Raw genomic sequence first — 288,358 nt, forward strand, 5'->3', positions numbered from 1 at the left:
TTTTAAAGCCTCAATTGCTTATGTTTCAAATTAAACTTGATTGAACTGTCCACATTCGCGAACTTAATTTTGTGTTCTGGTTAAAAGAACTTCAAGTAAGTGTATGTCGACTCGTAAGCAATCTTCATGCTCAAGTTGCCGTGTAATGTGTAGCTATTTCATCGACGTTTAATGCTACCTAATAGATGGCGCTGTCATAAGCATAATACCTTTATAAACTATTCTTGAGAACTAAGTACGATTGCTGTTAAGTACATTGTAAAGTTATTTGAATAGATATAAAATGTGTAAGTGCGTGTTTCTTGGTAAAAGAAAGGAGGAGACAAGGGAAATTAGGTTCAGTTCCGGTAGAGAGGTCGTGTATATCGAGTTGGAATTGAGAAAGGTAGACAGTTGAGGTTGGCGAAGCGCGTCGGTGTTTTGTGTTTCTTCAAATGAGCAGGTGATCATGGGAAATACGGTGGTCGTGGCGGGAGGCGAGCAGAGAAGCAGGTAAGGGTTGCTTTTAGCTAATTAACATGTTAATTATTGCGTTTCTTGGTGTCTTGCTTCCGAAGTGGTGTCTTTGACACGCGTCGTTGAATGAAATCCAGTCCCGTTCTTGGCAGATACGGTATCCGCCTGTGTGGTGCTCGGGGGTTTTGGTGTCTGTGTTGTGCATGTGCTGGCCTTTTAACTGCTATTTGGGTGGCTGGTCCTTTGGTCTGTCAAAACAAAATCATTTTCGAGAATTTAGTTACCAAAATTTGCTACGATACCCAAAATTCTGAACTATAATTCCTTCTAGAACATGCAAGTGAATCTTCGTGTTGTTTTCCTTCGCTGTTGTCTAGATATCTCTAATAGTTTTGCATCGTCATAATTCTGTTTTCTGCCATAGATATCTAGACAAAAGCGCAAGCAAACCACATGACAAATCCCTTCTAACCAGATGTAGATATTGTTTTCAGAATTTAAATATGGTACGTACTATCTCAAAACAAGAGACATTTTGAAAAGTTCAGCGGAACATCAAGGAATTGACTTTTCAAAGATTCTGCATTGTTTTTCACTGTGTCAAGTTGGATGTAGTCATGTGACCATTCTTCGTAATCGGGAGTAACTTCTGGCCATACTTCATGTCTAGCTGGTATACCTCCAGACACAGCGATATCTTAAGTGAAATCAATTGTTTACTCGGATGACATAGATAAAACATAATGTGCTAATGTAGTATTTGATACGTCTTTGTGCTGGTTGAATTTAGTATTTTCTAGTCGGAATATTTTCACGTGGGCTTTTTGATAATCTCTCTCTCTCTCTCTCTCTCTCTCTCTCTCTCTCTCTCTCTCTCTCTCTCTTTCTCTCTCTCTCTTTTTTCTGCCAGCCTTTTCTTTTCCTCTCCTTCTTTTTCTTGTTCTGTTTCTCTTTCTCCATTTCTCTAATTTAAATCTTCTTTTCTCCTTTTTTTTTCTCTCTCTCTTTCTGATCCTGATCTATCTACTTTTAACTTTCTGTCTCTTCTTTCTTGTGCCTCCCCGATGGCGTAGTAATGATAACGCCGTCGCCTTGTAATCAAGGAGTCCTGGGATCGTTACCCGGTTGAGGCTCATAATGGTTCGTATCCCACTTTAAACTGTAGGTTTGGTCCCGATTAGCCCATGCGTGCATAAAGGGGACTTGAAACAATTAAACTCAAACTCTATCTGTCTTCTTTCTTCGCCTGCTTATCTTTATTTCTACATTTATTTCTTTACATATCTCTCTATACCTTTGACTCTCCCTTTTACAGCCTAATTTTCAGTTATTGCTATATCATGAATTTGTATAATTTGCTTTTACTATAAACTTCCTATTATTGAACAATAAACCATTCCGGATAACGTAGTGGTAACGTCATTGCCTTGTAATCAAGGGGTCCAGTACTCCTCCCACAACAGAAAATTTGGCGTCTTCACTGCTCTCTCTCTCTCTCTCTCTCTCTCTCTCTCTCTCTCTCTCTCTCTCTCTCTCTCTCTCTCTCTCTCTCTCTCTCTCTCTCTCTCTCTCTCCTACCGTATGCATCATTCTGATTTTTTTATACATGTAGATAAACTTCAATTCGAATACTGGATACTACCTACATGTTAAGGCAGTATGCGAATTAACGGCCGGGTATATCCCTCATAAAATAATATCCCGGGCAAAATAAAATTATTTTTATCCCTGTCAGGGATTTTCTTATCCCCCTCAGAGAAAATGGATTTGAAAGCATAATTATGAAATAAGCACAATCGAAAAATCATTCGTGTCCATAAGTGGTTCAGTCATCAAAGATTTCCCTGGCGAAAAATATGCAGCCTTGTGGAATAACGAAGGACGCCATTCTGTAACGGACCAACCTCACCGAGCCGAGACAACAGAAGGCTGTTCTCCACTTAAGTTTCCATGGCATAGTGCTGGTAGTTTACATGTGAATGGCTTATTGCAGAAAGGGACCTGAGTCACATTTTTGAGGTATCGGAGTTAATGGTATTTTTGATTTTCCTAGTTACAGACACATCTTTTAGTGCAGAAAGGACGTCAGTCACACGAGGCTATAGTCAAGAAAATGCACAGTGAAAAGTGTACTTTAATGCAGAAAGGTACCTGAGTCACTGACTCGGGTCCTTTTCTGCAATAAACTTAGCCGTATTTATATGTTGTACGAACTGTGTATGCTAATCTATAATGCAGCTCGGGGCGGTAAAAAAACTGTCAAACATATTGACAACAGTAACATTATTGGTTTCGCAACGTGGTGACCTCGTGTCTACAAAAAAAAATGTGGCACTACCATGTGTTCCTACAAGAATAGGCAGTATTTTCAGATTTCCAAGTATCATTACTTTGAATACTGTGTTGAACATAAGGGTACTGTCAAGGTTTCCAAATTCATAAAAGCTTTGACGTCTTACACCTTCTATCTGTCCAAAGGTGCAAGAATTGTAATTCCTACGCCACGTACGTTCCCAGTTGCACATATGACGATCAACCTTACTAAATTGAAGGACATACGAACTGCCTTGTCGTATGTACAGACGACGTCAAAGGATTTTATGAAGATATTCATCAGTGGCCTACTACACGCGCCAATGAAACAGACTCAGATGTAGAATAACACATGCATGTATGAGCTCGTACCGACAATAAAGTCCAGAAAGTGCAGTACACTGTCATTTATTGCTGAATCTATAATTTTCTGTGGCATATATAACATAACCTAACCTAACCTAGCTTATGTGGCAACGACAAACGGGCGTTTGTAGGATATTTTTCGTCTTATTTCTCACAGTTTTCACTTTTATTGCAGAAAGGTACCGGAGTCACAACCTTTTCATCTCCACTGTCTCTAGCAGCATACTGCAGAAGGGCGCATTGAGGGTTGCAAAATTAACTATTCATTATGCTGAATATTTGAGCCAACAACGGCACATTTCTTTCTTACACCATCAATATTATACAATTTTTCATGTTTTTCTCAGAATTGTGCAAACGTGACTCAGGTCCCTTTCTGCAAATAAGCCATTCATGTATTAAAGCGTTCACAAGAAACTTGTAGGTACTTTAGGTGGGCGTTACGTTTGATCTTGCCAATAGGAATTTGGTTAAGTTTTTAGTGTTACTAGTTGGATAGCTCTTTTTGTGTACGAGGGTTTTCTTAGAATGAAAATATTCTAAATGTTTCTAAATTACGTTTAAATGTTATAAGATTTAATGACCGATGTTGGAACCAATGTTTCAGGTGCTTAGAAATGCAGTAGTTTACTTTGGTAACATACGTATATACAAATGTGCATATCCAAAAAACCTTTTTCCAAAATAAATCTTAAATAAATGAATGTGCATCCCCCCTGAAGCAGAAAGCTTAATTCGCACAGGGTGTTAAGGACATATTGAAATGCATTCAATTCAGTCGTGTTGTTTGAAGCCTGAAAATAAACATTAATTCGCACCTCTAACAAAACTTATCCCCGAAATGAAATTGGCTCGAAGAGTATCGAAATGACGAAGCAGAGGGGAAGACAAAAGTACTTTTCCGCTGTTTTGAGGTCACGTGGGCTTTCAGGTGAGCGATTCAGGCCGTGAAGAACACCGCCTGCTTTTACGTAGGTGTTATTTTGACGGAGGAAAGCGATAGCCTAATATTATAGCACAGGGGCAGGGAAAGTGCGCTTGGCATTGAACGGTGGAATGTGAAGAATGGGTTTCTCTTTCGATCAATGTTGCTGATCGCTATAAATCATAATAAATAAAGAGAATTGTGTTTGTTTAAATTTAATTTAAATGTGAAACCATGAGCTTCAGCAGAAAATTTCCACTGCCTGGTGTAAAGAACATGTCTTACCATAGAATCAGCGTATGCTCGCTAAAGGGGTCCCAGACTGTCCACTTTGTGGACACGATGTGAAGAGGGGGACTAGTGAACTTTCGTACCGAAGCGACCTGTGTCCCTTCGAAATCGTTTGTCGCTCGAACTGCGCCGTTTTCTTAGGGAGATTTCACACCGAAGCCATATGACAGAAGTGTCAAGCCACTGAGGTATGAAATTGGCCTCCCCATTGGCATAGTGGTAACATCGTAGTCTTCTAATCAAGGGGTTCCGAGTTCGATACCCACTGTACGTCCAGTTCAGATTTACCTTAACAACTAGACGGTGTGAAATGTTGGTTTTGAATGGTTCGTTCTTAAGCGACATTTGTCGCGTGTCACTTCGATCAGAAAGCTGCTTCATTGACGCCCACGTGCGGGGAATGCTTTTGATCTGTCGTGTGTGGTTTGCCGCGTTTCAGTGCTCCGTAAGTTGTATATTTGCGTCATCAGAACAAAACTGTTTAACGAAGAGAAATGAAAATAAAAGAGGAAAGAGATGTAAAGAAAAGGAAATGGAGAGGGAGAATAAAAGAGACGCGAGAGTGGGTGAGAGAGAGTGAAAGAGAGAATAGGGAATAAAGGAGAGAAAAGTGGAAACTAGAAACTAAGATAAATTAAAGAAGTTAGAGAGTGAAAGGAGAATGACAGGAAAGAGTAGAGACAACATTGAAGAAGAATTAATCAACGAGAGAGGGAGTAAAGATGAAGAAAGATTTATAACGAGTGTCCGAAAAGTCACGCAACCCGGTGTTTACGACCGTATAACGGAATAGCGTAACGGAATGAGAAGAAACGCTTTCTGCCAAGAGAATGCCCTGTATATTGGGAAAATTTAGAGAGACAAACATATGTAAGAACATGCAAACAAGCGAACATAACAAACATAACAAATAAGCGAAGTGTTACCAAAGGCACATTTTTTTTTTTTTTTTTTTTTTTTTTTTTTTTTTTTTTTCAAATCGTGTGTATTGATGCACTGAACTCACTGAGGTAAATTATTGCAACATTTCACAATACCAACGAACAATTTGGATGGCCATCTATTGAATTTGACAGAAAAAGAACTTTGACGAAGTTTCAAAAACATTGCACAAGGGAATACATGGGCTGTTCAATATATCGATGTTTTCACAATATTACGAGGGACACTGGCAACACTGTTGCTGTCACGTGTCACTAACAGACTTGTTTCACCTCAGGCTATCACACTAAGGCACTTTTAACGACAAGGGATAAAGTTGGTTATTCTCGAACATATGCAATAAATTACATACACCTTGAAACCCTGAAATGTGGGTACAGAAGAACTTGTATCAATTGTTATGTTTTCTGTGCCTTAGGTGGTTGCTGTTTGCCGCGAACGGCATTCCAGATTGTGTCTACTTATGCTGACGTCGTGTGTGTGTTTTCAAAATGCCATATTCTAAACAGGAAAGAGTGTTTATTGTTGAAGAATATATCCGAACATCGTCATATTCTGGCGTAAGAGAAGCATTTAGTGCCAAGTTTCCGACTACTCCCTCTCCAGATAAGTCGTCAATTTTTCGTCTTGTGCAAATGTTTCGCCAAACTGGGTCAGTACATGACAGGCAACGTTCAGGGCGCCCTTCTGTGTTAGGAGCTGATGTTCTGCAGCGTGTTGAACAAAGAATGGTGACGTCGCCACAAAAGTCTGCTCGGAAGCTCGCCTCAGAATTGGACTTACGCAAGTCAACTGCTGACAAGGCTATACGGAAATTGAAATCTTACCCGTATAGAGTTCGTGTTGTTCATGAATTGAAAGCGGTGGATTTCCCGGCACGGTTGCGTTACTGTCATTGGTTTCAATCATTCGTTCGACAAAATGGTGTCAATGTACTGAAAAAAGTTTTTTTTTAGCGACGAAGCCTGGTTTCAATTGGATGGGTATGTCGACAGCCAAAATTCCAGGCCTTGGGCGACAGAAAACCCACATCAGTTGCATGAACTACCCTTCCACTCTCCGAAAATCGGTGTATGGTGTGGAATATCGCGACGTCGTATTGTGGGACCGTTATTCTTTGAGACAACAGTGGATAGAGCCCAGCACATATATTTTTGCCGTGCGATGCGCGACACAACTCAAGAAGCAGTGTTGCTAATGGAGCAGATAGAAAAATCGCTGGAGTGCGCCGATGCACAGCTGTTACGTACAACAGGAAAATTAGAGAATTTAGGTCTATCTAACATTGAGTTTTAAACGTCATGCATTATACCAGGACTAGGATTATTAATATGTACTAACAAGTGGCTTTTTATGTAGCTACATACATCTGGACTAAAATTTCGCAAAATATGGACTAACACATACGTAAAATTACCAAAAATGCTGCAAAGAAGACTTCTTCGTAGTGATTCCCTATTTGAGTGATTTCAAACAAAATAAACACTTTATTATTTTCCATTGCATTAATGCACTGGTGGCGTCCTAACTGTTCACTCCCAAAACCAGTCTACACATGTACGGAACTGCAACGACAGATAATACACGACCGACACTACCACTACTTTGAGAACTAATCATAGGCGCCGACCCCATGGGGCTTGGGGGGGGGGGCTCGAGCCCCCCTAATGTTAATGATTTGGGGACAGAGTCCCTCAAATAATTTTGCTTAAGAGGATCTATCTAATGTATTATTTTGCTTCTCTTGTAAAGTTTACTCTGAATTGTGCAACATGAACTTAACTTTAAATACACATTTGAAATGTTCTAGACCATCAAATTTCGGGGGCTGAGACCGCTAAACCATCAACTTTGGGGGGGGGGGACTATGAACGGAGACAGCAAAACACATGACTTATTACTATATACTAAGTATGTAATTATGAGTATTGTTAACATTTTTACTAAAATGAGTTTCAAAATAACGAGGTGATATGACAATTATACCAGTATGTTGTTTAGTGAATTCTGAACAATTTGAGGTCGTAAACACGACTTTTAGGCAATATTGATATGTACGATATTTAGTTATCCTCGAAATCTCTTCCTGTAGTCCAAAGAATAAGGGGAAAATAAATTTAAAGTCTTTGAGTTTATTCAATACTCGCTTGCAGTAAAGTACGCAAGGAAAGCTTATGAAAAGTCTGTATTGCGAAAGCGGGAACGGCTATGATAAAAGGCATTATTTCTAAAGCACGGCGTGCTATGTGTTTATTATTGCAAAACTAAATTTCAAAAGTAAAATATTGTAGCAAAAACAAAAAGTAAAACTATTTGCCTGCGATTTGTGTTAGCATTTATGTAAATAATTAAATAAAACTGTTATTGTAAATATTCTTTATTTTTATGGGTACGTCAACATTAAGGTTCTTTGCACCCGTCACATGTCCTTTCTTTACAAGTCTGTTGTGGACATTAAAACACACCCATGCCCTCGCCGGGACTCGAACCCGAGACCTCCGGATCAAAGCGAGTTGAGACGACCACCCAACACGCTCGGCTACCGAGGCCGTCATAAAACTGTTATGTTGTAATTTTAATGTAAATACATAGCCTACTTTTAAGTAAAAATGTTAATTGTTATCTAAAAAACAAACGAGCAGACACACGTTTTTCATGTTACATTTCATTTGCATGAGGAATATAATAGCTGCTTAAAAACGGCTATACGAAGACGTAATTTTTATTTTTAAAAAAGTGAGGGAGTGAGTCATTAATTAATTTATTTCAGTGATCAGAGACTCCCACCCTCAATAATTTTGACAAGTCGACGCTAGGGATGGCCAGATCCGGATCCTAGCGGATCCGAAATCCGGATCCGGTTGGTTCCGGATCCTAAGGATCCGGATCCTAAAATTTTTCGGATCCGGATCCGCGGATCCGGAATTTTCAGATCCGGATCCGGATCCGGAACTTTCGGATCCGGATCCAGAATTTTCGGATCCGGATCCGGATCCGGTACTTTTGGATCCGGATCCGGATCCGTTTTGCCATCCCACATGCGCTTCTTTGGAAAGTAACAATGTGCTTATAACATATTGTTACCTGCTAATATACATATAACAGTTGGGCTGAAAAGTTCGTAGGCTAACAAAGTAAAAAATATTTTTTTGACAAAATTCGATTTTATTATTCAATATAGTTGCCTTCGAGGGCGATACAACGATTATAGCGGTCATACAATTTTTCGATGCCATTTTTTATAGTACGATTTCTCTTTAGCCTCAAAATAGGCCTCAGTTTCGGCGATTACCTCTTCATCAGTGCTAAATTTCTTTCCAGCGAGCATTCTTTTAAGGTCTGCAAACAGGAAAAAGTCACTGGGGGCCAGATCTGGAGAATATGGTGGATGGGGAAGCAATTCGTAGTCTAATTCATATAATTTTGCCATCGTTTTCATTGATTTGTGACACGGTGCATTGTCTTGATGAAACCACTTTTTTCTTCTTCAAATGGGGCCGTTTTTTTCGTGATTTTATCCTTTAAACGCTCCAACAACGCTATGTAATAATCGCTGTTGATGGTCTGGCCCTTTTTGAGGTAATCGATGAATATAATACCACGCGCATCCCAGAATACTGATGCCATAACCTTGCCAGCCGACTGTTGCGTCTTTCCACGCTTTGGATTCGGTTCATCACGTGCAGTCCACTCGGCTGACTGTCGATTGGACTCTGGAGTGTAGTTATGGAGCCATGTTTCATCCATTGTAATATATCGACGGAAAAATTCGTGTTTATTACGGTTGAATATCGGTAAACATTGCTCCGAATCATCAAAACGTTGTTGCTTTTGATCGATTGTGAGCACGCGAGGCACCCATTTTGCACACAGCTTTCGCATGTTCAAATATTCATGCACAATATGTCAACACGTTCCTTTGATATTTTTAAAGTCTCAGCTATCTCGATCAACTTCACTTTACGATAATTTAAAATTATTTTGCGGACTTTTTTGATGTTTTCCTCGGTAACAGCCTCCTTGGGGCGTCCACTGCGTGCATCGTCTTCGATGCTCATTTCGCCTCGTTTAAATTTAGCAAACCACTTCTCAACGGTTGATTTTCCTGGTGCAGAGTCCGAATAATGTTTATCAAGCCAAGCCTTGGCTTCAACAGTATTTTTTTTCGCCAAAAAGCAATGCTTTATTAACACACGAAATTCTTTTTTATCCATTTTTTCACAATAACAAAAGCTGCTTCACTCACAATGCTATATCTCACGAACTAATTATCCGGCAGCTGTGAAATTTATACACGTATATTTTGAAGGTTAGTACTAAGTAAAAATCACATGGATTTAATTCTAGTAACGCCATCTATGAGTCAGCCTACGAACTTTTCAGCCCACCCGATATATATAATATACATACACACATATATATATAGTGTGTGCGCGCGTGCGCGATTTGTAATTAATTAATACACTTACAAGGGAGGTCTAAGTCTCCCCCTCCGATTTCCATGAAACCTGCAGGGCCCAAATGAAGAAATACGTGTTTTTTTGTTTCGGCAAAAAAATTGTTCTCAAATGTCAAGATGAGGACAAATTGAAGTGGAGATCTGACCCCTGTGTTCCCCTCCGATTTCCATGAAACGTGGCAGGTGTATAGTAGGGATGGTCAGATCCGGATCCTGGCGGATCCGAAATCCAGATCTTTATTTTAATTTGTAGAACTGTAACTGTAGAACAATTGTATAATTTTTGTATAACATTTCTATCTTGTTATATGTGTTAAAGGTTTCATCCTGGAATGGAATGTCTCACATTTATGTGTGTTTTCATTCTCCCCCCCCCCCCTCAAATGTCAAGATGAGGAGAAATTGAAGTGGGGATCTGACCCCGAAACCACGTAAATATGACATAGGAAGAAACAGGAGACATACGGCCTCTCTATACACCTGTCAAATTTCATGAGAATCGGAGGGGGACACAGGGGTCAGATCATCCTCACGTCAATTTGTCCTCATCGTGACATTTGAGCCGGGTTTTGCCCCCTAAAACAGTTTTCTTTAGCCGAAACAAAAAAAACACGTATTTCTTCCTTTGGGCCCCTCTATATACCTGCCAAGTTTCATGAAAATCGGAGGGGGACACAGGGGTCAGATCCTTACTTCAATTTGTCCTCATCCTGACATTTGAGGGGATTTTGCCCCCTAAAACAGTTTTTAGCTGAAACAAAAAAACACGTATTTCTTCCTTTGGGCCCCACTATACACCTGCCAAGTTTCATGGAAATCGGAGGGGGATACTTAGATAACCTCCCTTGTAATTATTTAACACTGCATATATTATAATGTTTTATTTTAATTTGTAGAACTGTAACTGTAGAACAATTGTATAATTTTTGTATAACATTTCTATCTTGTTATATGTGTTAAAGGTTTCATCCTGGAATGGAATGTCTCACATTTATGTGTGTTTTCATTTCCAATACATTCGAATGAATACATATTCGTTTCAATGGCATTTACAAAATCACCTCTGACATGTGTGCACGAGTGTGTTAGCCGATGCGTAGCAAAGTATTTTAGGAACAACACTTGAAAAAAATTCTTGTTGGACTAACGAAAAATTTCTTTGTAATAGAAGATCATAATACCTTTTAAGTTGTGGTAATATTATAATGGGATTGAGATACGAAACTCTCGGATCCGGATCCGGATTTTCGGATCCGGAACTTTCGGATCCGGATCCAGATCCGTAACTTTTGGATCCGGAACTCTCGGATCCGGATCCAGATCCGAAACTTTCGGATCCGGATCCAGATCCGTAACTTTTGGATCCGGATCCGGATCCGAACGGATCCGGATTTTTCGGATCCGGATCCGTTTGGCCATCCCTAGGACGCCTCTGGAACTAATAACATGCGAACGTGTTAAACCTCGACAATTGGACCACAACACTCCTCCTCACGCAGTATTATTGCCTCTCTGTGATCGGCGACAGTCGGTTGCCTTTGTTGTACATTTACAAACAACAATAACAAGTACATATACTGCCACTAGACGATAAGCTGTCCGTCTTTTTTTTTTTTCCTATGAAAGCATGGCAATTTTAACACAGAAAACAATATGCATCGTATTAAGCAGCAAAAATGACAGCCTGCTCTTTACAATTTCTACAAGAACACGAGTTGAAATGCTCATGGAGCCATATAATTTATTTCTTTTGAACAATTCCAAAATTATGAATTATTAACAATTTGTGAATTTTCCGAGCTTGGCTATGAAAGGTTTTTGATTTCAACTTTGACAGAACTGGAGGCATTATGGAATTTAACGTTCATTAACAAACACACACTTTCACACACACACACGCAATACACGCACACAACGTCAAACGGTCAAATACTTAGTATGAAATAAAAATATGGTGCTTCGAATCCAACAAAAATCACCGTCACTTTAACTGCCTTTCTCCTTCAGTGACAGAAATAGTGCTTCTTTATTACAGTTTGCAACACTAGTTACTAGCTAGCCAATGAACATGCACTGCATAAAAGAAGCAACCACTACGCCGTGCTATATTGCCACATTACCGTCCCTGCCGAACGGTGTGAACCGCGAGCTGGAGCGCTATTCAATTGTTTTCAATGATGTTTGCGCGAGTGTGTCCAGGAATGGAATGACAATATGGCAACAATGGCGAAGGAGACGAACGTGATACTTGGCTACAAAAAGATGGAGAAACTTTCCATACATCTAATGAATATCTTCATATGCTGAGCCATTTTTTTTGTGATCGTCTAATATTCAAGGATTTATGGCCCAGTCGCTCGCCCGATTTAACATCTGCAGATTTTTTTCTGTGGGTTACTTAAAGGGGAAAGTATACCAAACGAGACCCAGAACATTGGAGGAGCTGAAACGAAACATTACACAGGAAATTGATAATATCGGTGCTGCAACCCTCCGGAAGGTATCTGAGAACATGATCAAGCGAACCAACATATGTATCCAGAGGCGTGGCGTGTATGTAGCCGGTGTTACCGCAGGTAACAGCAAAATGTAAAGAATTAAAACGTTGTGTCAATAAAATGACAACTTTGTTAAATACGTTGCCGTCGAGTAGATATTTCCTAGGACATTTTTTCTGCAGCCGACAGAAGCGAAGAGGCAACAAGGGAGAAGATGACGCCAATGCAAGGAAAGAGCGGGGAAGGACTTTGGGGTTATTCATATGCCTGCTAAGAGGCCCTGTTGCCGTTCAGACCTACCGGATTAGCCAGCAGGGGCCCCGACTTGTCAAAATTATTGGGGGGCTCTGATCACTGAAATACATTAATGAATGACTCACTCCCTCACTTTTTTAAAAATAAAAATTACGTCTTCGTATAGCCGTTTTTAAGCAGCTATTATATTCCTCATGCAAATGAAATGTAACATGAAAAACGTGTGTCTGCTCATTTGTTTTTTAGATAACAATTAAAATTTTTACTTAAAAGTAGGCTATGTATTTACATTAAAAGGCCAACATAACAGTTTTATGCCGGCCTCGGTAGCCGAGCGTGTTGGGTGGTCGGCTCAACTCGCTTTGATCCGGAGGTCTCGGGTTCGAGTCCCGGCGAGGGCAACAGACTTGTAAAGAAAGGGCACGTGACGGGTGCAAAGAACCTTAGTGTTGACGTACCCATAAAAATAGCGAATATTTACAATATTTAACAGTTTTATTTAATTATTTACATAAATGCTAACACAAATCGCAGGCAAATAGTTTTACTTTTTTTGTTTTTGCTACAATATTTTACTTTTGAAATTTAATTTTGCAATAATAAACACATAGCACGCCGTGCTTTAGCAATAATGCCTTTTATCATAGCCGTTCCCGCTTTCGCAATACAGACTTTTCATAAACTTTCCTTGCGTACTTTACTGCAAGCGAGTGTTACATAAACTAAAAGACATTTGAATTATTTTCCCCTTATTCTTTGGACTAGAGGAAGAGATTTCGAGGATAACTAAATATCGTACATATCAATATTGCCTGAAAGTCGTGTTTACGACCTCAAATTGTTCAGAATTCACTAAACAACATACTGGTATAATTGTCATATCACCTCGTTATTTTGAAACTCTTTTTAGTAAAAATGTTAACAATACTCATAATTGCATACTTAGTATATAGTAATAAGTCATGTGTTTTGCTGTCTCCGTTCATAGCCCCCCCCCCCAAAAAAAGTTGATGGTTTAGCGGTCTCAGGCCCCCAAATTTGATGGTCTAGAACATTTCAAATGTGTATTTAAAGTTAAGTTCATGTTGCACAATTCAGAGTAAACTTTACAAGAGAAGCAAAATAATACATTAGATCCTCTTAAGCAAAATTATTTGAGGGGCTCTGCCCCCACATCATTAACATTGGGGGGTTTCGAGCCCCCGAAGCCCCATGGAGTCGGCGTATATGTCAGCCAGTGTTGTCACATCGGATTGGCATAAAAGAGCTAAATACCGCCTAAAATAGGAATACAATTTCTGTGAAGCAACTAGAGGTGGACTGCGGAGCCAAGGCTGGATTGAACTACAACTGAGACCAGTTAGGTAATAGACGAAAATATGGTTCCTTGGTGTGATTCGTGATTTGGACAAACCTTGCTCCAAAATACTAAGTTGGCAACAGTAGAATAGTACGTACAGCTTGGCTTCCCTTCCACAAAGGAGCGTAGTTCTGACGACAGTGCTCACAACACAAACGTCAAACTGACCCGAGAAAAGTGTGGTTCTTCTTCCCCTTCGCACCTCATTGCAAAGAAACAGAGACAGATGAAGAATTGACAAGGGTCTACCACTATTCATTGGAATTTCGTGGTAACTGTCTCATGAGTGGTAGTTCTTGCTAGGAGTGTTTGTGGCTAAATCACTGTGCTGATTGCAAAACAAGAACGAAATGAACAAATATCTAGCTCGAAGACATGTTTTCTTTACCGATGGGGGGGGGGGGGAATTATAACGTCTAGCAGGCATAATAGTAGTACTGATAGCCGGTAACACTTTTGAAAAAGTCACGCCACGCCACTGTATGTATCCAAGAAAATGGTGGACACTTCGAACATTTGCTTTAATTTGTAGGGATACCCACATTTCAGGGTTGCAAGGTGTATGTAATTTATTGCATATGTTTGAGAATAACTAACTTTCTCCTTTGTCGTTAGAAGTGCCTTAGTGTGATAGCCTGAGGTGAAACAAGTCTGTTAGTGACACGTGATATTGTGAAAACATCGATTTTTGGAACAGCCCATGTATTCCCTTGTGCAATATTTTTGAAACTTCGTCAAAGTTCTTTTTCTGTCAAATTCAATAGATGGCCATCCAAATTGTTCGTTGGTATTGTGAAATGTTGCAATAATTTACCTCAGTGAGTTCAGTGCATCAATACACACGATTGGCAACACTTTGCTTATTTGTTATTAAAACATGCATGTTCTTACATATGTTTGTCTCTCTAAATTTTCGCAATATACAGGGCATTCTCTTGGCAGAAAGAGTTTCTTCTCATTCCGTTTCGCTATTCCGTTATACGGTCGTAAACACCGGGTTGCGTGACTTTTCGGACACTCTGTATTTATATTTATAAAGAAGATACAAGTAAAAAGAGATTTGCGATTTCCAAGAGCGTTGTCATTATGTATGTAAATAATTTATTGAATACTCAACTGCAATGGCACAATTAAAGTCGCTGTAAAATAAGAATGCCCAATCAGTGTACATTTTAATCGAAAGACTAAATGGTTATCATCCAAATTTAATTTTTTATGTCAGGTCAAACAACATAAACTTCATTACTAAAATTCCATGCTGGCCTCCCCGATGGCGCAGTGGTAGCGTCGTCGCCTTGTAATCAAGGGGTCCCTTGTTCGATACCCAGTGAAGGCACATAGTGGTTCGTATCCCACTGTAGGTCCAGTCCTGATTAACCTTACTGTGCATAAAGTTGACTTAAAACACCAAAACAATCAATCAATAAAATTCCATCTAACTTTGAAAGCTTTTTATTGAACAAGGAATCTAAAAGTTAATAACTATGCATGTCAGTACACTAACTGCATGAAATGTAAAAAAAAGACAATGAAAAATACTTTTTAAAAAGAGGACATTTTTACATTTCATAATGTAAAAAAAGGACATTTCAAGATGCAGTTCTTCGAACACAAGTCTAGGTTTTTGGTGAGTGTGTTGATCACACATCCTTTTAAAATAATTTTACACAGATTCAGTATAACTAACAATAGGCCTCATTATGGGCAAATGTCCGAATATTCTTATATTTTTTTCCTATGCCGGTAGTATTGTAACGCTGTGAAACTTGGTCTCTAACTTTAAAAAAACATAATTTGAGAGGTTTTTTTTCTTAAATAAAGCACTCGGGAGAATATTTGGACGTAAATGAGATAAAGAATCACGAGAATGGAGACTATCACATAATAATGAACGCATGAACTACAGTAAAACCTCGTAAATACGGACCACAATAAGCCGAACTTCGCTTAATCCGGACAGGCAAAAAAAAGAAGAAGAAGAATGCAAGGTTTTAAATGTGGCTAGAAGTCAATGATCGGATTGTATGTACAGTATTCCTTTACATTTTACTAACACCATTAAGCCTTGTTTCCATGATATGAAATACTCAATATGCTGACCAAGGCTGAAATTTATTTTATTATAAAACATAAACTACACGTAACGTTTCAACCTTCTAGCAAGGTCTTCTTCAGACATTTTTGTGTATATATATCGTCCTGTTTTGTACAGTGTCTCTCAAAAGTTTTAGGACAACGACATTTTAAACTAGGCAACCCAATTTACACAAGCCGTTGGTGGGTTGCGTGCAGAGTTAGGCTCAATTTCAGGGTTGCCACATGGACAATAGATATTTATAAAATACGCGAAAGAAATATAAACAAGTATTATTGTATAAAATTATTAAAAATATCACTATTATATCATATCGCAAATGACAAAATTCTTTCTGAAAGAAAAAAAAATGGTTTTCTAGTGTTTCATAGCTGATGAGTCTACAGTAAGGAAAAGAGGTGAGAGGAAACGAAAGGTTACAAAAGAGAGGAGAAAGGGAAAGCGAAAGGAGAAGAGGAAAAGTAAAGGAGAGAAGAAAGATAGGATAGACGAGGAGAGGAGATGTAGTGAGGAGAATGGAAAAAGATTCGAGGAGAGATGAGGAAAAAAGAACAAAGAAGAGAAAAGAGGAGGAAAACGAGAGGAGAGGAGAAGAGAGGAGAGGAGGAGACGAGACGAGAAGATGGAAGTGGAGAGTAGAGTAAAGGAGAGAAAAGAGAAGAACGAAAAAAGAGAGAATAGTGCACTGGAGTCGGAAATCTAAGACAGGTAAGGAGATAAGAGAAGTGGAGAAGAGTGAGATGGAGATAAGATGCGAGAAAAGTAGGGAAGGCGATATGAGATAAAAGCAGAACGGAAAGAGGGGAGAGAAGAAGGAGAAGGAACTGGAGAGAAGAGGTAGTTGCAGAAAATATCGTCTGAGCGTCAAGAATGGATGCATTGGTCAAATTATCGACATGAAACATTCAAAGACATTTTGAAATGTACTGGAGAATATATTAGATCGGTGCGAAATGCCTTTTGGCTGAGTTCAGAGCAAATTAAAATCTTCCATGTAAGATCTTTGATTTTACCTGCGATTACACCACTAAAAAAATGAATGTAATTTTTAATATTTATAAGAATTATTCAATTTTTCTCCACTTCTCGGTTCGTTGGAATGGAGATTTTGTAATTCAATATTTCCCCTCCCCCCATCGTTAATTCCAAACTAAATCATTCCGTTTCACACGGCGTGGACAATGAACACAATGGCATATGTCTAAAACTTACGAAAATTTTCTGCCACCGGAAGGGTTTGAACCTACGACCATCAGATTGACAATCCTGAACGGTAGCCACTACCCTACAAGCTTTAGCTCCTTAAATCAGGTAGAAGAACCACTACACCACGCCTTTACCTTCGAATGAAACAATTTTTTTTTTAAGTATTCTGTCCCTCCAATATTAAAAATGTCGTTTGGTATATGTGTAGTTGAACTTTTACTTTAATTTTGATTTGCTTTCTTGTAGTATAACCGATATCTTCGAGAAATAATTTTCGAAGTGATTAAAAACAAGAATATTGGTAGTTGTGAAAATACGAGTTATTTCTTCTAACTTATTATTGTGATTAGACATTATTAATGGGAAATATCTAGAGGCTTGAACACTACAGGACGATGTTCTTTTCTGTGATACTGTAACAGACAAAATGCTTGTTTACTGATGCAAGTCTTGTGTCCAGAACAGTCTTATGAAATGTATTTGATGTTGCGTAAGATAACACGAAAAAATTAAACCGTGTGCGAACTACCAAATCTGTGCAACGTTATAAGTAAACAGGCGGAAAATGTTATTCTTAAAATCACTTCACATTTGACAGTGTTAGTCAAGAGAGACTCGTGGGACACTGTGTTAATGTGCTTTCTTATTTCTTTTAAATGCTTACACTTTCCTTTAATTGGGTTAAAAATAAATAAGAATATTGCTTGCATTTCTGTCATTGACGTAGACCAGAGAGAGAGACAGACAGACAGACAGATATTACAAAATAGTTCAAATAGTGTGAGCGCCATTAAAAAGTCATGATAATTCTATGTTGCGTACTTAGAATTATTCATACAATAAAGAACATGTCTAATTGTGAGTTAACATTTATACAAGAGCAAAATTGAAATTTTTACACATCCTTGCATTGAACTCAAGTGGGAAAAGGGGTAAAATTAGCATGTCCTGAATTGCCACACATATAAATAGTTATTTATTTCATTAATATTTGTCAATGTCTTTGAAGCAGTACACAATTATCGTTAGAGTATCATAATCCATGATCTTATATATAAAAATATCCCGTTGAACGTGTGTCAATTCATTTATTTGTTTATTTTTTTTTATAAATTCCATATGCAGAACAATGTAGACACTATATACTGCTATTACAAATAATGTTACCATGCTCTTGTTTAATAGAAGGCATTCTTTTTTAAGGAACATCTAGTATGGAGGATCGAACGTGGGACCGCAATGCTTTCAAGAACTCTAACCAATACATTACGCCCTTTGATTTCTTGGAGCTACTATTCCTAATTATTCTTTCGCCTCAATATTGTAAACGTTATCTGCAAAAAAGAAGTTAAATACTCAGATATAGCTCTGTACTTCTAGAATTACTTTATACACATGCATTTGAAATTTAACTCTGAATTTCTTTCTTCGTATTATTATATCTAAGCTTGTGAATATATTTTATTTGTAATTTTATAACGGTTTCATGAACATCTACGAAATAGTTCCTTATAACTTGGAATATGGTGAATAGATACGAAATGTCTTGAAATTAATTTCCGACCACTAGATTTTGGCAAGGGAATTATGTGTGATCCGTTTCCAGTTATTCATTGCTTAAAGAAACGTTTTAAAACTATGTGGAATTTTCATTCTGGGATAAGTTTCTTTACTTGCTACATGTATGCGAACTATCCCACTTATCTCTGGAGCAGGTGAACGAAAACAAGTATCTGAGCATCGATGAACACGTGAGAGGAATGGGATTGCGTGGAGGGAGGAAAGCCACTGCAGTTACCAGCCTTCCCAGCAGCGTGCACTGATTCGCTCTGTCCACTCGATCCCCTCTCCCCTGTCTCCACTTCTCTTCCGCTATGCGCGGCTTTGCTCCAGAGATGCTGCGACAGGGTACAGTTAATTGTTTCTCAAAAGGTATCATCTATCTCTGTATACCACACATTTAATTCTTACTCACATGGAAAGAAAATGTCAATTTGTATTCAGGGGTAGTTTCACAGTTACAAACTATTTTGGCCTTGATGAGAAGTTTAGTGTAAGTAGGCATTTTGTTTATAATTTTGAAATTGAGGTTGTCTAAGGTTGAAATCCTCATATTTAGGGCTTCAACTCGTCACTTAAGAGGTTGAAGATCGTCCTCTACTTTGTGCGTGACCTTTATTATTCTATTCATTATTCATCCTCATTGTCGCGATTTGCCAAAGGTAAAATAAGAAAAGTCCTCCTCCGTGGCCTCCGACTGCAGGACGGCATGGATTCGAGTCCGCCTATGCTCACTCTCTAGGTTCTCGGCCTGTGTATACGACCGGTGGCAACCCACCATCGTGAAAAAATTGGGGAGCTACGAGTGAGTAGCGTAACCCGATCTCGGAAATCTCCTATGAGTCATGTTCCTGGGTAAACAAAAAATAATCGATCAGACAATTCGATTATCGAAGGCGATAAAATAACCTCCGGTTGACCAAGTTGCCAATATAAATAAATGGAATACAGATTGTCTTCGAGGTTACATTGTATTACTATCCCAATAATTATTCAATACGGTTTTTTTGTTTATCAGGAATTATCACTTAAACTACTGCATGTTGAGCTGGTGCCTACCTAGCCGCCTCTGATGAAATCTACTATTCTTCAGATTCTCTTTAAAATTCGACTCTGGTCACTTGTAACGTGCTGGGTGCAGACACTGTGCATCGAAGCACAGTGTTTTGCGATAAGAAGCGGCCTTGAATAGCGTGAGTGAGTCACTTTGATCGCGAGCAAGTTAGACTACCAAGCTTGTCTGCCTTAGAAAACCAGGTCATTTTTTTCACGGTTTCCGAACGCGATTGCTATTGTAGAAGTATATATTCTCTCAAAAGATCAAGAAAGGAAATTCGACCAATGTTCTCCCGTCGTTTAAAACCTAATATTATCCATTAACCGAAAAGTTCACGATTGTGAATAAACGGTTTAACCTATCTGAGCATAAGGTGAATGTAAATACTAAATTTAATAGAAAGGTTCTCCAAAATTTCTCTTCCACTGTCTACCTAAGGTCAGTACCCAGGGGAGGGGCCATGTGGGCCATGCTTCCCCCTCGAACCCTAAAATATTTAAATGTGAACCTATAAATAAATAAATACGAAAATAACATCGTCGATTTTTGAAATGAGTAAAAATTTCAATTTGGCTTTTGTATAAATGAATCTGTTTCGTTCGCAAAAGTCTTCAAGCTGCAATATTGGGTGGTTTTAGTTTTATAATCATTGATGCAAGGCTACCAGACGTCCGATTCACCGATTTAATCAGGACAGTACGTTATTTTCAATTCCTGTCCCGACTTTTCGAACTGCAATCGTGATGCGAAAATGTCTCTTTATTATTGTTTTTTTTTTGTTGTTAACTCACAATTAGACATGTTCTTTATTGTATGAATAATTCTAAGTACGCAACATAGAATTATCATGACTTTTTAATGGCGCTCACACTATTTGAACTATTTTGTAATATCTGTCTGTCTGTCTGTCTGTCTCTCTGGTCTACGTCAATGACAGAAATGCAAGCAATATTCTTATTTATTTTTAACCCAATTAAAGGAAAGTGTAAGCATTTAAAAGAAATAAGAAACATCATCACTGTTGCTCTTCCTTAGAAATTGTTATTCTTCGAGGAAGAAAAATTAGAAGGATTTAGTCCAGCACCTTAACACAGTGTCCCACGAGTCCCTCTTGACTAACACTGTCAAATGTGAAGTGATTTTAAGAATAAAATTTTCCGCCTGTTTACGTATAACGTTGCACAGATTTGGTAGTTAGCACACGGTGAAATTATTTCGTGTTATCTTACGCAACAGCAAATACATTTCATAAGACTGTTCTGGACACAAGACTTGCATCAGTAAACAAGCATTTTGTCTGTTACAGTATCACAGGAAAAGAACATCGTCCTGTAATGTTCAAGCCTCTAGATATTTTCCATTAATAATGTCTAATCACAATAATAAATTAGAAGAAATAACTCGCATTTTCACAACTACCAATATTCTTGTTTTTAATCACTTCGAAAATTATTTCTCGAAGATATCGGTTATACTACAAGAAAGCAAATCAAAATTAAAGTAAAAGTTCAACTACACATATACCAAACGACATTTACAATATTGGAGGGACAGAATACTTGAGTGGCCGCGGTGGCTCAGTCGGTAACGCGTCTGACTACCATGCTAAAGGTCCCGGGTTCGATCCCCGGCCGGTTCAAATCCGGGAACTTTTCTAACGTTGGAAGCGGCCCCGGCGCCCACCCAGCGTCGAATGACATGGGTACCTGGGGGAAACCCTGGGGGGTAAAGGCGGTCAGGGGCGTGATGCTGATCACATCACCCCCAGTCACGACCGGATCAAGAAAGTGTAAGGCGTTACCCTCACACCCCCTATACGCCTTCATGGCGTGGTGCTATGCACAGGGGAGCACATTACCTTTTTTTTTTTTTAATACTTAAAAAAAATTGTTGTTTCATTCGAAGGTAAAGGCGTTGTGTAGTGGTTCTTCTACCTGGTTTAAGGAGCTAAAGCTTGTAGGGTAGTGGCTACCGTTCAGGATTGTCAATCTGATGGTCGTAGGTTCAAACCCTTCCGGTGGCAGAAAATTTTCGTAAGTTTTAGACATATGCCATTGTGTTCATTGTCCACGCCGTGTGAAACGGAATGATTTAGTTTGGAATTAACGATGGGGGGAGGGGAAATATTGAATTACAAAATCTCCATTCCAACGAACCGAGAAGTGGAGAAAAATTGAATAATTCTTATAAATATTAAAAATTACATTCATTTTTTTAGTGGTGTAATCGCAGGTAAAATCAAAGATCTTACATGGAAGATTTTAATTTGCTCTGAACTCAGCCAAAAGGCATTTCGCACCGATCTAATATATTCTCCAGTACATTTCAAAATGTCTTTGAATGTTTCATGTCGATAATTTGACCAATGCATCCATTCTTGACGCTCAGACGATATTTTCTGCAACTACCTCTTCTCTCCAGTTCCTTCTCCTTCTTCTCTCCCCTCTTTCCGTTCTGCTTTTATCTCATATCGCCTTCCCTACTTTTCTCGCATCTTATCTCCATCTCACTCTTCTCCACTTCTCTTATCTCCTTACCTGTCTTAGATTTCCGACTCCACTGCACTATTCTCTCTTTTTTCGTTCTTCTCTTTTCTCTCCTTTACTCTACTCTCCACTTCCATCTTCTCGTCTCGTCTCCTCCTCTCCTCTCTTCTCCTCTCCTCTCGTTTTCCTCCTCTTTTCTCTTCTTTGTTCTTTTTTCCTCATCTCTCCTCGAATCTTTTTCCATTCTCCTCACTACATCTCCTCTCCTCGTCTATCCTATCTTTCTTCTCTCCTTTACTTTTCCTCTTCTCCTTTCGCTTTCCCTTTCTCCTCTCTTTTGTAACCTTTCGTTTCCTCTCACCTCTTTTCCTTACTGTAGACTCATCAGCTATGAAACACTAGAAAACCATTTTTTTTTCTTTCAGAAAGAATTTTGTCATTTGCGATATGATATAATAGTGATATTTTTAATAATTTTATACAATAATACTTGTTTATATTTCTTTCGCGTATTTTATAAATATCTATTGTGCATGTGGCAACCCTGAAATTGAGCCTAACTCTGCACGCAACCCACCAACGGCTTGTGTAAATTGGGTTGCCTAGGTTAAAATGTCGTTGTCCTAAAACTTTTGAGAGACACTGTACCTTGTTGTATTTGTACTTGGTGCAGAGTCTGAAGAAGACCTTGCTAGAAGGTTGAAACGTTATTTTTAGTTTATGTTTTATAATAAAATAAATTTCTGCCTTGGTCAGCATATTGAGTTTTTTTTTTTCATTTTTACTGTACTGTATAGTGTATTTAGGTCTATGCCCTCTAAATACACCATGACGTGTTTTGTTGCTATAAACGGAGTGTTAATGCACTTTTACTGTTCTTTTATGTTATTTCAGTTAATTCGGACTTTCGTTAAACCGGCCAACTTATCCCCCCCCCCATTAGTCCGGATTAACGAGGTTTTACTGTATATTCATTCTTTGTTGGAAGAAAAGTTTCTTGTCTTTGCACTTGCAACTGAGAGTGTTGTATTTCCTTACTTTGAAATTGAACACGGAAACAACATTAACAGTTATTTACATACATAAAATTTTGTTGCGAATCTTTAAAGTTGAAGCAGTTGTCTATAACTCAAAAAAGAGGACATTTCCCCGTTTTCCTAAAAACCCGCCCGGACCATTTTTAGGGCCCGAAAAGGGGACGTCTGGTACCCTAGTTTTAGAATATTAATTCATCTGGTGGATCGAGTGGAATATAATAAGGTTATAGCAGCAATAATAATAATAATAATAATAATAATACAATTTGTTTGAGATTTAATTACTATATTCATTTTTATTATTCAAACTTTATCAATGGCCTGATCGCTCCTAAACATTTCTAGCGACCCCCCCCCCCCCCCAAATCTTTCGTGCCATCCCACACGTCCAATCCCGATTGTAGCCTATCTGTGCACAAAGGAGACTAAAGCAAAAACGCAAGCTAACCACTTCGCCACGGAGGCGGGGCCGTTGCTCTTCTGCGCTGCTCGCGTCAGTGGCTCCGTTGGTTCCGGTGCACGGTTCGTGGTCTGCAGAGGGCGACTTGGTGTCGCACAGTGCACCGAGACATTTCGCCAGTGCGCGTACACCTTTTTGTGTGTGCCTCGAACATCTTCAAGTGCTTGCAGCATCCTGTCGTGTAGTGCGATAAAGTGACCGACGCTCTCTTGAAAGTGCTTCCATCTATCGGGCGACGGTCGAACTACTTCATCGATTCGTGCACGAGTGAAATGCTCTTGGCAACATGAGAACGTAGCAGTGGCCTGCGGGCGCTGCGAAATGATGTACCGCACGAAAGAACTCTTGCAACTTGTTGCAGTGGCCACCCTCTTTCACGTGTTCATATGGACTTATTACTGCAGCCTGTTTGTAATGTCGAACTGCGGGTGAGTATGTATCGGTGTGCCTTCGTTTGTTTTCAACGCTAGTTACGCCCATTGAATGGTGCTGTAGGCAGTGGCGTGCTCAAGGAAGGGTTGGTGGGTGTTAAAACCCTCTCCTTTGGCTCTGCATCTCTAAAATAAATAACTTTAAATCCGGGGAAATATGATAAAATATAAGGCAGACCACTAAAAAATAAGAAATACCCCCACACCCTTTCCAGAAATCCTGGGCACGCCACTGGCTGTGCGGTTATCTCAGAAAGTAATTGATTCTTTGTTACTTCGCTTTTCTGTCACTTTTGGATAATCCCGAGGATTCTAACTGGCTTTGAATCCAGTCGCCAGAGCCTCGTTAGTCTACAAAATGCAGTCCAGAGTCGCAGTGGCATGTCCAGGATTATTGCAAGGAAGGGGTTACATATACTTTTTTTAGAAGTCTCCACTGATTTCGTCACATTTTCCTGCCTTTGCCGTTCTTTTATTATGAATACTGGGCCAAAGGGGGGATATGACCCTCCCGTTTGGGCACGCCACTGCCAGGGTGTTATTATGTAGAAGAGAGGCAGTGATCTGAGAAATCTCCTGACCCAGACAGGTGTGCACTTCCCCAATAGCCGACCTCCGTAGCGGAGTGGTTAGCACAGCGTGCTATGACGCCAGGGGTCCCGGGTTCGAATCATGGCCGTATTTAGAGGGGGGTTTCTAGGGTTCAACCCCCCCCCCCGAAACTTCCGACATGTTGGATTAATGGAAGTTCAGAAACCAAAATCTGTAACAAATTTTCAATTTTTTTTTCGAAGCATCACAAAAATACAAGGAGACAATGTTGAAACGATCGAGCCACAATTGTCATACATTTGGAATTTTGAAAGTTGAGTGAAACAGGATTTATTCTCAGAATCGTAGCCAACCCGCGACCCCTCCATTTTCACTTCTGCTGTCCTCTTTCCAGTGTTGTTCCTGCGTCACAAGGAATATAGACTGAAGGTTCCCTTATGATTGTCCCAAAATTCCCGTTCCAGTTTTTAAATTCCCTGTCCGATAAAGTCGAAAATCCCCCTTGATAGGACTTCAAACCTAGGATCTCCAGTTTTGTAGCGCATTACGTTCGCGATTGAGGTTACAATCCATGCACCAGGCTAAGTTTTTAAAAATAATAACTGCTTCCGCACTTTTCAAAATTCCAAAAATGTAATTTTAAAGTTAAACAACAAAAACTTTATGACTAAAATTTCCATCTAACTTTTAAAGCTTTTTCTTGAAGGCATCTAAAGTTTAATGACGAAGTATAATAATTGTGCATTTCAGTACACACTGTGTGAAACGTGAAACAACAAAAAGAAACTTGTGCTGGATATTCACTCATCTGCTGGATTGAGTAAGCCCCCTCAAGGATATAACAATAATATAATAATTATTATTATTAGTATTATTATGGAATAAAATTGTTTTATTATTATGAAATTTTAATTATTATTGTGCAATTATTGTTATTATTTCTATTATTCAAATTTCTGGCGAAGCCCATGGGAACAATTATGAATGAACAAATGCCCCCCCCCCCGAAAATTTTTCCTGCCTACGGCCATGGTTCGAATCCCTGCCTGGGAATGGGTGTTCCTTGAGAGTGTCCCTTCATCAATTTCATCATCACTCACCCTCATCTTCATGATTAACCAAAAGTGGCAGAAAAGCAAATTAAAATAAATAAATCAACTCCGCCGAAAAGGGTAGCACATCCCTCTTGAACTAAATTATTTACTAGATTATTATGAGCAGGTAAAAACCTCACGAACAAAAATGAATAACAATAATTTCATAGTCGCACTACGCTACTTGGGACTGGACCTACATTTGCCTTCCCCCCTCACCCCCTCTGCTCATAAAACTACTTGTATGATGCTTTAGTAATTAATACGAAGGTCCTAAAATAAATGACTAGTTTCGTGGTGGTATGTTTATTTACAAGCGAACCGAGTAAGAAGTTTTATATATATTTATTTGCAAAAAAAGCAATAGTACTGATGCAGTTGGCCGCCAGTACTTTCTCGGGGAGCATTGATGTCTATGTCCATGGACGTCCGCAAGATTTTTTTTTCCAGAGGGGGGCAAAGGAGGCATATTTTCCCCATAATAGTGCTGCCCCTTTAAAGAAACAACATTGCTTCAGTCTGAAATTGTCATGTTCCTTCAACGCACTTACAATAATTAACATAAATTACTGTGAAATTATATAATTTTTAGGTAGACATTCATTCTCCAGGGGAGGCATGGTTCCCCCTTGCCTTCCCTTCCGGACGGCCATGTCTACGTCTTTCCGTTTTTATGGCGTTGTCGTTTCTGCTCTTCCTTTGCCTGGTTGCTCCGGGCGACCACCCCTTCCCCCACCTACCGCTCTTCATAAGCTCTCTGAAGCCAGACGTTCTTGGTTTGATGGAAAAAACCTTCGCAGTGGCTCTGACTGCACGTGCATCCAAAAGATTCCTTCTTGAGGTATCCTGGCACTTACTCAAACTTCAAATTATGTGTATCTGATAGACAGTGGCGTGCCCAGGATTTTCGAAAGGGAGGGGTTATGTATACCTTTTCTTGGTAGTCAGCCCTCATTTTGTCATATTTTCCTACCTTTGACGTTATTTTTTTATGAATACTGGGCGAAAGAGGGGGGGGGGTCATAACCCCCATCAACCCCCCCCCCCTTGGGCACGCCACTGCTGATGGATCAGGTATGGGATCTATGCAGTGGCGTGCCCAACCTTTGACCCAGTACTCCTAAAAAAAGTCAAAGGCAGGAAAGGATGGTGAAATGAGGACTGACAATTAAAAAGAGTATACGTAACCTTCCCCCTTTTAAAATCCTGAGCACGCCACTGGATCTATGCTAAAATGAAGCGAAACTCTGCAACCCTACAGAGATCTGTACATGTTACCAATTTCGTACTTTTCAAGGGTGCAAGGGGTGACCTTCACTGTAGTTTATCCTGGAATGAATTTTGCAGACTAACGAGTCTCTGGCGTCTGAACTCTTCGCTGTTGCCCGTGTTCCTGTCCATTTATATTTGTGATTGTCCTTTCACCAATTTCATCTTATCATCACTCATCTTTATCTTCGTGATTAGCCAAAGGTGGCAGAAAAGCGAAGTACAATCACTCAATCAATCAATCCAACTTTCGTAAAATTGGTCAAAATTGAAAAGTTGTGTCCGCAAGCGTGATATATTGGCGTAATGTTCTGACGTCATTAGGAAAAAAGAAGCGTTTTAAAGAAGAGGTAGGAAGGACGCAAAGAAAAATTACTGTGAAATTATTGTGAAATTGTAGAATTGTAGAATTAGACAAGGTAAATCGGAGAGAAGGAAAAAGTTAAAAAAAGGTAAATAAAAACACGGAAGAGGAGAGAAATAGAAGCGAGAGAAGTAGAGAGAGAGATAGTGAAAGAAACAAAGGAGAAAGAAGAGAGAAAACAAAGCGAGAAAGAAGGGAAAAAAGAAGAAAGCTAAAGAGGTGAGTGACACAGAGAGAAAACATGAAGTATAGAGACGGGAGAGTAGAAAATGACAAAAGCAACCGACAGTGAAAGGAAAAAGAATGATCAAGTGGAAAGGAAACGAGGAGGAGCAAAGAAATAAAAGGGGAAGGGAAAAATAATAAGTTTATTTTCCTTCTTGACCCTCGGTGCGGGCGCCCACAACAAATGATATTCCTTGAAACGAACTGAAAATAATTTGCAAAAGACATTCTGCCCATATTATAACACTGTTATCTCCAGGTCCGTAGCCAGGAATTCTTAGTTGGCGGGGGGGCAAAGTCAATCCCAGAGGAGGCAAATTTTTAATATATTGTGTCGCATTGGCAGATATAGCAAAAGCTATATAAGTAACAGAAAAGGGATGATATATTGAAACTCCAACGAACAAAAAAAGTTCGAGCAACATCAAATAACAGTATTTCGATAATAACGTTTACGGGCTGCCAAAGAATACAAGATAAAGTCTAGTCGGGACGGTATCTACTTGATATTTACAGGTCGACAATGTTAATAGACGATTAATATGTACCAACAGCTTTGAGCCTCTCTGCAGAGCTGATTAAGGGAGTCCTTTATAAATCGTGCTTCATACTGTTTCCCTCTAGCTTCCAGTATGCAAGATTTTTACGCACATTAACAAAAAATAATAAATGTGAAACACTATCAGATTTTCATCATATCTGATAATAATTTGACCCACTAAGCTGTCCTACATCTTTCACCAGCCGACCTCTATGGTGGGGTGGTTGGTTACACAACACACTACGAAGCCAAGGGTCGCAGTTTCGAGCCTGGGCATGAGTGTTCTTTGTGAGCAGAGGCGCAACCACTGGCGTACGCTACAGTCCCCTCCGAAATTTTGAAAAATCGACATTTTCAAGTAAAATCACCATAAACTCTGGAAAAACCAGAGTGGGAAATTCAAGCCCTATAAAATTATCCCCAGTTGACATTTTTGAGAGTGGAAAGTTGTAAATATACGATATATCTTATTGCGTATGCTGCCCACTAGAAAACAGTCAGGGATGCCAAATTTTGAAAAACATTGGGTTCTTATAAGTTTAAATAATCTCAAATTCTCCCTTCCATGTATTATGATATTAATATGGAACATACTCGCTATTTTATTCTATTTATTGATTTAATAAGAAAATATATAACAATAACAAATAAAATAATAATAACACGACAAATTCTTAGGTGCGCTATGTTCCCACGGATCCCTATAAGTTTGCGCCACTGAAAGCATCCACCTATACAATTTCAGCCCCTCCAGAAAAAAAAATTCCTGCGTACGCCAGTGGGCGCAACCACGAATTTTTGTCTGGAGGGGGGCCAGTACAAGGACAAACGTGCAAATAATAATGATTGTAATATAGTGGTGGTAGTGGTAGTAATAATAGTAGCATAAAAGACGTTATTAAGAATCACGCAAGAGGGGGTTAGAAGTCTGTGCTAAAGCATTTGTCATGGAACAAATGATTTGAAAATATTTTTCCAACACGTTCAGTTTCACATTAACTAATACTGGAAAACAAGCACACAACTGTATTTATGAAAGATACAAAATGCATGATTCTATTTGTACATATGACATGTATTACTTTCATCTACAACATATATTTTATTTATGCAACATGGAACGACGTAAAATAAGAAAATGCATAAGTATGCAACATGTTAACGCTAAATTGTGTATGCATTCAGTTTCTTTAATATATATATTAATGAGAATACATTAAATACATTACATAATCAATTCATCCGCCTCATAACAAATCAACAGTAAAAATAATACAAATTTTGTCTCCTTTTCCTCAAAAGAACTATTCGTGCATTTGAGACAAAACTTTTTAGCAGCAACAGTCTGAAGTAGCTACATATTTGGTCTTACTTCTCTCTCGGGGAATTTAGAATGCATTACAGAAAACAATCATATTGGGATCGATGCGAGTAAGAACATTTTTAGATCCAAATTTTTCAAACTGAAAACTTAATAGGGTGTAAAAAATTTCACAGGACGCCATGGAATTTTCTTTAACACATTTTTTATTTCATTTAGACCGCTTTGCCCATAGGTATATGGCTCTGAACTTGGACTATAATAATAGCAGACATTGCGAGCAAGAAAATTTTACGAAAATTTGAAATCAATTGGGGCAATTCACCCTCTGTGCCCCCCCTGCAAGTTCTCTTGGCCGTCTGGAAGATAAAACTAATTTCATCTTGAGTATCCATTTGTCCTACTATTCTTAGATTCTGCTAGTCTTGTTTTTTACTTAAATGTTTGCCCCCCCCTAGAATGGACTTCCGTTCAAGGTTGGGGGGATAATGACCCCTGCCCCCCTGTGGTTGTGGTACTGTTTGTGAGTTCCGCTTCATCAGTTTCAAGTCATCACTCATTGTCGTGATTAGCTAGAAGTGGCAGAAAAGCAAAGCTAAGTAACAAATATTAATTATCCATTCCCCCCTCTCTACTGCATGAATCACTATTACCAAATTGAAGACTTGGGAAACAAAAAATTAAGTAGTTCAAACTTGATAGCAACACATCCAAGAAAAACATCCAAACACATTAGGCACCTTTAATATAAGACTTCTAAAAATGTCATAACTGTTCTAGATACTGAAAATTACGAAATAATTTCCCGAAGTCTGAATCAGGAAGGGATCCCCCCACCCAATGCTAGTACGACATTATTCGGAATCCCACACACCTCATTAAATCACAAAATCAATAAGTGTCTTTGTTATGTTGCTAGAGTAATACAGGATATAATTGTAAAGATTAGTGAGAATATCAGGTGTTCTGTATATTTCACAGGGGGGACAAAGCAGGCTCTCAGGAGGGGGCAGTTGCCCCCTGCCCCCCTCTAGCTACAGGCCTGGTTATCTCCGAATGTCAGAAATCGCTGTTGTTGTTTGTCACGGTTGTTCCGAAGTTTTAGATCGGCTCCCAGAGATAGTTCTTAGCGTCTGTGTCCGTTATTGAGAATACCCATTAAACCCATGTACAGTGCCCGGCAATAAAAACGCGACATCTACATCCTGAAATACCCGCTTTCCCTCATGGCGACATGTGTGTTGCCTAACTCTACGGCGAGAAGTGGATTTTAATGGCAACTTGTATTACCGCCGTAGAGTTAGGCAACATACATAATGACATGCAAGGAAGCATGTCCCATTTTTTTGCCGGTTAGCCCTTAATTGGCCGTTGTATCTTGTGGGATACACTGCTTTCGATGCGTTCTTAAACGATCTCTGCGCTTGAGTTGAGCAAACGGGCAGTGTGGATCGTGAGATACGTGCGTTTTGACGATTCTACTCGTGTGCCATCTGTTGGATGTTTGTAGAACTGCATGCACAGTTGCATGGAGAGGACCATGGCATCTTGCAGTAGGAGCTCTAACAATGGGGTGGTAAGTTTATTTCTTGTTGACCTATTTTTATTTAATTTTGTAAGACGTGAGCATGAAATAAATGTGTATCGAAGTTATTAGAAAACTTCTAATATTTATAATACTTGAAATTGTTACCAAGTACGTTGTGAGCCAGTTCTTTATTTGTGTGTATCTACAGGGATACATTGCCCAAAAAAGGACAATTTCACCTTATCACATTCTAAGCAAATACAGAAGGAAATACATGTAGAATGCATGTTCTCTTGAACATTCTGTGTATTCTACCATTGCTTTTGCTCAGTATAAATGTCGTATTTTATGTTGTTGTAATTTGTAGGGTTATTTTCTAATATACAAATGTTTTTTTTACATATGAAGATATGTAGAAATATAGTATCATTGTAAAAGAAATTGCATCGTGTCTCGTTCTTTTTTCTCGCTTTAGTTTCTCAATATTTTCTCTTCCTTTTTTACCAGAATATTATGACAGCACTTACGTTGACTCCACTTTGAACAACATGAATAGTTACATCATTTCTAAAATAATAATTTCCAATAGATTATGTGCATTTGAATGAAATGGAAAATGTTTTGTCTGCATTTTACATTTGTTTTCATACAACTGCCTCTTCTTTCACAGGATATCACAATACCACCATGGAAGTTTTATGGTTCCTCCTGGAAAACTGACCAAATCGGAAGAGGGAAGAAGAAAGTAAAAGCACGGATTTGTGATAATTTCAGATAATGCCACATTTTATTTTCAAATTTGAAAATTGAAAACCAGTAAATGTATCATGTGAAGAGATACATCAATTTTGACACAGATGACTTTAGTGCATCTTGTATTTCTTTCAAGGATTAGAAATTACAATTATCCAACATAAATGCAAACAATAACATAATTTCTTATTTCAATTTCATTTCTTAGAAAAGAAGAAAATCATTATCTACGATGACTCAATAATTTGTTTCCAGATTCAAGCCATGTTTTCAGAGGTGTTCTGTACAATGCTATGAGCATATCTGTCAGATCCACGCCACCCATGTGGACAGAACAAACTGTGACTCTGGCTAGCTCTTGTATATCCAAGGATCATCGTAATGTAGAAGCAAAAGGAAGAAAAAAGTTTGAAAACATTGAAAACTTTCAGGATGGACATAGCTAATGGTCTCATTCACTCACACACACCAAAACGGGGAAGACGTACCACAGAAATAAGTAAAGCATTGAATAGCACCACGTCCACTTCAAGATATAAGATATGACAGTGTTGGGCATTGGTCAAAAATTACAGAGAAAGGTATTTGGATATTATGTGTGAATGGTTGACAGGTTCAAAAACAAGGAACTGCTTTTCAGCATTTCACCAAAAGTAGGTAGAAGATAAATATGTCTGTAAAATGTTATGTAATTGGTGATTGTAGCACATTATTATAACACAAAAATACTTAATTTTACGTTTCTCTTCATTTTCTTAGTAAATATATTTTTGAATATTCATTATACTAACAAGGAAATGTGGAACGATTATATTTTATATGGTACGATTCTAATCATTGTAGGAGCACTGTTTACCTATGTATAATTACATGTATGTCTCCAATGGGCAATGTATCTCACAGGACACATTATGTATCTCATTATGTAATACATAAATATGTAAAAATAAAATATTTTGGTCATAATTATACTGAAAACATAGCATGTATCCTATTAATTAATTTTTTTCAGCATGTCATATATGTTTGCCCGTTTAAGGGTATTTAGTGTACAGTCACGGGCATTTCTGTGTTGATACCCAGAAGTATCCGTGACTGTACTTTTCTGCCGGGACAGTGACAGCGATTAGGAGGGGGGCCAGTTGTCCCACTTTTTGCCACTTTTGCTCCCGAACTATGCTGAACCTTATTTACTAACGGAAAGTAAACTGCCCTTGCCCCCCCCCCCAGTTTTGACATCTCCCCCCTCCCCCACAGTTTCAGAACCCAATCGCCGCCATTGTTCAGTGGAATAAAGAAATGTCCGTTAGGATAAATCTCACAATATCATTGCAAGTTAATGTGATTATTACAACCCAGAATTGTTCGTGACTGTACGAACAAATCCGAGAGTAAGGTAGATACGTGGCATTAACTAACCAACAAAAAAGTTAAGCAATACATCAATATAAGAAGTAAAAACTTCTAAAACTTTCTTCATAGTTTGACTTTCACTTTTTCAGAGCACGAAAATAGCAGTGTACAAAAAAAAACTTTGCGGTGTTAGGTTCGGTACAAAATAGGTTATCATGTTTCGCTCATGCATCCTTGAGTGCAGCATGCGTCATCTGTGTGTAATTGAATAAGAGAAAAAGTAGTGACGTCATAGGTTATTCGCCGTGTTTTATACTTTTGCTGCTATTTCGACATCAGAGCGTATCCTAACTAATGCTACCCTTGAAAGCTCGTGACAGCGTTCTTGTAGAATCGTGCTTGAAGCGTGTACTTGCAGGCGATCTCGGAATGTGCAAGGACAGTTTCTTCTTGCTTGGTGATTGGAAAGGCTGACGTTTGGCAGTCAACCACTACACGTGATTAATTTTCAGGTTCCGTGCACATCGGCTTCTCTGCGGTAAAATTTAATATCGAAGTACGTTAGAGCTTTGAGACCAAAGAGAGATTGTTTCTGAATGAAGATCAATCCAATCTTTTCCATCCTTACCGATTTCCTTTAAATCCATCTCAACGTTGTCCCTCCATCTTCGTCTTGGCCTTCCTACAGGTCTCTTACCATCAGGTTTCCCAACAAGAATCCTGTAAACTCCTCTTTCCTCTCCCATTCGTGCCACATGGCCTGCCCACCTAAGTCTTCTTGATTTAATTATTCTAATAATATCTGGACATGAATACAAATTATGTAGTTCTAAATTATGTAACCTTCTCCACTCACCTGTCTCCTCATCCCTTTTAGGTCCAAAGATTTTCCTAAGGATCTTATTTTCAAATACTATCAATTTATGTTCCTCTTTCAATGTAAGGGGCCAAGTTTCACACCCATATAATACTACAGACAAAATTACTGTCTTGTATATTTTAACTTTTAGTTTCTTAGATATTAAGCGAGAAGACAAAAGTTTATGAAGAGAGAAGTAACATGCATTTCCTGAATTAAGCCTACTTTTTATTTCCTCTTTAATATAATTTTCACTTGTTAATATTACTCCTAAGTATTTGAATTTGGAAACTGGTTCAAACGAGTTGTTATCAATAATTAGATTTTGATTATTACCTAACACTTGGTTTCGGCCTGTAAGCATATATTTAGTTTTCTTTTTGTTAACTTCCAAACCTATCTCTTTAGCAGTTTTGAAAAATATTTTAGCATTATTCTTAATTGCATTCACATCATCCCCCAGTAAGTCTACATCATCTGCATATGCTAACCACTGAGTCATACCATTTAATTTTAGTCCTTCGTTAGTTTCTTTTACCTTCCTAACAGCATATTCTAAGACAAAATTAAAGAGCAATGGAGATAATGCATCTCCTTGTTTTAACCCATCATGAATTGTAAATTTGTCAGACACATTAATACCCACACGAATTTTACTTTCTGTTTCACTGGTGCATACTTTTATCATATTAACAAGCTTCTTAGTTATTCCAAACTCGTCTAATATATTATATATATTAGTTACATACATTATATGTTATGGTAAAAAAAATATCCATAACCTCCTCCACTCACCTGTCTCCTCATCCCTTTGAGGTCCAAATATTTTTGTAAGGATTATATTTTTAAATACTCTTAATATATGTTCCTCGTTCAAAACCCCTGAAACGCATATTTTCAGTTAGGCTCTGATTCGGTGGTGATGGCTGCTAAAACTCTCTCCAGGGTGCGAGCTTCCCCCCACCATCCCCATCAACAATATTGACCTCAAAAATTCCCTAACAAAAGGTTACTTTTACAAAGGTTACATCCCAAATTATAGTTTGCAGAATTTCAACACAAAATGTTAATAAGAAATGAAATTATGCATACCATATTTAATGAAAATATTGAATTTTTCTCGAGTTTTGTATCTCTTAAATCAATTGAATCTCAAACTCAAAATTTTTACTGAAGTTACTTATCATGGAGTATTGTATTGTGTACAAATTTCAGATTTTTAAACAACTGCCCACCAGAGATATTTAACCCTGAACTTGGAATTTTTTTAAACAAAAAGTACATGTTTATGACCCTGTAGAAAAAAAAATATTAAAATCTCAAGCTTCAAATAATTTTCACATACTCTATTGGTACACAGGTACTTGCACAAAAAAATTCAAGTGTCTAACAAACTGCCTTCCCCCCCCAAAAAAAAATGTCCGAAAATGTCATTTTGAGCGTTTAAATTCACAATTTTGACCTTAAAATTTATTATGAAGGAATAATATTTAGAAAATTACACAGAAATATAATTGTAGCCTATAATGGGCTTAACATCACACATTTTGTCTCATTGTCGTAGGACTTACCAGAGCTGAGATAAAAAAGTTGCCGCTGATGCTTACGAATGGAGAAAATGACGCGTGCCATGATAAAGGAATGCCCGCCATCTTCAAATCGGTGATAGTAAATATAAAATAGCAGTGGTTCTGAACTGTCAACATATGAGGCTAACACCACACAAAAAATAAACTTTTTTAAAAATGGTCAAGCAACCGTGTTGTATGACTTCATATGGATTGACCCTTTTATATTTAATTACAATAAGTATATCATATAATAGCAATAATAATATTTGTGTATACGTATGTATTTGAGTGTGTGTGTGTGTGTCTTTCTCCCCCCCCCCCCAGTCTTCAATGATTTCGCATCCTGCTCCTACGCGCTTTCTTAATTCCTATCTTTATTTCTCCCTTCCTCTGTTTCTCTCTCTCCCTCTCCTTCTTTTTCTCTCCCCTCTCGTTCTTTCCTTCCTTCTTACTCTGTTTCTATCTCTCTCTTTCTTCTCTGTCTCTCTCTGTTTCTCTTTTCCTTTTTTGATCTTTCTCTGTTCTTACCTCTTTCTTCTCCTACTCCTCTTTTTTATTCTTTCTATCGTTCTTCCCTTTTTCTCTACCTCTTTCTTTATTCTATAGCTCTCTATCTTTTATGGACGTCCGACAGTGGACGTTATTTCACACATGCATTTCATTTCTGTCAGCAATTAGTGTTCATTATCATAATGGCGTTGCAGAGACATGATAACTTCTTTTCTTACTGAAGGAGTGTTGTTTGAGGGAAGACCGCTACTATGGGGAAAATATGCTTCGTTTCTCCCCGCTCCCCTCTGGAAAAAAAACCTGCGGACGATAAAGAAATATAGTATTGTGTGTTTAGCTATTAGAAATAAGATTCTTTGAACAGCAGCATCTTTCGTCTGAAAAATTATTTGAGGGATACAATTTGGATCTTTTCTATCTCTTTCAAAAATTCGGATGTTGCAATGTAACTCTGTACCCCTTTTCCTGCGCCGCTGGTGATGGGCACGCACCCAACAATTTTAATTCAATCAATTCATCCCACTCTACGCCAGCTTCCGTGGCGGACTGGTTACCACAGTGGTTGGGTTCGAATCCCGACCTGGGCATGTTATTTGCGAGTGTCCATCAATTTCATCATATCATCACTCATCCTCATCTTCGCGATTAGCCAAGAAAAGCGGTAAAATAAACCAACTCAATCAATCATCCCACTCTTCGTCAGTTAGATACGTCACATGGCCGTTTCGGTATTGAATTTTTCATGAAATCGGTGAAAACATGCAAGATGGCGGACGAAATATTGATTTTTGCTGATGGTTTCAAATCTCAATCTAGATGGCATTTAAACTTACATCGAAGCGAAGTGTTTTTGAGGAAGAAGGACGTTTTTCCCACGCTTCAACATCCGATGGAAGCATCCAGTGGCCACTCTCTCGTCAGGAGCCTCAGCACGGCAGCCCGTGCATCTGTTACGCAAACCTCTTATGTCACACCAACACGAGATTCCGTGGCCTGTGCGACCTGCATCAAAATGATGCTAAAGATAAATAAACTGGTTTCTACCGGTTCACAGAATCCGACAGATCTACTCTTGCCCCAGGTCAAGTGCAATAAACAAAATAAAAAAATGCAACGTTCTACGGGTTACATATTTTGACTTATGAGTAAAATAGATTTGGTCTCTAAGGTGAGATGTTTCAAATGCTAATTGTATTCCGTACGTGATTATTTAAGGGAGCTTCCAGACTGAAGCGACACGAGACTATTCAGTCTGAAGCAAAACATTCACCGCGCATGCGCGAACAACAGACCGATGCTATACGATGTACAGTATTAAAAAAAACGGGCCAGTCCGAGAAGCACTTTAATAATAATACATTATTATTATTATTATTATTATTATTATTATTAATAATAATAATAATAATAAAATATATAATAATAATAGGGCCTTCCCGATGGCGTAGTGGTAATATCGTCGCCTTATAATCAAGGTGTCCCGGGTTCGATACTCGGTGGAGGCACATTGCACAGCTTAGTAGGTCCAGTGCATAAAGTGTAAATAAAACATCAATTCAATAATAATACCTGGACAATAATAGTAACAAAATTGGAATAAAAATCGTTAATTTTATTAGTTTTGTTACCTTAACAGTATGATAATAATTATAATCTTGAAAATAATAATAATAATTTCTTCTACTATTGAAGTTTTATTGAAGGTCTGAGTCCCCCCTACAAAAATTTCTGCCAACGCCCATGTCTACCAGATACATCCCGGCCATCTTAAATAGTGACGATATCATTGCGAAAGGTCACTCGTACAAGCTGCGACTTGTGTAGTACTGCACAATAAGAATTGATAGCAATGACTTCAAAATTAAACCAGTTCTCAAGCTGATTATTGGCAATATATCTGCTCATATGTGATAAATTTATCTGCAGAGGATCGGTCCTTCTGGCATTGGCCAGATTCCAATCTTTGGTAATCGCGACGATGACGATGGAAAGATAATGAAATGATTTTAGTGAAAGAACAATCACATACACACAAGGACAACACATAAGCCCCACAAAGGATTATACTGGCTGTGAATCCAGACGCCAGAGCATCGCTAGTCTACAAAATGCAGTCCAAGGTGTAATACATTCTTCGAAGAAAGGTTGACATTTGAGTGTCTTCAGAAAAAATCACCTCTTACATCCCTGAAAGAAGAGTGTAAGAGTTGATACCAAATTAAAATAATCATTTATTTCAAAATATTAACAGTGTAAGGTGTACAAAACGAAGGAAAACAGTAGTCCCCTGGATATTCACGGGATATTCTGGTGTATGCAGTAGAAAAATATCTGGACCTAAAAATGATGAGGAGACAGGTGAGTGGAGAAGATTACATAATTTAGAACTGCATAATTTGTATTCATGTCCAGATATTGTTAGAATAATTAAAAATCAAGAAGATTTAAGTGGGCAGGTCATGCGGCACGAATGAGAGAAGATAAGAGTTTACAGGATTTCTGTTGGGAAACCTGATGGTAAAAGACCTGGACCTGAAGGAAATCGGTAAGGATGGAAATGATTGGATTGGTCTTACCCAGGATAGGGACAGACGGAAGGTTTGTGATGCTGCAGCCATAAACCTTCGGGTTTAAGAATATTACAGAGTTAGTTAGTTGTTAATAACAATAATATTCAAATTTTTATCAAACTTGTGTTGTTCCGACATCCATGACGCCAACCCGTAACCTTCGATGGTGATAAAGTTGAGTAGGTCTACTCTATGCACTCGGCCACCGAGGATAGCTTCCATTCTTGACAAAAGCCGTGCCGTGTGCACCCCCCCCCCCTTTCCCCTTGCCCTCTTCATCAGATGCGAGCGAATGTTTTTGTTTGCCATCACACTTCGACCAAATGAAGAGTGCATGATGCACTCGGACTGATGTGTGTGTGATTGGAAAGCGCGTTATGCATCGATCCACATGATTCATTCAAACGTCCTCAAGGTCACAGAGCTAATCAGGGTAGCCAACTCAGTGAGATTTTGCTGTTACGCTCTTGTTGGATGGATTTGGTTCATTTTACTTCGCTTTTCTTCCACGTTTGGTTAATCGCAAAGGTGAGGATGAGTGATGACATGAAAAAAATGGATTAAAGAACAACCACAAACATACCAACAATGCATCCTTATTTTTTAGAAAAAAAATTTTGTTTACTGATTTCGGAAAACCATTCACCACGAATCATGATAGAATAATAATAATAATAATAATAATAGTAGTAGTAATGACAGCAAATTTTGTGGTTGTCTTGATCCATACGGGCCCATATAAGTTGGTACCACTGTCCGATGTCATATTCATGAGCCATTTGGTAACTAATACATAACATTTAGGCGCCAAAACTGAGTACTTAATCGCGAAATGCAATTGATTCAAGGGAAAAAAAGCGAGATGACAATACGCGTACGAGAAACAGTTTTACGCGGTATGGGCTATGCTTCGGTGTTCATATCTTTCTCTCTTTCTTCGTATCTTTTTAATTTCCTTTCTCTGTTTTTCGTTTCCTCTCTCTCTTTCTTTCATTCTCACTTTCTTTCTCTCTCTTTCTTTCTCTCTCTCTCTCTCTATACCATTTTCCTATCTCTTTTTCTTCTTGTTCCTCCTTCTATTTCTTTCCCTTCCTTTCCTCTTATCTATCTCCCTTGTCACGCGCTAAACTGAACTGAGCAACGCAACAACGCAGAATCGCTCCCCGTGACACCTGTCACGCGGATTAAACATCACATGAATTATAATACGGTCAGGATAAGTGCCTACAGTCGGAGTTACCAAGAATAAACCTAGGAGGATTTGATTCATGCACCTGAAATGACGTGACATCATACTACGGTGGTTCTGAATATACACATATATTAAAGTACAGATAAATAGACAGTACATCTTGCCCTCTTTCACTCGATCTCTCATTCATACACACATTCCATGGCATATTGAGACAATATGGCAATTACAAAGGTTAGATTAATTAATACTTTGACTATACTCATGCTATTTCTTGGCTGCATTGCCGTTTACAATTTACCGTTTAGGATTTTAAGTATATAGTGAATAATTGTTCCTCGTGCGAACCCCTTTTATCTTTTCTGAAGGTATAAATATATTCAACGAACTATTGTTTGCTGTTAAGATAAACTCTGATCTGTAACATTGATTACTCCGCCGGAATAACGATGTCTAGGGATGCCATAGCACGGATTAGTTTATGCAATGATTTGATTTACGCAGATTCGCGGTAGATTGGCGTCATCTCTCTCACACACGCACATGGTTGGATCTTACCTTCGCTGCATTCCCTCTGACCTGGGTAGGGTGAAAGTGGTCCTACAGTTCTGGAAGACTCCAGTGTTGCACTTCGCGGTTATCCTGGTTGGCGAAAGTGGATCAGTCGGCAGCTCCATCTGGCATCATCGGATCCTGGCTTCACTCGTTCACTTCGCAGGGACGTCCAGGACGGTACACGTACACTGTCGACTCCATACGACAACTTGCGCAATAATAGGTCAGTTCTTCGCGGTCACTCGTAAGTACAGATACGTGGCTTGGGCGATGAGACGAACATACGCGATGAGCCATTAGCGGTTTCACATGGATATCAAATGTTATTAACTTTTACTACTTAGGACGTTGTTTCGGACGATTGACACAGGTGGACGTGTCTGGCGTTATTCTCACATAACCACACGTATGTTCACGGATGCGTTGACGGCGAGGGGAAACGACCCCCTGGTTCTACTCTGCTCTACTCCATGGCTCTAAAACACTCACTCGAGGAAAAACAAATCCAGACCACGGGTCTGATTGTGACTCGCAGCTAGGTCGCGCGTAGCTCACACTCCGGTGGCGATTCTAGGCAAAACTGTGTCTCGCTATTCCCAATCATCCCTTTTATTCCAGATTTGAACGAGGTGACGCTCTAGTCTCTGTGATCAGATGCTTGTTTATTGTTTCTGGTGCTTTGACCGTTGTCCTCCTATCCTGGTCAATGCTCACTCCGGTCCTTAACCTCTGGTAGCAGCCTCTCGTGCAGAGATTAGGTTAAATCCTCGGCTATTGTATTCGACACGTTCAGTAAGAGCCAACTCAGTAGGATGCCGTCTCCCATTGAATCCAGCGATAGATCTTTAATAATTCATAACTCCCGTAGTTCTGTTCTGATTAGGCTCAAATCTTAGAATCAGTACTTTCCATTGGTTTAGAAGTTGTTCTTTTCCTGCTATTCCCCATAAGAATGCATGTAAATCCGAATTCGGGCGAAAAACGGTGGTTGATCAAGTTGGTGTTGGCTAAGACAGTCGCTAGACACCTGTATTCGCGACGGATTTTAATATTACCAATTGTAATTAATTCCTAATAACGGGCAATTAGATTAATTACCTGTTACTCAATATTTGACCGTTATAACATTCCCCTCCTTTTAATTATGAATTTTTTTCAGAATGAACTTGTGAGTGACAGGAAAAAATTCATACCACATATCAATGATATTTCTTAGTGATCGCATACTTAGGCGTCCGAGTAGGGACTCGAACCCTGGATCGTATAACTTTCAACCCAACATTAGAATCAAGTTATACTTTCTGCAATTGTACTATAATTATGAGAATATAAACGAATATGATAAAGTATACAAGAATACAATATAAAGTACATTTTAACATGGAAATCTCAACGTATATTACCACATACATACTAATTTTGGATTCACCCTGTAGTTTTATACATAATAAAGTGAATACTGAATAATAAGGTAAATAAGATATAAGTAAATATTTGGTTTGCAATTTGTTCTCTCTCTCAGATATGTCTGCATACTTCTTTCATTAATGATACTAAATGTCTACATTTTTTGCCTTCTAATATAAAAATATAATCTCTAATCTCCCTATTGTTTACTTCCTAATCGGGGTGGCTCTAGTGCGGTATTTTCTTCAGTGTCTCCTTTGACATGAGCCGGACTGTCGCAGGAATCTGCTAGTCTCCCGTCGGGCCTTGAATATCGGTTGTCTGCTCCAGAGATCGCTGTTCTTGCCTCAGTCTACTTCGTCCGGGTTGGTAATCCGGGGAGAGTGGGTCCAAGTTACGACTAGTAGACGGTCTATTCCAGTCGGGTAAATTAGCAGTAGTCTGTTCTAACTGCATTCACAGCAAGATTCCTCTCATCTCGTCTCGGGTTGTTTTGACCCCGGCAGTGTTGCCATCTCGCGTTTTCTCCATCCCTATCATCTCTGAAGTGTTGTTGTTGTGGGCGGTGATTGCTGTACTGGCCTCGCTGGGGATAAGGGGCGGTTAGCATAACTTTCACTCCGTAGTCCTGCAATGTGCTTTTCCACTCGTTGCTCAAAAACTGTGGTCCCCGGTCATAGAGCTTCCGTTTCTCTGGGTTGGAGAGAACTTCATATGCCTGTTCGAACTCTTCAAAGATATCGAATTGTGGATTTCGCTGCTCGAGCCAGATCCTTGCATTCCCTTTGAGTAATTTTCGCATTAGCCTCAAGTAGTCTGGGCTATCGATACCGTACAACAAACAATCTTTCTTGAAGTCCCCTATGAATATTGACAGTAAAGTCTCGTCGTGATCGGGGTTGTACGTTTGAAAATGATCTATGCTGACCTTTGCGAATATTCCGCGAGTATTCGACTCCGGGTTGGAAACACTGCGTGTCTCCTGCTGGGCGAAAGCGTTCAAGCTCGGCGAACTCCCGCTCCGGACGATGACGTAACGCGCCGCTTGGCGATCCAAGGAAGTTGGTGATGATTGACAGGTCGGCTGGTTGGTCACGTCTGCTGCGACGAGCAAAGGAGTTGGGTTCGAATCACTGGACGTTGTCTCCAATCGGCGAATCTCTTCGTCCTCGTTTCTTCTCCGTTGCGTGATTTGGAAATTCTTCTTCAATTCGCGTGCCTCCGCTTCCAGTTTCCTTAATCGTTGTCCTTCCGAAATCTCCCTTTCTTCCATTCGTTCTAATCGGCTGGTTATGCTCGTCTGATTCTCGGTCATTCTTGCGTCCAACGTTCCAATAGCTTCTTGAACCTGGCGTAACTCCACACGCAGCTCTTTCTCCATTGTGACTACATTGTTGTTCGTCTCTTGATGTCTCTTTTGGCATTCATTCTCCGACTGAAGTACTTTCTCCTTCATTTGGTCATTTTCGGATAGCAGTAATTGGAAACGGCGGTCCCATCTTTCTTCTCTCTCTTCCCACTCTTTTCTTCTTCTTTCTTCTCCTTCTCTCCTTTCAGCAGCCTTTATCTTATCTTTCTCTTCCTCCTCCTTTCTTCTCTGCTCTTCCTTCTGTTTTCGGCGTTCTTCCTTTTCTCTCCTTTCGGCAGCCTCTCTCTTCCGCCTTTCTTCTTCTTCTCTCTTCCTGTTCTCTTCTCTTTCTTCATCTTTGGCGTGGATATAACTAATTTGCTGAGAGAACATGGCCTGTACGTCCATCTTTTCTGGAACTGGCAACCCTGTTACCGACTAATCTTTCCTTAGATCTTTATCAACGTTGCCGGCTGACGAAGCGCCTGCATCTGTGGAATGCTCAACCCCTGGGCGGTCCATCGTATTGTTGGCTAATCTCTTGCGGAGCCGAGTAGTCCTTTGCATGCCAATCTCCCTTCTTCTTCTTCTTCTTCTTCTTCTTCTCGTGGCTGGCTATCGCCGAAGGAAAAAATCAAAATTATTTTCCTGGTTTCTGGTTTTAGATCCCTGGGATCGCTCCCCTCACCTGCTTCCGTGTGTCATACCGCGTGTCCTTTATCGTCCGAAGTTAATAACGCCCATTGTTAATAAAATAATAAGATCCTCTAATAATTCTGCTATTGGATAAATGCTATAGTCGCAACAAATTATTTTCACAATTACACTCATAAAAAACACACAAAATGGTTCTAGCTACACATCGATTGCATATTCAGTTAATTAAAATCACCGTACAAATTACACATTAATACTTTAAATGAGCACGCCTTTATAGATTCTTATCAGGATTTCCAGTTACATTAATTTGCAACTATTTAACTTACAACAAAAAAAATCGTAGTTTCCCCTTAGCGTTCAATTCTGGTACCCTGTAGTAGACATGCGTAGGCTGAAGACTTCTCTTTAAAAAGCAAGTATTAGATTCCCTTGGGTAATAGACCGAACTGATTGTTAACCATTACAATCAACCTTAATAAAATTCACATTTAGTAGATAAGCAACTAATTAGAATACTCGTGACCTCCAGGTTCCTTACTAGCCTGCCTGTAACATCGTTCTACGAGCCTAGTTCCTATTTGCTTCCTATTTTCCTACTCTTCTATTTGCCTATTCGTCGATTATTCGGGCCTACTTTTTATACTCCTACTTATCTATTCGCCTACTCGTCGAATGTTCGGCGTACTTTTTTACATACCTACTTTCTTAATCGCCTACCCGTCTAATGTTCGGGCCTACTTTTTTATACTCCTACTTATCTATTCGCCTACTCGTCGAATGTTCGGGCGCCAATTTTTTGTCACGCGCTAAACTGAACTGAGCAACGCAACAACGCAGAATCGCTCCCCGTGACACCTGTCACGCGGATTAAACATCACATGAATTATAATACGGTCAGGATAAGTGCCTACAGTCGGAGTTACCAAGAATAAACCTAGGAGGATTTGATTCATGCACCTGAAATGACGTGACATCATACTACGGTGGTTCTGAATATACACATATATTAAAGTACAGATAAATAGACAGTACATCTTGCCCTCTTTCACTCGATCTCTCATTCATACACACATTCCATGGCATATTGAGACAATATGGCAATTACAAAGGTTAGATTAATTAATACTTTGACTATACTCATGCTATTTCTTGGCTGCATTGCCGTTTACAATTTACCGTTTAGGATTTTAAGTATATAGTGAATAATTGTTCCTCGTGCGAACCCCTTTTATCTTTTCTGAAGGTATAAATATATTCAACGAACTATTGTTTGCTGTTAAGATAAACTCTGATCTGTAACATTGATTACTCCGCCGGAATAACGATGTCTAGGGATGCCATAGCACGGATTAGTTTATGCAATGATTTGATTTACGCAGATTCGCGGTAGATTGGCGTCATCTCTCTCACACACGCACATGGTTGGATCTTACCTTCGCTGCATTCCCTCTGACCTGGGTAGGGTGAAAGTGGTCCTACAGTTCTGGAAGACTCCAGTGTTGCACTTCGCGGTTATCCTGGTTGGCGAAAGTGGATCAGTCGGCAGCTCCATCTGGCATCATCGGATCCTGGCTTCACTCGTTCACTTCGCAGGGACGTCCAGGACGGTACACGTACACTGTCGACTCCATACGACAACTTGCGCAATAATAGGTCAGTTCTTCGCGGTCACTCGTAAGTACAGATACGTGGCTTGGGCGATGAGACGAACATACGCGATGAGCCATTAGCGGTTTCACATGGATATCAAATGTTATTAACTTTTACTACTTAGGACGTTGTTTCGGACGATTGACACAGGTGGACGTGTCTGGCGTTATTCTCACATAACCACACGTATGTTCACGGATGCGTTGACGGCGAGGGGGAAACGACCCCCTGGTTCTACTCTGCTCTACTCCATGGCTCTAAAACACTCACTCGAGGAAAAACAAATCCAGACCACGGGTCTGATTGTGACTCGCAGCTAGGTCGCGCGTAGCTCACACTCTGGTGGCGATTCTAGGCAAAACTGTGTCTCGCTATTCCCAATCATCCCTTTTATTCCAGATTTGAACGAGGTGACGCTCTAGTCTCTGTGATCAGATGCTTGTTTATTGTTTCTGGTGCTTTGACCGTTGTCCTCCTATCCTGGTCAATGCTCACTCCGGTCCTTAACCTCTGGTAGCAGCCCCTCGTGCAGAGATTAGGTTAAATCCTCGGCTATTGTATTCGACACGTTCAGTAAGAGCCAACTCAGTAGGATGCCGTCTCCCATTGAATCCAGCGATAGATCTTTAATAATTCATAACTCCCGTAGTTCTGTTCTGATTAGGCTCAAATCTTGGAATCTGTACTTTCAAGATGTGGTCTTCCGCTGGTTAAAATCTCATCCAATTCGGTCCATTGGTTTAGAAGTTGCTCTTTTCCTGCTATTCCCCATAAGAATGCATGCAAATCCGAATTCGGGCGAAAAACGGTGGTTGAGCAAATTAGTGTTGACTAAGACAGTCGCTAGACACCTGTATTCGCGACGGATTTTAATATTACCAATTGCAATTAATTCCTAATAACGGGCAATTAGATTAATTACCTGTTACTCAATATTTGACCGTTATACGCTCTCCCTCTATTGTCCTCAATGCCTGTATTCCGTTGTAGCTTATGTGAAGAAGAAGCACACGCGCAAGGGAAAGAGTGGCTCAAGATAGAATTTTCACCCGAGCTATGTGGATTTTTGCCCCCACCCTTTCTACTTGGGTTCTCCTGCTTTCCACCTTCCTCCAATGAAAAGCATGACCGTGACGGATTTAATGACAAAAAGTAATAGCTTTATTTTTAAAATACTTTAAGTTCTACAGTCAAGGAGCACTCTTATTGTAGGCACGTGTTAATTTAATAACTACATAATGACATCAAAATGACAGTAATCTCGTAGCTTCAATTGTTACATGATTTTGCAATATACTTATTATGTCATGCAGCAAGAAGGTAAAGGTAAGACCCCCCCCCCAATATTGCCCTGTGCCGATTGGCACATTTAGGGGATTTGGGTGTAGCGCCCCACACATTCTTCAGCCGCCTTTAACCCCTAGGGGTTGCCCTCAAGTACCCATTTATTTGGGGCTGGGTGAGCCGCAGAACCGCTTTATGCAGGGACAAGGCCGGAAAAATTCAGACCTTAGTTCACCCCTCCAGGAATCGGACCCGGGTCTCTTGTGTGGCAGTCACTTATACAGCATTAAATAATTCTCGTGTCGGTGAAAGCACATAGCGGTTCGGGTCCCACTTTAAACTAAATTCAGTCCCGATTAGCCTTTCTGTGCATAAAGTGAGCTTAAAAATAAACAAAAAGACAGCCACGCTTATGTAATGAGAATTAAGATTCCCCCCCCCCCCAGAGGACGGGAATTTCCTCGTCTTGGCGATTAGCCAAAAAGTGGCAGCAAAGCGAAGTAAAATAAACCAAGTCAATCAATCAATAAATCAAGAAGTGTAATTTTACGTGTGGAATATATAATTTTCATGTAGCATTTATTTTCCAGGGGACGTGGCCCTCCTTGCCCCCTTCCGTGTGTCCATGAAAGAGAGAGAACTATAGAATAAAGATAGAGGTAGAGAAAAAGGGAAGTCGATAGAAGAAAAAGGGAAGTCGATAGAAGAAAAAGAGGATTACGGGAAGAAACAGATAAACAACAAAGGAAGAGATACAAAAAATGTAAAAGAGAGATAGAGTTATTTAGATAAAATGGGGCAGAAAAGAAGGAGACAGAAAGAAACAGAGTAAGACGGATAGGAGATGGTAGAAAGAGAGAGAAACAGAAGAAGGGAAAAATAAAGATAGGAAGGCATGAAGGAAGATAGAAGATGAAAGGGAAGTAGAGAGAAAATTTCAGAGCAGAGGAAACAGAGATAAAGAGAGATGTGGTAAGATAGTAAGAAGGTAGAAACAGAGTGTGTATCTGTATGTGGAAGCAAGAAATTAAGAAAAAAGAAACGTGGAGACCGTAAAAGAAAGAGAAGTAAGAGAGACAGAAAGGTGAAAAGAAAGAGAGAGAAAGAGGGGATAGAAAAAGAAGGATCTGGTAATCAGGACTACCGAAGCACCTGATCATATTGCGTCCACCCTGGACGCTATCAGAACAAAATTCTTGGACACTCTGCTGGGGTGTACTTTCCCAGACATGTTAACATCTTTAACTGCACATAGATCGGTCACCATGAGCGTATCCAGCGTACCCACCTCCGGAAAACGACTGTTGAAAATGTAATTTGGTTCATTGCGCTTTTATGTTGGAAAGTAAAATTAATAATAATATAATAATAATAATAATAATAATATCGTCTTTATTGAGAGGGCGTGTTTCGGCCTCGCGGGCCGTTCTTACAACAAACCCTTTAAAAAAACTTATTACAATTGACACTTTCCACTTCTTGAAAATCATTGTTGCAGTAGAAAAAATAAAAATACAAAAAATAAAAAAAACATTCCTACTTATAATGTAAACAATTAATGTACTGAAAGTACAGAGTTAAATCTAAAACCACAATTAGAATACAATTATTACAGCTAAAACTAAAACCAATGCCTCATTCCCATTCATTACAGAAAAGACAAAGCCAGGCACTATTGTTTGGACAGTAGATGCTTCTTTAGATATATTTTGTATGTTGCAGGGTGGAGGTCCCCTGAGGTCAGTGGTTCCATTCTTTTATTGCTGTGACTATGAAAGAATTCCCATAGAATGTTGTTCTGTGTACAGGAATCGTGAAGTGTGTTTTTTGACGAAGGTTAATTTGTTTTCCTTTCTTCCTGTACAGAGCAATTTGATAATATAAATATCTTGGTTCCTTATTGTTCAGGATCCTGTACAATAAAGACAATGCCAAAAATGTTCTCCTATTCTTAACGTTTAACCAATTAAGTTCCTGTAAGTACGGGGATATATGTTCTCTTCTTTTGACATTCAGTATAAATCTTATGCAACTGTTTTGAAGTTTTTGTATCTTGTAATTTAGAGCACTGTGGATGTTTATAAATACGGGGGAAGCATAATCAATTTTTGGCATTACAAGTGTGTTGACTAGGTGAGTTTTCGTTTCCTTGCTTAGCATATGTTTGAATAGAAAAAGTTATTTCAGTTTCAGTGAGTTCAGTTCCATATCAGATGATTCAAAAGCATTGTCACAATTTTGAAGTACATATTTCTTGCCTCCTGGAAAGTGTTGTTTGCCCCTATGTAAAAAAAAAGAAAAAAACTCTCCCCCTACCCTCTGAGAAAAGTATCTGTACGTCCAAAGACAGTGGCGGCGATTAGGAGAGGGGCATTTGCTCCCCACTTTTTACCCCATGCCTCTGAATGGACAAACGCATTGGATGATCGATCGTCCCACGAGTTCGCTAAGTTCTCCGTTCGTCAGTTTCATTTGATTTCAATTCATCCCCAACCTTGTAATGACAGGTGTCACTGTCGTACGCAGAGGGTGGCTGATGGGGTTACAGCCCCCTCCGTAAATACGAAAAACCTTATTTTATGCAAGCCCCCTAGAAAAGAGCTATGGACAGTGGGCTCCATGAGTATTGCCGTGCAAATTGTCCATCACCATGTTCGTGCACTTTATTTGATCAAATAAGATCTTCAAGAATTATAAGAAAACTCAAAACATGCTGTTGACAACTTCTGCACCAGCATACATAAAAATCCATCGCTTAAAAACATATGGGTTGTAAGAGAAAAATTAATGAAAATAGTCAAGGACATTTTGCACGGTAATACTCGTGGATCCCATGTACTATGCACCTTTACAATTCCAGCCCCTCCCGAAAAAAATCCTGCGCAATAAATACCTGTCAATATCTCAGAATATAAATTTCTATTTAATTCCCTTGTCTTGTGCGTGGAAATTTTTGAAGCACATTCCTTCACGAAAAGTATTTCGTTTCTCATTTGTCTTCTTCCATTTAGACCCTTAGAAACAGTTGCATTGTATAGAGGCTGTCTACAAAGGATCAGTCTAGCAACGGAGTACCATAGCAATTTCCAGTCTTTACGGAATCACCGGTGAAAGGTTACGCCTTAGTGTTATGTACTCGTATGGCCTCAAAGAATGTTTGCCCCAAATCATTGTTGGTCTAGCCTTCGATACACAGTGGCGCAACCACAGGGGGGAAGGGGGGCATTGCCCCCCCCCCCAACCTCCGATGGAAGTCAATTCTAGGGGGGCAAACATTGACGGCTAAGGGCACCTGCAGGGGGCAGAGAGCAGTAACTGCCCCCCCTCTTTCGATTTCAAATTGTATGTAAATAAAAATTTCATAAAATTTTATTTCTCGGTTCGCTCGCATTGCCTCCTTTTCTCAGCCTCGTCAAGTTCCGAGACGTAGATAGGGGCGGCAGGAGTCAGCCATATTGTTTTCATTTGCAAAAATTGAATCTAAAAATTTTCTTGCTCGCAATATATTTGTTTTCTGTAATGTAATGTATTTAAATAATATGTGTTGTATATATGTATTGAATAAACTTTGAATACGTGCACAATTTAGTGTTAGCATTTTGCATATGAATTTTCATATTTTATGTCGCTTCATGTTGCATATGTATAAAACATATGTTGTACAGTCACGGACACTGCCGGCTTGTAATGAATACATTGACTTTCAATCGAAGCGTTACAAGCCGGCAGTGTCCGTGACTGTACATGAAAATTATACATGTTATATATACAAAAAGCATTATCTTCGGAATGCATTTATCATTCACTTTCTGGCGTTCGAAAAAAAACAGTCTGTGCTTGTTTTCCATTATTAGCTAATGTGAAATTGACGGTGTTGAAAAATTATTATCGTTTGTTCCAAATAAATTCTTTAGCACCGACTTCTACCCCCTTTTTGTGTAATTTATGAAAATAATAACGTCTTTGATACTACTACTACCACTAGTAATAATAATAATAATAATAATAATGCCATTCTTATTGTTGTTGTTTTTGTTATTATTATTATTATTATTATTATTATTATTATTATTATTATTATTATTATTGATAAGCTTATCCTGGTACTTGCTCCCAGGGAGGTGCAGTCTGGCGTTCGGAAAAGTTCGGAACCATTCGTAAACCTCCACGGATGACGTCAGACACAGGACATGTCAAAGACGAGCCCAAGCAACGGCATAGGAATTCATATATACTTCTTCCGTGTTTTTGGAAATAAATTTGTCTTAAAAATCGATTGAATGTTCTAGCGTGTGTGTGTAAGTAAATGTATATGTTTAGAGCAGACTATATCTAGTAAAATGTGTCGCCGAAGGTTAACTATCAATATAATTAACATGTAATGAAAAGCGGGAAAGCCGGCTCGGGGGTGGAGCAGAGGTCTATTCAGAATTTTCTCTTTTAGGGGTGTAAGTTCGTGTTTATGGGGGTGAAAAGGTATACTTAGAGCCAAAATAACCACAAAGTTGTCCTTTTTTAAAAACTGTGTGGTGTGTTAGGGCGAAGTTAGTGAATAAATCACTGGGGCCGAGACATTACAATATCAAAATACGAAAATGTAAATACAAATGAAAGAAAATATACTACCATTGCAACAGACTGCCCCCCCCCCCCCTCCGCGCAGAAACTACACACAGGGGCTACGCAGAGCCCTTACACAAGGAGCTACACAGAACCTTACAAGATGGGGGGAGCGAGGCCAAAGTCTACCCACAAATGCTAACTACATTCCAGTCGGAGAACACAGATTCTGGATATCTCAGGGCTTGCTGGGTGTAACGTGAATAACAGTGAAGCTCGAAATGAAAAACATGAATATCCTTTTTGAGTGTGAGCAATGGTCATTTATATTTTACCGCAAAAAGTGAATACAAGGTATTTACAGAAATGTTGTGTTAAATGATAATCGGTTCGACCCCCGGGTAAAGCATTGACCCGTTAACAAACTTATTACATGACAAAATAATTTACCTTACATTTACTCTGGTGGTTGCATACAATTTTATCCCTGATAGATTTAGAGTTAATTACCGTACCAGTTGGATCCAAATAGCCAGAGTTTATTTCAGTTAGGGACCTCCTGTTTTCATGCCACGTGACAGTTTTATTCAACTTAGGCACCAATAATAATAATAATAATAATAATAATACAAACCTTAGCCCACATGGGAACAACACACTACTCTACTTTATCCCACTTGATACAAATACGCGAGTTCCGTAATGTACTAATAATTATCCGGGGCCACGTGACTAATTAACAAAAACCAATTAACAGTAAAAAGGGTCCCACGTGATTACATAAAAGAAAACCACACGTGACCAAAAGAAAAGGCCCTCTATCAAAATTGCCAACTGGGGGGGGGGGATAGAAATAGAAGTTAGAGAAACAGGATGCACAGGGTCCGCGGGTACCTCCTTTTGGGCGTGAGCCAGGTGACAAGCGTCGGTACCTCCCAACGAATCAGGACGGACGGTGTGCGAGAACCTGGTCGGGGACTCGTCCGAGGTTTGAACCTGGAACCAGGATCTACGGGGAGAACCGGTCGGGGGCTGTCCAGGGTTTGCACCTAGGAACCGGTTCGTGAGGGACTCATCCATTTCAGTTCCTTGGTCGGGGACTTTCCCGGGGTTTGCACCTGGGAACCAAGGTACTGTTGAAGAAGGGACCCGGTCGGGGACTTATCCGAGGTTTGAACCTGGAACCGGATCAGTAGGGGGGGAAACATCAGTTAGGGAAGATCTGGCCGGGGACTTATCCTAGACCGAAGTCTTGGGGACCAGATCTTACGATCCTTCCGCAGTTGGCATCTGGCAGTCAACTCAGTGTTACCAATCTCCGAATGCAGGATTTCCCTTTTACCAGTGTAAAATTTCCCTTTTTCGACCTAAATTTCCCTCGATTTTCAAAACACATCTGAAGCTGTATTTTTGTATTACTATAATTCTTAATCAGGGCCGTATATAAGGGGGTTTAGTGGGTTCAAACCCCCCCATTAAATAAAATACTAGAAACATAGTTTCATAATACAATTATCCTAAAATAAACATTTGAATTTTAAAATAAAACACTAATGTATTGAAAAATTCCCAAACAAAAAAAAATTCGTCTGCGGCGCAATGATTGTCGGACTTTGAAACCCACCCATTGTCAAAGCTTAGCTAGGGGCCTGCTGTTAATATTTTTCTTTTGACGCCTGTTTTGCCTGAGGAACAAACTTTATTATTATTATTATTATTATTATTAAATATTTATGAAGACCATAAAAGTGTGAAGTAATGGGCAGATAGTCTCGAACAAGAGAAGATAACAGGGCGCACCGAAGTGGGGTCGGGTACTCTAAGTTTTTCAAATTTTCCTGGGGAAAAGAAAGAGAAAATTTTCCAACTCGCCTCACTTGGGATACAAATATTTCTATGATATTCAAGACACTTACACTCGTTACCTTTAACAGCCTTTGAATTGCGGGTCTTCCTGACACTCAATACGAAATTTTTTCACATGTTTCTTTTCATCCGCAGATTAATCCCCACGACGTTTTCTAACCTTTTTGGAGTTGTAGGTAGCTTCCTATCAGCATCAGTCACCTCTTCCATTCTCCTTGCAACGACACAGGACACACAAAGGCACACACACAGCCACTAAGACACGTTCTGATGGATGGAACAAGGAAAGAAGTTGAAAATCGAGTCCCAAATTCTTTCCAGGTGCAGCGCTGCTCGTGCCTTGTGGCCTTTCTAGGAAACGCTACAAATATAAGACTGGCCGGTCAAGGTCATCTATAACAGGGAGAAAGAAAGCTTAGAATACTGAAAAGTGTGACTGTTGCTAACTATTAATTTGGAAAAAGTACACGCTGAAAAAAAATATTTTTGAAATTTTTAAAAGAATGAAACGAAAATGTGAGTTTAAATTTCCCTGTTTTTTAGCTATTTTTCATTAAATTTCCCTTTTCCCTTTTCACCCTCAAATTTCCCTGTGCCGCGGGAAATTTCCCTGCTTTTGGCATCACTGAGTCAACTGAGCTCTCGGCCCGTCTGCACTGCTTTTATAACGTTTGGGGGTGGCGCATGGGCGGCGAAAATCCTAACTATGAGTACGCGTTGCCAACTCACTTTAATCAGAGATACAAACCGTACGTTCAAAATTCTCTCAATCCTACTTGGTAAAAATCCCCAAACATAAAAATAACTAAAAACACATTGCATTGTACCGATTCTATACAGAAGGAAATAGACAATTCTTTATCAGTTCCAAACCAACAACAATGGGAAGAGCACATTCTTTGACCGAAAGAGAGATAACATAAATCAATAGCATCCTTCTTACGAAACTAACATGTGAGTCATCGACAGTGTGCCGGCAGAATGTTTTTAAATATATATACATCATTATACCAAACCATGCCACACTTTACCATACCACCATGTAACGGTGGGCACGTTACACCATGCACAAGTTAAAATTAATTGATAAATGTGACTTACCATGTCCAGGAAAGAAGCATTAACAAAACGCCAGGAAATACACAAAAAGCACACACACTGCACTGCGCACATGTAGCAAACATAAATAATCCAAACACTATTGTTATTTCACTTCACACTCTGTTCACGCTTCATTTCAGAGTCTGGATAGATGGCTTTTTATATCCCGTGAAGCGTCAACACACACAAAATATTGAGTACTTGTTTCTCATTTGTTCTCAAAGTCAAATATACATTAATGTAAATCAGATCACAAGTTCCCGCTCCAAAGTTAGTCATGCCTGACTACAGGTTGGCATTAATTAGATAACAACCATTTTTTACCTTTCTTGAGCAGACTTCGATTGTGTTTAATTTTCGAATTTAAATGCCTGATACGAATGTATGTCCGAGTTTTGACAAATAAATCTATAATTTCCTTCTTTATCATAGCAAACCTGAAAAGTAATAATTTCCTCATTGCTTTCATTACTCCACATTCCCTGCTTAAATCACCAGGAGGATTGTATAAACAAAATGCATTTTCCATTTGTTCAATGATTTGGAAAAATTCTTCAGTAGGTTTATACAGTCCACCACGCGACACTATGTCAACCCATTTTTTCTCTTTCTGACGAACGGGAGGAAGACTGTCCGTACGAGAACCCAAATCTTTATCTAAATGCCGACACTTTTGCGCAATGAAACCTGCGATATAATATAAACCTTCCTTGGAACAGTCGTGGGCTTCGTTGTCACTGCACTCTGTTGGAAACTGGAGTTCGCTGCCATCGGTGTTATCCTTCGTCTTTGATTCGCCTTCCTCTTTGTCAAGTAAAAGGTCAGACACCATCGTACTAAAAACACTATTGTATGTCCTACTGTGTAATTCATCATTCTCGCACTGATCCCTGGTTGGCATTTTTAGGGGAAGTTGTCCTATATTCACTCCTAACAACAGCAGCCTAAGTCGGTTTTTAAATTCTGTAGGGAGAGGGTGATCATAGAAACCTCCCATGCCACGAAGACGCGAGAAAAGATTTTCAATTACATCCTGATTCAACCTTGCAGTCAGTAAAAAATTCATATTGTGTTTCTGTTTCATATCCTGATAGAGCCCAAATAATGCGTTGATAGATTGTATCATTCCTTGCTGAAAAGGCAACAATTTTCCATGTCCTTTCACGCGAACACTTTCGATGACCTGCTTCATTTCATTTAACACCTTGGTTTGATGTCCAAGATGCACTCCAAAAGCACTTTTTAATTTAACATCAAAATTCTCTTTAACATACGAATTCATTATGTCAAACCAGTTGTTAATTAATGCGAAAAATTCTGCACTTTCAACTTCATTTCGGAATAAATAACATATAGCGCTGCTTGTCCTTCTAGAAAATAACTGAGCGGCATAGAATACTCTTTGTCTCTCGCGACCTGATACGCAAATGTGTGCATCCGTTATCGGTAAAGGCAAATGAAGTTCACTTTCATTTTTATCTAACACTGACTGTATGACTTTTTTTGTTACGACATTCTGCGATGGCAAAACTAAACCTTTATCAATAAAATGGTTTCTTAGCAATTTAAGCATGTGTGGAGTATCTGCAAATACCCAAATGTTCCGTCCCTTATCATTCGGATTCACAAACGAAGGATGACTCGAAGCGACACCTAATTCTCGCCAAACCCTTATATTTCCACCTCCCAAGTCGGAAACACATGCAACAACTTCATAGCCCGCACTTTGCACTGCTGATATTACTAAATATAAGATCTCCTTAGTCATTTGTGTGTCGAAGTTGTAGTATACAGTTTGTTTCCATGGGGCGTACAACCCGCGAACCAGAATGACCTGTAAAAAAAAAAAAAAAAAAAAAAAAACTTTCTAAAATCTTGTCATTAAAATGTTGAGTTTCGAGCAATAATTACGGTATTAATACTTGATAATAATCTCATTATGAACTACTAATAAATTTAGTACTTCATCCTGATAACACAGTCTATCGAGATGTGTCTTTCCAAATTTTAATATGTATTTTTCATTCTTAATTATGCTATGTAACACTTTTTTAAGGACTTTAAAGTAGTTTACTTCTATTAGAAAAACTTCAGTCAAAAAATTAACGCTGAGTTTTGGTGAACACACCCTAGCAATTTTATTCATATTTTACCTTATATCTTTTCACATTTCCAACACAGTAAGAATACACACGCGCACACACGCGCGCACACGCTAACGCAAGATAGAAAAAGATGAAGGTTGCAGCGGAAAAACTCCGCAGTCAATGATGAATGATTTGGTGTTTTAAGTCCACTTTATGAACAGTAAGGCTAATCGGGACTGGACCTACAGTTTAAAGTGGGATCCTAACCACTATGTGCCTCCACCGGGAATCAAACCAGGGACCACTTGATTGAAAGGTGACGACTCCAGAACTGCGCCATCGGAAAGGCTCTCAATGATGAATGAATGAAAATGATTACTTGCTCATTCGTTATGCTAGAATTTGACTTCTGTTACGTTCTAACATTATATAAATAACTTGTTAATTCTACTTGTAAGTAAAGTAATAAATTATTTACCTGTGCATTCTTGAACGGTCCCATGAGAGTGTCACTCTCAGCATCGTACGCAACTTTGGAGTATATATTCATTTCGTCGAAGCATAATACGCAGCACTTTTGGTGTGGTTGAAGTGATTCTCCATAACTCTTCATAACATCAATAACACTTTTCAGAAGGCCTGGTCTACACTTGAAACTTTTTGTCCAGTGACGCAAAGTGGAAATGCTTGGAAGAGGGATTTTCATATTTTTCCTCATGTAGGTGTAAGCTTTTCTTGACACATGCCTAAGTGCTAATGCACTTACAATATCACTTCTCGACCACAGTTTCGGTCTGCTTTTGTGGCTAAGAAGACATTCGATTTGGTTGGAGGAAAACACTGGTCGAAGAATTTCCCTTACTTTCTTAGACACATTGAAAGCAGATTGCTTTGATTTGTGAAGTTTTACTAACTGTTGCCTCAAACTTTTATTGCTAATTTGTAAATTCATCACTTTATGTAATAAACGATTGCATTGTTTCTTTACTTTGTTTACTTTCTTAGCACTTTCATCATGTAGTGTCTGCAGTTTCTTTATTTGTTCTTCAGCACATTTTAATTTCTTTGTCAGCGTTTCGAACTCACTATCTTGTTGTAGATTGGATATATTTCCAGTACTCAAAGTCTCTGAATTATGTGCCATGCAAATTCTTTTGCGAGGAGACAACTCTTCAAGTTTTTTCAATGCTCGCTTTCTAATCTGACGTTTATTGGCACGTCCACTTCGATCAATTATGTCATTTGGCTGTTGCACACTACTACAATTCACCACACAACCAGGCAAATTTAAACTTGGTACAGCGTTTTTATTAAGTTGCGATCTACAGGCAATGCTCAGCAGTTCTGCTTTTAAGTTCCGTTCGTAATCAGCATCCAGAAAATGCGATGAGCACACTGTCGCTGTTTTGGCGTTAACAGGATCTAACCTCTTACACTTTGAAACCCATATCTTGCACGTAATCGGATCCTTTGGGAACGAAAAGTAGCTTACACCTACAGTATTTCTTGCGTTGTTCGGGCACAAAGCAACAGCACAATTGCACGGCATCTTCCTTAAATGTTATTGTTGTTGCAAAAAAAAATTCTCCACTATCACACAAGCTACAGAAAAAGGAAAAACAAGGCACTTTCACACTCTCTCGCACAAATGCAGATCCTATAACAAGTGGAAAGGTCAGTGACAGAGTCACCCCTGTCCTGTGAGTGACGTCAGGGTTGGGACCGCCCACGACCCTCTTTTTTCAGCTTCGGGAGGGAAGACTGCGCTACTTTCTCAACTATATATATACTTACTTTGCTTGCTCCCCCCCAAACAAAAATTCATGGTTGCGCCTCTGGCGATATATCTTTACCAGGTGAAAAATGGTGTAGTAGAGTATGTTACATTGTTGTTTGATACATAAATATTATTGGTAAACCGACAATAAAACGGGCTAATACAATCATAGATATGCGCACACCCTCAGATTAAAGGGGGTGGGGCGATACTCTTTATGAAATTTCCGTCGAGAAAAGAACAAGTGAAATGTTTTAAGTCCTTTATATGAACAGATATGTTAATCGTGACTGCAACTACCGTTTAAAGTGGGATCCGAACCACTATGAAAAATGTACCTCCACCGGGTAACAGGGCATGGACGTCCGGAAAGGGGGGGGGCAACGGGGGACCATGTCCCCCTGGAAAGTGGATGTCCACCTAAAATTATATATTTCACACATAATTTCATTTCAGTCACAGTAATTTATGTTAATTATTATAAATGCGTTGAAGGAACATGATAATTTCAGAGTGAAATAGTGTTTCTTGAGGGACATCAATAAATAATAAATTTTTGCAAGCAATTTTCTGTTTGCCACTTCAGCCATTATTGCCATCCTTATTAGTTTTTCGGGTATTGCTGCTACCTAAGGTACAATTACGCGTCTAAATAAATTTAGGAAACTAAAGATTCAAATATAAAAGTTTCATTAAAATATATAGACTGATACATGTGCAAAATGATTTTCTCAGTCTATGTTGCATTCTGTGACATTCTTTCCTTGTAGTTTACTTCTAACAGGATAATTGAACGTTTCATTGTTCAGTTCCGGAAAGGTTACTGTATCGACCTCGATCCAGTGATAAATTACTCCACGAAAATAAAACAGAAGGTTACATGTGCGAACGATTTTATGACGCGTGCCATTGCCTATTATCATGGGAAAATGTGTGTGTACTCTTCAGACAAGAAGAATGTAATAACAATAGAATAATTTGTTGCCCTGATAAGCTTGAACGCGACTCGCCCTTCCGAGCGATCTCCAGCTGTTTGTTATTGACGAACTGTGCCAAGTCGTAACATTGCGCAGTCGTGCCAGGTAAGAACGGTTGTGTGATCGCCTAGTCGAGCCCGGATCGAAGCGCTCTGTGCATGTTTCTGCAACGCGAAACGGGAGGAACATCGGTTTGCAGAGGATGTTCAGTATATATAGTCGTACCTTTATGTGAGTTTTAGCACATTGTTTTCCCCTACATTGCCTTGTAGTTTGTAGCAACGATAGTTCTGTGGATTTTCTATGTTAGTTCACCCTATCTTGTCGCGTTAGCCTGGCCTGTGAGAAACCAGGGTGCACTTCGCATGGAAGCAAGGAGCCAGTAGGGAGATCTCGAAATAGCATGCTTTCGGTTCAAACTCTCTCGGAATGTGTATTGAAATTCCAAGTAAACAACAGTAGTTGGTTTTGAATTGTAGTTGATAATTTAAAATAGTGAATTTTCAAGACTAAATTGTGTTCGTGCGCTATTTTTAACTCCTGACAGAACGAGACCACGAACGATTGATTTCGTAACACTACTTTGCACGAAACAATGTGTTAATGGCTACATGGTTGTTTAATCTGAGCAATGCTGCAAGTGATACGTTACGGGTGTAATCCATTGTGCTAAACTGCAGTAAAATCCTAATTGACTTGTGTAATTAGCAAAACTTAAATGTAACAGCACACATCCTCCGTACAAACGCAATAAATACATGTTAAAGCAGTCATAGATGATAAATAAGGCTCCTGCCTTGGTAGCCTAACGTGTCGAATTCACCAACACAGGTTCCGAGTTCGATTCCTGGCTTGGGAGGGTTCCACCCAAAGAAAGTGACGCAAATAAAAATATGCCCGTTAATCGTGTCTCTATTGATGGCATTTGTGAGTGTGGGACAATAACATAGACGTCCGCAGGATTTTCTCCCGGGAGGGGCAATCAAGGTATTTTTCTGGGGGGGGGGGCAAATAAGGCATATTTCCCCCATAATAATTATATGTGTGAAATATATAATTGTTGTTGACTCATTTTAAAGGGGGGCCGTGCCAATAATATAGACGTCCGCAGGATTTTCTCCCGGGAGGGGCAATCAAGGTATTTTTTCTGGGGGGGGGCAAATAAGGCATAGTTCCCCCATAATAATTATGTGTGTGAAATATATAATTGTTGTTGACTCATTTTAAAGGGGGGCCGTGCCCCCTTTCCCCTTCCGGACGTCCATGGACAATAAGTGATACATTTGTAGTACGTGTTGTAAACACAGAGCATTACAAATATCAAAATGTACTTGCATAACAATTTTATTACAAAACAAATATAACACGAAGTACCCAAGTGTGTAAATCAAACAACTACTTTTTCTTTTACAGTGGAATTCTCCTTTCTTCCGATACTTGCCAAACGAAACAATAGACAGTATTGTTCGATAGCTATTGTATATTTATATTTTGACCTTGTACAGTTAGTTTTCTCTCTTTCCTGCTCGGGTGTTTTGTCACGCGCGAGATCATTGAGAATTGTGCACTTGAGATCTCTTGGCCTGTAGAGCAGTGCTCCAAGTGGGGGATTACGTAACTTCCACCAGCTGTTAGCAGCCGGAGGGGAGAGTGCGGCTAAGGGGGACAAACCGGAACCAGTTATAACAAGTTCCTCCGTTTATATTATGGTGTGTGGGTCAAGTAGATGAAAAGAAAGGGAATTTAATTGCGCGATTGAAAAGAAAGTCACACGTCCCAGATAGAATGCATAAAAAAAGTGCAAGACTTCTTTAGGCTAAAGGCCAGGCCGCCAGCAGGTGAAACATCAAAGGCAGTTCCCCTGCATATAATGCGACAGGGTTTTTGCCCCAAGGTATAGCCGATTACTTTCATCAGAGGAAATTTCCCCCAATCTCAAAAGAAACTAGCCAAAAAAATAATAATATATAAAAATGAACATAATTATTAACAAGCTTCCTGTGAAGTTTCGATTTCGACTAGTGAAAGTTATTGGAAAAGTACAACTAGGTGTGTGACTTTCATCACAGATAAAGGATGTGCTTTCAACGTACAGGAAAGTGAAATTATACAAAAATGACTTACCTACAGGCCTCTCTCTTATCAGTGCTTATCACAAGCGCTGGATTTTTTGGAGGGGATTGGGGGCAACACGCTTTCTATCCCCACATCCAGAGTAACTCGGAGAACAGAATCAATTTCTATCTCAAAACCACCCATTAATTTAGTAGATTATTTTCTGAGATCGCTTACAGCAAAGGTTGAACAGTGTAGAATAGAACAGGAAGCCAGTTTCCCATGCTTTATTATTATTATTACTTTTATTTTTAAATATTTAAAAAAAAACGTAAAAAACTTTCAATTTGTATTATTTGTTAGACCACTGTAATGCATTTCGACAGCACAATGTTTATTATTTTTACTTGTGGTTTGTGTAAAGAAAAATCAGGCCGCTAAGAAAACCTAAGCTTTTTCTAAAATGCTAGAAAATAAATGCAGTATAGTAATTGTAAATCAACGCAGGGTAAAAATCGCCAATCAGAGCCGGGAACAAGACTATTAAGCGACCAGCTTATCTAAACATGTTAGGTGCTTCCATACTTGCACATTGTCAACAATGAAGACTTTTCTGTTTTCTTTGTTGCCTCACAAACTATTCCCATTGTTATTGTTTTTTAACCTGTGTTATCTAACTCGTTGTTTCTTTGTTGAAGTAACTGGTGCTTCTTTCTTTAACGATTCCTTGCTAGAAGAACTTCGGTTTAATTACAATACAATTGCATTGCGCATGTTTTGTAACAGTGAGTGAGGAAAACGTTTCTACCACATATACATTTCTTAATACATATTTGTAATTCATTCAAAATGCCTGTTGCTGCATAGGCAATTTTGAAAGATTTAGTTTCAAATGAAAATACTATAAAATACTATAAATACTATAAAATTATTTATCCAGAACACCTTTCGCCTCAAGATTTACGCAACGAATCAGAAAAAAATGTGTAATTAATATGATTATGATTACAAGAAAACTGCTATTATCCATTCGTGAGAGACTGAGCAAATCCCAGAGCAACTTATGAGTAGATATCGACCGACAACTTCCCTGGGATTACCCTCACTATGAATTCAACCTGATAAAATCCGACTTTACCACCGCTGCCCCGTTCCCGGTCTTGTCTCTAAGTTACTATTTCCTATGTCTGTCGGGTCTAGATTTCTAAACGCCCGTTTCGTTCGTGTCTAAAAGGTATTAAAAAGAAAGTAAGTTTTTACCACATGAAAAACAACTGCTGGAACATAATTACACAACCAGCGCTTGGTGTATCTGAAAAGCAATTTTGTGTTGGGCGAAATTTTACTTTCAAGTTCAAGGGCGTTCGCTAAGTGGCACTTGCCCCTATGAGATATCTGGACAACTCCGTATAATTCGAATGGTGAAAAATAGCGTAAAAACAAGGATGAGGGATGCTTTGAAAAACAGCAGAATAATTGGTCTCTGTGCATCATTAAGAAGACAAAGAACTGTTCATCAACGAGTGATAGATGTTTACAGAGAGGAAGCAAGTCAAATCAGTTTCTATTTAAATAATGTACTAAAGTCTGAACTTGAGATCAACGCCAAGACGCCAAGGTATTTTTAATTCGATTTCAATTTAATTCTTTGTAATAATTATAATAGTAATAATAATAAAAGGTAGTATATGAGTTTCTATGACTGAAGAGCAACATATGAAATCTTACTCTGACCTCCAGTGCTCGAAGTGGAAATTCCTAGCTTGGGGGGGGTGGGGGTGCTTTGCCCACTTTGCGTGCTTGTATGGATCAACATGGAGAAGATGCAGTGGCTTTGGGAGATGCTACATGATAATTTTCTTGATGGGGGATAGCATCCCCCATGTACCCTTCCCCCCGAGAGAAAATTCTGCGGTCGGCCTTGTTTCTACTTTGTCCTCCGCGACAGAAGCGCAACCACGAATTTTTGTCAGGTGCAAGTACCAGAATAAACGTACCAATAATATTAATAATAATAATAATTTTAATAATTATGATGATAATAATAATAATGTTATTATAACATTATTGTTATTATTGATTTGCTTTGTTTTACTTCGCTTCTTGTGCCACTTTTGGCTAATTTGCGAAGATGGGGATAATGAAATTGATGAATGGACACTCACAAACGTCCATCCCCAAGCCGGGATTCGAACCCGAGACCAACATTATTATTATTATTAGTATTAGTATTAGTAGTGGAAGTGGTAGTATCAAATATGTTATTACCCTTGTAAATTATGCAAAAAGGAGGGTAGAAGTTTGTGATAAGCATTTGTGTTCAAACAGAAGGTTTGAATGACTTTTTTTTTCAATTTGACGTTAATAATGGAAAACAAGCACACAAACTATATTTTGAAAGACAGGAAATGCTTGATAAATGCATTCTAAATATAATTATTTTTTACATAACATGTATAAGGCCTCCCCGATAGCGCAGTTGTAGCGTCGTCGCCTTGTAATCAAGGGGTCCCGGGCTCGATTCCCGGTGGAGACACATAGTGGTTCGGATCCCACTTTAAACTGTAGGTCCAGTCCTAATTGGCATTACTGTGCATAAAGTGGACTTAAAACAACAAATCAATCCAATTAACATGTATAACTTTCATGCATGATATATGTTTCACATATATGAGCGTATTCGAAGTTTCTTTAATGCATATTATATACAACATATTTTATTTAAATACATTACACAACCAATTCATCCATCTCACAATCAATCAACAGCAAAAATTACACAAATTGTCTCTTAAATGTGCACGCTCCCTTTCCTCAAAACAATTGATTGATTGATTGATTGATTTAGTTTATTTTACTTCGCGTTTTGTGCCTCTTGGCTAATTTGCGAAGATGGGGATGAGTGATGAAATGATGAAATTGATGAATGGACATTCACAAACAACCAAGCCCGACCGGGATTCGAACCCGGGACCCTTGGCGTCGCAGTCCTCAAAACAATTGTTCATGCATTTAAAACATAACCAATTAAGACAAGTCTTATTTCTCTGTCTGGTAATTTACAATGCATTACAGAGAAAAATTATAAAATGCGAGCGAAGCGAGCAAGAACAATTTTGGATCCAATTTTTTTGCAGGCTGAAATCAATATTGATTTAATAGGGTGCAAATAATTTCATGAGATGCCAACGTATTCTCTCTTTTACAACTTTTGTGCCTCCCCGATGGTGTAATGGTAACATTGTCGCCTTGTGATCCAGGAGTTCCGGGTTCCGGTGGAGGCACATGGCACAGTGGTTCGGATTCAACTTTAAATTGTAGGACCAGTCCCTATTGGCCTTTCTGTGCGTAAAGTGGACTTAACCACAAATCAATCATTCCATTTTAAAACTTATTTTCATTTAGATTGTTCGGCACTCAGGACCGACTCCCGCCTCCTAGCTACGGTTCTGAACTTCATAAGATGTAAGGAAAGCAAGGATTGCGAGCGAAGCGAGCAAGAAAATTTCACGAAAAGTATTTTTCTTTGCATAAAATTTGAAGTTGTGAGCTGTAATTGCCCCCTGCAAGTACACTTGGCCGTCAATGTTTGCCCCCCCTTGCCCCCTAAAACTCATTTCGGTCCAAGATTTGGGGGGGGGGGCAATACACCCTGCCCCAGTGTGGTTGCACCACTGTAGACGAGACTCGGTCAATAATTTGAGGTCTCTATAGATTTTTAAATCGTGGTCTCGATAAATCATAAACATGGTCTTTTTTTAACCCTTCGTTAATATTAACGAGAGCTTCGAAATGACGTTACAAAATTTGCCTGGGTTTGTGTCAGACTCGACATTTCACGATTTCGCACATGGTAATCCTGCAACCCACACTGAGGTGGAGATAAAATGCCATTAGGGTTGTCCTTGAGAGGCTGAGCCAGGAACACGTAAAGGCCATCTTGAGGGAAGTGCCGAGCGGAATGCCTTGGCGAGTAGCGTCGCGTGATCGATAAATGGCGGTGTCTCCTTAGAGCGCACCGGTCACTAAGATGGGCGGTATGCGAAGAGATACTCTTCTCAATGCCTTGTTTAAGGTTCGCTTCATGAACAGCGGCTAACCGCGACGCTTCTAAAACACAAGAAAACATGACTCCACAACGAACACTTGGACTATGGAAAATGCCACTACTGATTTAATTCACTATATGTCACTTTTTCCCACGTGCTATATTTGTCTCTATAATATAACATTCTTGCACTAAACATCACTTTTCACAATACCTGACATGTTCTTACCATAGGGCCTCCCCGATGGCGCAGTGGTAGCGTCGTTGCCTTGTAATCAAGTGATCCTGGGTTCGATATCCGGTGGAGGCACATAGTTGTTCGGATCCCACTTTAAACTGTAGGTCCACTCCCGATTAGCCTTAGTGTGCATAGTGGACTTCAAACATCAAATCACTCAATCAATCAATGTTTTTACAATATTAATTCATATTTTCTAACAAAAATCCGTCATGAATAAATTTTATTGTACTTGCAGCTTTACAGTTGGCTACCCACCATACATTTTGAATAAATAAACACTTTTGGTATAAATTTCTCTTAAATAACTTGTTTGCATCTAACTACATTAACTCATTAATTATTTTAAAAATATTTCATATTAGCTTTTCTCAAAAACACACAAAAACCCACCATAATTACTATGTAGAAATTAAGGTATGTCAATAAAATTTGACGTCATCACAATTAGATCGTGGGTTTGTCCAAAAAATAACAAAAAAGCAGTACCGACCACATACTTTGTCCAAAAAGGAAGAAGACATGTCAGCTGAAACATTTGTTTCTGTTGCGACTGTAGGAAATTCTCCTATTGTTTACGTATTCCTGTCATTGCTTCATTTCGCAACATATTTGTATTGTTTAAACCACAGAACGAAGAGATGTGAAATATGTCTGAGGTAGTTTCCCGCCAGAAGCATATTGAATGGGAGGTTTTGTTTTTGGTTTCACCAACCTACGTCACAAACTGTTGCATTGTGTCTTCGGGCAGCCATGATTGAGGCCAGTTCTTGGAAGCATATGAAACTGAAGCGGGCGGAAGATAATACGAGGGATGATCGAAAAAAAATGTTACAAAGCCTATTATGTCGTATGTGTTAGACATAGCTGGAAGATCAACACACCTGATGATGGAGGGCACTCAACACTAGTCCTCGATGTAATCATCTTTTTTTGTTCAAGCACTTGTCACAACGGTAGATGAGGTTTTCCATACCGGTTGCACAGAAATCCGCGTCAAGTTTTCGTAGCCACCTTGAGGCAGCTCTTTTGACATCATCACATGTCAGATAATGGTGGCCAGCCAACCAAATGGTAGTCCCAGCTCAGCTGATATTGAGCGTAATGTTCTTCTTCTGTCCTCGAATACACTCATCCACAAGAGCACAGTTCACGTCAGTGGTTGAGGTACTGGGCCTACCGCTGTGTCCAGGGTTGTCATTAACAATACTGGTCCGTCCTTCTTTGAAGGCACGACACCACTTCGCTACATGTTGCCTTTAAATTGTCCCCTCCCCATACACCTCCACAATCTGCCTATGAATGTCAGCAGGTGTAGTGTTTGTTTTTGGCCCACAGGAACCGCACCACTGCCCTCACTTCTACTCTTGACCAATTTTCTAAACGAGTCACCATTTTAAATGTCCGCTTCTCGGGTATACATGGTCAGAATCCGAAGTCCTCAAACTCGAAACAAGACAAACATGTTATTAATTTACACATAAATTTTCGTTACGTTACAGTGAATATGTTTATATGCATATGTTATATGCTTTGTAACCTTTTTTTCCGATCATCCCTCGTAACACAGACATTCGTGATCTAAAGCAAACGTGCAGTTGGTGGAGATGTAACGAACGATACGTGGTGGATATTTCCTTGCAAACGACAAATTATATTGACCTCAAACATGGCGGTTGTGCGCATCTTGACGTCACATGAAACCCACCTGTAGGCGGGGAAACAATCGCTTGATCTGCTTGCTTAGTTTTAAATAGGAAGTACCGTTCTCAACCGTAGTGATAACGTCGTCACCTTGTAATTAAGGGGTTCCGGGTTCGATTCCCGGTTCCTGTAGACGCCTCTTTATTTGTATTGCAGACTATAATGTATCACATACATTTCTTTATAATTGCTCTCTTGTACAAATCTAGGGAGGGCCTCCCCGATGGCGCAGTAATAGCGTCGTCGCCTTGTAATCAAGGGGTCCCGGGTTCGATACCCTGTAGTGGCATATGCCACAGTGGTTCGGATCCCACTTTAAACCGTAGGTTCAGTCCCGATTAGCCTTACTATGCATAAAGTGGACTTAAAACACCAACTCAAAAAAATCTATGGAGAACAACACCCCCCCCCCCCCTTGACTCATTTTCTCTACGCACAAATAAGCCGAAGAGTGAAGTGAATTTTGATTGAAGAAAAGTTGCGAAGCCTCGACATATTCCTCGCCTCGCCGGTCTGTTAGCGGTGTCGCATCGAGACGAATTCTGCTCGCATTTTTTGGTGGATGAATGTTGGCTGCACTCGCTTCGTCAGAGGCGATGCAACAGACAGAAATAGCTTTCATACGCTGTGACAAACGCGTTTAAGAGTTAAACGCAGTGGCGGCGAGAGGCGGCCAGTTGCCCCCGCCCGCCACTTTTGGCACCTTGCCCCCCTTCGGTTTTGGAACCCAATCGCCGCCACTGGTTACAGGCGCTCTATTTTCTCCACACCGTAGGTAGCGTCTCGTGAAAGAGGGAACCTTCTCGCAATGCGTGTCGGCTCCTCCACTTGAACTTCCAAGACTGAGATCAAACAATAAAGGAATGATTGAAGAACAGTGGAATGGTGGATCTGGAGTGCTGCCCGGTGTTATACAAGGCGTCCCACAAGTCAGTTGAAAATTGTGCTTTATTGTTCGTTTCAGTTTGTTTTGAAGTTCACTTTATGCACAGGAATAATAATCGGGGCTGGGCCTACAGTTTAAAGTGGAATCCTTACCACTGCGTGCCTCTGTCGGGATCGAAACCGGTATCCCTTGATTACAAGGCGACAATGTTATTGCTGAGCCATCGGCGAGATCATCTCTCTCTCTCTGCCGGCCCCTGTGGCGGAGTGGTTAGCACATGGCGCTGCGACGCCAGGGGTACCGGGTTCTAATCTTGGGCATGGATGTTTATGGGTGTCCATTCATCATATCATCACTCATCCCCATCTTCGCAAATTAGCCAAAAGTGGCACAAAGAGCGAAGTAATATAAAACAAAGCAATCAATCAAACAACGATCTGTTTCTATCTCGTTCGGAAGTTTGGCAAATGAAAAATTATAATTACTTGATTGTACAGTCACGGACAATTTTGGGTTGTAACACTACTATTATATTTCAATCGAATCGTTACAACCCAAAAGTGTCCGTGACTGTACGTCTTATCCACGTAAGGACTTAGTTTGTTGTTGTTTTTTTTTAATTAAATTTTGATTTACCTTTTTGTATGGGTGTTATTTCGAAACGAACATTAGCCACCCTCCAAGGTGGAGTGGTGTACGAAACGCGCTAGGAAAGCACAGCTCCAAGGTTCGAATAGGGTATGGGTGTTCGTCCCATCCATTTGATCATTTCATCATGCACCCTCATCGTCGCGATTAATCAAGAAATATAAGAGCCACGTAAAATAACTGATTTTGATAGAAACGAGAATGAGACTTGAGTTTTCATATCGAGACGAGATTTAGATTAAGGAAGGACTACTCCAATCCTGACAGCAGCGACGCCAGAGTGGAGTGGTACACAAATTATTATACCTAAAAATTGAGGGACCGTTGACCCTCTACCCCCGTCTAGCATCGCCGCTGGTTCATTAGATGAGGCTGTGCCAAATGTGGTATGACCCATCGCACGTAAGTCAGACACCTTCCCGGTAGAGCGCCGTATTTCATCTTCTGATGCAAGCACGGAATGCTTTCGTGGTTAGATTACGCTTGTCAGGTTTGAATCTCTTAGCATAAATACACTACATTTAGTCTAACAACGAAACCATTTAACCTGATACGGTGTTTGTTTGACTTACTTGCGATAAGTGAGACCAGTGCCAATCGTCCATTGAAAATTTAAATGTTCTATCTCCAAATTGTAAACAAATCGAAATATTTGGATTGTGGTAATCTTATATCGCCTGATGCTTTCATGCAACCAATATTGATATATTGAGAGTCTTTTTGGTTGATAGAACATTGGAACTCTCAAATCAAAGCTAGTGTTGCGTGCAGTTGTTCTATCTGAAATTTCAATTTTTAAATACAGCATAAATTCCTAACCAAACAACTACTATTTTAGCTAGGCTTCAATATATCAGCCTTTGCAATGATCCAAACTTTCAGCGCAATGGTGGCAAAGATCCGAGAAATATATCATGTCAAACTTTAAAGGTCTCTCCTGAAAAAATGATTGATTGATTTGTTGTTTTGAGTCCACTTTATGCACAGGAAGGCTAATCGGAACTGGACCTACAGTTTAAAGTAGGATCGGAACCACTGTGCCATGTGCCTCCACCGGCTATCGAACCCTTGATTACGAGGCGACGACGTTACCACTACGCTATCGGGGAGACCTCCCTGAAAAAATGAAAAATTGGGCATAGAACATTTACATTCTCAGTGGACGAAATGTCTAGTTCCGGTAGAACGCGGGCACGATTCGTGGAAACTTTCGTGCCTTCAAAGAGTTCGGAACCTCTGTATCTGCAGCAGGTTATGTTTTGACGTTTTCGCATCTTACGTCAGGTCATGGAGTTCACGATGAGCTTTGATCTGGTGCGGTGGAAGCATGCGGAACCAGCATGAGTCGCTGCTTCATTGTAGACAGATAACAGCGCGGGGACCTTGGCGTAAGCCTCCGTCCTTGGATGAGCTGAGCGAGTGTGAATATCGGGTGATGCATGGGAGAAGTCCAGCCTCGGATGAGGACATCGTTGGCAACACTGTCGCGTGAGTTCTTATGAGAACAGGCCATTGTTTTTTTGTCGTGGATCCATAGGACATTATCGACACCGATAACTGATAGTCGGGGCCATTTTTGACGAAGGGTGGAGAAGTAAGCCTAAAGTTCTTCCTCTAAGGCTTCCAGAGATGACCCCTTTGTGAAGACACCAAAATGTGAACCTCTGTAGTACACCCTGGGCTGTATTTTGCAGACTAGCGAGGCTCTGGCGCCTAGACTCGCAGCCAGTATAATCCTGTGGGGCTAGTGTTGCGTCGCCCCTATATAATTGCGATTGTCCCTTCGTCAACACTCATCCTCGTCTTCACGATTAGCCAAAAGTGCAAGAATAGCGAAGTAAAAACAATCAGCCTAAGGTTTCCGGTTTTATGATTAATTTCAATTTGGTTGTTATGATAATTTTCTACCTAATACGACGTTAAATAACAAAAATGTACAATCTGATGCGATTACCGAGCACTTTCTTCCAATCTAGGCTTCGAACTCTGAACTTTCGGTGGAAGTAAAATAAGAAAAAAATTAGTGATGAAGGTGATAGGACTCGCAATGGGGAGTAGCGAGCTCAAACCCATAAGGTTGGCTACTTGAACTTAGATTTTCCGTCGTTTTCCTGTCATTCCATGGGAACTCAGATATGATATATTTAACAAAGGCCACGAACGCATTGTCACCACACTTTACCTCCACTCTTGAGGCTCGGTGCACTCCTTACTCGGCTCTGATTTGTCTATAGGTATCTTTATACAGAAATATACTTGGGTTGCAATTGCAACCAAGTCAACATAATTACATGTGGCTATAAGCAGGTGTAGAAAAACCTAAAATAATTCAGACGCCAGCCCTATCAACATCGCAGAAATTCATCATGGCTACAAACATTGCAGACATTTTTAATAGTATGTTTATTATTCTGATTTAAGATACACGTGATACAGAAAAGAGAAAGACATTAAAAAACACATACTGTCCACGTTATTTAAAGGAAGGTAATGGAAATTTCCATAAGCGAACTCGAGATATTAAAATAATATTATACATTTTTTAGAACTGAATTTGAAAATTCAGTCACCAGGTGAGTTTTCAGGCACCATGGCGACCGAGCACCCTGTATTTTGCTACTCCTGGCTATAAGAATGCCACCAGATTGTTTTTGCGAAATTTTATAGGGGAAAATTTACCTTTTTTCAGCTACTGTTAAATCGAAACCCATAATTATGGAATTTTTTAGTTTTAATTAGCATAATTTGATGTGTACACAATGTTGTATCTGAACGTTACGTTTCTCTAATGATTAGGCCAAAAACTCTACATTTTTGGTGGTTTGAATTATTTATTTGTGCCTGGATGCTTTACACAGTAATGGCATATACCACGGTACGCTTGTCACAAGGTAGACTCACGTAATCCCTATGCGTCTTAACAGACGTGAGGTGTACATTTGACAATATTCCACGGTAACAGGATATTAGGCTGCCCAGCGCAAAAGCTCACTTCAAAAGAGCATTCAGAACAAATCCCTTTACCTGTTGTTCGGACACCAAGGCTCTAGCTAGTCCAGCCATCCAATTTCCTTGCGCCATTCATTTCAGAAGATCTGTCCTCCAATGCAAGCCCACTGGAGCAAAACAGCCTCTCCCTTCCAAGTCACACCTCCAACAGCCGACCCCCCCCCTCCCCCCGCTCCATACTCGCGAAACTTTTTTTCATACAGCCAAAACTGCTTCTTTTTCTACGATACGATAAAAACGTATATACAGAGAATTCATTCATTCATTATTTTCTGCCCAGGGGCAGGTCTTTCCTTGCAACCTCCATGCTGTTCGATCTGTTTCATTTCTCAGTTTTTCTGTTTCAACTCACCCGTTCCATTCGTCTCCATAACCACATTTCCAGAACTTCCAGTCACTTTTTCTCACTTGTTCTTACTGTCCATGTTTCCGTACCATATAAAGCTACACTCCATACAAAGCATTTCATTTGTCGTTTCCTTAGTTATAAGACCTTAAAAATACGTAAATTGATTTACACTGATAGAGGAAATTTGGTACGGCCACACCCTCCCGCACATGCATATTTGTATAAAACTACCTGATTAATTATCATACCAGTAAAACATAATTTTAAAAAACTGAACTCTGATCATCTGGTTTAGAAAGAAATGTTCCCAAACTCCTGTACCGTAGTTGTAAGCGTGGTTTTTCACCATAGGAAAATAAACTTTCTTCCCGGGCCTGAAAGCTTTGCAGTAATGAAACAAGAATATAACCTACCTGTCAACGGTGAACTCGGTGGTAAGGATCCCCTTAGGCAAAAGTGATTTCAGGAATAGTACGACGAATTTTTGTTGCTACAGAAGAGGACAGACAGAAGGCTAGCCCGTCTCTGTAGCGTTCTTTCATTTATTACCTTAGAGTATAAGACTCTAGGTGAGTATTCACCTTGTTAGAAAGTATGACGTAACGTGAAATTAAAAATAAGTTAGATTTGTTAGAGGTGTAACTGTCATACTTTATATCAGTCAATTTTAGTGTAATGTACTTTCTACGTTTGCTTGAATTTTAAGAAGGATGGTATACCATTAGCACGATTACCGTCATTGAATCCATTATTATGGAATAGAGTGAAATATATTATTATCGTAAAACTCATTAGCTGATGGGTATGTACTAATTTATACGGAGCGTTTATAGATTTTTACATGTTTGTTGTTAGAAAAACAGGAGCTACACAAATGTGTTCAAATCCAGGGTGCAATATGTGAGTAGCATTTAATTTGATGAAAGAACAAAGGCAAAGTTGTGTCGTATTTTTATTAGATGCTCACATTCTTTACCGAAATGAAAATTATGTGTAAACCAGGAGGATTAAAAACTACTTTCAGGAGTTTTTGAACAGCGGATATGGTGAAAGTGTCGCTTTACACATTGCTATGGGGGATGCTTTTTACATATATGCAATTTTTCAATTGGTGTTAGCTTATGTCTGGAAATTACAGATGTTTCCCTCGATAAGAAATATATATGGTGAAGTAATACTACCAAAATAACCTGAAAGCTTTCCAGTTGTCCCTATCTAATCCTGGGTTAGATCAATTGATTCTTGCCCACCCTTGTCTTCGGCATTCCTTCAGGTTTCTTACCACTTGATGAGCCACAAGGATCCTGTATTTTTCTTTCCTCTCCCATGAGGCCTGGCGTGGTCTTCTTCTTGATTTAATTATTGTAATGATAGCAGGGGACGAATGTGACTGTGTAATCCTCTCAACGCACCTTCTATTTCGTCTCTTTTATGTGCAGATATATTTCAAGTTTTTTTTAAAAGAAAATTCTGAATTTATGTTCCTCTTTTATTTTCAGAATCCATGTTTCATAGCAGTATAATATTGGAGGCAAAATTAATATTTCTTCAAATTCTTTCATATTTGTTAGCCTACTTGAATTATCTGCTTTCAATGTTTTCTTTGCCATTATTTTCGTTTGTTAATATGACCATCACTAATGTAATATGAGCATGTTGATAAACTATTAATATCACCAAATTATCACTTTAAAAAATATGCCAACAGTGCAAAGAGCTTTCAAGAACATTCAAGTATGGGACACGTCACCACATTCATGCCAGCACCGCTAAAAAAATAAAATGCCAAACCAAACGTTACAAAATAGGGTAGAATATGATATTGACTATAAACCCCTATTGACTGTGGACTTTCTCAGGTGACTTAGAGTTTTTATTTTAAGTCCACTTGATGCACAGAAAGGCTAATCGGGACTGGATATACAATTTAAAATGTGATCCGAACCACTATAAAGCACATATTGCCCAAGTGACAATAAGTGCCCTGATATCGTTGACGTAAACTAAATTAGGTGTGCAATTAAATATAAAAATATATTTCTACATCCAAAATATTAAGTGTTTGTATGTTAGAACGAACAATTATTACCGTGTTGCAATCTAAAATTTGCATTTCGTAAGCCATTTTATTCTGACTTTAAAAATTGCCACCCTCAGATTAAATCGTGCGAGGAATATTTACAGCAATCGCCCCATCAACAAGACGTCTCGTCAGCAAAAATCCATTTTTAGCAAGGCTGTCTCGGTTACGTCAGGTCCCGTCACTTTCGGACCTGTTTACTACTTAATCCAATTTATTATTGAAATATATTGCCGCCCGGGACGCGCTATGGCAACACTGCGGCCCGATAACGTCTCTGCGCATGCGCAGTCGTGACTGATTCTCCTTCTTCTGTTGCAGAGTCGCTTGTCATGGTGGCAGTGCTTCCAGTGGCTGCAGAGTTCTAGGAAGTCTGCAGAAGTTGGTCGGGATGACGGAACACAAGAGGGACAAGCTAGGACAGCGCAACTATCATGAAATCACGGGGGAGAACGTGTGCCCGCCGATGGTTCGTGGCATCGACTTCATACGGGACCCAAGATTGTATAAGGTAAGCTATGTTCTGTATTCTGGCTTTCTTTAACGTCTTGCTCCTTAAATGTTATTTTTGTTGCACTCATTTTGATCCGATTTCGAACCTCTTCGCGTCATTTATCAGTAAAAATCGCAGCATTTTTGCAATGTTTTTCCTGTCATTTTGATCAACTTTCGTGCCTTTTTTTTTCCCTTCTGGAATTTGCATTTTCTTAACGTGACAATTTTTTACCTGCTGTGTCATTTCCTCTTCAGCGACAACAAAGTTACATGTCTTGACGATACGATAGATTTTCTTCCCATAAAATGCCAAGGAAAGTCCATTTATGCAGGAAATAGGTGCATTTTTCTCGCATCTTTTCTGCCTCTTCTGGACTTCGCTTACATAGCGGTAACGCTGTCGGCTTGTAATGAAGGGGTTTCGTGTTCGACACCCAGTAGTGTCTCATTTCGCAATGATTCGCATCCCACTGTAAACTGTAGAGCCGCAGTGGTCTAGTCGCTAGAGTTCGGATTCCGGGATCGTAGTCTCCGCATAAAGCGGCTCTGGGTCTCACCAAGCCTCAAATCAATGGGTACCTGGGGGATAAAGGCGACCGGAGCGTAGTGCTGATTACATCGCTTCCAAAATGACCTAGATCAAGAATGTGACTTCATGGCACGGTGCTATATGGACGGGGAACTTTACCTCTTACCTTACCTTTTAAACTGTAAGCTAAGTCCCGATTAGCCTCTCCGAGCATAAAGTGGACTTAAACGTTTCTGTTTCTTTAGGCTAAACGCAATGGTGAAGATGAATGATGCCGGTTGAAATCGAAACAGACGCTGAAAAAAGGACATCCATCACTCGAACCCGGGAAATTCGGTGTCGATATTGTGAGTCGAGCACTAACCACCTAGTCGGCTCCTTTCGAGTTCATCGCGGAGATGAGAATATTCTGACGATGCGGATAGATCACACTATTTTAGTGGTGGCCCTTGGCGCTGCTATTTAGATGCTAACAATGAATTCGCGCAGGCTTTCCCCGGTAGTGATAACGTTATTACCTTGTAGTGAAGAGGTTCCTGCGAGAACAAATTCTGCTGCTTCCCGTTCCACTTTTAAGTGTGCTTCGTCGGTATTAAGCAATCTGTGCATAAAAGTGCATTTGGAATCATTCATGAAGTAGATTTGGGGTTTGTATTTGTAATTTTGGTTCCTTTTTACTCTATTTTCCCGTTTTTCATCACTTAAATCGTTTTCTAACTCCTGCCCCTCACTTGAGTACTGTTCTACGCCAACCACGGCCTGCCTGATGGCGTAGCTGTAACGCTCTTGCTTTGCAGTCAAGGGGTACGGCGTTCGATACCTGGTGGAGGCACATTGCACGGTAGCTAGGATCCAACTTAAAAGTGTAGCCAGCCCCGATTAGCCTACGTAACCATAAAGTAGGCTTAAAATAAATTTCTGCTAACCACAACACCGTCAATATTGACGAATCTGGCATTCTTAATTTATCTTCTATCATTTGAGTATGTTCGTTATTATTTTCGTAGATATATTGCCGGCCACCGTGGCGGAGTGGTTAACACAGCGCGCTACGTTGCAATGGGGTTCCGGGTTCGAATCCCGGGCTGGGCGTGGCTGTTCTTTAAGAGTGTCCCTTCATCATATCATCAATCATCCTCATCGTCGCGATTAGCCAAAGTGGCAGAAAAGCGAAGTAAAATAAAGCAAATCAATTAAATAAATTAACCAACGTGAACGTACGATGAAATCTGTAAAAAAAAAAAAGACAATCATTTGGGAATCTCGTGTACCCCATATTTGAGAGTGCTTTCGTTCTTGAGTTCCCGAATGTTGTCTGAGATGGATAATCTGTTTGATGTCAGAATTTTTAATAATAAAGTAATATATCAACTGAATAGAAACTATATATTGGTTACTCTTATTTAAAAAATATGATCTAGGTTCACATATATTTGCTTCGGTGTGTCCCAAATGCCCTTTTTTTATCATCGATTTTCCCGGCTTCGAGTCCCGGCCAAAGCATGGGCATTCTTTGCCAGTGCTCATTCATTCATTTCATCCAATCATCACCCATCCTCATCGTCGCGATTAGCGAAGAACCGCAGAAAAGCAACTCTAAATAAGGAAAATGCAAAATAATTTGGTTTCGTATCTCGTTCCAATATCGATTCACAATCTGAAGACAATATCGGCGTGATCCCCTGCCTTGCTACCAACGCACACAATAGCAGATAAGCTGCAGATAAGCAGTGTTTATATCGCAGCTTTGCATTAACACCTATGCAAGAGCTTTATTCGTTGCAATACAGCGTGGCCGCGAGAACCAAACCTACCTAGCAACAGGTTGATCACCTTGCCTGTCGGGAAGCGCATGGATTATGGTGCAGTTCTGAGCATCTGTTGTTGGGAGGGAAAAGACGGGATCTGGTGAGATGTTGAAATGGGTTGTTTCCAAGTGTCATATCTTCACATCACAATGCTACCAGTCATTTCTTTAGTTTGGCTCGCCAGAACAATCGCGAAAGGGATAAATTGAAATTTTCGCAATTGTACCTTTCGCGCTTATTCCTTCGCTGTTATTCCTTCGTTCTTGTTCCGTTCGCAATTAATCCGTTTCGCTCTAAATTCCTTTAGCGCCTAATCCATGGCTTCCCATTTTTTTTTTCGTTTCACGGCGCCCTTAGTGTTTTAAGATTTTCCGCGGCGTTCAAGTCAGAATGTGGGGCTTTCTAACAATTTCTAAATCAGTTAGTGTGGTTAGGTTGCTTGCCTTAAGTTAAAAAATAAACACATATTTCGAATTCAGAAACATTTTATGTGTAAAAAGTACTACTAAGTAATCACATATTTGGAATAATCAAATCGGTTTCGCGGTTCTTCATTTCGCGCTTATTCCGGTGTTCAGGTTTGGTTTTCTAATTAATCCGTTTTGCTGTAATTCCTTTCACATTTATTCTTCGCGGTTCTGCCTTTCTCGCTTAGTTCGTTTCGCCGTTATTCCGTCATCCCTTTAGTTTACGTCGGTTTTTAACCCTTTTTGTGTAATCACGACAATGCGATTTGGATGGTTATGCTTTCTTTGTGGCTAATCGTGACGATCAGAATGAGTGACGATACGAAGTAATTGATGAATGGACACTCACAACGAACACCTACGCCCAGGCCGGGATTCGAACTCTGGACCCCTGGCGTCGTAGCGCGCTGTATCGAGTCCCATCGCTGCTGCTGCTCTCACTTTCGTAGTAAAACATTTCTTAAAATCCGGGCTGTCAAAAGGTCCAGGAACCCATAGATTCTAATGGGTTCTATTGGGTCCCGCAAAAGAACCGGAACTTTTTTTCTCGACCAATTTAAATTCGGTCCAAGTTGCGTATTGTTTCATTGGAAAAGGTTCCTGGACCACATTTAAATTGGTCCGGAAAAAGGTTCTTGGACCGTATTTAAATTTAGTGAGTAAAAAAGGTTCCTGGACCGAATTTTAATTCAGTCTTAAAAAGGTCCCTGGACCGTATTTAAACTGATCCGGAGAAAGGTTCCTGGACTGAATTGAAATACTTTACAGATAAAAAGATTATTTATGGTCCAGAACCCATTTACGCTTCCTGATTTTCTCTTCTGGACCGGAATCGAATTTATTTAAAATTTCTGGACCTAGAACAACCCTGTTTAAAATGCTACAAAATTATATTTACAATATTGCCAAATATTGAAAATACACGGATCGAACCCGAGACGAACGTGACAACCCGAAATGCCTACGGAAGTGCAATTTTTAATACAATTACGGTTTAATAGACATAGAAAGTGTTAACCCTTTAAATAAACACGAGGGAGAAGTGTTTTTGGTATCAAAACTACTTTTGTATTGAAGGTGACTGACTGTGTAGGATTTTCTTATAGATTGGGGATTGGAGTTCTGATTTGTAGACAGTTCGTTTGAATTTCCATTCGACATGGAAATCCCGTGCCAATTTTGCTTTATTTCTCGTGTTAGAATTCGACATTTGCCTGTGATATCTGTTTCCGTTTTAGAGCTCCTGTGAAGACACGAGGCCGGATGTGGTTCTCGCAATGAGGAAGGAAATTGATTACTGTCCTCAAGTTCAGTGGAGCAGGAATGGGTTACAGAACCTCCTAAATCCTTTGACCCAAATTGTAGCTCTATGTACCCTCGTCAAATAATTTTACAGGCACTAGATGCTTTTTCGCAGCTCAATGAAAAACTTTATATTGTCTACATTGCCTCGAAAAGTGAGTGCATTACGATGAACTGAGGAGCAGAGCTTCATGCGTTCGGAATTATATGTTTTAAGAAACATGCTAAGAATTATGTGTGTTTGTGTGTCTTTGTGCTGACCTCCGCGGCGGAGTGGGTAGCAAGGATCACTACCACGCCAGTGACCCCGGGTTCGAATCCCGTCCTGGGCATGTTTGTTGTTTGTGAGGCTTCCTCCATCAGTTTCATCATATCTTCACTTACCCTCGTCTTTGCGATTAACAAAACCGGGAGAAGAGCGAAGTAAAATAAACCAAATGAACCAATTAATCAAATTGAACTTTGCACGCCCCTAAACCAAAAATATTCCTGCTAAAGTTCTTCCTGGCCATTCTTGCCTGTCATATGATATTCGTGCCACATGACCATTCTCCCTATGATATTTGTTTTATTTATGCACATCAAAATTATAATTACGAGTAATAGACAGACTGTGTTTGTATTTTACTATATTTCATTAGTTCATCATTCACGATAACCTTATGGTTAAAGAACAAGGCTGAAAGACTGCCTAAATCTAGTAAAATATATTAAATTGAAAGTAACTAGATTGTACGGGGCGATCCATCCAAGTGTAGACCGCCGCGCTGCTCTTTGCGCTATCGGCAAGCGAGTCGCTCGCGGCCGTATGTCTGCGCCGCAGAATGTCCGTGAATCAAGCTCGCAAGTTTGCGTAACTAGTTTAAAGAGTGATCTATTATTTATTGTAATATAGAGATGCACACGCAGTCAATCGCAGGGGGACTCCACACCAGCCCGTCCCAGCATCTCCTCTGGAGCAGACACGCAGATCGGCGCTTCGATCGGAATTCCTGACCCGTGGCGGGCGGTTATCGATTCGATGCTCGGGGTGTGCCTTTTGACCTGCAGGCTCTTATATGAACATTCTGATCTTGGACGCCTTTTTCCCGTACAATGACGTGTAATAATTTCTCCTACGTACAATCACCGGCAATAGGAAAGGGCCACCTATATTCTGTAATACTCTCTTCCCTACAAGGCGTTGTGTGTGTTGACTAACTATACGGCGATAAGTTCATTTTAATAGCAAATATTAACTTAATATCTGTTTATAATAATTATTAAAATAGGTAGAAGAATAGAGATATAACAGCACGTGATCTTTTCTAGCTTCGTGTACTTAAGATTGCTAAAATTTACATAAAAGCAACTTTCCTGGCAAGGAAATTGTCGAAAAGTAAAAAATGGAATGTGTATTGAATAACAAAAAAGGATATTATGTTCAGTTCATGAAAGTAAAATTCACGAGAAATATTTTGTACATTACACAACAAATGCTAAACAAGTATAATTTGATTATTTAATTTTGCTTATTATTTTTTTTTTTTTTTACTTGATAAGACTTTCTGGGTTATCCGGACCCCCCTGGACCCACTATAAATACGTCCCAATATCTCCTTGGGTGTAAGGGGTATTTTGTTTCGTCAGCTACGTGTGAAGCCATTGTGACGTGTTGTTTATTTTTGTTTATTATTTTTTTGCAATCCTTTAAAGTGCTATAATGTGTTGCTGTGCGAGGTACTAATCTGTGAGCTGAATCTTGTGTTCGTTAAAGATATGTTCTACTAGGATGTACAGTATATTGTTAATACGCGTATGTTTTTCTTCTCTAACTTGGTTCGGTGACACGAAATAAAAATCACTAGCTTTAATATAAGTGACGTCCCAACGCACACATATATCTTCATGGTTGATAATGTCAGTTTCTCCTTCTGGAGACATGCCTTCGCATACGACACACAATGCTCACGAGAGACAATCGAATATCTTCTCGTTCTTTTCTTCGAATTCTCATGAACGCGACAAGCCATGGTGTCCGGTTGCTTTTGCTTGTAAGCCAATACGTCGTCGCTGTGCATTCACTTCCTAGGAATGCGTCTCATACGAAGTAGTGTGATATTCAAGCCTTGATGACACATCTGAAAATGTATTGTTTACGACAAGCATATGCAACTTTGGGAATCCAAAGCAAAACATTATAGCAGACTCACTATCCCGTCACTGTATCAGGGTGTGTGTGTACCAGTCAAGAAAAAGTAAAGAAATCAACAAGTAGGTCAAAAAGTCAAGGAATCATACTTGTGGTCAAGAATTTTTGCTATCACAATGACTGATTAGTTTATTTTACCTCACTTTTCTGCCCCTCATCGCGAAGATGGGGATGAGTGGTGGTAAGATAACATGGTTGAAGGGGCGATCACAAATATAGGCTATAGGGACGACCGCACGAGCCCCAAATAAGATTATTCTGGCTGTAAGTCCAGACGCCAGAGCCTCGCTAGTCTGCCAAGATGCATTAATAGATAGATCTAAAGCAAGTGTAATTCGCTTGTTAAATACAGCTTCGGTTTCCATCTTAACTGACCTTTGTTAGGGGTTTTTCATTCAATAAATATTTATTTTCTTAATTGGTAATTTCCAACTTTGGCTAAGTGTGGGTCGTATAAATAAGGGTTAAGAAAAACTAAAAAAGGTCAAGAAAAAGTCAAGATTTTTGGATTTGTTATTTTGGTAGGCACCCTGTGTATGCTGCAGGATAGAGTCCTGGCCTGGCTGCTCATTGTAAATGTCTGACGATCAATTTCGTGTAAGCACTATTTTATCCTCATTGGCGCGATTAGCCAAAAGTGGCAGAAATGTGTCTTAAAAAACGAAACAGCACTGTGGAACAATGGCAATGTTACACATCAAGGACGTATTTGTGGGGGGTGGGTCTATTGGGTCCGGACACCCCCCTGTCCCGAAAGATTTATCAAGTATTAAATTTAAATAATAAATATATTTGTTTAGCCGTTGTTGTATAATTTCCTCTGAACTTATTGGAAGACAAAGATTATATTGGGATCATACGGCTTTGAAGGAGAGAAAGGACTTATTTAGGGGGTCTGGACCCCCCCTCCCAACACACACACACATACCCGAAATATCTATTAAGTACGAAAATTGAATAATGAAAATATACTCGTTTAGCATTTGTTGTATAATTCCCTCCTTAACTTATTGGAAAACAAGGAATATATTGGGATCATACGGCTTTGAGGGACACGAAGGACGTATTTAAGAGGAGTCCAGGAGCCCGGACCCCCGAAAGACTTACCAAGTACTAAAATATTAAGTAATGAAAATATTAACATTTGTTGCATAATCGATGGTTATTAATTTCCTCTGAACTTTTTTTAATCAGAAACTTAGTTTTCTCAAACTACATGTAACATCATTTTTGTTATTCGATAAATATTCAATTATTCATCTATTTGCCATTAATTTCATTGCCAGGGCACTTGTTTTTATTTAAATTATTCCGATCTTAACTAAAGGTAAGCTACGTAATGAATATGCGCTGTTATATCTCTATTTTTATAGCTACAGTCTTTTTACCTAATCGTGTAATAATAATATAATATTAATTTATGTATTGTAATTAGTATTAATTTAATTTAAACATTATTATTATCATAATTATTATTATTATTATTCCTGAGACACTTGGTTCGGACTCCCACTCCCCGAAACATATTTCTAGATACGTACCTGATACAGATCCCCTCAGATTTCCACAACACACTATTATTTTCTTCATAAATTCTCAATTTATGGTCATTTGGCTCGAAGTTTACCTTCACATTCCGTAACCCTAGAGAGCTAACGTGGAAAATCAGGAATTCTAAAGCAGGCGTAGTCATTTTGACAATCTTACTCTTTTGCTATATTGGCAATTAAAATTGGCTAATAACATAAATTTGTTTCATGTAGTATTAGAAACGAACAGAGAAGTTTTGACATAATTTAACGTCCATATCTACATTTAAAACAAAAATGTGTTTGGTATTCCCCACATATTGCTTTGGAACAATGGCTACAAAACATTTTTGTCATCCTCCTTTCCTTTCATGGTTATCACAGGCTATTCGGAAGTTGATAGATGGATGCTGTGCCAGCTTAACTGACTACGCAGATAAAATAATATGAAATAATTTGTCAACTGGACAGCAATTCGACCCAGACAGTACCACTCCCTCCACAGTTCAAGGCCAATTGAAGGTACTGAGAGTTCCAAGCGCATCATGTGGTAAGAAAGGGTGGGGGGATTCCTTTTTTAATTTACGCGTCGTCAATTTGACGAAGCCTTAGCTTTTTCTAGGGCTAATTACGTCACCCCCAGATGGAAAATGTTGGATAAACCCCTGCTCTTAGAGAGAATCTGTAAAGTAAAATCGCACCCTCGTACCCAAGAACGTCTCTGAATTCAACACCGCCTCACAACCACCTTGTACGTGTAAGCTTTTCATTCTCCTTGATTGATTGAATTAGGCCATTTTACTTGGCTTTTCTGCCACTTGTTGCTTGCTACTCGAAGATAACGTGAGTAATGATATGAAGCAATTAAAAGAACACCCATGTCCAGGTCGTAGCGAGCTGTGCTAACATTTATCCTTTGATAAGCAGTAGTAGTCTACAGAATGACGTGAACGTTGAAAAGTTCATTCGACATGCAGGCTTCGAATCTGCGGTTGCTGGCACCTGTGCTATCGTATCACCTTGCAAGCGACCACTACTGCATATGCAGATATCCGATCGCATAACCCTTGCCTCTTTCGCATACTCTCTCTTTCGTCATTTCAAGTCCACATTGTGTGATAATCGCATTTGAAATGACTGTCGTTAATTCAACCTTGGAGTTCTGGGGGCAAAGGGTATGAATGTCGTTGCTCAATGCTAACTCTAGTTTCCCAATGCGCTAATGTTTTACTATTATGCTTCATGTAGGTGACTTTCCGCAACACTGATAGCACGTCCATTATAAACAGGTTTTCAGCATTTGAAGGGCATGGTGTTTATATGTTCATGTACTCCCTGTACTGTGTAAGTTCATGGTGCCGTTGGCGGATAGTAGGACCAGATGGCGTGGTTTTCCCATACTTATTCCGGAAATGTCCTTGAGTTTGTATATTATATTTTGTTCCGATGAACCAAGTGACACGCTGAGTTTTCTCTTGCGGGGGCACATTTTCATAAAACACAGCCTGCTACGTCAATCGGGCACCTGAAACAACCGACAACGGTGCCAATTAAAACTTTGATATTCGTACTGTATTACGAAACAAATACAATGAACTTACAGGGTGTCCGTCATAAAGGTGAAAAGTTGAAAATAAAATTTGTGGACACCCTGTAGAACAGAAACAGATAAGATATTAGAGGGCCAAACTCCGTGGGAGAGTGGTTAGCGTACTTCGCTGCGAACCCACAGCTCCTAGATTGTAATTCCGTGTGAGGCATTGATGCTTCATTGTGTTTTGGAGCCGGCCGAATGTGTTAAGTGGTTGACTTTCGATTGTGACGGTCCCGTAGAGCTTCACAATATGATTATGTGTTAATTAAAATTACTAATTATTGAACTTTCACTTTCTATTAAAAGTTGAAAATTTGTATAATAATTACTTTTGTGGAACATGTTATGTGTTATTTATTTATTTTCGCTTAAGTGCTGTGTAAATGATGTAATATTTGGATATTTTCGTTCCTATGGTGACAAAAATCAACAGCAATATAATATCTCTATATGTGACGGAAATCAAATAGTCAAGAGTGAATTGCATCTTGCATTCTTATATTTCGAATACGTAAACCCACAGAAGTACTCTCTTCGTCTTCGTGTTTTCTTTAAAGGTATTTATAATCGTTGCAAGTTCCCGGTTTCGAGTCCCGGTGTAGGCACGGGTGTTCTTTGTCGCTTCTCCTTCATCCTCATCGTCATTTGTCTAAAGAAAGCGTCGCCAAAAGAGGGTTGCGAGAAGAAGGTTCACCAAAGGACAAAGTCGCCAAAAGACAGGGTAGTCTAGAGACTCGTTACCAGTATTTTGTCGACCCTGGCTTCTTGCAAATGGCTTTTTCGACACTGTCTTTTGTTGACCCTGGCTTTTTGCTACTCTGTACCTTTGCGACCAACTTCTTGCAACCCTGCTTACTTGCGAATCTGTCTCTTTGTGTTTTGGCAACGCACTCTTTCGGATTTCGTCTAGTGGCGACCCTTTCTTTCGGAAAGAGGTGAGAGAGAGAGAGGAGGGGGAGGATGATCCATTTTTGTAGTAGCGATGAAATTTCTAAAACTAAAGAAAGTGATGGGAAATGGCAAAACTGCAATTTGACACAGCGATAAAACTAGTAATTAGTTTTACGCAAATTACACAGTAATATTTCTTGCATTCATAACTATTGTGATTTTAGTTGTCTTCTCAGAAACTGCTCTAGATTTTAGACCATAATTTATTTGATGCATAATTAGCGTTAATTGGGACAAATCAGAGAAATCGATTCCAGGTATCGAAGTAGGAAGAACTCCGCCAAACAAAATCTCTTGAATTAAATATTGTTTCATGTTTGCTAAAGTGGCCTCTTGCGTGACTTGAATGCAAAAACCTCGGTCCCTGCTGTGTTTCTTTCTGTCGGGTGATGACGTGCGTCGATGGATTAATCGAACAGTTGAATAGCGGCAAAAGGAATTTCTAATTGTGGAAGTCTTTGGCAGCTGGGAAGGGTATTTAAAGCCCAAATGAAAGGTTCCGCTCTGTCGTGTATCGTAAGTGTAGCCTTCACTGGACAAATGGCTGTCCAAGATTTCCACTGCCATCCATCAGTAAAAAAATGGACCACGTCTGTTTTTAAAGTTTTAATAGCTATTACAATGCAAATAAAAGGGGAGCGAATGTAAAAGTAGGTGACAAATTAAATTTACATGATTTTGTCTTTAGTACTAATATTTTAGTTATTTTGAAAGGGTTGAGCCCTTCTCTGTTTGCTGCTGTCTCTTCCATGGATGAGAGGGGTATATTCTTTTTTGTTAAAATGAAATAAAATTAACCACGTCCCGTTAAGGGTTACATAAGCATGGGAACTTCACCCCGTTTGACGCAATCCTGTTGAAAGGGAAGTATTTTTAAAAGATCGAAATCTGCTCGGTAACAGTTCATCTGATGCTGATAGAACGGGAAGACACGTTGCACTTTTATTGTTTCCTTTCCCCCGTGACGGATCATATTCGGCGAGCAGAATGTCAAGGCGAAAACAATTTCCTCTTGCATAAACTTCCACGTGTCTTTGTGCCTTCCAGCCAGTTATTAGATGACATTGCCTGCTTTCTCTTGCCCCGTGAAAATCAGCTGTTAGTTTCATTTGTCGTCAAGCCATTAAGACTGAAGCTTTCGAAATTTCTCACTTTTCTCTTCGTTGTATTTGAAGCTAGACTATTCGGAATGATATTGAAACGTTCTGTATGTATTTTTAGTTTTTTTGTATGTGTTGCCATTCTCGTAATATTTTTGCAATTCCCACCTTTCTAATCGTCTAGCAGCCAACCTCCGTGACGGAGTGGTTAGCACAGCGCGCTACGACTCCATGGGTTCCTGGTTCGAATCCTGGACATGAGTGTTCTTTGTGAGTGCCCCTTCGTCAATTTCATCATATCATCACTCATCGTCATCTTCACGATTAGCCAAAAGTGGCCGAAACGCGAAATAAGAAAATCAAATCATGTAATCAATGGAAGGGAAAATCTCGATCCAATCTCGACTTAATAACATATACTTTTTTCTTAATTACTTTGTACATTAAACAATGCATGTAAGCTACCTATAATCAAGACAGTCTCTCTTGTCTGTATAAGTTCCATACTAAATAAATATATTTTGATTTAGATTAAATGTTCATATATTTTACACAGATTAAATATTCATTGTCTTACATAATCAATCATAAGCGAACGACGTAATAAATACTTTTTATGACGTCGTCTCTTCTTCAGCGGATCTCGATAATCCGGCGAGACCAGAGTTAATAAAAGAGTCGGCATGGCGGTGTTTACCCAGTGGGTTGCGAAGGTCGCGCCATATGGCTGTGCTTGCTTTTTTCGTTAGCTTTGGATTCGGTCAGCAGCGAAGCGTCACCCGTGTTATCACGGGGAAACCGCAACTTGCCAAAGCATCAGACAGGCAGGCCCGTACCCAAGGAGGGGGCACGCGGGCCATGCCCCCCCTCGAGCCTGGAATTTTTTTAATTTGAACGTATAAAAACCTATGAAAATAACGTTGATGATTTTTCAAATTTTGTAAGAACTTCGATTTTGTTCTTGCACAAATGAATGGATTCCAGAATTCTGCAGTCTGCAATATTTGACAATTTTAGTTTTATAACCCTTGATGCAAGGCCATCAGACATCCCGATTTAGTCGAAAACGTCCATTCCTTTCAATCCATGTCCCGACATTTTTCGTCTCGGCTCGGACGCTACGTGCTATAAATGAAGACCCTTCCGCCACTGCAGACATTGTACTGGTTATGTAGGACTTTCTGTAGAATACTGTGTACATTTTAAAAATTGTCTGATTTTTTTTAGTCAAAAACAGTTTGTTGACACTCGAGAAATTGGAACCCCTTGATTATTGAATGGTTTCTTCTATTACAGTGTCACTAATTTTTCACATTAATTTGCATAAAGGGGAATTTTGTATGCTTTATACATTATGGAACAAAAGTTCCTCAATGACTGCAAAACAAAACCAACCATATAGGAGGGGGGCATTTAGCTCTCCACCAGTACTGCAAGGTCTGGTCCCTTTTCGCCGCCACTGAGCAGAAACATATTGTTATTTTCCAAAAATACTGGAAAAAAATAAGTACAATATTATTTACGAGATTCAGTCAATCTGAATATATTTTACTACAACTTTTTATATTTTCTACTTGTAATTGTCTTGAACATAAATACACGGGGTGTGACCTGACCATACAAGACTGACAACTTTCACAGTGTGTAGAGGACATCAAGACGAAAAAAATCGATTGCAAGGTGCTGCAAATTGCATTTTCTATCCCACATGTATGCCACTGGCATTTATTTTTACTGTCAAATAAGATTCCAAAAGCGAATCAATATTTTGCCAGCACAGACGCTGCCAGGGTGAAGTCACTTATCTTAGCCGTTCCCTTCAGATAATTAATTTACAGGGTTCGCACTGACCTGAAAGTCCTGGACAACTGGAGGAGTCAGGAAAACCAGGATAGGAGTGAGAAGGTAATTGGAAACAAAGGATTTTTTTAAAAAAAAGTGTTCAAAACCTGGAAAAGTCAGGTGAATTACATGATTCCTGCCTGCTTGCCAGAATTTGTAACCGAAAACACATTTAGTTTTATCTTCCCAACAATCTTCTTTTTTTGTTAACATTCCTTCTTTTAATTTTTCATTTATTTTCAAAAATGTTCAACAAACTTGATTCGTTTGATTAACTTGCAAAGTTGAAGTACAACTCTAATTTATTAGCATGTTAAATCATTATACAGTAGTCTGAAAAGTTATGTAAAATGCCTGGAAAAGTCGGGAACTTTGATTTTGCAAAATGGTGAACAATCATCTATCACCGCATAGACATATGTTGCTTCTCGTAGGCTGTTTTTATTATTTAATTTTTAAAAAATCGCAGGTTAGAAAATGTCGTTCTTCAAGGATTCCTAGCATCAAAATGAGCAAATTTCTCTACACATCCTCTCCCATATATAGTGTCTAATATGTTTACAACATTAATACACATGCTGTGCCTTAGAGAAAATTTATAAAATCTGCCTTTGGGTCTACCCCCCCTCCCCCGAAAAAATCCCTTGTACGGGCCTGACGACGGGTCATGGCTAAATTCTTCTCTGTTCGTTCAGACTGGTTTACTTACACTTGTCGAATGAACGTGCGAGCAGGGCGAATCTGAAACACACTCAGTGACGATGTTTTTACGATATGTGAAATGTTCCACCGACATCTAACCCTCTGGCAATCCCAAACCCGAAATTAGGCCCTCCCCGATGACGCAGTGGTAGCCCGGTGGAGGCACATAGTGGTTGGGATCCCACTTTAAACTGTAGGTCCAGTCCCGATTAGCCTTACTGTGCATAAAGTGGACAATTCAATCAATCAATCAAACCCGAAAGGTCCGTACCCCCTCGAACTATGAAATATTTAAATGTGAACCTATAAAAGGCTACTAAAATAACATCGACAATTTTTCAAATGTATAAAAATTTCGATCCTTGCATAAATGAATGGGTTTTTGTGGAGAGAGGCAGGCTTCAGGAGTCTGCAGTGTATGGGTAGATTAGTTTTATAACCATTTTTTTTAGGAATACTGGGCCAAAGGTGTGGGGTATGACCCCCACAAACCCCTCCGTGGGCACGCCACTGATCAGACTTTATGAATAAAAAGGGAACATGTTTTACCTGTATTAACCCTGCTTTTAATTTCTTCGACAACATTTTGGTGTGTCGATATTATTCCAAATTACTTGACTTTGGGAATTATATCAAATGACTTATAAACGGTAATTCCTTTTCATTTCTTGATATTTGGTTTAGACAAGCATGTATTGAGTTTTATCTTTGGTAACTTTTAAACCCATTTAATTGGATTTTCGTTGTCCTCTAGTAATACTACATCAACAGCAGTTGTGGTGCAGCTTATTGAACTGTTCAGCCAATGTTGTCAACTGAAACAGTGAATCTTTGAAATTAAATCTTACATACAAGATGTATGAGGTATCTTACGTAACACCATTGGTAGATTGATTGATTGAGTTGGTGTTTTAAGTCCGCTTTATGCACAGTAAGGCTAATCGGGACTGGACCTACAGTTTAAAGTGGGATCCGAACCTCTATGTGCCTCCACCGGGTATCGAACCCGACCCCTTGATTACAAGGCGACGACGCTACGACTGCGCCATGAGGGAGGCCCACCATTGGTAGAATTTAATAAACCATATAACATCTCTCATCTAAGTATGAGGTATACAGTGAAAGAAGACTCCTGTTAGATTGTTCAAGGTTTAATATCGGTTGAAATAATATTGCGATAAAATTATGTAACAATAGCTTTATGGTTGAAAACAATGACAAGTAATTCTACACTTTCCAAAAGAACGAATTGCTATAAATACCATGCTGCACGTTCGAATGGTGAAATAATACACTTAAACTCTTCCGTGGCTATAAAGTTAATTTGGTTTTGGTTTTGTTATTGTATTTTGCTTATCACAGTTCCATGAACGTCATCATGCAATACCGTTTACGAGAAAATGTTTATCTACAAGTAACTGCAATTAGTGGTTAGGCAATCATAATTATGGTAGCGTGTCGGTAAGAATCGTGGTAAAAAGAATTACGTCAAAGTTACGCAAATAGTTAACAAAGAACATTTTAAATATTCAGTTCAGAGGCGCCTGGCATTGGAAATTTTCAGCTTTTTCTGAACTGATTTTCAACATGAATAACTTTTGAAGAAAAATTACTATAACTCGGGTACTTTTAAAGAGTAACTCTGCAAATACTCCTTTTCGAAATATATCCTAACGTCCGAAGCTCCATAAATACACATTTCCGTGCCATAAATATCTGAAATTTCCTGAAATTAACAGTTTTTATCCAGAAGTCCGTGAGGGGGGAAATAATGTGTAAAATTCGAGATTTTCACCGCGTCTTCATTTTTTTTCGTCCCGAAAGTCGGGATTATAAAATATACCTTGCCCATCCCTTCGCCCACAGCCCTACTATCCACATCAAAAATATTTTGCCCTCCGTTTCCTTCCTTGTAAAATTGTACTCCGTGGGAGGGAAAAAAATAAATGTGCCTCATTGGAAATCTTCAAGTATCTACGTATCTTTTAATGAGCTTGAGCTGAAAATTATTCATAACATTTTCTTATTACAAGGAAAAATTCCATAAGAAGTGTGATTTTTCTTCCATTTTGCAAGAACGTGGAACTTAACACCATACAGTTCATAATTAACTGCAGATATACCTAATATTGAGATTTTATGGTAGTCTGGTAAAAAAGGTTCTCTCGTTATTTTGTTGGACATGGCAGTTATTTGCTGTAACTTACAGCATGTAAAATATCGCTACAATTTCCCCATTCGAATTACGTGAAAATTTTCCAATATCGGGGGGGGGGGGGGTAAGTGCCTCCTCTGGCTCCCTTTGCTGGCGCTCTAGCATAAAGAAGCATGTAAATAGGCAAGTTATATTTTGCTTATTAAAGCTATTATATGCATACGTGGATAGGTTAGGCAGGTTAGGTTTGGTACTGTTAGCATGTTACCAAGGTGCTAATGCTCCTAGCCGGTCGTGACATCGGCAGGGAGGTGTGTCGACTCTAGAAGTGGAAGTTGGTATCAGCCCCTGAGCTGCTATCTGCTTGAATGAGCGCGAAAGGACGTGACGAAGCCTTCTGCGTGTACTCGATGAACTTGCATCGTCTCTTCCAAGGTCGCTCTAGATTTTTCCACCTTCGCTCTAAGTGGTCAGCGGTTAGGAAAGTTTTTGCAGTCAACCACCTCGGAGGATTTTTCCGTGCGGGGCGAAAGTGAAAGTGGCTCTTGAGAGGGAGTGGCAACCTCGACCGCGTCGTTTCTGGATTAGTGGAGCATTATCTGCGTCCTTTAAGGTTATGCGAGATTTATAACACCACACTTAGCATGTTCATATAAGTACATGCACTTTTTAAAAGAAAAGCTGCATGAATGGTTCACAATGCCGCCTCCCTGGCCGAGGGCGTTTAATAGTCCACTCACGTTCGGTCCCAAATTCGATAGTATCGAATCCAGACCTGACCGTGGTTGGTCTTCGGTGAGATTTCAGACCGACGTTCCCCGATGGCGTAATAGTAACGCTCTCGCCTTGTAATGAAGGGATCGCGGGTTCGATACCCAGTGGATTTTACCTATTTCCATTAAATAAGCGGCGCTACGACGCCAGAGGCCCCGGGTTCGAATCCTGGCCTGGGCATGGATGTTTGTGGGTGTCTATTCATCAGTTCCATATCATCACACATCCACATTTTCGCAAATTAGCCAAATGTGACACAAGAAATGAAATACATAAAATAAAGCAAAATCAACAACATTAAGTATGTGGATGAAATCAGTTAACTTACAGAAAAATGTCATTCATGGTTGAACACTGATGACGACTATATACGTAATTCGCATAAAAGAGGCATATTGCAATAGAGAAGGCATTTTTAAAATAAAATAAAAATATGAACGAATATTTGAATAATTTCTTTTAAACGTATACATACCGAAGTATCTTGTAGCCTACAATACATCATGTTACTATATTTTATTTTCTTATTGATATTGCTTTTGTGCATTTTCAGTTTGTATACAGTTAACAATTTTAATAATACTGCAAATTACATTAAAAGTGAAAATCTTGGGAAAATACGTATAAGAACAAAGGCGGGGATTCAAACCCTGTACCTCTAGCGTCGTAGCACGGTGTGCTAACCATTCTGCCACGGAGGAGTCCCGGATTCGAATCCGACCAGAGCGTGGGTGTTCTTTGTGTCCCTTCGCCATATCATCTCATCCTCGTCGTTGCGATTAACCAATAGTGGCAGAAAAAGCGACGCTAAATAATACAAATAAAATCTTGTGCTTTGTCGCGAATCGTGGTAGTCTCGGCGGAAATTGGAAGAAAATGCCGAGATCTACGAACACATTAATCTTTCCTGCGACAAGAAACTTGGTCTGCAGAGATTCGTGAAAGATTGAAGTCGGTGGGAAGTTTTTTGGTTCACCTGGTCGCCCAGCACGGAGCTCAGCTTTCGCGTGGTCACTTCCTACTATCGATCCCCTCATTAGGGGGGAAGGGGGCCGTGTGTCTGCGTGTGTCAGGTTGGGAAGGATCGGGAGATGCACGGCAGAGGCCCCCGTGCCACTGTGCCGTCATGGACTGCGTCTGGGAGAGCGACCAGCACGTTCGGCCCGTGAGCGACAGGGTGGACATATTCGGCGACGGGTTCGCCTCTTACGATGGAATCGTGAGTATCTTGCTACGGGCGAATCGGTAGATAGTTGTGTGTGTGTGTTTGAATTTTGTTTTAAGTTCACTTTACGCACAGAGAGGCTAATCGAGACCGGACCTGCAGTTTGAAGTGGTATGCGAACCACTATATGCCTTCACCGGGTATCGAGCCCGGAAACCCTTGGCTACAGTTCTGTAATTACAGTCTTTAACTTCTGTACTTCCACAAATGTATGCTTGTTCGTTGTTCGTATCTCTGTTGCGTTCCTCCCCCCGCCCCCCATAAATCCTGCAAGTATCTAATTTAAATAGTGTATGATGGTAATTAGGAATGGACGATATCGGAAATTTTATATCGTGATATATCGTCAAGAAAATATCGTCACAGACGATACAATATTTTACTGTATCGTGATATCGGCGATAGTTATATGGTCTCCACGATATATATCGCAAAAATATCGTGACGATATATAGTCTAGTTGATATGGCCTGAACGATATTTTTTTCAATATCGCCATATATCGTCTGGACGATATGTCGCCCAGCACGATTAAACATCTTGTATAATGAATACTGAGAAATTCATCTTCAGGGCTTCTATTCCCGCTCCCCGCCCCTTTTTGCCTTTAAATGGCGACTGCTGATAAGGGATGAGCACCTCCCGAAATATAATTCTGGCTATGGACCTGCTTGTCTCTTTAGGTTAAGGCTCGACTGGACTTTTTGTAATGAAAGGGTCCCTGGTTCGATACCCGGTGGAAGCACATAGTGGTTCGGATACCACTTTAAACTGCAGTTCCAGTCCCGATTAGCCTTTTTGTGCGTAAAGTAGACTTAAAAACAAATTCAAACAAACTTGAATCTTCGTGCAGTTTGCATACGTTGTTTTCTAGATATTCGCAATAGCTTAATAGGTTTACGTAGCCATGGAACTATTGCGAATATCTAGGTAACAAACAAACCCACTAGGTTAGTAGTTATGCACCCGCGTAGAGTCCGATAAATCAATTGATTGGAAAAGATCGATCAAAGATCAATTGATGACCAAGCAGTGTGGGCAAGCAAGGGTGGGTGTTTTGAGCGTTTTGATTGGTTGATGGGGAAAAGTGGGCGGGGCTTAATGTTTTGAGCGTTTTGATTGGTTGATGGGGAAAAGGGGCGGGGCTTAATGTTTTGAGCGTTTTGATTGGTTGATGGGGGAAAAGGGGCGGGGCTTAATGTTTTGAGCGTTTTGATTGGTTGATGGGGAAAAGGGGCGGGGCTTAATGATATGGATTTCCTGTTGTGAATGAGGAGATTGATAAGTGTTTCCGGGGGGCGTTTTCGGTGGCTTTGATAAGTTTGCGGGAAGTGTTTTTTGTTGTTAATGAGGACTTGATAAGGGTTTCCGGTGTTGATGAGATAGGTGGTAAGTTTTGGGGGGCGTTTCCCGTTTGAGACCGTTGATAAGTCTGAGATTTCTGGAAATGGGTGGAACGGTTTTTCTGTCTGAATAGAACATGTCCGAACATGTTTTGGGCGTAGGTTTGGATGAATGTGCAATTTCTGGGAGTCACGTGACTGTTTGTGACGTCACAAAATGGAAGTCACGTGACCAGATTATATTATTAAATTATTATTAATTGAAATATTATTATATTATTATTAGGAATTGTTTTAATTTCTGTGACGCCATTTTGTTACGCTATTTTGGCGTGTGACGTCATATATAAATTGGAGTACGTGTTTCCGGTGTTCGAAAACAGATGGCGTTGATGAGTCGGAAATTCTCGGATTATTATTATTATTATGAATTGTTTTAATTTCAGTGACGCCATTTTGTTTTTGTTATGTTATTTTGGTGTGTGATGTTATATATAAATCGGAGTACGTGTTTCCGGTGTTTGAAAACAGATGGCGTTGATGAGTCGGAAATTCTCGGATTATTATTATTATTATTATGAATTGTTTTAATTTCTGTGACGCCATTCTGTTTTTTTATGTTATTTTGGTGTGTGATGTTATATATAAATTGGAGTACGTGTTTCCGGTCTTTGAAAACAGATGGCGTTGATGAGTCTGAAATTCTCGGATTATTATTATTATTATTATTATGAAATGTTTTAATTTTTGTGACGCCATTTTGTTTTTGTTACGCTATTTTGGCGTGTGACGTCATATATAAATCGGAGTACGTGTTTCCGGTGTTTGAAAACAGATGGCGTTGTTGAGTCTGAAATTCTCGGAAATGGGTACATGTATCCGGTGTTTGGGGAGAGATGGCATTGATGAGTCATTGTGGGAAATTCGACAGTTTTCGTCCTGTAGTCAAAATGTAAGAATTAAAACGCTTTTCAGGCTCTGAAAAAGCATAATAATTCAACATTTTCCTGAAGATCATCTTTGGTTTGCTTTGGGGAGAAAATGAGTTTTAAAAGAATATTAGCATTGAACGCGATTTGTTGCAACACCGATATTATATAATTACTCACCTGTAGAGTTTTATTATGTGTAAGAATTTCTGTGTATATATTTTGTAAACTGATGATCGACACCAATAAATGTTGCGATGTGTAAATATGAACTTATTATTTGACAAAATGAAATTAATATAAGGTACTTACATCGTCCCCGTTCTCTATTCTGATCCTTTGTTAACAATTTCAAAGTGTGAAATGATCGTAGAGAAACATATGCAGCTGCCGCAAACACAGATTCCAGTATCATATCGCCTTTCAAGATAGTAAGTTAATTGCTGAATCTGGCTAATTGGTATATCCGGTAAACTCTGATTGCAGTATCATATCAAATTGGTGTCAACACTTGCGAGATGAACTCACTGCTGACTAATCGGCATATCCGGGAAATTTGGATCGCAGTATCATATCAAGTTGGTGTCAACAGTTGCGAGATATCTAATAGCTGCATGTGGTTGATTGCTTGGCAGACTCTGATAGAAAAATAATAAGGGTCTAATTAAATATACAGCTCTCTGACAGCCCGGTCGAGAAGTGTTGAGATAAACTGTTCTAATATAAAGTTCCTTTTTTCTGTTTCCTAATGTAATGTTATGAACCGATCGGCAGGAAAAGTCTACAAATATGGATGTTATTAACTGAGGCAGGTGTCTCACATAATAAAGATGTATTTTATAATATTGGTTATATATGTTTTATAATGGGTTTGGTGTTATAAGTCCACTTTATGCACAGTAAGGCTAAACGGGATCGAACCTACAGTTTTAAAGTGGGATCCGAACTTCTATAAGCTTTCACAGGGAAATGCACAGTAAGGCTAATTGGAATCGGACCTACAGTTTTAAAGTTCCTTTTTTCTGTTTCCGAATATAATATTATGAACCAGTGTTGTAATATCGGTAGGAAAAGTCTACAAATATGAATATCATTAGTTGAGGCATATGTCTCCCATAATGAAGATGTATTTTATAATATCGGATATATATGTTTTATAATGGGTTATTGATTTACTGTTATAAGTCCACTTTATGCACAGTAAGGCTAATCGGGATAAGTTTTAAAGGGGATTCGAACTTCTATAAGCTTTCACAGAGAATATATAAGTATAACATGCATATATATAACTTGATCTTTGACCTTTAGCCTTTGACCTTTGAGCTTGACCATCGAATTTCTCGGCTCCTAATTGAGCTAGGAGAAGGATTGATAGCTTGTTGGGCTCGGAGTGAAGTCCTCTTTCCGGTGAACCAGGTTTTATTGTTCTAGGACCAGCGGTTTCCTACTTTCTTTATTTTCATTCGTAGACCCCCCCTTCCGACCACTCTAATGAAAGGTCTCGACGTGCAGATTGCGAATATATAATCAGATTCGCTCTACGACGATTAGGGGAGGAGCTAGAGCCTTTTGATTTTTTTTTTTTTTTTTTTGGTGCGAAAACTTAAAATCGCTGTAACTCGGCTCCTAATTGAGCTAGGAGGATGATTGATAGCTTGTTGGGCTCGGAGTGAAGTCCTCTTTCCGGTGAACCAGGTTTCATTGTTCTAGGACCAGCGGTTTCCTACTTTTTTTATTTTCATTCGTAGACCCCCCTTCCGACCACTCTACTGAAAGGTTTCGACGTGCAGATTACGAATATATAATCAGATTCGCTCTACAACAGAATCAAATTTATACACGGAGGTTGTTTGCGAGCAGAATGTATCGAAGTAGATTCCGCTTTATGCACGGATAGATTAATCGGGACAGAATTCACTTTATACAATTAGGCTGATCGGGATACAAATATACAAGGCCATGGTAGAAATCAGATTGTATAATAATAGCAATGGGATAGGGCCTACATTCTTCAATTAGGATATCGATCAAACTTGGTGCATAAAACGGGTTACAAACATCAGTTCAATCAATCGATCAGCCACTAAGAGGATTCCACATTTTCTGCCATGCCGTCGTATATTTCTGTACCGATTACAATCGGTGCATAATCGCGTATATTTCTGTATCGATCAACTTCAGTGCATAAAACGATCGCGACGGTTGGTCGGGAGTTTCCGGTGTCTGAAAACAGATGACGTCGATGAGTCAGAAATTCAATGAGTGATTCTGGTGAGGAGGTGTTTTTGTGGACGGTTGTTGATGAGTTTGAAATTCCAGGAATTGGGTGCGGTCCTTTCAGCGTACAATAAACGATAAGTATTACTCTTCAAATTGTCTATGAATATTGTGAGAAATAATGCTGATTTAGAAGCCACTTTTAATTTTGGATTTCTTATTTGGTGGAAATAAATTCAGCATAATACTGATGGACCCCACTGTACATGATGTTTTTAAAATGAAAATTACTATCGGTAGTATGAATTGTAAATAAAGTAAAGTGTGTAAAATGTGCTGAATTTTGAATCTCTTATTTCACCGAATAAAATACAGCATAATACTTATGGAGCCCACTGTACAAGGTGTTCTTAAAATTGAACCAAATATTGGTAGTATGTATTGTAAATTGAGTAAAATGTGTAAGCTTTTCTGAATTTTGAAACTCTTATTCGTCGAATAAAATACAGCATAACACGTATGGAACAAACTGTACATGGTGTTTTTTAAAATAAAAACAAATATTGGTAGTATGTATTGTAAATTGAGTAAATATGTAAGATCTGTCCAAGTAATAAATAGAGCGGTGTTTACATACAAAAGTAATGTTATTACTGCGTTGCACTTGGGTGTGGTCCTTTTAGTGTACAGTGAGAACCATGAGTATTACTCTTCAAATTGTTTATGAATATTGTAAGAAATAATGCTGATTTAGAAGCCGCTTTTAATTTTGGAGTTCTTATTTGGTCGAATAAAATGCAGCATAATACTGATGGACCCCACTGTACATGATGTTTTTTAAAATGAAAATAACTATCGGTAGTATGAATTGTAAATTAAGTAAAGTGTGTAAAATGTGCTGAATTTTGAATCTCTTATTTCACCGAATAAAATACAACATAATACTTATGGAGCCCCCTGTACAAGGTGTTCTTAAAATTGAACTGGACCCCACTGTACATGATGTTTTTTTAAAAAATGAGAATAACTATCGGTAGTATGAATTGTAAATAAAGTAAAGTGTGTAAAATGTGCTGAATTTTGAATCTTTTATTTCACCGAATAAAATACAGCGTAATATTTATGGAGCCCACTGTACAAGATGTTCTTAAAATGGAAACAAATATTGTTAGTATGTATTGTAAATTGAGTAAAATGTGTAATTTTTTCTGAATTTTGAAGTTCTTATTCCGTCGAATCAAATACATCAAAATACTTATGGAGTCCACTGTACATGGTGTTTTTAAAATGAAAAGAAGTATTGGTAGTATGTATTGTTAATAGAGTAAAATGTGCGAGCCGTGTGTGAATGTGTGTATTTTGTATAGTAAATAAAAAAGTGAATTAACTTCATGCACTGAGACTAATCGGAAATAGGATGTATGGTTAATCGGAAGCAGAATGTATCTATGGGATTGAACAGATGTTTAAAATCCACTTTATGCACAAATAGGTGTGACGGATTGAAATAATGTTTGAAACCTGTTTTATGCACCAAGGGTAAACCGTTTTATGCACCGAAACTGATCGATACCACCAATGGTAATCGGTACAGAAATATACGACGGCATGGTAAAAAATGTGGAATCCTCTTAGGGGCTGATCGATTGATTCAACTGATGTTTGTAACCCGTTTTATGCACCAAGTTTGATCGATATCCTAATTGAAGAATGTAGGGCCTATCCCATTGCCATTATACAACCTGATTTCTACCATGGGCTCGTATATTTCTGTCCTGATCAGCCTAATTGCATAAAGTAAATTCTGTCTCGATTAATCTATCCGTGCATAAAGCGGAATCCACTTCGATACATTCTATTCGCGAATAACCTCAGTGTATAAAGTTGATTCTGTCCTGATTAACGTATCTGTGCATAAAGCGGACTTTAAACATCGGTTCAATCCGCATAGATACATTCTGCTCCCGATTAACCATACATCCTACTTTCTCTTATATTTCTGTCCCGATCACCCTAATTGCATAAAGTAAATTCTGTCCCGATTAATCTATCCGTGCATAAAGCGGAACCCGCTTCGATACATTCTGCTCGCGAATAACCTCAGTGTATAAAGTTGATTCTGTCCTGATTAACCTATCTGTGCATAAAGCGGACTTTAAACATCGGTTCAATCCGCATAGATACATTCTGCTCCCGATTAACCATACATCCTACTTTCTCTTATATTTCTGTCCCGATCACCCTAATTGCATAAAGTAAATTCTGTCCCGATTAATCTATCCGTGCATAAAGCGGAACCCACTTCGATACATTCTGCTCGCGAATAACCTCAGTGTATAAAGTTGATTCTGTCCTGATTAACCTATCTGTGCATAAAGTGGACTTTAAACATCGGTTCAATCCGCATAGATACATTCTGCTCCCGATTAACCATACATCCTACTTTCTCTTATATTTCTGTCCCGATCACCCTAATTGCATAAAGTAAATTCTGTCCCGATTAATCTATCCGTGCATAAAGCGGAACCCACTTCGATACATTCTGCTCGCGAATAACCTCAGTGTATAAAGTTGATTCTGTCCTGATTAACCTATCTGTGCATAAAGTGGACTTTAAACATCGGTTCAATCCGCATAGATACATTCTGCTCCCGATTAACCATACATCCTACTTTCTCTTATATTTCTGTCCCGATCACCCTAATTGCATAAAGTAAATTCTGTCCCGATTAATCTATCCGTGCATAAAGCGGAACCCGCTTCGATACATTCTGCTCGCGAATAACCTCAGTGTATAAAGTTGATTCTGTCCTGATTAACCTATCTGTGCATAAAGCGGACTTTAAACATCGGTTCAATCCGCATAGATACATTCTGCTCCCGATTAACCGATTAACCATACATCCTACTTCCTATCAGCTTCAGTGCATAAAGTTAATTCACTCTATTTACTATACAAAATACACACATTCACACATCGAACACTCCATATTTACGGCATGCAGTTTCCAGTTCGGTGGAGCGAATTATTTTGTCTATCACAGCATCTACTTTTCTATTATGTTCGCGCCATGAATCACTCCACCGGTACATACCAGGGAAGCGATTTTCTTCCAGAACATCCAACTCGTTGTTAAGCATTGGCCTAAAATTAGCAAAATCTGATATCTTCTTCACTCTGCACCCATACGTGACATAAGTGTAATCGCCTATCACTATCTGAACAGCAGTTTTCAATATTTTATTCAATGCTGCTAAGGGAATAATATTGTGCAGGGGAACCATGGATAAAATCCGCACCCAGATTTCCACTGGCACCTTCTCCATTCCTTCGGCTGCAACTGTTCAATTTTCTGATGCCTGCTGTAGCAGGATGTGACAAGGAACATAGTGTGAACCAACTTATCATTTTATGGAGACTCTGAGAGGAAGTTTGCTATCTCAGGCATGCAGACCCAACAAGGAAGTTGCATCCGTTCCGTTAATGATTCAACTCTACACGTATCTAATATGTGCATATGTTCCGACTATCACTGCAGAGTTTTTATTCTGTAATGTCTTTATCAGTATATTGAAAAGATGGAGGGAAAGAATTTGCTAAGTATAGTGCAACGCAATAATAATAACATTACTTTTGTATGTAAACACCACTCTATTTATTACTTGACCACGGCTCGCACATTTTACTCTATTGACAATACATACTACCAATATTTCTTTTCATTTTAAAAACACCATGTACAGTGGACTCCATAAGTATTTTGATGTATTTTATTCGACGGAATAAGAACTTCAAAATTCAGAAAAACTTACACATTTTACTCAATTTACAATACCAATATTTGTTTCCATTTTAAGAACATCTTGTACAGTGGGCTCCATAAGTATTACGCTGTATTTTATTCGGTGAAATAAAAGATTCAAAATTCAGCACATTTTACACACTTTACTTTATTTACAATTCATACTACCGATAGTTATTCTCATTTTAAAAACATCATGTACAGTGGGGTCAATTAGTATTACACTGTATTTTATTCGACCAAATAAGAACAAAAATTAAAAGCGGCTTCTAAATCAGCATTATTTCTTACAATATTCATAAACAATTTGAAGAGTAATACTCATGGTTCTCACTGTACGCTAAAAGGACCACACCCAATTGCAACGCAATAATAACATTACTTTTGTATGTAAACACCGCTCTATTTAGAAGTTCGGATCCCACTTTAAAACTGTAGGTTCGATCCCGTTTAGCCTTACTGAGTATAATGGCAATGGGATAGACCCTACATTCTTCAATTAGGATATCGATCAAACTTGGTGCATAAAACGGATTACAAACATCAGTTCAATCAATCGATCAGCCCCTAAGAGGATTCCACATTTTCTACCATGGCGTCGTATATTTCTGTACCGATTACCATCGGTGGTATCGATCAGTTTCGGTGCATAAAACGGTTTACCCTTGGTGCATAAAACAGGTTTCAAACATTATTTCAATCCGTCACACCTATTTGTGCATAAAGTGGATTTTAAACATCTGTTCAATCCCATAGATACATTCTGTTTCCGATTAACCATACATCCTATTTCCGATCAGTCTCAGTGCATGAAGTTAATTCACTCTTTTTATTTACTATACAAAATACACATTCACACACGGCTCGCACATTTTACTCTATTGACAATACATACTACCAATATTTCTTTTCATTTTAAAAACACCATGTACAGTGGACTCCATAAGTATTTTGATGTATTTTATTCGACGGAATAAGAACTTCAAAATTCAGAAAAACTTACACATTTTACTCAATTTACAATACATACTACCAATATTTGTTTCCATTTTAAGAACATCTTGTACAGTGGGCTCCATAAGTATTACGCTGTATTTTATTCGGTGAAATAAAAGATTCAAAATTCAGCACATTTTACACACTTTACTTTATTTACAATTCATACTACCGATAGTTATTCTCATTTTAAAAAAACATCATGTTTCCGATTAGTCTCAGTGCATGAAGTTAATTCACTCTTTTTATTTACTATACAAAATACACACATTCACACACGGCTCGCACATTTTACTCTATTGACAATACATACTACCAATATTTCTTTTCATTTTAAAAACACCATGTACAGTGGACTCCATAAGTATTTTGATGTATTTTATTCGACGGAATAAGAACTTCAAAATTCAGAAAAACTTACACATTTTACTCAATTTACAATACCAATATTTGTTTCCATTTTAAGAACATCTTGTACAGTGGGCTCCATAAGTATTACGCTGTATTTTATTCGGTGAAATAAAAGATTCAAAATTCAGCACATTTTACACACTTTACTTTATTTACAATTCATACTACCGATAGTTATTCTCATTTTTAAAAAAACATCATGTACAGTGGGGTCCATCAGTATTACGCTGCATTTTATTCGACCAAATAAGAACTCCAAAATTAAAAACGGCTTCTAAATCAGTATTATTTCTTACAATATTCATAGACAATTTGAGGAGTAATACTCATGGTTCTCACTGTACGCTAAAAACACCACACCCAAATGCAACGCAATAATAACATTATTTTTGTATGTAAACAACGTTCTATTTATTACTTGGACAGGTCTTACACATTTACTCAATTTGCAATATATACTACCAATATTTGCTTTCATTTTAAGAACACCATCTACAGTGGGCTTCATAACTATTTTGATGTATTGTATTCGACGAAATAAGAGCTTCAAAATTCAGAAAAACTTACACATTTTACTCAATTTACAATACCAATATTTGTTTCAATTTTAAGAAGATCTTGTACAGTGGGCTCCATAAGTATTATGCTGTATGTTATTCGGTGAAATAAGAGATTCAAAATTCAGCACATTTTACACACTTTACTTTATTTACAATTCATACTACCGATAGTTATTCTCATTTTTAAAAAACATCATGTACAGTGGGGTCCATCAGTATTACGCTGCATTTTATTCGACCAAATAAGAACAAAAATTAAAAGCGGCTTCTAAATCAGCATTATTTCTTACAATATTCGTAAACAATTTGAAGAGTAATACATATGGTTCTCACTGTACGCTAAAAAAGACCACACCCAAGTGCAACGCAATAATAACATTATTTTTGTATGTAAACAACGTTCTATTTATTACTTGGACAGATCTTACACATTTACTCAATTTACAATATATACTACCAATATTTGTTTTCATTTTAAGAACACAATGTACAGTGGGCTTCATAAGTATTTTGATGTATATGTAAACACCGTTTTATTTATTACTTGACCACGGCTCGCACATTTTACTCTATTGACAATACATACTACCAATATTGCTTTTCATTTTAAAAACACCATGTACAGTGGACTCCATAAGTATTTTGATGTATTTTATTCGACGGAATAAGAACTTCAAAATTCAGAAAAACTTACACATTTTACTCAATTTACAATACCAATATTTGTTTCCATTTTAAGAACATCTTGTACAGTGGGCTCCATAAGTATTACGCTGTATTTTATTCGGTGAAATAAAAGATTCAAAATTCAGCACATTTTACACACTTTACTTTATTTACAATTCATACTACCGATAGTTATTCTCATTTTTTAAAAAACATCATGTACAGTGGGGTCCAGTTCAATTTTAAGAACACCTTGTACAGGGGGCTCCATAAGTATTATGTTGTATTTTATTCGGTGAAATAAGAGATTCAAAATTCAGCACATTTTACACACTTTACTTAATTTACAATTCATACTACCGATAGTTATTTTCATTTTAAAAAACATCATGTACAGTGGGGTCCATCAGTATTATGCTGCATTTTATTCGACCAAATAAGAACTCCAAAATTAAAAGCGGCTTCTAAATCAGCATTATTTCTTACAATATTCATAAACAATTTGAAGAGTAATACTCATGGTTCTCACTGTACACTAAAAGGACCACACCCAAGTGCAACGCAGTAATAACATTACTTTTGTATGTAAACACCGCTCTATTTATTACTTGGACAGATCTTACATATTTACTCAATTTACAATACATACTACCAATATTTGTTTTTATTTTAAAAAACACCATGTACAGTTTGTTCCATACGTGTTATGCTGTATTTTATTCGACGAATAAGAGTTTCAAAATTCAGAAAAGCTTACACATTTTACTCAATTTACAATACATACTACCAATATTTGGTTCAATTTTAAGAACACCTTGTACAGTGGGCTCCATAAGTATTATGCTGTATTTTATTCGGTGAAATAAGAGATTCAAAATTCAGCACATTTTACACACTTTACTTTATTTACAATTCATACTACCGATAGTAATTTTCATTTTAAAAACATTATGTACAGTGGGGTCCATCAGTATTATGCTGAATTTATTTCCACCAAATAAGAAATCCAAAATTAAAAGTGGCTTCTAAATCAGCATTATTTCTCACAATATTAAGAGATTCAAAATTCAGCACATTTTACACACTTTACTTAATTTACAATTCATACTACCGATAGTTATTTTCATTTTAAAAAACATCATGTACAGTGGGGTCCATCAGTATTATGCTGCATTTTATTCGACCAAATAAGAACTCCAAAATTAAAAGCGGCTTCTAAATCAGCATTATTTCTTACAATATTCATAAACAATTTGAAGAGTAATACTCATGGTTCTCACTGTACACTAAAAGGACCACACCCAAGTGCAACGCAGTAATAACATTACTTTTGTATGTAAACACCGCTCTATTTATTACTTGGACAGATCTTACATATTTACTCAATTTACAATACATACTACCAATATTTGTTTTTATTTTAAAAAACACCATGTACAGTTTGTTCCATACGTGTTATGCTGTATTTTATTCGACGAATAAGAGTTTCAAAATTCAGAAAAGCTTACACATTTTACTCAATTTACAATACATTCTACCAATATTTGGTTCAATTTTAAGAACACCTTGTACAGTGGGCTCCATAAGTATTATGCTGTATTTTATTCGGTGAAATAAGAGATTCAAAATTCAGCACATTTTACACACTTTACTTTATTTACAATTCATACTACCGATAGTAATTTTCATTTTAAAAACATCATGTACAGTGGGGTCCATCAGTATTATGCTGAATTTATTTCCACCAAATAAGAAATCCAAAATTAAAAGTGGCTTCTAAATCAGCATTATTTCTCACAATATTCATAGACAATTTGAAGAGTAATACTTATCGTTTATTGTACGCTGAAAGGACCGCACCCAATTCCTGGAATTTCAAACTCATCAACAACCGTCCACAAAAACACCTCCTCACCAGAATCACTCATTGAATTTCTGACTCATCGACGTCATCTGTTTTCAGACACCGGAAACTCCCGACCAACCGTCGCGATCGTTTTATGCACTGAAGTTGATCGATACAGAAATATACGCGATTATGCACCGATTGTAATCGGTACAGAAATATACGACGGCATGGCAGAAAATGTGGAATCCTCTTAGTGGCTGATCGATTGATTGAACTGATGTTTGTAACCCGTTTTATGCACCAAGTTTGATCGATATCCTAATTGAAGAATGTAGGCCCTATCCCATTGCTATTATTATACAATCTGATTTCTACCATGGCCTTGTATATTTGTATCCCGATCAGCCTAATTGTATAAAGTGAATTCTGTCCCGATTAATCTATCCGTGCATAAAGCGGAATCTACTTCGATACATTCTGCTCGCAAACAACCTCCGTGTATAAATTTGATTCTGTTGTAGAGCGAATCTGATTATATATTCGTAATCTGCACGTCGAAACCTTTCAGTAGAGTGGTCGGAAGGAGGGTCTACGATTGAAAATAAAAAAGTAGGAAACCGCTGGTCCTAGAACAATGAAACTGGTTCACCGGAAAGAAGACTTCACTCCGAGTCCGACAAGCTATCAATCATCCTCCTAGCTCAAGGCTCTAGCTCCTCCCCTAATCGTCGTAGAGCGAATCTGATTATATATTCGCAATCTGCACGTCGAGACCTTTCATTAGAGTGGTCGGAAGGGGGTCTACGAATGAAAATAAAGAAAGTAGGAAACCGCTGGTCCTAGAACAATAAAACCTGGTTCACCGGAAAGAGGACTTCACTCCGAGCCCAACAAGCTATCAATCATCCTCCTAGCTCAATTAGGAGCCGAGTTACAGCGATTTTAAGTTTTCGCACAAAAAAAAAAAAAAAAAAAAAAAAAAAAAAAACTAAATTTTTCAAAAGGTTCTAGCTCCTCCCCTAATCGTCGTAGAGCGAATCTGATTATATATTCGCAATCTGCACGTCGAGACCTTTCATTAGAGTGGTCGGAAGGGGGTCTACGAATGAAAATAAAGAAAGTAGGAAACCGCTGGTCCTAGAACAATAAAACCTGGTTCACCGGAAAGAGGACTTCACTCCGAGCCCAACAAGCTATCAATCCTTCTCCTAGCTCAATTAGGAGCCGAGAAATTCGATGGTCAAGCTCAAAGGTCAAAGGCTAAAGGTCAAAGATCAAGTTATATATATGCATGTTATACTTATATATTCTCTGTGAAAGCTTATAGAAGTTCGAATCCCCTTTAAAACTTATCCCGATTAGCCTTACTGTGCATAAAGTGGACTTATAACAGTAAATCAATAACCCATTATAAAACATATATATCCGATATTATAAAATACATCTTCATTATGGGAGACATATGCCTCAACTAATGATATTCATATTTGTAGACTTTTCCTACCGATATTACAACACTGGTTCATAATATTATATTCGGAAACAGAAAAAAGGAACTTTAAAACTGTAGGTCCGATTCCAATTAGCCTTACTGTGCATTTCCCTGTGAAAGCTTATAGAAGTTCGGATCCCACTTTAAAACTGTAGGTTCGATCCCGTTTAGCCTTACTGTGCATAAAGTGGACTTATAACACCAAACCCATTATAAAACATATATAACCAATATTATAAAATACATCTTTATTATGTGAGACACCTGCCTCAGTTAATAACATCCATATTTGTAGACTTTTCCTGCCGATCGGTTCATAACATTACATTAGGAAACAGAAAAAAGGAACTTTATATTAGAACAGTTTATCTCAACACTTCTCGACCGGGCTGTCAGAGAGCTGTATATTTAATTAGACCCTTATTATTTTTCTATCAGAGTCTTCCAAGCAATCAACCACATGCAGCTATTAGATATCTCGCAACTGTTGACACCAACTTGATATGATACTGCGATCCAAATTTCCCGGATATGCCGATTAGTCAGCAGTGAGTTCATCTCGCAAGTGTTGACACCAATTTGATATGATACTGCAATCAGAGTTTACCGGATATACCAATTAGCCAGATTCAGCAATTAACTTACTATCTTGAAAGGCGATATGATACTGGAATCTGTGTTTGCGGCAGCTGCATATGTTTCTCTACGATCATTTCACACTTTGAAATTGTTAACAAAGGATCAGAATAGAGAACGGGGACGATGTAAGTACCTTATATTAATTTCATTTTGTCAAATAATAAGTTCATATTTACACATCGCAACATTTATTGGTGTCGATCATCAGTTTACAAAATATATACACAGAAATTCTTACACATAATAAAACTCTACAGGTGAGTAATTATATAATATCGGTGTTGCAACAAATCGCGTTCAATGCTAATATTCTTTTAAAACTCATTTTCTCCCCAAAGCAAACCAAAGATGATCTTCAGGAAAATGTTGAATTATTATGCTTTTTCAGAGCCTGAAAAGCGTTTTAATTCTTACATTTTGACTACAGGACGAAAACTGTCGAATTTCCCACAATGACTCATCAATGCCATCTCTCCCCAAACACCGGATACATGTACCCATTTCCGAGAATTTCAGACTCAACAACGCCATCTGTTTTCAAACACCGGAAACACGTACTCCGATTTATATATGACGTCACACGCCAAAATAGCGTAACAAAAACAAAATGGCGTCACAAAAATTAAAACATTTCATAATAATAATAATAATAATAATCCGAGAATTTCAGACTCATCAACGCCATCTGTTTTCAAAGACCGGAAACACGTACTCCAATTTATATATAACATCACACACCAAAATAACATAAAAAAACAGAATGGCGTCACAGAAATTAAAACAATTCATAATAATAATAATAATAATCCGAGAATTTCCGACTCATCAACGCCATCTGTTTTCAAACACCGGAAACACGTACTCCGATTTATATATAACATCACACACCAAAATAACATAACAAAAACAAAATGGCGTCACTGAAATTAAAACAATTCATAATAATAATAATAATAATCCGAGAATTTCCGACTCATCAACGCCATCTGTTTTCGAACACCGGAAACACGTACTCCAATTTATATATGACGTCACACGCCAAAATAGCGTAACAAAATGGCGTCACAGAAATTAAAACAATTCCTAATAATAATATAATAATATTTCAATTAATAATAATTTAATAATATAATCTGGTCACGTGACTTCCATTTTGTGACGTCACAAACAGTCACGTGACTCCCAGAAATTGCACATTCATCCAAACCTACGCCCAAAACATGTTCGGACATGTTCTATTCAGACAGAAAAACCGTTCCACCCATTTCCAGAAATCTCAGACTTATCAACGGTCTCAAACGGGAAACGCCCCCCAAAACTTACCACCTATCTCATCAACACCGGAAACCCTTATCAAGTCCTCATTAACAACAAAAAACACTTCCCGCAAACTTATCAAAGCCACCGAAAACGCCCCCCGGAAACACTTATCAATCTCCTCATTCACAACAGGAAATCCATATCATTAAGCCCCGCCCCTTTTCCCCATCAACCAATCAAAACGCTCAAAACATTAAGCCCCGCCCCTTTTCCCCCATCAACCAATCAAAACGCTCAAAACATTAAGCCCCGCCCACTTTTCCCCATCAACCAATCAAAACGCTCAAAACACCCACCCTTGCTTGCCCACACTGCTTGGTCATCAATTGATCTTTGATCGATCTTTTCCAATCAATTGATTTATCGGACTCTACGCGGGTGCATAACTACTAGGTTTCACACGAATGCTCTAGAAGGAATTCAAAGCAGGTGTATTTTTTTTAGATTTTTTTAATATCATGGCGGGTTTTCGAAAGTGGAAGAAGTTTCAAAAACTACTTCGCTGGCGTCGGCCAAAGGTGCAGTCAAACCTTAATAAAGATCGCAATAAAGCGTGCATACTAGGGAATATATATTTCTTCTTGCCAATGAAAGTGCAAAATGAACTTTTATTTTCTAGGACAGATTCATGAAACTAATTTTGTAACATACAACAAGGCACTCAATATATCCACTTTAGATTAGATCCGTTTTCTATTGTGGACCATGAATAGAACTTAACCTTTGTATCCAGTGCTACTTTATTATCAAGAGGGAGAGGGGGTTCGCAGATCTAAAGACAGACCCTTTGAACCAAAATATTGTGTATTTTCGCTCACGAGACAAGTCATTGCTCTTGAATTGTTGAATGATAGACTTGGCATCGTCCCAAAAATTTTGCTCCACTACTTGTCCAAAACTATACATTTTTTACTGCTGGTCACGAGTTGATGAAAGAAATTTCATAATCTTTTGAACTTTGACCATGAAATTGTTAATATTTCTGGCACATGACTGTAAGACATTGGCCCCAATGCAATGTTTATAAGGTCATTTCAAGTGTTCAATTTTTTTTTGCATGTTTTATAATAAAGTTTAATTTGCTTACAAAGCGAGTATGGCAAATTGGAGAATTTATTATGTTAATCTTGTATGATGATATTAGACTATTAGTGCATGTTTTGAAATTTGCAATTAAAAACTTTCAGACTGTTATGTTCCTCCATTTCACGAGTGTTATCCAAACTTTACTGGGAGTATTCTTTCTACTGAAAATTAAAACTTAACTGCATGACATAACCGACCTTTGAGAGCCCAGGCTTTCCAAGCTGCTTTCTGTTGGGTGATGCGTTGTCCCTCACGCTGCTTTCCCTCAGTACATGCAGTTGTTGGCATCACCAGCCAGACTTTTTGGTGCAAATGGGCCACTGAATGACTGTCGAAGATTTGGGCGGATCATATCTTCAAATAAAGATGTATTTTGATATTCAGATTCTACATGATATAAACAATAAATATATATATGTGTGTGTAATTATGTATACAATTTCATATTTCCCTATGACCAGTGGCGGTCCCTCCATGGAACAGGTTGTTCCCTCCTACTTAATGCGCTTTTGGGCTATTTAAATTATTTATATTAACATAATAAGAACACTTTTCTCTCGAAATCAACGTTTCCAAAAGTAACACTGAAGAAAATCTTTCACCGTGGCTGGACGTTTGTTGACGTCATCTACCCCCAACGCATCATGGTTCTCACCCCATGCTCTACCATGGTCTCTTAGTATCATGCCCTCTACTGTCTGAAGCCGAGTATTTCCGACCACGCGCGAAGGTAAACGATCCCCACGGCACCACGGAAGCTGAACACTCTAGCTGTTCCCTCAGAGAGATATTGCGGATTCGCTTTTCTTCCAGTTTTTGCTATGTGCTGAAGTTTAATCGCGTCACAAGTGGTACATTTGAGTGTAGAAAGTCCATAACGTCCTAATCTCGTTGAGAACTTGCGTCTGACATTCATAACGAACGGGAAAAATCTTCTACAGTCTAAGCGTCTGCTAAATGCCTTGGCTAAACGCTGGGAAATAGCTTCCGAGGGAACAGCTCACATCCACCTGTTCCACCAACCCCAAGACCAAAGTTTCAAGGCATGCAGTGGCAGGACAAGAAGCGAATGTTGCGAGTGTTGTATGATCGACCGGCTGAGGACGAAAGCCTTTAGTTCATTCAACTTTGCAGAAAATACAACAAACCAACACATATTCTAACTGAATTAAAAACTAAAACGAAATCATACACAGAGCATTTTCAAACGAGTTACTACAACTCTGTAAATTATTAACTGGATATTCTACCAGTGGCAAATTATATTGTTGTCCTTGTTTAATCCTGAGAAGGGAGTCTGGAACAGGTCGGGTTTTGTCACATTAACAACTTCTACTAGCAGGGTGGCTAGTCACCGGGAATTTCTTGAATTCCGGGAATTATGCGTGAATTATTGGCTCCGGGAATTGTGCGTGAATTCTGCTTGAAATTTTCTCTGTAGACATGAAAAATTGCAACTTTTTAAAATCCCAATTCCATTGAATTTATACATATTTATTAATGACCTGAAACAAGTTTTTCACAGTTTAGGTTTTATCTTTATTGAGGAAGGTAAATAAAGCTGCGTGGAAAATAAAACAGAATTCTCTCAATCCATTTGCTTTGTTAGTGTTCTTTGAAGAACAATCCATCTGATAGACTGAAGATTATTGCAAGATAAAATATCTTGAAGTTGATTAGGTAAATTTAAAATTCTTATAGAATTAACAATTTTTCGTAGATTACTATTTCCCGTAACATATGTGACTTGTGTTTGTAGATGTATTTATAGTCCCGAGTAGCAGTGGCGTGCCCAGGATTTTTGTAAGGGAGGGGTTACCTATACTTTTTCTCTGTAGTCCGCCCTCATTTTGTCATAATTTTTTCTACCATTGACGTTCCTTTTTTAGGAATATTGGGCCAAAGGGGGGTATAACCCCTACCAACCCCCCCCCCCTTGGGCACGCCACTGCCGAGTAGCTATGTGAAATGACAAATGTAAAATCCGCGCCTTGAATTATATATATTTACCGTCCAAGTGAATTAGAATTATTGGATTCATTGGAATCGCACAAACCATATATTGTTAATATAAGTAATTGTTTGTGTGGATGTGTGTGGGTGGTGAGAGACTATAAAACCTTAGTTTGAAATAGAGAGAACATCTGCTTGAATTTTTGTAAAGTTCGCTTTGAAAACCGGGAATTATACTTGAATTTTATTATGGTCCTACAGTACAGAAGGTCGTTCGGGATCTCTGAGGACAATGTTGGAAGGGTGATAAGTTCATGAAAACCCATGTCGTCACCAACGATCATGCTCAATTGGAAAACCAGCATTCCGCGCTATAGCCCAACAACGTAATTTCCATTGCAACAGACTTTTCCGGAGAGTTATCATGTCCAACTTTTCCCACTCCTCCTGACAGGCTTTCCAGAGGCCATTGAGAGGGCGTGGACGTCTCTTTCCTAAGGCTCGTTTTAGGAGTCCAAATGCACAGAAGTCCATGGGTGACCCATCTGGCGCCTTGACCGGAATGTCGCTGTAAGGAATTGCACGGATGCCAGTTTCCACCTCCATTCGCTGTAACAACAGACGAGTCGAACGGGAGGTATGGCTGGATGCTTTATCTTGGTGCACCCAGACCGGGTTTTTGCCCCCCCCCCCCCCCATACAGTGCCGGGATATCTGTGTTATAAATGGGTGTTAAAACCTCATCCTGATAGTACGTGGAGTTCACCTTCACATTATTAGCTACACGGCGAATTGCTAGCTTGCCATTATAGCAGTATCCAGCGATGATCATGAAACCCCGTGGAAAACTTTCCTGGCATTCTCGATACAATGTTTGATAATTGTTTTTGTCGCGAGGGCGGTAGTAAATCGCGCGGGGTTTGTGACAGTCACTAAGGTAGACATATGCTTCGTCTAATGTCACCACATTTTTCCATCTCTCTCCTGCAAGATAGGTCTCATAGAGCTTTCTAGCGTTCGGTCGACGTTCCGCAATGTGACGAGGCAACAGCTTGTGAACTCGCCGCTTATGCCGCATTTCTAGTTGCAGGTCCTTCTTGATTATGGTGTTCACTGTTGACGCAGACATTCCCAACTTACGTGCGATACTTCTTTGGGGGGCAGGGTTACCACCTGACACAAGGGCCTTCACTTTTCTCACTATGTCCGGTGTACGACTCGTAGCTGCTCGTGGATTTGCCTGTTTCTTCCCCTGTGGAATTAGGCCCAGTCGGTCTTTGCCTATTTTGTTGAATACCGCACCGATCCCGTTCTTCGATATCACAAAACCACGATTCTTGCACATTCCTTTGATTGCCGAATAGCTATATTTAGCATCGGAAAGGGCTGTTATGTAGCCCTCCCAGTATGGTTCAATTTTCTTCGGCATCGTTGTAGGTAAATGGCACAACACTCTGCACATGCGTTCTCGGTACTGACGTGACTCAGCATGCACCGTTTGGACGGACTGACGTTGATAACAGCGCCGCCAGCGGCTTTCAAAATCGTCACCAGAGATCCCGAACAACCTTCTGTAGCCACCCTGACTAATCTAGCGAACGTCATGAAAAACTCAACCATCTGTGTGCCATTATTGGATTGAGAAAGTTTGAATTACAAGAATACTCAACTCTATGAAAAAACGTCAACTTAATCTACGAACAAAGAGATGAAACAGGTCACGACAAAATATTATTTTCTTTCTCTGATGACTCACAAATTTATATCAAATTTTTCTTTGTTGCGCATCAACAATTTTATTTTTAATGTTTTCTTTATATTATATCACATTTGCTTTAAAATTATTATTGTCATATAATTTTAAAGTGCCTCATGTTTGTCACTTCTGACATTTCAATAAGGGTTGAATTTTACTTGATCTATTGTATTATATTAAGACACCCATGCGATGGGGAGCAAGTGCAGGTGACCTGTTCCCCTGCCTGATTTATCACCGCATGCCACTGCCTATGACACATTGACAGAGTGGGGTGTGTAATTATGTATACAATTTCATATTTCCCTATGACACATTGACAGAGTGGGCCAGCCTGTTTTTGGGTGGGCATGGCCCCCTCTGGCTCATCCTTGGTGCTGTCTCTGCATCTAATGATCAAATGTATTTTCTTCAAATATAGCTAGTTAGGTAATTTGCAATGCCTCCCCGGTGACATAGTGGTAATGTCGTCACCTTTTAATCAAGGGCTCCCAGGTTCGATACCCAGTGGAGGCACACAGTAGTTCAGATCACAATTTAAACAGTAAATCTAGTCCCATCTAGCCTATTGTGCATAAAGCAGACTGAAAGCAAAAACTCAGTCAGTTAATTTACCTGTTAATAGTCATGGTTCTCTTCTGAGAATGTCAAAACTGCAGTTTCTTTATTTCATTTGTTCTTGTTCCTTTTCAAATTTTGCTTGTGATATTTTTTGTGATCAGTGTTGTATTATATTTATATATAAGCCATTGTTTGGTGATGTTACAAAGCGAATGGAAAAAGAGAATAAAAATGCTTTCCTTGTTTCCAGGGCATGGCATTTACACTGGAGGAGAGGCAGACCCTAGGAATCCATGGTCTTATCCCTCCACGTTTCAAGACCCAGGAGGAGCAGCTAGAACTCTGTCTGCAAGTTATCGAAGGTTACAAGGAAGACTTGAACAAGTACATTTATCTGGTTTCTTTGCAGGTAATTATGTGAATTTAAATTGTGGATAAGTGTTTGGAAGCAATGGCAAAGCGGCCACCCCTTCAACCCCCACTATGTGGGGGGTGCAAAATGTAGGGGCCCTTCAATGTTTTCTCTGCGCTCCTGAAATTTTGTATAATTTCAGAAATTCAACACATAATGTCGGTTATTTTTTTAAAATACTAAGTAGAGAAAATCTAGGTCAACAATGACAAAATTTGAACTCTAAATTCACTGAGGTGAGCACTTAATAGAAACGCCCGATCGGTGAACTTAGAATATGCATGAACAATCAGTGGACACCACAAATAACTTCACGACTGTTTTATTTATTTTCTTTCATGTGGAAGTTGGTCGAGTGGGTTCCCAGTAACATATCATAAGACAATGTCTGTGATAATAAGCAGGGGTATACTGGCTCAATCAAAGGGACCCTGGAAACTTAACCTGTGGGCCCTCAGAAATGCCATATGAATTTACTTGCTCGCAGACTGCCTAAAATAGGAAAAAAATCCCTCATCTCACACTTTTATGGATATACCGTTTATCGGAATCTTCTAGACTATCAATTGTCTGCAGATATGAATTCAGTAGGAAGATTCAATTGCTCGGACAATCTGCTTTTTTATTGCTACACAAACAATAAAACTTGGAAATTCATGAACTTTTACCACTAATATTAGTTTTATGTGTGGTATTTAGAATGGAACTTCCCACCATATTCAAATAAGAACTGAGACAAATTTCTCACTTATAGTCAACACCTGTTAAGTGTTACAGATTATTTTCGATTTTAGCTATAGTGTGACAAGGTAGTACAATTTTATTTTAATTATTAAAGACTTCAAAGGGGGTAGCTAACTGTTGTACGTCTGTTACCCTCTGACGTCATTGATTATATATATACACAAACAGGGTGATTCATAAAGGACTTTACAACTTTGAAAGCATATAGAAATTTATTCAGATAACTTAGAGAGTTGGTTGAGGTGCCATTGTAAAGAAAAACACATCAAGTTTGTCATACAACATTCATGTTGGGTTGATGTGGCTACCATTTGTAATGCGGCATACATCCCACCTGAAGTCGATTTAATTCCAGGCTTTCACCAGTAAGTCAGGCGTCACTTCTGCAGCAGAGGCGTTAATTCGAAGTCTCAGCTCAGCAAGATCAGCAGGTAAAGGTGGTACAAAAACCCGATCTTTAATGAAACCTCACAAGAAAAAATCTAGCAGTGTCAAATCTGGGGAGGGAGGTGGCCATGCAACCAGTCTCAACGAAGGTTTGGTGCCAAGAGTAAATTGTAGGCCTACTAGGAGGCACCTTACGATAGTACGTACGTAAGGCTGATTGCGTTTCGTGAAACCAAAACACACAGTGAGCACGTTTCGCACCCGTAAAAGTAGCAATTTTCAAGTACAATGCTGACAGCGCTACTGGTGGGTGAGTTCGGTACTAATGGACTACGTGAGTCAAAACTTGATGTGTTTTGCTTTGCAATGGCCCCTCAACTGACTCTGTAAGTTATCTGAATAAATTTCTATATGCTTTCAAAGTTGTAAAGTCCTTTTTGAATCACCCTTTTTATATATATATATACGTTGTAGTATTTTCTATATTTTTTTACTAAGGGCCCCCCAATATTTTAATTGCAGGGGGGCCTAGGGCACTGCGCTATACCACTGTTTGGAAGTAACTAGTTACAAGTGACAGTTATTTTTTTGATGAATTGTTACTGTTAACTAGCTACTTTTAAAAGTAAGTAACTGTAACTGACTTATCAAGAGTTACTTTACAACACATAAATTGTTAACTTGAAATTTTGTAACTTGGAGTAAGAGCTAAATTTGGTCACTTTGTTTGTAACTATGTGTTTTGTCTGGATAATAAGGTGAAAGAATTTTCATGGAATCACCTAGGCTTCGTTGGATTCTAACTTTAGAACATCCACACTTTAATGCAATTTGTCATATCTAGTTCCACATGAAAACTTCAGTGGTTTTGGGTGGATTTATGCATTTATTTGTAATGTTGTCTTTGAGATAGAAAGAAGTCATTGCATAGGGAGTGGATCTTGTTGAGCTTGGAATGGAAGAGAAAGAAACAGGTGGAAGTAGAATTGATGCACCTCATGCAAAATACCTTTGCCGGCATGTGGATGATTTTTCAAATTAAAATCATTCAAGCAAAGCAAACTCCTTGTTTCATCATTTATTTGTTGTGATAATATAAATATGTGAAAACTTACATTACATATCAGAAATATATAAAACACATGTAAGTCTTCATATATTTATTTTATTATGATTAATGAACACTGATTACACGTAATTGTTTTCAAGAATTTTTTTCTACGACCGGATCAAGAAAGTGTGGGGCGTTACCCCCACACCCCCTATACGCCTTCATGGCATGTTGCTATGCACAGGGGAGCACTTTACCTTTACAGAAAGTAACTGTAGAAGTAACAAACAGTCACTTTTAAAAAATTAACTTTCCAAACATTGTTGTGAATCCTCTGATTCTTTCCTGGCCACTCTGTGTTCTTGCCTTATTCTTGGCATGGGTTTAATTTAATTGTTACTAAAAAGTCTTGTCCTCATATAATTTTCCTGAACTAAATGCTGAATTTATCAGGTCAACAAAGCTATATTGACAATTAATGCATGATTTACTTTAGAAATACATGAACAATTGATAGTGTAAATTATGTTAGGTACGTGAGAATGTTATGTTGTAAGGAGTATCAAGTACTAGCAAATAATTGTCTGAAATCTGTATTTCCAGGATCGAAATGAAAGGCTGTTCTTCCGGCTACTCTCAGAGAACGTAGAGAAAATGATGCCAATTGTTTATACACCAATTGTAGGTCTGGCTTGCCAGAAATTTGGTTTAATTTATCGCCGGCCACGAGGTCTTTTTATCACAATCCATGATAAGGGACATGTATATGAAGTGCTGCGAAATTGGTGAGTAGTAGGTGGTACACAGTGAAAGAAAGTTTATTTATAGCTGTAAATATAGTCAAGCATCATTTTCCTTATTCTTAAATTCTGAATTTTATCAAAGTCATGCCAGTATGTTATAATCATACTGATACAGGCCTGATAACAATTCTCTGGTACAGTACGTACATATTAGTACTTAATTAATTCACATGCTGATCTAAATGGCAGAGTGCACAATAATGCCACCGTCCCAGGTTCGAATCCCATTACTACATCTATTTCATCATATCATCACTCATCCTCATCGTTGCAATTAGCCAAAAGTGGCAGAAAAGCAACACTAAATAACAAAAATGAAATAAAGTAATTCAATAATTTAAATTTACTGTGAATTGTTGTAAATAATCTACTTTCAATTTTATATTGTAAACTAATTACCAGGCTTATAAACTATTTGAAGTGGAATATATCTACAATAATGTTTGTACAGGGTGGTTCATAAATACTCTCCTGTTTTGAAACATCATACTTCATGGAAGTTGAAAGATATATATGTATTTAAGGATTTGCTACATGCTAATAATGAGGAAAATTTTTGTTTCATTTTCCTTTTAGTGACTAATTGTCATATTTTAAATTCCTTTTGCCTGTCTATGTAGCGCAGATGAATACTTGAACTTCTGGTCTCCTAGTTATTATTGTTCATATCTCTCACATGTCATTTGTTATTACACTTGTATGTCATTTATTCTAGTAAACTCTTGACAAGAGTGTAAAAACAATAGTTTCATTGACTTATAAGCTAGACACCAAGTAAATAATATAATATATGTTTAATTTCAGGCCAGAACCCGATGTTAGAGCTATAGTCGTGACGGATGGTGAGAGAATTTTGGGTCTCGGTGACCTTGGTGCCTACGGAATGGGCATTCCTGTAGGAAAGCTGGCTCTGTACACTGCCTTAGCTGGAATCAAACCTTACCAGTGTCTCCCCATAACACTCGATGTTGGCACAAATAGAAAGGTAAGTCCATTACTCGTCTCAGTCATGTGATCTACTTGTTTATATTTACATCCTTGATTTGAACTTTTATTGGCTACAGTTATAAATGTATGTTCTATTGTGGAAATCTCTTAATCTTATTACTAGGGCCATATATTTATGGTGCATAAAAGATCAAAATATCGGTACAAAAACTGGGAACATTTCCAGATTAAAAGTTGTATATAAAATGGCATTTCAGTGTTAAAATGGTGAATATAATCCTAAATTTGATTTAAAGCTATACGTACACCAAACAAACAGTTCCTTTCTAATAGTACGTTTATGTAGTTATCAAAAGGTTAAGTTGATTCCTGTGTAATGGAGTCTATTTTCCTTCTCAAATATTTACAGCAGAATTAATCAATTTTCCATGATTTTGCATAACTTACAGGATAATTCAGATGTCTAAAAATGATGTGTCTGTAAATAAACTCTAAATTTCATCATAAGAGTTTATTTTGCAGTTCTGTTCGTGACAAAACTTGGTATGGAAACACACCTTCCAAAAACATTAAAAGTGAGCATTACAGTGTGTTATTTCACATTTTGTGTTTCCGTCAAAAACAAAATATGCACATTCTTGACTTGCTGTGATTCGTGTGGTATTTCTTTCCAGGAACTTCTAGACGACGACCTGTACATTGGCCTCAGACACAAACGAGTCACAGGAAAAGAGTACGACGAGTTTGTTGATGAGTTCATGGAAGCTGTTGTGAGACGATATGGTCAGAATACACTGATTCAGGTACATCTGGTGACTGTGGTTTTTTTTTCTGTCATGCACATGATTATGATTTCATTTTTATCTTCAAAATTATATTTTTTATTATATTAAATAGTACTGTGTCATCATAATTTCTGCAGCCTTGAAAATACATGAACCAAAGGAATTATTCTCGTGGCAGCAGCTACATTTTACATTTTTCAGGAACTAAGATGATGAAACTTACATGCAGGAACAACAAAAAATCGGAGTTGCACTGTATTTTGTAGTGGGGTATAACAATGTGTTACGTTGCATTTTGCTGCTTTCTACTGGTAATTTGCTGCTGTCTATCCCTCCAGGTTAATCAGTTTTCACATTTATCATTAACCAAATTAAATTTAGAGTACAGATATATGCATTTCATGAATTTGATGTGCTTATTTGTATTTTCTTAAAAGAAAAAAATGAGAATGTTAATTGTACCTCCTATGATATTGTTTATTACTATTTTTATTTACCGAGGACCATTCTATCTCCTATTACCCTAACTGTTAAGGAACTTATAAAGATATATATGATGGAAATGTAGATTTAGCACAGTGTGGGTGGTTCGATATTTATTACAGAACTGCTTTCCTCCTCCTATCTAAATACAGTGTAGATAAGGCATAATGAAAAATAAGAACTCCAAGGGAGCATGAGCGTCCAAATGGAGAGCCACAGTCTTCCCTTGGAGAATGAATGTCAACTTAAAATTATATATTTTACACATGTAATTTCATTTCAGGCATAGTAATTTGTTAATTATTATAAAGCCATTGCAGGAACATAACTTTAACCTGGAGAAGTTTTTTTGAAGGGGCAATGTTATTCATCATCATCCATCGCCATTTCCTGCCTCTGGCTGGGTCGACATAAAATTCAATTTGCATTTTTTTCTGGTCTTCCACCACTCCTCTTTCCAATCTTGTCCTCTTCTCCTAACACTCCGTTATCTGCTCTTTCCACGAACATCTTGGTCTCCTCTTTAGCCTTATTCTCTCTCCTTGTGCATTCTCTTACTGGTAGTCTTCTGCATCCATCCTCTTCATGTGTCCACACCATCTCATCTGTGCCTCATCTATCCTGTCCTGAAGCTTCACCACTGCCACTGTCGGATCTCCTTATTCCTTTTTCTATCCCTTCTAGTCTTCCCCAATATACTCCTTAAAAAATTCATCTCCGCTGCCTGCATCTTTCTTTTGTCTCTCTCTGTCATTGTCCAAGTCTCTGCTCCGTATGTAATTATTGGCACATAGTATGTGTTATATGGGGATAAATATGCCTTGAGAAAATATCTTGTAGAGCCACATTCTCTGCAGGGGAAGTAACTATACGATTGAACTGATGAGAGTCTTGATCAACTTCTTACAGTTTGAAGACTTCGGCAACCACAATGCATTCCGGTTTTTGAAAAAATACAGGAACAAGTACTGCACTTTCAACGATGATATTCAGGGAACAGCAAGTGTGATTGTCGCTGGTTTGCTGGCTTCTCTACAGATCACAGGCTGCAAGTTGTCCGACAATACTTTCCTCTTCCAAGGAGCTGGCGAGGTGAGTTAAGCTTACTTTCATGGAGCCTTTCGACCATTTTTATAGTACTGGTCATTCATTCTTTCATGTTGGATTTGTCAACCGTACGTTTAAAAATGTGGTGATAAATTAATAATTGTAATGCAATAACCCAAGTCCTCCATTCACAGTGTAGTGTGCTTATCTCTAGACCACAATAACCAGTGAAGTCTCTGTGTACTATATCTAGTACTACCTATTCCTATTGTTAAGTGGTTTATTCTGAGTCCAAGTCATAACCTATCTCACCATGTACATGACTTGGCAGGTGCATTTGCTCCCCCCCCCAAAAAAATCCAGGTTTATGAAAATATATAAGTTGCTGGTACTTTTGTTAACATGATGAAACCTGCGGAGCAAAGTAACGAGTAAGTTTTATGATTTTTTGCAAACGTAACAGTTGTTTGAAAATAATCCTGGATGATATTCTTATGGGCTAGAAAACTTTTTGATTCTGTCAATTTTTGATGTAGTTTCAAGTGTATTTATAAGCATTTTCTCTGATTGTCCGCAGGCCGCAATAGGCATCGCCAATTTATGCGTGATGGCCATGGAGGCTGAAGGAACGCCCACTGCGGAGGCAAGGAAGAAGATCTGGATGGTGGACTCCCGAGGACTTCTTGTTAAAGGCCGACCGGAGGGATGCTTGGATGGTTCGTATCCTTGAAATATCTCTCTACAAGGTAGTCTTAGCTTTGGGGGAATCTTTATGAGCACAACTGATTCGGCTTTACTGTTATAGCCGAGGAAAATATTAAAAAGACTAAACACTATGGCTGACGCCTGCCAAGTGGCTTTTTGTTGAGTAACACGTCACTGCATCGAGTCCCATCACCACTGATTTCTGGCTTTTCAAAGCAGAGCCCAATAAAATACTATGTAGAAATTCCAGCAAAAAATGCAAACTTGACCAGGACTCAATCCTGGGTCTCTGGCATACCGTGCCGTTACTCTACCAAACTGAGCTACCGAGCCAGTCCTGCTGTCGTCGTCTTACCTGTGTGGATATTGTCTCTGCCGGTGCTACCACAACGGGATTTGTTGCCTTGGAAACACTGATAGTGCCTAGTTTCTCCCAGTGTAGATTGTAAATTACCTTATGATTTGGCAGACACAGATGATGTACAATCATGGACACTTCTGAGTTGTAACAACTCCATTGACTTTCAACACGGTCACTACAAGCCAGAAGTGTCTGCAACTGCAATGTAGAAATGTCTACGTGATCATCTTCTGTGGGTGCCAAATAGAAAGTAAGGAAAATACTGTCAAAAACTTCATTTGACAGATAAAAGTTGATCGTTTTGAAGATATTTAATACTGATTTCAATATCCTTATGGATTCCTAACCATGGCTATACATGAAGAAAGGGGTAACTGTTCAAACTTCTCCCATCCTTATAGTTAACAATTTCCAATGTATTTATGTAATCAAATAGTAAAGAAACGAATATACTGATCCAACATTACAATGATTGAAATAGCGTATCAATCCATAGGCTTATTCTTTATTTTTATTTAAACTTTCTCTAGAAGCTTCAATTCTTGTCCCCTCGCGGGGTATCATGTTGTGTATCCTGTGCCCTGCACCTCCACCACGTATCGTACCCTTAAGTATGATGGGATCGAACCTGCCACTCCCAATATATTTATGGGTGATGTAGCTAATCATCATTCATACTCATTAATGATGAGAGCACTTGTCATGTCGAGAAGTTGGATGCTTGGCAGCAAGAGGCACAACTAAAATTGAAAACCTTACAAAACAACTAGAAACTGCAAATAGTTACTCGTTGGATTTTAGAACTTTTGAACCAGAATTATACATGGTAAGGATTAGGATAAATACCTATCTAATCTTACAGTAGATGATCAAATCAGTAGTGAAATGTAAAATGAAACTGTTCTTTCTCCAGGCTTCTTAGCAAGTTGACCTCACTCAGGATGACTACTCTCCTTCCCTACTCTCCAAAGTTCTGTTCCCTGTTTCCAATCAATTCGAAAAGTGGGTCCTCTCCCAGCCTATCTGCTTCTCTGAAACCCCTGTCAATCCAGACTTCCTCCACGCTGATTCGTGAGTTTTTACCTTCCTATACTTGTAAACAGATTGCTACCTGTTTACCTGATGAAACTCTGTAACCTCAATACATCAGGAAGTCTGCATACACTTGACTATGCATAATTAAAATGCCTCAGGGGAGTAGACAGCTGGTGTAAACAAGTGAACGACCCTTGGTGAATTGAAGCTTCTAGAGAAAGTTTAAATAAAAATAAAGAATAATCCTATGGATTGATACGATAGCTTTGAAAATTTTATGTATAGTACAGGGTCACACACAAACTATAGACCATGATCCAATATTGTTTTTATGTGGCTCACACCTTAGTACTTATAAAACCTGTAATTTTATTCTGAAAAGTGATATTTAGAGAAAGTAAAATACGGTATAGCTTGTAACAAATTGCTGTAGTAGTTACTGGTGCTACATATAAAAAAGTTTTTTAGTACATCAGATTTAATAGATAACTTAAATAATTTATAATCATTTTGATAGCAAACTCCTTCAAATTCAAAATTCATGTTTCTAAAGTTTCAATCTTCAATTCATGACATTATAAACATTGACATGCTTTCATAAATAATTCTAATAATTAAAAAACGTAAGTCGGCCAAGAATTTAAAAATGTTAAAAAATATATTAAAATTAATGAACATCAAGTAAACATTGAGAGTTTAGCTATAATGTATTTTTTATAAGTATACTATTGCTTATCCATAATCTTGTTAACTTGTGAATAATAATACGAACAGCAAAATTGCAGCAGACTATTTTTGAGATACAAAAGTTGAACCTTTGTTCACTCTTCACACCAGTGGCGACTCGTGGCTTTTTTGGAGTGTAGGAAGAAGTTCTCGCTTGTACTACCCATTTCATTTAGAATGTTAGCTGCAGGCCCATGCTCCTCACTTTGAACTACGAAATATTTAAATGTGAACCTACAAAAATTGATGAAAATAACATTGACGATATTTCAGATTTTGCAAGAATTTATATTTTCTTCCCCCTCCTTGTCGTGTGGATTGACAATAATAAAAAGTGTTGCTTAAACTTCGAAATTATGCTAAATGCTTCTAAATTGTGGTAGGATTCATTATTAATTATTTTTTTTTCGGATAATTGTAATTCTGCATCTGCTTTTCTAGAGTTTTGAACTTGCGTTACTTTTCTTAACAGTTATGTAATATGTAAATTTCCCCCCAAAATTGTTTAAAATGATGCAACAAACGACATGGGTTCAACATCGAACTTAAAAAGGTTTGAGAAAATTGCTTACCCCCAACTTTCTACCGATTTCCTACCACAAAATCTCCTGACGAATTAAATTGGGCAGGATGAAGAAGAGACAGAGGATGGATCGTTGCATGGTTGTAAAATAGCTTTCCGCTGGATCGGCATACTCCCTTTTGTTTGAAACATGTCCGCTGGTGAGGTAGAAAAAAGATATGGACATAATTTTATTTTTATTTACTGAAAACATATTCCTTTGAATTCGATTTCCCTCTCCCAGGGATTTGCATTTGCAGATTATGCTAGAAACGGTGCTAAGTGTCAACAAAGATCAAATTATGTTTGGTTTAGTAACATTTTGTTGGGGTTGGGATCGCTGATTGAGGAAAGTCTTGCTGGTTCCTCGTTCCTCGCCGATCTTCGTAACCTTTCCCCACTCCCTTGCACTGCCCCTTCCACCCCCACCCATCTGTCTGTAGGATGACCACCGAGGTTCCTCAGCGAGAGGCAGAAGAGCCAGTGTCCATCGTCTTTAGACTGCTCCTGGAGCGACCAAGAGCAGTCAACTCTTGACATTAGCAACCTAGGCAATTGTACATACATTGCACTCCTAATTTTATAACACACATTAAACTCTAAAGAGCAGAGAACTGGAAATAAGTAAAAATGAACTGTAGGAAGTTCCTCACTTCCTACATGGAGGAATCGCCCCTGCTTCACACACACACTTACTTTCCAGTACAAGTATCTGCTCAGTTCAGGAATTTCTTGTATTTCAAATTTGTATGAACTTTTGTATTGATTCAGTTCATGAAAACATCTGTGTTTGTTCAAATTTTGATAATTTTCTTTTTTGACAGGTGATAAGGAATTTTATGCTAAGGAGCATAAAGTAATGAAGAATTTAGAAGAAATTGTTAATGAAGTAAAGCCCAGTGTGCTTATTGGTGAGTATGTGTCTTTAGTGTAAAGTAATAATAGTCACAGAGTGCCTTCCCAATGGTGCAGTGGTAGCGTTGTCCCCTTGTAATCAAGGGGTCTCGGGTTCGATACCTGGTGGAGGCACATAGTGGTTCGGATCCCACTTTAAACTGTAGGTCCAGTCCCGATTAGCCTTGCTGTGCATAAAGTGGACTTAAAACACCAAATCAATCAATCAATAATAGTCACAGTGTTTCAATTGACTTGTGGTAACATGTCATAAAATTAAAATTATTCTTTTGTTAGTCAAAAGTTGTAAAGTAAATACTTTATTGAAAATTAACAGTGCTCTAACCTAAAAATTTGTCACTAAAAATTACGCAAACAGAACAAATAAATATTTGTACACAAACAAGTAGTCATTTAAAATGGAATGACACTAAATTGTGATTGGGTCCAGCTGAATGGAGAAATTTTTCATTGTTACACATGGCTTTCTGATCTCTCACCTTATGCTTAATGTTAACATAGGAATAGGATGCACTTAATTTAATATCATCAGTAAGCCATTCTTATTAGTTTCATCCCTTAGATATTGTCCCTTCTTCCTGATCTCTTTTATTTTTCATCTCACTCTTCCATTTCTTACTTCTTCAGTCCATTTCACCTCCTCAATACCATAGTGGTAACGTTGTCACATTTGTAATCAAGGCGTCCCAGATTCAATACCAGCAGAGGCACAAGTGATTCGAATCCCACTTTAAACTGTACGTTTAGTCTCCATTAACCTTACCATGCATAATGTGGCCTTAACACAAAAACTCAGACTGATTTTGCCAGAGCCACATCCCTAAAGCTTCCAGCCACTTTTTCTGACTTGTTCATGGCAGAGTGATTAGCAGAGCATGCTACAATGCCAGGGTCATGGATTCGTATCTAGCCTGGTCACTTTGTGAGTTTCCCTTCATCAATTTCATCATATCATCTTCACGATTAGTCAAAAGTGGCAGAAAAGCGATGCAAAATAAACCAAATCAATCAATCAATCACTTTTTCATGGAATTCAGGTTTTGTGCCATAAAAACCTACACTCACACAAAACAATTACTCTGTTCCTTAGTTCTTTGTTCAAAGTTCCACAAAAAACACTTCTTCTATTCATGATGGCTATCCTCACTTTGAGTTCCTGACTATTTCTCCACTGCTTATACATCCCAAATTATACTTGAAAATATAAATATAGGGATAATTGAACTCTTCGAGAGGTTTAAAAATAAGTAAATTTTATTTTAAAAGAAGAAACATTTAATATGTACAAGTAAAATATTTAACAAATGAATTGTTGGATAAAAAATGATAGAGTAGTGGTTGTTTGATAGACTTTTAACCAAAGTAAGTGGCTCATTGATGGTGTATTTCAACAGTTTGAATACTTTACTGTAAATCCAGTGCCACCGTGCACAAAGTGGAATTATAACAAACGTTGAGAACATTTTTAAGAATAAAATTTGATGAGGTATTCAATAAACTGTATGTTACTATGACCGCCTACCTATTCTCGTAGCACTTCTGGCAACTGGAGAATCGCAGGGGACCAACTTCCTTACTTGGATTTTTACCTTTCAGGCTTAAACCACATACGCTAACTCATGAAAAATGTCATAAAACAAGTCTGGTGTTAGTAAATTCAGATTTTTATTAATTTTCACATGCAAACATGCTTGAAATTGGTTAGAAAACAATCCGATTAATATGCATCGCATAAACTTACAGCCACCGCTTCCATTAAGCTAAGCCACAGAATATCTCCACCCTCCTATTCCTCTATTTTATACAATGTGATTGGCAATATGACTTTTCTTTGCAGCGCTGTCAAAGTTATAATTTGTACAGCGTGATTGCCATTGTAGTTTTTTACACATTGCTGGCAAAGTTGTAATTTGTACAGCGTGATTATTTTTATATACAACATTTTCAACTAGAGAACTTATGATCTGTCATAAATTCCCCGGGGTTGGGAAATTTGACTTTCTTACTGAGAATCAAGAAGAAATGTCAAATACTTCATGCATTACTAAAATTATGACATTGTTTACATGCAAGAAGTTAGTTACAAAACAAACACCACATAAACAAAGATATAACATGTAAGATTATGACAAAATATCAGATTCATATATTAAATAACTTAAGATGCATAAACACAAAACAACACACGTGCAGTTTACATGCATCAGTAAAAAAAAGAAAACACATCATGTACAATTTGCATGCAGAGATAAAATCATAACATATGCATCTCGCATACATAAATTAGCATGCATACATTTAACATGCAATAGACAACATGTATGCACAAACTCCACATATCACAAATATGGTACCACTATAATTTACAATTTGTTATCATGCTCTTAATAAATATAGTTAGACAGCATCATGCAACTGCTCCAAACCTAACTCATGAAGTTGCAAATCGTTACGCATGCTTAAAAGTTTGTTTATCCAAAGTTTTTGTTTGTCCAATGAACAATGCCAAGCTTTGATATTTTTTACGGAAATATTTGTAATGTCTTTTCCAGTGTTGCAGCATATGGCTTTCACTGTGTTATCATCATGGATTTGCATACAAACAAAAGGACCTTGGTATAAATTACAATATTTTTTTATAATGCAAGTGATAGTGTCACTTTGAGGATGCAGTTTTATGAAGATCAGATCGCCTTGTTTTACTGGATTTTTTGTTGCTTGTTTTTCATGCTGTTTTATAATATGTTTTTGTCTCTTATTGAAACTAAATGTTTCTGCCATAAGCAGCTTATTTTTCCACATCTCTACATCAGGAATGCGATCCGTTAGTACTTTTTTACAGATATTTTGAGGTTCAACATTTAGCCTGAGTTCTATAGGAGCATAACCTGTACTGGAACAAATTGAATTATTTAACAGATGTAAAATGGCAGCAACATGGCTAGACCATTGCTTATGTTTACCGTTGCAAAATATACGCATCAATCTATTTATTTCCTGGTGATATCTCTCCACTAAGTTAGCACTTGGATGATAACTGGGTATGTAAAAAATTTTTACATTGAGAGCATGCATACCTTTTGTAAAATGTTCTGCACGAAATTGTGGACCATTGTCACATATAATGACTGTTGGTATTCCCAAATGGATGAAGTAAGAATGTGTTAGTTTTCTAGTTACGATGGAAGCTGTACTATTGCCAATAGGATATGCCACAAGATAACGGCTAGCAGAATCTAATACTGTTAGTAAATATTTTTCGCCTTTGGAGGAACGTATGAATGGACCTTGTAAATCAATAAATAATATTTCACCTGGTTTTGAGGGTTTGTGCATGATTTCCAGATACTTAGGAGGATGTTTATCTGGTTTATTTTTCATGCAAATTTCACAATCAGTAATGTAAGATTTTGTGTCTCTTTTCATATGAGGCCAGTAAAATATTTGGTAAATTTTACCGAGTGTCTTGTCTGTACCAAAATGACCACCTTCATCATGATACTTGTGCAGTACAAGATTTACTAATGATTGAGGCACGCATATTCTTATCCGGTTTGGATTGTGAAAATCTTTGATGGTAAGTAGATCATTGTGAATAAGGTATATATTTTTCCAGTTTCGATATTTGCTCTGTTGTGAACTTTCACAACCAGCGAGAACAGATTTAACACCACTGCAATACGGATCACTATTTTGTTCATTAACAAAATTGTTTTTATCACATATTAATGACTCATCAAGATACTCAAAGTTATCCATGAATATGAGTTCATTATTATGGTCATTAAAAGATCGGCTCAACAGGTCTGCCAAGAGGTTTTCTTTACCTCTACAATACTCGACATGGAATGAGTACTGTTGTATTTGAATAAACCATCTAGTCAGCCTATTGTTCCAAGTGTGTGCAGATTCTAGCCACGTGAGGGATTTATGATCCGTGATAACAGTAAATTTTCTATCTAACAATAGTGATTTACATTTGTCCAGTGTAAAGAGTATTGCTAACACTTCTACTTCAGTGGACGTATATGATTTCTCAAAAGGTTTCAAAATCCTTGACACGAATCCAATCGGACGCATGTTGTTGTCTACCAGTTGAAAACAATATCCTGCAATGCCTATATTTGATCCATCAGTTTGAACAAAGAATGGTTTGTTCAAATCTGGATGGTAAAGCATTGTTTCTGCAATAATGGACTGTTTCAACAACTCAAAGGAGCATTGTGCACTTTCATCCCATTCCCACTTTTTGCCTTTTTTCAATAACTGGTACAAGGGATGTGCCATGATGGCATAATCTTTAACATATTTTGATAGCCAATTGAAACTTCCCAAGACTTTCTGCAGTTGCTTGATATTGCAAGGGACAGGTAAGTCTTTTATGGCTTGAACATACTTGGGAGATTTCTCATAACCCTGTGCACTGATAGAATGCCCTAAAAATTCCACCTTGACTTGACAAAACCTACATTTGTCCAGTCTCAGTGTCATGTTGGCATCTTGTAACTTGTCAAAAATAAGTCTTAAGTGAAAAAGATGTTGTTCGAAAGACGTGCTTTTGACAATTACGTCGTCTACATAACATACTGTAAAAGATTCCGTACCTTCCAAGGTTCGTGTCAGAGCATTAATGAAAGCAGACGTTCCATTGATTGATCCGAACACTACCCTTGTGAACTGGTAAAGTTTTCCCTGAAAACTGAAAGCAGTATACTTTCTTGCTTTGGGGTGTAAGGGGACCTGCCAGAAAGCATTAACCAAATCTAGGGAGGACAAACACTGACATCCATGGAAACTCATTAAGAGTTCATTTATGTTCATAGGATGTAATTGCTCAAGCTTGACATGTTTGTTGATATTTCTTTGATCTAAGCAGAGACGAATGCCTCCTCCGGGCTTGACTACAACTAGGAGAGGACATAGGTACTCTGATTCAGAATATTCAATAATGCCTAAGTTGAACATTTGTTCTATTTGCCTGCCAACTTCGTCCCGATATGCTAATGGTATTGGATAGTTTTTGTTAACTATTGGTGTGGAAGTATCCAGTTCTATTGTGTGTGTATACTTGTTACAGAGACCTGGTAATTCAGAAAACAATGTTTTATATTGTTTTAACAACTGAACTAAAGCTATCCTTTGTGACTCATTTAAATGTTCACACTCTTTAACCCTTCTCCACAAGTCTTCATCAGAAGGATGAGAGGATGACCGTGGGGATATGTTAGATACAGAAGGTCTGAAATCTAACTCTTCTTCCGGACAACTTTCATTTGAGACAGCGATAAATTTGGAGAATTTGCTTCCTTCGCTCGATTCCAAGAGTAAGCCTCGCTGGACAAAGTCTAAAGTACTATCAATATTGTATAGGACATCTAAACCGAGAATAATGTCTACTTTTAAATGTCTGACTACCAGGAATTTAATGTAAAAGGAAAGTCCACAAATTTCAACGTTCAAATGAGTGGAACCTATTAGTTTGTCTTTCCTTTTCCCTGTATAATCAACTAATTTAATTCCTGTAACTGGCAATAGCCGTGGTTTAGAAGCCTGAGTACAAATAGACTTCCACAGGGTTTCCGAGAGAACACTGACTTCAGCGCCACTATCGAGTAAAGAAGTATATTCCTTATTGTTTATTCTTACTTTTATGTGAGCAGAAGGTTTACGCTTGCTATTAGTATTTATGGGTTGCTTACAATTTTTGATTTCTGCACTGCAATCTATTTCATCACATTGACTTAAGTTTATAAAATGAATAGCAGGATTTATCGCATCACTCACATCACCTGCTTTTTGACATGAGCTCGTAACTAGTTTAACGAGTTAAACTGGTGTATGTCTGCCTGGACTGTGATTTCATTCTGATTGACATCATTGAACAGACCCTTTTGTTTCAAGAAATCAAAAACTACATTCATCCCAGACTTTGACCAATGAATTAAATCAATTCGGCCATTCCTTGGATTTCCTAAGTGTTTTTCAAATAGATCTAGTTTTATACTAGAATCTGCATTCAAAAACAGATCACTAATATTCACTACAATGAGATTCTCATCATTCCCTAACTCCATTAGAAAATTATTCCACTGACTCCACTTACTCCACAAATCAGGATTGTCAGCAGTTAACAACTTTGGGATTGGTGGTAACGTGAGTAATATTAACTGATTCGTTAAAGGTAATAACTTGTGTATTAAACCTTTGAGGTCACTTTTCATTTTGTGTAGCTCTGTATATCTCAAAAAATCATTGGTGCCAATAAGCAACATCACTTTTTTACCAACTTTGGTATCTGGACGGATTTTTTGAGATAGGTTGGAAATAGTTTGGCCGCTAGTACATAACCCAATGTTTCGTTTACCTAGTGAATCATATGAAACAGTGTAGTTTGCCAAGGTTTCTGCTACGCGGATCATCATGGAATCACCTAGCAAATGAACATTATTGTACAAGGGTTCAATGGCCTGTGCTTCGGTATTTGTTTTGAATGAATTGTAAAAATTTTTGTGTGTGTGATTAAGATTACTAGAGTTGGGTTGTTGCAAAGGAGGATTAGCAGGTACACTCATGACACCTCCCTCTCGACATGAGCGACTTACTCGTTTCCCGAAAAAGTAGACTTATTAGCATTGGTGACTACATTTCTTTTTGAGTTACGCTGTGTGCTGGAATGATCAACAACCTCGCACTTGAGTTTGTCACCTCTGTCTTTAGACTGATCAGTACATTTAGTTTGAATAACTGCTACGTTTCTATTATTATCATAGTTTTTAGTTCTACTGTTAAATACTGCCTGTGGCCTTTCACGTAATGAAGTTTTGCTAAGGGCTTCGGAATTTTCTATTACCGTGATGGCTTCACTCAGCTCGGTAACAGGTTTCATTATGAAAATTTCCTTGATTTTGAAAGGCATCAAAGTAGCAATTTGAGCTAGCCTTTGTGCTTCGTCAGTGTTAGGTTGAACAATCTGCAAAATTTTCCATTGGTCCATGAAAAATGTTAGCAGTGACCCATGAACAGACTTTTGATACTGGGAATTCAAGATTTTGGTGAGCATCGTTGTTTTCCAATTAGAATTTTGATAATGATTCAGAAACAGAATTTTGAAAGATTGGTAATCTGAAAATTTTTGCTTTGAGATCTTGTACCATTGCTTAGCATCCTTCGTTAGCAGCGTTGGTACATAAGTCATAAAATCTGTTTCTGCTATTTGAAATAACTCGAAATTCTCTTCGACATCATCTAAGAATTCAGATGGGATTAGTTCACTAGAAACTCCAGAGAATTTCGGAAACCTATTTAATTGATCTGACTTCAAGAAATTTCTTTTAGTAACATGTGAGAAAACTTGATTTTCTTTGCACCTAGAAACACTCTTACTTGTTCCATTAGGGAAAAGTGTTGTTACACTATCATTATTATTCACATTTACTAAGGGAGACCTTTTCCCAGACCTATTCTTTTTTCTACTCTTAAGCCCAGATGAATGACAGCTAATTGTGCTGGGTGAACTATCTGAATCACTTTCCCGAAACCTGTGTAGCATGGTAGTAGTTGAATTCTGCAGAACTTTAACTTGTTGAGCTACGCCTGACAAAACGGGCAACACTGTATTGTTCACAATACCCACTAAATGTTCTACCTCATGGGAAACATTACCATTTTGTAATTCACTAGTTTCGATGGGAATATTTTCACTTGTATGGGATTTACCAGCAATAAAATTAAACCATTCTTCAGCTTCTGATGGCTCTTCAGTAGATTCCTGGTGATCTACAGGTGAAAATGCAGGCTTCTTTTTGACAGACTCTGGTACTTGTACTTGACGATGACACCATACAGTCTTGGCTTGATTGTTTTCTATTCTTTCTTCCAGTTCAAAAAGTTTGTTTTTCACAACCACCAGTTCCTGACGCAATTCATCCTTTTCTTCTATCAATTTTCTCACTTCCATGTCAACTTTCTGGGTTTCACTCCTAACCTTCTCATTCCTAGAAATGCATTCTTGCCTGTATAGGGACACATCTTTCTGCATGACATTCAGTCGAATGTTCAGATCAGCTCTTATATTTTTTTCTAGATTCTTTAGATCACTCTTAAATTCTGCTTTCACTTGTCCTAACTCCTGTTTAAGTTCCTCTTGTGACTTCGAGATAGCTCGCAATTCAGCCAATATTTGCTCCATATTTCTTATTTTTCACATAAAACCACTTAAATTCACTTTGCACCAAACAAGAACTAGTTGAACACTATCACAATCGTGGAATCACATATTTCGTTTTTGCAAACTAGTTGCGATGATAATGTAAAATATTTCACATTATAATCTTTAGACGAATAATCTTTGAGACAGCGTACTGAGTCTCATAAAATCTTTTGTGACCGCCTACCAATTCTCGTAGCACTTCTGGCAACTGGAGAATCGCAGGGGACCAACTTCCTTACTTGGATTTTTACCTTTCAGGCTTAAACCACATACGCTAACTCATGAAAAATGTCATAAAACAAGTCTGGTGTTAGTAAATTCAGATTTTTATTAATTTTTACATGCAAACATGCTTGAAATTGGTTAGAAAACAATCCGATTAACATGCATCGCATAAACTTACAGCCCCGCTTCCATTAAGCTAAGCCACAGCCTATCTCCACCCTCCTATTCCTCTATTTTATACAATGTGATTGGCAATATGACTTTTCTTTGCAGCGCTGTCAAAGTTATAATTTGTACAGCGTGATTGCCATTGTAGTTTTTTACACATTGCTGGCAAAGTTGTAATTTGTACAGCGTGATTATTTTTATATACAACATTTTCAACTAGAGAACTTATGATCTGTCATAACCAACCATGAATTTCTGTTTCCTTCCACCAGGTGCTGCTGCAGTGGCTGGAGCATTCACGCCAGCCATCCTGAAAGCCATGGCTAGCTTCAACCAGCACCCGGTTGTTTTTGCTCTGAGCAATCCAACGAGTAAAGCGGAGTGCACGGCACAAACTGCCTTTGACAACACAAACGTAAGTGATTTATTTTTAGCAAAATTGATTTATGGCAAAGCTGCTTGCACTTCCCCAGACATAGAAGCTCAGTACTAGAGTACTGCACTTTCGCTCGAATCTACTTCATGCAATTACAATTCAAAATAAATAAGACCCAAATTCGATACATATGAAAGTGTGTAATATCTACAGAAGCAATTTAAAATATCGTAGCACAGTGCAACACATATCTGTACATCATTGTTCACTTATCGAAAAGGTTCCTTCTAAATAATAAGATTCAGTTACAACATTCGATCAAACATCATTTTAATGTGCCAATAATCATAGAAACATATGTATAAAATGTCCGCCTAGGTAGTTTGTTTCGTTTTCATATTGATTTGATTTGGTTTATTTCACTTCGCTTTTCTGCCACTTTTTTCCAATTGTGAAGATGGGGATGAGTGATGATATGCATAGGCATAGTTTTGTCCATCTGCTTGTGGGTGGGTGCTAGCTGGGGCTAATTTTATCCATACTTTTATTCATTACAAAAATCATCACGGACATTCTCCTTGGGAGACAGGCGATCCCCTCATCATCTTATCCAAAAGAATCGGAATCGTTGAAAGGAATAAATATGCTATTATAGATGGTTGCAAATTCATTAAAGAACACATTTCTTCTTTGGAATGAAGAAGGTATAATTTCAAATATATAATAATATAATAGGGTAATCCGGTGTTTGTGGTAATGAGCAAATTATAATGCTGCAAGGCATTTAAAAGCTCAATCTACATCAGTAATGGAATAGGAAAAATTCAAATTTCCTTAATTTTTATACAATGAAACTTCGCATTTTCCTCATTTTACTACAACTGAGAACCACTTGTTGTGACTAGATTCGTGAAGAGAACATAAAGATATTGCACCAATTACGTAATTGTCCTATCTAAAACTTCAATAAAAGTGCTCTGCTTTTTGCTCATCTAGACATTCCCGATTTTTTTTTTTTCGTTCAACTACAATTTCCCTATCCATGTTCAGTAGTGCATGTTCATTGGAGAGAAAGACAGTTAAGCTGTAGCCGAAGACACTGAGTATGTAATAAATCTCTGTCAACTGAAAATGATCACCTACCTAGAGTGTGATTTATGATTTTATAAGAGGTGGAAGAGGAATGAACTTAGTTGGTATGCTATCTTAATAATCTTATAGATGTTTGCAAAGAGCTCTCCAGAATACTATTTAGTAGGCTCTGATAGGTTTCCATTCATTTAAACCTCGCATGCAGATGTTCGTTTTTACCAATATACAATGCATGCATATAATTGTACATTAATTGCTTAATATCTAATCAAACAGAAATCAACGTTGTTTTTTATATTTTGGAATATCATAGTGTTTTTTTCGAGAGGAGGGGAAAATTCGAAAAGGCAAAGATCCTGTCGAGCCTTAATGAGGTTTGATTGATGCATACATTTGTCACATGTATCAAATTTTGGTCCTAAGAGAGGTATTAAATGAGATGATAATTCTGTATTGTTGATTGATTTGAACTATTGGCATGCCAGCTTTTGTTTTTATCTTTGGGAAGTGTCACGATTGTTACATGTTAAATATAGCTCAAAGTTAATAAAATATTAAAACAACAGGTAGCAGTTAAAAATATATGTGCACTCATTTAATAGAATTAGTTGTCTTGCAGAATCCTTTCAAAAGAAATAATTGTAATGTAAACTGATAATGAGATTCTGGTCTACACTAAATACAATATTCACTTTTTGTATCACTATTGTTTATTAGAATACAAACTTTATTCGGCCTCTTCATCAGTTTGTTTCTTAACTAAGATTTTGTTTGTTTCTTGTGTATTTTTACACGTATGTAACTATGAAGAATTCTGACATCTGTAAATATTTAATTTTGCAGGGAACTGTAATATTTGCAAGTGGTTCCCCATTTCCTCCGGTAACATTTAATGGAAAGACCTATGAAACAGGACAAGGAAACAATGCGTACATATTTCCAGGGATTGCTCTAGGCGTTATCTGCTCTGGAATGCATCACATTGGAGAAGAAATCTTTTTAATTGCTGCCCAGGTATGTGAAGTTAAACCTTGATTTTCACTTCGATTCTCTATCCCCACCCAAAGTCACTGGGAAAATGCTCACATTTAATAAGGTTTGTCACTTGTATTATTGATATATATATGCTAGAGAATGTTCTGTGTAAAATCTTGATGTAAACTGACTTTTGACACTATTTTCGCTATTGTTATTCATAAAGGTATGTTACTGTTGTATAAAGGCTACACTTTTCTTAATCCTGAAATAAACAAGATATATTAGTGTTGTGTCCTCCTTCGTGGCCATGCGGTCTAAGGCGTTGTGCTTTAGACTCCAATTGCAAGATGGCAATGGTTAGAGTCTGCCTGGGTTCAGTCTCTGGGTTTTCGGCCTGTGTATAGAACCGGTGGCAACCCACCATCATGAGGAAATTGGGAAGATACGATTGAGTAGCGTAACCCGATCATAAATATCTCCTATAACGGCTGCGGGTTCGACGTGCTGACTCCACGTCACTCCATTACTGGTTGAAGACCTCCACACCTCTGGGTAGGATTGTGGGAGCGAGACTGGCAGTTGGGAGATAGGCCAAGGCCCTTCAAGGGCTGTCAAGCCATGGACTGTTGTTATTATTATATTAGTGTTGTGTAAAGGGTACATTTTTCTTTATCCTGAAATAAACCAAAATGTGAAAAATATTATTGAGATTACACTCTTCATCTAGAGCACAATAATTTGCCAAGATTATATTTTTATAAATGTACTGAATATTTCAGAAGGAAATATCTGTTTTCCCTTGTTTTGCTAATCATCATATATTAGGGATCTTGCAGATTAATCGGTAATTTATTGATATCGGCCAGCATAGGTATATCGGTGTTTCTGTAAAATCACCAATAATTTTACCAAGCTGATATGTCTGTGAATAACCTGTAATTTAGTGGAAAATTTTGATTTTTTTGCTATATTTGTAGATGGAAATGTATAATTGAAGTCTTGAATGTTTTTCCAAATAAATGTCTCAATGCACATTATTGGAACATTTGCAGCTTTCATCAGATCTGCAGAATATCAGCATTAGTAAATTTTATATTCGGTATTTGCAAAATTTTCATATCAGTCCATCCCTATCATATCACATATTTTGTGAGTAATATTGGGTCTCCACTTCCTAGCATTTTTATGTAATGCACATAGTGTGCTTAATAATAATAATAGTAATAGTAGTGTCCTGGATACAGGTAATGTGTATTTTTCACTCTGAGAAACAGACCGTTTTTGGTTGTATAATTTGATGCAATTTCTGCTTACAGGCATTGTCAGAACTCGTGACGTCAGATGATATTGAAACTGGTCGTGTGTATCCCCCGTTAAATGATATCCGTCGATGCTCCCTAAAAATCTCCACCAAGATAGCTGAATATGCCTACAAGAATGGTCAGTGTTCATTATTATTTTGTTTCAAAATATATTGTCCAAATTTTGAACAAGAAATTAATTCTCTCTTTCTTATATAATTTGAATGTAATTTATATTCATTTGAGAAGGACAAGACAGATAATATAAAATCAAGAGGCAGTATGCAATGGAAGGTTGTATGTTTTTCAGTAATTTCTTGAAAACAACAGTTTACTCTTGACTGCAGAGTTGTTTGGTACAGTCGTCATCTTGCTTTGTGTACTTCATAATAAGTGTTGTTTTTTCTTATTTTTGTATTAACTCTTCTTTCACAATTTAGACAGGAACTACATTCATAGGATCACAATAAAAGTCAAAATATTTCCCCTCAAATTACTCTCCTTATTTTCTTCCAGCTTTCTTCTCTTTTTTTTTTTTTTGTCTGTGAATTCCATTCTTGTACTTTCTTTCATACTTGTTTCTTGCTGTGCTATCTATACTTCTATTTTATTTTGACTTAACTGCTCAACTTGTAATTTTAGTTGACATAACTAACTCCCTAGCCTTCTTAAACCCGAATGTTTATGGCTGCAGCAACACAGGCCTTCCATCTGTCCCTTCCTGGGCGAGATCAATCCAATCTTTCCCACCTTAACGATTTCCTTTAGGTCCATCTCAACGTTATCCCTCCATCTTCGTCTTGGTCTTCCTACTGGTCTCTTACCATCAGGTTTCCCAACAAGAATCCTATGAACTCTTCTTTCCTCTCCCAAATGGCCTGCCCATCTAAGTCTTAATTTTCACTAAGTAATGAAGTCCAGCTTTGGCATGTGTTTGCTTTGTTCTGTAGCTTTCATCACATCATGTAGCTTCCTCAGGAGATAGGACAAGAATAGTCAAGATTTAAGACATGGGAAGCTATGTTAAGGTTAAAAATAGATTGAGACGATAAAAGACAAAGCAGTGCCCTCTCACTCCTTCCACTTCAACTCTGACTGGCAACTCTTTACCATACTTGTCCTCCCTGAGGATGTGGTGAAAGCTAGAGAACAAAATAAGTACATTCCAAAACTGGTTTTATTACTTAGTGAAATGGTGGCATGTGTTGTAAGTTATGCCTTATCTTAATTTTTAGTTGGACATAATACTATTTTTTTCTGAACTTCATCTGCAGTTGAAGTATTTTCTTCTGTTTGGTCCAGTAGAAGTTTAAACTTACAACCCTTTCATTTCTGATTGGGTGTGATTACTTTCCCAGATATCTAGAATTCCATACTACTTTGTGCTCCATTTAAAGTTACTGTTTATTCTTTCTCAGGAAATGAAATGGTAACTTGAACAGGGCAAAGAGAAGGGTAGAATTTAGAGTTTCACTGGTTTACACATCAGTAATCCAAGGTTGTAAGTTTGAATTGGCATTGTTGGTTTAACTGAAGACCAGAGAAGAAATATTCTCTCCAAATGCAGTCTATTGTGTATGAAGAGTTACAATAATAATAAAAATAATAAAGATGAATAAAGTCCAACTAAGATCACATGGTGATGTAACGCCATTATTCCTAATAAAGGGGATCTGGATGGAGAATATCCAAAACAAAAATGTTATATTTTGGAAAGTCTTTATTATACACATGCCCAATGTGTACCATTGTAAAGAGAAACTCTTAAATTTGCGTTTCTAGAAAATACCTAACGTAAATACCTCCAACTGACATCTAGTGACCTTGGTAACAAGTTGTTTGTTCAGGTATGCTGTCAACATTTTGTGCTGGCCTATCAATTCTATTCAACATCAGTTTTGAACATCAAACATTCTTCAAGGAACATGGAATAATCCACACTGAAACAATTAGTGAGAGAAAAAGTGCAATGTGTTTATCTCCTGTAGTGGCACAAACTGTTAAATGTTTATAATATATACTTCCTGAGATTTTCTTTAGAACTTCCATCCAGACACCCTATACATGAAATATTTACTTATTGAAGTAATGGCCATTGAATACAACATATTTTGTAAGTTTTCCTTAAGTATAATCAAAACTCTTGCAACTCTTGGTTAATTTTAGATTACTTATAAATTTTGTTATGGATCTTTATTTTACTCTTAAGCCCACTTAAAAAACTGCATAAAAAGGAAGAGAAGGGGAAAACATTCCAAACAAATAGTGAACCTTGTACACTAGTAATTAAGTGAACTGGTGTTTAGAAACAAGAATTGTATCATATAATATGTTCGTCAATTGTTATACTGTAATTCTTAGATCTCACTTTACCTGTTCCTTGTTCTTGATTGTATGAAGGAAAGTCAAAAAGCATGATTCCTTGCTGTTTATTTTTGAATCAAATAATTTGCATCGAATTGCTTTTCATCTAATGTAAACACACTGTTCTTTATGAGGCACTTGCCTAAACAATTTGCATGATGGATAGTCTCAACCAATGTCAAGAAATATGTACTATGTTCATTTACTATCTCCCAAAAAGTAACACTAAATAACAAAAGACCACCAAAATTTTTTTTGCTATCTTCCAATTAATAAAATTGTGTTGTATAATGGGGAGTAAAAGGGGAATCTTTCTTTTCTGACTTTGCAAATACTTCTGTTTTTTCCTCTCTTCTAATGTCTGTATATTCAAATCTGAATATCATTTCACTATTTTGTGTTACTTGTATTTGTGTTTGTCTTCTATTTTGGTCTATTTTACATATCTTTTTGTTGTCATTTTCTAAGGTTTTGCGAGTTCTTGTGTCGTGTGTTACATTGATTTGATATATTTCCGTCCATTTAATCACATATATGTAGAGTGAAGTGTAATGCAATGGGAGAATGTTAGGAATGGATTCAACATTCGAAACACTATAAATAAAGGGTGAAAACACTGACCACACTGCACACCCTATTTGCATATACAGGGTGATTTATAATTCCCTCAGTGGTTTTGAACGGTTATAGGTGCATAACAGTGTATAACGATTTCTCCAAGTTTGGTATGTACCTTACAGGTGTTCGATATGTGCACCCCTGGTAACACGGCAAACATCAATCCTGAAATGAAGTTCCTGCCACACGGTCCCTCCCAGCATGTTCGTTTTGAATCCCACAGGCAGCCAGTCTCCTTGAACTTGTTGTACCACGAATTGGCTTGTCTGTAGGTGCATCTGTTCGATATTTCGTACAAAATCTCCATTGTACCGTCACAACCAACTCACATTTAGCGAATTCTAAAATGCAGGACACTTTGCATTCACCACTGCATACCGTGTTTATGTTAACTGTGTTATACTGCCACCTATAAATTTACAATTACATGGTGGGGCCTATGACGAGTGCAAGTTTGAATAGATTCTTTATGTACTAATATGCACCTTTTTGCTGTATGTGTTATAGTTCTTGTACTGTAAACATTCAAACCCCAGAGGAAATTATGAATAACCCTGTACTACAAACTGTTTTCTGTATACATGACTTTAGAATAACATCAATACAAAGGAAACCAAATAATAAGTAGGCAAAATTTATATCTAGTAAGCTGTTCAGTTGCTACAGTTTCCAAGCTTCCATTCCTTCACTCTTAAAACATGTTTTGAATTTCCATGTCTAATATTTCTTGCTTCCCAGTTTCTCACATTCTTTGTTGTTGTTGCCAATATTTTCTCATTGCTGTTGAATTTTCAGCTACATGTCAATTGGAATATTTATAATTAAAAGTTCAAAATCCGTTCCTAGTTTTCTTTATATGAGTTGCATTACATTGGTTTAAGTAACAGAGAACTCTGTCCTGAATCACTCTGTTTCAAGTGGCTTGAATTAAACTTGACAGAATCCACTACTTGTCTCTTTAAGTGTGTGTGTGCTGTATAGTTGTGATAATGAAAGAGAGAGAGAGAGAGAGAGTACATGGAAAATAATGTATTTGATTGTAATGTTTCTTAACAAGACCTTCCCTGTTTCTTTTGATACACATTTTGTCTTCCTGTGATATTAGAATTCTTTTTCCTTCTGTCACCCAGTGTGGCTTCAACTTTTCCTCCCAGTACTGAAGTTGAGAATGTGTGAAGAATTATCATATTAAAAATTATTCTAAGTACAGTAGAGTCCGTATAATTTTGAGATAGATGGGAGTGAAACCTTTACCTTTACTTTACTAATGTTCACAATATTCAAATTTACATAAATATTTTTCTTTTCATCATTCATTCAATTCCTCTTCACACTTTCTGCAACTTTGAAATGTATATGAGAAAATCATGAAAATATTTTAAAGGTATAGTTTGTGGAAATTACTTGTCAAAAAGAATTTTGCACTTAACATCTAATGCAAATTGTAAGTACTACAAATGTAGTGCTGCTATATACTTATTGAAATAACTAAGGAATTGTGAGGCTTTTTGGTACTATTTTTTGCCTTTTCATTATATTTTAAAAGAAATGTTTTTGTAGGAGTTTATAGTTCGTAATTTTAGCTGAGTAAACATTTTTATAAGAAACTAAAAATTTTGAATGAAATATAAAGCTTGTAATGTAATAATTTTTAACTGTAAGGATGTAACACATTTGATGTATATATTTTCATGTTATTTTTTTAAGTATATTAATCATTATTTTTATACTTTTGTTATAGCATGATGGATATTAATAATGATAATGCATTAACATCAGGAGTGGGTTACTGCATGTTTGATTTTTAAAAAAATGTCTGACTGTGAGCAGGAATACCACGTCTTTATGCAAAACTACAGATGCAGGATTGGGATTCTGTTCTTTATTTTTCCTCTTTTTTTTGAGTACTTAGGAGAATTATTTAGAATAGGAATAGAAGTGAATATGTGTTGGTCTTGGCATATTTGTTTATCAGTATATATAGTAGGGATGGACCGATATGAAATTTTGACCGATACCGAGAAAGTACCGATGTAAAATTTACCAATACCGATAACCGATATTCTACCGATCTGATGTAAAATTCCAAATGGTCCTTGAAGAACCTGAATAGTTCATTGACCTCCTGAATTAATGTATTTCGAGGTGACAACAATGCAAAAGAAGTTGCATATTTACAAATTTACTTTTTTAAAGAAAGTAGGGTATTGAGATTATCCATAAAAATTATTAAAAAATGATAAAATTTTAAGATATTTATAGATATATCAGATCAGTAAAATAATCGGTAATGCACCGATATGCCTATATCGGCCGATACCGATTTATCTGTCCCATCCCTAATGCGTAATGATAACTTTACCTATATTGTAGAAGTGAAGCAAATTAATTGACTGACACATTGGTATATCAGTGCCTCATTTAATTGGCCAACAGTATGTGCCAAATGAGAAGCTACCAAGAATAGACAGCTTGTCAGCTTATAGGTGATGCTTCCACACATTTCTCGTCCCTCTGTGTGGCCATGGAGGCCTGAAGATTAAAGTCTAGCAGACTTCAGAACTGATAGACTATGGAAAGGAAAGCAGGGATGTTTCTAATTCCATTCCCACCCATCGTTGCCAGCCCCTTCGAAATTCAAAGGCTCAGATTTAAGGAAGCCAAGCCATGTCTAGTTGCCTTAAGGCTTGGCTGGACTTTTGATGTCAGGGCAGCTGTTTATTGAATTTTTCTCTCCTTTCAAAAAACTGCTATGATATTCCAAAATGTGAAACATTAAATCTGCTTATAATTCCTTCTGGAGCATTCACGTGAATCTTTGAGATTTTGCTCTCTATACGAGGGTTGTTTAAAAAATAAGTTTCCCTATGTTGTAATATTTTTATACATGCAAACTCTACATGTCTAAATAAGTGCATACCTGTACTACTTTTCAACATAATCGCCTTGCACATTGAGACATTTGTCCCAACGCTGCACCACCTTATCGAACCCCTGTGCAAAAAAAAAGTCCGGGCTCAGACCTTGCAACAACCCTCCTCGCAAGTCCTCGTGGATGATGCTGTGAGCAGTCCCAAGAGAAATGTTCAACGTGTTGGCCACCTCACGAACCTTGATTCTTCTGTTCCCCCAGATCAGTTCATCCACTTTCACGATGTTCTCATCAGGGAGCCAGTTGAGAGACGACCGAATCGAACTTCATCAAAAGTCCATACTCTGCCTTTGGTGAACATGTTGCACCACCTTCTGACCATCTGCACATACATTACAGTGTCACCGTACACAGCTTCCTGTGGATGTCAAGCCATTTGCCCATTTGTACCGAATCATGGCATGCACTTCTTCCTGACACCATCTGCCCAATACACATGCACCTGCCATGCTGCCCTCCTCTCTAATGGCACGAGCCTGGCATTTCACGATGTTCCGTTGTTTCCTTCCCCTCTGGGCATGGGCATTCACGTCTGCGGGAGAAATGCCTATCCTTCCTTGAAGGTGACAGATAGGGCTTGTCAACCATGTGCATAGTGTTACAAATTATTTTTGTAACAAATTTTATGGCACAGGGAAACTTATTTATTGAACCACCCTCATATATTCATAATTGTTTAATAGGCTTACATAGCCACGAAACTATTGTGAATAACTAGACAACAGCAAAAGTTAAATACACAAAGATTCACCTGAATGCTCTAGAAGGAATTCTAAGCAGATGGAATTTTTCAGATTTTGAAATATCTTAGTGGTTTTTTGAAAGGAGAGGAAAACTCAAACACCTTTGCTGACATCAGCCAAGCCTTAAGAAGTGATAAGGACATGAACTGGAAAGCAAAGGTTTATCCAGAATTTTCCCTTTTAAGTGCTGTATGTTCATATTTAAAGCCAAAGGACCAAAACTTGGATCTTTGTAAAAATAAATTAGGGGCTATTGATGAAATTTGGGGGTTGGGGGTGTGTGGATATAACCTTTCGGAACTGGTTTCATAATTTTGAGTAGCTTTTCAAGTTCTATTTCAATCTGTAGTGTCAAATGTATTGATGAGGAAAGTTTTCACCAGTCCTGGCTGGGTGCAGGTGCAGTATTATTGATGATCAGAGGTGATAAATCCTAATCCTGTTGTCTGTAGTTTTGCTCCAATACAGTGCATATGCAATGATGTGGCAGGTGAAGTATCCAACATGCAAAAAGGAAAAATGTTTCTGCTGTATCCTTTCAGGCAAAGCATCTACTTACCCAGAGCCGGAGGACAAGGCAGAATTTATCAAAGCACAACTCTATGACTACCATTATACTTCTGCTTTACCCACTATATACGGTTGGCCAAAGCTTTAGACATAAGAAGGTTAGACTTGCAAGTCAAAGCACTTGCCTGCAGAATGCAAATGAGATTTTTCTTCTCTCCTCAAGTAATTTCACTCACTTTCTTGTAGCCTGCGCAAGCATTTTGTTTCTTTTGTAGTTAGTGTCATGAGTAGTTATTGATTTAGTTTTTTGTATTACTGTGTAGTAATAATAACAATAGCAAAGCCTGTAGAAAATTAGATTATGTTGAAGTATGAAAAAAAATATTTAAAAAAAGCAAGACCTTCTCCGAAAGGGTGTCCCGCAACATGGCCATATGGTCTACGACTTCGGGACATGTGCTGGTTTTGAGTCACCTGAGGAAAGCGTAACAACTTTTCTGTTGAGATTTCGGCCTGCGTATGGGACCTGTGGCCACCCACCATCGTGAGGAAATTGGGGAGCTACGAGTGAGTAGCGCAACCCAGTCATGGAAACCTGCAACGACGACTGTGGATTCGTAGTGCTGACCACATATCAGCCTGTAACTGGTTGGATAGGTGGGAGTAAGGCCGGCAGTCTGGCGTACAAGGGCTGTTGTGCCACGGGTTATTATCCCCGAAAGGGTTGCAAGCACTGAAATAAACAAAACCTTTCCATTCCAATGACGTGGGGGGAAGCAGGGCTTCCAGACCCACTCCCCAAATACATCCTTGGCATGGTACTCTTGCAATGTGGCATTTATTTCTGGGAATCGATTGGGATAAAATTGTTTTGTACTGACAGTGTCTATGCAGTTTAATATTTAATAATAGACACTTATTTTTCTGCATAAAAATAGTAAATATCATATAATATTTTCATTTAGCTCAATCATTTGAAATTTTTAAAAAAAATTAGTTAATCAGGTATATTTTCTACAGGTTCACACTTTAATATTTTGTATGCAATTTTCTGTAATTCTCTCTCTGCTTGTAACCCATCACCTTCTTCCCTGTGGTTGTGGATGACTTTCTTGACTGTTCATTTTTTCAGTTGCCTGCCTCAAAGCTTCCAAGAGTTGGTGTTTATGTAATTCACTATTTATGATGCTTACATTAATGCTGTTTTTGTTTATTCTGTACATAAGAGGCTTGTAAATATGCTATTAACAAGATTACAGAACTATTCTTGTTTGTATGCATTACTTGTCAAATGCAAACTTTGAACTATTTATTTTGAAATGTGAATATTTCAACTTTTCTCTCAGAGCTTTCTTTTTGCTAAAAACTGCAATGATTTACAATAATATGCATAATATATATTTATGTATGTAATGTTTGTGAATATAGAGAAAGTTTTGTGGAAAAAGCTTGAATGTTGAACATGCATGCTTGTGTGTTGATGGTGATATGAATTCAATTGACAGTTTTGCTATTTTCTTTAAAACTATGGTCAAATTCATAGCAGTTTTAATTAGCATAGAATTTATATTATGTAATTGTTTTAAGAATTGTGGCTTGTACTTAAATTTCCATCCTTTTTTTTTTAAGTGGTTTTACTTCCACATGCAAATAGTCATAAAATTTTGCTTGGGAAAAATTTCAATCATGTTTACATTTTAATTTAAAATTCATCAGCGTCTGACTACCATGCTAAAGGTTCCGGGTTCGATCCCCGGCCGGTTCAAATCCGGGAACTTTTCTAACGATGGAAGCGGCCCCGGCGCCCACCCAGCGTCGAATAACATGGGTACCTGGGGGAAACCCTGGGGGGTAAAGGCGGTCAGGGACATGGTGCTGATCACATCACCCTCACTCACGACTGGATCAAGAAAGTGTAGGGCGTTACCCCCACACCCCCTATACGCCTTCATGGTGTGGTGCTATGCACAGGGGAGCACTTTACCTTTTTTTTTTCAGTGTTTCTTCATTAATCAAATGAAGTTTAGCTTGGTGTTGCTCTGCCCCAGTCCTTTCCAATATAATATTACAGTGAGCGCTTGAAGTTAAAAATGTTAGTTGGGTGGATGTTTGGATGAACCTTGAGGTTAGCTGGGGGGGGGGGGGATGCTTTGCAAAATTTTTACTAGCTGGGGGGGATACCATCCCCATTATTACAGTTACAGTGTAAATGTATTTAATATTACAGTGCCATTTCTTTTTTATGAACAAACTTTATCTCCTTTTCATTTATTGGAATCTTTTAGAATTATTTAGAGCCATGTTTCCATGTAGGGTGTCTTGAGTACCGTGCGGGAGACCCAGGTTTGATTCCCAGGGTGGGTAATCTATGGTGGGAATGCTTCTGGTTGTGTCTCCACATAAAGCGTCTCTGAGACTCAAATAAAATGGTTACCGGGAGGGGGGGATAGGGGGTAAAGGTGGCTTGATCATGGTGCTGATCACCACCTCCAAAATGGCTGAGATTGAAGCATGTGTGTGGTCCTATGCCTCACGACATGGTGCAAGTGCACAGAGAGGATGATGTGAAGGTACTGCTCCCTACAGACAATTTTTGGTAAAAGAATTTCTTCCATTTTTCAAAAGAAAAGAGGAAGGGACCTGACTGTGTGCCATCACAAAGGCTTCTTTGCATCGATGAATATATCACATAAGACCGAGTGCTGGACACTTTCTATTGATTCCTCCAAGTCCTCTCTTAAAGCAGTTTTGCTGCACAACAGCATGCAATGCTCTAACTTCAATTCCTGTTGTCCATGTAGTTAATTCCTGTTGTCCATGTAGTTGACATTAAGGAAACTTCTGAAAACATGAAAGAAGTTGTTTGGTGATGGTGAGTGAACTACGTGGAATGCATTTCGACAAGTGTGTCATAGTTCTCTGGGGAACAGGAGATCAAAGAACTATGAACAACTCGTGAAGAATCTTCTGATGTCTTACGAGAAGACTGGGTGGGAATTCAGCATTCATGGTATTACTTTTCTTTCTTAGTTCTTTGCTGTTAGCGGTTTTTACTGTTCAAGAGATGTATTTCAGTAAAGAAAGTACTTTATCCTACACAACAGAAAAATATTCTTGTCGAGGATTCAGTAACCATTTATTTTAAGGCCACCTGCAGAATTGTTTTGGGAGGGTGGAGGGTGGCAGTGTTTAAAGTGGAGTTATGCTTAAAAAGAGTTATGCTTTCCCCAGTTAAGAGAATTATCATAAAGCATATCACCAGCACTAAGTTAATTTGCATAGATGCTTAATCTGTCTTTCACGGCACCTCTTATCTAGGTTTTCACGCTGTAATTTCAAAATTTGAATCTCTTAATTCTTCCCAGATATCTCATGGGCTGGATGGGGGTGAAGTGTCCCCCTGGGCTCCTTTTGCGGGCGCTCTTAATATATTTATCACGCACATTGCTTATGATTAGTTGTTATGTAACATGAATTATGCCATAACTTCAACTTAAGAGCCAATCTTAGAACATGAAGTGAATATTCGTGTTCAGGTCAATTTCAGTAAGAAACAGCTACTTTCCTCTCTGTATCAGAAAAAAAGTGTTATCAATCATTGCCGTTGCAATTAACCTACAGAGGTGGAAAAATGCATTAAATCACAAAAATTTATTTTAATTGCAATTTTTTGTTGGCCTGGGCAGGTGTGTGGTATTATTAAGTTTGAAATATATATCAGAAGTGAAACATATATATATATATAAAAATCAAAGAAGGTAAAAGGAAAATTTTGATTTTTTCTACTGTCTGATGAGTGTTTCCTTTTACCTTCTTTGATTTTTACTTAGCCCTTTTGGCCCTCCTTGCTTTTAGCCATATATATATATATATATATATATATATATATATATATATATATATATATATATATATATATACATATACATATTGCTGATATTTTTGTGCCATTAACATTATTATCTAAAGTACTTGTTACTGCGGGTGTGTCTTAGATCAAGTGTTCTTACTGTGCCATTATATGATACACAGTTTTATTCTTAGCTGTACTTTGTAGTCTGAAAAAGGATATGTAAGCTGTATGCACTGGAAACAAAAATTCATAGCCATTTTCCTTTAAGGAATGGAACAGATTAAGCAGTTGTGTTGATATCAGGCAATAGTGGTTTATTAGTAAATTTGGCAGTAATTTTTTGGATATATTTCCGTAAATAGTGTTTGTAATGTATAAAAACTGCCATTTTGTTGCAGAATTCATATAGCCTGTCTTTGTAAATGTCTAAATATGTAGCTTCGTTTTCCAAGGCAAAACCCAATGTAGAAATCTTATTACATACACTAATTAGGGAGGTGTAATCATTCATGTTCCTCGTGGAAGTTTTGTTAACATCAGATCTGTAGAATATCAGTTATCAGTGATGAAATGTATATTGGTTCTTTAGCATCCATATAATCCTCATATTAATCCATGCTTAGTTTAAATTACCCGTTCATCAGTTCAAACAAGTGACACACTTTGAACAATTTATTTTTGGCAAAAGTTGCAGCTATATTCTGTCTCTGGTCTGTGGAGGAACTCAAGTAACCAAAAGTGGTTGGCCCAATGTTGGAACAACCGTACTAAAAATGGTTGACCAAATGTAAGAACATACCGTTGGGCAACAGTAGTTTTGGTCGTGGTTCCAATGTTGCCCAAACGTGTCGGTTTTACATTGGCCCAACATACTGAAAACTAAAGTATAGTCACTCTTTGCACAGAGACGTTTTCGTTTGCTCCCTCCAGGGATTCCCAGGACAGATTATAGCTACATTTCCTTTCTGAAAAGCTGTTTTACAGGACAAACTATGCATAAGCATTGTTCTAATATGACTTTTCTGTTTTCACAACAGGTGTGGCATCCACTTACCCTGAACCGGAAGACAAAGAAGCATACATAGAGTCTGAAATATATACACACTATTACGAGAAGAGAACTCTTCCTGCAACTTACGAATGGCCGGATATTGCAGGCATTAAACCTCTGGAGTGAACTATTTGGAGGGTTTGTGAAGAAGTGAACGTTTGTTCAACACCGAATTCTCCCACATTGCACCATGTGCAAAATGTATTGTTAAGAAAATGTTTTTTGATGTTATGTAAAACACACCATGTTGGACAATTTGTAGAATGTTATTAAACATAGTTGAAACATACGTTTAAAATTCTTCAAAAAGAAGGAAAAAGTTTATTGGATGGTGGTCATGTTTTCAGGATTTTACAATGTAATTTCACTTACAGGCTGGTCAGTCACAATTTATGTAAAATACTCAACAATATGTTGTTTTCAGTATTAATATTCAAAAGGAATCATGAAAATCACAAAGGTTGCCTTGAGCAATACCCGTATTTTTATTTATGAAATTATATTTTATACATTTTGTGACCAAGATATATATATAAATATATATGTAGATACATAAAAGATGTTGTCATAGTAACTGGTCAAGCTAGACTTGTTTTATAGTCAATTTTCCTGTTGTATGTTAATGGCAGTGTTTCCTGTTGTACTGCTTGATTCTAGAAATGCGTTAAGCCAAAAGAAAAATGTTTCTGACAGAGGAAGCTAAATTTGTTTAAAAATAAAAATCCTTTCAATTAATTTAATCAAAAGATTTTATTTTTTTCTAATCCTTCATTCCATGCCTATTGCTTCTGCAAGTGGTTTAAATTTGTTTTCATTTTTCCATTAGTTTATAGTGAATAGTTACTATCATAAGACAAGTTTCTAAACTATGAATTGTAGCTTTCCTTTCCTGATGACATGATTCGAACAGATGTTCTCGGTTACCAGTCAGGTTAAATTGGCGTTAGCTTCCAACGTTTCGAGTGCATACATTGCTCTCATCTACAGGAATGTAAAAATGGAGACCAGTGTAGGGTTATATATATGACTATGATGGGGCAGAGTTTGGACGCTGTCTTCCTATTGGATATCTCTGTATCCTGGTGTTCTCATTGGCTGGTGTCGTGTGTTTTACGGAGGAGTTGCTTCCAGGCCTGACTGACTTGGAGTCCCACATCCCTGTTGAGATTGGTGCTTTCCCTTGAAATGGCTATGGCTTTCTTTACTCGTCAGCAAGTGCGTCCGGAAAGGTGGGGCTGTGGCCCCCCCTGGAAAATGAAAGTCAACCAAAAATTATGTATTTCACACATATAATTTCATTTTAGCCACAATAATGTGTGTTAATTATTGCATTAACACCAAAAATTCAAATTTGAGCAATGTTTTTTTTAGGGAACTATACTCTTTTGGGGGAAAATATGACTTGTTTACCCCCCTGGAAAAAAACACCTTCCTTGCCCATCCCTGGAAAAAATCCTGCGGACGTCTGTTTTCATAGGTCCGAGTAACACCAAGTACGACCAAGTCGAAGTGGCCCAATGCAGTACTTAGTACAAGGTGTACAACTTTGCTTCCGCCATTTTTCCCCAAAAATATGACGCTGTAATGAAAAACATTGCTTACCCAGGCATTATTCAAAGTATTGTCCATCGCTGGCCACTACTTTCTCCCATCTTTCGGGCAGCGTACGAATGCCGCGTCTAAAAAAATGTTCATCTTTGGAGGCGATCCACTTTTTGACTTCTGCATAAGATCGGAAGTGTTGGTCAGCCAGTTCATGAGCCATTGATCTAAACAGGTGATAATCAGAGGGAGCGATGTCTGGAGAATAAGGTGGGTGGGGGTAGGACGTTCCATCTTAATGTTTCCAAGTACGTTTTCACCACTTTGGCAGCGTGGGGTCGTGCGTTGTCATGCTGCAAAATCACTTTGTCATGCCTCTCGCTGTATTGCGGCCGTTTGTCCTTCAATGCTCGGCTCAAACGCATTAATTGCGTTCGATAACGAGCACCTGTGATTGTTTCACTTGGAGCCATGAATATTCGGTTTGGCCATCGACGTGGAAGCATGGCCAGGATATCCCCATGATTGTTTGCATTTTGGGTTATCGTAATGAACCCATTTTTCGTCCCCGGTCACAATCCGATGCAGAAATCCCTTCAGTTTTTGCCTCTGAAGCAACTGTTCACAAACACACAAACGCCGTTCAACGTCTCTTGGTTTCAGCTCATACAGGACCCAAGTTCCTTCTTTCTGAATCATACTCATGGCTTTCAGATGTTTTGAAATGGCTTGCTGTGTCACTCCCAATGATCGTGCCAATTCTTCGTGAGTTTGATGCGAGTCTTCACTCAGCAATGTCTCCAATTCTGCATCTTCGAAAACTTTCTGTCTTCCACCACTATGTCGGTCATCGACGTTAAAGTCACCGTTCTTGAAGCATTGAAACCACTCACGACAGGTTCTCTCACTTGTAGCATCCTCACCATACATAGTGGAGAGCATTCGATGAGCCTCAGCCGCAGTTTTCTTCATATTGAAACAAAAAAGTAGAACCTCCCGCAAATGGCGAGAATTTGGCTCGTACACTGACATTTTCAATCGCGAACAACTTCACGATGCACACACCACTCGACTAATGTTTGAATGGGGTTATCTTGACAGAGGTCCAAGCTAACTGCGTGACGTCTGCGATTTGCTTATTTCGACCGCTACTTCCTGTTGTTGCCACCTGTCGGAAAACAGCGGAAGCAAAGTTGTACACCTTGTATATATAGTGAAAAGTTACCATCATCATAACATCAGTATTGCCAACTTACGAGTATGTTAAGTAAAATAGTGAAAATTTGATTGATCCAAATGGGGTCTACCAAGCTTGCTTGTGTAAGTAGTGGAATGTGGGGAGAAGCCAGAGACTGACTTGGTAGAGCACTGGGATAGACAATTGTTATTAATGAAATCAGAAGTGGCAAATTGCTTTTTGTAGTAACTATGTTGAAGAAGTTAATTTATTTGGGGGAAAACAATATGACGAGTAAGATGTAAATAATACAGTGGACTATTTTTAGTTCAAACTTGAAACAGTAGTTTATCCCCCTTGAAATCATTGTTAATGAAACAATTTTGCATAATTTGAATTTTTTTCATGTCCCCTTGAAGTTTGAATTAAAAGGAGTCCACCGTTATTCATTTACCATTATAAATAGACAGGGAATATAACTTTTCCTTTATTGGAATCAATAATATGCATTTACAAGACAACTCATTTTTCAAAAGGAACTTGCAACAAATTTTTATTTAATATCTTAATCACAATGATAACTGAATGAAACAAAAAGTAATGACTTCTGCAATTTAAAGGAGATTAATGAACTATGCTGCTCCTCTAGGAAATAACAAAAGTGTCTGCCAAACTGTGAATGTTTAGCAGAAGCATCAGATGTATATCTGCTTCCTTCAGCCGATCGGCTCCTTCTCCACCAGCTTGAACCAGTAGCCACACTCGCAGCGTGTCGGGCAATCTTTGTGGAGAACCATCCACAGGGGGAACATGGCATGGTCATCGCAAATGCACCCCACGAAGCGGTGATCAAATGCCGATGGAATTTCTATGGGGCACTCTTCTCCCCCATCCTCCCCTCTGGCAATAGGCTGTGAATGATATGGGTCCTGAAAGAAAAATGCTGCATTTAATTATCAATTTTAATATAAATCAGTTGGTTTTTACATGTTCCTCAATTGTATACTTTACCCTGGTTCGATATCCAATGGGGCACATAGTGATACGAATCCCTCTTTAAACTCTTCTAAGTCCAGTCCTGATTAGCCTTTCTGTGATAAAGTGGACTTAAAATCAAATTCAGATCAAATATACAATATACCTGCCTGATTCCAATAGCACCATGCTTTTCAATATTTTCCTTAGCCTCAGGCAAAGATCGGTGGCATATTCTGAAAATTTGACCTGGTTTACAACAACCATTCTTATTTATTAATGTATATATTTATTATACACCCAATCTAGATTAATTAAATGTAATTGAAATAGATTCTTGGAATCTCAGGCAGAGTGGTTAACACTACATGTTATGAAAAAGGGGTCCCAGGCTCAAATCCTAGTCTGAGCACGAGTCTCCCTTCATCAATTTCATATCATCACTCATCCTTATTGTCATGATTAGCAAAAGTAGCAGAAAAGTGACATAATATAACCTAATTAATTTATATTGCCAAGCCTTCATGATGAATGATACTGTTTGTTGAACAGTTTGTTTTTCACTGGAATTTGAACAAATGGAATTTCTTATTTGCTATCTGTGTACGTCGTTGCATGTGGGACATTCTGTTTGGTTCAAGTGGATGAAAATTAGCGTTTCTGTAGCCCATGATTGGTCGAATTTGCTTGAGTCACACCATCAGTCACAGGTGAGAGAGGCACTCGCCCTTGCTTTTGAGTCATATTTCACAGCATTTTATTTTTTGTTCTAGTGATCTTTCTATTATTTCCCTTCTTCTCTGTCTGAGCCCTAACAAAAATGGGATGTTCCTCAAAGCTGCTCTGAAGGACTCTAGGGCAGTTTCATTTGTGTTCCACAAATATGATGTAATATTAAATCACTTACATACTTTTCTTATTTTCTGTGAACATGACAAAAACATCTGGGCACAAAAAATCCTAGAAACAGTGTAGACTTATTGACTTAACAATGGACAAGTCTAAATGAAAAAAATGTCGCATAATTGGTCGCAGGTGAGCTCTCTGCTCCTTCCACAACAATGGTCTCTCTCACACTGCCATTCATGTCATCTCATTAGAATGTGATCAGGTCACTCGTGACACTATAAAAGTCAGCTAGAAGGCACCACAGGCCAATACTTTAAATACTGTTAAAATGGCACTTCATTAAAATTGAAAGTCGATATGGCGTTCACACGTGAGCCATCGCAGGTTAAGGAATAGCAGAGCAAACACCAACTGAAAAGAAATGTGTAAAATATAATTTGAACTTACGTCCTCCCCAGCCAATGCAGCAAGCATCAGTCTCTTTTCTCTGCCCGTTGCATGATCCAATGGGTCCATCATCACTGAAAGAAAAAGATTACGGAACATTTTGAAGACCAATAGAAATTGCCATGTACAGCACATGCCAATCGTTTATACTTTCTTTCTTTCAACATACTGATCGCTTCGTATTTTGAACTGAATTACCGAAGTAAAAAAATCAATATGTTGAGAGTAAAAGTCAGGAATCCAATGAGGCACATAGAGAGGGAAGGGCTCTGGGGACTGAAGCCCCTTCCCCTGAAATCCTACAAATATCTGATTTAAATAGTGTATAGTCGTAATTAATATTACTTTCTTAGTAGGATTAAACATCTATAAAAGTTGTATACTGAGAAACTCATCTCCATGACTTCTACTCCCACATTTTTTCGCCTTTAGATGGCGGCTGCTGATAATGGATGGTCCCCTCGAAAGAATGATGGTCCGCAGGATTTTTTCCAGGGAGGGGCAAGCAAAGTTATTTTTTCCAGGTGGGGGCAAAGGAGGCATATTTTTTCCATAATGGTCAGAAACAATTCTTCACATTGAAGTTATCATGTTCCCGCAATATCCTTCAAATAATTAACATAAATTACTGTGAATGCAAGAGATGGCGTGCTCCTCCCCACCCCCCTTTCGGACTCCCATGCCGTCCCCTTCGAAATAAAATTCTTGCTACGGGCCTGAATCCAATTAATTCTGCGAAAATTTTCCTAAATGGAGGATTCCATCCCCACATCATATCTAACACTGGATAGAATTTCAACTGGTTCCTGTATTTTACTCTCATTTTTTTATATAACGCGGTTTTCTTTGGTTATTCTGTCGAATACTAATGGAATGAACTTTATTTCTGTTATTAGAGTAAAAATAACAAGCTTTCTGCTTTTCTTGTAACTTCAAATAAACTATGCTAATTTCCATGTGGGTGAGGGGCGGGTGAACAAACCCGTTCGATCTCAGTTTCCGACTAAAAATGTTGCAAACAATGGATCGACTTTTGCATCGAGTCCCAGCAAAATAAGAAACAAAAATATAAATAATCAGCCAGATATTAGCTTTCTGTGCCTGATGAAAATTTGGTTCACGTAAAAACATACAAGAGTCACCGAGAATCTCGGATAAGTCACGGTCTTGTCTCGATAAAGCTGAAGTGTATCTCGTTCTCAGCGTCGTCTCGACAAGCCACGTTCTCGTCCAGATTTTCATGAAGACTTTTGCGGGGTAGTCTCTCTCGAATTCTGCGAGTAGGAATTGACGCAGAATTTGCCAAACGCCGGCCTCCGTGGCGAAGTGGTTAGCACAGCACGCTACGCCGCTAGGGGTCCTGGGTTCGAATCCAGGCCTGGGTATTTGTGTTCCTTGTGTCACGAATTTCATCATATATCATCCTCATCTTCGCGATTAGTCAAAAAGTGACAGAAAAGTGAAGCAAAATAAACTAAATCAAGTGAGCCAAATATTGTTTCTTCCCGAATACATTTTACGCAAATTTTGGGATGGGGTAGGTAAATATTATATAGGTTTATCCGCCACTTATGTTCCCGGCTTGACCATGGGTGTTCCTTTGGGTTGTCCCTTCGATCCTTCATCAACTTCATCTTTCATCCCGATCGTAGCAATTAGACAAAAGTGACGGAAAAGCGACGGTAAATAACAAGAAATACAAATTTTTAAGTTAATCAAAACAAATAATGACAGGATATTTCTTAGCAAAATTATTTTAAAGTTTATCTGTGTTTGTTCCATAAGAGCTCATTTTTGTCTGTGGCGTATAGCCTATCATAATTTAACTACATCGACATATTATTTTCAGTACGTTACAGCGAAAATGTAGCTCCTAAATCGATCAATTTGTTCAACATTATTGGCTCAAGCTGTTAAATCTGTGCCTGCTAGAAGTTACGGGATAAAATTCCATAATATAGAGTTTTGCACAATTTTGCACGTAAGAACAATTGTAGTTTCGATCCTGGAACATAATGCAAGGTTATTAGAAGCCACGAAATGTCAGTAGTAACATTCGCAACAATGAAGAGCAACTCGTCTTTTCCTCTTTTACATTTATATGCATGATATTACAAGGAGTTTACTCTGGTTAGACGAAGATCGTTAGACGCACACAAAAAGCAATTTCAACTTGTCACATTTCGTTAAATATGAGCCTCAAGTAACGTAATAATCGTTACAAGAAGAAAGATGTCAACTGTTTGCTGAATACATACGATTTTAAAAATGGCTTGACACAATACAAACTTGTATTACAATAGACTGCTAAAAACCTTAATACTTACTTTGATTGGCATGCCTAACTGTTTTGTAAAACATATTGCGGCGAAGAAATGCTGAAGCAACAGACCTGAAGCTTAGAGTTGCCATTTCGCTAGCAGGATAACTTGATAACGTCTTTCTTGATAACTGATAATATAGTACATATAGCGATATTGTTTAATATAGCCTATAGAGTAGGAGTGACCAAACTAGTTTGACGCAAGCGCCACTACTATTGAATAGAGCACTGAAGACTGATTTATCCATCACGTCAAATTTAAGGTTATTTGGTTATTTTAGGCCTTAAACTTACCCTTGAACTCCCGAAAACAGGGCCGGCTCTAGGTGGATGTGGGGCCTATAACCAAAATTGTTCAGAGGTCTGAAAAAGTCAAAGAATTTTCTTTCTCTGAAGGACAGGTCTTCTTACAATCACAGTACAAATATTATTCGAATAAATAAACAATTAATTTATATATTTCGTATTATTGCCAAAGAGCAATGAATAGAATATGTTGAAGGTTAAAACCAAGAATTTTGGGAAGCCATGGACGTCCGCAGAATTTTTTTTTTCCAGGGAGGGGCAAGCAAGGTATTCTTTCAAGGGGGCAAAAAATGCGTTAATTTTATCATGTGAGGTGTAAACAAATAAAATTCTCTTTATTTTTGTCTTTGATAAATGCTGGACACGAATAGTAGAAAATAAGTAATGAAATAGATAGTGAAATAAATTATTTACTCATTAACAACTTAAAATTAATTACAATGTTTACATTAGGCCTATACATTAATTTATTATTATTTACGCAAAAGCATCGATTACTTTGTTATAGTTGATGTTTTTGTCTCTGTTGATCTTGATTTGTTGTTTCAAGTCCACTTTATCAAAAAAAAAAAAAAAAAGGTAATCGGGACTGGACCGACAGTTTAAAGTGGGATCCGAACCACTGTGCCAAATGCGTAAATAGGTTTTCGTAATTTTAAATTTAGAAAACAATCTCTCTGTCTTTGCTACTGCGAGAGGAACAGTAACGTACAGTCACCCGCAATAAAAATGGGACGTCTATACACCATTTATTCGTCCCATCTATAGGCCCTGTGTTATTTGTGTTGGCTAAATCTATGGCGATAGCAGAACTTCATATTAAAAAAGTTGCTATTATCGCCGTAGAATTGGACAACACACATAATGCATTGCAGGGAAGCCAGTATTTCAGGATCTAGGTGTCCCATCTAGGTGACTCTACATAACACGTCAGGATAACTAACAGAAAATCAATTAACTGTGTTGCATAACAAGGAGATGAGCAATCTCTTTCACATCATATGTGTCCTTTATCTTGTGTTTGAGAGAACTTCTGGTAATATTTTCGACTGAAATAAAGGTTTGGAAATGTTTTTGCAATTTTTTCAGGATCTTTGCGAAGCTGTGTCTATATATCTTGTCAAAAAGAAGGTTGTATCACTTTCTGTGTGTCTACAACTGCTTTCATGCCTTCAACGACTGTCCAGATGTGTGAAATATTGATATGTTGAACCAGCTTTCTCGGTTAGCAGGTCGTTGGACAGAGTTCGTCAAAGTGTTTCTTCATTTTTTTTATTCTTTCGTCAAATAATTCACTTTAAATCCTCCTATTTTGCATATTGTTTCATCATTTCAACAAGTAATTCATATGATCCATGAAGATCAAAAATTCCTAAGTGAGCCTTCGGTAAGAGATCATATGCAGCCATATCAGGAGAGTCTGCTTGTAATGACTTTTAAGTTATATTCATCTGCGCCAAGCCTTTACATTGAACAGTCCATAAGAAAATGAAACTGAAATATTCAATTTTTCCCCTTAAGGCTAATAGCTCCCTTTCATTTAATTTGGATTCCTGATTGTTAATATTATACAAGAAAAAACTTTCAAATCATCAAAAAGCCACCGTTCTTATCTTCCTGCCGTCTTGATGGATCGGCTAATTTCTTGTTCATGATTTCAATTCTTGCAGTCGCAGAATACTGTTCAAAAAAAAAAAAAATCTGTACTGTTACATAAAAACAGGGCTCTTTTCCGGTTATCTTCTACAGCTTTAGGAACCAAATTTGAATTATGACTAACGCAATTTTGAGGTGCAAGTTGTTTCTTTTGTGTTGTTGTACGTGCACCGATTTCCCGGCTTCATAATTTTGCCCCGCTGTCATTCTTTGTTTAGCATCAGTGGCGTGGCGTAACTTTTTCAAAAGTGTTACCTGCTATCAGTACGACAATTATGCCTGCTAAACGTTATCACCCCCCCCCCCCCCACCCGGATGATTTAGCCACAAACACTTCTAGAAAGAACTACCACTCACGAGACAGTTACCACGAACATCCAATGAATAGTGGTAGATCCTTGTCAATTCTTCATTTGTCTCCGTTTCTTTGCAATGAGGTGCGATGGGGAAGAAGAAGATACACACTTTTCTTGACGTTTGTGTGGTGAGCACTGAGCAGATGACAGACCTCCGCTTATTTGTGGAAGGGAAGCCCAGCTGCAGAAATGACTCCCAGCTGTACGTACTACTGTTGTTGTCAACCTAGTATTTTGGAGCAAAGTTTGTCCAAATCACAAATCACACCAAGGAACTATATTTTCGTCTATTACCTAACTGGTCTCAGTTGTAGTTCAATCCCCTTGGCTTTGCAGTCTACCTCTAGTTGCTTCACAGAAATGGTATTCCTATTTTAGGCGGGATTTAGCTCTTTTCTGCCAATCCGATGTGACAACACTGGCTGATCCGGTAGGTATGAATGGCAACAGGGTCCCTTAAAAGGCATATGAATAACCCCAGAGCACACTGTGCATAGACTAGAAATGAGTACAGATGGGTAACTTCCCATTACTCCTACGGAAATTTTTTTGTCGTCTGCTACCCGCTCGTCGCGTGATTTGCCATGCTTCTCTCTCCCATGATAGCGCTAAAATATGTCACAACGTAGTAGCCGACGTAAAATACTTTTTCGTCGGCTACGTGTCACCAGTGACGTGCGGTGACGTCGACACTTGGGGTAGCAATGAGTGGCGTGCCCAACGGGTCATAACGCCCCCCCCCTTTTAGGGGCCAGTATTCCTAAAAGAAGAACGTCAAATACAGGAAAAATTGCAAAGTTAGGAATGACTACAAAAAATTGTACACATAACTTCCACCCACTTTCGAAAATCAAAAACGATTTGATTTGACTACTGAGCCAGAGATGGCGGGTTTGAATCTCGGCTTGGCAATGGGTGATCTTTGTGTGTCCCTTCATCAATTTTATCATATCGTCTTCGCGATTATCCAAAAATGGCGGAAAGCGAAGTAAAATAAACCAAATCAAACAATCAATCAATCAATGATTTTATTTGATTCGCTTTTTTATACATTTGGCTAATCGCGAAGATGATAGGACAAAATTAATGAACGGACACACACAAAGAACACCCATGTCCAGGTAGGGGTTCGAACCAGGAACTTCTGGTGTTGTAGCGCGCTGTGGTAACCACTCCCATACGGTTGGTTGATTTGATGGTTGATTTGACGTTTTAAGTCCACTTTATACACAGAAAGGCTAATCGGGACTAGACCTATAGTTTAATGTGGGATCCGAACCACTATATGCCTCCATCGGGTCATCGGGTACAGATCCGGGACCATTTCCACTCCCCCACGGAGGTCGGCCGACAACGAACATGTGAGGAAGGCGCTAACCATTCGGATACGTGGGTATCGGTAAAGCAAACTGCATTTCTCCTGAGTAGTAATTTTCAATTGAATTTTTGAAATACCATCTTTATATATGATTAACGGTTTTTTTTTTCAAAAATGTTGCATTGTTTGATTTCCATAATTTCCCCATCTGACGATCTCCTTACTGAAGGATCCTGGCTCGAGCCCTGGCCTTTGCATGAGTGTTTATTTGCAACCACTCTTCACCCGTTTAATTTAATCAACGTTCATCGTCATGGCAGAAATTAGATAAAGCGATGGAAGAGAGAAGAAAATACAAATAATTTCCTCCCAGTGCATCTACAGGGCACTGTGAAATCAGGAGCCTAGAATTCTCTGTTTATGATTGTCCCTCAAGACTTTCCAAGCTCTTAGCTACTTATTCCGATTAAATCTATACAGCGATGGGTAACAAAACACACATTTAAACAAACCTTTTTTCTACTTTCTTCAATGATATTCATTTGGCTTTTTGAGTTCTGGGATACCTTTTTCATTTCTAATTTTCTCATTATTCACTGCAGGCAGAGTATAACACATAAGAACAAGAATGCACGCTCGTCACGAATCCCGGCCTGAATTGTTCTTTGTGAGGTCCCTTCATCAGTTTCATCATATCATCACTCATCCTCATTTTTGCGATAACCAAATGTGGCAGAAAAGCGAAGTAAAATAAACGAAACCAACAACAAGAATTAGAACGCGCGTTCTCTTGCCCAAATAAGTACATCCGTATTTATGATTGTTTAGCTTATCCATTTTTTTTATTGGAGGCCAAGAGATTAGTATATTTAAATAAAACACTACTAAAACGAGAGCAAGAGAGAGCGTGAGCAAATATTTGTTATTTAATCATTATATATTCCATTTTTTTAAAAAAAAAAGCATAAAATTTTGTCTGCACATAAGACGTTCCAATTGCATAAATGATAAAAGTACATTCCATATTATACATACATATTGTACAACGTGTAAAAAGTAGCGTAAATACAGAGGACAGAAGTACTGCAGCAAAATTTCCCCTTAGTTCTTTAGAGGATTTACAAAGGAAGCGAATGGAATCCAATCCCCTATCTGTCCTATAGGAGATAGACTGGAGGACCTGAAAGCACGGGCTTTCAACCATTGGAGCGGTGGCAACGGAGCAAGGGGCAGAAATCTTCCCTTTCCCTTCGGAAACCCGTTTCTACCTGGAACTGTGAGGCGGAGAAAGAGCGAGCTAGGCCGCTAAACGCACCGAGGGACGAGAAGCGCGTGAAAGAAAGTGTTGCATATGAACTGTGGCTTCAACAAAACAATAAATATTGTGATTTGAAAATAATTAGAGATTTGAGATTGATTGATCTATCTCTGCTAGACTAGCTACTCCTCAGTGCACGTCACTGCGTGTCACAGAGTACGTGACGTCACATGCGTACGTCATGCCGTTCCCATTGCAACGCAGGGAATGCTGGGAGGGCGCTTTTTGTCTGTTCCGCTCGCTTATGCAACGACTTATCAAAAAAAAAATCCTGTTCGAGACAAGATTGGTGTAAATTCTGAAAAATCAGAGTAGTTTAAAATTCCTCCTAGAGCACTTGGTTCATTAAACGTGCAAGATGTTCAAGCCGACTAGAAGTTGTCTTGCCTGCCGAACGGGGTCTTGCCCACCGAACGGAGTATTTATTGTACTATCCATGAGGAAAAGTGTGATATCAATCACATAAAGAAAGGACAAAGTTAATTAATAAAAATAAAAGTACAATCGCGTGGAATAATTATGTATTATTTACCAGATTCACAAGAATAAGGCCGAGTCTGCTGACACGCGCGTGGCAGCAGCAAGAATAAGCGTCAAATTTGCTCCTGCCACGTAATTCGTCTGCTAACCAATTACAGAGGATGTTTCAAATCCTAAGAACAGATGAAGACTGTGACCGATTACTTTGGGACACGTAAAATAACGCACACGTAGGACGAAAGGGTGATTTGAAGGAACAGGAATAGTGCGTAGGAAGAGTGTTGGATTACAGTGAGCGGGTTTTGCATAGTGGCGCAGTAGAAGCTGTCGCTAGGCAGTTAAGAGCTTGAATGCTATTGGCATAACATTGCATGGTGTGATTATGTAAAGACCAATCACAGACTTAGAGTTGCAATGGGGTGAGTGGTGCAAAATGAAGGAGAACAGTGCGGTTGGGAACAGAAAAGGAGTAACATTAACTTTCTCGGCGCGGAAAGATTTCCTCGGTTAGGAGTAGTGCATTCGGACGTCGCGTTGCGAGTTTCCCGCGATTGTTAAAACTTTATACGAGCGTCGCTAAAATAATTTTATAATCACACATCACATTCTCTGACACAAGAACAGCATTAGAAGAAAAGTTGATACCACGGTTTTGTAAAATGTAGTGACTATTGGATTTTAATGTGTATTTTTTCCAATACAAGGTAAAATTAGATATCAGTGGTTTATTTCTTGTTATACAAATTTGCTAACTTAAGACTTACGAGTGACTGGTCGGTCTGGTACCATAAACCCAGAGCTCGCAAGCCGAAGCAGGGTACTATATTCAAAGCAGAAGTAAAATCAGAAAACAAGTAAGTAACAAAAAAAAAAAAAAAAAAAAAAGAAAACGGTTGAAATTGGTGCCGAAACCCGGGATAGTTAGTTTTAATCTCACTAAATTTCTAAATTATCCCAAATTTACTTCTAAATTTTCTAAATTCATTAGGTAAGAGCCTTACATTTCCTAGTGAGTTGGATAAACTGTCTAGTGTTTGAGAGGAGGCAAATAGTTTTGATTGTTTATATCTGTGTTGACCTTGTTGTACTCGATCACAGCTGGAGGAAAATTGACGTTGTGCATCGACTAGCCAGGAGAGCGACATGTTTTTTGTCTTGCGTGTTGTGGTGCTGTGTTTCAATTAAAAATAAATGGCTAGAAGGAAGTCTGTTGCCCCTAAATTAAGAGACGACGCCCCTGAAGTTAACTGGGACATTACTTTAGAGTGTTGGGGCAAGATGCTGAGCGAAGATGGAAGCATAGAATGTAGCGAGTGTAAACTTTGGAAGCATAAATCATGTGAAAGTATGACTGATGTTGAGTTCGAGTCTTTTGTGAATGAGAAGGAAGTGTTTAGATGTGCAAATTGCAGTGGCGCAGAGAAAAATGAATCCGGGGGGGAAGATGTAGTGTCGGAAGATCAGAAAAGGGATGATATGACTAATGAAAATGTGATGGAAATGCTCCGACGGTTGTTAATGAACTCCGAGAAAATGGATGCGAAATTTGAAAAACAAAACGAGAAGTTAGAATGTATGGTGAAACAAAGTGAAGAAGATAAGAGTGAAATGATCGAGCGTTTTCAAGTGTCAGAAAGTAAAATAGTTAGTGTGGAAAGTGTTAGGGAAGAGTTGCGGTTGCATCGTGAATGGTGTAACGAGGCGCATGAAGAGATGAAGAAAGAAATTGGAATTGCAGTGCGAAAGTCAGAAGGAAAATTAGAGATACAAGTGGAAGAATTGAGTAATGTTAAAAATAAGTGTAAAATAAATCGAGGTGACCTTGAATTGAAATGTGATAATCTGCGAAGTGAAAATGAATTGTTGAAAGTGCAACAAAGAGAGATAGAGAATGAGGTTCAGGTTATTTCAAGAAGAATACTTTTGTTAGAAAGGAATAACGAAGAAAGTGTTGAAGTGTTTGAAAAGAAATTGAAAGAAAGTGAGAGAGAAATACATAACAGATTCGATGCTCTTAAGGAAGAAGTGAAGCGTTTTAAAGGGTTAGTTTTTGAGAGAAATGAAGAAATGACTAATGAAAGTGTAGAGAAAGTTTTGAAATTTGCCGGTAAAAGTAGTGAAAGTAGGGGTCGTAGAGATAGACGTAGTGTAGAAAAGTCTAGCGGAAGTGTTGTTAAACTACCAGTACGAAGGGTGATTAAGAAGGAAAGAGTGAGTGATAGTGACGAAGAAAGCGAGTCGTCTCGTAGTGATGAAAGTGATGAAGAAAGTTTGAAGAAAGGTGCTAGGAGTAAGATACATATTTCCACGAGTGCCAGCTCAGAAGACTCCGATTCCTATAATAAAACGTATCGAAGGAAGAAACAAAGAAATAGAAGAAAGGAAAAGAGAAAGCAAGAGAAAGTAAAAGAAAGCCCTATCAAATATAGTGATATAACAAAGTTGAAAAAGTTCTCGGGTGAAATGGACGACTTGCTACCGTCTGAATTCTTGCAAGATCTCGAAGAAAGTTTAACTTTAATGGGAGTGAAGGAATATCAGTATTTACATGTACTTCCTTTTGTGTTAACTAAGACAGCAAAGTTATGGTCTTAGAAACTAAGTCTAAGTACAGCGATTATGAGCACTTCAAAAAGAAGTTCTTAAGGAAGTTTGAATCTGAAGATGTGAAATCTACAAAATTGACAGAGATATTAACGCAAAAATTTATACCTGGACGCGGAAAAGCGATGGAAGAATTTTACTGGGATAATGTGAGACAGTTGAAATTGCTACAAACTTCACTTTCAGAAGACAAGTGTGTTAGTTTGGTCGCTAATCAGTTACCTTTTAGACTAAGAGAAATGTTGCTGGCAGCAAAATGCAAAACTTTGAATTCGGCCGCAGACGTTATAAGAAGGCATGAAATTTTGTGGGCTGGACAGAAAAACTCAGGACAAAGAATGACAGAAGAAAGAAGAGGGGAAGTGAGAGGAGCCAGGCAGAATGAAGGGAGATATGCTGTGAGGAACGTAGAAGTCAAAAGAAACACTAGAAATTTTTATGGGCAAAATAGAATAACTCCACTGGGAAATAATGGAAGTGTAACTACTAATGTTAGAACAGCGCCATTTCCTGACCAAGGGCGATTTGCGCAGCAAGCTCGTTTCTCGCCGACACCTCGAAGAAATGAATACTTTGAGAGAAGACAGGAAGATCAAACTAGAAATAGTTTAGCAAATAGTGAAGGAAAGGAAATTTCTAGAAATGTACCGGTTAATGGCCAAGGTTTTAATAACTCTACCGCAAGCCGTACTAGTTCAAAAAACGAGTAATGGAAGAGTCACGTGATTGTTCTCGGATAGTGGCTGATAAAATAAGAACCGAAAATAGAACTGATAACGGACAGGCGATAGTAAATCAAAAGTTTCTTTACAGTGATGTAGTGAAAAATAGTAAAAATAACCCCAAGAAAGAAATGAATGATATATTAGTTGTGAAAGCTGAAGTTCATGAGCCTCCATTGAGGGAGAAGTTAGTAACTAAAATAGGCGAGTTGAAATCATTTTTGGAGGAAGTTAACAAAAAGGAATTGTCTCCTAGTGATTTGTGTAGTGAATGTGTTCCTAATTTTGAGAAAGTCGGGAATAGTCTTCGTATTTTACTAAATAAACTGGAAAATGGAAGTAAAAGAAAAAGTTGCACCTCACCAACTATAGTTGACTTCGAATCAAAGAAATCAGTGGAAGATGAAACGCTGAATAAGTTTAAAGAAAAAGATAATAAAGTGGGTTTTAGTGCTAATCAGTGCAAGAATAGTATGCAAAGAACAGCAGTGGAGAAAGTTGAGAACAAATGTGTACTTGAAGATTATGAATTGATGGGAGACAGTCAATTAGTGAGATTTGCGAACGTTGTGTTAAACAGGTCAGTGAAATGTAACGGAGAAGGAAGAAGATATGTCGGTTTGTGTGAGAGTGGGTGTAAAGTTGATGACTTGTTACAAAAATTAAGGAAAATAGAGCATAGCATTAAGTTCGATAAAGTGTTAGTTTTAATAGGTACAAATGATGTCTTAAAAGGAGGAAAAAAGGAAGATTTTAAGAAATCCTACGTAGAGTTAGTAGACTTATTGGAGAATAAGAGTGAAGAGATTGTTTTGTGTACGGTTCCTCCTGTGCCTGCAGTGGCGAATGAAAGCAGTTATGATCATTGGAAAAAACTTACATTCTTTAACAGAGTGATTAAAGAGTTGGGAAAAAGAGAAAAAGTTCAAGTGCTCAGCCTAGATAGCTTGTTTTTGAAGGATAACGGAGAAATTAACTTAGATAAATATGAGAAGACGATGGGAAATGGTTATAATTATCGACAAGACTTAGTGCATTGGAATGAACTAGCAATGAGAGAATTTGTAATGCTTTTTGAAAAGAGTTTATTACAAGTGTGTGAAATTGACGTGAGGTGGTATGAAGATTTAGTGGATGAAGATAGTGCATTTAATGAAGAAATTTTGAATAGTTCGGCTAACAGAAGAAAGATTAAACATTCAGTCTGCGTGAAAGCTAAGGTCAATAAACTTCAAGTGACATGCTTAGTAGACACCGGAAGTATGATTTCGATAATGTCCGAGAAGATATGGAAAAAGGTCACATCTGAGGTGACAAGACCTTCATTAACAAAAGTAGATAATTTAATTTTGATTGACTACACAGGAAAAAAGAAATCTAGGGTGCTAGGAAAAACAGTGACTATACTTAACCTGGAAGGAGCTGAATTATTAATGGAGTTTGTAGTGGTTAAAGATCTTAATCTACCAGTGATATTAGGAAGCGATTTTTTGTTTACGATAGAAGGGGTGTTAGACTTTCAAGAAAAGAAGATGTTTTTTAATACAGAAGTTGGAAGAAACGTTATTAAGTTTTTACCCACACAGTATGAAGAGGAAGAATGTGAAAAGGAAGCCAATGTGAGTCGCGTACGAGTGGAGAGAGATGATTGTTTGAAATATACTGAGAGAGTTGAAGTGTTGCCAACTGCGAAAGTTAAAGACCAAAGAGATGCTACAGTGAATGATTTGCGGGAACGAATACAATTTTCTGAAGAATTAACTAGTAAACAAAAGATGGAGTTGTTGGATGCATTGTCTCCTATAATAGATGTTTTTTCTGATAGACCTGGCACTTGTAATAAGTTTACATATAATATCAAGTTAATAGACGATGAACCAGTTGTGGGAAAATTCTACTCTGTACCTTTTGCATTGAAAAATGAAGTGAGAGGACAAATTGAGCAGTGGCGGAAAGATGATATTGTAGAATTAGGTCACTCACCATATTTAAATCCACTTTTGGTAGTGCCTAAGCCTCGAAGTGATGAAAAAAGAGTTGTGGTAGATTTTCGTGCAACCAATCAAAAGATAAGACTAGAACAAAACAGAGTAGTTAAATTAGACGAGATTTTGTTAAATTTCAATGGAAAGACGTATTTTACCTCTCTGGATCTGTCGGCAGGTTATTTTCAGATACCACTTACAGAAAATAGTAAGGCATGTACGGCTTTTATTTTTGAGGGGAAAATGTACAAATTTAAGAAATTACCTTTTGGAATTACGACAGGCGTTTCTGCCTTTACTAGTGCTTTGAATCATGTTTTGGGAAATGTGTCAGAATTTTGTATAATATATGTTGACGATTTATTAATTTTTGATAGTACTTTTGAAGATCATGTAAAACATTTGCAAATTGTATTGAAAAAATTGCACGAAGCTGGAATGACAGTTAAGTTAAGAAAAACAGAATTTTGTAAGAAGGAAGTTATGTTCTTAGGACACCTTATATCTGGTTCTGGTGTGAGGGCCAATCCTGAAAAAGTAAAAAGCATTTTAGAATTGCAAGAACCTAGAAACAAAAAGGAGATACAGAAGTTACTGGGAAGTTTCACATGGTTGAAGAGATTTGTACCTCATTTTTCCAATATTATAGCTCCTATAGCTGATTTGTTGCATAAAAATAAGAAATGGCAATGGGGGGCCATAGAACAAGCAAGTTTCGATAAAATGAAAGAGGTAATTGCTAATGAAACCATGTTATGTCACCCTAACTTTAACAAAAAATTCTATATTAGTTGTGATGCATCTTCAGTCGCTATTGGCGGTTATTTGTTTCAAATGGAGGGTGAATGTAAGAAGGTGATACACTATGTAAGTAGAAAATTGACTAAAGCTGAACAAAATTACAGCATTACTGAATTAGAATGTCTAGCAGTGTTATTTTGCATAAAGAAATTTGAAATGTATATATCAGGTCTGGAGTTTGAGGTTTTAACTGATCACAAAGCACTACAATGGCTGAATTCCGCTAAACACTGGAATCTGCGATTGTGTAGATGGTCGTTAGAATTAGGAAAACACAAATTTAAAGTAACTTATGTTAGAGGAGTGGATAATAATTTATCTGATTTATTGTCAAGAAACAACCTGGAATTTGAAATAGAAAAAGTGTTTGTTAACACAATCGGTAACTTGAAACTTGAAAATTTACCTTTTTCTAAGGAACAATTAAAACAGGCGCAACGAGAAGATGAGAGATTGAGTGAAATCATTAGTATTTTGGAAAATGTAGAGGGAAATGTTATGAGATCAAGAATAATAAATGTAAACAAATTTTATAAACTAGAAGAGGGTGTTCTGTTGACTAGAAATTACCATTTTCTGGAAAATTGGAGATTGTGTTTACCAAAAATTTTTGTAGCGGATGTGATTAAGGTTTATCATGATCAATGTGGACATTTTGGTGTTGATAAAGTAGTAAATAGACTGATAAAATCATTTGTTTGGAGAGGGATGAGAAAGGATGTGAGAAATTGGATAAATGACTGTGTTATATGTGCTAAAACTAAACCAGATAAACACCCTGTTAAAGCCAAATTGGGTATGCATGTCATTAATACCGTAAGGGAGCAAGTATTTGTAGATTTGCAAGGCCAGTTGCCTACTGGGCCTCGTAGAGAGAAATTTTTGTTAACAGTGTTGGATGGGTTTTCTAGGTATTTAGTTGCTTACACTATACCAAACGCTACTACAGAAAAAGTTCTGGATAAGCTGGTTAATTGTTACTTTGTTCATTTGGGCATACCGAAAAGATTGATTTGCGATAGAGGGTCTTGTTTTATTAGTAAACAGTTCAAACAGAAAATGAAAGAGTTTGGTGTTGAGATATATTACTGTAGCAGTTATCATCCTAAAACCAATATAGTAGAACGTGCTCACCAGGAGATTAACCGACTCATGAGAATATATTGTGAAGACATGCATAAAGATTGGCCGTTGTATGTTAGTAAAATTGTTAACTTATTGAATTATTCCATAAATGAAACTTTAGGAGAAGCTCCTGTCTCAGTACATTTAAATGAACAGATTGATGGAAATTTGAAAGCTACATTTGGAATCGAAAATGAAATTAATGTCAACTGGAGTAATAAACTAAAAATGGTGAAAGTTAAAACTTGTGAAAAAAGACAGAAATTTGTAGATAAACATGCTGAAAAAGAAGTAGGTAGAACTGAAATTGTTGAAGGTGATTTAGTATTTTTAAAGACTCATAACCATAGTTCATTAATTGATAAAAAGATTGCTAAATATTTTGACTAGTTTAGAGGGCCTTATTATTGTATGAAACAAACTAGAAACGGAGTTTTTGATCTATTAGATTGTGATACTGAGGAGTTGGTAAGTGACCAACATGTAGAAAACCTTAAGTTATGGAGATGTTCAAAGGAAAAGAAAATTGAGTACTGTAAAAAGTTGAATGTTACCAATGTAGTAGGCTAGGGGTTGAAAACCGAAAAATACTTTTCATTTGAATTTAGAAGGAAATAAGTTTTAGAGCTTTCAATGAGAATTTGAAGAATATTTAGTAATTAGTTAATTAGAAAAGAAAAGTTTAGTGTAGTTTCTTGTATAAATGTCAATATGTTTAAAGGTTAATTTTTTAGGATAAGAATGTTAGGTTTTTTTTAGTGTACTGAAAGAAAGCGTGTTGTAGAGTTATTGTATGTAAAAAAAAAAAGAAAAAAAAAGATAATTTTATATTTTAGATAAAAATTGGAATATAGGTTCCTATGTATTTGTTATATTATTGGTGTATTTAGAGAGATGTGTTTCATAAGAACTTGATATGTTATTATGTATTAATTATTGTTAGGTAAACAATGTGCTACTTCAAAGGATAAAGGATGGTGGAAAATAAGGGATTTACCTAATATTGTATAATCTCTTGTACTTTTATATTTTGTGCTGTATAAAATAAATGTCAAATTTAACTATAAATTTTGCCAACACAATGTGGTGATAAGGAATGAGGATGCGTGTGTAGTGATTATACGAGGAGTGTTCAAAAAGTGAATGACCAACCGAGGAAGTTAAGTGACCAAAGTAAATAGAACTGATCATTTAGGACCAACCTACTGAAATAAAAATTCCTCATTTGACTCGAAATTTTTATTTCTGCCCAGGGAGGGGCAGATTGTGACCGATTACTTTGGGACACGTAAAATAACGCACACGTAGGACGAAAGGGTGATTTGAAGGAACAGGAATAGTGCGTAGGAAGAGTGTTGGATTACAGTGAGCGGGTTTTGCATAGTGGCGCAGTAGAAGCTGTCGCTAGGCAGTTAAGAGCTTGAATGCTATTGGCATAACATTGCATGGTGTGATTATGTAAAGACCAATCACAGACTTAGAGTTGCAATGGGGTGAGTGGTGCAAAATGAAGGAGAACAGTGCGGTTGGGAACAGAAAAGGAGTAACATTAACTTTCTCGGCGCGGAAAGATTTCCTCGGTTAGGAGTAGTGCATTCGGACGTCGCGTTGCGAGTTTCCCGCGATTGTTAAAACTTTATACGAGCGTCGCTAAAATAATTTTATAATCACACATCACATTCTCTGACACAAGAACAGCATTAGAAGAAAAGTTGATATCACGGTTTTGTAAAATGTAGTGACTATTGGATTTTAATGTGTATTTTTTCCAATACAAGGTAAAATTAGATATCAGTGGTTTATTTCTTGTTATACAAATTTGCTAACTTAAGACTTACGAGTGACTGGTCGGTCTGGTACCATAAACCCAGAGCTCGCAAGCCGAAGCAGGGTACTATATTCAAAGCAGAAGTAAAATCAGAAAACAAGTAAGTAACAAAAAAAAAAAAAAAAAGAAAACGGTTGAAAGACGAGTGACCGAAGTGTTGTGTCACAAATTGACGACACAAACCTACAATACAAAATTAGGTCACTGAAAATAACCTTATTATTCTGAATGATGGTTCCCCCATACATTATCCTCATAACGGATCCAGCCCAACGAGTATAGACCTCACTTTAGTATCAACACATATATTCAATAACATCAATTGGTTTAATAACATAGATTTACGAGGGAGTGATCATACCCCGATTTTCCTTTCTTTACCGGCTAATTTATCGACTACAAGCACAACTGTGCCTCCGGTTCGTCGCTGGAAACGCGACTTCATAAACTGGAAAAATTTCCGCACTTCTTTCCTCCGCTTCCATTATAGTGATGATTCGGCTTCAGTACGGACCATTACATATACCATAGGCGCCGACTCCATGGGGCTTAGGGGGCTCGAGCCCCCCAATGTTAATGATGTGGGGGCAGAGCTCCCAAATAATTTTGCTTAAGACGATCTAATGTATTATTTTTCATCTCTTGTAAAGTTTACTCTGAATTGTGAACTTAACTTTAAGTACACATTTGAAATGTTCTAGAAAAATCAACTTTGGGGGGCTGAGACCGTTAACCCATCAACTTTGGGGAGACAGCAAAACATATTTCGAGCCTAACAATGAAAAAACAGGAATTTGGCATTGAAAACTGCTTTATTGTTTTTCGAAGTATTCTCCTTTATGGTCAATACACTTTTGCATTCGTTCGAACCATTTGTCAAAGCAGTTTTTTCAATCTTCTTGAGACACCTCCATAATATGGTTTTTGAACGCATCAACGGCGTCTTCCGCCGACGAAAGTCGTTGTCCACGCAATTTATTCTTGACATTCGGGAACAAGAAGAAGTCATTGGGTGCCAAATCAGGACTGTACGGCGGATGACCCATCAATTCGATTTTTTGACTGTTCATACAGTCGGTTGTTAGACGAGATGTGTGACAGCTGGCATTGTCTTGATGAAGAATGATCCGACGGCGTTTGTTTGTTTTCCGTATTTGACCGACGACCTCTGGCAAACAAATTGTTGTGTACCATTCAGAGTTGACCGTTCTACGTTCCTCTAAAGGCACAGTTGCCACATGACCAGTTTTCCCGAAAAAAAAACAGGCGACCATTTGTTTCGATGTGCTTCGAGCGCGAACAACTTTTGTTGGATTGGGTTCATCTTGAAACACCCATACAGTCGACTGCTGTTTACGTTCCGGCTCATATGCATATATCCATGATTCGTCACCTGTTACAATCTTATATACGTCTTTTGAAGCACCACGATTGTATTTATTGAGCATTTGTTTGCACCAATTGACGCGAGGGTCTTTTTGAGTTTTTGTCAAATTGTGTGGGATCCAACGAGAACATACCTTTCTCACAGCTAAATGATCATGTAATATTTTATATATGCTGGTGGAACTAATGCCTATGGTTGCCTCAATCTCACAGTATGTCACATGACGATCTTGCAGTATTAGGTTTTGCACAGCATCAATGTTTTCTTGAACAACAACTGATTTTTTACGAACTTCGCGAATCTCGTCGGTGAGCAAATGGCGGCCACGATTAAATTCGTTATACCAGCGTTTCACAGTGGCAAAGGATGGGGCTTCATCGCCAAATGTGGAAGTAAGTTGATCGATGCACTCTTGTCTTGATAATCCACGTCGAAAATCGTAAAAAATCATCGCACGAAAATGTTCACGAGTTAATTCCATTTTATTGTTGTCGCGCAATCTCCAAGGCAACATAAACAACACAAATGAAGCTATTGACAAAACATTTGAAGTACGTTATGGTCAATAATGCCAGACGATTCTGTGCAAACGTCCAATCGCACCTAACTTCAATCAGTGTTGCCAAGGCTCAAAATATAAATAGTGACCCTCGTACTAAGTATACAATTATTATTTACTATTATACATATATTAATCAGAGACATAATGAATTTAGCCAACGACTTGTTAAAGACTGTTTGGAAATCCCCTAAAATAATGCAAATATTTAGGAATATTATTGATGTGAATGAGAAGGCTGGCGGCCATACTGGACTGCGACCACTTTGCCCTCGTCGGGGGACGTTGAGAGCCTTCAGTATGCAACAGATCTTAAGGAAATATGAAAACCTCCTCAATTTTCTTGAGAAATTTTCTGAAGAAGATTCTACTGACGCAGCATTAAAATGTGCTGTATACCTGGAGACAATGCTTCACTTCAAGACATTTTTCTTTCTCTCCCTCTACTGCCATGTGATGGGTTCAATAGAAGAGGTAAACTGTAAGATTCAGTCTCCAGGCATTGGTGCTACAGAAGTGGAATCAAAACTAAAATACTTGACTGGCATCTTTCAAGAAAAGAGAATGGGTTTTGAACAGTTCTGGCAGAAATGCACAGAGGGCAAACCCAGCCTCATTGATGAGCCAGAATTGCTCCGGCAACGTCACAACCCTAAGAGACTTGAAAATCCTGATGGTGCCAAACATCACAAGTTCTACACTCCAAAATAGTATTATAAATCAATATACACTGACTTGTGTGACACAGCAAAATCATGTGCTAAACAAGGACATGAATCTACAGGACTACAAAAAGTAACAGCCATAGAGAAAGAATGCATCTCAGCTGTGAACAGTTGCACAACAAACTTTCAGCAAACGCGAGAATTCTTTCGCCAAGATTTGGATGCCGATAGGCTCTCCTTACACATGTCCATGCTTTGTGATATCGCCAAACAGAAGAAAGTGGTTCTAACTACCATGCGTGACATAAGGAAGTTTCTTTTGGAAGACAGCACCCTCCAGGAGCCAAATTCATGATGGTCCTCCGCACTGTGCCAGTGACGACAGCCACTGCCGAAAGGTCATTCAATGCTATTCGCCGACTGAAGACATAATTGACATCTACAATGAGACAGTAGAGACTAAGCAGCTTAGCGGTTCTCCACATATATCAAACTGTGATTAATAATTTGAACCAGAGACCGCTCGTTAATGAGTTCATAAAAAAAATAATCCACTGCGTAGAGCAACTTTTGCTTTATTTTTAAATCATGTTCATATGTTTTTATTGTGTATGTCACTTTATATCTTAGTGTACATGCTTTTCTTTTATTATTGCAAAATTAAATTTAAAAGTAAAATATTGTAGCAAGAACAAAAAAGTAAAACTATTTTCCTGCAATTTGTGTTAGCATTTATGTAAATAATTAAAATAAAACTGTTAAATATTGTAAATATTCGTTATTTTATGGGTTATTTGCAACCCATCACATGTCTGTGGTGGACATTAAAACACAACCATGCCCTCGCCGGGACTCGAACATGAGACCTCTGGATCAAAGCGAGTTGAGTCGACCACCCAACATGCTCGGCTACTGAGGCCGGCATAAAACTGTTAGGTTGGTCTCTTAATGTAAATACATACATTTCAATAAAAATGTTAATTGTTATTTAAAAAACAAATGAGCAGACACAAAAGACATAAAGAGACTTTGAAACATTTTCTAAACGTTTTTCATGTTATATTTCATTTGCATGAGCAATATAATAGCTGCTTAAAAACTACTATACGAAGACGTAATTTTTATTTTTAAAAAAGGGAGGGAGTGAGTCATTCATTAATTTATTTCAGTGATCAGAGCCCCCCCAATAATTTTGACAAGTCGGCGCCCCTGACATATACCCAATTCTTGCAAATGCTAACAATCACACTCGATGACAGCGGAACAAGACAAAAATTTTACTCCTTTGACCGTTTTCCAAAACTCTATTGGTGGAACCCAACCTGTGCCGCAATAAAAAAAAAATAAAAAAAGAGAGAAAGAAAATATAAGCAAAATTATATATTGAATCATAGGAAAAATCTTAACGGTTGATGGAAACTGAGCTGTTTGTGTAATATTGTGGTAATATTAACAGTTGTTAATTCAGTGAGTACTGTTTTTAAAGACATAATTTTGTGACTGGAATTGAGTTAAACCCATACACTTATTTAAGTTGAAGTTTAAAACTAGGTAAAAGGAAATATACTCATTAATGTGATTTGCTAAGGCAGTTCTTGTTAACGTCATGGCGGATGCCATAGGTTATATGGAACTTAATAATCAAGTAGAAATCATAACGAACTTAGTAGAAGACAATGAAATTGTTATAGAAGATAACATTATAGAAGAAACATCTAGAAAACAAGCTAAAAGAGTCAGATCTCCTGAAGATGATCAAGTTCCTGCAAAGCGGTAAGGATGGACAGGTTAGATAATAGAGATAAAGTTAACAAGTTTGGAGAAGGTCGAAGAGAAAATAATGTAGACAAGTGTAAAACGTATTATGATACACATAATGGGCCATATTTAGTAATAATGACTAGTACAAAAGGTGCAGAAAAGAAATTTAACTCTATGAAAATAGGAAATGAATTGCGAAAGAAAGATATAAGGATCAGATATATCCAACCAAGTGGTTTATATAGAGCAAAGATTTATTTTTACACCAGGAATGAAGCTAACAATTTCATGAAAAATATGCATTTTCATAAAGAAAATAATATTGATGTGTTCATCCCAGAATCCTTATTGTTGAAGGGAGGATTGATATATGGTGTGCCCACTGAATTTGAAGAGGAGGAAATTAAGGAAAGTATTGAAGACCCGACAGTAATATCAGTGGAAAGAATGAAAAAGAGAATTCGAAAAGATGACTGTTCATATTATTTTGTTCCTACTAAGCTAATATCAATCACGTTTAGATCTCAAGAAATGCCTAAACAGATTATAGTGGTTAGTCACATTTTCGATGTTACTCCTAAAGTTAGAAATGTGATGCAATGTAAGAAATGTTACAGACTTGCCCATTCAGCACCCATATGCAAGGATAAATCTAAGTGTGCTAGATGTGGAAGAGAGGAACATGAAAATTGTAATGAAACTCCGAAGTGTTTAAATTGAAGAAGAGAACATGTTGCTACTGATAAGTCATGTGTAAAATAGGAAATGGAAAGATAAATCATGAGAGTTATGGCATATGATAATTTATCCCGGCAAGAAGCAAGAGAGAAAGTAATAACAGGTAATGTTCCAAGCAATTATGTTGTTCAAGGCAATACATATGCTGATCAAATAAAAAACCATATAAACAAAAGTCAAGTAAGTGAAATTAACACAAGAAAGACTGGTGTTGTAGGAAATAGCATAACAATACAAAACAGATTTGAAGCCTTAAGTGATTGGGGTGAAAGAAAATCAGATACATACTTGGAAAATGTTTCATGGAAAAGAGTTTCTCCAGAACATCATAGAATATTCCAAATTTGAAAATAAATATGGAAAAAATTTCAGACTAAATTCCTATTCACAAACAAAGAGTTATAATGGAAATTCTCAAGGAGAATCAAGTAAAGGTTCTCTAAAGAAATTACAAAGTAATCAAAAACAATTAAATGGCAAGTCTACAGGAACTGTAATTAAGACAAGGAATAATGAGGAAGATGTGGATAGTACAAATAGAAGCATGCAGGAGGTGAACATCGGAATCTACAACAATGAAGAACAGAAAAAAATTGTGTACTTTCCTGACATAACATCTCAGAAGGATCTTATGTATAATGTGTTACAATTAATGGCAAAACTTATGGCGACATTAACAAAAAATTCTGACTTATTAAGCATAAAAGAAATACTAACAGAATGCTCACAAATAAATGGCCAGGTGCAGAAAATTATTGAGGATTTGGAAATTTTTGGAGAGACACCTTAGGGTGTGGAAGAAAAAATAATGGAAAACATTCGTGGGGGTACACTGGAATGTAAGATCACTGAAAGCAAGAAAGCAGAATCTGGTGAAATTAATAGATGAATATAGACCTGAACTTTTATGTTTATCGGAAATCTCTGTGAACCTATCAAACATAAATTATTTTAAAGTAAATCATTATCACACAATTTATGAAAAGATTAAAGATGATAGTAAAGGAGTTGCAATTATGATTCATGAAAGCATTCCATTTGAACCTATATCTTTTGATTATACATTGTCTATATACGACACATACAAAATTGAAGTCGTAGGAATTAAAATTGCTTTTATGAATAAAAAAGTTAGTATTATATCTATATATATTCCTACAGGTGCAGAATCACAGAAATTAATTTATTATAGCAGGGGATTTCAATTGCCATCACACAATATGGGGAGATCAGGATGAAGATAAGTTGGGGAAAGTGTTAGTAGAATGTATGGATTTGTACAACTTTACTGTAATTAATGATGGGTCTGCTACGTATATAGGAAGATTAAGTACTCGGCCAACAGCTATAGATTTAACGTTAATGTCAGATGATATATGTGGTCAATTTCAGTGGGAAACAGACAGTGATCAAAGAACCAGTGACCATTACCCATGTTTCTTTTATACTGATACTAATTCAGTGAGATCTTTCACTTTTCCGCTCAGAAAATGGAAAGTTAACGAAGCTGATTGGAATAAATATACTAAATTACTTACAATCTTATTTAAAAATTTAGATTTAAATAATATTGATAAGAGTACATATGATTATTTTGTAGATTCTGTTAGTATTGTTATGGACAGATCATGTACAAGGGCAAAAGAGGAAGTTGTAAAAAAGTATCCTATAGAACACTGGTGGAATAAAGATTGCCAAAATTTTAAAATACAGAGAATTGAAGCTACTAAAGTTTATAAAACAATACCAAATCAGGAAACTTGGATTAATTATAAGAAAGCAATAGCGCAGGCCAAGAAAAGTTATATCAGTGCAAAAAGACAATTGTGGGCAAAGTATTGTGAAGACATAAATAACAAAGAGAGTATCAGTACCGTGTGGGCCTAATTTAAATCAATCCGCAAACCACATACCCCTCGATTAATACCACTCAAAGAAACCTGGAAAGATGAATTTATTATGAAGGTAACATGTAATAATAAACACAAACCTGCAGATGCCCCTGATGAAATTTTCTCTTTCAGTCCTAAAGATAGACATTCACAAGGATTATACACCAATATAATGATCGATGAAATAAGAGACATAATAATTAAAGCCAAGGACACAACTCCAGGAAAAGATGGAATAACATACTCGATGATTCAAAATTTACCGGAATGTGGTATAATATCTCTTTGTAACATCTACAATTATATAATGAATTCAGGAAATGTACCGCAATCGTGGTACACTCAAATGATTTTACCAATATTGAAACCTGGCAAAAGTCCACATAAAGGAGAATCTTATAGACCGATAGCTTTGTCTTCAGTTCTGGAGAAAATTTTTGAAAAATTAATTCTAAAGAGAATAAGTTGGCATATAGAGGGACAAGGATTATTTTCAAGGCTTCAAGTTGGATTTAGGAAGGGTATGGGGTGTACAGATGCCTTGGCAATGTTATCATCAAAAATTTATGATACAATGAAAAGGAAAAGTAGTCTTATTGCTGCTTTCTTAGATATTAAAGGGGCATATGATAATGTAAATATAAATAAATTATTAAACATTCTACAAAATCTGAAAATACCTTATATGCATCTAAAAATAATTTGGAATCTATTAAAAAATCGTTGTTTATATTTTTACTTTCACAATAAAGTTGAGGGTCCTAGATGGATAACAAGGTGACTTCCACAGGGAAGCCCTTTAAGTCCTTTACTTTTTAATATATATTTAATGGATGTTCAAAGAATATGTCCTGAGCCATTTGGATTTATACAATATGCAGATGATTTATGTATATATGAGAGTGTCAAGCAAGTAGATAAAGGAGTCACTAACGTGGAAGCGAAAATAATAGAGATAAAAAAATTTCTTGAGAATAGGTCTATGAATATATCGTCAGAAAAATCAAAGTTGATTATATTTAGTAAAAAAGGAGCTCCGAAAAATGTGAATCAATACACAAAAAAGTTACACATTCCCATAGAAAATTCAGTAAAATATTTAGGAGTTATATTTGATACTAAATTAACATGGAAACCTCATGTAAAATGTTAGTGAAAAAGGCAGAAGTAATTTACAATGTATTTCGTTCTATGGCTACAACAAAATGGGGAAGTCATCCTAGTACCATGATGAATTTTTACAAAAACTATTACAAACCAACAATAGAATACGGGATTATAGTCTTTAATACAGTTTCGGAACGTGTATTTCGACCTTTGGAAGTAATGCAGAGGAAAGTTCTACGAAAGTGTCTAGGAATGATGAAGAGTACTCCCAATGTTGCTGTATACATGGAAGCATGCGAATGGAACTTAAGTTATAGGAAAAGAGAAATGTCTATTAAAAATCTGTTAAATACAATGTCAGTTAATCATCCTTTTAACGACATTCTATTCGACTTGGTTGAATTATATGATACAGGCAAAATTAATAACTGCGAAGATATAGGATGGGTGCAATTATATAATGTACTATGAGGATCATCAAAAATTATTGAAAGTAAGGAGTAAGCCCATATATACTCTAGATTTTCGCGTTTGTGAATATAGAGATATTTATTTTCCTGAACAATATACAAAATATGATTACATGGAAAGATGGAAAGATTATTACTTTATATATACAGACGGTTCAAAAAGTAATCAAAATGTAGGATGTGCTGTTTATGATGTACAGAAGAAGGAATCAATTATGATACATTTACCGAAAGATTTTTCCATTTTTACAGCTGAAGCTTATGCAATTTACCAAGCACTAATTTATACATATAAATTGCAAGAAAAAATATATTAATATTAAGGGATTCCAAAAGTGTATTATATTCAATTCAGTCCAATTATGATTTATTATTTAAATGCTCCCCATACATTATAAACTGTGTAAAAACTTTACAAAATTTAAGGAGCAGGGGAAAGATAATTCATTTAACCTGGGTTAAAGCACATTGTCAAAATTTAGGAAATGATATGGCAGATTTGTATGCAAAACAAGCTAGGGTAATTCAACCTGTACTGGAGCTGAAAACCTGGTAGACAGACCTTCTACCGAGGGTGAAGAAAAAGTTGAAGGAAAACTGGACGGAATGGTGCAAGGGTGAATTTCAAAATGCAGGCAGCTTTTATCAGAGGATAGCTAATTTCAATAGAATGAGACCTTGGTTTACAAACGTTTAAGGTTCACGGAATGTGATAGTATTACTAAATCGTATTAGGTCAGGACATACAACTACTAAAAGCCATTTACAAAAGATCCGGATTGTACAAAACCCAAACTGTACATGTGGCAACAAGGAAGATATACACCATATCATATTTGAGTGTAATAGATACACACAAGAAAGAGACATTCTATAAAACTCTTATAAACTGTGAAATTCCTTTTCCTCAGTGTTTGGAATCTTTGATTTGTGAACCTAACCTTACAGTTGGATATATATTGTTATCTTTTTTTAGAAAATGTGGCTTAACTATTTAGTAGAAAAAAATTGTTCATAGTATCTTTTAATAATAATGTACTAAAAAATGTAAGTTTATGTACAGTACATATATAGATATGGGAAAAACTGCTTAGCGCTAATCCCACGTAAAATGTAAATAAATAAAATAGGAAAATTATACGCCAGATATCCTATGCCGGGTACTTGGTGAGAATTAAAGAATGCCCAGGCGATAGCGAGAAAAACATATATCAAAGCTAACTATACTATAAGTATTTGTGAGTGTCCATTGATCATTTTCATCATATCATCACTCATGCCCATATTCGCAATTAGCCAATTATGGCAGAAAAGCGAAGAAAAATTAACCAAATCAATCGAAATTTCACTTGCAATGCATTCTAATGAGATCACAAGCACTCCGTTATCCTACCGGAATCTCGCGTTTACAGAACTAACTATGAAACCATTTCTCGGATCAAACTACTTCCAACTAGCTGACAGTCTTCAGTTGCCCACTAAATCAACAGGGTAGGGCAAAACGAAGCAGATGTTTCTTCAAAATGAGTGGAAAGTTACCAAGGAAGGATGTAAAGTCGGTACATTACAAAGGCTTATTATGGCCCTTCCCTTCATTGCAGGTTATGAGCTCAAGGGTTGCGTGTGGGAATCTGAAGGAGCCACGACATCTTTGTCATTCATCCCCCGCCAGAAAAGGGACAAACAGTAGAATTTTGTCTCTTGCAATTTGAAAAGCCTATATCCATCCTGAACCAGAAAGTAATTAACCCAGAAAGTCCTAGCAACTTGCAGCTAAATCTTCTTTGCGATTTCAGTGCGGCCGACAACCAGAGCCAGATGAAGAGAAGATTTTGTGTGTGTTTGGGGGAAGGGGCTAGTCTGCATGAAGGGAAAGTGTGTTTTCAAAAGGTCCCCGACTTCCCAGAAAGGGAAGGGCCATAAAATCACTGCATTTCCTACCAATACATCTCTTTGTGTTCAACCAAAGCGTATGTCACCGTTATCTGAGCGCTTCGAGTTCTGTCGGTTGCAGGACTTCTTGATTCTGTTGTCAACATGGGGTGCCAATAAGAGTTCCTCTCTGATTCTGCCAAGGTCGTTCCACCTATGAATCGGGTCTTCAGCCTGAGCGGCAAAAGACATTTTGTACGGAGGAAAGTTGCACCGGAAAATTACCTTCTTAAATACAATGAAACCTGTAAAACATCCACAGATATTTATTCTGGGGTGGTCCCTTTTGTGTTCGTCTTGTGTAGTAATTGTGCTGTCTAATGTGTTTGTGTTTGTCTTGTGTAGTAGTTCCTCCATTCATATTGGGGGTTAGGCGTAGAGCTGACAACTCTGCACTGTAAAAAAAATGTCAAGAAACAGCAATATAAGGCCATGGATGTTCCCAAGGTAAAATATTCCGGAGGTAAAATAGTCCCCCGTTTGGATCTCCGGGTGGGGACTACTTTGGGAGGTCCCTGGACTAAGGATAAGATTTACATTACGAATAAGGATATTAAATTAGGCACCTGGAATGTTCTGAGCCTTTACCGGCCTGGGGCATTTCAGTGTACAGTTAATGAGATAGTTAAGTATAAATTAGATGTAGTAGCTGTCCAGGAAGTTAGGTGGCCAGGAGATGGGAATTGTAAAACTAAAAATTATACTTTTTTCTATGGTGGTACTGAAAATCATAATTTTGGAACAGGCTTTTTCATAAATAATAGAATTATCTCGGCTCTTAAAACAGTAGAATTTATTAATGATAGGATATCATATGCAATTTTACAGGGTAGGTGGTGTAAAATTATTTTAATAAACATACATGCACCAACGGAAGATAAAGATGATAATACTAAAGATGATTTGTATGCAGAGTTAGAACAGGTCTTTGATAAATTTTCTCAGTATGATATGAAAATTCTGTTAGGTGACTGTAATGCACAGATTGGCAAAGAAAAGACATTTAAACCCACGATTGGTAAAGAAAGTCTTCATGAATTAAGTAATGATAATGGTATAAGATTGATTACTTTTGCAACCTCAAAGAATTTAATTGTGAAAAGTACCACTTTTAAACATAAAGATATCCATAAATATACCTGGTCTTCTCCAGATGGTAAAACTCATAATCAGATAGATCATATTCTCATTGATAAGAGAAGATAATTGACGTTCGTACACATAGAGGTGCTGACTGTGCCAGTGACCATTATTTAGTAATTGCTAAATTAAGAGAAAGACTCTCAGTGATAAATCATAAGCAACAAAATCTAAAAGTTCTAAAATTTGATACAGGAAAGTTTACTGATGAAAGAATTAAGAAAGATTACCAAATTAAACTGTCAAATAGATTTGATGTTTTGCAGGATTTAAATGATGGTGAAAATATAAATGAAACAGACGTAAATAAGAATTGGGAGCACATACGTAATGCAATAGAATCAGCAGCTAATGAAAGTATAGGATAGCATAAACCAAGAAAAAGTAAGCCATGGTTTGATAATGAATGTCATAATCTAATAGAAATAAGGAATCAGGCTAGACTTAGGTGGTTAAATAACTCTGATGATACAAACCTAAACAATTATAATATAATAAAGCGAGAAGTTAACCGCACATTTAGAAGTAAAAAAAGAGATTACTTGAAAAGCAAAATTAACGAAATTGAAACAAACAGCAAAAATAAAAATATCAGAGATTTATATAAAGGTGTAAATGAGTTTAGAAAGGGGTGGCAACCTAAAGTAAACTTGATAAAATATAAAGACGGTGATTTTCTAGCTGACCCAAGCGATATTCTAAATAGATGGAAGAACTACTTTAATGACCTTTTAAATGTTCATGTAGGAGATAAATCAGACGTAAATGAAGTCCACACAGCAGAACCTTTAGTTCAAGAACCTAACTTGACTGAAGTTAAAGATGCTATTAAAAGGCTAAAGAATAACAAAGCACCTGGCATTGATTTAATACCAGCTGAGTTAATTAAATATGGTGGAAATTCATTAATATGTCAAATTCATAAATTAATTTGTTTAATATGGAATAAAGAAGAAATCCCTCAACAGTGGAAAGAATCCATAATTGTTCCTGTGTTTAAAAAAGGTGATAAAATGAACTGCAATAATTACCGTGGAATTTCTCTACTCTCAACAACATACAAAATATTGTCTAACATTCTTTTAACAAGACTAACCCCATATGCTAATGAAATTATAGGTGATTATCAATGTGGATTTAAACGTAACAGATCAACTACAGATCAATTTTTTCACATCAGACAGACACTTGAAAAAAAGTGGAAATATAATCATAATGTCCATCAGCTATTCATTGGTTTCAAATGCACCAGTGAAACAGAAAGTAAAATTCGTGTGGGTATTAATGTCTGACAAATTTACAATTCATGATGGGTTAAAACAAGAAGATGCATTATCTCCATTGCTCTTTAATTTTGCCTTAGAATATGCTGTTAGGAAGGTAAAAGAAACTAAAGAAGGACTAAAATTAAATGGTGTGACTCAGTTGTTAGCATATGCAGATGATGTAGACTTACTGGGGGATGATGTGAATACAATTAAGAATAATGCTAATATATTTTTCAAAACTGCTAAAGAGATAGGTTTGGAAGTTAACAAAGAGAAAACTAAATATATGCTTACAGGCCGAAACCAAGTGTTAGGTAATAATCAAAATCTAATTATTGATAACAACTCGTTTGAACCAGTTTCCAAATTCAAATACTTAGGAGTAATATTAACAAATGAAAATTATATTAAAGAAGAAATAAAAAGTAGGCTTAATTCAGGAAATGCATGTTACTTCTCTCTTCATAAACTTTTGTCTTCTCGTTTAATATCTAAGAAACTAAAAGTTAAAATATACAAAACAGTAATTTTGCCTGTATTATTATATGGATGTAAAACATGGTCCCTTACATTGAAAGAGGAACATAAATTGAGAGTATTTGAAAATAAGATCCTTAGGAAAATATTTGGACCTAAAAGGGATGAGGAGACAGGTGAGTGGAGAAGGTTACATAATTTAGAACTACATAATTTGTATTCATGTCCAGATATTATTAGAATAATTAAATCAAGAAGACTTAGGTGGGCAGGCCATGTGGCACGAATGGGAGAGGAAAGAGGAGTTTACAGGATTCTTGTTGGGAAACCTGATGGTAAGAGACCTGTAGGAACGCCAAGACGAAGATGGAGGGACAACGTTGAGATGGACCTAAGGGAAATTGGTAGGGATGGAAAAGAGTATATAGACCTTGCTCAAGATAGGGAAAGATGGAAGGCCTGTGTTGCTGCAGCCATAAACCTTCGGGTTTAAGAAGGCTAGAGAGTTAGTTAGTTTGGTCCCTTTGACAAAAAAAAATCAAAATTCAAATTCAAAATTCTTCGAACGGACTGTGTAAAACATTGCAATACTGCAAAAACTGAACCTGCTCTTCAACACAAGAAAAATGCCTCATTTAGCAATCAATGTGCCTTTGTTAAGTTGGTAAGTTCAGTCTGGCACTACATTTTAAATAATGCTGATGGAATAAATCAATAAAGTTTGTTAAATGACAACGACTCCTTACCACAAAAGTATAATTATTCTTTACGGATATCCCCTATAACGGTTGGGGGGTTCGACGTGCTGACCTCACATCACCCCATTACTGGTTAAAGATCTCCACACTTCTAGGTAGGATTGTGGGAGGTAGACTGGCAGTCGGGAGATAGGCCAATGCCCTACCAGGGCTGTCGATCCACGGGTTATTATTTATTTATAGATACTTAAATATATGTGCAACCCATGTCTTTCCAGTGACTTATTGCAAGGGTTAGTTATTGTACTTGATTCAATAAAATAAACTTACCGTGTGAGGCAGATTCATAGGAACCAAAAATAGCCAAAATAATAATAATAATAATAATTTACTTCAAAATTACAAAAATGTATTTACTTGTTCTTGTTTAACCCTTTTCAGCCTGACGGGACTTAAAAGTCCCACTTTGTTCACACGCTAGCTACACGACACATTTCGTTTCTGACCCAGCGGAACTTGTGCGTCCCTGTTAAATGTAGTGTCTCTTATTCACAAAAGATGGCAGGAGTCGCTGGCCTAATAAACAGCTGAGCAGTACACACGTTTTTAGACCAAGGCGTCAGTAAGGCAGCCATATTGCAAGGGCGAAATTGCAACTGTTGTTTTTCCACAATAATTAAGGGTTTCAATAACTGTAAGTACCCCCAGATTTTTTTATATCTTAGTTTTAACTATTGTAAATTTGTGTAGGAAATAATTTTGGCGAAATGTGTTCGGAAATGTGTTTCATGAACAAAAAATCACCCCGGACTTTCCAGTCCCGACAGGCGTCTGCTGTTTTTGTCAATGGTGCGTGAATAAGTCGACGTATCTTTTCTCCGTTTCTAAACAACTCTTTTTTGGTGTTGTAGGGCTATGGCACGGAAACCGACAACCGATGATGATATTGAGGGTTGGCTCGCTGATGATCTCTCTGATGCAGATACGTCATTTGAGGACAGTGGTGATGAGTGGGAGGGCATTTGTGATGATGCAGGACAGCAACATGATAGTGGAGAACAACCTGAATCTTCTGACAGCGAATGTGAAGGTGTATCATCTGTATCATCTGCGCATTCACTAGTGAATAGAAACTTCAGAAAACGTAACAGTGTAACTACAGTGCCTATCTTTACTTTACAAAAGGGTACTGTTGAGCAGTTCTTTGCAGGCAAAACAAGTCCAACAGATTTTTTCCTCACAGTACTAGGTGAAACTACTGTTTGCGATATAATATTTCAAAGCAACTTATATATCCAGCAGAAACAAAGGAGAGTATTACAAATATCAGAGGAAGAACTATACGGTTTCCTTGGTCTTGAGTTCCTATTCGGTTATCATCGTCTACCACAGTTGCAGCATTACTGGTGTAGTGATTTTGACCTCACAGTACCAGCTGTATCTCAAACAATGACGCGGGAAAGATACAAACAAATCCTGACCAATTTACATGTGAATGACAATGAGTCAATCCCTTCAGATAATAGTGACAGATTATACAAGCTTCGTCCACTGATAACTGCTTTGAATCTGAATTTTCAAAAATTCAGGTTACCTGATCAATTTCAGAGCATTGATGAAAGTATGGTGCGATTCAAAGGACGTTCATCATTGAAACAATACAATCCCATGAAACCTATCAAACGGGGATTCAAATTATGGTGCCGGGCAGACATGTCTGGATATATATATGAATTTCATGTTTATCAGGGCAAACAGGGTAACGACATGGGTAATAAACGATTTGGCCTAGGTGGAAGTGTAGTTGAGAAACTGACCTTGTCTTTGTGTCATAAAAATTATGTCGTTATGATGGACAATTATTTTACATCTCTGGAGCTTCTTGAATATCTGAAGGCACAGGGTGTGAATGCATGTGGAACTGTGCGTCCCAATCGTGTTGGACTTCCAAAACTTGCGGATGACAGAAAGTTACAAAGGGGTGATTTTGATTTCAGAATATCAGATCAAGGAATTGCCTACTTCAAATGGAGAGACAATCGTTGTGTGCATCTGATATCTAACTACCATGGCAATGAGACTGCAACAATCAAACGTACACAAAGAGATGGAACAAAGGTTGATATCCAAGCACCTACAGTTGTTCAAGATTATAATTCACACATGGGGGGAGTAGATAAGGCTGATATGTTGAGATCTCTATATGATCGCAACAAACGATCAAAGAAATGGTGGCACAGATTGTTCTTTTCATTTATAGAAATTGCTCTGGTGAATTCTCACATAATTTACTCAGATCTGTATGGCACGATGCCTTTGTTAGATTTCAAGAGAAGAGTGGTGCAGGGATTACTAGCTAAGTGCAGAGTTCCGACCAAGAAGAGAGGGAGACCCAAACAGGACTCATCTCCATCAACATCCACACTAAGCCCACCGGTGAAACGGAGAAGGGGAGGTTTCTCTGTCAGTTCAGATATTCGACTTCAGAACGTGGGAGGACACTGGCCAGAATTTACTACTAAACGAGGAAGGTGTGAATTGTGTGCTATGCATAAGACTGAGTCTAGACCACATTCACGTTGTACACTATGTAAGGTTTTCCTCTGTGTGAATGAGAAGAAGAATTGTTTTTTCGAATACCACCAATCGTAAGACATTGATCATCAGTTATACATTTATACTTTCTTCCAATTTTGGCACTTAATTTTGTAATTTCATTTCTGTGTAAATGACCAGAAGAAGAACTGTTTTTATTTTTTAGTACCACCAATCATAAGACACTGTTCCATCTATTATACATTTATTTCTCTTTGGCTTATATATTGGATTTTGTTTCTATCAAATGTATATTTTAGACTGTAGCACGTAGTGCGTAGATATTTTGAATGTAACTGTTGAAAGGAATATATATATATATAGTAAACACGCACCATCTGATATTTCACTCCAGCGTTTACACATCAGACGCCAATTGCCTGTCGGGACTTTCAGGTTCCATTAGTTGTAATTAGTTGTAATTAACACTATTTTAATGTCAGGTGATAATTTATTCTCAATCCAGCTACAAGAGGTCTTACCAATACATATAAAAAATACAAACTGACATTTTGTCCCATAACAAAAATTCAGGCTGAAAAATTCTTTGAAACGTTTGTTAAGGAATTGAGGTGAGTTGGTGTTTTAAGTCCACTTTATGCACAGTAAAGCTAATCGTGACTAGATCTACAGTTTCAAGTAAGATCCGGACAACTGTGTACCTACACCCATGTATCGAACCTGGGACCCCTCGATTACAAGGCAACAATGCTATCACTGCGCCATAGGGGAGGCATTCTCAAAATCGGTCTTCACGATATCGAGAAAAATATGCGACTCAAGAAATCGTACAGTTTGTGAAGATAATTACTTTTAACGCTTTGCGTGTTTTAGGATGTCTCAATAGTAGAATAGTTATTTGGTGCGAATACCCGGAGATATGATAATCTACATAGGCATCCTGTCACCATTATACTTATTTTAGCGTGTATTGCGCTCTGATTCGGGAACAAGTTGTAACTATTTGCATATATGTGGTTTACCGCTGCACAGGCGGTCGTTCTTCAATCTGGTCACAAACTACTCAAACTCGAAACATTGTTTGGACGCAACGGCAACACCCAACCCCCAACCCTGCCTGTTGCTGACCTGCAATTGCGAGGGGTGGAAAGACCGCTCTCTCAAATTTCTGAGAAACAACGAAGTTCTAGGTTCCTACATTGACATCTATTATAGCTAGAACCAGAAAAACGAGAAAGAAATGTGTTGTTTTTGGTTCGTGACACTCAAATTCAAGAACAGTGTTTCTAACTGAAAGAAAAAATTACGGAAAAACTAATTTTGTAATATTTGTCATAAAAGTAAAATTTTCAGCAAATGTAGAACAGTTTGCCGGGGCCACCTGAACATTTCGGGGGGGGGGGGCAGTGCCCCCACGGACCCCCCTAACGACGTCCCTGGTTCCATTTGAAATAGATTCCCTCATCGAAATCTGGCTCTTAGTTCCCAAAGAATACTGTAGACATCTTAGAACTAATTATTTATTAATTAGTATTAGTTGTGAATTATATCTAATACTTGGCATTTGCTGCTTGTAATATAAAGTTTATACTACACATCGCTTAGGTATATTGATATTTATTTCCACAAAGCATTTTTTTCTGTCATCTAGTGCTCAGCTCATTTTCTGCGGGTAGAGTTAGCAACACTCATTCAACGTTCGCCAGCCCCCGCGTGCACAGCTTTGAATTTGAAATGACCGCTCGGCCGGGTCGGCAGTCACCGCCAGTTGGACAATGGACGTGGATGGACAAGGGTCGCTGGTGCCGCGTGATGTATGGAGGCTGCTTTGTTTTGGACTCGTTAGCAACGGCAGTGGGTGCAGTGGCGTGCCCAAGGTGGGTTGTGGGAGTTATAACCCCCCTTTAACCCAGTATTCCTAAAAAAAAAAGAGCATCAAAGGTAGGAAAAGATGGCAAAGTGATGGCTGACTACCAGAAAAAGTGTACATAACCCTTCCCTATCAAAAATCCTGGGCACGCCACTGAGTGGGTAGATGCAGTTTAATGCACTGTTAACGTAATCTATAGCTGCAAAATAAGTTATTTTGCTCATGCTTTCATTGAAGAGAAGGTAATATTAACACTAGGATATTTAAAAGGTAAAAAGGAGAAACTTAGAAAGTATTTGAAATACATTTGTTGGTACGACTGATACACAAGAAATCGAAACAAACGCCCTCCCTTACGGTTATGCAACCCGGAATTTTATATCCTCTAGTTTCGCCTGGTTACAGCGTCTTGAATAACGTAGTGTGGAAAACGACCCAAGAAACTGGTTCCCCGAGACGATGACAAGTAGATGGCAGTGCGATCGACCCAGGTGCTAATTTTGTTATGAACGTAATGCGGCTTAGTTAGTTTTTGGAATATATTGTGTAGATTTGTTTATCTAGAAAGGCGGTAAGTGAACTAATGGAAACAGTTATTTTGTGGAGTGATTTGCAGTCACGAAACGGCATTAATTTGGAAAGAAAAGTAAAATAAAATGAATAAATAAATAGCATGCGTAACACAACAAGAAACATTGCAATGTCATTCCGGACGTCAGGTCTTGAACTGTGTATTAGAGTTTATTTTTCTATGTTATTAGAATATAAATAGTATCCTAAGAGATATTTCATACCGAGGCGACAAACCACAAATGTCGCTTGAAAGCGAGCAGCCGGAAATCAATGCAGCCTTTCGAACCGTAGGGACAAACGCTCTGACTGCACCGTTTCCTCAAGGAGATTTTACACCAAAGCGACACGCTACAAACAATACGAGGATTTCACACCAAAGCGACAGGGGTCATTCGGTCCAAGGCAACTTTCATACCGAAGTGACACATGTTGCTTGGAAAGGAGCCAATCAAGAGCAACATTTCACATCGTAGCGGCATGACGGGAAGCACAGGCCAGCGTTCGGTTGGTGAAATCCTCAAGCGATAAGTGTCGCGTGCCGCTTGTCGCTTTGGTGCGCAATCTCACTAAAGCAAGACACTCATTTCATCGCGTATGCGCGAAGAACAAACCACGGCAACATGTTGCAAGCTATTGAGGAAACGACCCAGTTTGAGCGACGCAGAAGCGACAAAGCGACACATTAGGCTTATCGTGTCGCCTAGATCTGTTGTTGTAATGTGCGGTTTATCGTGTCGCCTATCTGTTGTTTGCAAGCAACGCTTGCTAATAGACTGAAGGCATCATGTCGCTTGTTACTTATTTGGGAACTCCCCCTGTACTTCGGTCTCAGCACCCTTCCTTTAAGGAGCTTTCCGACCGAAGTAACAAGTAGCACGCGAATACGCCATATGAACGTGTCGTTTGCTGTTTGGATCCTCATGTGCAATGAATGCTATTTTACAGTCTGGAAGTGTGTGTCACTAGTGTGACAGTGTGAACATCCCGTGTCGCTTGTCCCATTGGTTTGAAAGTTGCCTTACACTCATGTCGATGGCACTAAGAAAGTTTTGTGGGGTTCCCCTTGTCGTTTCAAGGAATCATCATTATCATCATCGCCGCGATTAGTTTAAAGCGGAAGAAAAGAGACAGTAAATATAAAAAATACAAATGCTTCAGTGTGTATATCTTTAAAAGAAATGATGATGATAATAATAATAATGAACCTAATTCATACACAAAAATTTAGTTGCCAAGAACATTCCACGCGTATTTTTTCTCCCGTATTATTAACGAAAGTATGACGATAACAGGACGTGGTCGACTGTCTAGAATGTTCGTTAATATCTTCTCGACCACTGTACCAAATATCATAGCAATTATCACATTCATAGAAATGCTTCATGTAAAAGAATCAGACGTTGCAGCGAAAACTCCATTTACTTCCATTATAAGCAGTCGAACACCAAGCACCGGGGTCAACACCAGCGCCTCTAGCGGATCATTTTCGAGTGGAACCAGCCAGAGAGCGCAGAAGCATGCCGTTTTCCACACTACGTTATTCTAGGCGCTGCAGCCTGGTAGAGTAGTTCCCGAGAGGAGCAGTGTTTTCAAACCTATAACCGTAGTGTTTCCAACCATGTATTTGTTGGTTGGTTGTTGATTTGGTGTTTTAAGTCCGCAATGCACATTATGACTAATCGGGATTGGACCTACAGTTTAAAGTGGGATCCGAACCGCGTGCTCAAGGAAGTGGGGTTGGTGTGGGTCATACCCCTTCCCCCTTTAGGACACATTATTCCTAAAAATAGAACATCAATAACAGGAAAAGATTGCAAAATGATGTATGAGTACTAAAAAAAGTACACGTAACCTCCACCCCCATTCGAAAATAAAGATTTGATTTGACTACTAATCCAGAGATCCTGGGTTCGAATTTCGGCTTGACCATGGGTATTCTTTGAGTGTGTTCCTTCATCAATTATATTGTATCATCTTCGCGATTAGCCAAAAGAGACGGAGAAGCGAAGTAAAATAAACCAAATCAAGCAATCAATCAATGATTTGACTTGATTTTTGTTACTTAGCGCCGCTTTTTTCTCATATTTTAATTGCGAAGATGATACGATAAATTAATGAAGGGACAAACACAAAGAACACCCATGCCCAGGTTGGGGTTCGAACCCGGACTCCTGGTGTCGTAGCGCGAAGTGATAACCACTCCCCCACGGTTGGTTGATTTGGTGTTGTAAGTCCACTTTATGCACAGAAACAAAACAGGTAACAAAACACACGTTTTTATAGTTTCTTTAATAATATTCATTTGGCTTCTTGAGTTCTGAGATATATTTTTCATTTCAAATTATTTCATTATTCACTGCAGAGTACAACACAGGAACAAGAATGCGCGCACATCACAGGTTCGAATCCCGAATCTGGATTGTTCGAGGTCCCTTCATCAATTTCATCATATCATCACTCATCCTCATTTTCGCGATAACCAAACGTGGCAGAAAATCGAAGTAAAATAAACCAAACCAACAATAATATGAACGTGCGTTCTCTTGCCCAAATAAATACATCCGTTGGAGGCCAAAAGATTGGTATATTTAAATAAAACACTACTAAAACGAGAGCGAGAGAGAGCCTGAGCAAATATTTGTAATTTAATCATTATATATTCCATATTTGAAAAAAAAAATAAAGAAAGAAAGCATAACATTATTGTCTGCACATAACACGTTGCCATTTCATAAATAATAAAACTACATCCCATAAGGTTCTGTAAATACAGAGAACATACGCAAGAACTGCAGAAAATTTTCCCTTGAGTTCTTTAGAGGATTTACAAAGAATCAAGGGAAACTAATCCCCTATCTGTCCTATAGGAGATAGACTGGGCGACCTGAAAGCACGGGCTTTCAACCATTGCAGCGGGGGCGAGGGGACAAGGGAGGTAGAGGCAGAAATCTTCCCATTTCCTTCGGGCGACCGTTTCTACCTGGAACTGGTATGACGGAAGAAGTTTTGCCCACGGATCACACCGAGAAGCGCGTGAAAAATAAAGTGTTGCATATGCAGTGATTTATCCACACACCCCTAACACCCCCCCAACACCCTCCCAAATTTTGACGAACACCCCCCCCCCAAGCAGAAAAGTGGAACACTCCCCCTGCAAGGGGGGTGTAAATATGGATTTTTATATGAACAATAGAATGATAATACTTCAACATAAAGGAACCATTTGTAGAGCTACAAGAAGCGAAGTCCAATTCAAAGAAGGAGGGTGGAATGTTCAGCATGGTAATTTCCTGGGAACACCAGGCTCCCTTGACAAGGCTTTGGTCAGCTCTAGGGAAGGGGAACTGCCATCTGGAAAATGTCAAACTGACCTCTCGCCCTCCTTCCAGGGAGACATACCGCACACAGTGTTGACAGTTCAGCGTTTGAATACGTAAATAAATATTTCTTAAATACGTTACAGATTTGTAAATTCAACCCCCGAGTCAATGAAATTTTGATTTCGTTGCATTTTCCTTTCGATTCCGTCATGTGAAAAATGTACGCTAAAATAAAGGAAGAAATTAAAAGATACAGGTTTGACTCCTTGTAGTGAATTGTGTTACTATGGTTAGCAACACTATTTTCTGTAATTTTGGTGAGATGGATGATTTTTGAGTGGTAAAGAACAGAACAGTCAAATGCCTTAGAACTTAGGTCAGTCTTAGTGTAGCATGTCAGTTCGCGTGTTGTCGTTCTGCTTAGTGTAACAATGTCTGAAACTTTACTACAAAACTGGCTGAAGAAGGTAGAAAAAATGAAACCAGACAGAAAGAAACCGAAAGTGGTGAGTAGAAAAGCAGTGACACTATATGTAGGTACAATTTCTTTCAACGGATATTCATAAAGTACGAATATAAAATTTACTGACCGAGTATTCGATATAACACGGCAAGTATTTATAAGAACCTAAGTGATTCATTCACGTCTATAGTTGATGTATATAACCATTTTTGTGGCTCTAAGAGTTCTTACCTTTGTAAAAGAAATTATATATTAGAAAGAGAGTTGTAAAAAGGGGGGTGGGGGTTGGTCGCGTGGGGTTTGCCTGGTCGCAAAGGACAAATGGGCTTACAAACAAGCAAAACAGATATAAATAGAAAAGCGTAGTGCCCTGTGAAATTACAGGCACCCTATTGAATTAAAGCTATTGTCAGTTTGCAAAGATATTGTAAAAATTGTCTTCCTCTTTTTATCTAGTCTGTTCCCTGACATAATGACATATTTAATTTTTTCCAACTTTGCAGAAGAACAAAGGAAGTTTAAGGAATTAAATATAAAAATAAATTTTATTTATATTAAGTCCCAAATTTGTATTAGACCACAGGCGCACTAGTGGGGGCACGACGGTGCTTGTCGCTGCCTGATGGAAAACGTGGAGAGAAAAAATTAGCTTCTTTCATTATGCTCTTTGTGTTGCAAAGTGAAATAAATGCTATTCAGTTTTTAAATAATTGAAAATACAAGCATTAGAGTCTAGCACGGATATTTCTGCCGTGCGATGCGCGACAGAACTAAAGAAGCAGTGTTGATAATGGAGCAGATAGAAAAATCGCTGGAGTGCGCCGATGCACAGCTGTTACGTACAACAAGGAAATTAGAGAATTCAGGTCTATCTAACGTTGAGTTTTAAACGTCATGCATTATACCAGGACTAGGATTAATATGTACTAACAAGTGGCTTTGTATGTAGCTACATACTGTAACGTGTAGAGGGGCTAAGTGAGATTGCACGCGATAAATTGTCTGGAAGCGCACGCGGCAACTCACCTTCAAAAAAAGGAAATCCCAGACCCACTCTTCACGTACAAAAAGTAATTCCACCTCCTCCTGCGTCGTACTTCCCTCACAGTGACGCGAGAGTTTACGGGCGACAAGTGCAGCAAGCACGAGACAAGAAGGGGAGGAAGGTGACCCCAAAAAAAAGAGAAACTCACGTTTAGCACGTGCCGTGCTTCAAGGTTTCAAAAAAGGGGTCCGACAGCGAATAGCAACACTAACTTTCTCCGCTGTAACAAAATAAAAAAAAAGGATAGTATTCCTCCAACGTAACTACTTTTCTCACTTCTCTGTGCAATGTAAATTACATGAAAAAATTGAATACGTGTACACACTCCTTTTTTTTTTTGTTAAGTTAACTTTAGGATTCTACGTAACGTTACTAACGGGCAAATCTTACTGTTCAAACGTTCCACCAATAATTAAGACCCTACTCCATTCAATTAACAAATATAATTGCATTCAAGATTGTCCTCCACTTTACATCATTTGAATATTACAACAAATCCCCACGTATTGCACTGGGTGTGATTTCAATAACACGTTCAATGATTAACAAACCGAGCGACCAGCGCTCTATTCCACTACGTTACATAGACTCATGTTCAATTTTAACAAACCAGCAAAAACACGAAGCAAAAAGCTTCCACTTAACAATCTTGTCGTGTTATCAATTGATCCCACGTAATAATTTTACTTGCCAAAACATTCATCTCTCTTATACAGTATACGTAGCATATCCAATAAATAAGAACGTGACGTTCTTCCTTTGCCCAATCCAACAAAAGGACCTAGATGGCCTCAATCTTTAACGTAACTGTACGTACTTATGTATACATTAATATATCGCTTGTCCCCTATTCTTTACGCATCAACTAGTGCTACCTTTACATATACAGGATCGCTATTAGGACAAGGGGGAAAAAAGGGGGGAGATTGCGATTAGTGCAAGTCCTTTTTGTTTCATTTAATTCTGGCGCGAACACGCACGCCTTTGTCGTAGCACGAACAAGGTAGTGCTTCTTACAACCACGAGTTTCGCCGTAAAAGCTTCAAAATATCTATTTTTGCCCAATTGTAGAATACCAAGAGGTTATAAGCAATTCCCCACACTTCTTCTTGCGTTTATTTTACAAAGCCAAATTCAACCGAAAAGATCGGTTCGTGAAGTTATGCCACACTAACACAAACGTACGCGATTTGCGTCGTTACAAAAAATGTTCGCCGTGCTACAACAGGGTAGCGAGATATTAAATCACAGGTCCAAGACGTAAAAGCAGAAACGTATATATATTAGTTTTCTCGCAATTTAACTTATTCAATTGGGTATGTCAAAAGTTACGGGGTTCCCAACACTTATGCGACGAACGGCAAGGAATTAACCTTGTTCCCACTTTTCACGGTCTAGTTAAAGTTTGTACGTACCTCACCACGATTGTAAACGTCCCGTGGAACTGCAACGCCTTCCTTTCACAAAAGTCCAAAGTGATCACTCCATTTGCCTTCTTCCCATTTAGCTGTCAGCGCAGCGGACGTGGTTCGGCAGGTCGTGGTTCAGATACTCTCTAGCCGGTTGGGGCTGGATGACGAAGCACCTGGCTGGTGCGTGCCGTTCGAAGCGAGCGAGAAAGACCGAGGTCGGAGGACGAACTGAACTGCAATCGCAGCAGGATTTACAAGCGGGCGTAAGCCGCAAAAATATGCCACCAGGGGGCAGCAGCAGAGAGCGATCGTGAGGCGAAACGCCCTCGATGGCGAAAAATTGAACTAGCATTTTTTTTTTGTTTTAACAATGTAAGGATTGTAAACCGCAAGGGACAAACGTTACAAATTCTCCCGACAAGCGAAATCAAAACCCCCCTTTAACCAAAATAAGGGCAAGACACTAATCCCGAAAAAATAAGAGCACCATTTTTATCAACCACAAAATATTACCATAAACATTAAACCATTGGTACAACCCCCAAAAAATCATCAATACACCTGAAGACATACACGTATCCAATCACAGATTAGAGATTAACTCTAATTAAATTTCGAAAATCACATAAGTCTTTATGAAAACCAAGCTGTTGTTGTTGAGCACGAAGATAACAGGACGTCGTGTACGCCTCCCGGTCGATACACCTGGACTCCTGATAAATGTCGGCGCAGCTTGTAGAAAACCATCACACCACTGAAGTATGTTACCATGCGGACTTGCCTTAGACTTGGATATTATGGCTACGCTGAGTACAACGGAAGATGTAAACCATTGACTTTTCGGAAAACGCACACGTAGCACTTCCATCCTCGCAGAAGAAAACATAGAGAAAAAGGAAAAAAAGACAAGAATGAAAAACGAGAAAGTGAGAAGGAAGAATAAACAAAAATATGGGAAAGGAGAGGAGGAAAAGTACTACGAAAAGGAGAAGGAAGGTAGCACTATTACAAAAGATGCCAAATCCGGGATAACATGAGGATGCAAGACAAAACAACATCATTTCTCAATAAAGCATAATAAGCAATATTATCACATAACTATACAAGAATATAAACAAGACTAGCCATAACTAGAAAAAGGCAAATTTTGAAAATTGATACATAAATACAAATAATACACTTTCAAAAGGTACATAATATGTATACACAATGACCAAGTAAGGAGATGAGCCAGGAATTACGTTGGAAGAAAGACCTTACTCATAAGAATATAAAAAAAAAATTAGGAATGATTTGCAGGGGAAGACTGAAGCGTAGCTGCCATCTCCGAATCCGATAAAGCAACCGGTTGGGAATCAACTTCCATATCTCGAATGATGTATGGTTTTACATGAGAGACATGGACCTTTCGGATCATTTGCTGGGTATCTGGGTCAACCAACATGACGGTAACCGGACCCAGCATTTTAAACACCTGGGCCGGACCCGACCAACGCTCTTAAAGCTTAGAAGATATGTGGAGCAAGGCATTGCTATGGGGAAAAGTACGGTAAAGTACCATATCTCCTGGTTTCAGAGAAACCTGGGATCTGGAGGGGTCGTATTTAAGTTGGCGAGAGCGCCAAGACTTTAATAGATGTTGATAAGCCTCACCCCAGCGATGTGCCCGCTCCGGCGAAGGAGGAGCAGCCAATTCAGAATCAGTTTGTAACTCCCAAAAAAAATTCATCGGGCCGTCTATGTCTCGACCAAAAATAATTTTAGATGGAGACGTATGAGTGCTATCATGTTGGGCGGTATTGAAGGCAAAAGCTATGCTTTCCAGATGAGTGTCCCATTTGGAGTTATCCTTAGAATGGTAACAAATTAACGAAGCCTTAAGGTTCCGTATGAATCTCTCCGCTAAGGAAGGATTGGGATAATAAGCACTAGTGTAAATATGGCGAATATTTGACTCAAATAGAAAATTATTAAAGAGGTTCGAACGAAAATAAGAGGCATTGTCCGAGACCAACTCACATGGAGCACCAAACAATAAAAACAAGGTGCGTAGCTTGTCAATAATATGATGGGATGTAGCCGACCTAAGCGGAAACAAGGACACCCACTTGGAAAAGGCATCCACCACCACCAAAATATACACATTACCCTTAGTGCAACGAACAAGAGGACCAACCAAATCGATATATAAACGTCGCCAAGGGTGTCGTATAACCTCAGAAGACAAAAAACCAGGAGGTTTACGGACAGCCAGTTTGGCCCTCTGACAAATGTCGCAAGAATGGACATATTGGAGGATATCGGAGAGATAAGTAGGCCACCAGAAAAGCGTCGCTATTTTCTTGATGGTTTTATTGACGCCTAAATGCGCACCACCGACAGGGGTGTCGTGATAATAACGACATAATAAATGTCTAAGCACTTGAGGAACAACAACTAGAGAAGAAGTAGAACGAGGCGGCTGCCAAATCAACAGATCCTGATGTAAATGATAATGTTTAACCTGTTGATTCTCCTTCAAATGCGTAATAATAGGTGACAAATCTGGATCCTGGCTTTGCAGGACCGCAATATCTGATTTATTGAAAGGAATGATATTGAATTTGGGAGCCGCACAAGCCAAACTGGTACAAGGCGGAGACGTTACCGCAAAATCGTCTGAAGAATGCATGCGGGAAAGACAGTCGGCCACCGGATTTTTAGCGGAAGAAATGTGTTCCACATGGTAAGAGAAACGAGACAAATACAAAAGCCATCGACCAAACTTACCAAATTGTTCAGGGTGTTTTAAAAGCCAAGACAATGCCTGATTATCTGTTTGGAGAACAAAATGTTTAGAAGTTAAATATGTTTCAAATTTCTTGAAGCCAAACACCACCGCACAACACTCCGCTTCATATATAGATTGCTTACGTTCCAAGGTTGTACGCTTTCTCGATGCAAATGCAATAGGACGCAAGGAGCCATCCAGTTCACGTTGGTTTAAGGTAGCACCCAGTGCTAAACTTGAAGCATCCGTTTGAAGTACAAACTCCTTTGTAAAATCTGGCAAGGCCAGAACCGTATGTTCAATGAATGCGGCTTTCAAATTATCAAACCGAGTTTGATCATCGGCAGTCCATACAAAGGTAGCGTCTTTCTTCAGTTTATCTGTTAGAAAAGACGTACGATCAGCGAATTGGGGAAGAAACCGGGAATAATACGAGAGTAAACCCATGACCTGGGAAACACCCTTCTGGCTCTTAGGAGCGGGAATATCTTGGATAGCTGAAATCCGATCCGGATCCATAACCATCTGGCCTTTACGAATGATATAACCGAGATACTTAATCTCCGACGCCATCCAAATAGATTTATCCGGGTTGACAGTAAGACCAGCCGATCGCAAAACCTGAAGGACCTCTCTAAGATGTTCCATATGGGACGACTCATCGGGTGAATATATCAATAAATCATCTGCATAGGTCAAAAGGAACTTGTATTTAAACTTTCCCAACACTTCATCGAGAACCCTTGACAATATCTGAGTTCCAAGATTGATTCCGAACGGAACGCGAGTATATCTATACTGGCCAAAAGAAGTGCAAATGCTGTCAAGTCTTTACTCCTCTCATCTAACCGTATCTGATGGAACGATTGGCAGAGATCCAAGCAAGAAAATACTGCTGCTGATTGTAGATGTTGAAACAATAAGTTTATGCGCGGTTGTGGAAATTGATCATACGCTATCAGGCGGTTAAGGTTCTTATATGAGCATACTAGACGGTGTGTACCGTTCTTTTTGGGAACCAGAAAGGCCGGGCTGGAGTAAGGTGACCGGCAGGACTCTATAATGTGCTGAGCCTGCAACTCTTCAATCTGTTTCCTCATTATGTCAGTTTGAACAGGATTAAGTTGGAAGGGTTTTGATCGGAAAGGATTGTCTGACACAACCGGTATCGAAACCGGATCCAAACTGCAAGTACCAACCTTTTCCGTAACCACATCCTGAAATTGAAATAACAATGATTGTAAGGATTGGTTATCTAAGTGAACGGGAAGAGGATCGGTAATGACTGACACATGAGAAGTTTCCGGCGAACTCGAGGAGGAACCAGGAAGGGCCTCAGAGATATGTATCTGGGTAGGTTCAGGGAAAGCAATAGGTACACCCTCCTGATGAAAGGGAAAAGATAAAAGTTTCGTCTCAAAAGAAATGGTCGCTTTGGTATGGACCAAAAAATCCGTGCCCAAAATTAATGAAAAGGGGAGAGCTTCCGACACCCAAAAGCGCCATTTCCAAGTAAGTCGGTCAAGTCGCAAAGGTAGGTAACAAAAGGAGGATAAAAAAAATGAATGGTTAGTAACATCTCGCAATTCGATGGATTGGTCAGAAAAAATAGGAAAGGAACCTTTAAGAGTATGTAACAAAGAAGAAGAGATTATAGATACCGAAGAAGCGGTATCAAGTAATGATAAAACGGGAAAATGATTAAGAAGCACCCGCAGTGTAGGTGTCGGGTGACCTTCAAACAAAAAGGGATATTCAGCATGCAGTAAAAAGGGGGGGTATCCACCTGTGTTGTATTTAAAGTCGAAGGTAAATTGGAATCCTGGCCCAACCTAGTTGATGACGCTACCGCTGGCATGCATGATGGAATAGAAACTGGTTGATGGGGCGAAATATCTGGAATTGAGGAATCGTCTACCGAAGGCACATGTGCCAAAATGTCCACATTGTCCGGTTTGCGTTGGAGATTCCACTTCAATTCCGGCTGCCAAATGTTTTGGGCCATAAGAAGTAAATCCCCAATAGTTTGTGGTCGGGAATGCCCCAAAAGTAATGCACGCGCTGGAAAATTTATACCCTCAATAATCGTACCTAATAATTGTGACTCCGACCATTCTACCGGGAGAATTTGATAAGCGTCATAGATGTCGCGAACAAATGAGTACAAACTCTCACCGGGTTGCTGCACCCGATGTAAAACCTCGTTCTGAAATGGCAACAATAAAGAATGAGGAATCAACCGATTCCAAATCATTAACTTGAATAATTTCCAAGGCAACTTTTGTAAAAGGCCTTCCAGCCAAATCTCTTTAAGGGGGGTCAAGGTGTACTGCAAGGCCCATAGCAAAACCGACTCGATGTCAAGCAATTCCAAGGTAACTATCTTATGAAGTCTGAAAAAAAAGGCAAAGAAAAGAGGAATATCTAGTCCGTGTAACACTGGCAGGTCTTGAAAAAGAAATTTGGAGGCATTAAAGCGTACAAGGTCGCGCACGGGCGTTTGTGGCTGAGGTAACAGGAGACCACTTACAAAATCCAATGTTGAAGGAGAGGGGGGAGGTAAAGGGGACGGAGTATAAGGAGGAGGAATATCAAATGTCATGTTGCTAACAGAGAAAAAAAGGCACGAAAATCCTGAAATATGTAAACACCCGGTACAAGTGAAAGGTAAGAAAACTAAACACCAAATAACAAGTCAAGGATGAATAGAACGCTACCAGAATCAAACAAAAAAAACTGGCAAGGACTGTAAAAGGGGGAAATGATACCCAACAAAAAAAAGGGGGGCGATGAATGTGAGGGAAAAAAATTTATGTCAAATAGTACAAAAAATATATATGGTTAATTGTTATATCAAAAAGTTTACTGCCAAAGTTATATAAAGGGACAAGGAAAAAAAAGGGGGGTTAATGGGAGGGAAAAAAATTTTGCTTTCAATGCTAACAAAAGGGTATTAATTGAGTAATTGGAACGAAAAAAAACCAATGCTCTAGCTACCAAAATTTGTAACGTGTAGAGGGGCTAAGTGAGATTGCACGCGATAAATTGTCTGGAAGCGCACGCGGCAACTCACCTTCAAAAAAAGGAAATCCCAGACCCACTCTTCACGTACAAAAAGTAATTCCACCTCCTCCTGCGTCGTACTTCCCTCACAGTGACGCGAGAGTTTACGGGCGACAAGTGCAGCAAGCACGAGACAAGAAGGGGAGGAAGGTGACCCCAAAAAAAAGAGAAACTCACGTTTAGCACGTGCCGTGCTTCAAGGTTTCAAAAAAGGGGTCCGACAGCGAATAGCAACACTAACTTTCTCCGCTGTAACAAAATAAAAAAAAGGATAGTATTCCTCCAACGTAACTACTTTTCTCACTTCTCTGTGCAATGTAAATTACATGAAAAAATTGAATACGTGTACACACTCCTTTTTTTTTTGTTAAGTTAACTTTAGGATTCTACGTAACGTTACTAACGGGCAAATCTTACTGTTCAAACGTTCCACCAATAATTAAGACGCTACTCCATTCAATTAACAAATATAATTGAATTCAAGATTGTCCTCCACTTTACATCATTTGAATATTACAACAAATCCCCACGTATTGCACTGGGTGTGATTTCAATAACACGTTCAATGATTAACAAACCGAGCGACCAGCGCTCTATTCCACTACGTTACATAAACTCATGTTCAATTTTAACAAACCAGCAAAAACACGAAGCAAAAAGCTTCCACTTAACAATCTTGTCGTGTTATCAATTGATCCCACGTAATAATTTTACTTGCCAAAACATTCATCTCTCTTATACAGTATACGTAGCATATCCAATAAATAAGAACGTGACGTTCTTCCTTTGCCCAATCCAACAAAAGGACCTAGATGGCCTCAATCTTTAACGTAACTGTACGTACTTATGTATACATTAATATATCGCTTGTCCCCTATTCTTTACGCATCAACTAGTGCTACCTTTACATATACAGGATCGCTATTAGGACAAGGGGGAAAAAAGGGGGGAGATTGCGATTAGTGCAAGTCCTTTTTGTTTCATTTAATTCTGGCGCGAACACGCACGCCTTTGTCGTAGCACGAACAAGGTAGTGCTTCTTACAACCACGAGTTTCGCCGTAAAAGCTTCAAAATATCTATTTTTGCCCAATTGTAGAATACCAAGAGGTTATAAGCAATTCCCCACACTTCTTCTTGCGTTTATTTTACAAAGCCAAATTCAACCGAAAAGATCGGTTCGTGAAGTTATGCCACACTAACACAAACGTACGCGATTTGCGTCGTTACAAAAAATGTTCGCCGTGCTACAACAGGGTAGCGAGATATTAAATCACAGGTCCAAGACGTAAAAGCAGAAACGTATATATATTAGTTTTCTCGCAATTTAACTTATTCAATTGGGTATGTCAAAAGTTACGGGGTTCCCAACACTTATGCGACGAACGGCAAGGAATTAACCTTGTTCCCACTTTTCACGGTCTAGTTAAAGTTTGTACGTACCTCACCACGATTGTAAACGTCCCGTGGAACTGCAACGCCTTCCTTTCACAAAAGTCCAAAGTGATCACTCCATTTGCCTTCTTCCCATTTAGCTGTCAGCGCAGCGGACGTGGTTCGGCAGGTCGTGGTTCAGATACTCTCTAGCCGGTTGGGGCTGGATGACGAAGCACCTGGCTGGTGCGTGCCGTTCGAAGCGAGCGAGAAAGACCGAGGTCGGAGGACGAACTGAACTGCAATCGCAGCAGGATTTACAAGCGGGCGTAAGCCGCAAAAATATGCCACCAGGAGGCAGCAGCAGAGAGCGATCGTGAGGCGAAACGCCCTCGATGGCGAAAAATTGAACTAGCAATTTTTTTTTTTGTTTTAACAATGTAAGGATTGTAAACCGCAAGGGACAAACGTTACAATACATATGGACTAAAAATTCGGAAAATATGAACTAACACATACGTAAAATTACCAAAAATGCTGCAAAGAAGACTTCTTCATACGATTCCTTATTTGAATGATTTCAAACAAAATAAAAAAATATTATTTTTCATTGCATTAATGCACTGGTGGCGTTCTAACTGTTCACTCCCAAAACCCGTATACACTGGTACGGAACTGCAACGGCAGATAACAACATGCCAACGTGTTAAACTGCGACAATTGGACCACAACACTCCTCCTCAAACAGTATTATTATTTCCTCTCTGTGATCGTCGAAAGTCGGTTGCCTTTGTTCTACATTTACAAACGATGCCGGCTTCCACAACAATAACAAGTACATATACTGCCACTAGATGATTAGCTGTGCGACGTTTTCTTTTGCTATGAACCAGGGCTGGCGCTAGTCATTTTGCCTCCCTGGGCGGTGGTGGTAGATGCCGCTCCATTTCGACCCACCCCCCCCCCCCCGCCATTACGCAGCAACGGGAAATTGAAAATCAATATATTCCTAAGTACAACATGAAAATATAAAATAAATAATGAGACTTCTTATGCTATTTCAATACTATTAAGCGCAAGAGAATATCTCGCTCGACCACAGTTTTCAATAGGCTTATTTTTTTCTTCTCTTCAAATTTTGCCGCCCTGGCCGGTGGCACGGTTCGCCCTCCCCTTCCGCCGGCTCTGCTATGAACTTGGTCACCCATCAAAGCATGGCAATTTTAACACAGAAAACAATATCCATCGCATTAAGCAGCAAAAATGACAGCCTCCTCTTCCTCCACCTAAATCCCATCTTTCGCAGCAAACGTCGCAAACTCTCTTGACTTCCCGCAAAATGTATGTCCGCCTGTAATTATTTGACATGCAATTTTTTCAATGTCGGCACTTCATTTTCACTCAGAGCGTAGTCGTATATGCGCCTACGGATAACGTTTTCATCGAAAGCGTCCATTGACGATTTGGTCGCTGGTCTTTGTCCTTTCCCGGGAGTGTGGAATGATGTGGAGGGGCCTTCTGACATCTCAAGAGATTGTCTTTCGTTCATGATAGCCCTGATTGTTCGTTCAGGAACTACAGTCGTAGCCGCTGCTCTCTTGCCAAAATGCTGTATTGGGATGCTAACACCTTCACTGGCTTCCTCCTTCATGAACTCGTGCACGTTGCTTAGAATTTCCCGAGCTTGGCTATGCAAGGTTTTTGATTTCAACTTTGACAGAACTGGAGGCATTATGGAATTTAACGTTCATTAACAAACACACACTTTCACATACACACACGCAATACACGCACACAACGTCAAACCGGTAAATTACTTAGTATAAAATAAAAATATGGTGCTTCCAATCCAACAAAACTCACCGTCATTTTACCTGACTTTCCCCTTCCGTGACAGAAATAGTGCTTCATTATTACAGTTGGCAACACTAGTTACTAGCTAGCCAATGAACATGCACTGCATAAATGAAGCAACCACTACACCGTGCTGTATTGCCACATTACCGTCCCTGCCGAACGGTGTGAACCACGAGCTGGAGCGCTATTCAATTGTTTTCAATGATGTTTGCGCGAGTGTGTCCAGGAATGGAATGACAATATGGCAACAAATGCGAAGGTTTTCGAGCAGGGTAGAACACGTGATACTAAGAGAGAGGGAGATGAAACGAAAATTGGTATCTACTCAACGGCAAATTTATGTGTGTTGTACTCTACATCAAATTAGAAGTGAAAATTCCTTGTCTTCCCTTTGCAGCTAACATGCCATGCGTTTATTTGCCCATGTTATTTCGTTTTCTTTTAAGGCAAAGAGGCACAATTCCCTAGAGTTTCTCGTTCAGTATTTGAAAGATAAACTCTCAACAGCGCCAAGCGTATTTTCCAAAGTTTTGTAAGGGTATAAGACTTCAATATCAAATTCCTTGACCGATTCCATTCAAAAGCAATACTGTATCTATCAAACGTGCATCCAAACTTCCCACTATATTTTAAAGTCTTCATGGCCGTGCTAGAGTTTCATTACTTTATTTTAGTTTTGTGAATCATTGTTTAAACAGAAATTTGAAAACGCCAGCAGAATCTGGAACACACTCGCAACATAGAATTATTATTATTTTTTTATTATTATATATTCATATTTTCTAACTGAAGCTGGCCTCCGATGGCGCAGTGGTAGCGCCATCACCTTGTAATCAAGGGGTCCGGGTTCCATACCCGGTGGAGGCACATAGTGGTTCGAATCCCACTTTAAACTGTAGGTCCAGTCTCGATTAGCCTTACTGTGCATACAGTGGTCTTAAAACACCAACTCAATCACTCAATCAATGTAACTGAAGCTAGAACAAGAGGGGGCTTGTGCTAAGGTAAAGAGGACACCGAACGAGCAAAGCAAGATTCTAAAGAGTAATAATACTGTGAAATGAAAGTATTGTCGCTATGCTTAATTAATAATATGCATTATCAGTTTGCAAATAAATAGTTCTAAAAATTTTCTTGCTCGCTTCGCTCGCAGTATAGTGATTTATTTAATAGTCATATTATATCTGCAGATACATGCACTTATTACTACTATTTCAGACAGGCAAGAGCACACGCACCCATGCAATGCATTCTCAACGATATTTCATCAATGAATTGGGCACCCCAAAGATAACACTGGGGAACAAAAAAAAGATTTTATTTTGCGGCATAAAGTTTAATAACAGTTTCAGCACACAAAACAGCTGTGATTGCCAATTGTATGATTGGTTCAGTTGAATTGACTCCAGTTATAAAAATAAACACACCATGGAAAATGTAGGAGGTAAAATTACTCTACGCTTTTCTCGGTAATATCAAAATTTATAATGGGCTGAAATTCCCATAAGAAACTTATTTATTTATTTGTAAATTGTTGCTAGGCAACTTATGAAGCATTGCTAGGCAATATATCGGACACTCAACAAACCTTAAGGAAGAATACTAAAACATAAAAATGGTTTTAGAAAAAAATTGAATATGCTGAACATAAGTGGCTCGTGTGTGTGCATTTGAAGATGGTGATTTTTTTACTAGGACAACAAAGTGGGTACACAAAGTATCCCTGTTTCCTATGTTTGTGGGATAGTCGTGCTAGAGAAAAGCATTGGACGATAAAAGTTTGGCCCCCAAGGGAAAATATTAGTGGGAAAAGCTAATATCATTCATGAACCGCTGATAGATAGGGACAAAATCATCCTTCCGCCACTGCATATTAAACTTGGGTTGATAAAACAGTTTGTCAAGGCCTTAGATACAAGTGGTGATTGTTTCAAATATATATGCCACACTTTTCCAGGACTAAGTATTGAAAAATTGAAGGCAGGAATCTTTGACGGACGACCACAAATTCGTACACTTATAAATGATGCCAATTTTACAACTTACATGTCTTACATCGAATCTGAGGCCTGGCTGAGCTTTGTGTCCGTCGTCAAAAACTTTTTGGGGAATCACAGTGCAGAAAAGTACCCCGATATAGTTGGAAATATGTTGAAAAATTTTGAGAAATTGGGAGCTAATATGAGTGTGAAGATACATTTTCTACATACCCACATTGACAGATTCCCTGAGAACCTTGGTGATTTTAGTGAAGAACAGGGAGAAAGGTTCCATCAGGATATAAGGATAATGGAAGAAAGGTACCAGGGACGGTGGGATCGCCACGTGATGGCCGACTACTGGTGGAGCTTACAGAGGGATTGTGCTAAAAAGCAATACAGCAGGAAATCGTATAGAAAACGTTTCACATAGTTTGTTACTTCATTGTGTACATATTTTCTTAATTATTTGGATCATAGGCCTATATACATTTATTTTTATAATAATGATTGTAATCACAAAAATAAATATTAAATTGTTGTTGGAAGTTCATTTATATGTATATCTTATGTTTCCGCCATTTTGGTTTAGTTGCATTTATTTCATAAATTAGAGCCAATTCAGGAAATATATTATTATATCATTATTCAGCAGCATGAAATTGCCCTAAATTAGCTCTCAAACACTGTGCCGCAATTTCACTGTTCCCCAGTGTAATATTTGAGTTGCACCTACGATAAGAAATACAAATACAGTAAAAAAATATTGCGCAAGTGTTCCCAATTTCTTTATAACCAGCTTAAGAATTGCATGAAATAATCCCTGGTATTAATATGTTAAAATGTTGTATTTGTCAATGCCATGACTTGTGTTTGTCTAACGATTGATTAAATCAAGTACATTATTGGAAAGCAATACTTGAAAAGTTAGACTGAAATCTTAACATTACCACAAAAATCTATTTTCTATCTTTTCCAGCATTTGACATATTTTTTTCTTCTGAAATGTTACGTGAAGGGAAGGGAGGGGGTTTAATCTCTGGAAACATCTATGAACAAATTGAATTAGGGTGAACATTTTAAAAGCAGTCCAAAATATGCACTTAACATCCCCAAACGTACACCCCCCCAAAAGTTTCCAACACCCCACCAAGGGAACAATCCTGGATAAAACCCCTGTGCATATGAACTGTGGCTTTAACAAGACAATAAATATTGTGATTTGAAAATAATTATAGATGTGAGATTGATTAATCTATCTCTGCTAGACTAGCTACTCCTCAGCGCACGTCAATGCTGTATTGCTTCGTAGAAGACGAAACCTTCACGTAAACGTCCATTCGTGAGTTACATTTGGTTTACTGACTCATATTACAGGACACTCTTTTCCAGTATTGCATATTGGCTAATCGCAATAATGAGGATGAATGATTACTCGATGAAATTGATAAAAGGACAGTCACAATTTTTCTTTTTTATATTTATGGAATATACTGTACAAGTAATATAGGCAGTTTTTGATCTAGGCTATTCAAAATTATCTTATTTTCAATACACCATTGTGTCAAGTCGTTTAGTCCTTTATTTAGTTATAATTAGTATTGATTGTGGAATGACAGAATTCTACATGCATCAATGATAAAGCTTGAAACATGACAATTTCTACGTTCAAACACTATGGCATTGTCAATATGTAATTACACGGCTGCACATTAAAAACTTTTGATCCAGCCTTAAAAACAATTATTTTCGGAAAGGAAAAACTTTTAAAAAATTCGAAGTCGTCCGGGGTATGACGGATCCGATCACCTACGATCTAACTCCTGGTAAAAGCAAGATACATTTTCGTACAATAATTTCTAAAAACTAACACAACAACGTTTTCAGGAGGACAAGAAAAGCTACGATTCCATACATCCTGTTTCAGCAGTAATTCACTTGCAATCGATTTACATTTTCGTAAAAACAAACAATAACTTAGTTTACAAGCTGAGAAAGGGAGAAAGGTACAGTAGAATAGGCAAGACAAGAAGCTCCTCGCGGCCTCACGCACAAGCCATACGTAGGGGAGGGACGCACAGAAGCAGGGTTGACAGTGCATACTGGCCAAACTGTCTACGCAGAACGAGAACACAAGAAAAGTAAGCAAGAAGATATGGATGGTATGGCAGTAAACGCATAACGGAATGACCGTGTTCTGCTAAGATGGAATCAATTTTGAACATCTTCAAACGGGTTTGTTTATTTTCACCAATGAATACAATTCTGGTTTGAACATGTGTGCGTCAAAGGGAATGTTGTTTTCAACGAGCCACTGAATCATAGTATCTTTTCGGGAGGAGGATGAAGGTGCAGGATTTATTTGTACGTTATGGTACAAGGCGTTGTCAACAACAACCACACTGTTTGGTGTCAAATTTGGGATCAACTTCTCTCGTAGCCACTTCTCAAAATTTTGGGCATTCATATCACGGTGGTAATCGCCAATGGATTTTCTAGATTTCAACGAATGACTACCTTCAACGATCTCATATGAAGATCTGTTTCCATGTGTAGGTAATCTTTTATACTTTTTTAAAATAATTTCGCTGTTTCTTTAACATAACTTGCAGGGGCGGCGCCAGAAATTTTCGACCGGGTGGGCAGAAGCTCCTTATTGATGGATTAGGGTGGGCAGTATAAATGTAAGACCATATATAGTATATGTGTGTATGTAAGACGTATGTATCCCCCTCTCTCTTTTAGACTCCCGATTTTCCTCTTACTTCTTTTCCCTTTGATTTTCTTGTTTTCCTCTATTCTTTTCTAATCTATTCTTACATCTTGTTCCATTTCCTTTCGTTTTGTCTCTGATGGACACAATTATTTCAAGGAACTGTTTACCCATGCGCAGCCATACCCCAGCCATACATTCTAATCACATTCTTTCATGCATGTTAATACAGTGAAATAAATGTGAATTAGGTTTAAGCTTGTGTTGCAAATACAAGACATATACTTGATTTTATGTATTCGGCGACAATGATAGCAAGTGCGATGGTACGCAATCGTAAAGTTTCTCGTAATTTAAATGCATGTTCCTGAGCATAGTATTTTCATCGTATAAGTTTTTACCTGAAAGACTTTTTTTTACTCCTTGGGGGTCACTTTCCTTAGGTTACAAGGTTTGTACAACTGAGAAATCTATCTGAATGTTTGTAGTAGCAGCGATTGGGTGCCTACATTTGAGGGGCAAGGACAATACACCTTTTCTTGGTAGAAAAGGCTTAGCATAAAGAGGCTATAGTACGAGGGCAAAAAGTGGCAAAATGCGGCGGGGGAACTGCATCCCCCACTTCCCGGTCCTAATAATTGCCGCCACTGAATGATTAAAATGAACGTCTTATTAGGAATGATTTAAAACACACACGGAAATCAAATTCTTTGTTCATTGTCCATGAAGTATTCCTAGGCTAATGAAAGGCTATTTTGACAGAATATCACTCACAAACAAGTAAGATCGAAAAATCTGTTCAGAATTGAAGAGATTATTAGCTAAGTTGCTATTCATTTTCTGAACTGTCATGTTACTAATGCGGGAGAAGCAATACACGTATGGTTACATAAGCATATTTTTTGAAGTAACAAAATGATTTAGGACACATGGAATTCATCGAAGTTGATCACCCTGCCAGTAATAATTCATCTATTTTTCATAATGATTTGGGTTGTATGGCGTGACCATTTCGAACACACTAGAATGTCAAACTCTATCACACCCTGGAAACTTTATTCTTTCAGGGCAACGAGTCCCTGGCGCCTGAAACCACTGTCAAAGTAATAATTTATGAGGGTTTGTATTTTGAGTGTCAGCTCATGTTTGTTTTCGCCCCTTCGTAACTTTAAATCTAATTACCATTTAACCTTATCGTCGTCATTATCAAAATTAGCAGAAAAATGACTTTAAATATAAAAAATCAACCAGAATTACTCTTCCAAAAATGGAGTTGCATTAGTTCATACCTCTTAGAAAGTTGAGATGGTAGTTTCAATTGCACAGCGTTCCATTAGTGGATCAAGGCAGCTAATTCCGTGAACCATGATGTTGTTTTCCGAAAGTCTCAAATATTTGTCTCAGGCAATCACCCTCCTAAAATGGATGCATCTTCTGTGGTGATAAAATGCCACGTTTGGTGCGAGTTCTTTCTGTATATTTTTCCCCAATGGCATAACGCTGTCGCATTAATGAAGAGGTCCTGTGTTCGACTCCCCCTCCTCTGGTGGAAGCACAATGCACACTGGTTCCACGTTAAACTGTAGGTTTAGTCCCAGTTAGCCTCTCTGAGCATAAGAGTGGATTTAAAAACAAACTAAGAAAATCGTCTTCTGGACACTTCGTGACATAACTTTTTTTTCTTTACTTCAGCTGCATCTACAGATTCTGTTGACATTTTCGGCTGATTCATATGGCAAAATTTTTGTGTGGGACGAGGATTTCTAAATAGGATAAGCCACTCATTAGCAAAAGAAACAAATTCTGTAGCTTTTCCCATACATAACTGGTTTATTAAAATTTATTCACTGCAGTATTGTAGTGATTATTGTGATTCCTTCTTATTAGTAGAATGAATATAAAATTGATATTTCGCATACCATATTGATATTTGAAGATAACAAGTATATAAAAATTGTAATGAAATAAAAAAAGGAACACTTCTGGAATTTTAATGCAGAGCTAATTAAAACTATATTATACCCTCTAGCATACTTAAACCCGAAGGTTTATGGCTTCAGCAACAGAAGCCTTCCATCTGTCCCTATCCGGGGCAAGATCAATCCAATCTTTTCGATCCTTGCCGATTTCTTTTAGGTCCATCTCAATGTCATCCCTCCATCCTCGTCTTGGCCTTCCTACTGGTCTCTTACCATCAGGTTTCCCAACAAGAATCCTGTAAACTATTATTTCCTCTGCCATTCGTGTCACATGGCCTGCCCATCTAAGTCTTCTTGATTAAATTATTCTAATAATAATAAATAAAAAGTCAAAATAATGTATTGTGTTGCCGGAGGAAGTAACGCTAAGATGATGATTTTATTTGTTTATTTAGAGATTATTTTAACCATACCCAGGCCGGGATTTATATATGTATGTGGAGGCCCGGAGCTGCAGTCCTCAAGTTCAACCTAAATTCTGATCTAATCTTGATCATACCCTACATAATTTTGAGCCTCCTAAGCCTACTAACTGCTTTTAATCATGGAAGTATTCATTTGATCACAGTTTATGTTTCAATAGCTCTAGTATTTACTTTCACTTTCTAATGACAAAATTGGCTTTTTATGGGTTGATAATATGTGACTATTTCTAGCATAGATAATATTCACAAGTAAAATATACATGATATGAACACCAGAATACACTTATTTATCGAATTATTCATATATCTCCAAGTATATGTACTTATTGAATTTGATTGGGTGGGCAATCGGGTGGGCACAGGAATTTTTGGGTGGGCGCTAACACTATTCCTCGCTCGCAAAGGAACATAAATTAGATTGTGTGCAGTTCGATATTCATTTGTTTACCTTGTTCGAAGAAGTAATACGTCACCAATCATGTGACTATGGAAAGGGAGGGCTCTCGCGTGGCTTGCGGAGCTCTCTCTCTCACTCTTACTCTGGCAGCGGTAGGAGTTACCTGTCGTAGCTCTACCTTGGACTGGTGGAATCGGTTAGCTGAGATTGTCATCTGTGTAATGGTGGTATAATTAATATATATTTAAGTTTATTTTAAGAATTATAATACTTCATTTAGTTAATTAGTTTCATTTGTGCACTATTTAGTTATTCCATGTTTAATACTACCATTGCGCAGATGGTCGTTTCAGATTGGCCGATACTTACTAGTCTTGTTCATTTGATATCCAATTAGATTTACGATCTCTCCATCCAAAATTGCTGACTAATATATTATATACGGAACAATAATATCGAATATTGAACACAATCTAAGTCCGGTACATCTATTTGGCCTTGTATGAAATGGGTTGGTTGGATTTGTAATTTAAATTAATGTAAATCGGATATGTATATATTATACTAAATTGGTTATTGAAAGATTTCTATTGTTGACGTTACTGCTGTTACATATGACCAATTTCTAATAGTTATTTCATCAATAAATTGTTAAATTTACCTTTTTAATTTTTGTACTTCTCACAAAGGCCTCTGAGCTGGGCGAATAGTTCAATAAGCAAGGTAGTCAAATTGTCAGCCATTAGTATATATAATTCTAGAGGGCTAATGACATAATCCCAAATCTAAATTATATGTGAAAGTACTAGGGTGGTGACAGAGAAGAGCATGGTTTTGTTCAATGTGGGAAGTACGTAACATTTTGCAAAGTAAATTTTAGGGAAAAAGAATGAATTTAAATGAATCAAATTCTCTATTGCAAACATTAGATCAAACTGGTTATTTAGATCCGCATAGTGCATTTGGAATACAGCCGGTTTCTTCCACGATGTATTGTGAAGGTCAGGAACAGGTGGCGATGAGTTCGTCACGGCCAGGTGTGTCTCGGCCGGAAGTGAAAGTTGAGGTTAAAAGATCGTATGATCGAATGCCTTGTAGGCATAAGTGGGTAAATAAACGTCCTTCCAAGAATTTAATTGACTTTTCTGATTCTAGTGATGATGAGATACATAATGGGGGGGATAATTCTCCAATTTTTGCTGGTAGTTGTATTAAGAAAATAACAAGTAATGTCGCTAGTCAAACTCTGTTAAGTTTGATTAACAATGTCCCCTCAGTAATGGATGAAAATCCTCTTAATTTGTTTGATTTTATATGGCATATAAACAGCATAATTGAAAAGGATATTTTTCCAGCAAGATAAATACTTCTCTCTGCTTTACATAAGTTGCCATGTAAAATAAGTGACGTAATATGGAAACTTATAGGTAGTGATCTATCTTGGTCTGCAATTGTTCAAAAAATAATGGATAAATTTGTAACAACGTTAGGAAAAGAACTCATTGTTAATAAGTTCATATTTCGTATCCAAGACAAAAATGAAGATGTAGTAGAATTTTTTGAAAATCGATGGAGGGCTGCAGTTTTAGTAGATTTGGGGTGGCCTGAAGAAGAGCTTATTCAGTGCTTAATTGAAAGAATGCTCCCTAACTATTCTGAACACTTTATTTTGAATGGTGTCCCTTCGTGCGTGTGTGATCTAAAAGCTAGATTACAATTATTGCAGAAACATCAGAGAATCGTTAAAGATTTCAGATCAGTTACTTCAAGTGACAAATTACGTAACACAGGGGAAAGTAAACCAATAATTTGCAGACAATGTTATAAGGCAGGACATGTAATGAAAAGTTGCCCCTATAGACAGAATAAAACCTTCATGCCAGCATTTGCAAATTCTCCGAAAGAAAGTGATACCGTGGTTGCAGTGTTTGTTCCTATTGTTCTAGAAAATCAAACATTAAATGCTTGCATAGACACTGGCTGTACAGATTCAATTATCAGAAGAGATGTGATTCATAAACTAAATCTTAAGAGACAATTGAAGATCAATGAGTGCAATGATAAATTAAAAGTGGGGAACGGAACATACATATATTTTCACCAAAAAGTAACATTAAATGTGAAGTGCGATTATTTATCGTGGCCACAAACTTTTTATGTAAGTGACAATTTGCCTGTTGACTGTATACTGGGTGTGAAATTTCAAATAAAATCGAAAATGGCCATAAATATGCCGAAACAAGAAGTTAGTTTCAACAACGGCGGAGTGGTTTTGCCAATTAAATGGAACTGTTCAAGTTTTAATATTCAAAATGTATCTTTCCAGGAGAACTTTAATAATGTACCTGTGTCTTTACCCCCTGTTAACAATGGTAATCTCCAACGACGAAGATACAACCAGCAGCAGCCAAGAACAAGTGGATTTTTAAGGAATGCTTCTCAATTCAGTCAGGCAAGACGTGGTCAACAGCGTGTTCCACAGCAAACAAGAAGTGGACAAGTTCCAGGAAACCAATTCAGGAAACCCTTTACGTCAACTTCCAGTACTTCAGTTCCGGATGGATTTTGTGGAGTTATGAACGAGCTTTCGCAGGATTTTGAAGAAAAATTAGGTGAGCTTAAAAATCAATTTTCTGACGTTATTAGTGATTCTATTGGACACATTAAAGGTTTCGAATACCGTATTCAATTAACAGACAATATTCCAGTGAGAATGATGCCATATAATTTGGGTCCAAAGAAAGAAAAGGAAATGGAAGAAATTATTGATAATTTGTTAAAGCAAGGTGTTATTGAACCTACTAATGGAGCATATGCTTCTCCAGCATTTATTGTGTATGGAAAAAATGGATCTAAAAGAATGGTCATTGATTATAATAAGGTAAATGATCATATTTTATGGGATGGTTTTCCTCCAAATAACTTAGAAGACACCTTAAGTTTTTTGAGCAAGGGAAAAATTTATTCCGTTGTTGATATTAAATCTAGTTATCACCATATTTTACTTGCAGAAGAATCTCGAGACGTAACTAGTTTTGTAACAAAAACAGGCCATTTTAGGTATAAATTTCTGCCATTTGGTTTACGTGTAGGAAGTGCATGTCTAGCAAGAGCTATGGACATGGTCTTAGGAGATTTAAGAGGTACATTTCTCTCTTACTATTGTGATGATATTTTAATTGTATCAGATGATGAAGAATCTCATATAAATCATCTGAAGATAGTGTTTGAAAGATTCAGAAATTATGGAATAACAATATCACCTCAAAAAATGCAATTGGGCCAGACAAAAATAAAATTCTTAGGGTTTGAGGTGAGTAATGGAAATCTATGTATGGATCCTTCGCGGATCGAAGCAATTAGAAATTTGCCAGCTCCCAAATCCTTGAGAGGATTAAATAAATTGTTAGGGTTTATAAATTATTTTTCAAGATTTATTCCTGACTTTCAGAAAATAATTTCACCATTAAATGATGTAAAATCTGTGAAACAAAAATTTTATTGGGGTTCTTTACAGCAAAATGCGCTCGATACAATTAAGTTAGCATTTGAAGAAAATGTAATATTGAAATTACCAGATATGGACAAGCCATTTATAGTTCAGGCGGATGGGTCTTTATCAGGCTATGGTTCTATTTTATTGCAGGAAGATGAGGATAGGAATTTAAGACCTGTCTTCTTCTATTCTAAGCGAATGAAAGAAGCTGATAAAAATAAAACCATATATCAGGTAGAATTGGAGTCTTTAATGTTAGCTTTAGATAGATTTGATCCTTATTTGAGATGCCAACCATTTCTATTGCAAATAGACAATATGAGTGTTGCATGGATGATAAAAAGAGCATCCAAATACCCAAAATATGCTAGATATTTAGAAAAACTATCTATGTACAAGTTTCAGATAGAGCATATACCTACCACAAGTAATAAGTTAGCAGATACTTTATCTAGAATGTTTGATGGTAAGGAGTTTAATACTGAAGAACTAGATGTAAGTGAATTAGATGGTATTAACTTGAGCATGTGGGCTCATCCCTTATTGTCAGTATCCATATCTGATGAACAACTAAAAGATAAAAAGCTAAAAGAAATCATTGATAAATTGAAAGCGAATGAAATAGTACAGCATTACAAATTAGTAAAGAATGTCTTGTTCTATAGAACTAAATCAAATACTATGCCATATAGAATTGTTGTTCCTGAACACTTGCGTAGATCTGTAATTACTTATTTTCATAGTAATGTTATACAAGGTGCTCACATGGGTTGGTTGAAGACACTAAAGAAAATACAAAAACATCTAACTTGGGTAAGGATGGCTAAAGATGTTAAAGATATGGTACAAGCCTGTGATGTTTGTCAACAAAGTAGAAGTAGATATGTTGCAGTGGTAAATACATTGTCATCTGAAATTATTTCTGCTCCATGCCAAAAATATCATATTGATTGTGTCGGTCCACTGGTGCCATCAAAAGGATTTAAATTTATATTAGTTGTAGTCTGTGCATTTTCAAAATTTGTCATCTATGAACCATTAAAGATGTTGTCATCAAAGGTCATTGTACAGAAATTATATAATATATTCTTAACATATGGATTTCCGAGTGAGATCACTTCTGATAATGCTTCATATTTTGTTTCGCAATTCTTTGAATCATTCTTGTTTAATTTGGGCATTAAACATACAACGATAAGTCCTTACAATAGTCAGGCAAATATGGCTGAAAAATATATATCTCACTTAAACTATAGCTTGAGAGCATTGTTTGCTAAAGATCAAACCAAATGGGTAAATGCATTAAAAGAAATACAATATTCACATAATTCCTGTATCAGTTATGCTACAAAATTTACACCTGCCCAGCTTTTTCTTGGTAGAGATTTAAGCGATATGTTATGCATTAGATGGCAATTAAAAGATGAAAATGAAGTTATTTCTGACGATGAACAAAAAGAGAGGTTGTACCAGGCATTTCAAAACTTAAAGAAAGCTTGGAAAAAGAGGGAGGAACTCTATAAGAGGAAATTTAGTCCTGTAAATTTTGCTGTAGGTGACAAAGTAATGGTGCAAAACCAAGTTATATCAAAAAAAGTTGAGAATATAACACGTAAATTATCTTATAAATATACAGGGCCATATGAAATTGTGAAATTTTTAACTAATGTGTCCGTCTTAGTAAAACATTGCTCAGATCAAAATAAGTTTAAGAGAGTGCATGTCTCGAAGATAAAGAAATTTTATGAAATGCCTGTTACTCTTCCATCCAGTAATAATAGCAATAGCAATTCATTACCAGAGTAAGAGACCTAGAAAAATCAATTTGATTTTTTTGTTTGTTTTCATGTTTGTTACAATGGGTACCCTGTGTTGTTTTTGTTACGTATATCAAAAAAATATATATTCTAATGTTGTTGAAGATGGAATTTTAAATGTTATGTACGTACGTATGAAGGTATTGTTTCTTGGTATTTTTGTATATTACAGGTTTCGTTTGGAATGAAAAAGATCGATCAAATGTCAACTATTAATTAATAAATGAACCTGAGGACCGAAAGTACCAGGACACAAATGATTTGTGAATTTGAATGTATGGTGTTTTGTAAGTACCATATGTTTCTTTGCGGGCGATGAAATGCTTCTTATGTATATTTAAAGGGGGAGAGGGAATTTTGTAACACTATTCCTCGCTCGCAAAGGAACATAAATTAGATTGTGTGCAGTTCGATATTCATTTGTTTACCTTGTTCGAAGAAGTAATACGTCACCAATCATGTGACTATGGAAAGGGAGGGCTCTCGCGTGGCTTGCGGAGCTCTCTCTCTCACTCTTACTCTGGCAGCGGTAGGAGTTACCTGTCGTAGCTCTACCTTGGACTGGTGGAATCGGTTAGCTGAGATTGTCATCTGTGTAATGGTGGTATAATTAATATATATTTAAGTTTATTTTAAGAATTATAATACTTCATTTAGTTAATTAGTTTCATTTGTGCACTATTTAGTTATTCCATGTTTAATACTACCATTGCGCAGATGGTCGTTTCAGATTGGCCGATACTTACTAGTCTTGTTCATTTGATATCCAATTAGATTTACGATCTCTCCATCCAAAATTGCTGACTAATATATTATATACGGAACAATAATATCGAATATTGAACACAATCTAAGTCCGGTACATCTATTTGGCCTTGTATGAAATGGGTTGGTTGGATTTGTAATTTAAATTAATGTAAATCGGATATGTATATATTATACTAAATTGGTTATTGAAAGATTTCTATTGTTGACGTTACTGCTGTTACATATGACCAATTTCTAATAGTTATTTCATCAATAAATTGTTAAATTTACCTTTTTAATTTTTGTACTTCTCACAAAGGCCTCTGAGCTGGGCGAATAGTTCAATAAGCAAGGTAGTCAAATTGTCAGCCATTAGTATATATAATTCTAGAGGGCTAATGACATAATCCCAAATCTAAATTATATGTGAAAGTACTAGGGTGGTGACAGCGCCTGCCCACCCGTGCCCACCCCTGGCGCCGTCTCTTTTAACTTGTGTAGGTTCGTTAGGGACTATTTACTGTGTCGGAGCTCTACGAGGCAGTAGAAGCTGAGACTCAAGAAAACTGTGAAGACTGCCAATCTCGTGACGTACTCTGTTACATCAGAGATGCGTACAGAGTAAGCCACACAAAAACCAACCCATATGACCCTCCTTTTTTTCCCTTCTTCCTCAGATTCGACTTTCGTCAAATGTATGAAGGAGCCTTAACAGTGCACCTGGTACAAAACCCTCTTCGCCGCCAGATTGTAAAACAATTACACGTTGCCCTTTAGACACCAGTGCTTTGACGGCACCCGCGTTTCCATCCACCCAAACTTCTTTCTTTGTTGTCGTGTTGTAAAAATAAGTCTCGTCAAAGTAAACAATGGGTCGTCCTTGTCGATGAAAGATTTTTATGGTTTTGAGGTACGATGAACGTTAACTTCTTATTTCGTCCTTTTCTATAAGCAATTGTTTATTATTTTCTACTTTTCCCCACTTAAACTCTAGGTCACGTATTATCTTGCGCACACACCAGACACTGCCTTGGAACTCTATTCTTTGTTTCAAAACCCTTCGGATACCTTCTAACGTTGGCCTTCCCCCGTCCGTAAGGTGAAATTCGTGCATCGTCTATATCACTCTTGATTTTTCGGCGAGGTCGTGTTTTATGGAGCGTATGAAAGTGTTTCTTCAACGTAGTGCATGCTTTACTTTATATTACATTTCTTCTCACACTGTTTAATGAAACACCACATACGCGAGCCACCCTCCTTTGTAACTTTTTTTCGGACATACGAACTCCCACCTCGTCTTTCATAAATGTATATACATTATATACAATTTCTCGCCCTTAGCTGTGGATTACTTTCCGTCCACCGAGTTTACTTGCTTTCTCTGAACTGCAAGCTTCCATGCTAGCAAGTACACTCCACACAAAATCACACACTTTAAATGAAGACAAGGAAGTCGATCACGTTGTTTCTTCTTTCGGCAACCCTGCCTGTGCGCGCGATAAGGGAAGTTCGCGCATGCGCTTGCCGCGTTTTCGACCCAGCACACCGGTGGGAGAGTTTCTTGTCTTACCTCTTGTACTGTATCTTCACCTACCTAACGCTATTTTTTTCCTCTTGAAACCCAAAGATAATGGAGAATTGTTGAAAACTTTTATCATTCGATGCAACCTTCATTCGTGGCAAATCTACGATCAAGTTCGTTAACCGGAGAAAATTCGTAGATCAACTATGATCATAGATCACCAGGGCTTAATCGCAATTTAGCTTTTATACAACGCAAAATCGGAGTTCAGCGTGATTGCAGATCAATTTTCCTCGCTAAACGAAGATCAACAGTTTTACACAATCGGGCCGGCTCTGTCCCAAAGGTGCAAAGTACATACTTGACGGAAGTGACGTCACCTAGTACAGTTCGAAAGCGCCAAGAACAGAAGCACGCAGTACTGCTCACGAGAAGATCCCCAAACAAGGGTAAACGGGGAGCGGGTGTGATGGAAAGGATCGGTCCATTTGCAGATTCTAGGGGTAGCAGAAAGCCTTCCGCTTCTGCTTTTCGAAGTGCGTGGGAGTTGATTTGCGTCAATCACGCAGAGCGTGTGTCCGCAGCAACAGTTTGCTGCTTTTTTTTTTCAGAATACTTTTGTATTGCTTATCCTGTACATTATTTAGACTGTATTTCAAAGAATTTTAAAAGGGTAAAATTTTCGTTTCCCCAAAACGTCTTTTTTTCAATTTTACAGGAGAAATTACTTACCGAAATGCGTTTATTTATACTTTAGGAAGGTATTGGAATTTTGTTTTTCCCTCGTTGAATTTTTTTTGGCGGTAAATCATGTAATTTTCGACATTAATTTCATTCCGATGCACGAAAGCTGTTCCCTTGCTGTCCGTCTACTACGTGAACCAAATATTTGCGAGCGTTTCATGACGTAACAACCGGTCAGTGTTTCCAAATACGCGGTTTTGTAACTGTGTAACAGTTATAGAACGTAAATAAACCTGCGTTACTGTTCATCATTTGTCATAATGAACTTGCGACACCATGACGTGCAAAGGATGCGTGGTGAAATTCGATGGGGTTCAAAATCCAGTACAATTTGTAATTCAACATGGAATTTTAAGGAGGGATTTGACAATTCCGGGAATTTCTTCATTTTGTTTGAAATTCGGTATACTCACTAATTTTTGCCCCGTAATCACATATCTGCAGTTAAAATTTGGCGCTCACACGTGGAAATAGCAAAATAATCTCAATTAAGTTCTTATTTCCACACCCTCGATTTCCAAATTTCCCGCCGGTTCCGGGCTCCGCCCCTGGGGTAATCGACCTACCGCCCCCAACCGCTATCGCGGCCCCGCCTATATCTATAGACTCCCTGTTAAGGGCATGTTAGAAATTGGCTGGATTCACCTTCCCCCAAATAAACGCCAAATTTATAGGTGAGCGCCAAATTTTAAGTGCAGATTCGTGATTACGAGGCCCACATTAGTAACTAGTCCAAATTTCAAACAAATTGGATAAATTTTAAGGAGGGATTTGACAATTCCGGGAATTTCTTCGTTTTGTTTGAAATTCGGTATACTCACTAATTTTTGCCCCGTAATCACATATCTGATTAAAATTTCGGTAACCACCAAACGTCTCTAATTCCCTTATTTTCGTATTTTTCACATTGATACTCACATATTATGCATTCGTAAGAATTCTTCTATTTCGCTTTTCGTTTTTTGCAGGCAAATAGTCTCAATTTTCGAAATATCGAGTATTTTGTTCGCTTTTGCTTGTGTTACACGCGATATGGCGGAGAAATCTTGACTAGCGTAGTCCATGATCAGTGGTTATGCAGTGTTGCGACCTTCTTCATAGCAAAATATCTAGGTTCTAGTATGCAGAATACGTAAGTATGAATGTGAAATATACGAAAATAAGCATGAAATAAGGGAATTAGAGACGTTTGGTGGTTACTGAAATTTTAATGATATGGATAACAACATAGACCTTTAGCCTAAAAATAAACTTCAGTCTGCTGACGTCAGAACGGAAGGTAGCAAGAATGTTGTGCGATAAGTGATTGAAATAAAACAAAGCAACTGATTGTGAAATAGGTAATACACGTCTCGTACTCTCTTTTAATGTCAAAGAAAAAGTCTGACGAACTTTGCATTTTTTTTCCACCTACTCGGAGCGAATTGACAATATAGAGAAAGGCTCCAATTTTGTTAATTTTCGGTATACTAACTAATTTTGGCCTCCTAATCATGAATCTCTTGTTAAAATGCAGGGTATTTATCCAATTTGTTTGAAATTTGGGATAGTTACTAATTTGGACCTCGTAATCACGAATCTGCACTTAAAATTTGGCGCTCACGTATAAATTTGGCGTTTATTTGGGGGAAGGTGAATCCGGCCAATTTCTAACATGCCCTTAACAGGGAGTCTATAGATATAGGCGGGGCCGCGATAGCGGTTGGGGGCGGTAGGTCGATTACCCCAGGGGCGGAGCCCGGAACCGGCGGGAAATTTGGAAATCGAGGGTGTGGAAATAAGAACTTAATTGAGATTATTTTGCTATTTCCACGTGTTTCCACGTGTGAACGCCAAATTTTAACTGCAGATATGGGTAAATTTCTCGTATCGGACAAACGGCTGAAATTTGCTAGTTCATTTAATTTGAATATTCGTACTTACGTATTCTGCATTGAGAAACATTGCTGAAAGTGGCATCAATGAACGGTGCGAGAAAACACTTCCCCGAACTTCCACAAGTCTAAAAAAACTGCATTCGGTAAGTAATTTCTCCTGTAAATTTGATGAAATCCGTTTGTCCGATACGAGAAATTTACCCAAACGTCAATAGTTTGTGGGGCTAACGTCAATGGTTTGCGAGGTATTAGCATAATTTCAAATCCGGCACGAAAGTAGGTATTTTCCGGTGAACGAGGTTGCAACACTGCATAAATCGACGAACCACTCGCACAACGTGCCCTGAACCAGTACGCTATCGCCCGCCATAATGTGTTACAGAATCGAAATAACGAGTAACAGTAAGTACTCGTAAATGTAAGAAATGGACATTATCTTAGTTAGAAATGCATTATTTCACCTTAGGAAATGTTCCGCATTCCAAAATAGTACGTTAGCAATGTAAAAAATGCAAAATATATGATTTATAGGTGTCACCCCCATACTATAATAGTACCGAAAATAAAAACTTGTTAAGTATGAAGGGGTATTCTTGACAACTGTAATTTTATCCTTTAATTATTTCTTTCGTGCTATTTTTACACTAAAATGCGTGTAAGGTTTGACTGTGTAATCATTTTAACAATTCGTATAGAAGGATGGAAAATGCATTTAGATAGGCCGTGACAATTTTCACCAGATGGTGAGAATAGTATATGAGGCTACTGTCACCAGGTGGTGAGGATATCGTGTGGAGCTATTTTCACCAGTTTCTGAGAATAGCATATGGGACAGTGGAAAGTGCTGAATACCACAAATCACGTTATTATTATCAGGTATTTACAGAAGTATTTTTAACGCTAATAACTAAACCTGATCTGTCTAACCTAACAACAAAAGCATTTAGGAATGTATTAAGTACAAGCTCGTGCCTACATCAAGTGACATATTAGCAGTACCAGTCAATGTCGGAACACCTTGTGGTAATTTTTCCAAACCCATGGTGTGCAGAAATAGAAGTACTTGTCACCCACACGAAAATAAATGCAAACTGACGTAAGCTTGATACATACTAACAATTAAAGAGTGCACGTATGTATATAACAGGCCTAATTAGGTAGATCATGCACATGTGCAGTTTAGAAATCTGGTGAAAATAGTAACTTCATTTAGAATATTGGAAATGTGTGCAGAAGTAAGCTTCAAGTTTGGAAAAAGCAATTTGCTAATTTGTTCAGTATATGCCTGTTTAACTGATAGGTGGTTTTAGCTTCAGTTCATGCATAGGTGTGGGGAGCTTTGTTATTTAATTCTAAGTAAAAAAAATAAACATCAATGTTGTGTTTAATGTGAAAAAATTGTACATGGAAAGTTCTTCTGATACACAGTGTAGCATACTATGTAGAAGTGTAGAATGGCTATCCATGTGTGTGTGTTTATTTAATTTTGATATAAGCTTAAAAATGTTCTGGGAAACCAGAACAGGAAACATAAAAACCAAAAATGTTATTATATTATTATGCATAAACAATGCCCATTCATGTTGTGTGCATGTCTACAATGTGAAACACCATGAAATGGTGCATAATAAAGAGTTTTAAGTTTAATGATGCACTACCAAATCCCATTAGGCAAGTTATTTCTTCCACTGTGGGCTGTGAAGCCAGGAATTCTTCCTTACAATTCTCAACAAATATAAGACATGGTTGTTTCTTAATGTGTGTTCATTGTATATTTCAGTATTTAACATTTATTAGTCACAGTCACAATACAGATAGGGAACATAAATGCATTGTAGTTTTATTTTTCTCATTTGACAATGATTTTCTGTCGCTTTTGGCTAATAGTGGTGATGAAGATGAAATGGTGATCACATGAAATAGATTAAGGAATACAAAATAACTTCCATCTGCAGGCTAGATCTCAAGCAAGGGAATTTTGATAGCAAGGCTGTGATTTGACTGGTCACCATGCATAGCCACCTAGGTGGTAGGAAATATAAAGTACATCATCTTAGGTGTTCTATGTATCATAGTGTTTCTAAAGTATAAAATAGGATGAAGGTTTAAACAGCATTCCATTCATGTTACCATAGCCATTGCCAGATAAACTGCTGCAAAGGATTTATTTATTACACACATAGCCTACGAGTTCTACCCATTATCTGTTTTAACAGTGTGGTATTGCCGGCCCCATGTGGCAGAGTGGTTAGCACATCGCGCTACGATGCCAGGGGTCCCGGGTTCGAATCCTGGCCTAGGCATGGATATTTGTGAGTGTCCATTCGCCAATTTCATCATATCATCACTCATCCCCATCTTCGCAATTAGTCAAAAGTGGCACAAAAAGCGAAGTAAAATAAATCAAATCGAACAGTGTTTTATTCAAGTCTGGTTTCAATTTCTATATTAGGCATGCTCTTGATTTTGAGTTATTATGTTTAAATATATCATACCAAACTAAAATTAGAACAAGAATGGTAGTTTTGGTATTTTGTTTGCAAACGATGTCATAAATTGTGCAAATAAAAAAGTAGTCATACAATTTATTTTTAGCTAGTTAAGAAAATATTTTCACAATTATAAGTGTTACCATTGGAGAAACTAATCTATTTCCAAATATATATATATACAAAAGAACTACATTTGACAGATCTCATTAAATCCATTCAATATTTTTAAATTAACAAAGGGAAGAACTTTAATTTTAAATAAACTTGTGATTTTTAACAGCAGTGGCGAACACTCCATATACCCAGGGTTAGTGTATGCTAACCTGGTGTAATGGTTGGGTGTTTAACATGTTGAGTGTGAAAACAATGATAATGTGTCATGAGATGAATAGGCTTGCTCCCGGAACAGCTGGGAGTCTCCCAGAATTGAACCCTCTCTCCTGGTCTCCTTGACAAAATGTATTATCTCTTGGAATGACGAGATGTAGTATTATATTTTTTATTATAGCTATATGGCCGTGGTGGCTCAGTCAGTAACGCACCTGACTACCATGCTAAAGGTCCCGGGTTCGATCCCCGGTCGATTCAAATCCGGGAACTTTTCTAACAGTGGAAGCGACCCCGTCACCCACCCAGCATCGAATAACATGGGTACCTATGGGAAACCTTGGGGGGTAAAGATGGTCAGGGGCATGGTGCTGATCACATCACCCCCACACCCCCTATACGCCTTCATGGTGTGGTGCTAAGCACAGGGGAACACTTTACCTTTTTTGTTTACCTTTATTATAGCTATATTCCTTATCATCATTTATGTATGCAAAGTCCAATAAACCAGTTAAAGGGTTTCGTCTCATGTTTTTTAAGTGTGTTAATTAGGATGGTCATTTGTCAAGGGGTGGATAAAATGTTAACATTTCAGCTGCTTTGGTGATTGTGTCTATGTCTGTTAGAATTTTGTTACCAGTTTCATAGATCGGAGAGACATTAAAATCTGATATTTTGTGTTTCGCATGGTTCGTACTTACCAATTGTGTATTGCGGAACATAGTTCAAGGTGCGATTATGCTTTTTACACGAAAACAAACACTTTTTCTATTAAAATAACGCATTTTTCTAAGTTCTACCGAACACGCATAACGGTGTGATATCGCTTCTTTTGTTTTCGATTGAATGATTGATTGATTTGTTGTTTTAAGTCCACTTTATGCACAGTAAGGCTAATCGGGACTGGACCTACAGTTTAAAGTGGGATCTGAACCACTTGAGCCTCCACCGGGTATCAAACTTGGGACCCCTTGATTACAAGGCAACAACGCTACCACTGCACCATCGGGGAGGCCCTTTTGTTTTCAAATATCAGTGTTTCCAACCTTCACCGAAAAATGCCTACTATCGTGTTCGTCACGTGTGCAAATTGTACATTATGCACGGGTTGGCTGACGGATATCCCCACAAACCATTCCGATAAGGTTAGGTTAGGCAAGCATAGTTTAAAAAAAGGGGGGTGGAAACACTGACAGGGGGTTACGTCATCCAACGTATGGAGCATCCGGTTCACGTAGGAAAGCAATGGCAATTGTGTGTCGGTGAGATATTTTTATTGAAAAATACATGATTTCCCAGTCAAATAGATTCCACAATGAAAGAAAATTCATCGAGTAATGTTGGAAACCTTAGAGAAACTCATTTCCGTAAGTAGTTTCTTCTGTAAAAATGAAGAAATGTGTCTCCAATGTATGAAACTGTTACCAGAATTTTAGTGTAAGTGTATATTTAACTTAAAATACTAATTTTTGTCACCTTGAAATTTCTTACGTTTGCTCTTTGATAAATCTAATCCAATAAAATAATTAATTCCCCATGCCCCTATTCCAATTCACACTACTAACAAAAATTTAAAAAACAACCTGAAGTGTGCTACTCTTGAGACTTTCACTTATGCATAAAGTGTACAGCCACTCTTCTTAAACATTATAATATTTTTGGGGAAAAGTTTACTTAGTTCTACATCTTTTATAAAAATAGGGGAAATATCATGAAAATAGTTATATTTCACATATATGTAAGCAGTAACATCTCCCATTTATGTATGAAAGAAAATGTCAGGCATATGTCCACCCCTACTGAGTATGTATGCATTTATACGCTCCACAAAATTATTGATGACCCTCTCACAGATGTCTGTCCGATGCCTCCAATCACCTATATGATTTCCGCCTTCAGTTCCAAAAGGGTTCGTGGCTTGTTGGCATATACCTGTGACCGGCCATTCCTGGTCACCATGCAAAGAGATCACTCGTTGCGGGAATTTTTCATGGAGTTCCATATCTTAACCACAACAAACGAGTCAAAACAATTGAGGCTACATTAATTGGCATAACAGGTCTGCCAATCTCGAAACAAAACAACAGCACTTGATTCAAATTCGGCATCCTATAGGGAACACCCTTTATTACCTTCAAATTATTGTTGTATTTTTATTTAATTTCTCTTCTTGTGTCATATTGGCTAATCATGATGAGGATAAGTGATTATTAGATGAAATTGAGGAACAGGTTGGGATTCAAACCTGGGAATTTCAGTGACAATTTTGAAATCTGATCACCTAATATAAGCAGCAATCGAATCGACTATAAATTGCCGTTCATTCCCATTCATAATAATTGTAATCCTAGAAACAAAGATTGATGATAAATACGATAGAAAATATATTTCCACTAGTGATCCTCCCGAGTGTCCCTATCATCAATGCTTGAAGTGGAAATTCCTAGCTGGGCTGGTGGAATGCTTGCGGATAGAAGGGTGCTTGTATGAACCAACATGGAAACAATGCAGTAGGGGGGAAGATGCCTGTGCAAATTATCCTAACTGAGGGATGCTTTATGGAAATTTTTCCATGTTACCTGCCACTTTTAGCACTTGTAAGAATTATAGTCACAAGTGATCCTGGATTAAATATACCCATGCAACAGTCTTGTTAGGTTGTAAATGAAAATAGTGCAAATGCTCCTCTATTGTATTGAGTTACAGAAACATGTGTTTTTCTTACTTAAGCATAATGCAATGATGCTTCAAATTTGAAACCAATGATGGATGCATACAAATCTAGAAGTCCTTTACAATGCCATTTCATGAACAGGGCTTAAAGTGAGCTGGAACTCCATTCTGGTAAATCACTTTTGTGCCAGAACTCGGTTCCTGCCGGTCATCCATTTTATGTATTTACTACACACTACAAAAGTCTGTCCATTGTTACATTATTTTTTGCAAACATAGATGAAGAGAAAGTTCTTGTACTAAATTTGTCTCCTCTCAGTGAGCAGTACGGAAATTTAGAAAAAGATATTATACTTGGGCAAGTGTTGTCATATTTAATATCCAAATCACAACTTAATTTTTTTTAAATAACAGATGTGATAGTTTGTGTTTATATTTACTTTGTATGCAATAATAACAATAATAATAACAATACCAATCACCATTATTATTGTCATCATTAGTAGTAGTACTCATGTTGATTCATTTGTGGTTGACATTCTGGCTATTGACTGAAACCACTTAAAGCACTGGTCATGAAGGTATGTCTACAAGCAGCACTAGAAATCAGTGCATTAACCCCTTAACCGCGGCGGAACTATATATAGACTCTCGAAAAACGGGACTATTTTGCGGCGCGACTATATATAGACGGTGTTTGAAAATTAACGGCTGTTGTATTGCGGCAAGTCATATTTATAGGCCCCTCTTTTTAATGCTTTTACAGGTCTGTGCAAGAAGTTTGCAAGCAAACAGTCCATTTTTATGCATTGTTGGTACCGAAAAAAAAACTTTGTATTGTGTGTTTACCATTGTTACTATATGGACTCTATTGATTATCGTATACTGCTTTCTGTTAGGTGGCTTTTCTTTTAGTTCGAGAGCTGCTTGCCAAGAGGAAGTTTCATTAGCTAGTGGTGTGCATTGTGCAATGGTACATATTTATTTTGTGTATTACGCACAGAATTTTTGCAATGGCGGGGAGAAACCTCAGACGTACTGATATTCAGCATCTACTGGAGCATGACTTAGATGATGATTTTCTGGATGAAATCTCTGATGTTGAAAGTGAAGGTACTTGCAGTGAAGATATTGTTTCAAGTGATGAAGATGCTCAAAACGATAGGACAGGAATTGAAGAAGAAGATGGTGAAACTAGTGGCAGTGAGTTGGAAGATGAAACTGCATCTGATACATGGACTGAATCTTCAATGGTAAGCAGAGACCCTTTCCCATTCACAGGTGACAGTGGTGTGAAGTTAGTGCTTTCGAATCCACAAAGTCCATTGGATATATTTCAGTCTTTTTTTGATAAAGTTCTGATGGAATATATTGTGAGCGAAACAAATAAATATGCTAGTAAAGTAGGAGATGAGAAAAGAAGATCAGGTAAAATGAGACGGAAAAGCAGAGACCTTTTATGGAAGGACACAAGTGTTGGTGAGATGTACGTCTTCCTAGCTATCATTATTCTGCAAGGGATTGTCAGAAAGCCGACAATCGAATCTTACCACTCTACCAATCCTCTGATATCCACTCCTTTCTTCTCCAAGTGCATTAGTAGGGACAGGTTCAGCTTACTTATGAAATATTTGCACTTGTCTGATAAAGTAGAACAAGATGTGCCAACCATAAAATTTCGAGATGTGCTAGACTTTCTTCTTGGAAAGTTCAAATCCCATTACATTCCAGCTAAAAATATAAGTATTGATGAATCATTGCTCTTGTGGAAAGGAAGACTCAAGTGGAAAAGATACATCCCTCTCAAGAGAGCCAGGTTTGGCATTGAATGTTACATATTAGCAGAAGCAGAAACTGGCTATGTTTGGAATCTTCTAGTTTACACGGGTAAAAAAACGACTTATCCCTGTAATATTCCAGGAATATCTGAAGAAATTAGCAAAGGATTCACCAAGCCAACGAAGATAGTTTTGAGTCTTATTGAACCATTATTGAATAAAGGATACACTCTTGGAATAGACAATTTCTATGCCTCTCCTGAGCTTTATGAGATTCTTGTCACTAACAAAACAGATGCCATAGGAACAGTGCGTTTCACGAGGAAGAACCTTTGCAAGGACGTAAATGACAAAGTGTTGAAAAAAGGCGAAACTATTGTTAGGTTCAAGAGTAAGCTCATGCACATGAAGTGGAGAGACAAGAAATATGTACATATGCTGAGCACAATTTATGATGACACGAAGGAAGAAGTCCAGGTTGCAGGAAAACCCATTAGCAAACCCACAGTATGTGTACAGTATAAAAGGTGTCACATGGGAGGAATAGATCTAATGGACCAAATTACATCTGCTTCCTCGCCTACAAGAAAAGGAGTTAAGAAATACTACAAGAAGATATTTTTCAGATTGCTTGAGATAACTCTTCTCAACAGCCACATCATTTACAGGCGCAATGGAGGTGGAAAGAAATTTCTTGATTTCAAAATGGATCTCGTTGAGCAGCTCATCAGTGCTTATGGAAAAGATGTGTACTGGATTAGAAAACCAACAGGTCCCCTCAACTTAGGAACATGTCCCACAAGGCTTACAGGAAGACATTTCCCAGTCGAAATTCTTACAGGTGATGCACCTGGTCCCAAGAAGAAGCTTCAAAGAAGATGCGTGTATTGCACACTACAAAACAAAGTTAGAAGAAGTATCTATTGCTGTGACGTATGCGAGTTGCCATTGTGCATCATACCATGTTTTAAAGAGTATCATACAGTGGAGAACTTACCAAAGTAAATATGAGCCTGAGAAAAAAAAAGGACTATTGAAAGTGACATATATTGAATGTAGATCACAATTGCAATTATTAGTTTTTCTTATTGTAAGTTAGGTATATACTGACTTTATAGCAACAAAAGTTTTTGTGGCATTATTGTAATCAAAATATAAAAAAAATCACTAATATTAATTTTGTAATTACGTGTATTTTGTTTGTTATTGAAGAAATAAACAAAAATTTCAATAAACAAAAAAAACTATTACACATTTTACCCTATGAAAATAATTAAAAGTACGAATTAAAAATGTGCATTTTAAAAATATAAAAATAAAAATAATTTATGAATCCAAAAATTTATATATAATGGTAAATTGCGGCAGAGTCTATATATAGATTGTTTTGATTAACTTCATTTTGCGGAGAGTCTAAATATAGTTATTATTTATGATGAATTTATTTTGCGGTGGCGTCTATATATAGACGATCTTTTTTTTGTCGAACTTCTCTTCATGGCTGCCGCGGTAAAGGGGTTAAAAGAGCAAGCAGTTTACAATACAGAAGTTTGTAAGTAAAAAGAAAAAAGGTAAAGTGTTCCCCTGTGCTTAGCACCACGCCATGAAGGCGTATAGGGGTGTGGGGTAACGCCCCACACTTTCTTGATCCGGTCGTGAGTGGGGGTGATGTGATCAGCATCACGCCCCTGACCGCCTTTACCCCCCTGGGTTTCCCCCAGGTACCCATGTTATTCGATGCTGGGTGGGCACCGGGGCCGCTTCCAACGTTAGAAAAGTTCCCGGATTTGAACCGGCCGGGGATCGAACCCAGGACCTTTAGCATGGTAGTCAGACGCGTTACCGACTGAGCCACCGTGGCTCATACATACATACAGAAGTTTGTAATAGCAGTAAATTGTATTTGGCATGCTGTTTCTTCTATTCTGCACTGTGAAACCAGGGATGCTGACTTTCAATCCTCGACAAGGCATTCTGGTTTGCAGATGTAGAAAATAAATATAGATACCAACTTTGTGTGTGTGTATGTGTCAACCTTGCAGGCTAGAATATTCACGATTGGGAGATGATGTGCTTTAAGAGGGGCATATGAGCTTTTAGGTTACTGCCCTGTGGGCAAGAGCATTCAGGATGGCGAGGCATTGTTCCTTGTGATGGAAGCTAGGGACGGGTATGGGGAATTTATTTCAAGAGGGTTGTATTTTACATCACATATTAACACCATAAAAACAACCAAGACAAAGTTGGATGTGACTTTGCATTGCTTGTTTTTTAGAGATTTTTTTACACTGAAGCTAAATTTGTCAATTGAGGATGACCCAATCCAATGTTGGCTTGTGCAGTGGATCAGTGTGAATTGTTGCTCTTCATTCCAAGTCTGAAGTCTCTCTTTAGTTTCCATATGTACCAATGTTTTAGAAACTGGTTCTGCTCCCATTTTCTGGGTAGTGTACTGTATTTGTTTCCATCTTGTCCCATGTAAGAGTGAGACAGAACCAGTCTCTGAAACATAGGCACATACAAACACTAAAGTCAGTGGTTACATGTAGAAACAATTCAACATGCCACTCCTGACCACTTGACTGGAACGTTTGGTGGTGAGATCATGAGTCAACTTAACTTTGCTTCATGAAGAGGCTAAATTAACTCATATGTAAATATATGAAGAATGTATAATGAAGTTTATTGGTCTGTACAGCATGTTTATTGGTCTTTTGAAGTTTCTTAATATAAAATCTTCTGTGCTCTCCATCCTCATGCCTTTTCTGCATGGCTTAGTATTTTCAGGATGTTTGTTAAAAACGAAACACCAATATAAGTAAATTAAGGTTTAATCTCACACACAGTCAACCAGTACATGACATTTCTTCTCGCTGGTCACAGAATAATAATCCCGCAAAAAAATACACAGAATATTCACATCAAAAAACATGCACAGAATACTCATATCAAGCAAATACACAGATTACTGCTTTTCTATTTCTAACATTCTTCCACCTAGAGTCACGTATAGACAATTAGTGACTCTACAGAATCAATAATGTTCATAACATGAGTTTTCTACCAACAAACTCAGCTTCTGTGGAGGGTTCACTTGTCTTCCCAGTCGAGTGGTGATGACTCTCGGAGCACTTTCCTTTTCAGGTACTGTCTTTTCCTCAGTGTTCTTCATTTTGGGCACTTTGGGCAACTCACTTGACTGAATTTCCAAGGGAAAAACACGCTGTAGTGTTCTCATCTTAATTCCCGTTGCAGTCCTCAGCCTTACGAGACGTACTTCACCATCACGTCCAGGTATCAGCTCCACAATGCATGCTAAAGGCCAGTCCAGACGTTTAGAATTGTCATTACCTACAAGAACCACTTCCCCAACCTTCACTTCTCTACAAGAACTTTTAGCATTCCAATGCTGCACTAACTGACCCAAGTATTCACTGCGAAATCTACTTCTTAGTGTCTCACGAATTCTTTGACAATACTTCCACCGTTTATGTAGATTTACCTTCTGTATCTCATCGAGGTCAGGCACGCCTACTTCTCTGACCTGTTGTAGAAACATGGAGGGCATCAAGGACTAAAGGTCTGAATTATCTTCTGATATGTAGGTTAGTGGTCGAGCATTCATGACAGCTTCACAATCACATAGCACCGTCAGAAATTCCTCGTAGGTCAGTGAAGCTTTCCCTAAAATTTTTCTCAATAGTTGCTTCATGAGTCTGATCAAACGCTCCCACCATCCACCCCACCAGGCAGCTGTGGGTGGATTGAATCTCCACTCAATGCGCTTGATTGTTGCAAAAGCAACTACATCTTCCCATTCTAGCTTGCTCAACAAATTTTCAGTGCCTACAAAGTTCGTCCCATTGTCACTGTAAACAACTAGTGGTCTACCTCGTCGAGCAATGAATCTTCGAAATGACTGAATAAAATCTCCAGATGATAAGCCAGAAGTTAACTCTAAATGTACAGCTCTATAAACAGCACAAGTAAATATGCAAATCCAAGCCTTTTCTCCACTTTGAAGTATAACAGGTCCAGCTAGATCCACTCCTGTTATTTCGAATACTGCTGCATCTCTGACTCCATGTTCAGGTAAAGACACCGGCATTACTTCCAGTCTTTTAGCATTATGTCTCCGACAAATCACACAACCCTTCACCACAGAACGAATAGTTTTTCTGCCTTTCAATATCCAAAACTGTTCTCTAAGAATACTCATCAGACCTTGTACACCTGCATGACAAGCTTCAATATGTTTATAATAAATAAGCCTTTTCACAATTGGATGTCGTCTTCCAGACGACTCTCCAATTTAGAATCTGTGGAATTTGCAGCACTTCTCTGCCACACTCGCAAAAATTCTTCCGGTAAACATGACTCAACAAGAGGGTATAACATTGCAGCACACTTGTCTTACGTTACACCTAATGTACTTAATGCTCGTAACTGCGATTCTATTTTGTCATAAAGAACAGCCAGTTCCAACTTACTGTCACCATTTAAGTTGTGTTACACCAACTTCAAAAGTTCACGAACGTAAACTTCCACTAACACATCATCATGGCCGAAATGTGACTTAAGTCCTTCAATGACCTTGGGATAGTTTTCGTCACTGAGGGGAAAACTTTCTACAAACTGACGTGCTTTTGAACCTGGTACGGTAGCCTGTACAAGGTATTGAAATTTATCACAATTATCAATGCCCTCGTCCTTGTCAATTTGTTTGAATTGGCTCCAGAAGGATAACTAGTTCTTCACGTTACCATCAAATTTTTTAAGTTCCACTACCGGTAATTTGATTTTTCGTTTGCAGTTTGCCGATGTGTCACTAACTGCATCACCACCATTGTTCAACACCTGCTTACTTAATAACTGTTCCACCTTAGTCTTGATTCGATAAAAGTTACATGCATACTTATCTGCATTTTCTGCTTCGACGATGAAATCCTCTTCTTTAATATCGTCGTCCATCAACAAATCACTGTACTGTGTGTCCAGATCCTGTAATTTGCCGAATTTATCTTGCAACAAACGGAAATTACTCTGCACTTCCACTAAATCCGTGCAATCACCATTGCACGCCGCTTCAATGTTATTCGTTACGCGCATAAACGACGATCTCGTTACTGTTCTTAATTTACTTATCTTTTCCATGGCGTCTCAATCTTTGCCTTGCACAAAGTCTCCCTGTCCTGTCACACGGTCGCCAAATTTTAAAAACGAAACACCAATATAAATAAATTAAGGTTTAATCTCACACATAGTCAACCAGTACATGACATTTCTTCTTGCTAGTCACAGAATAATAATCCCGCAAAAAAATACACAGAATATTCACATCAAAAAACATGCACAGAATACTCATATCAAGCAAATACACAAATTACTGCTTTTCTATTTCTAACAATGTTCATCATTAACACACACATTATATTACCATCAAAAAAATGCAATTTCTTTGCTATTTTGTTTTTTCAACTTTAGGTGGGAGTTTTTCAGTTAATGAACAAGTGTAGAAAATAAAATATAGTGAAGACAGCAGAACCACTTGAAGTATCACATTAAAATCAATCATTTTTATCCAAGATAAGAATCATTTCTAAGTTCACATCTATGAAGCAGCATATTTGAATATTAACATTCATTGCAGTTAGCATGCTTCTTTCCATGGTATATTTGTTCACCAAATAGATTCTGTATAAGACTCCAAATCAGTTTTTTTATTCGCGAACAAAAAATTAAGAAATGCAAAGGTAATAATAAACCTCTAGTACTTGTGAAAATTCTGAAATTATATAGTTGCAAACTAGAAATCAGCGGTGGCATGTCAGACTTACTGGAGAAACCATTCTCAAATCTTGGTATGTAAGGTAGTGTTCACTGGTATGTTGAACAAGTAATAAAAATAAATAGCAAGCTATAACATGGATACATTTAATACATAAAATGAGTTGTTTTTTTAATTATCAAATTCTGCCTGTAACCTCTGCCACTTCTTGAACTTGCAACTTTACAAATGCGTAAATATATAAAGAAAAATTGAACTGTACTTTTATACCGGGACATGGTCTACTTTTAAAGGAAAAGCAGACTGAGTCCTCACATAACAATATTCAACCTAAAGAGGCAGAGATAATATTCAAGTTGTTGAAATATTCTGTTTTAATCTATGATTGTTTGATTTTGTGTTTTAAGTCCACTTTATGCACAGTACGGCTAATTTGGACTGGACCTACAGTTTAAAGTGGGATCCGAACCACTATGTGCCTCCATCGGGTATCAAACCCGGGACCCCTTGATTCCAAGGTGACGATGCTACCACTGCCCCATTGTGGAGGCCCTGTTTCAATCTAGTTGAAGTGTTCAATTTGTTTACAATTGTGTGGGAAATGCTATTTAATATATATTTATTTATTTACTGAGAAAATTTCAGATACAGCATGGATAGCCATTTTAATCTGAAATTGTCAACAATTTAAAGAGCAAAATTAAAAATATCACAAAAATGATTGACAAATTATCAAAAAATAAGTAAAACTACTTGATTATTTACAAGCATGTCATGTGATGGAAGACCGAAAGGTATACGTAGTGTAGGTTTTCTGTGTAAAATATATTTGTGATATGTGCTATGTGCATAGGTACTCAAAAGTGGAATTCCTGAAGGTGTGTGTTGCAAGGAATTTTGCCATTGACAATTTTGTATAGGTAATTGATGTTGTTCAGCAAATGGTGCATATGGAGTCTCTAAGTTTAAACACAAGAAGAGATGCAGTGTTGAAAGATTGTGTAATGAGGGAACCCTGTAACGAACTATAGCTACATAAAAGTAAATCGATTCAAAAGGTTGTGATTACTTCCATAAGACTTTTCTTGGCACTACTACTCGGTAGCACGTGATGCTGAGATGTTAATGTATCATCATTACATATTTATAGGAAGATGCCTGACATAATCGTCATTGCACATGAAGCAAAGGTGTAACAAAAATTATTCATTCTAAGAACGCTGTTCAATGTTCTTGTCCACATATGAACAAATTAGTTTGCTTAAAAACTCTCTAGAAGTAATTACAAAGTATTAATACAAAAATTCTTCCACATATGTTTGTTTTAAGACAAGACAAATATTTTTTTTAAAAAAAATTGTCTTCTATGAAGTGTACATGCCATATCATGATTAATTATTATTGATATTCTGATTTGGATATTGAATGATAATATCACAGTGGATAGGGATTTCATTACTTGATATTAATGCAGACTATTATTTCATGTTGGAAACCATAATTATTTTTGTTTACATCTTCAAACAACTGATAACATGAAATAAATAATGTTTGTGTTTGCAAACATATTATGCTATGTCATACTTAGGACAAATAATAGATACGTGTAGTAATCAAATGGTCCCAGGTAAGATTCCTGTACCAGGTACAGGGCCTCCCTGGTGGCGCAGTGGTAGCATCGCCACTTGGTAATAAAGGGGTCCCGGGTTTGATACCCGGTGGAGGCACATAGTGGTTCAGGTTCCACTTTAAACTGTAGGTCCAGTCCCGATCCGATTAGCTTTACTGTGCATAAAGTGGACTTAAAACAACAATTCAATTTAATGTACTAGATACATTGCACACTAGTAATTAAAGATCCGAAAAGGAACAGTAATTTCAGTGCCGATTAGCCTGTCTGAGAATAAAGTCAACATTTGAAAAATACAATCGAGAGCTCTTAGGGGTGCTGCAAGTTTTTAATTAATACAAAGTAGTGAAAAAAAAACATGCTCATTTTTTATTCATTTTGAATTTGTTGTTTTACATATATCACTTTCAAGGAGAAATGTAGGTAGTCAGATGCATTTGTAAGATTTCTCCTGCAAATGAAACAACTTATGAGCAATGCTCACATTTGATACAAAACTATCCATTGTGTACAAATTCTGAATAAGAATTCACTAAATAAACTTCAATAAATTTTAGGAATATTTTTCTACAAGGTTCCTATAAATATTTTGAAGCCGCTTATCTTTTTCCTGAAAAAACGTACAAATATGTATCATCTCACGATTTACATCGAAACTTGTAATCAACTGATTTCATTTAGGTGTCTTGGCATGGGAACTGAAAATTTGCCAGAATTATCCCAGTAATTTACAGTACTACTCATTGATAAAATATTCCAAGTATACTTATGTTGCTTTCTCTCTCGCAGATAGAAAAATGAAACGCAAATCAAAGGACGTACAAGAATTATTTTGCTTACAAAGCTTCACTAAGTTGGAAAATTTAAAGATTCATTTTACGATTTAAATGAATGGATTTTATTTTCTACTAGCTACAGTTACCTTCCGATGAACGTACCATAAGAATAAAAATACTCATTTTCATTATTTTTTTAGAAAATAGTGTACATTTTACAATTCTCATTAGGCTACTTTTTCAACAAATACATCGTATGGCTACAGATTACGTGTCTTGCTTTCAAAATACCAGCAGAAGACAAGTGATGTTAACGTCACTTCCGCCAAGTCGACCAATCAGGAGAAATAATGGTTTCTCCTATGCTGAACTGAGTCGGATGCGCAAATATGCTCGCTGCACCGGTTACAGCGAGCCCACATGTGTTTTTCACTCAGGGTGCACACCCCCGACCCTAATAGTGGAGTCGCCTGCTGCTACGTCACTTCACTTCCGTCAGGGATCTTCTCCTGAGCGGTCAGCTGTATGCAGCTCTCAGCACAGATGCTTGGTGACTATAATAGGTCGCGTTCACGTGATATCCACACTCGTTGTTCATTTGTTTTGAATCGCGGAGATAGAAAGCCAGCAACATGAGTTAAATATGCATTATGGGTCAACAAGTTGTTGGTTAAAATTCTTGTAATGTGTGGAAATGTATGTGTACGAACATTTGAAAATGCTATGTGATGGTTATAAACAAGTCTTTAAAATGCAAGGGAAACAACGTGTCCTCAGTTCTATCTACTGATCGTATTTGGCGCTGCAGTCGAAGTACAATTCGAAAGACTTCCACTTCCAGTCCACGACTTGAAGACCGTACTTCAAGACCATACTCGGAGGATGCTCGCTTCAAGTACGGTCTTGCACCTTTCGGACAGGGCCTTACATTATACTAGTCTTGCTTTCTTTTACCTCAATGTCTGCCCGATTTGACTCCCCTGTGGTTGCCCCACTGCACCTCCTTCCCCCGTAGTTGCTTTGAACAATCAGCTTGAAAATACTTTATTTTCTTTAAGAGTATAATATTGTTTAATAACAGTGATAAGATTCCTCTACACTAAATTTCTAGGTGAAAGTATAATAATGTAGGGACATGGACGTCTGGAACGGGGAGCAAGGATGGCCACACCTCCCACTTAGAAATCGAATGTCAAGCTAAAAGTATATATTTCACACGTATAATTTGATTTCAGTCATAGTAATTTACATTAATGTGATAATTTCAACTTCAAGTGTTGTTTTTTGAGGGGGCAACACTATTATCGGGGACATCCCTTGGAAAAATACCTTGCTTGTCCCTTCGTTAAAGAAAAATATGTGGACGTCCATGATTAGGAAGGAAAGTGCCCGTTTGCCCCCCATGTGCACGCCTATGCTGCACGTGATATTTTTCATTTTGTGCAACCCCCTCCCCCCCCCCCTTCTGGGCAACGCCATTGCAGGAGTTTGTAACCACTGGCGTAGAAGAGGGTGAGGTGATGGAGCTGCAACCCATCTCCAATATTTTGAGAGAATAATTTTCAAATAACTTCAGATTTCCATTTTCTCGTCTTTATCTGTTCTTAAGATTTGGAATATCCTCTTTAAGCAGACGAATTACGTGGCAGGAGGAAATTTGAAGCTTATTGTTACTGCTGACACACGCGTGGCAGCAGACTCGGCTTATTTTGTTACTGCAAAACATGCTGATACAAGAGAGAGAGAGAGCACATACTCAGGCACGTATCCAGAAATTCTTTTCGGGGGGAGGCTAAACATAATTTTTTTACAGGGGTATAGAAAGAACCTCGCAAGGTTTAAGGTCGATGGTGGCGATTCAGTTCCAAAACGATGGGGGGGGGGGGGTTGCAAGAAAAGTTTACTTTCTCTTGGAAGACAAAGGTTAGCATTAAAAAGCCATAATGCAGGGCCAAAAATGGAGAGCAACTGTCTCCAAAATCGGCCACTGTTTTAAGCTGCTGTTTTTTCTTCTTTCCTTTTATTTATTTTTTCTTCTTTCAGAACGTGATATCGGGACATTTTTTATCACTTGACTCCTCCGTTTCAATGTACGAACGTTGTTTTTGTGCCGAAACGATCTCAGTATGTGTATGTGTGTCCGTTTCACGAAGCTGTTATGCAATGGACAATCCATTCGAATGTGTTCTCTCAGGTTTGGATATGGTGGTGTCGCCTGCCTTCGAAACGTAACCTTAACAAAAATTCTAATTTTCCATCCTTGTGACTTGGATCTTCAAGATTTAGGAAGAATTCAAACTGAAGGCACACACACACGTCGTTTGCAATGAGTGACTCAATGAACAGAAACTTTTCACACCGTAGCGGCACGACAGGGTGCACAAGCCTGTGTTTGATTTGTGAAATCCACAAGCGGCACGTATAGCTTGTAGCTTCGGTGTGACACCTAGTGGGTCAATCTCATTGTCACCTAGAAACGGCAGCTCGTGTTGACCACAGAAGAAAAATATCTTGTCAACCAGTGGGAATGTCCATTAGTTTTATTCTATCTCCTTTTTCTGTGCTTGTTAATTAAACAGGCAACATCTTACGGTTGGGCATACACAAGAGATGAGCTATGCAGAAATTTTAGCGGAAAATGCTGACTCCACTAGGCATACCGTGCCATTGCTCTACAGCGACAGCAAAAGATCAAGCGAAGGCAAGGGTGACTCGGTAGCTCACTTGGTAGAACAAAGAATGGCACGGTATATGCCAGAGACCCTGGTTTTGAGTCATGGTCGAGCTTGCTTTTTCCGCTAAAATTTCCACATATGCCACATCTTCTTGCTTTCTCTTCTCAACATTTAGTGTTGTCCACGGGACGAGACGGGACAGGCTTTTAAAAATTCGAGACGAGACGAGATTGACCATGTGCCCCGAGACAATATAATATTTTCGAGTTAAGACAGCATTTCCACGAGATGAGACGGGCCAAAGTCTCGTCTCGTGGGCAACACTATCAACATTCTTAAAAGTTTCAGCCTTCATGGCTGTTCCTTTGTGGTAGTTAGTATTTGAGTGTTTTTCCAAAACAGTTGACATAAAAGTCCTTTTTTAACCCACGAAACTCTCGAACTGCATACACGAAAATTGGTCCGTTCACTAATAAATCGTCACTCAAAACTTAGATTTTCAGTCGATCTGTGCAGCTTATTTCCTTTTTTAAAAAAATGATGCTCCAATGCTCATTACTGCTGAAATATTTACTTTAGAGACCTTCGATCTCTTCGGCTCATGACTCGAAACTATCACTACACTCTCGGCAATGTCTTCAGCTTTGGACCCGAACTTGTACTAATAGTGGTAGACTTCAGCACTTTCCAGGAAAATGTGTCACTAGTCCTCTTCCCTACCCCTTCCTCCCCCTCCCCCAAATCTCTACATCTTATAAAACTGTCAATGGACACTGACTGATCACTAATCGACTGTCACACTTACTCGTGAGGTCTTATTTAATTATTCTGTTGTACAGACCAACTGTAAAATTGAATCCGCGTATTTATATCCATATTATATTCTGGAATGTTCCGCACTTTTTTTGTAGTAATGCAACGAATCACCCGACTCATGGTGATTATTTTTATATTTATATTTATATTATTTTTGCCCTCCTACATCCCTCCAACAGCTCATGCTAAATCTCAAACATGTAAATGAAACGTGATTGTGTAATATAATTCAAGTAAACTGCCCCAAAACATGCACATACATCCTATGAGAAGCTTACTATCAATATACCCTCCCTATATACATCATTTCAAGGACAACTGTTATGCAAAAATTAACCCAGAAAGTATCAAAATAGGTAAGCAAGTTACTTTCTACATAGACAAATTGAATGTAATGGGTTTATATCAACGGTTAATTGGCAGTTGCCTGAAATACAGTATATTCAACCCTTAACTGATGGGGCCCAGTGGGATTTCGGGCCGACCTATCTTCCTGGTGCCTACCACTCAATTTTTTTAATGCTCGCGAACAAGCAAATTGAATGTAGGACAACCGAGGGGTCGGCGAAATGTAGGTACCATCCTATGCAGTTTTACTTCCAATAAGCTAACCCAAGAGATGCATATGTGTTCACTGAGAAATCTAATGTCTAGTTTCCCCTCCTACTTCCAACCAACAGTGTCAACTTTAAATTTAGAACCAAACTTTCTTAACATCATTCCTAAAATGAATTTTGATTGCCATTATTTAACCTCACAACAGCAAATTTGCTTGCATTCAAAATCAGGCAAGGGAAATGTAATCAATTATATGCAATTCCTGAACTGAAGTGTATCACTTTCAAGAACAAGCAAATTAAGCACACAACAATGTATGAACACAGACCTCTCGGAGGCAACAAAGTGTGTCGAACTACCAATACGTGTGTACATGATAAGAAATATACTTCTAAGGAGCCCTCCTACATCCCTCCAACAGCTCATGCTAAATCTCAAACATGTAAATGAAATGTGATTGTGTAATATAATTCAAGTAAACTGCCTCAAAACATGCACATACATCCTACGAGAAGCTTACTTTCCATATGCCCTCCCTATATATACACATCATTTTAAGGACAACTGTTATGCAAAAAATAACCCAAGAAATATCAAAATAGGTAAGCAAGTTACTTTCTACATAGACAAATTGAATGTAATGGGTTTATATCAACGGTTAATTAACAGTTGCCTGAAATACAGTATATCCAACCCTTAACTGATGGGGCCCAGTGGGATTTCGGGCCGACCTATCTTCCTGGTGCCTACCACTCAATTTTTTTAATGCTCACGAACAAGCAAATTGAATGTAGGACAACCGAGGGGTCGGCGAAATGTAGGTACCATCCTATGCAGTTTTACTTTCAATAAACTAACCCAAGAGATGTATATGTGTTCACTGAGAAATCTAATGTCTAGTTTCCCCTCCTACTTCCACCCAACAGTGTCAACATTAAATTTAGAAACAAACTTTAACATCATTCCTAAAATGAATTCTGATTGCCATTATTTAAACCCACAACAGCAAATTTGCTTGCATTCAAAATCAGATAAGAGAAAAAGTAATCAATTATCTGCAATTCCTGAACTCAAGTGTATCAGTTTCATAAACAAGCAAATTGCACACACAACAATGGATGAACACAAGACTACTCCGAGGCAACAAATTGTGTCGAACTACCAATACGTGTGTACATGAAAAGAAATATTCTTATTTTTTTAATAATAGTAACTAGAGATAATATTATCTCTAATTATTTTTATCCTTGTAGATTTATATTTATATTAATTATCTTGTTGTTATTATTGATATTAACTTTTATGAGAATATATATATATTTTTTGAGGGGTCCTTGGTTCCTACTTTGTTTTTGCCCTCCTACATCCCTCCAGCAGCTCATGCTAAATCACAAACATGTAAATGAAATGTGATTGTGTAATATAATTCAAGTAAACTGCCCCAAAACATGCACATACATCCTATGAGAAGCTTACTATCAATATACCCTCTCTATATACATCATTTCAAGGACAACTGTTATGCAAAAATTAACCCAGAAAGTATCAAAATAGGTAAGCAAGTTACTTTCTACATAGACAAATTGAATGTAATGGGTTTATATCAACGGTTAATTGGCAGTTGCCTGAAATACAGTATATTCAACCCTTAACTGATGGGGCCCAGTGGGATTTCGGGCCGACCTATCTTCCTGGTGCCTACCACTCAATTTTTTTAATGCTCGCGAACAAGCAAATTGAATGTAGGACAACCGAGGGGTCGGCGAAATGTAGGTACCATCCTATGCAGTTTTACTTCCAATAAGCTAACCCAAGAGATGCATATGTGTTCACTGAGAAATCTAATGTCTAGTTTCCCCTCCTACTTCCACCCAACAGTGTCAACTTTAAATTTAGAACCAAACTTTCTTAACATCATTCCTAAAATGAATTTTGATTGCCATTATTTAACCTCACAACAGCAAATTTGCTTGCATTCAAAATCAGGCAAGGGAAATGTAATCAATTATATGCAATTCCTGAACTGAAGTGTATCACTTTCAAGAACAAGCAAATTAAGCACACAACAATGTATGAACACAGACCTCTCGGAGGCAACAAAGTGTGTCGAACTACCAATACGTGTGTACATGATAAGAAATATACTTCTAAGGAGCCCTCCTACATCCCTCCAACAGCTCATGCTAAATCTCAAACATGTAAATGAAATGTGATTGTGTAATATAATTCAAGTAAACTGCCTCAAAACATGCACATACATCCTACGAGAAGCTTACTTTCCATATGCCCTCCCTATATATACACATCATTTTAAGGACAACTGTTATGCAAGAAATAACCCAAGAAATATCAAAATAGGTAAGCAAGTTACTTTCTACATAGACAAATTGAATGTAATGGGTTTATATCAACGGTTAATTAACAGTTGCCTGAAATACAGTATATCCAACCCTTAACTGATGGGGCCCAGTGGGATTTCGGGCCGACCTATCTTCCTGGTGCCTACCACTCAATTTTTTTAATGCTCACGAACAAGCAAATTGAATGTAGGACAACCGAGGGGTCGGCGAAATGTAGGTACCATCCTATGCAGTTTTACTTTCAATAAACTAACCCAAGAGATGTATATGTGTTCACTGAGAAATCTAATGTCTAGTTTCCCCTCTTACTTCCACCCAACAGTGTCAACATTAAATTTAGAAACAAACTTTAACATCATTCCTAAAATGAATTCTGATTGCCATTATTTAAACCCACAACAGCAAATTTGCTTGCATTCAAAATCAGATAAGAGAAAAAGTAATCAATTATCTGCAATTCCTGAACTCAAGTGTATCAGTTTCATAAACAAGCAAATTGCACACACAACAATGGATGAACACAAGACTACTCCGAGGCAACAAATTGTGTCGAACTACCAATACGTGTGTACATGAAAAGAAATATTCTTATTTTTTTAATAATAGTAACTAGAGATAATATTATCTCTAATTATTTTTATCCTTGTAGATTTATATTTATATTAATTATCTTGTTGTTATTATTGATATTAACTTTTATGAGAATATATATATATTTTTTGAGGGGTCCTTGGTTCCTACTTTGTTTTTGCCCTCCTACATCCCTCCAGCAGCTCATGCTAAATCACAAACATGTAAATGAAATGTGATTGTGTAATATAATTCAAGTAAAATACCCCAAAACATGCACATACATCCTATGAGAAGCTTACTATCAATATACCCTCCCTATATACATCATTTCAAGGACAACTGTTATGCAAAAATTAACCCAGAAATTATCAAAATAGGTAAGCAAGTTACTTTCTACATAGACAAATTGAATGTAATGGGTTTATATCAACGGTTAATTGGCAGTTGCCTGAAATACAGTATATTCAACCCTTAACTGATGGGGCCCAGTGGGATTTCGGGCCGACCTATCTTCCTGGTGCCTACCACTCAATTTTTTTAATGCTCACGAACAAGCAAATTGAATGTAGGACAACCGAGGGGTCGGCGAAATGTAGGTACCATCCTATGCAGTTTTACTTCCAATAAGCTAACCCAAGAGATGCATATGTGTTCACTGAGAAATCTAATGTCTAGTTTCCCCTCCTACTTCCACCCAACAGTGTCAACTTTAAATTTAGAACCAAACTTTCTTAACATCATTCCTAAAATGAATTTTGATTGCCATTATTTAACCTCACAACAGCAAATTTGCTTGCATTCAAAATCAGGCAAGGGAAATGTAATCAATTATATGCAATTCCTGAACTGAAGTGTATCACTTTCAAGAACAAGCAAATTAAGCACACAACAATGTATGAACACAGACCTCTCGGAGGCAACAAAGTGTGTCGAACTACCAATACGTGTGTACATGATAAGAAATATACTTCTAAGGAGCCCTCCTACATCCCTCCAACAGCTCATGCTAAATCTCAAACATGTAAATGAAATGTGATTGTGTAATATAATTCAAGTAAACTGCCTCAAAACATGCACATACATCCTACGAGAAGCTTACTTTCCATATGCCCTCCCTATATATACACATCATTTTAAGGACAACTGTTATGCAAAAAATAACCCAAGAAATATCAAAATAGGTAAGCAAGTTACTTTCTACATAGACAAATTGAATGTAATGGGTTTATATCAACGGTTAATTAACAGTTGCCTGAAATACAGTATATCCAACCCTTAACTGATGGGGCCCAGTGGGATTTCGGGCCGACCTATCTTCCTGGTGCCTACCACTCAATTTTTTTAATGCTCACGAACAAGCAAATTGAATGTAGGACAACCGAGGGGTCGGCGAAATGTAGGTACCATCCTATGCAGTTTTACTTTCAATAAACTAACCCAAGAGATGTATATGTGTTCACTGAGAAATCTAATGTCTAGTTTCCCCTCCTACTTCCACCCAACAGTGTCAACATTAAATTTAGAAACAAACTTTAACATCATTCCTAAAATGAATTCTGATTGCCATTATTTAAACCCACAACAGCAAATTTGCTTGCATTCAAAATCAGATAAGAGAAAAAGTAATCAATTATCTGCAATTCCTGAACTCAAGTGTATCAGTTTCATAAACAAGCAAATTGCACACACAACAATGGATGAACACAAGACTACTCCGAGGCAACAAATTGTGTCGAACTACCAATACGTGTGTACATGAAAAGAAATATTCTTATTTTTTTAATAATAGTAACTAGAGATAATATTATCTCTAATTATTTTTATCCTTGTAGATTTATATTTATATTAATTATCTTGTTGTTATTATTGATATTAACTTTTATGAGAATATATATATATTTTTTGAGGGGTCCTTGGTTCCTACTTTGTTTTTGCCCTCCTACATCCCTCCAGCAGCTCATGCTAAATCATAAACATGTAAATGAAATGTGATTGTGTAATATAATTCAAGTAAACTGCCCCAAAACATGCACATACATCCTATGAGAAGCTTACTATCAATATACCCTCTCTATATACATCATTTCAAGGACAACTGTTATGCAAAAATTAACCCAGAAAGTATCAAAATAGGTAAGCAAGTTACTTTCTACATAGACAAATTGAATGTAATGGGTTTATATCAACGGTTAATTGGCAGTTGCCTGAAATACAGTATATTCAACCCTTAACTGATGGGGCCCAGTGGGATTTCGGGCCGACCTATCTTCCTGGTGCCTACCACTCAATTTTTTTAATGCTCGCGAACAAGCAAATTGAATGTAGGACAACCGAGGGGTCGGCGAAATGTAGGTACCATCCTATGCAGTTTTACTTCCAATAAGCTAACCCAAGAGATGCATATGTGTTCACTGAGAAATCTAATGTCTAGTTTCCCCTCCTACTTCCACCCAACAGTGTCAACTTTAAATTTAGAACCAAACTTTCTTAACATCATTCCTAAAATGAATTTTGATTGCCATTATTTAACCTCACAAGAGCAAATTTGCTTGCATTCAAAATCAGGCAAGGGAAATGTAATCAATTATACGCAATTCCTGAACTGAAGTGTATCACTTTCAAGAACAAGCAAATTAAGCACACAACAATGTATGAACACAGACCTCTCGGAGGCAACAAAGTGTGTCGAACTACCAATACGTGTGTACATGATAAGAAATATACTTCTAAGGAGCCCTCCTACATCCCTCCAACAGCTCATGCTAAATCTCAAACATGTAAATGAAATGTGATTGTGTAATATAATTCAAGTAAACTGCCTCAAAACATGCACATACATCCTACGAGAAGCTTACTTTCCATATGCCCTCCCTATATATACACATCATTTTAAGGACAACTGTTATGCAAAAAATAACCCAAGAAATATCAAAATAGGTAAGCAAGTTACTCTCTACATAGACAAATTGAATGTAATGGGTTTATATCAACGGTTAATTAACAGTTGCCTGAAATACAGTATATCCAACCCTTAACTGATGGGGCCCAGTGGGATTTCGGGCCGACCTATCTTCCTGGTGCCTACCACTCAATTTTTTTAATGCTCACGAACAAGCAAATTGAATGTAGGACAACCGAGGGGTCGGCGAAATGTAGGTACCATCCTATGCAGTTTTACTTTCAATAAACTAACCCAAGAGATGTATATGTGTTCACTGAGAAATCTAATGTCTAGTTTCCCCTCCTACTTCCACCCAACAGTGTCAACATTAAATTTAGAAACAAACTTTAACATCATTCCTAAAATGAATTCTGATTGCCATTATTTAAACCCACAACAGCAAATTTGCTTGCATTCAAAATCAGATAAGAGAAAAAGTAATCAATTATCTGCAATTCCTGAACTCAAGTGTATCAGTTTCATAAACAAGCAAATTGCACACACAACAATGGATGAACACAAGACTACTCCGAGGCAACAAATTGTGTCGAACTACCAATACGTGTGTACATGAAAAGAAATATTCTTATTTTTTTAATAATAGTAACTAGAGATAATATTATCTCTAATTATTTTTATCCTTGTAGATTTATATTTATATTAATTATCTTGTTGATATTATTGATATTAACTTTTATGAGAATATATATATATTTTTTGAGGGGTCCTTGGTTCCTACTTTGTTTTTGCCCTCCTACATCCCTCCAGCAGCTCATGCTAAATCACAAACATGTAAATGAAATGTGATTGTGTAATATAATTCAAGTAAAATACCCCAAAACATGCACATACATCCTATGAGAAGCTTACTATCAATATACCCTCCCTATATACATCATTTCAAGGACAACTGTTATGCAAAAATTAACCCAGAAATTATCAAAATAGGTAAGCAAGTTACTTTCTACATAGACAAATTGAATGTAATGGGTTTATATCAACGGTTAATTGGCAGTTGCCTGAAATACAGTATATTCAACCCTTAACTGATGGGGCCCAGTGGGATTTCGGGCCGACCTATCTTCCTGGTGCCTACCACTCAATTTTTTTAATGCTCACGAACAAGCAAATTGAATGTAGGACAACCGAGGGGTCGGCGAAATGTAGGTACCATCCTATGCAGTTTTACTTCCAATAAGCTAACCCAAGAGATGCATATGTGTTCACTGAGAAATCTAATGTCTAGTTTCCCCTCCTACTTCCACCCAACAGTGTCAACTTTAAATTTAGAACCAAACTTTCTTAACATCATTCCTAAAATGAATTTTGATTGCCATTATTTAACCTCACAACAGCAAATTTGCTTGCATTCAAAATCAGGCAAGGGAAATGTAATCAATTATATGCAATTCCTGAACTGAAGTGTGTCACTTTCAAGAACAAGCAAATTAAGCACACAACAATGTATGAACACAGACCTCTCGGAGGCAACAAAGTGTGTCGAACTACCAATACGTGTGTACATGATAAGAAATATACTTCTAAGGAGCCCTCCTACATCCCTCCAACAGCTCATGCTAAATCTCAAACATGTAAATGAAATGTGATTGTGTAATATAATTCAAGTAAACTGCCTCAAAACATGCACATACATCCTACGAGAAGCTTACTTTCCATATGCCCTCCCTATATATACACATCATTTTAAGGACAACTGTTATGCAAAAAATAACCCAAGAAATATCAAAATAGGTAAGCAAGTTACTTTCTACATAGACAAATTGAATGTAATGGGTTTATATCAACGGTTAATTAACAGTTGCCTGAAATACAGTATATCCAACCCTTAACTGATGGGGCCCAGTGGGATTTCGGGCCGACCTATCTTCCTGGTGCCTACCACTCAATTTTTTTAATGCTCACGAACAAGCAAATTGAATGTAGGACAACCGAGGGGTCGGCGAAATGTAGGTACCATCCTATGCAGTTTTACTTTCAATAAACTAACCCAAGAGATGTATATGTGTTCACTGAGAAATCTAATGTCTAGTTTCCCCTCCTACTTCCACCCAACAGTGTCAACATTAAATTTAGAAACAAACTTTAACATCATTCCTAAAATGAATTCTGATTGCCATTATTTAAACCCACAACAGCAAATTTGCTTGCATTCAAAATCAGATAAGAGAAAAAGTAATCAATTATCTGCAATTCCTGAACTCAAGTGTATCAGTTTCATAAACAAGCAAATTGCACACACAACAATGGATGAACACAAGACTACTCTGAGGCAACAAATTGTGTCGAACTACCAATACGTGTGTACATGAAAAGAAATATTCTTATTTTTTTAATAATAGTAACTAGAGATAATATTATCTCTAATTATTTTTATCCTTGTAGATTTATATTTATATTAATTATCTTGTTGTTATTATTGATATTAACTTTTATGAGAATATATATATATTTTTTGAGGGGTCCTTGGTTCCTACTTTGTTTTTGCCCTCCTACATCCCTCCAGCAGCTCATGCTAAATCACAAACATGTAAATGAAATGTGATTGTGTAATATAATTCAAGTAAACTGCCCCAAAACATGCACATACATCCTATGAGAAGCTTACTATCAATATACCCTCCCTATATACATCATTTCAAGGACAACTGTTATGCAAAAATTAACCCAGAAAGTATCAAAATAGGTAAGCAAGTTACTTTCTACATAGACAAATTGAATGTAATGGGTTTATATCAACGGTTAATTGGCAGTTGCCTGAAATACAGTATATTCAACCCTTAACTGATGGGGCCCAGTGGGATTTCGGGCCGACCTATCTTCCTGGTGCCTACCACTCAATTTTTTTAATGCTCGCGAACAAGCAAATTGAATGTAGGACAACCGAGGGGTCGGCGAAATGTAGGTACCATCCTATGCAGTTTTACTTCCAATAAGCTAACCCAAGAGATGCATATGTGTTCACTGAGAAATCTAATGTCTAGTTTCCCCTCCTACTTCCACCCAACAGTGTCAACTTTAAATTTAGAACCATACTTTCTTAACATCATTCCTAAAATGAATTTTGATTGCCATTATTTAACCTCACAACAGCAAATTTGCTTGCATTCAAAATCAGGCAAGGGAAATGTAATCAATTATATGCAATTCCTGAACTGAAGTGTATCACTTTCAAGAACAAGCAAATTAAGCACACAACAATGTATGAACACAGACCTCTCGGAGGCAACAAAGTGTGTCGAACTACCAATACGTGTGTACATGATAAGAAATATACTTCTAAGGAGCCCTCCTACATCCCTCCAACAGCTCATGCTAAATCTCAAACATGTAAATGAAATGTGATTGTGTAATATAATTCAAGTAAACTGCCTCAAAACATGCACATACATCCTACGAGAAGCTTACTTTCCATATGCCCTCCCTATATATACACATCATTTTAAGGACAACTGTTATGCAAAAAATAACCCAAGAAATATCAAAATAGGTAAGCAAGTTACTCTCTACATAGACAAATTGAATGTAATGGGTTTATATCAACGGTTAATTAACAGTTGCCTGAAATACAGTATATCCAACCCTTAACTGATGGGGCCCAGTGGGATTTCGGGCCGACCTATCTTCCTGGTGCCTACCACTCAATTTTTTTAATGCTCACGAACAAGCAAATTGAATGTAGGACAACCGAGGGGTCGGCGAAATGTAGGTACCATCCTATGCAGTTTTACTTTCAATAAACTAACCCAAGAGATGTATATGTGTTCACTGAGAAATCTAATGTCTAGTTTCCCCTCCTACTTCCACCCAACAGTGTCAACATTAAATTTAGAAACAAACTTTAACATCATTCCTAAAATGAATTCTGATTGCCATTATTTAAACCCACAACAGCAAATTTGCTTGCATTCAAAATCAGATAAGAGAAAAGGTAATCAATTATCTGCAATTCCTGAACTCAAGTGTATCAGTTTCATAAACAAGCAAATTGCACACACAACAATGGATGAACACAAGACTACTCCGAGGCAACAAATTGTGTCGAACTACCAATACGTGTGTACATAATAAGAAATATTCTTATTTTTTTAATAATAGTAACTAGAGATAATATTTTCTCTAATTATTTTTATCCTTGTAGATTTATATTTATATTAATTATCTTGTTGTTATTATTGATATTAACTTTTATGAGAATATATATATATTTTTTGAGGGGTCCTTGGTTCCTACTTTGTTTTTGCCCTCCTACATCCCTCCAGCAGCTCATGCTAAATCACAAACATGTAAATGAAATGTGATTGTGTAATATAATTCAAGTAAACTGCCCCAAAACATGCACATACATCCTATGAGAAGCTTACTATCAATATACCCTCCCTATATACATCATTTCAAGGACAACTGTTATGCAAAAATTAACCCAGAAATTATCAAAATAGGTAAGCAAGTTACTTTCTACATAGACAAATTGAATGTAATGGGTTTATATCAACGGTTAATTGGCAGTTGCCTGAAATACAGTATATTCAACCCTTAACTGATGGGGCCCAGTGGGATTTCGGGCCGACCTATCTTCCTGGTGCCTACCACTCAATTTTTTTAATGCTCGCGAACAAGCAAATTGAATGTAGGACAACCGAGGGGTCGGCGAAATGTAGGTACCATCCTATGCAGTTTTACTTCCAATAAGCTAACCCAAGAGATGCATATGTGTTCACTGAGAAATCTAATGTCTAGTTTCCCCTCCTACTTCCACCCAACAGTGTCAACTTTAAATTTAGAACCAAACTTTCTTAACATCATTCCTAAAATGAATTTTGATTGCCATTATTTAACCTCACAACAGCAAATTTGCTTGCATTCAAAATCAGGCAAGGGAAATGTAATCAATTATATGCAATTCCTGAACTGAAGTGTATCACTTTCAAGAACAAGCAAATTAAGCACACAACAATGTATGAACACAGACCTCTCGGAGGCAACAAAGTGTGTCGAACTACCAATACGTGTGTACATGATAAGAAATATACTTCTAAGGAGCCCTCCTACATCCCTCCAACAGCTCATGCTAAATCTCAAACATGTAAATGAAATGTGATTGTGTAATATAATTCAAGTAAACTGCCTCAAAACATGCACATACATCCTACGAGAAGCTTACTTTCCATATGCCCTCCCTATATATACACATCATTTTAAGGACAACTGTTATGCAAAAAATAACCCAAGAAATATCAAAATAGGTAAGCAAGTTACTTTCTACATAGACAAATTGAATGTAATGGGTTTATATCAACGGTTAATTAACAGTTGCCTGAAATACAGTATATCCAACCCTTAACTGATGGGGCCCAGTGGGATTTCGGGCCGACCTATCTTCCTGGTGCCTACCACTCAATTTTTTTAATGCTCACGAACAAGCAAATTGAATGTAGGACAACCGAGGGGTCGGCGAAATGTAGGTACCATCCTATGCAGTTTTACTTTCAATAAACTAACCCAAGAGATGTATATGTGTTCACTGAGAAATCTAATGTCTAGTTTCCCCTCCTACTTCCACCCAACAGTGTCAACATTAAATTTAGAAACAAACTTTCTTAACATCATTCCTAAAATGAATTCTGATTGCCATTATTTAAACCCACAACAGCAAATTTGCTTGCATTCAAAATCAGATAAGAGAAAAAGTAATCAATTATCTGCAATTCCTGAACTCAAGTGTATCAGTTTCATAAACAAGCAAATTGAACACACAACAATGGATGAACACAAGACTACTCCGAGGCAACAAATTGTGTCGAACTACCAATATGTGTGTACATAATAAGAAATATTCTTATTTTTTAATAATAGTAGCTAGAGATAATATTATCTCTAATTATATTTATCCTTGTAGATTTATATTTTTATTAATTATCTTGTTGTTATTATTGATATTAACTTGTATGAGAATTTTTTTTTTTTTTTGAGGGGTCCTTGGTCCCTACTTTGTTTTTGCCCTCCTACATCCCTCCAACAGCTCATGGTAAATCACAAACATGTAAATGAAATGTGATTGTGTAATATAATTCAAGTAAACTACCCCAAAACATGCACATACATCCTATGAGAAGCTTACTATCAATATACCCTCCCTATATACATCATTTCAAGGACAACTGTTATGCAAAAATTAACCCAGAAATTATCAAAATAGGTAAGCAAGTTACTTTCTACATAGACAAATTGAATGTAATGGGTTTATATCAACAGTTAATTAACAGTTGCCTGAAATACAGTATATCCAACCCTTAACTGATGGGGCCCAGTGGGATTTTGGGCCGACCTATCTTCCTGGTGCCTACCACTCAATTTTTTTAATGCTCACGAACAAGCAAATTGAATGTAGGACAACCGAGGGGTGGGCGAAATGTAGGTACCATCCTATGCAGTTTTACTTCCAATAAGCTAACCCAAGAGATGCATATGTGTGCACTGAGAAATCTAATATCTGGTTTCCCCTCCTACTTCCCACCAAGTAGTGTCAACTGGTTGGTTTATACTTTGTACATGAATTCACATCTGAAGATTGAGTAAAATCACACCTACCACATCTCCTTCCATCACAATAACATTTAATAATTAGTTCACAAGGTAGTTATACATTTTTTTAAATTTGAAAATTGAGTTCCAACCAAACGCAAACATTGATTTCCTACATAAATTGCAAACATGTGACAATGAAGGAAGAGACAAAAATCTACTGTCAAATGTAAATTGGGTATTATTGCCAACCAGCAGCACTAGAAACAAATGGATTGCTGATATTACAAACTATTATTGCCATTAAATACATTACCTGATGATGCATACTATGAAAATGCATTCATATGTTGAATGTTGAAAATTGCCTTTCCACTTTTGTCCCTACATCATGACCTCTTAATTCTAAACCTTTGTCTACCAATAAAACATAAGCTTTCCTTAGCCCCACCAAATTTGTCACCCAATTGCTACCACCCTGCATGAATTTTTCTCATAGTAAAGTGGTTAGCACTGTTACCTTGAAGCCGAACTTTTTGGTTTGATTACTTCCATATATATAGGAGAGTTTTTGGGCCCATGTTTCTATTTAGATTGACCTTTATCTTAAGTAAACAAATCCACTCCATGGAAATATTATACATTGTTGTTTTGTTTGATATTAACTGTTGAGGTAATATGTTCTACCCACAACAATGTTCCTCATTATTGCAGCAATTATGTTTTAAAGACAACTTTATGGACAAGGGGCAGGGTTGGTAAAATTTGTGTTTTTTAGGGGGGTGAGGGATTTCGAAAAGTCGGGACCGAAATCTGAAGAAAAGATTCCTGTCCTGATCCCAACTTCGGGAAATGAATTCCTGATTTTTTGGGATTCTGAGTAGTCAAGAAATAACGAATAGTCATTTTAAAGAGTCGTTAATTCTCTATGTTTTCTGCATTGTAAATGTCTGGAACTTACCGAAAATTGTTAGTTTTTGTACCAGAAATGCAATAACAATCATTTAAAGTGAAAATGACGTGTAGAATTCGATATTTCTAGAGCTTCCTGTCCCAACCCCAAAAATTCTGTCCCGCACACACCTAGTGTTTTTTTAAGGAAACAAAACAAACAGTTTTTTTTGTTTTAAACAGTGTTTTAAACAAGAACTGAAAAAAAACATGTTTTAAACAAATAAAATGTTTAAAACATGCCTGGTTTACATTGGTCGAGTAAGTGGGAGAGTAGCTGGAGCAAGTAGAGCAAAGCGAGCTACTCTCCTCGTGTAAACAACTGGGAAGAGTACTGGAGCCAGTACTTGCTCCAGTAGTCAGGACAGTCGAGTGGCTGTCCACGGAGGACAGCGACGCGACCTAGTTGCTTCCTTCCCCATTTTTTAAAAAATCGCCAACTACGTCAACGTGTTCATCTTGTCAGAAGAGCACCAAACAGCTGCAGCCACTATCCCACTTTGATAGAAAGTATGTAAATGTGCAGAGTTTCATCAAAATTTGAGATTATGTGTACCGTGGTCTGGTTGAACTGATGTCTGATGTGCAATGATCTTATGCAAAATTTTGTTTCTTTAAATTAAATTTCTGATCACAGAATGCTAATTCAGAATTCATGTTACATGGCATTATTTCCTTTACAGGTAAAACTGAATGTTGTTCCACTGAGGCTGTCTTGAGAACCCGTGGTCTCCATGAAATTTCAACTGAGCAAAAAATGTATTTAGTTAAAACAAAATAAAGACTCTTTTGTGGAAAAAAAATGTTCTTTTCATAATACTTAACCTTTTATATGCTTCTGTATATTTGTTTTGTATATGAATTGTTGTTTGAAGTTCACTTAATGTGCAGATAGGCTAATTGAGACTAGACCTACAATTTAAAGTGGGATTCCAATCACTGTGCAATGTGCCTTCACATGGTATTGAACTTGGGACCCCTTCATTGCAAGGTTCTTATTTATATTTCTCACAGTGTATTCTGAAACTGACGAACCTAGCCTAGCACAACCATTTTGAGTCATCATTCAAAAATCATGTTGTTGTTTTTTTTTTATGAAGAACTGATAATGTAGTAAATGATAGAACATCTTTGAAGCAACAAGACAATGGAAATTTCTCACAAGAAACAGTAATAGCATTAATACTTTTGACTGGAAAGCACAATCTCTGATAATAAACGTTTTCAAGATTATAGAGAATGTGAAAACACATTTCATCAATTTTTAAACTTTGATTTGCTGTTATTGTTCAATTCTTATTTATATTGTTACTTCCCAAAAATTGCCCAAATTTAGGTTATCTCCATTTTGCTCTCCTTTCTTGTGAACTGACAGTTTTTCCAAGTTTTTATTTTTATTTTTTACTGATTCATTTAATAATCCATGTATCCCCAGACCTTGATGTGGCAAGGCTTACTTAACGGTTGCCAACTTTGTGGTCAATTTCTCCAATTATGTAAGTATGTAGGATATTTTTATCAAATGTATAGACTACCAATTCAGGTAACTTCTAGGCCACTCTGCATTATCTCCAGAAAGTTTCCAGTAAGGTATCTCAGATGTTTCCAGAATAATGTATAATGTTTCAGAATCTATATTATTAGAAGCTAAATGGTGTAAAGAATTTCCAATAGCTATGTACAAGGTGGTGATAAATTAAAAACATGGAAGTTTACAATTTAATTGTTACATCAATTTTGAATTCTTTTTTGATATGATATGCTCAAGTTAGCTGTTCATTCTTTTGTAATTATTATATAGAATATACCTTATTGTACCAGATTTTTCATTGTATAGTGACACAATGCACAAAGTAAATTTTAGTATTTAGTAAAATGTTTAGTGCTTTGAGTCTTATCATCAATTGGTAAAGTGGGCAAAAAGTGACTGGAGCATGATGCTGATAACATCAACCCCAATCCAACCGTCTTTGTGACGTGGCACAGCAAACCACAAAGACCTTTGTTATTGCATGTAAGACTCTATTCCTTTGAAAACATTTGAAAGTATGTTAGGATTTAATGGTGAATACCATTTGCATGTTTCATATTTTCTTTCGAGGTGTCTCTAGCTGTTGTCAGACATGAACGAACACATAATCAGTAATTTTATGCACTGTTTCTCCTGACTAGATTAAAACCTTCGACCTAGTACCCCATGAAAAACTATTACAAAAAATAAAACATTATGGCTGAAGAGACGTCACACATGATTGGTTTACATCCTATCTTAGCAATCTTATGCAACTAGTTGAGATTATCCACAGAAAGGATGGCGGTGTACAATCTAGCTTTTTCTCAAAACCCTGCACAATATCAAGTGGAGTTCCACAGGGATCTATTATTGAACCATTACTCTTCTTAGTATATGTATATTAATGATTTGCCAATAAATTTAAATTCAGCAAAAACCACTCTTTATGCAGATGATACAAGTGTAGCCATCAGTGCTGGTAAGAAACAAACCCTTAACTCTAATATCAAACATGTAACAGTCAAACTCAGCGAATGGTTTTCTGACAATAATTTAGTATTAAACAGCAGCAAAACTGTGGCTGTCAATTTTCATCATACAAGGAATAAAATGATAAATGAACCAAATGTTACATTAGATAATATGACAGTAAATCACGTTAGAACAGTCAAATTCCTGGGAATATGGATTCCGGAAAGCTTAAAATGGGACCCACACATAGATCACCTTTCTGCAAAATTAGGCAAAATTATATTTGCCATTAGTACACTGAAATCAATATCAAACCTAGAAACATTGAAAATACTATATTTCACCATGTTCCAATCTTTATTAGCATATAGTATAATCTTCTGGGGAAATTCCACTAATAGTAATACATTTTTTGTGCTGCAAAGAAAATTGTCAGAATAATAGCAGGAGCTAAGAGAAATACACCCTGCGGAAGACTGTTTAAAAACTTAGGCATATTACCCTCACCATGCTTGTATATATTTCATCTACTGATGTATGTAAAAACTGACTTCAAATGTAACAACTCCTCACATAAATATTATACACGGAATGGTAGTAACCTCACGATACCACACACTAGGCATATTACCCTCACCATGCTTGTATATACTTCATCTACTGATGTATGTAAAAACTGACTTAAACAATTCCTTCAAATGTAACAACTCCTCACATAAATATTATACAAGGAATGGCAGTAACCTCACAATACCACACACAACACCACATTATTTGAGAAAGGACTAAAATACATAGTGATGTTTCAGGTATGTTTCAGCAATATAAAAATGTCTGCGAATATAACATAACATTCGTAATTTTACAGAAACATGTCAGTGTAACATTACAGATACATTTCCGTAAGGTTTTGTGATATTTCAGCTACATTACAGTGATATAATTTTACATTACGATTATATTGAATGGAATCAGTACTGTATTCACGAGTGCCATATTTTAGGGGGGCTTAATTGCGGTTAAGCCCCTTTATTTCAATATTTATTTGTAAATCATTTCCTGAAAATAAAATTCACAATGTTTGAAAGCTAATTAGGAATGATGTTTAATTATATTTATTTTACCTCTCCTCAAATGACCGCGTATCTCAATTGCTACAATTATTCTCGAAGGGGGAAAAGTGCATAAAAGGACGAAATACACATTCATTCACACCAGACAACAGTTAGAACTAAAAAAAGAAAAATACTCATATTCGCCACCAAATCCTAAACTACCTTAAAATGTGTGTAAAGTTTTACATGCAATAAGCTCTCCATGGTTTGTTGCACCCTGTCACAAAGAAGGTGGGATTTGAGTGATGTGATCAGCATAATGCTCCCGTCCCCTTTACTAATAGATGAGAGGCTGGAAGCATTTTAGTATTGTATGAAATTCATTCATGATTCTATGAGTCACGGTCATCTGAAAATTCTACTCTAATGTCATATCTGTATGAATGAAAACATTTTTCCTGGACAGAATACATGTTCCACATGTATGGTTTTCAACCTATATGGTGTTCGAACTTTCAGAATTACACAGCAATATTCCAAATTAATTTCAAATATCACAAATTGAGCACATGTCTTCAAATATAACTTTCGGTACTAAAATTTACTATGTCACATTCTCACCTTTTATCTCAAATAAAAATTCAAAATGAATGTAATAATTAAATAGCAAACTTGAATGTTTGTAATTTAACAAAACCTTGTACATAGCTACTGGAAATTCTTTACATTTTAGATACTAATAACATTAATTCTGAAATATAATGTATTATTCTGTAAACACTTACTTGAAACTTTTTGGAGATCAATCAGACGGCCTTATAAGTAACCTAAATTGGAATTATTTTGCTAAGAATATCCTATATATACTTACATAATTGGAGAAATGTAGATACACATTGACCACAAAATAAATTCAGTAAATGAACCAGCAACCAGAACTGGGAAATAAATATCAATTCACAAGTGCAAAGTGGGGAGAAGCTAAGCTTTAGCCATTTTTAGGCAGTTACAATATGAATAATATAATTGAATAATAACTAAAAATTTATAAATCAATGAAAAGATTTGACATTCTCTATAATATTAAATGTTCAGTGTGTATCAGAGGTTGTGGTTACTAGTTAGAAAAAATAATTCTCTTAATGGTGGTTAGGATGGGTTGGTCAGTTTCAGAATACACTGAGGAAATGAATTAAGCTCCTTGTAATGAAGGGATTTCTGGTTTGAACCTCTGGTAGAGGCACATTGCAGTGATACGGATCCCATTTTGAATTGAACGTCCAGTCCCAATTAGCTTATTTGTGCATAAAGTGGACTTAAAACATCAATTCAAAGAATCAAATAAATATAAATAAGCATACTTTGATACATTTTTTTACACCAGCGAGTAATCAGTAATATAATACACTATCCATGTCACCATTGAACTCTAAAAATTGGACATGCATCACTTCAAAGAAAAAATATTATAAAAAGAATATTTTTTCATAAAATATATTCTTTCTTTGTCTAAATTTGTCAAAATACAATTCCTTCTGTTCTGTTACGAAGTATTTCATTGCAGGTTGTTCGCTATAACCTCTTGTTGGAGTGCAGTAACATTAATTTTATCCTGAAAGGAAATATTGTCATATAATATCAATTCTGTTCAGAATTTTCATTTCAAAAAACAATGTTTTGCACAAGTAAAATAAACATCTTAGCCTTGAAGAAAATTACAAAGCAACATCAAGAATTTACATTCTTCATGTTAGTACCATTCAGTTTTTTTATAAAAGTAACTTTGGAGAATGCCGTAAAACCGATTCAATTTTGGCAAAAAAAAAATCCTTTAACTTCATATTATTTGCTCAGGAATAGCAAAAATATTTTTAGTGAATGCTCAATATCTTACATCGTCGTCTTTACATATCGATCGAGCACTTACTAAGGGGAGAAATGAGAAGGTCCGATGGAGTTTTACAGTTTACTCAGCTAAACAAATGAGAGTAGGAGGAGAAGGGTAGGTGGCTGAGGGATGCGCCAACACTTACCTGTGCTTCCTGGCGGCGGCACTGGCTGCTACTACCAACCGGACGAGAAGTACACCAGGAAGCAAACGTTCCGCATCCCCAGCCATCTACACTCCCCCGCCCTGAGGAACCTTGATATGGGGGGAAACCATAGCAAGGTTCAATTGCATATACAGAATAGTAAATGAAAAAAAAATATATAATATACACCTACACCCATACATAACGAATAGCAGAACATAAACTTTGATAAATGAGAATCAGTCTTTTTTTTTATCAGTATAGTGTAGAATACCTTCAATTTTGTATACTCCGTTGAAATTGTCCTTTGGAGTAATACCCATAGATAATTGAACACAACATTAGGTTACGGTAACATATAGGAACCACTAAGTCGTTTTCCTTGTTTTGTTTTGAAATCCCTACGGTGCGAAACATAACCTCGCTGGAGTCCCTGACGAAGGTTGTCCGTTTGAAAACAGAAGGAGAGCGAATTGAAGAGAAGTTATGTCAATTGTGGAGAATGCCGTGTCGGCAGGTCTTCGAACTCAGACGCACGACCTTGTGACGTCATAAACACACTTGTAGAAAGATCATCTTCGTTTGTCACGTTCAAAGCTCGCAACACTGTTAACGGACACCGAAGAATGCCACACTACGTGACCGGTTGTAGGTTCGGAAAAGCTCCCTCTGTATACCTCTGGTGGAGCGAAAGTCTATCCGAAGATAGTCCGGTCGAGTGGGTCTGCTGATCACTGGCGATCAAGGGATCCCTTGCCGAGTCCTGTCTCTTGGTAAGGGATGGCTGGCCATTCGATGTAGGGCACTGATATGATTGGCACTGGGGGGGGGGGTCAATGGTTCAAGCCCTAGGTGAGTAGTTGTATTGGTGATATAACCAGCACAGGAAAGGAAGAGCCCCCCTCAAGCAGGTTTGGCTATACTTAAAACTAGCTCAACATGCCCATATGAGCTTTTTGCTCAAGTGTGGAACCCCCTCTAATCCAAGATTTTTGTAAAAATGCTCTTTCGGAAAGGAAGAGCCCCCTCAGATTGATTTCCCCATACTTACAAAAGTTGCATCAGCCAAATTTTTGTCCATAAACTTGTCAAAAATTGATATTTTTTTGGCCACACCAGAAATTAAGCCAATACACACACACACATACACACCCATATATACACATATTTACTTACAGTTTAAGTTTAATTGAACCTGGGGTTCAATCTAATATTAAAACAATGCAATATGCAGAGACTCTCTAGAATTGCTCCGTGACTCTCTCATTTCTTGCAAATAATTCCCCTCTGTGCGCAATTCTAGAGACGATAGTATTGATTTTTGCTTTGCATGTTCTCCCCAGCGCCAATATTTACAGAAATTCCCGAGCATTGCAGCTTTGATGCAATATTGCATCATGCAGTATTGTGAGAGTGGCTGAGAAGAACAGATGTGTTTTTACAGTGCTTATCATATTTACAGGCCTGTTTGATTTAATTAAATATATATTGTTGCCTGATATTTGTTACATCTAGTTTGTTTGTTGTAATCCACTCTTATTTAGGGTCAGGATTATATTTGTCACAGCTTGTTATACAAAAATCAATACATAATACTCAGTGCTGGGTCATTGCCATTCAAGATATGCATGTTCGTGCGGGTATTTGCGGAAGGTCAGTGTGAATGAATATTTATTCTCTTTTTCCACTTGTGGGTTATTGGCCTTACAACCTGTCATAATAGGCATAAAGATTTGATTTAAAAACCCAGGAAATTTTATATAAATACCAAAGCCAAAAATATTAACACACATACATACATACACACATACACACACACACACACAAAGCACAGTACTGAACCCAACTGATCCAGCATAGAGTTTTGAATTGAAGCCCAGGAAATATATATAATAAACAAACAACAAAAATGCCGAATCAAAAATATTGCAATCAGTGCAATAAAAATATATTTAGCTCTAATTGGGCTAGACACCAAAAGATTTGTAACCCAGACAAATACAGAACTCCCACAAAAATTTGCCCCAAATGCAATAGAAAATACAGCATGCAATACTTCACATATACACATAAAGATACTTGCTCTGTACAGTCATCAATATTGCCCCTACAACCATCTACATCTGGTCTGAAAAGAAAGCATGAAGCACCTCTTAATGCCAGAGCAGCAAAGCAGCCATGCTATGCACCCATCCATAGCAGTTTTAATGCCCAACTTAGGGATTATCGGTTTGTATCAGAGCCAAGATGTGGTATTCAGAATTTTTTGAGCAGTGTAAATCCTGATCTGCAGGCAATTCTTAATGCACAAAATGGCTCTTATAAGCTCTCCCTCAAATTGTATACACAATATAAGAAGCCAAATGGCACAAAATTTACACAGCCCCACATAACAGAAACTGTACCTGTATATTCAAATGCAAATTCAGACAGAATAATAAGCAGTTTGATAGCTCAATTGAATATTAAACACTCTGAATTTGCAGCAAAAGAGTCTGGATGGAGCCTATGCGGCTCTCCACACAAGTTATATGTTAATATTTCTGAATTCAGTCCATTGCAAGGATCTACATATCTGCCATTACCTGCTAATATTAAAAACAAACAAGCCGTGGTTAATATAAAAAATACCGACCAGAAATGCTTTTTGTGGTGTATTTTAGCTGCTTTGTATCCAGTTTCAAGGAATCCTCAGAGAATAAGTTAATACAAACAACATGAACACAATTTCGATGAAGCAATGGAGGGTTTAGAATATCCAATGTCTGTTCAGAATATTGATAAATTTGAAAAAAAGGCCCGGGATTTGAATGGCAAGCAATTATCTATTAATGTATTTATTTGTTCCACTGGCAATTGCCCGATAGCACCTCTCAGAATCAGTACAATTGATGATGAATCTGCTATTCCGATTGATTTGCTCTTAATTGAAGGGGATGGCACAAATCATTACACTCTGATACATAATCTTGAAGCTTTAGTGAGAACACAACTAGACAAATCTAATAGAATATTTAAGTTGTGCAGAAGATGTTTAACTGTATTTGATGGTAGAAAAATGGTGAATGGGGTTCGGGAAGAAAATGTAGAAATTGCCAAAAACAAGTTAATTGAGCATTTGAAATACTGTAAAAATCATAAACCTGTTCATATGGTGATGCCTAATCCAAGTGAAAATTGCAAATTCAAAAAGTTTGAAGCCTTGTTGGAACACCCAGTATATATTGTCTGGGATTCTGAATCGAACCTCAAACCTCTTGCATCCTGCAATCCAGATCCTGAAGAATCTTCTATTACACCATACCAGCTACATGAACCTTCCAGCTTTTGTTATGTGGTTGTACAGGATGGTGTTGTTACCAAAAAAGATTCATACATGGGGCCAGATGCCATCAAAATATTTGCACGTAAAATAGAAAATGAGTGCCGTGACATAGCATCTAATATTTTATTAAAATCAAAACCCATGTTGCCTTTAACAGAGAAACAGATTGAAGATTTCAACAAAGCAGAAAAATGCCCGGTATGTGATTCTGAATTTTCAGATACAAATATCAAGGTGAAACACCATTCTCATACAGATGGTAAATTCTTAATGGCCCTGTGTAATAGCTGTAATATTAAGATCAAGAGACCAAAATTTGTCCCCATATTTTGCCATGGAGCATCCAATTATGATTTCCATCATCTGATCAGATACGAGGGGTTTGACAAGCAGAATTTAAATATTTTAGCTGAAAATGATGAGAAATATATATCTATTAGCAAAATAATTAAAGTTAATGGTGTTCCTATTCACATAAGATTTCTTGATTCTTACAGAATTTTATCTGCTAGCCTGGCTACACTGGCCACTCAATTATCTGATGATCAATTCAAAATCACACGTGCATTGTTTCCAAATCAGGACCTGAAATTAATTAGGCGGAAGGGTGTATATCCATATGATTATGTTACAGATTTTTCTAAATTTGATGAGTGTTCCCTGCCTCCACAACATGAGTTTTACAGCAAAATCAGAGGATCTGGAATCACTGATGATGATTATCACCATGCCCAATTGATGTGGAACAATTTAAAATGCCAGACATTTGGTGATTATCACATGGCATATTTGAAACTTGATGTGACCCTCTTGGCTGATATAATGCAGGCATTCAGAAAATCTTCTATGCAAAATTATAAACTGGACCCAGTGTATTTTTACAGTGCCCCGGGCCTAGCATGGTCTGCAATGTTTTTAAACACCAAAAAGCATTTGGATCTGATCCCAGATCAAAATATGTATCTGTTTATGGAGAAATGTATAAGAGGAGGGATGGTGCAATGTTCTCAGAGATATGCCAGAGCAAATAACAAATATATGCCTGATTATAATCCAGAATTGCCATCAAATTATATAGCGTATTTAGATGTAAACAGCCTCTATGGTAATGCCATGATGGATAAATTGCCATATGCAGGGCTTGAATGGGTTGAAGATTTCAATATTGAGGATCTTCAGAACTATAATGACCGTGAACATGGCCTATTCTTAGAGGTTGATCTGGCAATTCCAAAAAATTTCCACAAAAAATTTTCTGATCTGCCCCCAATTCCCGAGGTTCAGTGCTCACCTGGTTCTAAACAAAAGAAATTGATGATGACTCTAGAGCCAAAACAGGATTATGTCATATATTACAAAAACCTCCAGTTCCTGATGCGTCATGGTGTCCAAGTGACCAAAGTTGGAAAAGTTTTGAGATTCAAGCACTCAAGATGGTTGAAATCATATATTGATACAAACACGGAGCTTCGAACATCTGCAAAGAGCCAATTTGATAAGGCCTTGTTTAAATTGATGGTCAATTCTGTATATGGCAAAACAATTGAAAATGTCAGAAAACATACCGATGTTAAAATAATTACTGACCCCAGCCTGAGCAAAAAATTGGTTGCAAAGCCTAATTTCAATTACAGAAGAATTTATGATGAGCACATGGCACTTTTCAACATGAAAAAAACAAAGATCAAGTTTGATAAACCTATTTATGTAGGGGCTGCAATATTGGAATTGGCCAAATTACATATGTTAATATTGTATTATGATGTGTTGAAACCTTTTTATGGTGATAGAGTAAAACTGATGTACATGGACACGGATAGTTTTATTCTTGATATTAAAACAGAAGATGTTTATCAAGATATGGCACAGCCTGAATTGTTTAAATATTTTGATACCAGTGAACATACAAGGATTCAACCCCACAACAAAAAGGTGCCTGGCAAGTTAAAAGATGAGACACTTGGTGATGTTATTGTGGAATTTGCTGGGTTAAGTGCCAAGATGTACAGTTTTAAAACATGTAGTGCTGTTGTCAAAAAGGCCAAGGGCATTGGCAGAGTAACTGTGGAAAAAGAGATCCAATTTGAAGATTATAAAAATTGCCTCAAATCATGTAGCACAATCAAAACATCAGAATCCAGAATTCAGAGTGCGGATCACTTGCTGACTTCAAATGTTGTAATAAAAGTGGCCCTGGACCCACATGATGATAAGAGATGCATTTTATCATGTGGCATACATACTTTGCCATGGGGTCATTGTGATTTGAAAAATGGGAATCAATGCCCAATCACAGAGCATGATTTGAAATAAATAAACATGCCTATGAACTTATTTGGGTTCAAAAAACAGGCTATTATGGAGCTGCCAACACCACAAGCCTCTTCTGATATGATATCTAAACTAAGTGCTTTGTTAATTATTCATCTGAACAGCATACTTACAGATGTTGATGATGAAACAGGTAAAACATTGTACATATTTAACAATAATTTAAATCATTACCAATTACCTGTAGGTGGGCAATTGCAATTTATTACAACCCCTGAGGGCAATGTCAAGATTTCAGTAGGGAGAAATATTTACAGAATTAAGCACTCAAACATGATTTCTGGCACTGTTTATACTGTCTCTGCTGGTGACTGCTTATATATTGAGGTCCCTGGATCTTATGACAAGCTTATACCCTTTTTTATAGAATTAAGAATCAAATATTCAATAATAAATAACCAATAAACAAAATGCCTAATGATATTTTTGGCCATACAAGACATGAAGATCACAGTGATGAGATTCTGATGCTTGATGTCAGAGTCAAGAAATTAAGAAGTGATTTACAAGCTTTACAAACTACACTCAATGCCAGTCTTCAATTAGAAATTACAAATTTACAATCACAATGCATGGACCCTCTTCTTAAAATTGATTCTGAACTCAAATTGCTGCTTCAGAAATATACTGACCTGGCCACATTGGATAATTTTCAAAGTTTGGAAGAAGCTGTAGCAGCTCTTCAAGCCAAATTTAAGACCCAGGCTAACAACTCTGAGCAATTGAAACAACAATTGGAAGAGCAGATAAATAATGTCCAGGCACAGCTTCAAACAATTGTCAAAAGCATAAAATCACAAGAAGATTTTGATCTAGTGATTTCCACTCTAAAAGAACAGATTCAATCACTCCAAATACCTAATCTGGACCCTCTGAACAATGCCATAGCCGAGGTTAAAGAAAAAATTGAGACACTTGAAAATTTTATGAACAATTTGCCATCTTCTGATGCTTTGAATGCAATAACTCGGAGTGTTGCAAATATTAAGCTGCAACTTGAAACATATGAAGATTTTGGAAAAATTCAAAGTTCCATAACCCATCTTGAAGGTACAATAGCAGCAGTGCAAAATGATTTGGCAAATGTACTAGAATCCAGATTGCCCGGGATTGTAGATACACTTGTCAGTGTCCAGCAACAAATCACAAAGCTTGAAAACCTCAACACTGAATCTGAACTATCTCATTTTCATCACTTGATTGATGATATCCAAACAAAGCTTGAAATTTTACAACAATCCACACCCACTCAGGCAGATATAGCCCTGCTCCAAAATGCTATGCAAAATGTGGCTGATGCTTCTGAATTAAACAATGTGAAATTGGCACTTGAATTTTTGCAGAATACTGTGTCAAATCTGCCTACATCACAGGAACTTAAAAATATTAAGAGGGCAGTGAATAGGATATTGAAATCAGAAGATATCAAGAATATCCAAACAGAGATCAAACATCTCACTCAGACAGTAGCCACTCTACCAACCAATCAACATATTAATGAATTGCATGCCCTGTTTGAGGATATCAAAAGACAGGTCCATGATCTTACTGCTCAAAATTCAAAATTGGCAGTTGTTGAAAATTTGCAACAAATTGTAGCTAATATCAAGCAACAGCTAGGGACCATGGAATCCAATCAAGCAAATGCTCTGTCTGTTTTTGCCACCCAGCTTCAAGAAATTGTGCAACAATACAAGAAACTTGCTGTGGACATAAAAATCAAGCCAGGCCATGATGATGTTGTTAGGACCATCAATGAGCACCTTGAATCTGTAACAAGCAGATTGCTCACAGCAGAAAAAGAAATAACAGGCATAATTGAAAATCCCAAACATACAGTAATTCTTGAATTGTACAGCATCCCCAACAAAGAATATGATTCTCCATTTACACCAGGTGGCAAAATATATATGCTGTCCCCTGCACAATTTTATTACCAGTTTTTTGTTGGGGGCACACTGAGACCAATCAAGATCAAATATTGGCTTCAGCCACAGGCACACCACTACCCTACCTTATCAATAACAAATGCTGATAACAAAGTGAAAATCACCAGTGTAGAATTGGAGGATTTTACAGATCCCAATACATTGGAAACAGCCTATACTGAAGATGATGGCACTCTGGAATTTAAAATACAAATAGGGGACAAATTATATTTAGAAAATCCTGCAGTATCAGCTGCTGAACACCCTATAGTTGCAATATTCTTGTTTACATATTATGTCTAGACAAATTATTGTTGATGAATTACACAGACAAGCCCGACATAATTATAAGAGACTCCCAGTAGTCACAAAGGGCATAGATGATTTATGGCAAAGCGACTTGATTGAAATGGCAAGTGGACAGTTGAAAAACTTAGACAAAATCAACAAGAGCTACAAGTATCTACTCACTGTAATAGACACATTTTCAAAATTTGCCTGGGCTGTGCCACTCAAATCCAAGACTGGAAAATGTGTTACAGAAGCCATCAGGACAATCATCAATCAGAGTGGAAGATCACCGCGCTATTTGCAAACAGATAATGGCAAAGAATTTTATAATTCAGTGTTTCAACAATTTATTAAAAGCCAGGCAATAAAACATTATTCGAGTTACAGTGACCTCAAAGCGTCAATTGTAGAGAGATTCAACAGAACCTTAAAAAATCTTATGTATAAACAATTTACACTTCAAGGTAATTATAAATGGATTAATATTCTTCCAGAACTTCTACATAAATATAACAACTCGGTCCATTCCACAATCAACATGAAACCCTCTGAAGTAACTTCATCTGATGAGCAAAAATTGATCAGCACTGTTTATTATCCTAGATACCAGCCAACAACAAGAAAAGCCAAATACAAGGTGGGGGATCAAGTAAGAATCAGCAAATATAAGCACTTATTCAAGAGAGGCTTTACAAGAAACTGGAGTACTGAATTATTTACAGTGGTTCAAGTTAAACCCGGGACCCTTAACACATATATAATAAAGGATCACCGAGGAGAAATTCTCAAAGGCAGGTTTTATGAACAAGAGCTCAGCAAAACTAAACAGCCTGACACATATCTCATAGAAAAAATTATCCGCAGAAAAGGCAACAAGTTACTTGTCAAATGGCTGGGACTTCCAGAACACAGCTGGATCGATGCAAACAAAATAATAATATGAACACCTGGGATGTTATAAAAAGGCTGCCAGAACCTGAACAACAGAATAAGAGAAATGGAAAATTGCTACCTGATAATATTAGGTGTCTTATTGTTGGGCCATCTGCTTGTGGTAAAACTACACTAATGGTTGATAATTTTTTATTGGCACCCAACTGGTTAGACTGGAAAAACAGGCACTTGTATATATTCTCTAAGAGCTTGGAACAATTAAAATATCAGCAGCTGATGAAGCTATATGATGGATTGGATATTGCCACTTTTGAACCAGATGTTAAGCCACTTCATGAATGTCTCGATAATTCTGTTGTTGTGTTTGATGACATTATATTGGATAATCAAAATAAGGTTAGAAATTTCTTCACACAGGGCCGGCACAAAAACATTGATTGCTTCTACCTGGCACAGACTTTTTCAAAAATACCCAAGCAACTGATCCGAGACAACAGCAATTTTATATGCGTGTTTCATCAAGACCATACCAACCTCAAACACATACATGATGAATATGTAGGTGGGGACTTGAGCTACAATGATTTTTCTAAATTTTGCAGCAAGTGCTGGAGCCAGGACAGTTACGGGTTTGTCACAATTGATATGACAAGAACACCCAATAGTGGCAAATATAGAAATAAAATCAACAATTTTCTAGACGTAGAGACGTATATAAATAAACATGAAAAGGCCAATCATTGATGATCTTAAATTAAGAGATTATCTTGTAAAAAGATTTAAGGGATGGAAATCAGAGAACCGGGGAATTTATGAAAAACACAAACAAACAGAACAGCCCATAATTGATGCTATTGGTGAATTAGGTAAAAATATCAAAACTGTTACAGAGCAAAATCAAAATTTGATCACAGAGCTTGTACCTGTAGCTGCTAGGAACATATTAGATTATCCATTCACCCCACTTTCCAGTATTCACACACCTAGTCCTCATGCTCCTAGAAGAATTGAAGCTAGTCAGGATCCTATTGAATTGGGTCTTCTTGCTCAAAAATATTTAACCACACCTAAAGACAATAAAGATGAGGTGTTTGGCTTATATGCTGATACAGAGCTTGATGGCAGCATCATACATAGAATTGGCAATTTCAGAGTAACATTTATGGGAGATGATCTGATTGTATATTCAGAATCTCATCTTGGAGAAAAAGGTGCTTTTGTTAAATATCCCGGCACACCTGGATTATGGGAACTGATGACTAGGAAAAGGCCTGGCAGCTATACAGATCAAGATTATGAATATTACAAAGAAATATTAATAAAATCAGATGCTCTATACCAGAACAATGATCCCACACAAAAAAGGGTCAAGTCGAGCAGTGGGGCAAAATACAACAATTTAATCAAGCCCATATGGTCACAGATCAAGACTGGCAGTGGGATCAAACAATACAACACCCTGCCCAAAGAATTTGTGTGGGTTGATGATGTCAGGAAACTTGTAGATAGGTTATTGGTGATAGCTGGGGAGGAAAATGCTGGGAACCACAATTTTTACAATGAAAAGGTTGGAATTATGGACATGATAAGCACCAAATTGTCTAATTTTATAGTGAATGACACTAAGGGGATTGGATACCTCATAAAAATTATTAATACTCTACCCCCTAAATTCTGGAATATTTCTGAGGGTCGGGGCCTTGTTAATGACATTATAAACAAGCTGCCATTTGAACTACACATTCCAGGCTATCAATATTGTGGTCCAGGCACAAAACTGGATCATAGATTAAACAGAGGGGATCCTGGTGTTAATCCTTTACATGCTGCTTGTAGAGACCATGACTTAGCATACAACACACATTCTGATCTTGACAAGAGACATGTTGCAGACAAGAAATTAGAAGAGGCTGCATTTGGTAGATTTGTAAGCAAAGATGCTTCTTTAAGTGAAAAAATAGCAGCATTGGGGACCACCATAGCTATGAACACCAAACAAAAACTGGGGTGGGGGTTGTGAATATGTATATAATAAACCTACAATGAAGGCCAAGGGTGTTATGTATCAAGTACCTTATGCAGGTCTCAAATCTCTTAAAACTATTGACAGTCTTTTGACCAAAAAACAGCGCAAGAAAAAAAATTCTTGTCTTGCAAAGGGCCATGGTATGAAATTGTTGCTTAGTACCCCCCAATTAAAAAAATTACAACAATCTAGAAAAAATCACATGTGGGGGGATTTATATTTACCATCCCTGCCATCTTAGCTGCTCTCGGGGCAGTTGGGAGCTTGGCCGGGGGATCAGCTGCCATAGCAAAAACAGTAATAGATGCCAAGAAGAATAGGGCAGAATTAGATGAATTGAAGCGCCATAACCTGGAAATGGAGAAACAAGGCAAAGGTGTTAAGAGAGCCATGAATAAGTTTAAAAAAAACAAGAGCCGCTTACAAACCAGGATATTGAAGCTTTAATCAAGCCACTGGGCATCAAAAATTTTAGAGGTGTGTACATGTCTGATTCTCTACCAGAACAACCACTCAACAAAGAGTGTGGCATTGTTAATTTGGATGAGTACAAAAATCAAGGCACTCACTGGATCTGTTATCTTAAATATTTAAAAAATGAGGCATTTGTGTTTGATTCATTTGGAGGTGTTCCACCTGAAAATTTAGTAAAATATCTAAAATCAGCTAATCTTTATTACAATAATGCCCGTGTTCAAAATTTCAAAGATGTTAATTGCGGACATTTGTGTTTGTATATTCTTAGATATATGTCTCAAATAAATAAACCATCAATTGAAGATTTTCAAAAAGCCTTGTGGTATTTAAAACATCATGGGGGTATTCCATCTCACCAGCCAAAATTCAATATTGAAACTCAAATTGCATGATGACATAGTGTATCCCAAAACAATAGCTCTCAGAGCATTTTATGGCATGTACCTAATCCCTAATATTACACACCACAACAACAAAATTGCAGTAGGGGATCAAAAAATTGTCATCACTCCAGGGCAGTATAATCTATCCACTCTAAATGCTCAATTACCCAGAGGTATAGTGTTAAGTCAAAATTCTGTCACTCACAGAGTAGAGATTGTATCTGCTACAGAAACAGTGGATCTGGGTACTATAGGAGAGCTGTTAGGCTTTGAGAACAACACAAAACTTGAACCGGCCATCAAACACACTGCTATTAATATACCTAAATTCTTGGCCATAGAGACTCTGAATATTCACTGTAATGTGGCTGAGGGTATGATCACCAAATCAAATGGCATAGGCACTCACAAACAAACTGGCATCATTGCAACATTCAAGCCTAATTCTGAATTCATGGAGCCCATCATCTACAATCCATCCCCAACATTATATTTTCCTGTGTGTCATAATAGAATAGATTACATTGAATTGATGGTCACTAATGAAAAAGAAGAATTAGTTGATTTTGCTGGAGCCACAACAACTGCAATCATAGAGATTAATATTTAAATAAAAATACATACAAGAAGAAAAATGGAAAATATTGAGAGTTATGAGCTACAATCATTCCCCCCAAACAGGAGGACATTTGCAAATTTAAATCAACCCAACACAGAGATTGAGGTTGATCTTGATGTAGGGGATGGCTTTATACACCCCCACAGAGCAGATTTATACATCAAATTTGATGTTGTAAAGCTCGATGGTACAGATTACCCGGCAAATTCAAATATAAGATTGGTAGATAATTTTGTGCCGCATCTATTCTCTGAAATTGAGATCAGAAAGCATGGCGTTGTTATAAACAGAATAGATTATCCCGGCATTACCTCAACAGCTTTGGCCACATTAAAATTATCCAAAACCGAGGCTTCATACTACAAAATAGGTGGATTTGAGGCTGGTGATAAGATATTATCTAAGAACCACACAGTGCTGTTCCCCATGCGCCTATTGCCAGGATTCTTCTCAGATTACAAAGAAATTATGTGGAAGGGTGGGTTAAGAATCACATTTAGAAGAGCTGCAAATGATAACAATGCCTTGATGAGGTACAGTGCAATAAACCCTACAGGGGAAGCTCTGCCCAATACCCTACCAGATGCAGGCAAATGCATTATTCAGACGATAGAGTTAAGAATCCCTGTTGTTGAATATGAGGCTAGTTATGCTCTTAAATACAAAGCAGATATCCTAAAAAATCCACAGATTCCTCTACAATTTTATACATATCAATGTGTACAGAAGCCCGCAACTGGCACATATTATGAGTTTGATGCTACAAATTCATTCTCCAGCATACAATATGACATGCCGGATTTTGTAGTGGTACTGTTTCAGACTGGAAGACACAATAATCAGGAAAAAAATTCAAGTAAATTTGATAACTGCAACATCAAGAACATATATCTTAAAAATGGCAGAAATGAGGTCTTTCCCAGAGAGAATTACAATTTAGACATGTCCAAGAATGATTTCCTCAAATTATATGAAGCATTTACATCCTTCAAAAGGGTCACTACTGGCAATACTGACATGTATTACACACCAGATGAATTCAAAGCACAGAGGCCCATGTTTGTAATTAACACTTCAAAAAGGAAACAAGTTGTGGTGAATGACAGGACAAACATTAAAATTATCTGTGAATTCCATGAGGCATTACCTGATGACACCATATGTAGTGTTATTCTCATAGGTGAAAAATCATATGTTTATGATGCAAGAAATGAGAGAGTCACGGAGCAATTCTAGAGAGTCTCTGCATATTGCATTGTTTTAATATTAGATTGAACCCCAGGTTCAATTAAACTTAAACTGTAAGTAAATATGTGTATATATGGGTGTGTATGTGTGTGTGTGTATTGGCTTAATTTCTGGTGTGGCCAAAAAAATATCAATTTTTGACAAGTTTATGGACAAAAATTTGGCTGATGCAACTTTTGTAAGTATGGGGAAATCAATCTGAGGGGGCTCTTCCTTTCCGAAAGAGCATTTTTACAAAAATCTTGGATTAGAGGGGGTTCCACACTTGAGCAAAAAGCTCATATGGGCATGTTGAGCTAGTTTTAAGTATAGCCAAACCTGCTTGAGGGGGGCTCTTCCTTTCCTGTGCTGGTTATATCACCAATACAACTACTTAGGTGCGTGGGCTTGTCACTGCTGAACATCTTCTGTCCAAGGTGAAATAAGTCTTTCCACGGCGCACTGCTGATAAGATGGCCTCTTCCGCTGCAGAATCGAGAGTTCAGGTCTGACTGGTAATTAGAGGATTCAGGTTTCGGTTCCTGGCGGGGATACGTAGCACCATAATTTGGAATACACTTTGAAGGTCTGATCCTGGGGGATAATTGGCCATTGGGTCTCCAGAAAACTACACTGGAGCGTGGGTAGATTGTCCAGACATGGATGCGTGACTCTCGGAAACTCGTGTCACGGACGTTGACTGCACTGGCGCCAAGCTGCTGTTGTTTGTCCGGTTGGGCTCGAGCTGGCGTAAACAAAGGCAATTAGGGTAAGGAAAAGGTATTATTTATTGGGTGTCGAACATGATTGAAGCTATGTCGGCGTATGCGGAATATCTGACCTGGTCGGGGGGAGGGTTGCGAGGAACTTGATATGAAGAAGCGTCGTTGCAAGTAGGGGGCTGAGGTGCTGGGTTCGATGGAACGGCGGGGGACACAGTAGGTACTGGGTGCAGCGGTGGAAGTGCTCTGGGTCTAGAAATATGAGTGCGGCGGGTACGTCGCTTAGTGGGTGGCCTGTTTTTAGAGCAATGACACCAAAGTAAAATACATGGGCATTTCAGGACAGTGTACAATAGAAAAATGACACATAAGATAAGAATAAGAAGAACCAACGCGGAAGCAGAAACAAGATGTATTGGAGATTCCAAATCAAAGGCATGAGCTCGCTGTATGAAGCATAAAGCGAGTACTTTCTTGTGCAAACCTGTTATAAATAATAATGTAAATGTGAGAGCCAGGTTCCAAATATAGAGCGTGTAAATAGGTACATCGCTGTGTTTATAAAATGGCTTATACTCTGGGATGGGAGTGACCTGAAAGGTCGGGATATCCAATGAGGGAATTTCCATTTGCCAATCTTGTTTCAGGATGTGTGAAATGTTGAAGTCGTTGTTAAGTTTATACAAGGTGCCTAATGGCATTTCGTGAATCTTCGTCCAAGCCGAAGGAATGAGATGGACAGTTTTAAATTTAGGGTGTTGCCGTGCAACGCAGGGATATACTGGGTGAATGGAAATGAATTCGGTGACGCTTACTTTAGAATTGCATGGGAGGGACATTTTGACCACTCCGTCCTGTTCGTGAGTGGTCATGGAGTATTCTAGAGCAGAATCGTTTGGAAGGTGGACGGTCACCACCGGAGGGGGGAATGTTATTATAAATTCTGTTCTGTCCACTTGCAGAATTTCCGTAAGGGTGGAATTTTTGCAAGTGTAAGCGCACTCATGTAAAGAGTCTCGAACGGTAGTTGCGTTAATCACTTGCCAGACGCAAGCAGCAAAACCATAATGCGAGGAAACAAAGGTAGGCAATTTGCAGAGTCTCTCCCGATGAATTTGGCACTTATCCAAATGAGTGCCTTGAATGACAGTGATCGAATTTTCATCATTTATAGCCACGAATGAAGGAACAGAATTTATAATACAGGTTTGATTTTGATTTTTGAACGGTACTGGAACCACTTCATATAGTTTGTAAGTGGAGCCTTTTCTTTTGATTGGAACATTTACTGTTACAAGTATGTGGTCATTCGTTATTTGACATGTTGCCAAGGGCGTGGCGTAATAAATTTCGATCAGTTCTAATGGAATGGCTAATTCGTATCCATCGTGAAGAATATTTGCTTCGATGTTACGAAGATCATGGAGGAGCGTCTTCAGAGGGATGCTTTCGCTATCCAAATATCCCATGCGGCACGATTTCGACGTACTTAGAAAACGTTGGATTTGAAGGATTTGAGAAATTTGCATTAATGTTGTGGTTTCCTCTAAAAGTAAACCTTAAAATTGTAGGTTATCCTGTTCTTCAAGTAGTTTAAAATTTGCCATGAATTTTGATTGTTGTTCATCCAAAGCCGAAACAAACTCGTTAAAGCGAGTCACAATTTTGCTGACTTTTGTGTCGTATTCCTTTATTTCATTGGAGACCGTCTGAATAAAAACGTGATTATTCGTAAGTTGTTGTCTTACTGCCAAAATGTTTTGCTCTACATTTTGTTGGGAGGTGCGAATATTATCTAATTGAGATTTTGTGGCGAAATCGCAACAAGCTTGCGAAGGAGGAAACAAAACTAAAAATGGTACGTTTAGTACGCACGTGTGAAGTAGAAGAGTTGGTTGTTAAGTGTTCTGTATCTTTATAGTACGTGAGCATTAAGTCTGTCTGATTAAATAAATGAGTTCGCACGCCGTGCAGGCGGTGAGCCCATACACAGTGAGGGTGAGTTCTGTATGTAGCGTTGCACATGACGTTGCGAAGGTTAGTGTCAAACTTCTGAAGAGGGGGGAGTTGCAGTGTCACCTTATAAGTGAGTGGAATGACGTAATCATACGTCAGAGCTTCAGGCAGCAGTTTTAGGTAAAGTCCTGAGACAATTTGGAAGTCCTCAGTGCACCATGTTATTTGAATATCGACTCCATTGTTAATAAGAGAAAAGGTTGATGCGGTGTAAATGCCATGTTTACAGTCATAAGCCCGTTGAATCTACGAAGAAAAAATAATAATTATGAGTATTTAGTTGAAAATGCCACTGAGTAATCTCTATAGTAATATGCATAGCTATGTATAAAAGGCAATTATGTACACACAAATTGTTTTTCTGTATAGCTAAGTGTTAGCAGTGTGGGTGTGTGTTTAATAAAACTACGAAAAAAGGGACTGGAATTTGTAAGGTGGGGTATAATGATTGCCAAATTTCAAAACCATTTGCCAATGGGCCTGTAGTTCCCCATTGCCTGGGAATATTTTACGGATGCTGTTGTAGCTTTGAACTGCCCCGCACTGTCCTAAGTGTGTAGCTATGGTATGTAACTGTTTTATGTGCACATAATTATCCTTATCACATTAAAATTACAACTGGAGTTTAAATCTGGTATATGATAATAACAAAGGTATAAATAACATGAGCAATTATAATAATTGCAACTATCCCTTTTTAAATCTGACATATATATGCAATGTCTCCTCTACTAGTAATTTCTTACAGTATTATTGTATGCCTTTTATTTCCTTTATTGAACATTTCTTTCGTATGTTCTGGGGGGATAATAAACAATACATGATGTGTACAAGGACGATCGTCTATAAATAATGTACATTGTTTGTTCGTACGAACTATAAAATCTTTAGTGAAGGCAAGGAAACGCGTGTTACTGCTTAAGTGAATAAGCTACCTTACTTGATCGACATTAAATCGCAAGCATTACTTTTAACGCGTAAAGGGATTATTATTAGATGCTTAGCTTGCTTAATGTTGATATGTGTCCAAGGTATAGCAGTGAAACTGTACATTCTTGGTCATAAACAAGTGTCAAGCCTGCATCATGAATGTGATGAGATGTTACAAGAGTAAGCTATGTATCAACATTAGAATGACATTAGGTGTACGCCCTGTATATAATTTGGGATGGAAAATTTGGTTTTAAGCTTTGGTATACTACTCAGAAAGGCTTTCGATTTCTTTCGCAAATATCTCCCAGTCTTCTTGAGTGTCGACGCAGAATGTTATGGCATCTACTTGGTCATTGTATTTTGCAAGGAATTCTCGAACTGAAGCGATCGCAATAACAGCTGACGCTGTCACGTCAAAGTTGTGTGGCGTAGTGGTTAGGAGGGGAAATGCGATGCTTCTTTGTTTCAGCACGACTAGCAGTTCTACGCAGTTTGTGAAGGTTTTCTTAAGAACCTCCAAATCTTGCTGATTGGGAGAAACAACGTGAAATGTGTAGTTAGAGTTTGCGGTAGGAGCGGATGTAATCTGCACATTTGTGGTTTCAGCACGTTCCACGTGGGACTGTTGATCATCACGATCGTGGAAATGCAACGATTCTTTTCCGGAAGGAAGGTGGGATCCCTCGCTTGCACTAAGACGTCAGCTTCCTGTGACGCGATGGAACCTTCAACTACGTGAACTTTGCTACCAACGGGACTCGAATCCATGACCATGGAAATGTTTGTTGTGTTCCTAGGGGGGTAATACTTTTTCAAGCGAGTAATACTGATGTCGTCTGCATGTAATTTACCTTTCTCATCTTTCCACTGAATAGAACAAATATTGCAGTGTGGTTTACCTATTATGGTTCCAGGCCCAAAATAAGTCCTGGAAAATGACTTGGATTTTCCTTTACGGACGACAGGGTCAAAAATGAGAACTTCAGAACCAATAGGAAAATCTTCCTTTTTGTGTTTTTTGTCTACGTATCGTTTGTTGGTTTGAAAATGCCGTTTTGAATTTTTAACGGCGGTTTCTCTCGAAACTTTGAGTTTTTCGATTCTTTGAAGGTTTTCCGTATTTTGACAAGGAGTATCAAGCGCTGCGTCTGTGGCGATGCGGGGAACATAGCCGAACAATGCCTCAAAGGGTGACATTTGGGTAGAACTGGACTCATTTATATTATGAGCAAAGACGACGCTTGGAAGGTACTCGCTCCACAAGGCATGTTTTTCCTTGATGTAGCACTTCATTACGTTTTGAACGTACTGATGGCTACGTTCCACATTTCCTATTCTGTTGTGGAGGTGAGTAGCAGCAAATTTCAGATTAACACCTAAGATGTTGGACAATTCCTAAAAAATGCGAAATGTATGCGCACTCGCTCTATCCAGATAAAGATATTTTGGAATACCAAACACAAGGAAAATATGGTCTATTAGAAACTGAGCTATAGTTTCGGTTCGTACATTCGGAACCGCTTTACTTACAAGGTACTTTGTACAGTGGTCTACGGCAGAGAGAACATACTGTTCGCCGTGGGTGCTTACTTTAAGGGGGCCGAATGCATCGACCGAAACTGCCTCAAAGGGGGTCAGAGGCGTGTCTACATGTGTGAGTTCATACGGGGTGGGACCTTTTGCTCGTTTGGATATCTGGCAGTAGAATGACAGCACTATGTTCCTACGCGTCAGCAAAAATTTGATGCGGCTGGTGTTATGTTACATCCGGTGTAGCGGGGTACGAGCGATTTTATTGTTGAGTCAGCAGAACGTGCCTGATCACCTTGAAGACATCGGAAGCGGTGGGGGGAGGGGGGTCAATGGATTTGTCACGTTGTTTCTTGATGTATGCTAACCTAACACGTGCGTATGTTTGTGTGTGTGTGGAGGAAATGCGCGCGCAACCATTGCGTATGATTCAAAGACATGAAGAAATGATTTAAAGATGGCGCCGAAGGTGCTTTACCCCGAAAGTTTAGCGGCTAAGGTTATTGCTCTGTAAAACAAGAGGCGTCGAGGGTTCTATTCCTGGTAGAGTCAATATTGATTGATTGATAGATTGAGTTAGTTTTTTTAAGTCCACTTTATGCACGGCAAGACTAATCAGGAGTGGACCTACAGTTGAAAAGTGGTGATTCGGACCACTATGTGCCTCCACCGAGTATCGAACCTGGGACCCTTTGATTACAAGACGACGATGTCAATATTGAATGGTCTCGATTAGCCTGTGTGTAAATAAAGGCAACAAAATGGTTGAGTTCGAAAATCGAGTTGGGTTAGTGGTTAATGTTGTCACCTGGCAATGAAGAGGTCGCGGGTTCGATTCTCTAGGTAGTTAAATTAGGCCAATTGTTTAGTCCCGCCATTATAGGTCCTCGATTAGTCCATCTGTGCATAAATAGTGTTTTGAATAAAATCAATATGGCGGCCTTGGGTTAGTGGTTAATGTTGTCGCCTGGTAATGAAGAGGTCGCGGGTTCGATTCTCTAGGTAGTTAAATGAGGCCAATTGTTTTGTCCCGCCATTATAGGTCCCGATTAGTCCATCTGTGCATAAATAGTATTTGAATAAAATCAAAATGGCGGCCGCGTTTTGTGTTTAGCGGCGGCGGCGGCGGCGACCGGGGCGCGGCGCGGCGCGGGGCGGAGCGGGGCGGCGCGGCGCGGGCGCGGGGCGGGAGTTTTTTATTCCGCGAGATGTTTCAACCAAGTGGTTGAGGGTTCGATTCCCAATGTTGGTGAAAATTGGATATTCAATTGTATTTGTTTAAAAGTTCCGATTAGCTTTTTGTGCACAAAGAGAAAATGAACTAATTGGAAATAGGATGTTTATGCTGTAATGAAAGGTCTCCGGGGTTCGATTCACAATGTCAAATTGGCTGATAATGATGTTGTTTTTAAAATAAAAAAAGAAGTGTGTTGAGTCCCCATTAGTATTTAGGCAGGAACAGATATTAAAAATCAAAACAAAATGCCTTTTGATTACAACGCAAAGACTTTACCGCTAATGTATAAAGATAAATTAGAATCTGTTGTTTTGCCGTGTGGGGCCCCAGTACCGATTAGCTTAAATGCATAAAGAGTAGGTAAAATAAGCAAGATGGCCGTCACTATTGTTTTGTGATCAAAGAGGAGTCACAGGTTCGTTTCAATCAAAGGAGGCAAGATTCTATGTTTCAATTCCATGTAAAAGTCTAAAGTTATGTTTCGATTAACCTCAATGCATAAAGAGGAATTAAACAAAAACAAGCAAAATGGCGACAGATGTGATAAAAGAAAAATTGAATTAGTTTTTTATAGTGACAAGAAAAAATAGCGAATCATTGTTAGAAATAGAATGAAAATAAAGATACTTGCCTTTGCGTGTCCAGCGCTGTGCAGAAAAGCTCTCATGCTTTATCTCCGACAAGTCCACAATACACATTTTTTTTATTGTATAGTTAATTATTAATGTTGTTATTAACACAGATTCTTACCAGTGTGAAGAAAAGCTCTCATGCTTTATCTCCGACAAATCCACAATACACACTTTTTCATTATATAGTTAATTATTAATGTTGTTATTAACACCGAGTTTTACCAGTGTGAAGAAAAGCTCTCATGCTTTATCTTCGACAAGTCCACAATACACACTTTTTCATTATATAGTTAATTATTAATGTTGTTATTAACGATTGTTACCAGTAAAAATATAAACCATGAGGATTTTTAAAGGGGTGATAAGTGAAAAAAAGCCAAGACATATATTTTATCCCTGTTTATTACCAATATTTACAAAATTCAAAAGAGCCGCACACACACACACACACACATACATATGTAAAATGTTTATATTGTGTCACCAGTTTATCAGCATGTTATTTAACAAGTTTTTATTCTTCAAGTTTGTTCACTCACCCACATAAGGAATTGTGTCACTATCATATCCATTTTCTGCTGCAACCACTGAATTAAAATGTTTCACTATTTTTTCCACAAGCATGTTCTCGCAAAAAACAAACACTTCTTTGGAAAGTCTTTTTCCGTCGATGTTTTGTATAGACAAAGGCTCAGGTTTTGTACATCCATGTAGATGGGAAAGCACAAACTTCTCCTTATTACATGCATGGACAGGGGAAATATCTGTGCAACCGAAACATTGTTCGCGAAGGTCGAGAATGCAAGATTCCACACAGTTTCCAAAATATGATTTCAGATACGGCGACACTGTTTCACACATAACTTTCGCATGCTCGATGCACACAAATATCTTCATAAAGTTCCGCCACGAACTTTCTGCGATGAACACTATCTCCAGGGAACCGTAAGCTGGTTTCTTCCTTATAATGATCTGACGGCGATTGTACAGTGTGGTTATCAGCAATTCATGTTGCTCACTTAGTGGGTAGGAAACACGAGGCTGCTCACCTGGAATAGCGATGTAATTGTCGATTACTGGAAACAATTCCTGAAGAGCGTGCCACTCCTGCAACTGTAGTTCAACACCGGCCGCCCCGCTTCTGTGTAGCCTGACCACAGGTTGGAAATCCAGATGAGAGGAAAGTCCGATTGAGATAACTTTTGTTTTCGAAGCATTCAAATAGTAGACGTGATCAAATAATATCGACTGGCGTATAAGACTAGTTACTTGTTTTTGTTCTTCAGGTAAATGCTGATCGCTCTCTTTCTGAAGAACCCCCTTGAAATTAGTGTACGGTTGAAATCTTTTTTTCAGCAGCATCGAAATAGAGGATTCCATGACTAAGAACTGCGAGATACTGCATGTCGCAGCGTGCAGGTATACATTTGAAGAAATGCGTGGGTGTGTTTTTGAGACGCATGCGCGCGTAGCAAACCAAGCATGTGCTGGACAAAAAAGGTGGAAGGGGGCGGGGCATTACAAAGATCAATGGTGAGAGAAAAATCAGCAGAATATCATAAACGTCATATTGAGGAAATATTGGATAACAAATATTAATTAATTTAATTAAAGCATCAACCGCATTGTCGATCTGAAATTAGGTTTATAGGCAGGGGGCAAAATGGAAAATATCGACGATGTTCTAGTGTTGGATTGTTTCTGTATTTCCATCGGTATAATCCTCCACCACATTTGAAGAATACTGTTTTATCCTCTTTTTGAATGTAAAATAATCCTGCTTCGGACAGAGCTTCTACAAACGGGAATTCTTTTGATTGCCAGTTTCTGAAAGAGGACAATCTAGCATTGAAAGATCCCATCTCTGGATATTGCGTCATTTTTCTGTAAAGACACAAAACAAGATAAATATTATAAGTAAGCTGTTGTAAACTGTAACGCTACAAAATTATTAATATACTATTAGGACTATATGTAACTTGTATAAAATTTCAAACAGTATTTACTGTCAATATTTTCTAGTATACGTACCGAGTATTATAAATTTAATTTACGAGTCAGCAAATAAGTTGTTATAATATTGTCGTTTTTTATCGGTACTGGGAATAAAATTTGAAATTTATGCATGGGTTTACCAGAGGCTCTATGGAATAAATACAGAAAACAGTAATGCCCACAGTACACAGACCCGTAACTTTGTATCTGATGAGTGTTGTACGTATAGAATTTAGAGTTATTTTCCAAAAATCGCAAATGGTTATGCACATGTGGGGGTTTTCCGTAACTATCAAAAAATTCCCCCCGGGAGTTACTGTCTATGTAAATTGCTACCCAGTGCTTCCCGGGGCTATCTTTGGGATCTGTATTTACAATCAACGCTGCTGGTAGTTCCACATGTACAGGTAATTCATTAGCTGCGAAAACCCCAACATGATGATTGTCAAAGGCTCTATTTGATATTAACCCGTGAAGCAAATTTAAAGTCGACAGCATTGCTGGACACTAAATAGTAATATTGTGCAACTCACCTTTTTATACTTCAAAGTAAACGGTACACGTCACAGTAGATTCCAGAACCAATTTGATCTGGGCCACCAAGCTGTTTATCGTTGTTGAAACAATGGAGAGCTATCTAACACAACGCTGATGCTCGGAATATGTAGGCGGGGTTTACAAACGCGCATGCGTACAATGCTATCAGGCATTTGTTGTGCTGTTGTAAAATGAATTTTGTACTATAACAAAATTGTCTGTATGTGTGTGTGTGTATATATATACAGACACACACGCATATTTATTTATTGATGAAGTGTGTATATATATATATATATATATATATATATATATATATATATATATATATATGTAATACAATACAATATAATATATATATATATGTAATTTGAAGATACAACATATCAGTAAAATCTAACAACTAGAAAAATATTCATAACATTCGACTTTTATATTATATGTAATTTAAAACATTCTTCACAGTTTGAGAAATGGAGTGCTTGTGGAAACACCCGTTCTCTGCAATATTGGCTGGTCCATCAGGATGTGGAAAGACATATTTTGTGAAGCATTTTCTCCAGTGTTTACCCCAAATGGTAAATGTAAAATTCAACAATATTTTGGTGTGCTACGGGGAATGGCAATCTGCATACAATGATTTCCCTGGTTTTGTACAATTTCGGGAAGGAATGCCTAATATTGACCAATTTGTGCCAAATTCTGGACCTCATCTTATTATTATCGATGATCAGATGAGGGAATGCGATCAAAGAGTCACAGATTTATTTACAAAAGGGTGTCATCATCGTGATATTAGTCTTTTCTTTATCACTCAAAATCTATTCCATCAGGGAAAAGGGAATAGGGATATATCTTTAAATAGTCATTATATTGTATGCTTCAAAAATCCCAGAGACAGAGCCCAAATTAATTATTTATCTAGACAAGTATACCCGGAGAATCCAAATTTTATAAAAGATGCATATTACAATGCCACCGCTGAACCCAATGGATATTTGCTGTTTGATCTGAAGCAGAACACTCCGGAAGAAGTACGTTTTCGGTCGCGGATATTTCCCGACGATGATATCAATTATGTATATATTCCTACAAAAAAAGCAAGCATAATCACTAGTCGTTTATTCTGTCATCATGGCTCCAAGAGTGAAACACGCTAAAGTGCTCCAAGTTTTGTCGGATGCTAAACCAGCTCTTCGCACAGCGATATTACAAGCTGCTGATTCTTCCTTAGTTAATTCAATCTGTGAGTGTTGTTACAATGTTCTAAAAGGGAATGTTCCTCTTTCAACACCTCAGAAAACAAGATTGAGCCGGTACAAGAAGGTGATACGTAATCTCTCTGCCAAAGGACACTCTACAAAGCAGAAGAAACAGATACTAGTGCAACACGGAGGATTTCTACCTGCGTTATTAGCCCCTTTAATAGGAGGTGTGTTATCAAGTTTATTTAAGTGAAAAAAAAATCTGAACATGGAGCATGCCAAAAAAATGGTTATAATACCTCAAGAATTTATGGATAACATGAGACATCCTGTTATGTCTGCACCGTCTACATCCTTATCACAATTGGATCAGGATATGCAAGTAATTTTGAATCTCAAAGGTCTTTCGGATGATGAAAAATGGAATCGTTACAGTATTGTGCTCCAAAAATTTCTGTCTATTACTCGAAAACAAAGAGAACCTGTGTCGCTACCGATTACAGAATGTACTGAGAAGTTGACTGATATGAAAGAAGAAATTCTAGCTGCTACACCTAGCATGTATCGTAGAAAAGCCGAACTGTTGTATGAACGTCTTTTACATAATAGTAATATTGATTGGGATAAATATGGGGCAGTTTTTATTAACAATAATAAAATTGAAGGCTCAAATATTGTCGATCTAGTATCGGATATAATTCGACCACGAAAAACAAGCAATCCTGTTGGGTGGCAACTATTCAATAGAGCTCTGGCGTTATCTAATATTCCTCAAGAATATATTGGAAACCCCCGGAGACAGGAGTTTATTCAACAGATTGTTTTTGGCAACCCCGGACGCCATGTTCCGCTGTCCGGAGCTAACCAAGAAGAGGCACAAGAATTAACAGAAGCAGAAGAAGAAGAAGAAGAAGAGGAACCAATTTCTTTTGTATCATCATTTCCAGGGCACAAACGTAAACGTACTGTTCCAATTTGGTCAAGATACAAACCATGAGCGAAAAAATATTAGAGAATATCTGGTACAATCCATCTCATCCAGCATCCTATTCTACAGCTTCAACACTATGGAAAGCTGTAAAAAAATCCATACCATTGTCAACAATCAAACATTGGTTGACAAAGCAAACTGCATACACTTTGCATAGACCTGTAAAGCGTCGATTTCCAAGAAACTTTTATTTTGTGCATAATATCGATGACCAATGGCAGGCTGACTTGAATGACATGCAGAGTTTGCGGAATCACAACAAAGGGTACAGATATATACTCACAGTTATCGATATTTTTAGCAGGCATGCTTGGGCTGTCCCTGTAAAAAATAAAACTGGTGTATGTATAAAAAAGGCTTTCCAGCAAATTTTCAAACAAAGCAAAAGAAAACCTTTGAAATTACAAACTGACAAAGGCCGTGAGTTTACCAACAGTATTGTGCAGGAATATCTCAAGAAACAAAATGTAATTTATTTTACAACAAAGAATCCTGATATTAAAGCTAGTATTGTTGAAAGATTCAACAGAACTTTAAAGGAACGCATGTGGAAGTATTTTACTAAGCAAAGAACCAGCTGTTATGTTAATGTACTCCCAAAGCTTTTGAAAGCTTATAATCATAAAATTCACTCGAGTATTAAAATGGCACCAGCAGATGTTACTCCTGAGAAGGTTTTGAAAGTATGGCACAATATGTATGACAAAAAACTCAAATCTGATTCATCTCCACTATTGTCATTGAAGATGCCATTCAAAATAGGAGATACAGTGAGAATAACAAAAACCAAAAAACGCTTTGACAAAGGTTACATGGAATATTGGACAAGAGAAATATTTGTGGTGGAACGTATTTTGAAAAGAAATCCTCAAGTGTATGAATTA

General features: G+C 37.8%; 3 protein-coding genes across 8 annotated transcripts; 1 reads left to right on the forward strand and 2 right to left on the reverse strand.

The window, feature by feature from the left end:
* The first annotated feature begins 423 nt into the window (after positions 1–423).
* Positions 424–150,539, forward strand: LOC146003619 (NADP-dependent malic enzyme-like). 6 transcript variants are annotated; one of them, XR_014443839.1, is made up of 14 exons: positions 24,055–24,194; positions 74,510–74,699; positions 114,684–114,842; positions 117,631–117,812; positions 118,635–118,815; positions 119,453–119,581; positions 120,956–121,138; positions 121,671–121,809; positions 125,307–125,393; positions 134,272–134,414; positions 136,311–136,481; positions 137,762–137,885; positions 144,946–145,135; positions 149,804–149,944. XR_014443839.1 is itself a non-coding variant. In XM_083141937.1 (14 exons), the coding sequence occupies exons 1-13, from the start codon at positions 24,088–24,090 to the stop codon at positions 145,059–145,061; spliced, it is 1,911 nt and encodes a 636-aa protein (XP_082998063.1). In that variant the 5' UTR covers positions 24,056–24,087; the 3' UTR covers positions 145,062–145,071; positions 149,804–149,942. The 6 variants fall into 6 exon arrangements, 5 of the variants coding, with proteins under 5 accessions (XP_082998065.1, XP_082998062.1, XP_082998063.1 ...); XM_083141937.1 differs by having other exon boundaries at positions 24,056–24,194; positions 144,946–145,071; positions 149,804–149,942; XM_083141939.1 differs by lacking the exons at positions 24,055–24,194; positions 144,946–145,135 and adding an exon at positions 424–492 and having other exon boundaries at positions 149,804–150,539.
* A 2,538-nt stretch (positions 150,540–153,077) lies between these two features.
* On the reverse strand, positions 153,078–157,274 carry LOC146003338 (cytochrome c oxidase subunit 5B, mitochondrial-like). The gene is made up of 3 exons (XM_083141620.1): positions 157,135–157,274; positions 154,808–154,881; positions 153,078–153,465 (listed from the first exon to the last, which is right to left on the reverse strand). Exons 1-3 carry the CDS (start codon positions 157,217–157,219, stop codon positions 153,253–153,255), a joined length of 372 nt encoding a protein of 123 aa, XP_082997746.1. The 5' UTR covers positions 157,220–157,274; the 3' UTR covers positions 153,078–153,252.
* Positions 157,275–234,565: 77,291 nt separating this feature from the next.
* On the reverse strand, positions 234,566–235,099 carry LOC146003773 (uncharacterized). Its single transcript, XM_083142186.1, has one exon. The coding sequence runs from the start codon at positions 235,097–235,099 to the stop codon at positions 234,566–234,568; it is 534 nt and encodes a 177-aa protein (XP_082998312.1).
* Positions 235,100–288,358: the final 53,259 nt, after the last annotated feature.

Source organism: Lepisma saccharinum, chromosome 20, assembly GCF_977018435.1.
Source record: "Lepisma saccharinum chromosome 20, izLepSacc3.1, whole genome shotgun sequence".
In the NCBI taxonomy this organism is placed as follows: Eukaryota; Metazoa; Arthropoda; class Insecta; order Zygentoma; family Lepismatidae; genus Lepisma; species Lepisma saccharinum.

What these genes read in the sequence shown, in the direction of transcription:
- LOC146003619 (XM_083141936.1), top strand. Translation starts at nt 24,088, where the DNA reads ATGATGTACCGCACGAAAGAACTCTTGCAACTTGTTGCAGTGGCCACC. An exon ending in TCTTTTTAATTGCTGCCCAG is followed by an intron (nt 136,482 to 137,761) that starts GTATGTGAAGTT and finishes TTCTGCTTACAG; the next exon opens with GCATTGTCAGAACTCGTGAC. An exon ending in TGAATATGCCTACAAGAATG is followed by an intron (nt 137,886 to 149,803) that starts GTCAGTGTTCAT and finishes TTTTCACAACAG; the next exon opens with GTGTGGCATCCACTTACCCT.
- LOC146003773 (XM_083142186.1), bottom strand. Translation starts at nt 235,099, where the DNA reads ATGCCGGTGTCTTTACCTGAACATGGAGTCAGAGATGCAGCAGTATTC.
- LOC146003338 (XM_083141620.1), bottom strand. Translation starts at nt 157,219, where the DNA reads ATGGCAACTCTAAGCTTCAGGTCTGTTGCTTCAGCATTTCTTCGCCGC. An exon ending in AGTTAGGCATGCCAATCAAA is followed by an intron (nt 154,882 to 157,134) that starts GTAAGTATTAAG and finishes TTTTTCTTTCAG; the next exon opens with TGATGATGGACCCATTGGAT. An exon ending in CTGCATTGGCTGGGGAGGAC is followed by an intron (nt 153,466 to 154,807) that starts GTAAGTTCAAAT and finishes TTTTTCTTTCAG; the next exon opens with GACCCATATCATTCACAGCC.